Source organism: Leucoraja erinacea, chromosome 21, assembly GCF_028641065.1.
Source record: "Leucoraja erinacea ecotype New England chromosome 21, Leri_hhj_1, whole genome shotgun sequence".
Lineage (NCBI taxonomy): Eukaryota > Metazoa > Chordata > Chondrichthyes > Rajiformes > Rajidae > Leucoraja > Leucoraja erinaceus.
Genome location: NC_073397.1, coordinates 32,994,305 through 33,202,526, shown reverse-complemented (window position 1 = coordinate 33,202,526; position 208,222 = coordinate 32,994,305). Strand labels below are relative to the sequence as shown.

The following is a 208,222-nucleotide window of genomic DNA, read 5'->3' as shown; positions in this document are numbered from 1 at the left end:
TAAATAAGCCATAGGGTGAGGTTTTCCCCCGTTCGAACCCATCATTGGGGTACTAGGGAAAATTCAACCACACTTGGCATCTGGAATTTTCAGAGTACCCGACTGACCTTCTCAATCATGGTATTTCAGTCTTTCAGGGGATGGTGTTAGAACCATGTTCCCTATGAACATTGCCAAAAAAAAAAAAAAAAAAAAAAAAAAAATTATTGATTTATCCAGTGACTGGAGGCAGTCATCCATGCCATAACACTTTGGATTTATTGATTTGTAGAGTCTAACAAACCCACTACACTGTCAGACAGGACGATGAATCTCATCTCATCTGCACTAAGACTGTCAACACGGAAGCAGTACCTTGGACACATCAAGAAATGGGGCATATACTGCTTGGACAACAATCTCGACCAAAAGGCCAAGAACATTCTGGCCGTATTGGAATTTTAACAAGCCTCCATTAGGATAATCGATGGAGCTACAGTGCCATCAATAGTGCCACAAGTGCACTCTCCAATTACCTATCACAAGGATCGGAACGGCACGCGGTGGGAACGCACCCCTGGTAAGCTAACCAGGTACTCCGAAATCTGGGACATGGGTGTCGTTTTCTCAACATGCTGAGGAGCTTGTAGCTCATAACAGCGTTGTCACCTCAGTAACAGACCAGGAAGATGGTTATGCTCATGGTGTTATTTACCGCACAACAAGTCCAGCCATTAAGCAAACTGAGCCTGGACTCCCTGATCATCTCACCCGAGAAACTGGTGTTGTCATACAGGATTTAATAAAAGAAAACAGATCGGGTTCCTCGGGTCTAGGGTTTGATTTTATGGTACACCCATATGGCAAACGACTGTGTATAACAAGACACATCTAACAATACATAGCATATACTCAGAACATTCGAGGTCAGAGTATGGAGTTGTTTATCTCTTACAAGAAACTGCATGATAGGGTCACGACTCAAACTATTTCAAGGTGGCTCAAATAGGTCCTAAAAATGGCAGGAATAGACACTGATGTTTCAACTCTCATTCCACCAGGACTGCAGCAACATCCGCAGCAATATTATACAGGTACCCACAGACCAAATCCTCAGAATGGCAGGAGGGTCATTTTAAAAAAGGGTTTTTCCACAGGTTGTATAATAAACCAGTTAATTTGGAGCCATCATTGTATTAAGAAAACATTTTAGGTTCAACAAAATAATTTGGCCGATAGGTTACAGGGTTATGATTCTCAAATTAAAAAAAAAAAAAAAAAAAAAAAATGTTATATATTTTTTTTTTTCGTTATACCACACAACTTTTTGTATAATTGTGTTTTAAAACTACTAATGATGCTCTCTCCCAATACCCAAGGCAGTTGTGAAGCATGGACTCGTTCCACGGCATGAGGTCACAGAGCTTTGAAATCTTCACGAAGTCACTCACGTGACTCCGAAGTAAAATAGTAAGATTAAACGAGAACTTACCAGTTTGAAGTTTGATCTGTATTTTATGAGGAGTTACGATGAGGGATTTCGTGCCCTCCGCTCCCACCCTCTTATGATCATATCAAAAACTGGTATCTCTTTGATAATCTTACTATGTTAGATCATTATAGGTTTCTGTGACCTCACACCGCTGCTTTGAAGAATGACACGCATGCGTGGAAGCGGGGTTCTTCACGAAATCCCTCATCGTAACTCCTCATAAAATACAGATCAAACTTCAAACTGGTAAGTTCTCGTTTAATCTTACTATTTCATTGGACACATGATAGTAAACTCCCTTGAACTTCCATGGGCAAAGTCCAATGCCCGCAATCAGACAGTTCCCTGACTTATGGAAGAACAGAGGGGAGGAAGCTGTTCCTGAATCTGGTGATGTGCACTTTCTCTGAACTGCTTGGTTGCACAACTGACTAGATTTTACAGTAATATGTCATTAATTAGTTGTTAGTTTATTGCATTTTATTTTAAATGCATTATGTTATCAGTGTGCATTGCGTTTACAGGCCTGTTAAGATGCTGCTAGTTCTCTGTCGGTACATATGACAATTAAACACTCCCGACTCGAAATGATAAAAGGGGCAGCCCAGCTTGCAGGCAGACGCACTGCTCTAAAAAACAGAAGGTTTTTACATTGGACAATTTATCACAAAGTCGCCAGCAGGTGATAATAGAGGATAAAATTAAGGTCCTGCACTTCATTACATAAAAGAAATCAGCTTCAGTGATACCATAATAGCACAGTTATATAAAAGGACTGAGTGAGTAGGTCACAAGGTTAACTGCGGAGACAGGACACCCGCTCTCTGTAATCTGATAGATCTGGGAAGCATCCTCTGTGTGTATTTGGTGATATATTCTGACATTAATCCACAAACAAGCAAATTAGGTTGTTTTTTTTATCGGTCTCACTCTTCCCCCCCCCCCCCACACTGTTTGATTAACTGTGTCGCTTGCTATGGGAGTTGCAGATGAAATTACGCTCACTTATCCAGGCGGGAGAGCTGCCCACAGCAGCCTTCCTGTGCCCTGTGTTCATCCTCTCAGCTTAATTAGTGCTATTGTGTGATAAAGAGTGGTGTCACTGCCACTCAGGGCTGAGGGTAGCTCAAGGATGACTCAAGGAGTTTGAGATCAACTCGGGAACTTTGTCTTGTGATCTCTTTACTAAAATTACATTGATACTGTTATTTCATGAATATAATTTCAAACTTGAGTACGGTTATGAGAGGGTACACAAAAAAGCTGGAGAAACTCAGCGGGGTGCAGCAGCATCTATGGAGCGAAGGAAATAGGCGGCGTTTCAGGATGAAACCCAAAGGAAATACCATCAAAAATAGAACGTACTTGAAATATGTACCAACTAAAAACACAGTGCTGGAGTAACTCAGCGGGTCAGGCAGCATCTCTGGAGGGTAGGTGATGGTTTGGGTTTTTTTCCCCTATTTTGATTGATTGAAGGGGAGTGCGGGGGGAATTGAGCACATCAGGCATCATCTGCGGAAAAGAAAATAGTCACTCTTTCAAGTAAAAGTCCTCTGTCCAGAACTTGATGCTGTCTGTGTGGAGCTTGCACGTTCTCCCTGTGGCCACGTGGGTTTCAGATTCAGATTCAGATTCAATTTTAATTGTCATTGTCAGTGTACAGTACAGAGACAACAGCCTTTTTGAGGCAGCGACTGCGATAAATCACCTCGATGGAAGTACAGAGACAACGTTTTCTCCGGGTGCTCCGGTTTCTACCACATCCCAAAGACGTGCGGTGTTTGTAGGTGATTTGGCCTCTGTCAATTGACCCGTGAACAGTGAGATTACTAGAGTGAACGGGTGATTAATGGTCAGTGCAGGCTCAGTGGGCCGGGCAGCCTGTTTCCATGCTGTATCTCTAAATTAAACTAAACAAAGAAAAGTAAGTTAGTCCCTCTGTCGTCTAAATTCCTTTCCACTCGATTATCCTATCTGTGCTTCTTTTCAGACACCTTTAGCTTTATATTAGGTTCAGATTAATTATTAGTGTACAAAATCATGAGGGTAGTAGGTCGGGTAGAAGCCAGAGTCTCTTGTCCAGAATTGGGGAATCGAGATTCAGAGGGCATAGGTTTAAGGTGAAGGGGAAAAGATTTAATGGGAACTTGAGCGGCAACTCTTTAATGCAAAGGGTGGTAGGTGTATGGAACGAGCTGCCAGAGGAGGTAGTTGAGGCAGGTACTATCGCAATGATTAAGCAACAAGGTTAATAATAATAATAATAATAATAATAATAATAATAATAAGTTTATTTATATAGCACATTTATAGTCAATTTTCATTGACCCCAAAGTGCTTTACATAATTTAAAAATCAGTTCCATACAAAGCATAAAGATGGGTTAACAAAATAATAAAATGCATAAACAGGACACAACATGTAACATAAACATCCACCACAGCATTCATCACTGTGGTGGAAGGCACAAAACATTTTGGCCGTCCTCTTCCAGGTTAGGACAGGTTTAGTGGGATATGGCCAAATACAGGTAGATGGGACATGTTGGTGGGTGTGGGCAAGGGCTTGTTTCCATGCTCTATGCCTCTATGACTCTATTACTCTACCAAGCCACTGTGAAAAGCTTTGTTGTGCAAGTTATCCAAACAGATCAGATATACCATATATAGATAGTCAGTTCAAACACTTGAACAATAGCAAAGGGGAAGATACAGTGTGGAAGGAACTTTTCAGCATTGTAGCGCATCAGTTCCATATCACAGCTCATATTCCCACTAAGCTTTCTATCATTGACAAACAGGCTTGAATAGATGATTCCCTGTCATCCCATGTATATAAATGGAAAATAATTGTGCTTAGATTTTGTCGGGAGATTTAGCATGGTTAATGTTGACCTCATGGGATTAAAGCAATACAAATTTGTACTAAACCTCTAAATCCCCTAATCATATTTTAGTAAACTCACGAACTTACAGCAAATCACACAATGCTTTCAGCAAAGAATTTTCCGTAAAAATGCTGTCCAAAGCCCATGAAAGAGAGGAAGTTACTTGCCTTTTAATGCACTATCACCAGGATAGAAACAGGGTCTTTGGCCCACTGAGTCTACGCCAACCATTGGTCACCCATTCACACAAGTTCTACATTATCCCACTTTCTCATCCACTCCCTACACTCTAATGGCAATTTATAATAATCATCAGAATCAGAATTACTTTATTAGCCAAGTGTGTTTTGCAACATACGAGGAATTTGATTTGCAACATAGTCACACTAATAAAAAGCAACAAAACACACAAAATACATGTTTATATAAACATCCACCACAGTGACTCACTGTAATGGAAGGTGAAAAAAAGTTCAATCTCTTCCCTTCTTTGTCTTTGCGTTGACGGGACGATCTTGACTCCCGCTGCCGGCGGTCAGGCCCTCCGTGTCGGGGCGATCAAACTCCCGCAACGGAGGGGAAACTCAGCTCCCACGCGCCGGGCGATCTGGCCCCGGGTCGGGGCTTGTCGAAACCTCCTGCGACTGGAGCTTCCCGACATCAGTCTCTATCTGAGACTGTGAGCTCCTCGATGGTGAAATCCGCAGGCCGCGGTTGGAGCGTCGATCAACAGGCAAGGAATCGGCTCCGATGGCCAGTCCACGTCCTCGCAGTGGGGCTCAAAGTCGGTCCCGAGCAAGGCCGCCAGCTGCATGACAGTAGGCCGCAGAGCAACCGAAGACACGATAAGGAAAACAATCGCACCTCCGGCAAGGTAAGAGATTGAAAAAAAGTTTCCCCTGATCCTCTCCCCCACCCAACCCCACATAAAACAAACCAGAGAACATTAACACAAACTTTTAAAACAATAACAAAAAAGACGAAAACAGACAGACCGTTGGCGAGGCAGCCTTCGCTGACGGCGCCACCCGGTGGAGAAATCTACATGCTTATACATGACATTTAATGACAAATAGTTTTAACTTGGTTCAATTGCTAAGAAGTTTGTGCAAGGAAGTTCTTTAAATATATATTTATGCATCCGAGGTAAATGTGCAATTCTATTGAACATGCCTTGTCATCTGAAATCTTACTGACACCGACAGTCCCGAAATGTGTTTGATCACCTAGAATGTATTCAAAGTTGTAGCTTTGTCATGTTAAGAGCTGTTAATGTTAAAATACCTCACGCTGCCTCGGCAAGGCCACCAGCATAATCAAGGCCGTGTTGCACCCCAGCCACGCCCTCTTCTCCCGTCTCCCATCAGGCACGAGGTATTAGAAGTGTGAAAAAACGCACACCACCAGAATAGGGGACAGATTCTTCCCAGCTGTTATCAGGCAACTGAACCATCCTACCACAACCAGAGAGCAGTGCAGAACTACTATCCACCTCTTTGGTGACCCTAGTTCGTGGATGTCTCGTAGCGGCTCGTATGAGTGAAAAGTGACAATATTTTTCATCACAAGTTTTTTTTAACTCGTGGACATTTTTTTGCAGGGATGAAACAACGTCACGAGTTTACCAGATGTCCCGAGTACCTACAGTTAGCATTACGAGCTGCTACGGGACATCCACGAACTCCTACGGACCCGCTACGAACATTCTCCGAGTTCAAATCAGGGGAAAACTCGGGAGAACTCTCGAATTACCTCGTACAGTGGGCTTTACAAAGGAATGGACAGAGAGATCATAATGTTGATACATACGTTACATATGAAAATATATATTCTTCTGTCACCTTTCTTTCATATAGAGTCATACAGCGCGGAAACAGGCCCTTCGGCCCGACTTGCCCACACCGACCAACGTGCTCCAAACATACAGGATTATTAAGGGCTTGGACACGCTAGAGGCAGGAAACATGTTCTCGATGTTGGGGGAGTCCAGAACCAGGGACCACAGTTTAAGAATAAGGGGTAAGCCATTTAGAACGGAGGTGAGGGAAAAAAAATTCACACAGAGGGTTGTGAATGTGTGAAGTTCTCTGCCTCAGAAGGCAGCGGAGGCCAATTCTCTGGGTGCTTTCAATAGTTAGATAGAGCTCTTAAAGATAGCGGAGTCAGTGGATAAGGCGAGAAGGCAGGAACGGGGTACTGATTGTGGATGATCAGCCATGATCATATTGAATGGCAGTGCTGGCTCGAAGGGCCAAATGGCCGACTCCTGCACCTATTGTCTATTATTATCTATTATCTACACCATTCTGACCTGCTGGTGTTTGGCCCATATCCCTCTAAACCTATCCTATCCATGTACCTGTCTAAAAGCTTCTTAAACTCTGCGATAGTGCCTGCCTCAACTACCTCTTCCAGCAGTTCGTTCCTTACACCCACCACCCTTTGTGTGAAAACGTTACCCCTCTGGTTCCTATTAAATCTATCCCCCCCACCTTGGGTTTCTCCAGCATTTTTGTCTACCTTCGATTTTTCCAGCATCTGCAGTTCTTTCTTAAACAACCCTCACCTTAAACCTCTGTGCTCTGGTTCTCGATTCCCCTACTCTGGACATGCGACTCTGTGCATCTACCTGATCTATCCCTCTCATGATTTTGTACACCTCTATAAGATCCATGTACCATCAGCCGTAATGCAATGAAAACACACTCGTGCAGGGAATTGCTGATATAGTCTCCTGCCTGTTGGAACCTGGCATCCCACAGTAATGTCAATGAAGAACTGATCTATATATAGTCCTTTTCCAATATTACCCTGTCAGCGTAAAACCCTCCCACATCGTGGACTTGTGCCAACGCTTTCAGGATTTCTAAAGAAATGTAATAAATTTTCTTCATTAGCCTTTTGTTACTTTTTTTCTCCATTAAGATTAAAAGCTTTAAAGCAGATTTCTACAGTGAGATGCAGGTTTATATCTCCTCCTAAAGCAAGTGAACTCGGAGGGGAAAAGCGCAGCTGTGACACAGCCCGGTGGGCCGAAGGGCCTGTTTCCGCACTGTGTCTCTAAAAGCTAAAAAAAAAAACTATTAGACTAAACTTTGCAGAACATAGGTTTCCGGAAGAGCTCTGCAGGTAAAGCAACATCAGAGGAAGGAAAGGGAAGGGTTGGAGTTTTGGATCGAGACCCTGCATCAGAACCCTGCGCCACTTTGCAGAAATGCTACTAATTAATAATCGCGCTCCAAATTTATTACTGCCATAAAACTTTTACATATTACTAGTTTTGTTTGAAAGGCGTTTAAATAATCTATTAAAGTCGCAGTGCAAAAGACTACTTCAGAAACAATAAATTGCTATAAATCCATCACTGGTCTGATTTAATGTTGCCCTAGAATATGGAGTTTAGTTTAGCTTAGTTGGCAGATACAATGCGGAAATTTGGTTCACCGAGTCCGCGCCGACCAGCAATCCCCACACACTAACCTACACAATTTACATTAGGGCCAATTTACAATTATACCAAGCCAATTAGCTTACAAAGCCGTACGTCCTTGGAGTGTGGGAGGAAACCGGAGCACCCGAGGAAAACACACGGAGGTCACAGGGAGAACGTACAAACACGGCAGCAGCCGTGGTCAGGATCGAACCCGGGTCTCTGGCGCCGTAAGGCAGCAACTCTACTGCTGCGCCACCGTTCCGCCCAAAAGAGTATGTTCCCTGACCACGAATCGAACTCGGGCCACGGTGCTGAGAGCGCTGAATCCTAACAACCAGACCACCAGGGAGCGCACATCACTTCACTTCACTGGGACTGCTTCTTGGTAATCTAGATGCAATTTCCCAATGCCATTAATGCGTTTGTAGCTTAATAAAGAATTAATGCGACTTTCACAAATGATAAATCAAGACTGCATTTGCTGTAACGATAATTGATGTGACTGTCAACATGTGGCACGGCAAACTTTCGAACCAATGAACGTGTGCAAAGAAAATGGTGCACAATCATCTCAGTGGCGTGTTCTTTATGTAAAGTACACTAAATGTCCATGTAGAAACGCTGGCCATGGAAAGATTTTTAGACCTTCAGACTCTAAGGGCAGCACAAAGGCGGAGCGGGAGAGTCGCTGCCTTACAGCGCCAGGCACATGTGTTCGATCCTGATCTTCGTGTACTGTTTGTATGGAGTTTGCACGTTTACCCTGGGACCACATGGCTTTCCTCCGGGTGCTCCGGATGTTCATCCCACACTCCAAAACCACACAGGTTTGTAGGTTAATAGGCTCTGGAATAAATTGTAAAATCCAGTGTGTAGGATCGTGGTAGTGTACAGGGGTGATCGCTGGTCGGCGCGGACTCAGTGGGCAGAAGGGCCTGTTTCCACGCTGTATCTCTACTCTCGTCGAAAGTTACCAAAGTGAAAAGCACCCTCTAAGAGGGGATATTTTTTCAACTTATGAAATGAAAAGCAAATTTCTAAAGCCACTAGTGGCCTGTTTTCAAGGGGAAAAGAATGTTGAGCAAATGTGTAGGAAGGAACTGCCAATGCTGGCTTACACCAAAGATAGACACAAAATGCTGGAGTAACTCAGCGGGACAGGCAGCACCTCTGGAGAGAAGGAATGGGTGATGTTTCGGGTCGAGACCCTTGTTCAGAACATACTTCCGTTTACACTCAACTCAAGTTCCCTCATCTCAAAAATATTGATGTAAAGATGATAGTTTTAAATTGTGCGTGAATGGACAAAGATGGAATATTCTCCATCTCAACAGCAGCTGCAACATGGCTTGTGCAACATAAATTGTCCAAAGGAGGGGCACATTTACACCAATCAACTCACTCCAATCATTCAAATTAAAAGCAGGTGATTCAGCTAGTTCTTATTAGCTGCTTAAAAGTGAGGCTTCTGATGCAAAGAGGTACTGGGAGTGTGTGGAGTTAGCGAGGGGCTTCACTGTGATGTGGGAGATAGTGCGATCTGATGCTATCCAGTGCTATCCAATGCTATCTAATGAGCTCCAATGAGCTCCAATGCGCTCCAATGAGATGCAATGCGATATAATGTCACTATGTTGATTCATGTCAGGTTGCTGATCTGTGAGTATTTTCTGACAAATTTCTCTTTTGTAAGTTATCATTGGGAATGAGGCAAGCCAGGCCAACTGGGCAGAATGGAACGCGAATGATTCCCATACGGAAAGCATTTGGTGCCATTAGCAACTGTAGGCATGGCATATCTTGGGCTGTTGTGGCTTGACCTTTGTGGTTTGCACCTGGAGCAGTGGTGGTGGAAGTCACTGTGTTACATATGTTCATAATTTCCAGGAGCAAAATTAGGTCATTTGGCCCAGCAAGTCTACTCCACCGTTTAATCAAGGCTGGTCTATCTCTCCCTCTCCACAATCTCCTGCCCTCTCCCCATGACCCCTGATGCCCGTAGTAATCAAATTTGAATATGGTTCACATTCTTCAGAGGAAATTAGGTCCTCTGAGCAGATCTATGAAGATAGGAAGGTGATTTTAAAAGCAAGATCTCATCGTATCTACCTCCGCACTGCGGCCTAACATCGTGGAACTGGTGGCCTGACTCCAACCACAGGTGTTTCGACCATCCCCGATCACGGGAGCTTTGATCGCCCCGACTTCGGATGTTTCGATCGCCCCGACCGCGGGAGAAAAGGAGGAAGAAGGTAAAAGGTTATTTGCAGTGGGGAATGTGAGGTCGCCGAAAAACAAGATTGGCGTGCTGCCTGCGCTGGTGGGAACTTGGAGGGAGTGCTGCGAGCGCGGTGGTCTCTGTGTTTGCGGTGACATCGCGCCACAATGACATCCCTGAGTCTGGTGCGAGTGCGGACGGCTTTCTGACTGTTCGGGCGGACAGGGACTGCAGAGAGAGTGACAGCGGTCGGTACAACTCTGGGCACATCACGGTGAAGGAGCGTGTGTGTGTGTGGCCCGATCATCGGACTGATGGCTGAAGGTCTCCGCTTATGCTGTGTGCCCTGGGGATTCTCACACACTGCTGAGTTTGGCTGTTTACATTTAAGTTTGTTATGTAGTTTTGTATCTTGTTGCTTTTTTGGTGTGACTGTATGGGGAAATCAAATGTCACTGTACCTCGGTACACGTGACAATAAAGGACCGTTGAACCATTGTCAAGATTACTCCTAGTGCCAGCTACATAAATGGGAGGAGATGCAGGAGAGATATCACCAGGCAGTTGACCTCAAGGGGTCCAAATGACAATTAAATTGAATCTTAAAAAAAAAAAAAAAATCTTTTGGTTTCTGAGCTGCTGGGACTTGCACAAATTGGATGAGTTATTCCTCGGAAGAACGGGATCAATATCTGAATGGGGATGTTGTTGCAAATGATATAAACTAGTTTGGCAGGGAGATAGCAACAATTACAGAGATTCGGAAGGAAAAACTCAAAATATGACGCAACTAGGTAAAAGGTTATTTTAGGGTGAAGATATTGATTAGTAAATTATGTCAGAGCGCAGTTAGTGGACTGGTAATCAATGGCCTTTTATAGGCACGTATGCACAGCGCAGCGAGATTCTTTTGAACAACCAACCCCACAGTTGCCAAGTTTTGACACTGTTTACAAAGGGAAAAAGTCCAAAGTCTTGACCGCATGCTGGAATTCTATAATTTGGAGCAATAATGCCGAGCCCGAAATAGAAAATGTCTTTTAATCTCAAAGTGGTTCTGTCTGTAGTTGCCAGGAGAAACGGGAGATAGTTTTAAGTCAAAGGAAGGTGTTGATGAAGTTGACAAACACTAGTCGGCTTGAGGATTAGGAGCTTCTTCGAACTTGGAAATGGAGGAGCACGAAACTGATTATAAAAAAAAAAAAGAGAAGACAGAAATTAGAGAACTGGAAAGGAACCAAAATAGCAGATGGAAAAAAAAAAAATGGGAAGGAAGATTATTATCTAAACGGTGTCAAGTTGGGAAAAGGGGAAGTACAACGGGATCTGGGGGCCCTTGTTCATCAGTCAATGAAAGTAAGCATGCAGGCAGTGAAGAAGGCAAATGGCATGTTGGCCTTCATAAGAAGAGGAGTTGAGTATATGAGCAAATAAGTCCTTCTGCAGTTGTACGGGGCCCTAGTGCGACCACACCTGGAGTATTGTGTGCAGTTTTGGTCTCCAACTTTGAGGAAGGACATTTTTGCTATTGAGGGACTGCAGCGTGGGTTCACAAGGTTAATTCTCGGGATGGAGGGACTGTCATATGCTGGGAGAATGGAGCGGCTGGACTGGTATACTCTGCAATTTAGGATGAGAGGGTATCTTATTGAAACATATAAGATTATTAAGGGTTTGAACACGCTAGAGGCAGGAAACATGTCCCCGATGTTGGGGGAGTCCAGAACCAGGGCCCAAAGTTTAAGAATAAGGGATAAGCAGTTTAGAACAGAGATAAGGAAACACTTTTTCACACAGAGCTGTGAGTGTGTGGAATTCTCTGCCTCAAAGGGCTGTGGAGGCCGGTTCTCTGGATACCTTCAAGAGAGAGCTGGATAGGGCTCTTAAAGATAGTGGAGTCATGGGGATATGGGGAGAAGGCAGGAACGGGGTACTGATTGTGGATGGTCAGCCATGATCACATTGAATGGTGGTGCTGGCTCGAAGGGTCAAATGGCCTACTCCTGCACCTATTGTCTATTGTCTATAATGACACCATAGCTAGTTAGAAAGGAAAATTGTTGAGAGGCAATGTGGGCCCCATTCAGTCTGGCATGTTTTGTAACTAGAAGCAAGAAATGACAGGAACATTAAACAAATACTCGTCTTTGTAGAAGGAAATATCCTGCTGGAAATACTAAAGAATTATAGGCTGTGCATGACTGAGGAACTTGTGGAAATTAATATTAGTTTTAAATGAATGTATTAAAGTTGATGAGACCAAGACGATAAATCCATACAAAACAATAAATCTGCAAATGCTTGGCTCACCTTCTCAAGTGTAATAATGTTGAGCGATAAATGGGAGCATTACCAGTGAGATCGAGAGTGTTTTATTATCACAGAATGCTGGAGTAACTCAGCGGGTGAGGCAGCATCTCGGGAGTGAAGGAATGGGCGACGTTTCGACCCAAAATACCGCCCATTCCTTCTCTCCTGAGATGCTGCCTCACCCGTTGAGTTACTCCAGCATTTTGTGTCTACCTTCGATTTTAACCAGCATCTGCAGTTTCTTACACAAAGAGAGAGTTAGATAGCGCTCTAGGGGCTAGTGGAGTCGAGGGATATGGGGAGAAGGCAGGCATGGGTTGTTGATAGGGGACAATCAGCCATGATCACAATGAATGGCGGTGCTGGCTCGAAGGGCCGAATGGCCTCCTCCTGAACCTATTTAATATAATATGTTTCTATGTTTTATTGTTATACATCCTGAAACGGAACAATGAAATTCATGCGTTTAAGAAAGAACTGCAGATGCTGGAAAAATCGAATGTAGACCACAAATGCTGGAGAAACTCAGTGGGTGAGGCAGCATCTATGGAGTGAAGGAATATGTGACGTTTCGGGTATTCTACTTGGAGTGAGACGAGAGTGTGGCTAGGGTGGTGTCGTTCTCTGATGCTGGCTGTCTTTTTGAGGCAGAGACTCCGGCAAATCCTTTCGATGCTGGGGAGGCCAGTACCTGTGATGGACTGGGCAGTGTTCACTGTTTTTGCAATCTTCTTCGTTCCTGCATGTTTGTGTTGCTGAACCGGGGTGTGATGAAACCAGTCGATATTCTTTCTACTGGACGTCTGTAGACGTTCCATTGTATTCCTTGAGACACGTGTGCGAATTTTTTTAAAAGGCAACATTCTTGAGAACCATTTGGCTTCTGCATGCCCTTGCATCACTTTTCCACAATCATGAGAAATGTGCTGTTGCTTCTATTAAAGTTTTTTTTAATTTATAACCAAGGCCCATAATGGTGTGAAACTGCTTTTCTTACAATATATTTTAAAAAAAACAAAAAAAACAATGCGATTTGTTGCAATGTGAAAATCTCAGCTGAATTTTCCGTTCTGAATCTACTACGCTGCCAAGTTTTCAACATTTATTGCCATTCATAATTTCCTGGGTGAGAGGAGGTGGTGACAACTTGAGATGAAATGAGGGTGGAAGGTGTGAGAGGTGAAACTAGGTGAGTAGCTCAATAAAGTTGCCAAAGCAGTCCTGAGTATAATTCCACTGTTGCAGCAGCAGACCGACTGGGATCAATGATGGGAAGTCTAGACTCGTTGCTTCATCAGTGAGAAATATATTACCACCCCTCCATCTACGCCAATATGTCGACGTGAATGTTCATGGATAATCTCATTGATGTAAGGTTCGTGGAAGATAAAGACATTGTCCACCAGCAAGTGACCCTGAAATGGATCTTGAAGGATGGTAGAGATTGTGGTCCAATTACAGAAGGTTGGAAGCGCGCAGTGAAGAAGGGTCTCTACCCGAAACATCGCCCATTCCATCTCTCCAGAGATGCTGCCTGTCCCGCTGAGTTGCTCCAGGCTTCTGAACGGTCCTTCCATAAGCTAGGGCACTGTCCGATTCACCTCTACCCCTTAGTGGACATTGGAGTTTGTCCATGAAACTGATGCTCTACAATGCAGAGAACTATATTCTGCACTCTGTACCTTATCTATCTATCTGCTGTTTAAGAAAGAACTGCAGATGTTGGAAAAATCGAAGGTAGACAAAAATGCTGGAGAAACTCAGCGGGTGAGGCAGCATCTATGGAGCGAAGGAATAGGTGACGTTTCGGGTATTCTACTTGAGTTTAACAGTTGTATTTACGTATAGTCTGTCTGACCTGTCTGAATAGCATGCAAACCAAAGCTTTTCACTGTACCTCGGTACACGTGACAACAATAAACCTAAATCTAACGTTTTTGAGGTGTTGAGGATTGAAACAGTGAATACGATATGAAGGAAGACAGAATTGCTGGAGAAACTCAGCGGGTGCAGCAGCATCTATAGAGCGAAGGAAATAGGCAACGTTTCGTCCCGAAACGTTGCCTATTTCCTTCGCTCCATAGATGCTGCTGCACCCGCTGAGTTTCCCCAGCAATTTTGTCTACCTAGGATTTTCCAGCATCTGCAGTTCCTTCTTGAACAAGGTATGAAGGAGGTGGCTTGATTAGCCTCTGGTAAGCAGTTCCATTTTTGGCAGCTAGGACACTGTATTTATTTCCAGAATGGTGTCCATTTGATTTGACCTTGTCGGCTGGTAATAAATAGTGAAATCGGGCCATGGTTTTCCCATCTTTTGATTAAACCAATTTTTGCTAAATTTATCATGTATTGATCATCCTGAATGATTCCTCATTACCAGTTAGTGAACCCTCGGACAGCAAATCAATATCATAGCGGCGATTTGGTTAGGTTCTCAAGTCCGGTTTATTTGTCACATACACATACGAGATGTGCAGTGAAATGAAAAGTGGCAATGCTCGCGGACTTTGTGCAAAAAGATTCGGAAGATTGAGGGGGGATCTTATAGAAACTTACAAAATTCTTAAGGGGTTGGACAGGCTAGATGCAGGAAGATTATTCCCGATGTTGGGGAAATCCAGAACTAGGGGGTCACAGTTTAAGATTAAGGGGGAAGTCTTTTAGGACCGAGATGAGAAAATCATTTTTTACACAGAGAGTGGTGAATCTGTGGAATTCTCTGCCACAGAAGGTAGTTGAGGCCACAGTTCATTGGCTATATTTAAGAGGGAGTTGGATGTGGCCCTTGTGGCTAAAGGGATCAGGGGGTATGGAGAGAAGGCAGGGATGGGATACTGAGTTGGATGATCAGCCATGATCATATCGAATGGCGGTGCAGGCTCGAAGGGCCGAATGGCCTACTCCTGTACCTATTGTCTATGTTTCTAACTACAGACAGAATGTAACAGAATCACATATTCTTTTTCATATTGAATATTGTGGGCGGAAGGAAAAAGGGCAAAAAGGAAAAACAGCTATTTTTTTTTAAAAAGCAGTAGAGTGGTTCAGTAAAGTTAGTCCCTGGTGAGATGGGAGTTTACAGTCCTAATAGCCTCTGGAAAGAAGCTTCTTAACATCTAACTACAGGGCCGTGTGGAGACCAAGACGTGCCACTATCTCCCAGGGCGGCTTGGAGCTTTTATTTGCCGACTTGCATGTGTGCGGTCGCAGCAGCTGACCAGACGTAAACAGAGTTGAGGACAAGACACGGAGGAAATATTTATCTTGGAATTATTCATTAACAGAATAGGGTGTCTTGCGTCTCCATGGATACAACGCGCCCGACTGACATGGGGCCCTGCATGCTCGGAGGGCAGCAGTAATAACACATATTACCAGATGACGATCTGAATGATGAGATTGAGCTGACAAGGAAATTGGGCAAGGGAGAAAAAAAGCAGACAAGCTAAGTCAAAATAATTGCTTTTGTCTGGCAGCAACTAAAATCGTGCTGTCTTCAATTGGTCATCAAAATTGCCCTTTCGAATGCTAAAATTATTTAAACTATTGTCTAGGCCGTTGCTAACATGTTAATGACACCACTATCTGATAAAGGTACGGGGCATAATCATTGATTTTTCCTTCTTTATATTGGCTCAGTATCCTGCATCTACATTTCTGAAGGATCAAATTTCATGTTTAATCCAGCCGACTGCTTCTCATCTCCAGAACATCAGCATTTGGCCACAGACCCATGGATGTCATTGATCTGAAATGCAAGCCCTTTCTCTCTCGTGAGATGTTGTGTATTTCCAGCTGTTCCTCCATCCTAATTATATCACGTTTCCTTAAAACAAAAGTGGGAGGCCACTCTTCCCATTGAATAAGCTTGTATCTAATGGGAGCAGAATTAGGCCATTCGGCCCATCAAGCTTACTCCACCATTCAATCACGGTCGATCTATCTCTCAACTCCACACCCCATTCTCTTGCCTTCTCCCCATAACCCCTGACACACGTACTAATCAAGAATCCATCTAACTCTGCCTTAAAAATATCCATTGACTTGGCCTCCATAGCCTTCTGTGGCAAAGAATTCCGCAGATTCACCCCCCCCCCCCCCCCCCCCCCCCCCCCCCAATAAAAGAAATGTGTCTGTTGTACAGAGAATGTAATATGTTAACATTATTTTTGTACCAATGTATTGTACTTCTAATAAATAAATTAAAAAAAATAATAATAATAAAAAATAAAATAAAATAAATTCCTCCTCATTTCCTTCCTAAGGGAACATCCTTTAATTCTGAGGCTGTGACCTCTGGTCCTAGACTCTCCCAGTAGTGGAAATGTCTTCTCCACATCCACTCTATCCAGGCCTTTCACTATTTGGTAAGTTTGAAAAGGTGCCCCCCCTCCCCTCATCCTTCTAAACTCCAGTGAGTAGAGGCCTAGTGCCGTCAAATGCTCAACATAGGTTAACCCACTCATTCCTGGGAATCGTTGCCAGCCCATCAGAACAATCCCAATGCCCCGCTAATTTCTCCCTGTAACCTGTTCTCCGTACATTCCTGTTGACTGTCCCCACACTCTACCACTCTCCAGCACACATTGGCAACTTGGAGGCCGATTCCCTCACCAACTCGCACGTCTTTGGGATGTTCAATGGTTTTTTTTTTAATTGACAAGTGTGCACTGCACAGTGAAATTCTTTCGCAAAACCCACAAATGCATAGTCGGCATATTTTGGCGCTGCTTGCAAAGAAGGAGTCAAAAATCCAGTCCACATGCCATGAGGGAGGGGGGAGAATAATGGGCCTAGCTTGAGGGGAGGGGGAGAAAGCAGAGAACAAGGACCTGGCGTGGGGTTCCACCGTGAGGGAGGGGGTGGAGAGAGTAGGGGGAAGGGCGGGGGGGGGGGGGGGGGGGGGGGGGGGAAAACCAAGGAGGACCGAGCATGGGATACTTTGTAACCTTGTCAGCACCCTTTATGTGACAGCTATTCACATACCTCTGATCTGCGAAACAAAGAGATTCACTGTGACTTGTCACCTGTGACAATAAAGTATTCATTCATTCATTCAAGTACTGGAGTGCCCCTGCCCAGGTAAGCCCTAGGATGCTGCAGACCCGTGACCCAACGTCCCTCGCCTCGCCCCACCGCCAACGAGGTAGATGAGAAGCCAGGACCACTCTCGAGCTGGTGAGAGGATTACCTGACCTGACCACAACAGGGAAGAAACTGTCCCTGAATCTGGAGGTGTGGCCCCACCAATGAGTGCAGCGTTCAATTCCGTTCACAATCTCATTCAATAATGGGACGGTTCATGCCCGCATCAAACATGAGAATGGAGATGGACGGTAAGTATAAAGTGGCGTTCATGGCTGATAAAGCTGTCCCCGGTCAGCTCCAGTAATTGCCGTTCACTCCCGACCTACAGTGCTGTCTGTGTGGAGTTTGCAGGTTCTTCCTGTGGTCTCGCGCCACAAAGATGCTACGGGTTGGTGGGTTAATAACTCATTGTAACCACAGCTGGCAAACGGTGGAATGTGCAGGGATTGTAAATGTGGGGAGAACAGGTTAATGGGAATGAAGGGGTTTGACCTGATCAACTTGCGTATAGTCGAGGGGCCAAAAATAGACTTCTACGTCGTTAGAAAATATGGAAAAGGTATTAAGTGTCGGGCAGTGATCTCTGAATCTAATCACTGCCACCTTATAAAATTGCCGTCACTATAGTAGACTGTAATCAGCTTTCTGTACGTCACCATTATATTATTATTTCTAATCCACCTGTGTTGGATTTCCTTCTCTAATCTCTGACACTGGCTCTCTTCCAGATAAGTACGTCTTTATCTCCTCCCGTTACTACTTTGATCAAAGTGATTCACGTGTTTCATTCATTATTGTCATGTTTACTGAGGTACAGTGAAAAGTGCGGAGAAACGGCTAGGCATTATTACAATCCAGTCTTCCACAGTGTACCGAAACAGATAAAGTTAGATTAAAGATAGTTCAAAGGGCTCCAATGAGGTAAACGAGAGGTCAGGACCGCTCTCTAGCTGGTGATGGGTTTCTGATAACAGCTGGGATGAAACAGTCCCTGAATCTGGAGTTGTGTGTTTTCACACCTCTGTACCTCTGATGGGAGAGGGGGCGAAAAGGGTGAGACTGGTCCTCGATTATGCTGTCGGGCTCACCGAGGCAGCGTGAAGCGCAGATGGAATCGATTGAAGGGGAGGTTGGTTTGTGTGATGGTCTGGGCTACGTTCAGGACCCTCTACGATTTCTTGTGTGTTCAAGTCAAGTCAAGTTTATTTGTCACATACACATACGAGATGTGCAGTGAAATGAAAGTGGCAATGCTCGCGGAACAACAAAACAACCAAACAAATTATAAACACAATCATAACACACATATTATTTTACATAATAAATAATAGAAGGAAAAACGTTCTGTACAGTTAGTCCCTGGTGAGAAAGGCGTTTACAGTCCGAATTGCCTCTGGGAAGAAACTCCTTCTCAACCTCTCCGTTCTCACTGCATGGCAACGGAGGCGTTTGCCTGACCGTAGCGGCTGGAACAGTCTGTTGCAGGGGTGGAAGAGGTCTCTCATGATTTTGTTTGCTCTGGAGTTGCACCTCCTGTTGTATAGTTCCTGGATGTTCCCATCATAATGCACGTGGCAGTCTCTGCCACTGGTCTGCCTCGTTACTCCTTGGAACGGGAACACACTGATTAGGGAGAAATAGGGTGGCGCATCTGGTAGAGCCACTGCCTCAGAGCGCCAGAGGTCCGGGTTGCATCCTGACCTCGGGTACTGTCTGTGTGGAGTTTGCACGTTCTCCCTGTGATCGTGCGGGTTGCCACCGGGCGCCTCCCAAAGGCGTGCGGGTATGTAGTTTAATGAGCCTGCTGTAAATTGTCCCTGGTGTGTGGATGCGAAAGTGGGACAACTTAGAACAAGTGTGAACCAGTGATCAATGAACACAGCGTGGGCCAAAGAGGCTTGTTTCCAATGCTACATCTATAACCTAGACTATCTTGCGTTCTGGCAATTCCCCCCCCCCCCCCCCCCCCCCCCCCCCCCCCCCCCCCCCCCCCCCCCCCCTTTGCATCAACCCCACCCTGACTGCATTATATGAATTGAAGTTTGACTTGAAGTCTGAAGAAGGGTCTCGACCCAAAACATCACCTATTCATTATCTCCAGAGATGCTGCCTGACCCGCCGAGTTACTTGCATCTATCTTTCAAGTTTCCCACTGTTAATGTTTTCTTGCCTTTTTAAATGTTCATGCACTTTTCTTTTCCTTCTTAACTGCGGGAAATTTATCACAAAAATATCTAACGTCAGAGCCCCTTTCCTGGTCCTGAACTTTAATCGAGTGTATTTTGGTTTGAACCTTTCAGTACATCCTTCCTCTGAAGGACTATAATGTTATCCTCGATCAATACTGACTTTCCTGATTCTTTCCCTTCTCTATCATTTCTATGCTAATTGTATATCGTTGCCCAAGTCACCGTTATATCTGTCAATGCAGAATCCCATGTGCAACCTTTATTCTCTAGGTTCAACATATTTGTAACACTATTTGCTTTAACATGCAAGAATCAAAGCTAGTTGACCCAAGTCCAAAGCATGGTGGTGCAGCAATAGAGTTGCCTTACAGCACCAGAGACCTCTGTTCGATTCTGACTATGGATGCTGCCTGCACGGATTTTTTAACATTCTCCCTGTGACCTTGGGGATTTTCTCCGGGATCTCTGGTTTCCTTCCACGTTCCAAATACGTACAGGTTTGGAGGTTATTTGGCTTCTATAAATTGTCCATGGTATGTAGGTGAGAACTGGCATACCCGGGGATTGCTGGTTGGCGCAGACTTAGTGGGCCGAAGCGCCTGTTTCTGCGCTGTATGTCTAAAGTTCACAGTGCGTTGCATCAGGAAGGCTGGAAGTATCATTGGAGATGCTGGCCCTTCTAGCCATTCCCCTTTCTTTTAGTTTTGGAGAGAAGGACCTTGAACATCCAGTCTTGAGAATAGTTGCTTCCCACCGTATCAGACTTCTGAATCATTCACCTCATCCTCAAGCCCTTCGCTTGGAGCTTCTTCTTCTCATCGAGTCCACACAGAAGATTAGAAGTTGTTGAGCCAGGGCTGAACACGCATCTCGGCATCTGCATACAATGGTGTCTGTCTTGTAGCTTCTTGAGTGTGGCGGTGGAAAGATTGGCGGAAACAGGGCCGCAACGTGAACGTTCTTTCCTTGACCCCTCCATAGAGCTACCACATGCTCACTCTCTCAACTCTACCTCATTCATTATTGCACTTTAGTATAGGGCGCTACAGTTTGAACTACAATCTTTGCACAATCCTTGTGTAGCTATTGTATACTTACTGTAATTATTGCTTCGCATGAACTAGGAATTTAAATTCACCCCCCCCCACCCGGTATATTTGACGATAAATTAATCTGAATAGATGTCTTTTGGGGACATATTTTGTTGCTAATTGAGCAAAATGCAAAGTGCTGGAGGAACTCAGTGGGTCAGGCAACATCTGTGATGGACAGGTGACATTCCAGATTGGGACCCTCCTACAGTCTGAAGAAGTGTTCTGTCCCGAAATGTTGTCGGTCCATTTCCTCCACAGATGCTGCCTGACCCATTTGAGTTCCTCCAGCACTTTGTGCTTTGCTTATGATTGCAACATTTGCAATTCGTTGTCTCCATTTTCATTGCTAATTGATAAGTTGAAATAAAAACTTTACAAGAACTAAGTACACAAGCAATGGAAGAAGGACAGATGGTATCCACAAGATAATGTTATTTCTTCATAGTTTATATAATAGATTAACGTAATTATCTTCCTCTGGTGCATTTAGCTTCACTTCACATTGTCTAATTTTATAGATAAGAAAATAATAGACTTGAATTTAAAATTCTGTTCTGAAAAAAATTACCATAAACATGTTAAGTATTCCTAAAACGCGCACTGTAATAATAATTTCTATACCATATCACAATCTTGAATTTAATGTAATTTTAAGGTATCAATGTCTTTTTTTACATAAATACATTCCAAGATGCTTTATAGAAACGTAATCTAAAAATTGAAAAGACCAAGAAAAAAAAATAGAGGAGATAGCCAGGAGCTTAATCAAGGGCAGTAGAGATACAGCATTAAAACAGGCCCTTCGGCCCACTGAGTCCATACTGATTATTGATCACACTAGAGATTGCTACAGATTCCTTGGCGACTGCATTGAAATCATTGGTTTGGGAAGTATATTTAAAGGTAGACCCGAAATGATGGTTTCATGCTTAACAATATTTCACCAGAGGAGATTGTGTTGCATCCAGGAGTGAATGGTTGAAAACACATCTGACAATAAGGTGGCAAAAATGGAAAGAGAGATTTCATCCAAATAGAACTTGCCCAATGTCTTAAGGGCCTGTCCCACTGTATGAGGTAATTCAAGAGCTCTCCCGAGTTAAAATAAATCAAACTCGTGGTAAGTATGTAGAATGTACGTAGCGGGTGCGTCGAAGCTCGGGCCGTCTCTTAGCGGCTCGTAACGCTAACGGCAGGTACTCGGGAAAGACATGTTGAAAAATGTCCACGAGAGCCTCGAGTACCTACGAGCGGCCATTACCGTAATTCTCCGAGTTCGAATCGGGGGAAATTCGGGAGAACTCTTGAATTACCTCGTACAGTGGGACAGGCCCTTAAGGATGGTATTGCCAAGAGAGCTGTTATCAGGCAACTCGACCATACTACCACCGACTAGAGAGCGGTCCTGACCTACTATCTACCTCCATTGCCGATGCTTGGACTATCTTTAATCAGGCTATATTGGGCTTTATCTTGCACTAAACATTACCCTGTATCTGTACACTGGACGGCTTGACTGTAATCATATGCAGTTATGTTGATGATTGGAGAGCATGCAACAAAAATGCTTTGCCCTGTATGTATAAAGGAACTGTCAATCCTTGTTTATACTGAAGATAGACACTGCGGTCACTGAGGGGGAGCAGTGAGAGAGAGCTCCTGTAATCATCGGCGGTCACTCGAAACTAGTATGACTGTCCTCTCCATAGGGTCGTCTACTTGTGGGTCTGCAGATGTATCTAGAGCCTGAGATTTGTTACATCCAGGTTCAGGAACAGTTACTTCCCCACAGCCATCAGGTTAGCAAACTCGCCAAGAAGCAGACTGTGAACTGTAACAGCCTATTGCACTATTTTTATTCATGTGTATATGTGGTCTATGCTTTGCAGACACACTGATCTGTTCTGTATTTATGCTTACAATACTTGCAATATTCTGTCGTGCTGCAGCAAGCAAGAATGTCATTGTCCTATCTGGGACACATGACAATAAACTCTGTTGACTTGACTCTTGACTTGAGGCCGATCCGCGATCCACGCACCTTGGTGCAACGTGGGCAGTGGAGACTGGCGGTGGTCGTTAGTTGTCGAGCCCCCTTCGCTCTCTGCTCACGGTGCTGTCGTTTTGTCTCTGCGACACGGCGTAGTTCCGTTTCGTGACGTGCAGCTCCTTCCTGCACGGATTTCCTCCAGGAGCGCCTGTCCAGTGCAATGTGCTCCCAGTTGCTCGGTGTGACGTGGAATTTCTTCAGACTGTTCTTGACTGTTCCTTGAAGCGTTTCTTTGGCCCGCCGGGGGCTCGCCGACCTTCCTTCAGTTGGAGAGTACAGGATGTGTTGAGGGAGACGTGTGTTGGACATGTGGATGACATGGCCAGTCCATCGAAGTTGGTGCTGCATTATTGTGGTGGTGACGCTGGTCATGTTGACTTCCTCCAAAACGCTGATGTTGCTGCGTTTGTCCTCCCAGCTGATCCTCAAAATCTTTCGAAATGATCTTTGATGTTATTGTTCCAGGGCTCTTGGGTGCCTGCTGTAGGTGGTCCATGACTCGGCTCCATACAACAGGGTGGAGAGGACAACGGCTTCTGTAGATCAGCAGTTTTGATTGAGCCTTTGTGTCTCGGTTTTCACAGACTCTTTTCCTGAGTCTGGTGTAGTCTCCCCTGGCACAACTCGGGCGATGGTCGACCTCAGAGTCGATGTCAGCTTTTGAGGAAAGAATGCTGCCAAGGTTGGGGAAGTGGTCAACGTTTTCAAGTGTGGTGTCGTCCACTTTTATAATGGGCTGGGTAGACGGCTGTTTGGGTGGAGGTTGATGTAGGACCTGGGTCTTCTTGATATTTAAGGCTAGGCCCATGGCTCTGTATGCCTTGGCAAATGCATTCAGGATGCCCTGGAGATCTTCTGCAGAATGTGCTGCAATGGTGCAGTTGTCTGCGTACTGAAACTCCATGATGGCGGTGTTACTGACATTGCTCTTGTCCTTCATCCTATTAAGGTCGAAGAACCCACCGTCAGTTCTGTAGAGGTTTGGGATCCCCTGTGGCAGCTCTTCACCAATGAGGTGAAGTATGGCAGCAACAAAGATGACAAACGGGGTGGGTGCGATGATACATCCGTGTTTGACCCCCGTTTCCACAGTGAAGGGCTCGGACTCAGAGCTGCAGTTGCTGAGCACTGTGACTGACATGCCATCATGTAGAGAAGCCTCAATATTCTGATGTTGAGGACTCGTGTAGAAGAAATATGACCCGTGTTTTATCCTCCAGGGACGCTGCCCGACCCACTGAGTTACTCCAGCGCATTCTGCATAGCTTTTCACTGTACCTCGTTACATGTGACTCTAAACTAACCCTCTGCCAAACTCTTCAGAAGCAATGCCAGTGCTTTACAACATGCTATTTATAAACGATAGTTACACAGATTGTTAGGGGTTTGGACACGCTAGAGGCAGGAAACATGTTCTCGATGTTGGGGTAGTCCAGAACCAGGGGCAACACAGTTTAAGAATAAGGGGTAAGCCATTTAGAACAGAGGCGAGGAAACACTTTTTCTCACAGAGAGTTGTGAGTCTGTGGAATTCTCTGCCTCGGAGGGCGGTGGAGGCAGGTTCGCTGGATGCTTTCAAGAGAGAGCTAGATAGGGCTCTTAAAAATAGTGGAGTCGGGGGATATGGGGAGAAGGCAGGAACGGGGTACTGATTGGGGATGATCAGCCATGGTCACATTGAATGGCGGTGCTGGCTCGAAGGGCCGAATGGCCTACTCCTGCTCCTATTGTCTATTGTCTATTGATAGACAATAAAAAGGTTGGAGTAACTCAGCGGGACAGGCAGCATCTTTGGGGAGAAAGAGTGCGTGACTTTTCGGGTCGAGACCCTTCTTCAGACTGAGACTTCGGACTCCCACTGAGTTACTCCAGCGTTTCGTGTCTATCTTCGGTGCAAACCAGCATCTGCAGTTCCTTCCGGCACACGCTATTTGTCAAGGTGCTGTGTGAAGAAGATAAGATTAAAAAGAGGGAGTCCCGCTGATCTGAGCCAGCGCGTGAAGTCATTAGGAAAGCACTGAGTGGCCAGTTTCAACAAAGGACACCAAGGAGGTTAAAGGGATAATGAATTATGAATTTGCAGTCACAAAGACTGTCACCGTGCTTTTAATTATTGAGGGTATTAGCTACGTCACCAGTCTGTGAACAATGCCTGGTGTAAACCATGCAGACCAGGGAAGCCCTGTCAATAATGCTACTTGCCAGTGATTTGTTATTCAATGCATCTGCTGCCTGATACGTCGCCTAGACGCACAGCTCCAGTCTCAGTGAGAATATAGATTTAAGATAAAAACAGACACAAAAATGCTGGAGTATCTCAGTGGGACAGGCAGCATCTCTGGAGAGAAGGAATGGGTGACGTTTTGGGTCGAGACCCTTCTTCAGACAGTCGGGGGAGGGGGCGATACAGAGATGAGGAAGTGTAAGGTGTGAGAATGAGACATCAATAGGGGTGGAGATTAAGGAGAATGTAGAATAAGTTCATTGTTAGCAACAGAGATAAAATATAATTAGGGACAGTCAGTCTGGTCGGGGAATTTGGAAGGGGGAGGGATGTACAGAGAGGGACGTAAAGGGCCTGTCCCACTTGGCCGTCATTTGCGCATCATTTACGCTTCATATGTAAAATAGGTCGACGCGTTGTGATGCGCGATGTCGTGCGCAAATCGCACGTCGGCACAGCCGTCTGGTGCGCGTGACGTCATTAGAATATCCTGGGCGCGTGGCAACACGTGGTTACGGACGTTGAAGCTCGGTGACGTAACCACGCGTCACCATGCAATACACGTGAGACGTCAGCGCGCGAGGCCAATGCGTCAGCATGCGTACGCGATATGTCATGCAGGTGACGCGCGATGATTTTGTTACACCACGAAATCCTGGAGCGCCGTGTGATATCGCCCGCCACCGCATGCGATTCCACGCCTCACCATGCGCAACGCATGCGTCACCCACACGCACCCCACGTGTCGACCTATTCTACATATGACGTGTAAATGAAGCACAAATGTCCGCCAAGTGGGACAAACCCTGAAAGGTTACATGAGGTTAGAGAAGTCAATATTCATGCTGCCGGGGTGTCGGCTGCCCAAGAGAAATATGTGGTGCTGTTGGGTCTCTGTCTGTTTGTGCAGGAGGACTTGTAGACTATACATTTTGGAACTTACTATATTATTAATTAGAATAACAATTAGAATATCGAATACAGACAAGAACAGCAGAGGAACAGGTCCAATTCATGTACATTGTCCGCCGAACACGAGGCCAAGTTAAACTAATCTCATCTGCCCGCACGTGATCAATACCACTCCATTCCCTGCATATCCATGTGCCAGTCTCAAACATCATATCTGCCTGCACCACCACCACTGGTAGCATGATCCAGGCACCCACCGTTGTTGCAGCCTCGCGGCGCCAGAGACCCGGGTTCGATCCTGACTACGGGTGCTGCCTGTAGTACCGAGTAGTAAGGCGGTCATTCGTGGCGCAGCGGTAGAGTTGCTGCCTCACAGCAAAATGCAGCGCCAGAGACCCAGGTTCGATCCTGACTACGGGTGCTGTCTCTGTATGGAGTTTGTACGTTCTCCCCGTGATCTGCGTGGGTTTTTTCGGTTTCCAAGATCTTCGGTTTCCTCCCACACTCTAAAGAAAAAAATCTTGATTTAAAGAAAAATGTAAAAGTATAAAAGTTTGTCGCGTGCTGCATCGTGCTACATCTAGATCTACATTCTCCCTGTGACCGTGTATGTTGGATAGTTACTCCACCACTCAGTCTCCTTTTGTGTAAACAAGCACCTGCAGTTCCTTGTGTCTACTTCTAGCATGCAAGTTGCTCCAGTAGGGCTTGTGTCCTATAAATCTTAGGACTGAAAATAGTGTCTAATGTTTATTAGAACATGGAACGTTACAGGGCGGGAACAGGCCCTTGGGCCCACAATGTCTGTGCCGACCATGAAACCAGGCGAATGAAGCATTCTGCTGAAGGCAACTAACTGCAGGAGCAATGGGTAGAGCGACGGGAAAGATATAGAATGCAGAAATGCACATAAATACAATTAGTCTGAAGAAGGGTTTCGGCCCGAAACGTTGCCTATTTCCTTCGCTCCACAGATGCTGCCTCATCCGCTGAGTTTCTCCAGCATGTTTGTCTACCTGCATTATATTCCCAGCCAGTAGATGCCGCCTCCCATCCCCAGTGTGTACAGACATCCCGCTATTTAACAGGGGAAGAACATTAAGGATGAAGGAGATTCTTTTGCAGAGCCAGACCAGACTTGTTGATCCCCATTAACACAGACAGCGGGAATAAATTAGGGGAGCCATTCGCGAGCGACGGAATCGCTGGGATCCTGATGACAAAAAGGAAATTCTAACTGGGTGATAAACCTTGGGGATGCGGGGCTGAGATGCCAGGGTTTTCTCGGTGGAGCGGGGAGGTTTTTTTTCATCTGTAAGCAGCCCCTGTCAATCCAGTAGGATTCCACTCCAACACAGCAATAAGGTTGGTGAAACCAGCGGATTCTTGCATCATCGCCGGCTAATTGTAGATGATGGCCATAAATAATGTCACGGTGCGATTATGGGGGTTTAGACAATGTAACTGTGATCGCCAGGGGTAAGTGGCAGATGCGCATGATGTAGATATTGTCAATATCCGCTGCGGTTCCAGCCCTCTTTTTTATTTTATTATTTAACCATCGCGCTTGTGTTCACAGAGCTGTCATTTGTTTTATTTATATGAGCCCAGCGTTCGTTGTCACACGTTGCCGCCGTGCAAGACTAGTCGCGACCCAATTGCAAAGATGGTGAACAGGGCGAATGTGAACGCCACTCTAACGCGATTGTCAGTCGGGAGAAGGTTCTGAACACAATTGCACGGAGGTTGTGCGAGAGGGGAGGGGTAAGGCTTACCTTTTTTATTTTGTAAATAGCAAATTGCGGCCGTATTGTCTTTAGCTCTCAGCTACCAAGCTCGGCAAGGTCCCGTCAATAAGGGGATGCGTAATGTTTGTGATCATCAGGGTAACATTAGCACAGGCTTGGGGACACCCACATGTATATTCAATGCAAGGAAATCACCGGGGAATAATGAAGCAACTCGTCTAAAACAGAGGGGGCGAATATCGAATGTGTGTGTGTGTATATATAGGAAAGAACTGCAGATGCTGGTTTAAATCGAAGATACTGGGGACAGGCAGCATCTCTGGAGAGAAGGAATGGGTGACATCTCGGGTCGAGACCCTTCTTCAGACTGGACTTCGCTTTCAAATATATCCCCAAATATATATATCAGATATATCCCCAAATGCAATCTTTTAAAACTTTCCTTGCATAAATTATTTATTTATGCGGATGAATAGCATGATGTAGCGGATAAACTTGAAGAGGGTGTGTGATTTGAAAGGGCGCACATACATGTATTCTGCAATCTTCGGTCACGATTTGGATTTCGTATTCAGAGTTGGCATTGTGCATGTCATTCGGGGTTTCAAATTGACAGTCTACGATGCTGGAGTTAAACGTTAATTGATCATTTAAAAAAGAAATACTTCAACCCACACACAGCCTCTCTGATGTTAAACAGCGAATGTGACTCTCTGGAGGTGAAATCTATTCTGGCAGCTTCTATTAGCCATTACCAATGGGGTGGATTAGTATCAGCACAGCGGGAGATCTGGAAGCCACGAGGGGTGAGGATGGGAACACTTCACAAGGTAAATAGCGTGGATTTAAAAAACACGCTCAGTTTGATCTTTTGCTCGTGTTCTTTGGCCCTGACTTTGGTCGTTTTGCATTTCTGGAATCCTCTGCCACAGAAAGCAGTGGAGGCCAATTCACCGGATGTATTCAAGAGAGTTTAGGTTTAGCTCGTAGGACGAACGGAATCAAGGGATATGGTTCGAAGTTCGAAGGTGCTGGTTCGAAGGGCCGAATGGTCTACCCCTGTACCAATGTTTCTTGCAAGGCTGCACGGATTGCAATCTCGTGATGCTGGTATATAGAGAGGGGGGGGGGGGGGGGGGGGGGGGGGGGGGGCGAGAGAGAGAGAGAGGAAGGCAAGTGTCCAGTTTGATATACAATAGAAAGGGGAGGTCCCACCTACCTGATCCAAGTTGATGGGGGTGTGAAGCAATGGTTGTCTAGGGAGGGGGGGGGGGGGGGGGGGGGGGGGGGGGGATATGAAACGGCAGGGTTGGTGATGAGGGGAATGTGGGGGGACTTGAGCGCTGTTTCAGCGCGAAAACCCGTTGATTGTATTGGAAAAATGGTGAGGTGGGGGTGGGGGGGGGGTGGGGGGAGTAGTGGTGGTGGGCAGGTGGTAACTTCACGGGTTAGAAATCATCCTAAAAACAGTGGGCGAAAAGGTGACCTTAACGTGGAGGTCCATAGAGCAGGGGCGATCTTTCTTCACTCCTTGAGGGGGAAAAAAAGGGAATTTATTTAAGAGTCGTGCAAATATTGGCGTCTAACCTTTCCGCTGCTGGAGTCTGAAGGGAACTCTGTGTAGGAAGGAACTGCAGGTGTGAGTTTAAACCGAAGATAGACACACAAAAAAAAAGCTGGAGTAACTCAGCGGGACAGGCAGCATCTCTGGTAACGTCACCCATTCCTTCTCTCCAGAGATACTGCCTGGCCCGCAGAGTTACTCCAGCTGTTTGTGCCTATCTTCTGAAGGGACTTTCGGTCGGAGTTTATTGCATGGACGAGTGCTCTCAATGCACGGCTTCATATTAAGGCGTGGAAAGGAAGATATTTATTACAATGTGAAATTGAAAGTGTTGCCTTGCTCCCGGAGGCGCGTGGTGCGGCCACGTTAGGGCAGCATCGTGCGTTGCAATAATGCAGCCACTGGATATTCACTGCACACGTTCCAGGCACCGAACAGCTGTAGGTGAGGTGAAACAATACAGCCAGTGCGTGGTTTGTGAATAGGGATAAATTACAACCCAGATGCTCGGGCCAGCAATATTTCCAACTTGATTTTAGTCGCCAGAACACCAGGAAAGTTCAGATATTTTCTGTCCGTGAAACACACTGCAAGGATCCCTGTCCCACTGTACGAGTTCATTCAAAGAGTTCTCCCGAGTTTGCCCTGATTCGAACTCGGAGATTTACGGTAATGGCCGCTCGGGGCTCTCGGGGTTGAAAACTCTTCACGAGTCTTCCCGAGTACTTGCCGATAGCGTTACGAGCCGCTAAGACGTCCCCGAGCTCCGACGTACCCGCTACGTTCATTCTACGTGCTTACCACGAGATTGATTTTTTTTAAACTGGGGAGAGCTCTTGGTATGAACTCGTATAGTGGGACAGGGCTTGGTTTATTATTGTCACTTCGGTGGAGGTACGGGGTAAGGCCTCGTTCTGCGTGCTATCCAACTGACCAGATAATGCTCTGTAGAAATACAATCATGCCGAACTCGAGTGCAGTAAGGAGAGCGAATGGGTGCAGATTTGCAGTCAAGACAAACTCGAGTAGATGGATGCAGAAAGCTGGAGTAACTCAGCGGGACAGGCAGCATCTCTGGAGAGAAGGAATGGGTGACGTTTCGGGCCGAGAGAATGGACCACAGGTGCAGGAGTAGGCCATTCGGCCCTTCGAGCCAACCAGACCCTTCTTCTGAAGAAACACCACCCATTCCTTCTCTCCAGAGATGCTGCCTGTCCCGCTGAGTTACTCCAGCTTTTTGTGTCTACCTTCGGTTTAAACCCACCATTGGCAGTCCCTTCCTAACCTCGAGTAAATAGCTGGAGCGAACGGGAAGATACAGGGTGCGGAATTACACGTAAATACGGTCAAGCCAAATTCTACCAGAGCAATTGGTAGAACGAGGGGAATATATAGAGTGCAGAACCATGCATAAATACAACCGAAATAAACTCAAGAACTGTAGGTAGAACGACGGGAAAGATATAGAATGCAGAAATACACATAAGCACAATCGAGCCAGTGCAATAGGTAGAATGAAGTGCTGAATTATGCAGTCAAGCCGAGATCAAGTACAACAGGCACAAAGTGCTGGAGTAACTCAGCGGGTCAAGGCAGCAACTCTGGAGAGACGAAATGGGCGACGTTTCGGGTCGAGACCCTTCTTCAGACTGAGAGTCAATAGACAATAGGTGCAGGAGTAGGCCATTCGTCCCTTCGAGCCAGCACCGCCATTCAATGTGATCATGGCTGATCATCCACAATCAGTACCCCGTCCCTGCCTTCTGCCCATATCCCCATATCCCCTGTTTTTAAGAGCCCTATCTAGCTCTCTCTTGAAAGCATCCAGAGAACCTGCCTCCACCCTCTGAGGCAGAGAATTCCACAGACTCGCCATTCTCTGCGAGTCGAGGGAAAGGGAAACGAGATATATAGACGGAGATGGAGGGAGAGAGAGAGAGAGACATAGAACGTGGATGAAAGATAGGCGGACAACACAAATACAATAGAAGTGGTGCTGATCGAGAGTCGTGACTTTGTCCGAAGTGTAATGTGACAAGCGCTGTCCTCCACGGTCTATCACGGCGCCGCAGTTCAGCTGGGTTGTGTGGCCAGCGCTCGGTCGCTGCACAACTCCGGTCCCTGTGAGATCCCTCCCCTGAGTAGATTAATGACCAATTACCGATTTACTGGATAAGGCGCCGGGTCCGCGCCCGCTGGAACTGCGCTGGAGATGTGTCGTCTGCTCCTTTTTCTAGGTCAATTGAGTCTGAGAGGCAATTCGGACCTCGCCGCCAAGTACCTTCTTGTTTATTTATCTTTTATCTTCCCCCTCCACAGCTCCGAGAATGGGCGTGAGAGCCGCCAGGTGAACAAGGTCTCTACTCGCTCTGAGCTCCGACCGCTCGGCCAGTCCATGTAACGTTCAACTCCAACCTCGGAGAAGAAACAAAAAACTGGAAACATGCCTACGGGGATGAACAGAGGAGGTTCCCGCTCCACCACTTCCCTGCCCCCAGACCCCGTGGAGATCATCAGGAGCAAGGCTTGCTCCAGGAGGGTCAAACTCAACGTTGGGGGGCTAGCCCACGAGGTTCTCTGGAGGACATTGGACCGGTTGCCCCGCACGCGTCTGGGCAAGCTGCGAGACTGCAACACTCACGAGTCGCTCATGGAGAGCTGCGACGACTACAATCTGGAGGAGAACGAGTACTTTTTCGACCGACACCCCGGAGCTTTCACGTCCATTTTGAACTTTTACCGCACGGGCAAGTTGCACATGATGGAAGAGATGTGTGCCCTGAGTTTCAGCCAAGAACTGGACTACTGGGGCATCGACGAGATCTACCTGGAGTCCTGCTGCCAGGCCAGGTACCATCAGAAGAAGGAACAAATGAACGAGGAACTCAAGCGGGAAGCTGAGACCATGAGGGACAGAGAGGGCGAAGAGTTTGATAACACTTTCTGTGCAATAAAAAGGAAGAAACTCTGGGACCTATTAGAAAAGCCAGGCTCCTCGGTGGCTGCCAAGGTAATGTGGTTATATATATATATTTATATTTATTTATATAGATCATAATACACGGTTTAAATTCAACTCGATACTCTAAAGCGTTGGATGTGCATGGTAACATTAAGATTAAAGTAACTCTAGTTGAATGGGAAGTTATTCCAATGTAATCTTATCAATGGAAGGGGGGAAAGTGTTGTTCGTTCAAGTGTTTAAGAGGGAACTGCAGATGCTGGAAAATGGAAGGTAGACACAAAAATGCTGGAGAAACTCAGCGGGTGCAGCAGCATCTATGGAGCGAAGGAAATAGGCAACGTTTCGGGCCGAAACCCTTCGGGTTTCGACCCGAAACGTTACCTATTTCCTTTGGGTTTCGTCCCGAAACGTTACCTATTTCCTTTGGGTTTCGTCCCGAAACGTTGCCTATTTCCTTCGCTCCATAGATGCTGCTGCACCCGCTGAGTTTCTCCAGCATTTTTGTGTGTACCTTGCTCTATCAAGTGTTGCACGGAAAAGTGATGCCATTTCTGTTCCTCGGGGAAATCTTTTGACATCCCCATGTTTGAAATTACGCAGCCGCATTCGTTCAAACTGATGTTCCAGCTTGGTGGCAGAATGGTGTGAAACCTCTAGCCCACTCTTGCTTGATTGGCCCATGATGAAACGCACGGATTGATTCAACGCCTTAACCATCCCAGAAAAATGACCACTATTGAAGGAGTGTTTGCGCGGCTGAATATGCATCACTTTGAAAGTGAATTTTGCAATTTAAATGCTCCGTTAATATTTTTTTCCCCCCATCTCTCTCTGTGGGTTATGCATCATGCATGAAATGACTTTTGTATGAATGTTTTGTTGCACGGATAGCTTGTTCATTTCAATGAGATGGTTTTCACTGCCTGGGATGAAGAAGCATCCTTGCTTGAACTATTCCAAAGGGTAACACGTGTCTGCAAAGAATCCTCGCATCATTGTTTGTAACGTTGTGCAGGGAAGCGTTTTGTTTTGGGGGAGGAAGAAAGCGGAAGTGTCTGTTTCCATGTGGCAAAGTATAACCTTGACCTTGGCGATGAATGTCAAAGATGTTTTAGTGCGATTAATGACATTCTTACAGGGGTCGCCGCGTCACAACGCCAGAGACCCGGGTTTAATCCTGATCTCGGGTGGTGTCTGTGTGTGGAGTTCTCACTGTGACCGCGTGGGGTTGCCCCGGTTTCCTCCCACATCCTAAAGACGTGAGGTAAAGGGCCTGTCCCACTTGGGCGTCATATGCGCGTCATTCACGCGACAGTGACTGACGCGCGACTGTCGCGCGAAAATCGCCTAGCAGTACGACAGTCGCACATCAAGTAGCGACAGTCTCCGTGGCAACGATGTTCCCAGTGATTTTCGGCGAGCTTTATACCCGGGTGATCACGTGGTGCGGCGCGCAAATGGCGCTCCGACCTACGGGCAGCGCACATTTACGGATGTTGATGCACGGTGACGTATAATAAATTAACATAGGCGATGTTCGCGCTTCACCGTGCGTAACCATATGTCACCACGCGCTACACGTACGTCAGGGTGCGCAAGGGATACGTCATGCAGGTGACGTGCGAACATTCCAAAATCCTGGGGCGATGGGGAAGCAACGCATCACATGCGTTACTGAACTCCACAAAACCAGGTCACAACAACCTCACCAAATCAATTAGTTAGGATATAGAACAGTACAGCAGAAGCACGGTGCCAAGACCATCTCTTGTCTGCCTACACTTAATCCATATCCCTCCTTTCCAAGCATATCCATCTATGCCTATCCAAAAGTTTCTTAAATGCCAATTGTCATCTGCATGCCCATAATCCATATCCCTCCATTCCCTGCATGTTCATACACTTATCGAGAAGTCTCTTAAACACCACTATCATATCTGCCTCCACCACCACCCCAGGCAGTGCGCTCCAGGTATTCACCACCCTCTGTAAAATAAAACCTGCCCCGCTCATCTCCGTTACACTTTGGCTCTTGGGCCATCAAGCTATGCCCTCCATGTTCTTTGATGGGTCATAAGATCATAGGTGATAGGAGTAGAATGAGGTCATTCGGCCCATCAAGTCTACTCCGCCATTCAATCATCTCTCCCTCCTAACCCCATTCTCCTGCCTTCTCCCCATAATCTCTGACACCTGTACTAATGGAAAATCTATCTACCTCTGCCTTGAAAATATCCCTTGACTTGGCCTCTACAGTCTTCTGTGGCAAAGAATTTCACAGATTCACCAAAAAAGGCAAAAAGGTTCTGACTGTCTATCCTATGAATGTCTCTCATAATTCTATATGGTTCTACCAGGTCTCCCCGCAACCTCCGATATTAATTACTGAAGGGCAATAAATATCGGCCTTGCCGTGATGTCCAATTCTCAAGAATGAATGAAAAATAGTAAATTATTTATATTAACCCATCAATCTATCCAGTGACATGTTGATCAAATAAATATATTTACATGCATTAATCCATCACAAGCACTAAGTACATCTCAGAATGAGGTGTTAGTCAAACTATCTAATGACTTTGAAATGCCTGGACTGCATTGTCATTAGTAAATTATAGATTGAGTTGGAATATAATATGCGTGTGTGCAGGTAGAGTCAGACATCTTTTCAAATAAATCAATCAGCATTCACTTTTGATCATCGGTAATTAAAATAAATATTGATTAAACGAGTGGGAATAGTAATTAATAAATGATGGCATTTTCCCTCTTGTGTAATTGGTGGCTACTCGTAACAATAGCTTGCCCCAGTGCATACAATGACTGGAAAGGCTAGGTTTGGAGAAACTAAAGTTCTTAACTTGGACTGACAAACTGGACGAAGGACCCAGACCTTCAGAGGTGGCATGGTGGTAGAGCAGTAGCCTCACAGCACCGGAGACCAAGGTTTGATCCTCACCTTGGGTGCCGTCTGTGTCCAGTTGCATGTTCTCTCTGTGACAAAGTGGGCTTCCTCCAGGTGCCCGGGTTTTCTCTCACGTCCGTAAGACGCTCGAGTTTATTGTTTAATTGGCTTCGGTAAATTGCCCCTGGCTCCCTCGTGTAGGGAGTGGATGATGAGAAAGTGGGATAACATGGTGTGATCGATGGTCGGTGTGGACTCGATGGGCCGAAGGGCCAGTTTCAACCTTGTATCTTTTAATCAATCAATTCATTCAGCATTTGTGTCAGACAATATATAGCTCGCTGTTGGCTTCTGTCGTCATCGAACATGTTGATAGAATTGGGCGTTCAACGCGTCACAGAGTGCATCGTGTCGTTTCCGGGGATCGCCACGAGGATGCTTCTGTCATGATCCCCATTCAGCAGTGAACGTGTAGGAAGGAACTGCAGATGCTGGTGTACACTGAAGATAGACACAAAATGTTGGGGTAACTCAGTGGGACAGGCAGCATCTCTGGATAGAAGGAATGGGTGACGTTTCAGATCGAGACCCTTCTTCAGACTTATTCAGTAGGCAGTGATCAAAGACGTTGATTGTTGTGAAAGAGACTAAATTAAGTTTGCTTTAATTTACTACAAAAGATAAATGGAGTACCCATCAAATGCTTGAAGATACATTTACTTTGCTTCTGGGATTCTCTGATGAATCGTGCGTTCAATATTACAAATATATTAGCATGCAAATAGCTTTGATATTTTAGTTAGTACCTTAATCCTTTTAAACCTATCAGTAAATTTGTTGCTGGTTTGCATGTGGACATGGAGGCTTTTCTTTCTGTATGTATATCTGAATTTATTTTTTGTTTATACATATACATTACATCTTTATTGATTTTTCTAAATTTACTTTGAATACTTTAAGGTATCATATTTAGCTCATGGTTTACCTGAGATTGTGAAAGTCCTCTTGATAAGATGGAAGAGTATTGGTAGCTGCATTGGAGAAATATGTTTGTTTTAGAACTGAAATGTTTAGTGTGAACATAGTAAAGGGCATCAATGCTTACATACTTTCAATGAGAACAGCACAAAAGGTCAACAATAAGATGGACTTGCTTTTTTAAACTGTGATTTTTCATCGGGTAGAGGAGCCTGGATATATGTATGACTTATTACACATGTATCAAAGGTCATGTTTGCTAAAAGCAAATGTCGATCTCCGACTTATCCTTTAAGTAAATTGATGAGAATTCACTGCAGTTTCACAGCCAAGTACACAATACTCCATGAAGATGCTCGCGTTTAGATCAGCCCCGCTGTCTAAAATATTGCTCTGCTTATCTTAGTTTAGTTTAGAGAGACAGCGCCGAAACAGGCTCTATGGCCCACCAGGTCCTCAGCGACCAGCGATCCCCACACAGTAACACTATCCTACACACACTAGGGACAATTTACAATTATACCAAGCCAATTAATCTACAAACCTACACGTCTTTGGAGTGTGGGAGGAAACTGAAGATCTCAGAGAAAACTTATGCAGGTCATGGGGAGAACGTACAAACTCCGTGCAGCCAGCACCCGTAGTCGGGATCAAACCCAGGACTCTGGCGCTGTGAGGCAGCAACTCTACCGCTGTGCCACCATGCCACCCTGGTATTTTTTTCTAAGTAATAATAATCACAAATATCTTGCCTTCATTGGTAAGGGAATTGAGTACAAAAGATGGGACATCAGGATGCAGCTGTACAAATCACCAATGAGATCACATTTGAGTACTGTGTGCGGTTCTGGTTGGCCAGCTTTAGGAGGGATGTCTTGAAGTTGGTAATGGTGCAAAGGAAATGCACCAAGATGTTACCTGTTGGTTTGAGATATGCGGAGAGGTTGGACAGAAGGAGGTTTTTCGTTGGAGTGTGGGAGCCTGAGGGGTGACCTCATTGAGGTGTACAAGATCATGAGGGGGCATGAATGAGGTGAAGTTTCATGGTCTTTCCCCCCCAGAGTAGAGGATTCCAGAACAAGAGGACACAGGCTCTTAAAAATGTGAATCCTAAACGTTCCCATGTACCTGCAGCAACCGGTACCTAACGCGTGGAATATTTAAGTGTCCTGGTCAGTATTGTGATCAACTGGGATTAAATATTCAGAAAGTCATTGCAAATTGAATGGGACACAAGCTAAATCTAAATCTAAAGCAAAACTATTGAAAATCTTGGGTGATAGCACAACACCCTCATGTAACAGAGGGTCGCCCCTTCTCCCGTCATGCAGCGACCCTGTGTGACCCCGGTTTCAGCACCCTAGGAGCATGGAGAACCAGCTGGGAACAGACTTCGTGACCTCCTCAATTCACTGTTGCATCAAACAGCACAGCCCCACCCGGTTCAGACCTGCCCCGCAAAGAGTGGGTCACCCTGAACCTGCTCCATTTGGGGGGTTTGGCCGGTTCAACGCCAACATGCATCGCTGGTTACTGCGTTCATCAGCAGCCTGCACACACTCAAGTGTGTTGTGCGGACCAGCATAATTTTCGACTGCGTTCTCCTCCCCCCCCCCCCGGTGGAGAGGTAGACCTCACAGCCCTCGACAACAGCACATTGAACTGGCTTCAGCGCCTGGAGGGATCACATAACCTCTGCTGCCTCAAACGCAAGAAAAATATGTAACGGGGGGTCTGAAGAAGGTTCTCGACCTGAAACGCCACCCATTCCTTCTCTCCAGAGATGCTGCCTGTCCCGCTGAGTTACTCCAGCTTTTTGTGTCTACCTTCGGTTTAAACCAGCATCTGCAGTTCCTTGCTACAGTACCGAGTGTAGTCCAATCTCCACTCTCTATTCCTCCTCCAGCAGCGCTGGATATTGTTTCTAACTGGTGACTTGATCCTTGCAGCAAAGAGGAAGAAATTAGAAATGCAATATTTTCTTTCTCATTCTCAGGGTAGCCACATAATTTGTCAGGCTGCTTGCCACATTAATGTTTCCTGAAAACTATAACTGATCATCCTGAACATAATTGGATAATAAATTACTTTTGTACGCTGACGGGCTTCTCAAAAGCTCAAAACAATTTTTGATCAAAGTCTTGCGTTTATATGAATTGAATAGTTCCTTTGTAGGTTGGATGATGGGCAGCAGAATATGCTAATGCACCAAGACAGCAGACACAAAATGCTGGAGTAACTCAGCGGGACAGGCAGCATCTCGGGAGAGAAGGAATTGGTGACGTTTTTCGTGTCGAGACTCTTCCTCAGGCTGATTATAACGCACTTATGTTCACTGGCATTTTGACCATTCCATTTAAACTTGCCGTACATTCACAAAACTGCAACTGACCAGCAGTCCGTGTGTGTAGCTGATTTATTTAGATTTGTTACAACTGCTTATGTGGTTACTGGAAGCATGTTTTGTTTTGGTACAGGGAGAATTCGCTTTGATGAGCATTGCTTTGAATTCTTTTCAATAGACAATAGGTGCAGGAGTGGGCCATTTGGCCCTTCGAGCCAGCACCGCCATTCAATGTGATCATGGCTGATCATCCCCAATCGGTACCCCGTTCCTGCCTTCTCCCCATATCCCCTGACTCCGCTATTTTTAAGAGCCCTATCTAGCTCTCTCTTGAAAGCATCCAGAGAACCGGCCTCCACCGCCCTCTGAGGCAGAGAATTCCACAGACTCACCACTCTCAGTGAGAAAAAAAATGTTTTCAATTTCCTCATCTTCCGTTTTCAGATAGTGCTGGAAACCCAGGTTCGATCCTCGCTGTCGGTACTGAGTTTCTACAATACTTCCTGAGGAGAATGAAGAAATATCCTGGTGCTGCTGCACCACGGTGGTACAGATGGTAGAGTTGCATTGCCTCGCAGTTGCATTGAGGTCCAAAGCAACCCAGGTCAGCATCGCCAAGGACTGCTCTCACCCCAACCATGGACTGTTTACGGGAGGCGTGCTTGTGCCGAACCAGTAGGTCGAGGAACAGCTTCTTTCCGGCGGCTGTCACTCTTCTACTCGGTGACTGCCGATCCCCCCCCCCCCCCCCCCCCCCCCCCCGACGGACACTTATTTTTTTATTCTCGTTTGCTATGTCGCTCTTCAAGGGAGATGCTAAATGCATTTCGTTGTCTCTGTACTGTACACTGACAATGACAATTAAAATTGAATCTGAATCTGAATCTCCCCCCCTGTGACTGTGTGGGTTTTCTCTGGGTGCTCCGGTTTCCTCCCACATTCCAAAGACATGCAGGTTTGGCCTCTGACCCCGAGTGTGTAGGATAGAACAAGTGTAGGGGTGATTGCTGGTTGGCGTGGAGTCATTGGGCTGAAGAAGGGTCTCGACCCGAAACTTCAACCATTCCTTCTCTCCAGAGATGCTGCCTGTCCCGCTGAGTTACTCCAGCTTTCTGTGTCTATCATTCTATTAGCAATATTAATGATGTTAAATGCACGCTACCACAGTACCTGACAGTTAGGCAACCTCCCCACAGAATTCTTCTTTAGATCTTAGACTTTCTTTGAATACAATGGATGAGAAAAATGAAAAGCAATAAGGTGTGTTATTTCTGAAGCAACAAATCATGTCGGGGAATTACTCCCTGGGCAGATGCTGATCTCCAATATCTCAACCAAATAGTCATTCTCAATGGATGATCTAAACAAGAAATTGACTCTGGGGATCTAAATGAATCGTTTTCACAGCAATGTGTTTCCCAGCAATGATGTTAACTTGCCTGTCAGAGGCTATCCCAATTGTTTGCCCAACTCCTATACATTAAAATCTATTTGTGCCTTTTTATAACCTTAGCGACTGATTTAGTTTGCCCAGAAGAGAGTAGGAATCAAAACTAGATCTATCCAGCCTCCCTGGATAAAAAGGATGCTTTTATCAACTCCATGGCATTGTCCGTTCTGCTATTAAATTAAGCGACTTTCGTAAATACTGCATTCCCTAATTATGGCTCACTTAGTTGTGTGACAATATCAAGAAACATTTATCAAGTTGACAGTGGCCTTATTCATCTGTGGGCCTTTCTATCCGTGATGCTTATCTCATGGCTGCTATTATTTTGGCTTTTAGAGCTGGAGAGACTATTGCCCCTTTAGTACCCTTATTCCAAGAATAGCCTCATTATTTATGTTGTTACTTGGTTCTAGAGGGAAAATGCTTGAAGATGGGAAATAATGTTTAATAAGTATACGTGTGTGTGAGTGTGCGTGTTTGCATACAAATGTATATCCAACCTCAAGCATTTTTTCTCACTCTCTTTATATTTACACGCAGACTATAGATCATCTCTGTAGATAATAGACAATAGGAGCAGGAGTAGGCCATTTGGCCCTTCGAGCCAGCACCGCCATTCAATGTGATCATGCAGTTGTACAGGGTCTTGGTGAGACCTCACCTGGAGTATTGCGTACAGTTTTGGTCTCCTAATTTGAGGAAAGACATTCTTGCCATAGAGGGAGTACAGAGAAGGTTCACCAGACTGATTCCTGGGATGGCAGGACTTTCATATGAAGAAAGACTGGATAGACTCGGCTCGTACATGCTAGAATTCAGAAGATTGAGGGGGGGTCTTGTAGAAACTTACAAAATTCTTAAGGGGTTGGATAGGCTAGATGCAGGAAGATTGTTCCCGATGTTGGGGAAGTCCTGAACTAGGGGTCACAGTTTAAGGATAAGGGGGAAGTCTTTTAGGACCCAGATGAGAAAATCATTTTTTACACAGAGAGTGGTGAATCTGTGGAATTCTCTGCTACAGAAGGTAGTTGAGGCCAGTTCATTGGCTATATTTAAGAGGGAGTTAGATGTGGCTAAAGGATCAGGGGGTATGGAGAGAAGGCAGGGTGGGATACTGAGTTGGATGATCAGCCATGATCATATCGAATGGCGGTCCAGGCTCGAAGGACCGAATGGCCTACTCCTGCACCTATTTTCTATGTTTCTATCATGGCTTATCATCCCCAATCAGTACCCCGTTCCTGCCTTCTCCCCATATCCCCTGACTCCACTATTTTGAAGAGCCCTATCTAGCTCTCTCTTGAAAACATCTAGAGAACCTGCCTCCACCGCCCTTTGAGGCAGAGAATTCCACAGACTCGCAACTCTCTGTGAGAAAAAGTGTTTCCTCGTCTCCATTCTAAATGGTTTACTCCTTATTCTTACACTGTGGCCCCTGGTCCTGGACTCCCCCAACATCGGGAACATGTTTCCTGCCTCTAGCGTGTCCAAGCCCTTGACAATCTGTAGATACACACACACACACACACACACACACACACACACACACACACACACACACACACACACACACACACACACACACACACACACACACACACACACACACTATACATATACTATCTATATATATGTGTATCTCGAAGTATATGTATGTATATATTCCTTGTGTGTGTGTATATATATATATATATATATATACACACACATATTCTGTATATACCTCGAAGATATGCATTCCTTCGCTCCATAGATGCTGCTGCACCTATTGAGTTTCTCCAGCACTTTTGTCTACAAGGCTAAATAGTCTAATGAATTGGAACATGTACTATATGGACAAGCAGTCCAAACTCATCTGCTCTTAATAAATCCAAACAGTAATATACTACAAAGGTACACAAAATTGCTGGAGAAACTCAGCGGGTGCAGCAGCATCTACGGAGCGAAGGAAATAGGCGACGTTTCGGGCCGAAACCCTTCTTCAGACTGAACTACACCTGTCTTACGCCAACTATGCACCTGGCAACCTGCACTCAGTTTATGTTGTTCATTGGAGTGTGTTCTAATGGTGTTCATGCCGTGTGGCCATTAAGCCGTGAAGCTAATTAGAGTTGTGTGTTTAGTTATATAGCGTGGCATGCAAACAATTCCATCTGCCACCAACAAAAGCTATATTTTTTGTAGATTGAAACTAGTCTCAAATTTTTAGAGACATGAGGTAAATATTTAGTTGATCTATATTAAGAATAAAGGGGAGGCCATTTAAGACTGAGGTGAGAAAAAAACGTTTCACCCAGATAGTTGTGAATTTGTGGAATTCCCTGCCACAGAGGGCAGTGGAGGCCAAATCACTGGATGGATTTAAGAGAGAGTTCGATGGAGCTCTAGGGGCTAGTGGGATCAAGGGATATGGGGAGAAGGCAGGCACGGGTTATTGATTGGGGACGATCAGTCATGATCGCAATGGATACCGTTGCTGGCTCGAATGGCCTCCTCCTGCACCTATTTTCTATGTTTCTATGTTAAGATTAGTTGCTCTCTAAGTCCCAGCCGTGATATACCTGTCCAGGGTATTCTCAGTATCTCTATCAGGGTAAGAAGCAAAGATGGTCAATTTAAGGAACAATACAAAAGGCTGGAGGAACTTAGAATGCCAGGCACCATCTGTGGAGGGCATTTTGGGGTTGGACCCTTCTTCAGACTGATTCAGTTAAGGGAACTTTGGTAAACAGAACTTCCCTATGAATTTCCATTCCCTGGCGTGCAATTCCTTCATATCCCCGGTCAAACCTTCAATACCTTTGGTAAGAAAAAGGGCATTGAAGGTTTGATCAAGAATACAGAGAAATGTGTGCCTGGAGAAAAGGAATAGGTGATGTTTCAGATCACAACCCTTCTTCAGACTGGCTTTCGACCCGAAACATCACCTATTCCTTTTCTCCAGAGATGCTGCCTGACCCGCTGTGTTACTCCGGCAATTTTTTTTTGTCAATCTTCGGTATAAATCAGCCTCTGCAGTTCCTTCCTGCACAAAGAAAGTGTACATCAGGTATAGGAAATTGATCGAGTACAGGAAATTGCACCAGTGTTTGGAGATTGTTAGGGAGAGTGTCATAGCCATGGAGCGATACAGCATGGAAACAGGCCCTCCGGCACAACTTGCCCACACCGGCCTACCTGTCCCAGGTATGCTGGTCCCACCTGCCTGCGTTTGGCCCATATCCCTCCAAACCCGTCCTGTAGATATGGGAGTGAATGTATGAAAGAAATTAGAACAGCCAAAAGGGGCCATGAGATGACATTGGCATCGAGGAGTATCCTAAAACCTGTTATCATTATATTAGAAGCAACGGGGTAGCTAAGGTAAAAGTGGGTCCCCCAGGAACCAAATAGGTCATCTATGCATGGATATGTGAGATCATAAAATAATGGTTCTCTTTGGTATTTAGATAGATAGATAGCCTTTTATTGTCATTCAGACCGAAGTCTGAACGAAATTGCAGCAGTCATACATATAATACCATACAATAAAACAACAATAAACACACATTAACATCCACCACAGTGAGTCCACCCAGCATCTCCTCACTGTGATGGAGGCAAAAGTCTTAGGTCGCAGTCTCTTCCCTCCTCTTCTCCCTCTGCGCTGGGGCGATTTATGAAGGTAAAGGATGTTGAGACAATGCATGTTTACATTCGAGCCATATACAGTGTACAGATACATGATAAGAGAATAACATTTAGTGCAAAGAAAAGTCAGTAAAGTCCGATCAAAGATAATCCGAGGGTCGCCAATGAGGTAGATAGTAGTTCAGCACTGTTCCCCAGTTGTGGTAGGATGATTCAGTTGCCTGATAACAGCTGGGAAGAAACTGTCCCTGAATCTGGAGGTGTGTGTTTTCACACTTCTGTACCTCTTGCCTGATGGGAGAGGGGAGAAGAGGGAGTGGTCCTTGATTATGCTGCTGGCCTTGTTGAGGCAGCGTGAGGTGTAGATGGAGTCAATGGAAGGGGGGGTTGGTTTGTGTGAAGGGCTGGGCTGCTGCTGCCACAATTCGCTACAATTTCTTGCGGTCTTGGATGTTGCTGTTCCCAAACCGAGCTGTGGTGCGTGCCGATAAAATTATTTCTACATCCAATCTGTAGAAGTTGGTGAGAGCTGTAGGGGGCATGCCGAGCTTCCTAAGCCTTCTAAGGGAGTAGAGGCGTTGGTGAGCTTTCTTGGTCGTTGCTTCAGTATGGGTGGTTCAGGAGAAGTTGTTGGTGATGTTGACATAGCTTTCAACGATGTCTACTTTGGTGCCGTCAATGCAGACTGGGGTGTGTGAACCGCTTCACTTCCTGAAGTCAATCACTATCTCCTTCGTACACCTGGCTGTTCAGCAAAGTGTTAATTGGCACAAAGTGTTCAGTCGCTCAGCGATCACAGGGTCAAGCACGTTGGGTGAAAGGGGTGACGATGAAATGGGCATTGAGTCTCGGATCATAGTCCTTGCACATATCGGGCATATCCACCCTGCGTCCATTCAGAACCTTGCGCTGTCTAGTGCACTGCTGAAGGAGATTGTATCCATCCAGGTACAGATGGAGCATTTTCTGTGGCAGGTCTCTCAGGGGTTGCAAAATGCAGAGAGAATCTGTCAAAAGCACCTCAGTTGTCAAAGTTTGGCCATTGACTCTAGCAGACAGCATGTCTTGAAGCGGCATTCAACATCTGCCAGCATCTGATGCAATACCCAAAGGATCGTCTGTCCTCATTTCTGAAGGACTATGTCAATCAGCCAACGAGAAGCAGCATTTTTTAGTTTAGTTTAGTTTAGAGATACAGCGTGGAATTGTAAATTGTACCTGGTGGGTGTAGGATCGTGCTAGTGTAAAGGGATCACTGGTCGGCACGGATTCATTGGGCCGAAGGGCCTGTTTCTGCGCTGTATTCTGCTGTGTAGTTTACTTTAGGTTAGAGATACAGCGCGGAAACACGCCCGTTGGACCTCCGAGTCTGCACCAACCAGCGATCCCTGCACACTAACACTATCCTACACACTGGGGAAAATTTACATTTATACCAAGCCAATTAACCTACAAACCTGTACGTCTTTGTGGTGTGGGAGGAAACCGAAGCTCTTGAACCCGTGTCTCTGGCGTTGTAATTGCTGTCAAGCAGCAACTCTACCGCTGTGCCACCATGCTGCCCTTTCTTCATTTTTATTGAAGAAGATTTATCTTATTGGGATTCAGAAATACAATTCAGATGCTGGTTAGTGAACGAGCACACGAAGACTCAAACGCGTAAATAATGGCAAACAAATTGGCCTCTTGATTCTTTCTCAAAGATGCTAACTGAAAGTAAGCATGCAGGTACAGCAGGCAGTGAAGAAAGCTACTGGCATGTTGGCCTTCGTGACAAGAGGAGTTGAGTATAGGAGCAAAGAGGTCCTTCTGCAGTTGTACAGAGCTCTGGTAAGACCACGCCTGGAGTATTGTGTGCAGTTTTGATCTCTAAATTTGAGGAAGGCCATTCTTGCTATTGAGGGAGTGCAGCGTAGGTTCTGGGCGACAGATAGCACAATGGGCTAAGAGTTCGGCTGGCGACCGGAGGGTAGCCGGTTCAAATCCCGCTTGGAGTGCATACTGTCGTTGTGTCCTTGGGCATGACACTTCACCCACCTTTGCCTGTATAGGAGCATGGGGGCCTTCTGCAGGCACACCGCGACGCCCTGTGTCTCCCTTTCAAGGGAGATGCTAAAAATGCATTTCGTTGTCTCTGTACTGTACACTGACAATGACAATAAATTGAATCATTTCATTTTTTTTCATCATTTCATTTCATTTCATTTCATTTTCATTTCACCAGGTTAATTCCCGGGATGGCGGGATAGTCATATGTTGAAAGAATGGAGCGACTGGGCTTGTATACACTGGCATTTAGAAGAATGAGAGGGGATCTTATTGAAACATATCAGAGTATTAAGGGTTTGGACACGATAGAGACAGGAAACATGTTCCCGATGTTGGGGGAGTGCAGAACCAGGGGCCACGGTTTAAGAATAAGGGGTAGACCATTTGGAACGGAGATGAGGAAAACTTTTTCACCCAGAGAGTTGTGAATTTGTGGAATTCTCTGCCTCAGAAGGCAGTGGAGGCCGTTTCTCTGGAGGCTTTCAAGAGAGAGCTGGATAGAGCTCTTAAAGATAGCAGAGTCAAGGGATATGGGAAGAAGCCAGGAACGGGGTACTGATTGGGGATGATCAGTCATGATCACAGTGAATGGCGGTGCTGGCTCAAAGGGCTGAATGACCTACTCCTGCACCTATTGTCTATTGTCTATCAATTACATTTGAGGGTCTGGTCTCCTCAGCCCATTACTAGATGGTCATATTGGTGGTTGTACTGGTCAAACACAGCCTAGTTGAGATGCTGACTGATTTTTTTTTTTGCTGGCAGTATTTTGGGCATTGCTCAGTTATCTGATTTTTAAATATCTAACTCATTTTGTGACTAGATTTATTACCTATATTCTTTATGATGCAAATTAAGAATCTATAAAAGCCATCTATTTCTTACTTTCAAATCATCATTCTGAGAAATTGATTAAAAAAAATGGACCCTTTCCAGAAATGAACGATTTTTATTTGAAATTACATTCTCACTTCTTTTATATTATAAATCTTGCAATTTACTTTTTGGTTGGAATACAATTGCAATTTTCGGTTTTATTTTCTCGTGATCGAGTGCAGTTCGTTTAGTTTCCTTTGCTACTGACCTGCAAATTATTAAATCCTCTTTCTCACAAGCAGTTTTATAATAAATGTCATATTAAAGATATTTTATTGAACGTTTTTTGGGGAAGGCATTTATTTTATGCTGCCTAGCTTAAATATCGGACCACACACAAGTTATAACAAGAATATTGAGAAATAAATCAGTTAATCATCCCTTTGTTTGCATCTTTATTTAAATAATATAATTCAAATATTCAACATTAAATAAGCCAAGATGAGTAAAACGGAGACGAGGAAACACTTTCTCACAGAGAGTGGTGAGTCTGTGGAATTCTCTGCCTCAGAGGGCGGTGGAGGCCGATTCTCTGGATACTTTCAAAGAGAGTTAGATAGGGCTCTTAAAGATAGCGGAGTCAGGGGATATGGGGAGAAGGCAGGAACGGGGTACTGATTGGGGATGATCAGCCATGATCACATTGAATGGCGGTCGGTGCTGGCTCGAAGGGCCGAATGGCCTACTCCTGCACCTATTGTCTATTGTCATATCTTACATAATCATAACTCCTTCCAATTTATTATCTGTTATCCCATTGTCCTTCTTCAAACGTCATTGAGATTAGGAAGAGAAAACGTATGCTTGCATGCCATATGCTGATAGAATGGAGCGGCTGGGCTTGTATACACTGGAATTTAGAAGGACGAGAGGGGATCTTATTGAAACATATAAGATTATTAAGGGATTGGACACGCTAGAGGCAGAAAACATGTTCCCGATGTTGAGGGAGTCCAGAACCAAGGACCACAGTTTAAGAATAAAGGGTAAGCAATTTAGGACTGAGATGAGGAAAAATCTTTTTCACCCAGAGAGTTGTGAATCTGTGGAATTCTCTGCTTCAGAAAGCAGTGGAGGCCAATTCTCTGGATGTTTTCGAGAGAGAGTTTGATAGAGCTCTTAAAGATAGCGGAGTCAAGGGATATGGAGAGAAAGCAGGAACGGGGTACTGAGTGTGGATGATCAGCCATGATCACAGTGAATGGCGGTGCTGGCTCGAAGGGCTGAATGGCCTACTGCTGCACCTATTGTCTCTATCTATTGTCTATTGAATATTCAGCAGACAGGAATAATTTCATGGGTGTTTGGTTCCTGGTACTCCAAATTTTTCCAAATTGAATTAAAACTGGAGGTGACAGAGGGTGGATTTGAGCAAAAAAGGATTCTTGGAGAAGAAGAGCTACCTTTCATTTAGTTGCGTCTGGTTGAGTAACTATGGTAGGGTGCAGACAGTTCCATGCTTTAATTGTGCGGGGGAAGAATGAATTGCTGTACACATCTGTCTTGGTGCTGTTATTGTAGCCTTGGGAACTTTGGAATCAAGTCAATTGGAGAAAATGAGACTGCTTCCTTGGCAACGAGTGAGGCAAGTGCATTGGATCATTGCAACAAGTTAAACTCAAGTTTGTTTCTAAGAAAGTGAAACTGGGTTTGTGAAGAGCCTCAATTGACCCTCTCCTCATAAAAAGTCTATTGTCAACATAAGCTTTTCCCTGTGCCTCGGTACACGCGACAATAATAAACAAACCTTAAAGGGCCGGTCCCACCAGCATGTGACTGCATGCGGCTAGCGCGACCTAATGTGGTCGCTTGAGCCGTACGGCCTCGCGGGGCTGGTCCCACTTCGATCGCCGGAGCCGTATGGAGTTGTGCGGGGCTGGTCCCGACATCGCGCTGGGCTCCGAAAAACTGACACTGTCCAAAAATTCCGCACGACAACGGCCTGTTGGCCCGCAGCCGCATTGAGGCCGTACGCCCTAATGGGCGTATGCAGCGTCTTGATGCGGTACGCAGAGTCTTGACGGCGTACGTCTAGCACGTGGCGTTGCGCAATGACATCACCGCCCGGCGTGCCATTGCATGATGACGTAACCGCCCGACGCCGTGTGGCGTCCAAATTCAGTCAGCCCGACTCGTGCCCAGCTGATTGGTGAGTATGATGTCGGGACCAGCCCCACGCAAATCCGGACGGCTCTGCGGTTGGAAGTGGGACCAGCCCCGCGAGGCCATACGCCTCAAGCCATCACGTTTGGTCGCGTTAGACGCGTGCAATCGCATGCTGGTGGGACAGGCCCTTAACTAAACTAAATTAAACATGATGGCTCAGATGAACACTGGAATTTTTCCAAAGATAGACACAGGTGCTGGAGTAACTCGGCAGGTCAGTCACCATCCACTATCTTTCTATCCTATCTTTCATTGATCGATGAAACGCCATCTATCCATTCTCTCCAGAGATGTTGCCTGATCTACCGAGTTACTCCAGCACTTTGTGTCTATATTCTGTATCAAGTTAGACATGTTGATCCTTCTTCCTGAAACAGAGCATTAAAATGAGCAGTAAGGAAAGATCACAAAGTTACTGAGCATTTGTTTAGGTTTGTTTATTATCATGTGTACCGAGGTACAGTGAAAGGATTTTGTTGCATGCTAACCAGTCAGAGAAAAGACATGATCGCAATCGAGCCATCCGCAGTGTGGAGAAATAGGGAGTAATGTTTAATGCTCCCTAGTCCGATTAAAGATAGTCCGAGGGTCTCCAATGAGGTAGATATTAGCTCAGGATGCTCTCTAGTTGTGGTAGGATGGTTCAGTTGCCTGATAACAGCTGGGAAGAAACTGTCCCTGGTTCTGGAGGTGTGCGTTTTCACACTTCTCCACCTATAGCCTGATGGGGAGAGGAGAGAAGAGGGAATGGCCAGGATGAGACTGGTCCTTGATTATGCGGCTGGCCTTGCCGAGGCAGCGTGAAGTGTAGATGGAGTCAATGGAAAGGAGGTTGGTTTGCGTGATGGTCTGGGCTGCGTCCAACAATTCTCTGTGCAATTTCTTGGGGTCTTGGATCGGGGCGCATCTGTAGAGGTTGATGCTCAAGTGAGCTGTGCAGGTCTCAATGCAATCGTAAGCCAATTCACGAGTTACGCAGCCCTGTTGAGCCATCTCATCTCTGTGTGATAAATCATATCGCTGCACTCCCAATACTTACTTTAATTAATTGCTGCTGATTTTGCAAGATTTTATGAAGCAGTCTGTGGAGGCAACATTCATCATGTGTATAAAACAAGGACCTGTCCCACACAAATGTTGCCACTGTATCGTATAATGATACTGGACCAAATGCAACTTAAATCACCCAGATACAGCAGGAGATGTGCGATCGTTTTGTTAGGCTCATAGAGTCTCGCAGAGTGGAAACCTCGGTCCAACTTGCCCCAAACCGGCCAACAAGTCCCAACTACACTAGTCCCACACTCCTGCCTTTGACCAATATCCTTCCAAACCTAATTTGGAGTGGGTGGAATGGTGGCGCAGTGGTAGAGTTGCTGTCTTACAGCGCTTGAGACCCGGGTTCAATCCCAACCGCGGGCGCTGTCTGTACGAAGTTTGGCCGTTCTCCCCATGACCGCGTGGGTTTTCTCCGAGATCTTCGGCTTCCTCCCACACTCCAAAGACGTACAGGTTTGTAGGCTAACTGGCTTGGCATAGTGTAAAAATTGTCCCTAGTGTGTGTGTGTCGGTGGTGTTAATGTGCGGGGATCGCTGGTCGGCGTGGACCCAGTGGGCAGAAGGGCCTGTTTCCGCGCTGTATCTCTAAACTAAACCAGACCTATCCATGTACCTGTCTATTTGTTACACAAACATTGTGCGCCCGTTGAACAGTATCTGTCGAAATGCTGAACAGTTTTTTTTCAGATCCAAAGACCCAATTTAATTCCAGACTTTCATTAGCAATTCCAAGCCTGTCAATCGCACATGATGTTTTTCCTGTTCACTCAAATGCGCTGCAGGCTTCATCATTTATCACAGAACAGCAAATACTGCAACTACAAATGTCTGTGGAGGCCAAGTCAGTGGATGGATAGATTCTTGATTAGTACAGGTGTCTGAGGTTATGGGGAGAAGGCAGGAGAATGGAGTTAGGAGGGAGAGATGGATCAGCCATGAATGAATGGCGGATAGACTTGATGGGCCAAATGGTCTAATTCTGCTCCTGGTACCTATGAAGGTGAGCTGACTACATATTTGAACTTATGAACTATCGTGGTTCACGATGGCACTGACTTTTAGTTTAGTTTAGAGATACAGCGCGGAAACAGGCCCTTCGCCCCCACCCGTGTTCACGCCGACTAGCGATCCCCGCACACTAACACTATCCTACACACACTAACACTATCCTACACACACTAACACTATCCTACGCACACTAACACTATCCTACGCACACTAACACTATCCTACACACACTAACACTATCCTACGCACACTAACACTATCCTACGCACACTAACACTATCCTACGCACACTAACACTATCCTACACACACTAACACTATCCTACACACACTAACACTATCCTACACACACTAACACTATCCTACGCACACTAACACTATCCTAACACTAACCTATCCGCACACTAACACTATCCTACACACACTAACACTATCCTACGCACACTAACACACTAACACTATCCTACACACACTAACACTATCCTACACACACTAACACTATCCTACGCACACTAACACTATCCTACGCACACTAACACTATCCTACGCACACTAACACTATCCTACGCACACTAACACTATCCTACGCACACTAACACTATCCTACGCACACTAACACTATCCTACGCACACTAACACTATCCTACGCACACTAACACTATCCTACGCACACTAACACTATCCTACGCACACTAACACTATCCTACGCACACTAACACTATCCTACACACACTAGAGACATTTCACAATTGTGCCAAGACTTACACAATTAACCTACAATCTACGTCTTTGGAGTGTGGGAGGAAACCACAGCTCCCGGAGAAAACCCACGCAGGTCGCGGGGAGAACGTACAAACTCCGTACAGACAGCACCCGTGGTCAGGATCAAACCCGGGTCTCTGGGGCTGTGAGGCAGCAACTCTACCGCTGCGCCACCATGCTGCAGTCACGGCACAAAGACCTGTCATGGTTCACATTGGCTTTGACCTGCACATTCACAGTGCAAGGTGGAAGTCCAAACCAATTGAAGACTACATTCACAACACTATCTTCATAAAAACTTCACCTATTGTACTTGCGATTGGCTTGATTGTGTCGGGTTGTGTGGCACAGCTGGTAGCCCTGCTGCCTGGCAGCACCAGAGACCGGGGTGCGGGTCCTGTCTGTGTGGAGTTTGCATGTTCTCCCTTTAACTGTGTGCGTTTCCTCCTGATGCTCCAGGCTCCTCCCATGTCCCAAAGACGTGTGGGTTTGTAGGTTCATTGACCTCAGTAGACCTGGTGGGTCGGGAGTGAATGTGAAAGTGGGATAACATAGAACTAGGGTGAACGGGTGATCGACGGTCGACCTGGACTTGATGGGCCGAAGGGCACATTTCCATGCTGTATCTCTCAACCCAATATACATCGTATTAACTGACTTGATTGGATAGCGTGCTTTTCACTGCGCCTTGCTAAACATGACAATAATGAATCTAAACCTGAACTTAAGCCAGACATCAGATTGACATCAGCAGCCTGGCATTGTGTTTAGCATGGACATTATGGGCCGAAGGGCCTGTTCCTGTGCTGTTCCATCTGATTCACTGCCCATCATCCTCGTTACTTATAGTTATAAAGCCGTACAGCATGGAAACAGGCCCTTCAGCCCAAAGAGTCTACTCCGCCATTTAATCATGACTGATCTATCTTTCCCTCTCAGCCCCATTTTCCTGCCTTCTCCCCATAACCCTTGACACCCGTACTAATCAAGAATCTGTCCATCTCCACCTTAAAAATACCTAATCACTTGGCCTCCACAGCCGTCTGTGGCAATGAATTCCTTCGATTCACCACCCTCTGACTAAAGATATTCCTCCTTGCCTCATACGATACCTCCTGCATCATAGATGATCAAAGGTGTCACAGTCTGAAGAAGGGTCTCGACCCAAAATGTCGCCTATTCCTTTTCTCCAGAGGTGCTGCCAGACCCATTGAGTTACTCCAGCATTTTGTGTCTCATCTCCGGTGTAAACCAGCATCTGCAATTCCTCTTTACATAAATTACATTTATATTTGGTGAGACCACCTGGAGTATTGCGTACAGTTCTGGTCTCCTAATCTGAGGAAAGACATTCTTGCCATAGAGGGAGTACGGAGAAGGTTCACCAGACTGATTCCTGGGATGGCACGACTTTCATATGAAGAAACACTGGATAGACTCGGCTTGTACACGCTGGAATTCAGAAGATTGAGAGGGGATCTTATAGAAACTTACAAAATTCTTAAAGGGGTTGGACAGGCTAGATGCAGGAAGATTATTCCCGATGTTGGGGAAGTCCAGAACTAAGGGTCACAGTTTAAGGATAAGAGGGAAGTCTTTTAGGACCGAGATGAGAAAATCATTTTTCACACACAGAGTGGTGAATCTGTGGAATTCTCTGCCACAGAAGGTAGTTGAGGCCAGTTCATTGGCTATATTTAAGAGCGAATTAGATGTGGCCCTTGTGGCTAAAGGGATCAGAGGGTATGGAGAGAAGGCAGGTACAGGATACTGAGTTGGATGATCAGCCATGATCATATCGAATGGCGGTGCAGGCTCGAAGGGCCGAATGGCCTACTGCTGCACCTATTTTCTATGTTTCTATGTCTATATTAATTGTATTGAATTTGTTTTCTTCGCATGAGTAGCAGTCACTCGTGTTCATTCTTCATTTCGTGTCCATCTTGTTACAAATGTTGGCCTCGCTGTCATCGTCCATCCTGAAAAGGACGCAGGCTTCCGGTGACAATCAGTGGAAGCCATCACTTGTCGCAGTAGATGATGGTGGTAGCAGAATTAGCTCGAGATACTTCCAGTTTCCACCCCAGGGACATGGACGCTTCTGCTAAGAGAGCCAGTCACTCGTAGAAACATTGAAACATAGAAAATAGGTGCAGGAGGAGGCCACTCGGCCCTTCGAGCCAGTACCGCCATTCATTGTGATCGTGGCTGATCGTCCCAAATCAATAACCCGTGCCTGCCTTTTCCCCATATCCCTTGATTCCACCAGCCCCTAGAGCTGTATCTAACTCTCTCTTAAATCCATCCAGTGATTTGACCTCCACTGCCCTCTGTGGCAGGGAATTCCACAAATTCACAACTCTCTGGGTGAAAATGTTTTTTTTTTTTTAATTCTCACCTCAGTCTTAAATGGCTTCCCCTTTATTCGAAGACAGTGTGGCCCCTGGTTCTGGACTCGCCCAACATTGGGGAACATTTTTTCCTGCATCTAGCTTGTCCAGCCCTTTTATAATTTTATATGTTTCTAATGGTTGTCTAATGTTCATCCAGTCAGGGTGTCATCTTTGGTAGACAAAAGTGCTGGAGAAACTCAGCGGGTGCAGCAGCATCTATGGAGCGAAAGAAATGGGCAACGTTTCGTCCCGAAACGTTGCCCATTTCCTTCGCTCCATAGATGCTGCTGCACCCGCTGAGTTTCTCCAGCACTTTTGTCTACCTTCGATTTTCCAGCATCTGCAGTTCCTTCTTAAACAGGTTGTCATCTTTATTTGGTGACTGCTATGTTTACAGAGTTTGAACAAGCAAGCCTGCCTTTGTGCTCGCAACTTTGGCCTGCATCTTCGGAGAAAAAGCAAAGTGTAAATCACAGGAAAGGTCATTTATTGCAAACCGGGCAGATTTATTATTGTGTGACTTAACTTCATAACCACTCCGTGAAAGTGATGGATGACATCAACAATTTCCCATCGAGGCTGATTTCTGTTCTGACTGCTCGTATTTTTATGAACAAAGATAGTATCTTTGATGCGGACATTTGCAAGTATGTTTGAAGTCGCTATTTATAAGTCTGATCCAACAATTGTCTGGGTCAGAAATGCTGGGCTTATTATATGTGAAACATCTGGTGTTTTCTCAATAACCATTTTGTTGAAATCCCGTGAATGTTTTGGACTTCAAGTCGTTAAGAAACAAGAATAGCTTGTTAATCTTCCTGGATTTTCTTCGAATGAAACTGTCTCGAAATTGGACCACAAATTGGTCTGTGTTGCATTCACTTTGCCATTCATTAATCCACAATCTTTTGTTCTCTACGATCTCCTCCAATGCTCCAGCCTCCCAAATATTTGCACATTTCTAATTCTGCTTTGTGCGGCACTGTGGCACAGCGGTAGAGTTGCTGCCTTCCAGCGCCAAAGGCCCAGGTTCGATCCCGACTATGGCTGGTGTCTGAGTTTGTGCGTTCTCCCCGTGACCTGCGTGGGTTTTCTCCTGGTGCTCCGGTTTCCCACACACGCTCCAAAGACGTGCGGGTTTGTAGGTTAATTGACTTCTGTAAAATGTCCCTCGTGTGCAGGATAGAACTGGTGTACAGGTGATCGATGGTTAGCACCGACTCAGTGGGCCGAAGGGCCTGTTTTCGCGCTGAATCTATAAACTAAACTGATCTAAAGTTCCTGAACATTCATACCTTTCTCTGCGGTAAATGCAGATGAAAAATGTTCATTTATGAGTCCGTGCCCATCTCTTGAGTTCCTTTATATGGTCTTTAGGGATGGTCTTTAACGGATCTTATTTTCTCAATGGTTACCCTAGTGAGTGGGATAGAATTAGTGCATGTGATCATTAGTCAGCGTAGATTTGTTGGCCTGTTTCCACGCTGTATGTCTTAAAAACTAAAAAAACTAAATGCCGAGTGCTCCCAATATCCTCAGCTTTGAAGTTCTCCCTAAATGACTCTGTCTCCCTACATTTGTATCTCTGATGTGGGATGCTTCATAAAACCAAACTCTGTTGGCCAAACGTCTCTTGCCTGTGTAGCTTGACATCAACTTTAGATTTGACAGCAATCACATAGAGTATTGCTTAAGAAAGAACTGCAGATGCTGGAAAAACCAAAGGTAGCCAGAAATGCTGGAGCAACTAAAGGGCCTGTCCCACGTGGGCGTCATTTGCGCGTCACGCAGGTGGCGCGCGAAGATTTTGTGAATCCCAAAATCCTGGGGCGCCGCGCACGACCGCGCGTCACTGCCTACGCCACCACGCCTCACCACCCGCCATGCGCGCGTAATGTAGGCCATGTGCGCATCACATGCACGTCATGACGCGTAAATGATGCGCAAATGATGTCCGACTCGGACAAGCCCTTCAGCGGTTGAGGCAGCATCCATGGAGCGAAGGAATAGGTCGAAACGTCACCTATTCCTTCGCTCCATAGATGCTGCCTCACCTGCTGAGTTTCTCCAGCATTTTTGTCTACATAAAGTATTGCAAGCTGTTTGCTACAAAATGTCTTGGCATTCTACTGGTCTGATCTTGCAGGACTGCACAAAGTTTTAAAATATTATTTGCAGTTGTATTACAGAGAGACTACACCAGATATTAGTTGCTTGCCCTCCCAGAACCGGCCCAGCTGTACAGTTGTGCGGTGCTCATATTTGGGACTTGGTGCCAGGCAACACTTTGCATTTACACTAGGAATTTGACGATAAAAATATCAGTGTTTCCATTGACTCATCGATGATGAGCGCTGACAAATTTTCTTTTTGCAGACTTTAATTATTTTGAAATTCCGTGCCTTTTTTTTTGCAATTACTGATTCTGACGTCAAACAAAATTTGGCATCAAATCGTCACAGAAAATATTAGAGCCGGTGAGAGAGGTGAGTACGTATTAAGAAGGTGCTAAAGACAGATGCTTGGAGGAAGAGGAAGGTAGGTATCGATCCTGCAGTTGAATCTTCCCACAACTGAACACTCTGTGGCGGAAGGAACTGCAGATGCTGGTTTAAACCGAAGATAGACACAAAATGCTGGAGTAACTCAGCGGGACAGGCAGCATCTCTGGAGAAAAAGAATAGATGACGTTTTGGGTTGAGACCCTTCTCCAGACCCTTCACCTTTTCGGTGGCACAACTGTTAGAGCTGCCGTCTCAAAGCGCCAGGGACCCAGGTTCAATCTGGCCACGGATGCTATCTGTGTGGAGTTTGCATGTTTTCCCTGTAACCACATGGGTTCATCCCGGGTGCTCCGGTCTCCTCCTACATCAGAGACCTGCGGCTTTGTAGGTTAATTGGCTTCTGTAAAAATTCCCCTTGTGTGTTGGGAGTGGATTCAAAGGTGGGATAACGTCGAGCTTGTGTGAGCAGGCGATCGCTGGTCAGTGTGGGCTCGGTGGGCTGATCGGGCAGTTACCATGCTGGCATCTTTCAGTATGCTGTTTTTCAACAAGCTCTTCCTCATTTTTATTTAATTTTGTGAATTCCACAAAGCCAAGTCAAAATCAATGCTGAAGATCGATACAAAATGCTGGAGTAACTCAGCGGGTCAGGCAGCATCTTTAGAGAAAAGCAATGGGTGACGTTTCGGGTCGGGAATCTTCTTCAGACTGAAGAAGGTTTTGTGTGTTATTGTCAAAATAGACCGTTGGTTCCCATATCCTCAATGGTGGTGGGGGGGGGCGTCCTGCAGACTCTAACCCCCCTACACACTCTAACCCCCCCCCCCCACAAACACTAACCACCCTCCTTGATATTATATATATATAATATCCATTTGCTCCTTTGACCCCATCCCCGCCCTATCCACTCACACATAGCCCCCAACTCGCAGGCACGTCGGTACTGAGTTGTGCACAACATCATCGAATGTGGACTCAACGACTACAGCCATGTTGCTTCTGAGGCTTTTGGGATTGTGAAACCACCAGAGACGTTTACAATGCAATTGCAGCATTGACGGGGATTGCATGGAAATTTGATCTCGGCAGAAGTGAATCTGCAGCACTACCCGTTCTGTTCTGCAGAAATCAAAAATATTGGATTTGCAGGAAGTTGGAAATGAGAACAGGAAGCAAGGAGGTGAAGAGGGGTGACCCTGAGCTCTCAATGGCCTGTTACTTATTGTCTCCATTTCACTTCCACTGTGACCGTTCTGTCCTTGGCTAATACCCTGTTCCAGTCATGTGCTACATAACCTCAATCATCGTCCGTCGATCGCACTCCAGCAAATTTAACACGTATTTCAGCCGCTTTAATTGCTGATTTCCAGCATGTCTTTTTTTTGAATTTTTTTTTTACTAAATTCCAAATAAGTATTTTCCATAAGATAGACGGCAGGGTGGAGCAGCGGTAGAGTTGCTGCCTCACAGCGCCAGAGACCTGGGTCCCAGCTTCGATCCTGACCACGGGTGCTGCCGGTACGGAGTTTGTACGTTCTCCCCGTGACCAGCGTGGCTTTTCTCTGAGATCTTCAGTTTTCTCCCACACTCCAAAGACATACAAGTTTGGAGCTTAATTGGCTTTGGTATAAGTGTAAATTGACATTAGTGTGTGCAGGGTAGTGTTAATGGGCGGGGATCGCTGATCGGTGCAGACTCAGTGGGCCGAATGGCCTGTTTCTGTGCTGTATCTCCAAACCAAACTAAACTAAACCAAAATAGACACAGAAAGCTGTGTTAGCCCGCAGCTAACAATGGCGTGTTTCCTTTATCATCCTGACTCTTTTTTCATATCCTTCATTGATTTGTTTTATATCTCTCTATATCATCATCTATATCTCTGGTTTCCACTCCCCATGTCTCCCTGTCTGAAGAAATCCCAATCCCCATTGCACCTCCGATTGCTGTATTCTCTCCCCATTTAGAAAATAGTCTACACCTTTATTCCTGCTACCAAAGTACATGACTGCACACTTTGCTGCGCTGTATTCCATCTGCCACTTCATTGTCCACTGTCCCAACTTGTCCAAGTCCTTCTGCAGAAACCCTGCTTCCCTTACACAACCTGCCCCTCCACACACCTTCATATTGGTTAACCTGCAGAGTGCTTTCAGCAACGGACTGGCTCCACCAAGATGCAGTGCAGAACGCCACAGGAGATCCTTTTTCCCTGTGGCCTCTCAAACTGTACAACTCCTCCCCCTTCTGTCGTGGGGTACCTTTCATAAATCCATGCTGACTTTGTCCAATGATTTCACCACTTTCCAAATGTGCTGCTATCCCATCTTTAATAACTGACTCTAGCATTTTCCCCACTACCGGTGTTTGATGTTTCATGTATCTTGTCGTGTTTTATGACTGTTGGCAGACCAGTTTCCCATTCTGGGATTAATAAAGTTCTATCGTATCGTATCGAATATCATTTGCAAACTTGGCCACAAAGCCTTCTATTCCCTCACCCAAATCATTGGTATACAACATGAAGCCCCAGCACTAACCCCCTGCAGAACACCACCAGTCACTGGCAGCCAACCAGAAAATAAATCCTTCATTGCCACTCATTACCTTCTCATTGCCATTCATCCAGCCTTCTATCCATGCTAATATCTTCCCTCTAATACCATGGACTCTCATCGTGTTGAGCAGCCTCATGTGTGGCTCCTTATCAAAGGCCTTCTGAAAATCCAGGGAGACAACATCCACTGATTTTCATTTGTCTATCCTGCTATTTACTTCCTCAAACAATTCCAACAGAAGTGTCAGGCAAGATCTTCCCTTCACAAATCCATGCTGACTTCTGCCTATTTATCATGCGCTTCTTAGTACTCGGAAACATCATCCTTAATAATGTGCTTGGATATCACACCAAGCACTGAAATCAGGCTAACCGGCCTATAGGTCTGCTCCCTTCTTGAACAGCAGAGTAACATTGGCAATTTTCCAGTTCTTTGGGACCACTCCTGACTTTAGTGATTCTTGAAAGAGCTTCACTAATGCCTCCACAATCTCGTAAGGGCCAGTCCCACTTTCACCACCTAATTCACGACCTCTGCCGAGTTTGCCCTTGACTCGAACTCGCAGCATGGTCGTCACGAGGTCGTAGGAGATTGTAGGAGGTCGTAGGTGGGTTGTGATGCTAGTCGTAGGTACTCGTGGCATCACGTAGGTCGGGGCGTTTTTTCTAGCCTGATGAAAAATGTCCACGAGTTAAAAAAAGTCGTGGATTTGGTCGTGTAAGTGGGACAGGCCCTTAAAGCTACCTCTTTCAGAACCTTAGGGTGATGTCCATCCAGCCTAGGGTAGAGCTGCTGCTTGCAACGCCGAAGACCTGGGTTCAATCCTGACCACGTACGGAGTTTGTACGTTCTCCATGTGATCGTGTGGGTTTCCTCCGGGAACTCCGGTCTCCTCCCACATTCCAATGAAGTACAGGTTTGTAGGTTAATTGGCCGGTTTAAAAAAAAATTATAATTTGTCCCTCGTGTGTGTGTGTGTGTGTGTGTGTGTGCAGGATAGTGTTAAGTGTGTGTGGGGATCGCTGGTCGGCGTAGACTTGGCGGGCCGAAGGGCCTGTTTCCGCGCTGTGTCTCTCAAAGTAAAAACCGAAAACATTGATCTCCTGTGAACGGTAATCGATGAGCACTGCGGACTTGAGGTTTTTATTTCCTTGCCGTATCTCTAAACTAATGCCACCATCTTGACCAGCGTCGAGGACAGGTGATGTTTACATTGTATTCTTATTTATTCTGGTCCTCTTATGACAGCACCTTTTTAGTGAGGCATTAGACAAAGACTATCGAGCTCAAAAGGGCTTAAGGAGCACACATCACGCTTTTCCTGGCATTAGGCACTGGTGAGAGAATAATGTTTTTCAAGGCAATGATTCATTTCACTTTGACTTGGATCAGCACACTGCTGAGTTTTATCAAACAATCTTCTGCAGTGCATGATGAGTGATATTGAGCCAATAAAGCTTATTTTTGCCCAGCTGCCAAATTAGATTCCACAAGAACAAAAAGTAACATTCTTTTTCTGCGCTGGACGAAATTTTTTTATTTCCACTAAGTGCTTGGGAGAAGCGGTGTTGGCTTCTGGTTGTATTTGACTCTGCACATTTGACTGCACTGACTTCAATCGAACCAGAGCGGTCAAGAAGGTAAAAATGCTGGGGAAGCTCAGCAGGTGAGGCAGCTACTGTGGAGTGAAGGAACAGGTGGCGTTTCGGGTCGAGACCCTTCTTAAGTCTGAAGAAGGGTCTTGACCCGAAACCTCACCTATTCCTTCAATCCATAGATGCTGCCTCACCCGTTGAGTTTCTCCAGCATTTTTGTCTACTTTTGATTATTCCAGCATCTGCAGTTCTTTCTTAAACAAGAAGGAAATGCTTTCATGGCGTAGTTTAGTTTACCAAGTACCAAGTTTACATGTACAAAGAAAAACTTTTTTTGTTATGTACTTCCCTGTCAGGGGAAAGACTATATATGATTACAATCGAGGTGTCCACAGTCTATAGATACATGAATGAATGAATGAATGGATGAATCTCTTTATTGTCATTGCACATGGTACAACAAAATTTAAAAGTCAATCCCATGGTGCGATTCACAAGAGCATGATAAAGGGAGTAACATTTAGTACAAGGTAAAGCTCGATTAAAGATAGTCCAAGTGTCTCCAGTGAGGTAGATGGTAGCTCAGGATCGAGGCATTGAAATAGGAGTCAGGGAATCGCAACACAGCTTTATAGGAATTTGGACACAAAGTGCTGGAGTAACTCAGCAGGTCAGGCAGCATCTCTGGAGAACATGGAGAGGTCACGTTTCAGGTCGGGACCCTTCTTCATATTTGTTTTTATAGTTTTATAGATAGCATGGAAAAATGCCATTCAGCCCACCAAGTCCACACCAACCAGCGATACCCGTACACAAGTTCCATCCTACGCATTAATATTGTGTGCAGTTTTGGTCCCCTAATTTGAGGAAAGACATTCGTGCTATTGAGGGAGTGCAGCATAGGTTTACAAGGTTAATTCCCGGGATGGCGAGACTGTCATATGCTGAGAGAATGGAGGGGCTGTGCTTGTACACTCTGGAATTTAAAAGGATGAGAGGGAATCTTATTAAAACATATAAGATTGTTAAGGATTTGGACATGCTAGAGGCAGGAAACATGTTCCCGATGTTGGGGGAGTCCAGAAACAGGGGCCACAGTTTAAGAATTTGGGGTCAGCCATTTAGAACGGAGACGAGGAAACACTTTTTCTCACAGAGAGTCGTGAATCTGTGGAATTCTCTGCCTCAGAGGGCGGTGGAGGCCGGTTCTCTGGATACTTTCAAGAGAGAGCTAGATAGGGCTCTTAAAGATAGCGGAGTCAGGGGATATGGAGAGAAGGCAGGAACGGGGTACTGATTGGGAATGATCAGCCATGATCACATTGAATGGCGGTGCTGGCTCAAAGGGCCGAAAGGCCTACTCCTGCACTTATTGTCTATAAAAGAATATGTAAAGATAATACAGAATGGGAGATATATATACACACAATAAATAAACAGATAAAGTGCAATAGTAAGAATAGACTGTTCAGAGCTTATTTGATGTCATGTTTAACAGCCTGATGGTTGTGGGGAAGTAGCTGTTCCTGAACCTGGATGTTTCAGATTTCAGGCTCCTGTAACTTCTTCCCGATGGCAACGGAGAGATAAGTAGGTGACCAGGATGGTGTGGTTCTTTGATGATGTTGGCAGCATTTTTGAGGCCACGACTGTGATAGATCCCTTCGATAGTGGGGAGGTCGGAGCCGATGATGGACTGGGCAGTGGTCACAACTTTTTGCAGTCTTTTCCGCTCCTGGACGTTCAAGTTGCCGAACCAAGCCACGATGCAGCCAGTCAGTATGCTCTTTACCGTGCACCTGTAGAAGTTCGAGAGAGTCCTCCTTGACAAACCAACTCTCCGTAATCTTCTCAGGAAGTAGAGGTGCTGATGTGCTTTCTTTATAAGTGTGCTGGGACCAGGAAAGATCTTCGGAAATATGCACACTAAGGAATTTGATTCTCTTGACCCTTTCCACTATCTTTCCATTGATATAAATGGGACTGTGGGCCCCCATCCTACCTCTTCCAAAGTCCACAATCAGTTCCTTGGTTTTGCTGGTGTTGAGAGCCAGGTTGTTGTGCTGGCACCATTTGGTCAATCGGTTGATCTCACTTCTATACTCTGACTCATCACCATTTGTGATTCGTCCCACAACAGTGGTGTCGTCGGCGAACTTGATGATGGACTTTGCACTATGTCCAGTTACACAGTCATAAGTATAGAGTGAGTACAGCAGGGGGCTGAGCATGCAGCCTTGAGGTGCCCTCATACTGATTGTTATCGAGGATGACATATTTCCACCAATGCGGACAGACTGTGGTCTGTGGATGAGGAAGTCAAGGATCAAATTGCAGATGCACAAAGACCCAGATCTGAGAGCTTGGTAACCATCTGGGAGGAGATGATGGTATTGAATGCCGAGCTGTAGTCTATGAACAACAGCCTGACATACGGGTTTTTGTTGTCCAAGTGGTCCAGAGCGGAGTGGGGAGCTGGTGAGATGGCATGCTGTGGCGGTAAGCGAACTGCAGTGGGTCGAGGTTCTAGTTGAGGTAGGAGTTGATATGCGCCATAATCAACCTCTCAAAGCATTTCATCCCCACAGACGTTAATGCCACTGGTCGATAGTCATTGAGGCACCTTACTCTTCTTCAGCACCGGTATTATTGATGCCCTTTTAGAGCAGGTGGGAACCTCAGACCTCAGAAATGAGAGGCTGAAAACGTAGCCTTGGATTTCCATTCATTTTCACAGGGCCTGCCTGATTTGCTTACCGCCACAGCATGCCATCTCACCAGCTCTCCACTCCGCTCTGGATCATTTGGACAACAAGAACTCGTATGTCAGGCCTGATTGAAGCTCCACTTTGTATTAATTGCCCGTTGAAATGTCTGATCGCTGGTATCCCATTAACTAATCAGCTTAAGACAATTTGTGCAAAAAAATCTTGGCATCAGGCGACATTTGAGATTACTTAACTAATAGATATAAGCCCTCATGGAAATAAACAGAAAATTGTGACATCGGAAAATAGCATAGTCTGCAAAAACCCAAAACCCATAAACTAATTAGATTTAGATCGCAGTAGAGTGAACTTTACTTTTATATTCTACAATTCATGATTCTGGGAGGGAGACCATTCTTAATTGCCCTTAAACCAAGTGGTTTGTTGTGTTTCAGAGGCACTTAGCAGTCAACCAATCTGGAGTCACGTATTTTTGAATAGTGAAAGGCCTGGATAGATTGGATGTGGAGAAGAGGTTTCCACTAGTGGGAGAGTCCAGCACCAGAGGTCATAGCCTCAGAATTAAAGGACGTCCCTTTAGGGAAGGAGATGGGGAGGAATTTCTTCTGTCAGTGGTGGTGAATCTGTGGAATTCATTGCCGCAGAGGGCTGTGGAGGCCAAGTCAATGGATATTTTTAAGGCAGAGATAGATAGATTCTTGATTAGTACGGGTGTCAGGGGTTATGGGGAGAAGGCAGGAGAATGAGATTAAGAGGGAAATATAGATCAGCCATGATTGAATGGCGAGATAGACTTGATGGGCTGAATGGCCTAATTCTGCTCCTATTGCCACAGAGGGCCTCCACTGCCCTCTGTGGCAGGGAATTCCATAAATTCACAACTCTCTGGGTGAAAAAGTTTTTTCTCACCTCAGTCTTAAATGACCTCCCCTTTATTCTAAGACTGTGGCCCCTGGTTCTGGACTTGCCCCAACATTGGGAACAGTTTTTCCTGCATCTAGCTTGTCCAGTCCTTTTATAATTGTATAGTTTCTATAAAATTCCCCCCTTTTAGGGGGGGGGGGGGGGGGGGGGGCACGGTGGCTTATGCAATTGAGTCCAGGGTTCGTTTTCTAACTACAGATGCTGTCTGTATGGAGTTTGTACTTCTTCCCGTGACTGTATGGGATTTCTCTGGGTGCTCCTATTTCCTCCCACACTCCATAGATGTACATGAAAGCAGATTATTATCTAAACGGTGGCCGATTGGGAAAGGGGGAGATGCAGCGAGACCTGGGTGTCATGGTACACCAGTCATTGAAGGTAGGCATGCAGGTGCAGCAGGCAGTAAAGAAAGCGAATGGTATGTTGGCTTTCATATCAAGAGGTTTTGAGTATAGGAGCAGGGAGGTTCTACTGCAGTTGTACAGGGTCTTGGTGAGACCACACCTGGAGTATTGCGTGCAGTTTTGGTCTCCAAATCTGAGGAGGACATTATTGCCATAGAGGGAGTGCAGAGAAGGTTCACCAGACTGATTCCTGGGAAGACAGGACTGTCTTATGAAGAAAGACTGATAGACTTGGTTTATACTCTCTAGAATTTAGAAGATTGAGAGGGGATCTTATAGAAACTTACAAAATTCTTAAGGGGTTGGACAGGCTAGATGCAGGAAGATTGTTCCCGATGTTAGGGAAGTCCAGGACAAGGGGTCACAGCTTAAGGATGGAGGAAATCCTTTAAAACCGAGATGAGGAGAACTTTTTTCACACAGAGAGTGGTGAATCTCTGGAACTCTCTGCCACAGAGGGTAGTTGTGGCCAGTTCATTGGCTATATTTAAGAGGGAGTTAGATGTGGCCCTTGTGGCTAAAGGGATCAGAGGGTATGGAGAGAAGGCAGGTACGGGATACTGAGTTGGATGATCAGCCATGATCATATTAAATGGCGGTGCAGGCTCGAAGGGCCGAATGGCCTACTCCTGCACCTAATTTCTATGTTTCTATGTTTGTAGGTTAATTGGCTTTGGTAAATTTTCCCTAAGTGTGTAAGATATTTAACCCTAGCTAGTGTATGGGTGATCTCTGGTTGGCATGGACTCGATGGGCCCGGAGGAGGCTGTGGACGAGGCTTATGAAAGGAAGAAGCTTTGATCTTCAAACCTTGCAGCAGAGGCAGAGGAGAGAGGTTGGAGTGTAAGGGTGTGATCAGTGGAGGTGGGGTGCAGGGGCTTTGTAGCCAGTTCCACCGCAAGGCTCCTGAGGGAAGTAGGAGTCGGAGGGCAGGCACAAAGGAGGGCAATAAAAGAACTGGCCAATGCCACCAAATGGAGCAGTCACTGGCTGTGGCTGAAGAGGAAAGATGCTGTCTGGGCTGCCACGTGACCATGTAGAGGCTAACAATAAGACGCACACCCAGGTCTGATCACCCTGCGTTGGGCCTGCCTCGGCTGAGGGTGTCTTGTGATAAAAGGCCGAAACGCCCAGTGATGTTGAGGTACACAACTGAAGATGTGTCTTCAAGAGGGAACTGCAGATGCTGGAAGATCGAAGGTACACAAAATTGCTGGAGAAACTCAGCGGGTGCAGCAGCATCTATGGAGTGAAGGAAATGGGCGACGTTTCGGGCCGAAACCCTTCTTCAGAAGATGTGTCTGATTGTGAGCAAATTCACCTAGTGGTCACCCCCAAGAATGTCAATTGTAGTGAATATTAGGGATTGTAACATCCAGTCCTACTAATCAACCATGTTAAATACAGAAGAGCAACATTCAGAGATCAGTCTCCACCTTGTCGATCTTTGAGGGATCTCGTTCTCTCAATAGTTACTCTTTTGCCCTGAATATGCTTGTAGAATCTTGTTGTATTTCCCTTTATCTTTTAAAGGGAAAATATAACAATAATCCCAAAGAACGAAGGAAGCAAAAGCAGCAGAAATTGGAGCACTTGCTTGCTGGTAAAGTTTTATTGCAAGTTTGAAACAAAATTATTTATCTTTGAAGATTTACTTACGAAGGATCCATAAACTCCATTCTATAAATCACCCCTCTCCAAACTTTGCATACTTTACAGTAAATATTAATAATCTATCAGTGGAATTGTGTTGGCTTGGAACATTAGAAAAAATTGCATTGGGAATCCCAATGTCAATATCTTTCAAAAATCTATAATTGAATGAATTTAAGTAATCCATTCGGTTGAAATTCAACTTCAGAGGGGTGTAATATGGAAAGCAGTGAAAGACTGATCATTATCTAGCATGACCAATTTAGCTTTTGTATCTGGAGTCATAACTGAGTGGATGTTAAATGGGTGGCTGTTCCATTACTGTTCATTTTATACCCTGCTGAAGCTGAATACCACCCATCTTTACACTTCTGCTTGCATTTGTTAACATTATTAATTTATCTAAATCTCTGCCACCGCATTAAATCTCCTTCTCTGTCTCCAAACACTGCCATGCTTGCGCTGGTTCACACACAAGAGGACACAAAGTGCTGGAGTAAAGGGCCTGTCCCACTTGGCCGTCATTTGCGCCTCATATACGCGTCATATGTAAAATAAGTCGACACGTCGTTACGCGCGATGTCGCGCCCAAATCACTCGTCATCACGCGTTAGCAGAGCTGTCTGGTGCGTGTGACGTCATTAGAATACCCTGCGGCCTGTGGCGACACTTGGTTACAGAAGGTGCCACAGAAGGTAGTCGAGGCCACAGTTCATTGGCTATATTTAAGAGGGAGTTGGATGTGGCCCTTGTGGCTAAAGGGATCAGGGGGTATGGAGAGAAGGCAGGGATGCGATACTGAGTTGGATGATCAGCCGTGATCATATTGAATGGCGGTGCAGGCTGGAAGGGCCGAATGGCCTACTCCTGCACCTATTTTCTATGTTTTTATGTTACGTACGGTGACGTAACAATGCGTCACTACACGATCCAAGTGAGACGTCGGGATGCCAGCGTGCGACGCCATTGCGTCAGCTTGCATTCCCAATGCATCAGAGTGCGTACGCTATACATCACGCACGTGGCGGGTGAGGATTTCTTTACTCTACGAAATCCTGGAGCGCCGCGCGATACCGCACCCCATGCGTCACAACGCATTGACCTATTTTACATATTATGCGTAAATGAGGCGCAAATGATGGCCTAGTGGGACAGGCCCTTCACTTAGCGGTTCAGGCAGCATCTCCGGAGAGCATGGACAGGTGACGCTTCGGGTCAAGACCCTTCTTCAGTCCTTTTGGAAGAAGGGTCTCGACTCATAACGCTACCTGTCCAAGTACAATTAGGCAGCCAAAAATGCTGGAGAGACTCAGCGGGTGAGGCAGCATCTATGGAGAGAAGGAATAGGTGATGTTGTGGGTCGAGACCTTCTTCAGCCCTGAAACGTCACCTATTCCTTCGCTCCATAGATGCTGCCTCACCCGCTGAGTTTCTCCAACATTTTTGTCTACCTTCGATTTTTCCAGCATCTGCAGTTCTTTCTTAAACAAGTACAATTAGATGTGCTTTTGCTGGACAAAAACAAGAAAGGTCTCAGGGAATTAGAGAAGACAACCTCCGCTTTTAGCTCCAGCCAGGAGCGACAGTTTCTTATCTCGAAGTATAAGCCGCATAACTAAAGCCATAACTTCCGCAAAATTATAAACCTCTGCATTAGAGTTGGTTTGAGATAAAGCTGCAGAGAGCACTTAAACAAGTAACGATCTCTGCAGCTCTCAAACACGGTAAAGGTGATGCATAAAATCGGAGTGGGCTCTGAAAAGAATTTTAATTGTAATGTTGGCTATTGCGTGATGATCATTTATCCGAAATGGTTCAAATAATCGACACGGAGTACAGCGGAAAGCGAGTTGGCTGAAAAAAATATGGAAATCAATGGAAAAAGAGTAAAATACTGCCCTGGGGGCTAAGTAGTTGTCTGTCTTTGCTAAGGACGTATCAATGGGATTAAAGGCCCCTGATGAGTAAGCGACTGCCAACTCAGAGAGGATTAAGTGAAAAGGAAATCTGTCGGTCAAGGGAAAAACTCTTGGTTAGCAGAGTTTTGTGGACAAAGTCCAGATCATCACACAAACCAACCTCCCCTCCACTGACTCCATCTACACTTCACGCTGCCTCGGAAAGGCCACCAGCATAATTAAGGGCCAGTCTCCCCCCCCCACCAGTCACTCCATCTTCTCCCCTCTCCTATCAAGCAAGAGGTGCAGAAGAGGGCAGCACGGTGGCGCAGCAGTAGAGTTGCTGCCTTACAACGCTTGCAGCGCCAGAGACCCGGGTTCGATCCCGACCACGGGTGCTGCATGTACGGAGTTTGTATGTTCTCCCCGTGACCTGCGCGGGTTTACTGCGAGATCTTCGGTTTCCTCCCACACTCCAAAGGTGTACAAGTTTGTAGGTTAATCAGCTTGGGTTTCTATACCTGGTATAAGTGTAAATTGTCCCAAGCCTGTGTAGGTTTGTGTGAATGTGCGGGGATCGCTGGTCGGTGCGGACTCGGTGGGCCGAAGGGCTCATATCCACGATGTATCTCTAAACTAAACTAAGGGTGAAAACACACACCTCCAGATTCAGGGACCGTTTCTTCCCAGCTGTTATCAGGCAACTGAACCATCCTGCCAACCACCAGAACATGACCTGACCTCCCATCCTCCTCATTGGAGACCTTTGAGCTATCTTTAATCGGACTTCATCTTGCAATGAGTATTGTGCCCTTTATCTTTGATCTGTGCACTGTGGATGACTTGATTGCAATTATGTAGGGTCTTTACTTTGACTGGAAACAAAAGCTTTTCACTGTACCTCAGCGCACGTGGCGATAATAAACTGGACTGCAAACTAGACTAACAAATGTCTAAAGGTGAACAAGCATTGCCTTGACATCACAAATATGTTGGCCCCCCGTCAGGTCCGTCAAATGAAATAATCTTCAATCAATCAATCAATCAACCTTTATTGTCATCTTGCAAGCAACAGTTGTACAGTGCAAAATGAAAAGACGTTTCCCAGTGAATAGCGGAGCATCGCACATGAAATTTAAAACACTTCACACATAATAACACTAAAAAACAATCCAGTCCCTGATGGAACAGTATAAATAGTTAAAAGCAGGTAAAAACACAATGTTAAAATACAATAAACCAATCATAAAAAATCAATCAACCTTTATTGTCATCTTACAAGCAACAGTTGTACAGTGCAAAATGAAAAGACGCAGAACGTACACCTAGCCATGTTGATGAAATACCAAAGCAAAATTGAGAATCTGGGGTGTTTAGTTAGGACACATTTTTTTTCATCGCAAATTCTTGCATTCTGAAGAGAGGCCCAAATTATCTCATTGTCAAATATGGTGTTAGGATGACTTTATTGGGTGCCCAAATCTCAGGATATTAATGTTAAAACGTTGGATTAACTACACTTAGTGAGAGAAGCGCATGATTAAAGACAGTGTAGGCGTTGAGCTGCAATGCCAGGGGTAATGAGTGCCTGGAAACAAAGCCAATGTTCTGTTAACTTCGATAAAATGTTTGTGAAAAATAGGAGATTAAATTGGAACAGAAGATAGTGGAGATCGAGGAGATCCAAACACTAACACGATGCAAGGATCTCATAAATTCATATGTCCTCGGGGCAGACTTAGGCCATTTGGCCCATCAAGTCCACTCTGCCATTCAATCATGGCTGATCTATCTTTCCCTCTCAACCCAATTCTCTTGCCATCTCCCCATAACCCCTGACACCCATTACTAATCAAGAATTTGTTAATCTTCACCTTAAAAATATCTATTGATGGCCTCCATAGCCATCTGTGGCAATGAATTCCACAGATTCACCACCCTCTGACTAAAGAAATGCCTTCTAATCTCCTTCCTAAAGGTGTGTCCTTTTATTCTGAGGCTGTGCCCTCTGCCTCAGAGGGCGGTGGAGGCGGGTTCTCTGGATGCTTTCAAGAGGAGCTAGATAGGGCTCTTAAAGATAGCGGAGTCAGGGGATATGGGGAGAAGGCAGGAACGGGGTGCTGATTGGGGATGATCAGCCATGATCACATTGAATGGTGGTGCTGGCTCGAAGGGCCGAATGGCCTACTCCTGCACCTATTGTCTATTGTCTATTGGTTGTAGACTCTCCCACAAGTGGAAACAGCCTCTCCACATCCGCTCGATCCAGGCCTTTCACTACTCGGTAAGTTTCAATGAGATCCCCTGTCATTCTTCTAAACTCCAGTGAAAATAGACCCAGTGCCATCAAAAGCTCATCGTACATTAACCCAATAATTCCTGGGATCAACCGCAGACGTGGGAACCTTGAGCAAAACACAAAGTGCCGGAGGAACTCAGCGGGGCAGGCAACATGTGTAGACAGGTGTTTCAGGTGAGGATGCTTTTTCAGACCGATCTAAATAAATGTCCGTAACGTTTCTCTGTCCATTTCTTCCACACATGTTGCCTGGCCTGCTGAGTTCCTCCAGCACTTTGTGTTTCTGAAATATTAAAGGGCCTGTCCCACTTTCACGTCCTAATTCACGACCTCTGCCGAGTTTGCCCTTGACTCGTACTCACAGCATGGTCGTCATGAGGTCGTAGGTAGGTCGTAGCAGGCCGTGATGCTAGTCGTAGGTACTCGTGGCATCAAGTAGGTCGGGGCGTTTTTCTAGCCTGATGAAAAATGTCCACGAGTAAAAAAGGTCGTGAATTAGGCCGTGAAAATGGGACTGGCCCTTAACTCTGCTTCTCTCTCCATAGATGTTACTAGGCCAACTAAGTCTCTCTAGCATGTCCTGTTTCATTCACATTTCCAGCATCTACAGATTATTACTTTTCAAAGAGGATTTCACAATGTATTTGTAATATTCATTTCTCTATCAACATCACTGTTAAAAACAAATTATTCATGTACCTACACACATAAAAACTGCTGCATTTGTCCATATCCCATCGACAATTACACTGCTGAGCTTAAAACATGTAAAGTGCGCTGGGATGTTTCTGAAAGACATACTGTATCTGTAACTGTCCCACTTAGGCGATTTATTCGACAACTTCCGGCGACTGTTACAGTCGTGGCAGGTCGCCGAAAAAGCAGCGACTGGACCCCCCCCACGACAATGCCATGACAACCTAACACCTAGTCAAGCTACGGCAAGCTAACGACAACCGGCGACCCAAAGGTCGCGACTTAGGACCTCCACCTACGACAACCTACCACCACAAAGGCGACTAGTTACGACCACCAAAGTCGACAACTTACGGCAGCACCTAGGACAGGAGAAGACGGGTAACGTCAAGCTCACAGTCGCCGAGAGGTTTTGAACATTTCAAAATCCAGCAGCAACACAAAAAATGTTACGACACTTGAGGAGACAACTCACGACAATACAGGCGACACCTCGCGACCATGTGGCCACAGCCTATTTTCCAGCTGTTGCCGAAATAATCGCCTAAGTGGGACAGGCCCGTTACTGTCTAAATATAAAAGCTAACATTTAGAGTCATATAGTCACTAAGCACAGAAACAGGCCGTTCAGCCCAACCTGCCCATGCCAACTCAGATGCCCCACGTACACTAGTCACAACTGCTCATGTTTAGCTCATAACCTTTCCTCGTCATGTACCTGTCCAAATGGCTTTTAAATGTTGTTATAGTATTTGCCTCAACTACCTCTTCATCCCATAAACCCACCAGTTGCTGCTCAGGTTCCCATTAAATCTCAATTCAGTTTAGTCTATTGTCACGTGTACCGAGGTACAGTGCAAAGCTTTTGTTTTGTAGACAATAGATGCAGGAGTAGGCCATTCAGCCCTTTGAGCCAGCACCGCCATTCAATGTGATCATGGCTGATCATCCACAATCAGTACCCCGTTCCTGCCTTCTACATATATCCCCTGACTCTGCTATTTTTAAGAGCCCATTATTAAGAGACATGATTACAATCGAGCCATTTACTGCGTAGAAATACAAGGTAAAACAACCAAATCTGAGGAAGGGCATTATTGCCATAGAGGGAGTGCAGAGACGGTTCACCAGACTGATTCCTGGGATGTCAGGACTGTCTTATGAAGAAAGACTGGATAGACTTGGTTTATACTCTCTAGAATTTAGAAGATTGAGAGGGGATCTTATAGAAACTTACAAAATTCTTAAGGGGTTGGACAGGCTAGATGCAGGAAGATTGTTCCCGATGTTGGGGAAGTCCAGGACAAGGGGTCATAGCTTAAGATAAGGGGGAAATCCTTTAAAACCGAGATGAGAAGAACTTTTTTCACACAGAGAGTGGTGAATCTCTGGAACTATCTGCCACAGAGGGTAGTTGAGGCCAGTTCATCGGCTATATTTAAGAGGGAGTTAGATGTGGCCCTTGTGGCTAAGGGGACCAGAGGGTATGGAGAGAAGGCAGGTACGGGATACTGAGTTGGATGATCAGCCATTATCATGTTGAATGGCGGTGCAGGCTCGAAGGGCCGAATGGCCTACTCCTGCACCTAATTTCTATGTTTCTATGTTTCTAAAGCCAACAAAGTCCGTTCAAGGATAGTCCGAGGGTCACCAATGAGGTAGATAGTAGATCTTTCCTCTCTCACCTTAAACCTACATCCCCTGGTTCTTGATTTCTCTACTCTGGGTGAAAGACGATTTATACCACACATTCCCCTCACGATCTGGAGCCTCTCTACAAGATCACCCCTCACCCTCCTGTGCTCCAGGGAATAAAGTCCTAGCCTGCCCAACCTCTCTCCACTTCATGAAGCATTTTGATTATTTCTTTAGACTTGGCCACCAATATTTTAACGACCAGGATGCATTGATCCATGAGTTCCTTTGGACTTACTTTCTTTCAGCCATTTCCCCACTTTGAGGAAAACTTAATTAAGTTCCTCTTCTATCACTCGATTAACATTCATCTGACACAATTTTGCCCTCAGAATGATCCATTAATGTCCATTAGTAATATACAGTAGCTCTTTACATTTCTGTCTATGCTACTTGTTTTATGGCACCAGACAAGTTAAATATATGGCTTAGTAAGTCAGTAATAAAATGAGTGACTAATTGAGGACCAGCAGAGATTGTGTGTGTGTCATCAGTAGTCATGTCTCATTGATCAATACTCTAACCAAGCAAATAATTTGCCTTTACTGATCTATGTTACGTCCACTTTAAAAAACAAATATATCAACATGTCCATCTGTCCATTCTTTAGACCCCTCTTCTGACATTCAGCGCAGAAACAGGCCCTTCGGCCCACTGAACCCGTGCTGACCAGCGATCACCCCGTACACTAGCACGATCCTACACACTAGGGACAATTTACAATTCATACCCGAAGCCGATTAACCGACAAACCTTTACGTCTTTGTAATGTTGGAGGAATCCGGAGAAAACCAACGCGGTCGTGGGGAGAACATGCAAACTCCGTACAGACAGCATCCGCAGTCAGGGTCGAACCCAGGTATCTGGCGCTGTAAGGCAGCAACTCTACTGCTGTGCCACTGTGTTGCCCTTATTCCTTTCACAGATGCTGCCTGATCTGCTGAGTTCCTCCAACACTTTGTGTTTTGCTCAAGATTCTAGCATCTGCAGTTCCAGCTTTTGAGTCCCCCATCTCAAAATGCTCCGTCATCTTGTCCTTAGAATCCAATGACTTCTCTGCCGTAGACATACGATCAACAGTTGCATAGTTTTTTAATTTATCTCCCCTGGGTAGCACGGTGGCGCAGCGGTAGAGTTGCTGCCTTACAGTGCTAAAGACCCGGGGTTCAATCCCGACTACGGGTGCTGTCTGTATGGAGTTTGTACTTTCTCCCTGTGACCATGTGGGTTTTCTCCGGGTGCTCTGGTTTCACCCCCACACTCCAAAGACGTGCAGGGTTTGTAGGTTAATTGGCTTCTGTAAATTGTTCCCAGTGTGTAGAACAGAACTAGTGTACGGGTGATCGCTGGTCAACACGGGGTCTATGGGCCGAAGGGCCTGTTTCCACGCTGTATCTCTAAACTCTCTCCCTGTAGACAATGAAGTTACATTTGCACATCAAAAACAGCAACCCCGGATCAAGTAGAGTTGTTTATCTCAACCATGAAGAAAATAAGCAGTATCATTAGGAGGAGGGCTGCGCTGTCTCATGGTTTATTTTACAAATGATTCTATATTATCTGCATTAACAGAACAGAATATTGGCGTAATGTCCATCTATCCATTACCACTGGCAACTCCTATCCTGGACGATATCCTCTGTCAGGCACTAGATGAAACATTGCAGATTCAGAAGCCAAGTATATTTTTCCTAAAAAAAGTGAGAACCCAAAATCCGGTATTGTGTGTGTGTGTGTGTGTGTGTGTGTGTGTGTATATATATAGATAGATAGATAGATATAGATATATAGATATATATATGAGATATATATATATATGAGATATATATATATATATATATCTGTGTGTGTATATATATGTGTGTGTATACATATACATATATATATATCTATATATATATCTATATATATCTATCTATAAAGTGGGAGAGAAAATGTCATTTATAGAGAATTTTATATCTTGTTGAGTCTCATTGTCTGTGACTCATTTTCATCTAGCCCACAGCTAACAATGGCCTGTTTCCATTATCATTGTTACTTTCTTACTTATCTTTCATTCATGTGTTCTCTATCTTTCTACATCACCATCTATATCTCTCGATTCCCTTTCCCCTGACAGTCTGAAAAAGGGTCTCGACTCGAAACGCCACCCATTCCTTCTCTCCAGAGATGCTGCCTGATCCACTGGTTTACTCCAGATTTTGTGTCTATTTCATCGTTCTGTTTTGGGACTTATGACAATAAAATACTTGACACAACAAAAACGTAGCTTCTTAATTAATAATTTATTACTAATTGCACAAACATGATGCAAACTACATCAAAACCTCCATACTGTATATATATATATTAAATATATATATATAAAATATATAGATAGAGAGTTAAAAAATTAAAGACAGTTGATGTGGTTTGCAGTGTATTTGTAGGTTGGGGCAATGGGATTATAAGGAAGGAGACGGGTAAAGACAGGCCGGTGGAACAGATTAAAGGTGATACTATCCCAGCGTCAAATACAGTCAACAATGAAGATCATTCCAACACCTTCATTTGTGTTTAATTTATGAACTGAACACCAACAAGTATTGTCTGACATTGAGAAAAGCCTCAAATGTCCATGTACTGATCTGTAGTGAAGATGAAGGAACAAAGACTGTTTGTCTGAAGTGGCTTTGATGCCCGTGATATCAGGAGCGGCGTATCACATTACAGCACATGGTGGGTGAAGGATGGACAGTCACGGTGATATGACAAAGATATACCTGGCCTCACTTCAACAGCTTGGTACTCTGACTGGAATTCATTTAAAATAACTTATTGACTTCTGGGGATAAAAAAGATGATGAAGAATAGAATGGAGCAACCGGGCTAATATTCACTGGAATTTGGAAGGATGAGAGGGAATCTTTTTGAAACATATTAAATTCTTAAGGGCTAGATGCAGGCAAAATGTTCCCCGTGTTGGGGGTGTCCAGAACCAGAGGTCACAGTTTAAGAATAAGGGGTAGGCCATTTAGGACTGAGAAAAGACAAACTTTTTGATCGTTCCAACGTGTGTTTATTTTCACTGACTCATCCTGTTGTCCAAGGCGGCAGCAGAGTGGCGCAGTGGTAGAGTTGCTGCCTTACAGCACCAGAGACCCGGGTTCGATCCTGACAACGGTGCTGTCTGTGTAGAGTCTGCACATTCTCCCTGTGATCAAATGGGTCTTCTCCAGTTGCTCCGGTTTCCTCTCACACTCCATAGATGTCCAGGTGTGCAAGTTGTAAGATTTTGTCAACAAAATAGAGAGAGTACAGAGGAGATTTACTAGAATGTTGCCTGGGTTTCAACAACTAAGTTACAGAGATAGGTTGAATAAGTTAGGTCTTTATTCTCTGGAGCGCAGAAGGTTAAGGGGGGACTTGATAGAGGTCTTTAAAATGATGAGAGGGATAGACAGGGTTGATGTGGACAAGCTTTTCCCTTTGAGAATAGGGAAGATTCAAACAAGAGGACATGACTTCAGAATTAAGGGACAGAAGTTTAGGGGTAATATGAGGGGGAACTTCTTTACTCAGAGAGTGGTAGTGGTGTGGAATGAGCTTCCAGTGGAGGTGGTGGAGGCAGGTTCATTGGTATCATTTAAAAATAAATTGGATAGGCAAATGGATGAGAAGGGAATGGAGGGTTATGGTATGAGTGCAGGCAGGTGGGACTAAGGGGAAAAAAAGTTGTTCGGCACGGACTTGTAGGGCCGAGATGGCCTGTTTCGGTGCTGTAATTGTTATATGGTTGTTATATGGTTATAGTGCTAGTGTAGAGGGTGATCACTGGTCCTACAGTCATAGTGTGGAAACAAGCCCTTCAGCCCAACTTGCCCACACTGGCCAACATGTCCCAGCTACACTAGTCCCACCTGCTTGCGTTGGTCCATATCCCTCCAAACCTGTCCTATCCATGTGCCTGTCTAACTGTTTGTTAGTGCGGACTTGGTGGGCCGAAGGGCCTGTTTCCCCGCTGTATCTCCAAAAATTGGCTATTTTAAAACTTAAAGTCTACGAACTGTCAGGGAGTATATTTCATCTTTAGTTAGCGGTTGCTTTACAATGCTGTATTCATTTGAACAACTTTGCTTAACTCATTGAGTTATAAGTTCAGGCTCGTAATACAAACCGGCAACATTTTCTGCTGTGTCCTTTTGACCAAGTTCTAAAATGGAATTATTTACATCTCGTGCATATTTCCTGCTTAAACTACCAAAAATGGCCAACAGCACTGTAGCATGTGAAAGGCACTAATGCTATATGGTGATTCATGACTGATATCGAGGTTTAGCCATTATGTATATTAAACAGTGTTTCTCTGTAAATATACGCAGAGAGTAGCAAATTGTGAAGTTGGAGGATTGGCGGAAGAGCTGCACTGTGAGGTTCTATGTTCTACAGCCCATGATCTATGGGAGATTTTCCACGGTAGTTGTACAACGAATAAAAATGAAGAGAGTGGAATAATAATCACAAATTGTGCTTTAGAGGCAACAAGAAAGGGAAAACCAAAACATTTGAATATAAATAAATCAGGGGAGCAAAATGAGAAATGTTTGAATAATGGTCCCAAGCCTTGTAACATCACTGAGTGCTTCTGCTTTTGAGATTACTTTTGCTTTTTAGATTTTCAGGATCAGCAATGTTTTGTTGTGTAATTCTCTTCCTATCTTTACATAAATATATTATAAGTTTTAGTTCAGTTCATTTCAGTTTAGTTTATTGTCACGTGTGCCGAGGTACAGTGAAAAGCTTTTGTTGCGTGCTAACCAGACAGCGGAAAGACAATACATGATTATAATCGAGCCATTTACAGTGTACAGATACATGATAAAGGGAATAACGTTTAGTGCAAGATAAAGCCCGATCAAAGATAGCCTGAGGGTCTCCTCTGAGGGTAGATAGTAGCTCAGGACTGCTCTCTCTGGTTGTTGATAGGATGATAACAGCTGGGAAGAAACTGTCCCTGAATGGAGAGGTGTGCATTTTCAAACTTCTGTACCTCGTGCCTGATGGGAGAGGGGAGAAGAGAGAGTGACAACATTTCAGGCATTGATATCTTGGAAGGATACTTTGGAATTACCCTGGATTCTTACAGCAGCTTGTAATGGAGCCGACCAGAGAAAAGGCAATTCTGGATTTAGGTTACACAAAAAAGCTGGAGAAACTCAGCGGGTGCAGCAGCATCTATGGAGTGAAGGAAATAGGCAACGTTTCGGGCCGAAACCCTTCTTCAGACGGGTTTCGTCCCGAAACGTTGCCTATTTCCTTCACTCCATAGATGCTGCTGCACCCGCTGAGTTTCTCCAGCCTTTTTGTGTAACCTTCGATTCTCCAGCATCTGCAGTTCCCTCTTAAACATTCTGGATTTAACGTTGTCTAATGAAAAGGATCTAATAGAAGCATGTAAAATTATAAAAGGACTGGGCAAGCTAGATGCAGGAAAATGTTCCCAATGTTGGGCGAGTCCCGAACCAGGGGCCACAGTCTTAGAATAAAGGGGAGGCCATTTAAGACTGAGGTGAGAAAAAAACGTTTTCACCCAGAGAGTTGTGAATTTGTGGAATTCCCTGCCACAGAGGGCAGTGGAGGCCAGGTCACTGGGTGAGGTTGCTGGAGTTGCTGGGTGAGGTCTGTTTGGGATCATGCATATTGGAGCATCGCAGTAGGCTGTGATATGTGATTCTAGTAATATGCGACTTCACAAATGATTTCTTCTGAAGAGTGTTTCTGTTTATCAAATCAGCATGGTTGACTTTAAACTAATCTTTAAGGAGATCTCATAAATCAATTAGTCGTATCAAATCGCTGCATGGAATACAGTTCTGTCCTAGTAGCTATTTTTGTACCAATCCCTCAGCTACACCATCCACAGAGAGCAGTTTGAGAAAATAACATTGGGATAAGTTCATTAGTTAATGTGATAGGAGCAGAATTAGGCCATTCGGCCCATCAAGTTTACTCCGCCATTCAAACATGACTGATCTATCTCTCCCTCCTAACAGCCATTCTCCTGCCTTCTCCCCATAACCCCTGACACCCGTACTAATCAAGAATCTATCTATCTCTGCCTTAAAAATATCCATTGATTTGGGCTCCACAGCCTTCCGTGGCAATTAATTCCACAGATTCGCCACCCTCTGACGAAAGAAATTCCTCCTGATGCTTCTAAAGCTGCATCCTTTTATTCTGAGGCTAAGACCTCTGATCCTAGATTCTCCCACTAGTAGAAAAGTCCCGTCCACATCCACTCTATCCAAGCCTTGCACAATTCGATATGTTTCAATGAGATTCTCCCCCTCATCCTTCCCAATTCCAGCGAGTACAGGCCCAGTGCCATCAAACATTCATCATATGTTAACCCACAAATTCCTGGGATCATTCACGTAAACCTCCTCTGGACCCATCCTCAAATATGGGGCCCAAAACTGCTCACAATACTCCAAATGCAGCCTGCCCAATGCTATGCACTATAAATCCCAGATTTGCTAAAAAAGCATGCATACTAAGATAGTGTCATCGAGTCATACAGCATGGAGACAGGCCCTTTGGCCCAACTTGCCCATGCCGACCAACATGCCCCATCTACACCAGTCCCAGCTGCCTGTGTTTGGCTCACATCCCTCTAGATAGTAAAAACTGATAGCACAGATGCATCAAAGGATTAGTATTCACAAATGCTGACTATCTGTGACATTTGGGGCTGTTAACTACATCAGCACATTCACACAGAAGGTTTAATCTAAATTAATTTTGATTTCATTTCATGACACATTTGAAAACAAATAGAAATTTGCTTAAAAATGTACAATCTGCCTCCTCTTGATGTCCATCTGATTTCCAAACTGAACTTTTATACAATGCTGCAAATGTCATTCTTTCTGTGATGTTTTAAATATTCGCTGTGCTTGTAAAGAGATTAGTTGTTTCTATAGTAACTGGATTTTTTTAAAATAGATGTTCTTATTTTATATTGGTCCGTGGAGATTTATCCAATTTCAAACTCATTTTAGCTCTTGAAATACATTGTAACCAGTTTGAGGCGAGCCTGAGGTTCTTTACATTCACATTCAATGTCAAGCTGCAGAATAGTTCGAGATACAGGGTGGAAACAGGCCCTTCGGCCCACCAAATACATGCCATCCAATGATTGCCTCTACACTTGTTCCACCCTACACACTTGGGACAATTTACAGAAGCCATATCGAGAAGAGGCACGGTGGCGCAGTGGTAGAGTTGCTGCCTCTCAGCGCCAGAGATCTGGGTTCGATCCTGACTGCTATGGGTGCTGTCTGTACGGAGTTTGCACATTCTCCCTGCAACCGTGCGGGCTTTCTCTGGGTGCTCCGGTTTCCTCCCACACTCCAAAGACGTGCAGGTTTACAGGTTAATTGGCTTCAGTAAAAATTGTAATTTTCCCCAGTGTGTAGGATAATAGTGTAATCACTGGTCGGCACGGACTCAATGGGCCGAAGGGTCTGTGTCCACACTGTTTCTTTTCTTTCTCCAAAGTCTAAATATAGACCATAGAAGATTGTAGTTGAGATTATTGCCGCATTGTGTTCTTACAACCCGACAGTTGCTGAGAAGAAGCTGCTCGTGAATCTGCTGAACTTGGTTTTCAGGCTCCTGTACCTTCTTCACAATGGTAATAGCAAAATGACATCGTGGCCAGGCTGGTGTGGGCCGATGATGATATTGGTGCATTTCTGAGGCAACGCCCCCTATAGGTCCCTTTGATGGTGGAGAGGTCAGTATCTGAGATGGACCGGGCTAAAGAGGCTGTCCCACTTGGGCGACCTACTTGGCGAGTTTAGGAGAGTTTGAAAAAATGACATGTTGAAGACCTCCTTCGACTATGTTGAAGACCAGCTTCGACTAACTACGACTAGCTTCGGGAAAATTGGACACCGAATAGTGGAGAGTGAAGACGGCCTCCCTTCGGCCTCCCTACGACTATGTTGAAGATTATCTACGACTACCTTTGACTACCCTCGACTACCTACAAATAATATGCCAACTTACTACCAACTACTACGACTAAACCTACAAGTAAAAAAAGTATTGAATTTTTTTCCACGGCGACCTTTTTTTACTCACGGGCATTTTTTAACATGTTGAAAAATACGGCGCGACCTAGCTGAGGCCTCGTGTATGCGGGGACCACTCTCTGGCACGAAGGAGAGTTACAAAGACCTCCTACGACCTCGTGTCGACCATGCTGCGAATATGAGTCGAGGGCAAACTCACGGATTAGGTCGTCCAAGAGGGGCAGCCTCTTAAGTCTACCACTACTTCATTCCTGGGTGTTCTGACACATTTCTTCTGATAGCGAGCTGTAAATTCCACCAATCCCTACCATGCACAGTAAATTCATCATGGCCCTGATAGAGTGGATGTGGAGAGGATGTTTCCACTAGTGGGAGAGTCTAGGACCAGAGGTCATAGCCTCAGAATTAAAGGACGTTCCTTTAGGAAGGAGATGAGGAGGAATTTCTTTATTCAGAGGGTGGTGAATCTGTGGAATTCTTTGCCACAGGAGGCTGTGGAGGCCAAGTCAATGGATAATTTTTAAGGCAGAAATAGATAGATTCTTGATTAGTGCGGGTGTCAGGGGTTATGGGGAGAAGGCAGGAGAATGGGGTTAGGAGGGAGAGATAGATCAGCCATGGCCGAGTAGACTTGATGGGCTGAATGGCCTAATTCTGCTCCTATCACTTATGAATTTATGAACTATTGAATTTCTTACATACATTGGGCAAAATACGGTTTGGGTTGAAACAAAGGTTACTGTTTTATCATCATGAAGCACCACAATGAGGTACCAGAGTCAAATACAACACCATCTCCCCCCAACTTGGTGTGCATTCACTGACATGGTGTAATAACTGAGCAAAACGTATTTGCCTTCAGACATACAGTAACTCATTGCTACTGTACTGGATTTCAATGAGTAATGAGTTTTACCAGAGCAAAATTAGATGGTAGAATTTAAGGTGAGGGGGGGAAAGATTTAATCGGAACCTGAGGGTAACTTTTTTATATAAAGTGTAATGGGTATATGGAACAAGCTTCTTCTTCTTATCAAGTCCACACACAAGCCAGAGCTGAATGCACGTCTCGGCATCGGCACGCAATGGTGTCCGTCTTGCCGCTTCTTGTGCGTGGCGGTGGAAAGATTGGCTGAAACAGGGCCGCGACGTGAATGCGCTTTCCTTGACCCCATGGAACGAACTGCTGGAGGAAGTATTTGAGGCAGGCACTATCAGAACATTTAAGAGACATTTAGAGAAATACTGTACATGGATAGGCCAGGTTTAGAGAGATATGGGCCAAGCATGTGTAGGTGGGACTAGTGGAGATGGGGCATGTTGGTTGACCTTGGCAAGTTGGGCTGAAGGGCCTGTTTCCAGCCTCGGTGACTTTATGACGTAAAGATTCAAAATGTGACTAAGCTTCGGATAAACAATCAGAATATTTTTTTCCTAGATGGAAATGTCAAAGACGGGAAAGAAAAAGTTTAGAGGGATATGGATCAAACGTGGGTAGCATGGCTGGCAAGGGCAAGTCGGGCCGAAGGGCCTGTTTCCGTGCTCTATGCTGATGACTCTAATCAATTCAGATATCCTCAGCTGAATATGTCAAAAGTGTGTGTGTGTGCGTGTGTATTGTACAGCAGTCTAAATTCAGATCTATTGAGCTCAACATCAGTGAGTTTTGTAAACATTAGTACGTGGATATGTTATTATATTGTGCATTTACGATCAATGATGATGATTTTTTTTTTTACCAGAACTGTTATTTCACTCCTGCAACTTGGATAAGCCGGCACAATTCACCCAGAGTTTCTGACTGTGAAGAGATAACATTAACAAAAATCCAGCTCTTTAAGTAAATAGATTTCCATTAAGTACTTGTAATCTATCTCACTGACTTCATTGTAAACTTTACTCTGTCGAAGTTCTTTTAGTCATCTAAAGCAGAGTAGTAGAGAGCATTAGGAAGACGATGTTGGAATTGGGGCACCAACCAAGCAACCTAGTCCAACTTGCCCTTCAGTACTTCAAAGAGAGTGTTGCAATGAGCGGTGATGTTATTACTCAGGAACAGCTTCTTCCCCTCTGTTATCATGCTTCTGAACGGTCCTTCCATAGGCTATGGTACTGTCCGATTCACCTCCACCTCATTCCGAATGTTAGACTTACATGTGACAATAAACTAAACTTAGAAGGATGAGAGGAGATCTTACAGAAAGATATAAAATTCTTAAGGGATTGGACAGGCTATAATGCCCGAAAAATGGTCCCCATGTTGGGAGAGTCCAGAACCAGGGGTCACAGTTTAAGAATAAGGGTTAGACCATTTAGGACTGGGATGAGGAAAAACGTTTTCAACCAAAGAGTTGTGAATCTGTGGAATCTCTGCCACAGAAGACAGTGGCGGCCAATTCACTGGATAGCTGGATAGGGCTCTTGAAGATAGCGGAGTCATGGGATATGGGGTGAAGGCAGGAACAGGTTACTGATTGTGGATGATCAGCCATGATCATATTGAATGGAGATGCTGGCTCGAAGGGCCGAATGGCCTACTCCTGCACCTACTTTCTATGTTCCTATGTAAACTAAACTGATCGTATTTATGCGTAGTATTATATGATTTGACAGCATGCTAAACAAAGGTTCCCACTTTCCTCTGTACACGGGCCAATGAGAAACCTAAAGCTAAGCATGACCCTGATAAGGAAATCTCTTCAAGGGCTCATGTGTGACTGTCAAAGGGACTTGCCCTGTTGAATTTCAACGGGGCTGTGGGACAGCCCCAAACCATCATGTATATTTTCCGCTCTGTAAAATATCTAATTGAAGAGATTACTCTGAAGCAGAAGGAGGCACAGAGTGCTGGATCAGTGGGTCAGGCAGCATCTCAGGAGAACATGGATAGGCAATGCTTTCATTAGTTATAGGAGAAGAATTAGGCCATTCGGCCCATCTGGTCTACTCAGACATTCAATCATGTGCTAATCTATCTTTCCCCCTCAACCCCAATCTCCTCCCTTCTCCACAGAAAACCCCTGACACCCTGTCCCACTTAGGAAACCTCTGGTGACCTTGCGCCCCACCCAAGGTTTCCATGAAGTCCCGGAGGTTTTGGGTCACTCTCCCTAAAGGTTGAAAGTGTCTCCACTCCTCCTCCCCCCCCCCCCCCCCCCCCCCCCCGTTCTTCCCCTTCTCTGAGTTGGATGATCAGCCATGATCATATTGAATGGCGGTGCAGGCTCGAAGGGCCGAATGGCCTACTCCTGCACCTATTTTCTATGTCTATGTTTCTCTCCCCCCTTCTCTTCCCCCCCCCCCCCGCGCTCTCTAAAGGACCTGCCGTGCTCTGTATCAGCCGTTTACCTTCCTCTTCATCACGCAGACAGCGCTCCTCCGCTGTCCCTGGCCCCCACCTTCGCGGTGTGAGTGTCTGTGTGTGTGTGTGTCTCCCCCCTATAGGACCGAAGATGCAGCTCGCGCTTCGGTCGAGGCTTTCCAAGCGAGTGACCAAAACCTCTGGCGATTCACGGAAACCTTCGGTGGAGCACAAGGTCACCAGAGGTTTCCGTTCAGGTTTCCTAAGTGGGACAGGGTCATTATAAACTACACAATTTGGGCTGAGACCCTCCTTCGGGCTCTGGATAAGCTTCCCAACATGTAACGTGTCACCTATCCATGTTCTCCATGACCCACTGAGCTACTCCAGCACACTGTGTCTTCTTTTGCAAACCACCATCTGCAGTTCCTTGCCCCTCGTCTCAACCTGTTTTTTCCAGGTGTCGAAGCGTAGAAGTGCTTTTAATTCATCACTAATCATTTTTAACCCAAAGCCATAATGAATGTCATAGCAGGATGTGTAGAAATGTTACCTTGAGATATATAAAGCTGCTGTCCAAGCTCTGTGTGGTCTGAAAGCAGCTAATCGCAACATTGAGAGCCCGAAATAGAACTTGCTGCAAGCTGAATCTTAACATTCTTTGCCTTGCGTTTAAAGTTCTTTAAAAGGATTTAACAGACTAGAGAAGAAAATGAGTTGCAGCTTGTTTTAATTAAAAAAAAATAGAAATAGAACATAGAATCTCGAACGGTACAGCACAAGAACAGGCCCTTCGACCCAGTGTATCTGTGCCAAATATGATGCCAACACAATCTTTTTCTACCTGCACATAATCCATAGCCCTCCATTCCTTTCATATCCATATGTCTATCCAAAAGTCTCTTTAGTTTAGTTTAAAGATACAGCACGGAAACAGGCCCTTTGGCCCATCGAGTCCGCACCGGCCAGCGATTACTGCACATTAACGCTATCAAACACACGAGGGACAGTTTACACATACACCAAGCCAATTAACCTACAAACCTGTACGTCTTTGGAGTGTGGGAGGAAACCGAAGATCTCGAAGAAAACCCACCCGGTCACGGGGAGAACGTACAAACTCCATACAGACAGCACCAGTAGTCGGGATCAAACCCGGGTCTCCGGCGCTGCAAGCGCTGTAAGGCAGCGACTCTACCGCTGCGCCACCGTGACCGCCCTATTAAACGCCACTATCGTATCTGCCTCCATCCCTGCCCTCATGGTGTTCCAAGCACTCACCACCCTCTGTGTAAAAAATAACTTGTCCTGCACATCTCATAAGGTCATCAGCCACAGGAGCAGAATAAGGCCATTCGGCCCATCCAGGCTACTCTGCCATTCAATCTTGGCTGATCTGCCAATCCCTCTCAACCCCATTCTCCTGCCTTCTCCCCATAACCCCCGACACCCGTACTAATCAATCTCCGCCTTAAAAATACCCAATGACTTGGCCTCCACAGCCGCCTGTGGCAAGGCGTTCCACAGATTCACCACCCTCTGACTAAAGAAATTCCTCCTCATCTCCTTCCTAAAGGTTCCTCCTTTTAATCTAAGGCTACGGCCTCCGATCCCAGACTCTCCCACTAGTGGAAACATCCTCTTCACATCAACTATTTCCAGGCCTTTCGCTATTTGTTAAGTTTCAATGAGCTGCCCCATCATCTCCTTTAAACTTTGCCCCTTCACCTGAAAAGCTATGACCTCTAGTAATTGTTTTCTTCCAACACCTTGGTCCTTTGAGTAAATGGGACTTGATTCTGGAACAAATTCTGGGCTCCTCATGATAAATACACTGTTTAATTTCGACCGCATGGCTGTCGACTTTCTGTAAGTTTGCTTAAGAGCCTTTGAAGCACAGTTAATAAAATGGTCTCCTTGTTTGACTTTCAAAGCATGGAATAAATATGGAATTTTGGCACCAGGTGCGTCCGAGTCAGCAATATTGGTGGTTTGGTCTGCGTTCTGAAGGTACTTGTGTAAACGCAGAATATCTTTCAATAATTATCACCATGTGAAACTTGCAGTATGAAAATGCCGTTCGCTTTTAACAAAACATGAATATATAACCACAGTCTTGTACGATTCTGAGTAACAGCTTCAACAACAGCAGAAAGGAAAAGCTAGAAATGGGCGGCACGGTAGCGCAGCGGTAGAGTTGCTGCCTTACAGCGTCAGATACCCGGATTTGATCCTGACCACAGCTGCTGCCTTTGTACGGAGTTTGTACGTTCTCCCTGTGACCGAGTGGGTTTTCTCCGGGTGCTCAGGTTTCCTCCCACACTCCAAAGACGCACAGGTCTTTAGGTTAATTGGCTTCGGTAAAAATTGTAAATTGTCCCTAGAGTGTGGGATAGCGCTAGTGTACGGGGTGATCGCTGGTTGGAGCGAACTCCGTGAGGCACAAGGGCCTGTTTCTGCGCTGCATCTCAAAACTAATCCAAATCAAAAGTAAATTGAGGGGTCACGACCCGAAACGTCACCCATTCCTTCTCTCCAGAGATGCTGCCTGTCCCGCTGAGTTACTCCAGCATGTTGTGTCTATCTAACTTAAACTGCTGCAAGTTTCTCAGCAAGGTTTCTGAGACTGGTGCACTCTTGACAAAACTGAATATCAAATAACATTTGCAAAAGTGTTTCAGAAGGAACTGCAGATGCTGGAAAATCGAAGGTAGACAAAAAAGCTGGAGAAACTCAGCGGGTGCAGCAGCATCTATGGAGCGAAGGAAATAGACAACGTTTCAGGCCGAAACCCTTCTTCAGACATTACATCAACATTTGCAAAAGCACCTGCTGCAAAATATTATTTTTTTTTCCTACAATTTCTCGTTATTCTCAGAGCTGTGAGTTATCACAGAAGGCTGACATATAATAAAGAGGCTTCAATAACAAACTCGCATCACATGGGTACATCGAGGCAATTAAAACGTTGACCTACGTTAATTCCAACGTGTTAGACTAGTAACTGCACCATCTCACTTTTTCCATTCAACAGAGGGGACCAAAACGGGATAGAGATTCTACAACACATTAAAATATTGCTCTCCCACCACTTTAACGGAGAACTGATTCAGGTCAAGGCCAAAGCGAGTGATATTCTAATGTGTCTGACGTGTAATGCGTCTTATTCACTAAAACATGAGTCCTGAGGCATCGTTGCTTAATCACCCATAAATCATGCATTTAGACCAGAGCTCCTCATGAAAGTTTGCTCTATGATCTATTACCAGGGGAGAGGCTGTAAGCGGCAATGTTGCTTTAGTTACTGGGGCTACACTGGGACATTTCTACATCTGGGTGGTGGCTTGTTCACAGGACAGGTAATGGGACGAGCCACATCAGAGATGGGTAACTAGGGCAGAGACTTCAGTGAATGAGCCCCGTTAGCAACAAAGAACTTAAAGGTTTGTGTCAAGACGATGGAAGAGATCAGAGTACTGCTTTAGGAAGGAACTGCAGATGCTGGTTTAAATCAAAGGTATGGAGTACTCCACAAATCGAAAGTATGGAGTAACTCAGCGGGACAGGCAGCATTTCTGGAGAGAAGGAATGGGTGACGTTTCGGGGCAAGATCCTTCTTCAGACTAAAATGCTCAACTGGGGTAAGGCCAACTTTGAGTGCATGAGAGAAGGTCTCGCTCAAATTGACTGGAGCAGGTAATTTGAGGGGAAAGGAACATCGGCCAAGTGGGATGGTTTTAAAAGTGTACTGAAGAGAGCTCAGGATGTGTACGTCCCCGTTAGAGTGAAGGGCAAAGCAGGCAAACGTAAGGAAGCTTGGCTGACGAGGGAAATTGAAACGTTAGTCAAAAACAAGAAGGATGCATGGGACAGGTATAGGCAGCTGGGATCAAGTGCATCCCTGGAGGAGTTTCGGGAACTAAGGAGTAAACTGAAAAGGAGATCAGAAGGGCAAAAAGGGGGGCCAGGAAATAGCTCTGGTGGGTAGCATTAAGGACAATCCCAAAAGATTTTATAAATACAAAAGGGGGGAAAGGGGTAACTAGAGAGAGAGTGAGGCCTCTCAGGAACCACACCTTTGTGTGGAGCCACAGGAGATGGGCAAGGTCCTCAATGTGTATTTCTCCTCTGTATTTACCGAGGAGAAAGACAGTAGGATGGAGGAAATTGGAGCAGTCACTGGAAGTGTCTTGAGAGCAGTCAGTGTTACCGTCGAGGAAGTACTGAAGGTACTGTCGTGTTTGAAGGTAGACAAATCTCCGGGGCCTGATTGGATATACCCGAGAACATTGCACAGACATAGAAACATAGAAATTAGGTGCAGGAGTAGGCCATTCGGCCCTTCGAGCCGGCACCGCCATTCAATATGATCATGGCTGATCATCCAACTCGGTATCCTGTACCTGCCTTCTCTCCATACCCCCTGATCCCTTTAGCCACAAGGGCCACATCTAACTCCCTCTTCAATATAGCCAACGAACTGTGGCCTCAACTACCTTCTGTGGCAGAGAATTCCACAGATTCACCACTCTCTGTGTGTGAAAAATGTTTTCCTCATCTCGGTACTAAAAGATTTCCCCCTTATCCTTAAACTGTGACCCCTTGTTCTGGACTTCCCCAACATCGGAAACAATCTTCCTGCATCTAGCCTGTCCAACCCCTTAAGAATTTTGTAAGTTTCTATAAGATCCCCCCTCAATCTTCTAAATTCTAGCGAGTACAAACCGAGTCTATCCAGTCTTTCTTACTATGAAAGTCCTGACATCCCAGGAATCAGTCTGGTGAACCTTCTCTGTACTCCCTCTATGGCAAGAATGTCTTTCCTCAGATTAGGAGACCAAAACTGTACGCAATACTCCAGGTGTGGTCTCACCAAGACCATGTACAACTGCAGTAGAACCTCTACTATAATCCTTTTGCTATGAATTGCGGGAAACTTGAGAGGGAATTGCGGGGTCCCTGGTTGAAATTTACGAGTTGTCCTTTAATACAGGAGAGGTGGCCTTCTTCAGTCAGAGTATTGAGTATAGAAGTTGGGAGGCCATGTTGCAGTTGTATAAGACATTGGTGAGGCTGCATCTAGAATATTGTGTTCAGTTCTGGGCACCACGTTATAGGAAAGATACTGTCAAGCTTGAAAGAGTTCAGAAAATATTTACGAGGATGTTGCCAGGACTAGAGGGTTTGAGCTATAGGGAGAGGTTGAGTAGGCTGGGTCTCTATTCCATGGAGTGCAGGAGTGATCTTATAGAGGTGTACAAAATCATGAGAGGAATAGATTGGGTAGATGGACATTGTCTCTTGCCCAGAGTAGTGGAATCGAGGGCCAGAGGACATCGGTTCAAGGTGAAGGTGAAAAGATTTAATAGGAATCCGAAGAGTAACTTTTTCACACATGTATGGAACAAGTTGCCAGAGAAGGTAGTTGAAGCTGGGACTATCCCATCGTTTAAGAAACAGGTACATGGATAGTACAGGTTTGGAGGGATATGGACCAAGCGCAGGCAAGTGGGACTAGTGTAGCTGGGATATTGTTGGCCGGTGTGGGCAAGTTGGGTCGAAGGGCCTGTTTCCACACTGTATCACTCCAGGACCATGACTACCACAATTATCACAAAAGTCGAGGTGTTATTTCTCAACACATCTTGTGTCTAAAGACCTCCCCAATGTAATACTTAGTGATGATGAGACCTTTAGGTTTTCTAATTAGTTACATATATCAGACAGGTACCTGCATGTTCTTGCATACAAATTCTGTTCCCAAAACTGTTCAAATCTTAACGATTTGCAAACAGTTGTGTCAATGAATGCACTAAATTGGGTATGCATTTCCAAGGAGTAATGAATGAAAGTGCAGTCTTTTAAATGTGAAATTAATATTTCCTTACTTTTTCATTTGAATAATTATCCTAAACTTTGCGATAGAAAGCATGTACTGAAATGTAACATCAATGAAAAACGGAATCTTTCCCGTCAAATTAAAAAAAAATCTTTAAATACATTTCATCGGAGCAAAAGTGCGGCACGGTGGCGCAGTGGGTGGAGTTGCTGCCTCGCGGGTTCGATCCTGACTACGGGTGCTGTCTGTACGGAGTTTGTGCCTTCTCCCCGTGACCGTGTGGGCTTTCTCCGGGTGCCAAGGTTTCCTCCCACACTCCAAAGCCGTGCAGGTTTGTAGGTTAAGTGGCCTCTGTAAATTGCCCCCCCAATGTGTAGGATCCAAAAGTGGAATAACAAAGAACTAATGAAAGGGTGATAGCACGGACTGAGTGGACCGAAGAGCCAGTTTCCATGCAGAATTTATGCATCTAGCAGTATTGTCATTATTAGAAAAACAAGTATCCAGTGCAAAATAAATGGCGTGGTTGCTGTGACAGTTTCATAAGTTCGTAAATTCATAAGTGATAGGAGCAGAATTAGGCCATTCGGTCCATCAAGTCAACTCCCCCTTCCAATCATGGCTGATCTATCTCTTCCTCCTAACCCCATTCTCCTGCCTTCTCCCCATAACCCCTGACACCCGTACTAATCAAAAATCTATCTCTGCCATTGCCTTGGCTTCCACAGCCGTCTGCGGCAATGAATTCCACAGATTCACCAGCCTCTGACCAAAGAAATTGCTCCTCATCTCCTTCCTAAAGGAACGTCCTTTAATTCTGATGCTGCAGCCTCTGATTCTAGACTCTGATAATAGCTGAATTATATCCGTCTGTATCCCGCAGTAGTTCAGTTTGACTTTCAACATGTGTATATGCTAATGGTAAAAAATAACTAACAAAAACAAAATCACGGGGATCCTTTGTGAAAAAAATAGATGCACTCTATTTAAGAAGCTTACAGTGATGTCAAAAGACAAACTGCATCCCGTTTCTATATTAAAATGAAAATGTATCTAATTCTTATATTGCACTGATTACTTAGTTATTCTTTCTGTGGGACTTTTCTATAAAATACCTGATTGATTTCAAGTCTACACATGATTATGTTCAAATAAGGAAAATTCTGGTCAGATTACAACTCATAAATAGTAATTTATCATTCAAGGTTTTCACCACCAGCTGTGCCGGTGGACCCAGGAGGCGAGAATGTAATTGCATTTTTGAAGAAAGAATGACTCCCTGCTTGGCTAGTTCTTGCTTCACTAGAATTGAAATTTTATATATATATATATATATGGATAGCTTTGAAGAAGATGGCAGCATACGACACATGCAGAAATGAATCAGGAATATCTTTTCTTTTTACGCCAAGGTCACCTTGGCAATGACAAATAACGCTCATGGGCCTGTCCCACTTGGGCGACTTTTTAGGCGACTGCAGGAGACTATGCCTTCATGGTTGTGAGAAGTTCCCGCATTCTGGGAACTAAGCGCAGCCTCATTATGGTCGCCACATGGTGAAGAATTAGCGGCGACCAGAATGAACCCGCCAAGGGGAGCAGCTAGAATTCTCGAGCCGTAGGTGAGTCGCCAGGAGGTCGAAGGTTGTCGTAGGTTCTCGTTGGTTGTAGCTGGTGCCGACCGGTGAATTTCATTGGCTCGTTGGGGGAAATAAAACATAAGCAGTAGTTTTCCGAACCAAGGATAACCGACCGGTAAGGTCCCCAATCCTTCGCCCCCCCCCCCCCCCCATTCTCCTCCTTCTTCCCCCTTCTCCCACCCCCTCCCCCACCCCCCCCCCCCCCCCTTTTAAAGGACTTGCGTACACTGTGCTTTCACCGTCTTAATTACAGCGCCAACCTTCCTGTTCATCGCGGTGTGTGTCTGTATCACATTGGCTTTGCACCGTGTGAATTTCACTCAGACAGCGCTTGCCCTGTCCCCCAACTGCATAACGGGCTGGTGAAGGAAGCAATGTGTGTGTGTGCGTGTGCGTGTGCGTGTGCGTGTGCGTGTGTGTGTGTGTGTGTGTGTGTGTGTGTGTGTGTGTGTTCCGCTCTGACAGTCACCGGCAGTCACCTGCGGGTCAGGCCTAAGTGGGACAGGCCCATCAGGATGTCCCTAACAACTCACCAACTTCTACAGATGCCCTGTAACAGCACTTTATAATAGGGCATAAGTGATAGGAGCAGAATTAGGCAATTTGACCCATTGAGTCTACTCTGCCATTCAATCATGGCTGATCTATCTCTCCCTCCTAACCGAATTCTCCTGCCTTCTCCCCTTACCCCCTGTCACCCATATTAATCAAGAATCTACCTATCTTTGCCTTAAAAATATCCATTGACTTGCCCCCCACAGCCTTCTGTGGCAAAGAATTCCACAGAATTTGTCACAATTCATCACCTCACGGTTTGGGAAAGGCTTCATCCAAGACCGTATTGCAGAGAATTGTGGATGCACAGCCCAGCCCAGACCATCACACAAACCAACCTCCGTTCCATCGACTCCAGCTACACTTCGTGCTGCCTCGGCAAGGCCAGCAGCATAATCAAGGACCAGTCTCACCTCGGTCACTCCCTCTCCTCCCCTCTCCCATCAGGCAAGAGGTACAGAAGTATGAAAACACACGCCTCCAGATTCAGGGAAAGTTTCTTCCCGGCTGTTATCATACATGCAAATACTTTTAAATACAAAGTATAAAAGCAACAAGAGAAATACAAGATAAGAAATTGAATTAAAAAATAGTCCTGACCTCGGGTGTGCTGTCTGGGCGGAGTTCGCACGTTCTCCCCGTGACCGCGTGGGTTTTCTCCCGTTTCTTCCCACATTCCAAAGACGTGCGGGTCTGTAGATTAATTGGCTTCTGTAAATTGTGTCAGGGGCAGGTGACATAGTGGGATTACATAGAACTGCTGGTGTGAATGGGTGTCCGATGCTCGGCTGAAGGGCTCGTTTACATGAAAACGAAACTAAATACTCCGACTTAAAACCTTAGCTCTGTTTCCCGCCACAGATTTTGCGTTATCCCTGTCCTTTTAATTTTCGTTTCCAACAGTCAGCACATCTATTTTATATTTAAAAATTCCTTTACAGATTTCGAGTATTTAAAAAAAACTCATGTGAATAATGGTTTATAGCACAAACCACCATCAGTTTATCAACCACTTGGAAAAGCAGTGAGGAAGATGACAAGATTTATAGCAATCTTTATCAGTGCACTCCAATGAAGTACGTAGCTAGTTTTCCACAATTTTTTATGCACTTCTCAATGCAGACAGTTAAAAGGGTAATGTATAAAACATGCTGGAATAAAGAAAATAATGTTAGTTTTGGTTAGTATAGAGATGCAGCGAGGAAACGGGCTCCTCGACCCAACAAGACCAAACCAATCAGTCACAATCACAAGTATGTTCGGCAACATACGATTTGCCAAATCAGTCATACAAATAAAAAGCCACGGAAACACACAAAATACATTTTAACATAAACATCCACCACAGTGACTCCTCCACATTCATCACCGTGATGGAAGGTGAAAAAAAAGTTCAATCTCTTCCCTTCTTTGGCCTCGAGCCCTCTGAGGACTGGACGATCTTGACTCCCGTAGCTGGCGGCGTTTGCGCCCTCCGCATCGGAGCAATCAGCTCCTGCACCTGAGAGCAATCCTGAACTACTATCTACCTCGGAGAAGGGTTTCAGTCCGAAACGTTGCCTATTTCCTTTGCTCCATAGATGCTGCCGCACCCGCTGAGTTTCTCCAGCACTTTCGTCTGCCTTCGATTTTCCAGCATCTGCAGTTCCTTCTTAAACTACTATCTACCTCATTGACAATAGACAATAGGTAATAGGTGTATGAGTAGGCCATTCGGCCCTTCAAGCCGGCACTGCCATTCAATGTGATCATGCTGATCATCCCCAATCAGTACCCCGTTCTAGCCTTCTCCCCATATCCCCTGACTCCCCCTATCTTTAAGAGCCCTATCTAGCTCTCTCTTGAAAGTATCCAGAGAACCGGCCTCCACCGCCCTCGGAGGTAGAGAATTCCACATACAATTCACAGACAATTCCACGGAATTGGTGGCCCTCGGACTGTCCTTGATCGGATTTTGCTGGCTATACCTTGCACTAAACGTTATTCCCTTATCATGTGTCTATACACTGTAAATGGCTCGATTGTAATCATGTATTGTCTTTACGCTGACTGGATAGCACGCAAGTGAAAGCTTTTCGCTGTACCTCGTGACAATAAACAAAACTGTAAGATACTTGATTGGTAAGGGTGTCAAGGGTCATTGACAGAAGGCAAGAGAATGGGATTGAGAGGGAAAGATAGATCAGCCATGACTGAATGGCGGAGTAGACCCGATGGGCCGAATGGTAATTCTGTGTTTGGTGAGGGGAATAATGACCCTACATATCCACACTAAGATCCATTAAATCAGACGTATTCTTCTAAAACTGCCAAGTACAACTTCATTTGAACTGTAAAAATCAAACAATCAAATTTGATCAATTTAGGAATTCAAACTTGCAAAAATAATGTCCATCCAATTAGTTAATGCGCTAAATGTGATATCTGAATATCACGAAGGCCCTTATGATTAAGATAATTGAAAATTGATTCAGAACAAAATTAACATAGAAACATAGAAAATAGGTGCAGGAAAAGGCCATTCGGCCCTTCAAGCCTGCACCACCATTTTCGTATAGTTTAGTTTAGTTTAGTTTAGAGATACAGTGCAGAAACAGGCCTCTCAGCCCACCAAGTCCGCACCGACCAGCGATCCCGACACATTAACACTACCCAGCGCATACTAAGGAAAAATTTACATTTATACATTTATACCAAAGCCAATTAACCTACAAACCCATACAACTTTGGAGTGTGGGAGGAAACCGAAGATCGCGGAGAAAACCCACACAGGTCTCAGGGAGAACTTACAAACTCCGTACAGACAGCACCTGTAGGCAGGATCGAACCCAGGTCTCTGGAGCTGTAAGGCAGCAACTCTAACAGTAAAAAATAACTTCACTTTTGCCTTCTTTAAATATATCCCACAATGTGTGAAAATGTACATCTAAATTAAGATTATACATCAAAACGCTGACCTCAAGTCTGACCTCAAGTCAAGGACTAGACTTTCCTTCGTAAATATAGATTAATTGTTGAATAATTAATAATTACATGCTGCAGGTGAAAATTAGTTATCTATAATTCCAGTATTAAATTCTGGAAAACTTCAACTGAACAGATTTTAATTATAGATTGTAAATGCAGTCACTGTTTAGTTTCATGGCCGTCATAAATATTACAAAGCAGACATGTACTTGTAATTAGCGGCCAAGTGGCGCAGCGGGTAGAGCTGCTGCCTCACACCGCCAGAGACCCAGGTTCGATCCTCTCTTCGGGTGCTGTCAGTGTGGAGTTTGCACGTTCTCCTACATCCCAGAGACATGCGGGTTCATCGGTTAAATGGCCTTAGTTTGTGGGGAGTGGGGAAGTGGGGCAGCAGAGAACTAGCGTGAATGGGTGATTGGTGGTCGGCATGGACCCGACGGGCCGAAGGGCCGGTTTCCACTCTGTATCTCCAAACTACATAAATGCTCAGAATTAAAACATCAGCTGTTACCCTCTACAGATTTTTGCCTGACCTGTTGCTCCCAGCATTTTTCTTTAATTTTCCATTTCCAACATCCAAAAAAATATATTTTATTTAAAAAAATATATAAATGCCAAATTTCAGGTATTAAAAAACATTACTCGAATAGCGGTTTATTGGCCTCTCTAAATCGTCATTTAAGACTGAGGTGAGAAAAAACTTTTTCACCCAGAGAGTTGTGAATTTGTGGAATTCCCTGCCACAGAGGGCAGTGGAGGCCAAGTCACTGGATGGATTTAAGAGAGAGTTAGATAGTGCTCTAGGGGGTAGTGGAGTCAAGAGATATGGGGAGAAGGCAGGCACGGGTTATTGATTGGGGACGATCAGCCATGATCACAATGAATGGCGGTGCTGGCTCAAAAGGCCGAACGGCCTCCTCCTGCACCTATTTTCTATGTTTCTATGTTCCTATGCCCCTGACATGTGGGGAGTGGACAACATAGAACTAGTGTAAACAGGTGATCAATGGTCAGCATAGACTTGGTGGGCCGAAGGGCCTGATTCCATGCTGTACCTTCACACAAAAAATTAATGACTCTCTGCGTTAATACCCAAGAGCATGCATAGCAAAAGGAATAACGCAATAGTGAATTGTTTTGGACATCATTTTGATTTCCCGTGCAATAGTCTGTCTGCGGGGAAAGTCTTTGATTGCAAGTATCAAAACAATTCCATAATAGGTTTTACAACTTTAAGAATAATACAACTCTCACAGAGATCGCTACTGTATATGGTAAGCACTTGTAAGGAAAGCCCTTTTCAACAAGCACATGGTATAATGATGTACATAAGATTGTACCGTATAAAGAAGAAAAATATTCAGGACATGCAAGTGAAAGATTTTTCATGAGCTAAACACTCAAGTGTCAGCAGCGCCTTTTTTTCCTGAGGAAACTCCGCAGACTTCAGGTTCGCCAGTCAGTCCTGACAGCTTTTAAAAATGTTTCATTGAATCGGTAATAACCTTCACTATGTCAGCCTGGTTTGGGTCACTATCCAACATCCGTCTCAACCCACTAAACAAAATCATATCAATGAGCAGTAAAATAATCGGACTGTAGCAGGAACCACTGATCAGTATTTACAATAGAAGGACTAAACTAAAAGGAACACAAATAGCCTCAGACACCGCTCACTCACTGCACAGCCAATACAGCTTCTACCCTCATAGCCCTGTCCCACAGTACGAGTTCATTCCAAGAGTTCTCCCGAGTTAAAAAAAAAATCAAACTCGGGGTAAGCGTGGAGAATGAACGTAGCGGGTACGTCGGAGCTCGGGGACGTCTCTTAGCGGCTCGTAACGCTAATGGCAGGTACTGGGGAAGACTCGCTAACGGCAGGTAAGCACATGTTGAAAAATGTCCACGAGAGCCCCGAGTACTGACGAGTGGCCATTACCATAAATCTCTGAGTTCAAATCAGGGCAAACTCGGGAGAGCTCTTGGAATGAACTCGAACTGTGGGACTGGGGTTTCAGGTCAGAGATACAGGTCACTCGTAGCCCAGAACCAGGGGGTCACAGTTTAGGAATAAAGGGTAGACCATTTTTTAGGACCGAGATGAGGAAAATCTTTTTCAACAGAGAGTTGTGAATCTGGAATTCTCTGCCACAGAAGGCAGTGGAAGCCAATTCACTATATATATTCAATAGAGAGTTAGATTTTGCTCTTAGGGCTAGGAATCAAAGGATATGGGGAAAATGTAGGAACAGGGTACTGATTTTGAATGATCAGCCATGATCGTGTTGAATGGTGGTGCTAGCTCAAAGGGCCGAATGGCCTACTCCTGCACCTATTTTGTACGTTCCCATGTTTCTATTACGGAGTGGCACAGTGGCGCAGCGGTAGAGCCGCTTCCTCACAGATCCAGTGACCCGGGTTCGATCCTGACGCCGGGTGCTGTCTGTGTGAAGTTTGCACGTTCTCCCTGTGACCAGGTGGGGTTTTCTCCGGGTGCTCCGGTTTCCCCGCACATTCCAAAGACGTGCAGGTTTGTAGGTTAATTGTCTTCTGTAAATTGTCCTCAATGTGCCGGATAGAACTAGTGTATGGGTGGTCGCTGGTCGGCATGGACCCGGTGGGCTGAAGGGCCTTTTTCCACGCTGTATTTCAAAACAAAACTAAACAAGATCACCAGTCAGTAGGTTGATCCGCGGAATATTCCACAGAGTTCTCTGCTGGCTTTGTTTATGTTTATTAAAAGATTAGGAATATGAGATAGGATGGAAGCTTCAAGCAGGCTAGATTGCTGGAATAGCAAAGAATAAACATTACACAGGAACTTGCAATAAAACTTGCAGGAAGTTATCCAGCCTTCTGACCAACCATGTCTGAAAGGAAAACTAAACCTAGCATGACAGAATGAGATTTAATATTGCAATTTTATTTGCAAACCATGTTATAAAATAAGTAATAATTTACTTATTTACTTACAGAGGTATTTTGTTGGTTCACATACTTGATCAATGGTGTTTTATCATTAATGTTTTATTATTAATAATATTTAGTGTTTTCTGAGTCATTCGTAACTGTCACTGTATGTCATGTTGTTACTTGCGGGCGGAGCACCAAGGCAAATTCCTTGTATGTGAATACTTGGCCAATAAACTTACTTACTTATAATCAGAAACAACAGCGGAAGAAACGTTGGTGTGATGTCAATACTCACTGGTTAGTTTAGTTTAGATGAGTTTATTGCCATGCTAACCGGTCGGCAAAAGGACAAACCATGATTACAATCAAAGGTAGACACAAAACGCTGGAGAAACTCAGCGGGTGAGGCACCATCTGTGGAGAGAAGGAATTGGTGATGTTTCGGGTCGAGACCCTTCTTCAGACTTCTACGTCAGTCTTCAGTCTTAAACTTAATGATTACAAGCAAACTGTCCACAGTATACAGATACAGGATAAAGGGTGCATTTGGTGCAAGATAAAGTCCAGTAAAGTCCAAGGACGGGATTCCCCAATGAGATAGATAGGAGGTCAGGACATCTCTGGTGCATAGTTATACTGATAGCAGGGTCAGTAACACCTGGAGGCTGCAGCGAATCGTCCATTCTGCCGAGAAGGTTATTGGCTGCAACCTTCCCTCCATTGATGAACTGTACACTGCGAGGGCCAGGAAGCGAGCGGGCAAGATCATCTCTGACCCCTCTCACCCTGGCCACACACTCTTTGAATCACTTCCCTCTGGAAGGCGACTCCGGACTGTCAAAGCTGCCACAACCAGACATAAAAAACAGTTTTTATCCACGAGTAGTTGCTCTACTCAACAGCCAAGAATCTGTAGCCTCCCTTTGATTAGGTATTTTGTTGGTTCACATGCTTGATCAATGGTGTTTTATCATTAATGTTTTATTATTATTAATGTTTAGTGTTTTCTGAGTCATTCGTAACTGTCACTGTATTTCATGTTATTACTTGTGGGCGGAGCACCAAGGCACGTTCCTTGTATGTGAATACTTGGCCAATAAACTTACTTACTTAATTAGTTTAATTTAGTTTAGTTTAGTTTAGTGTATTGTCACGTGTGAGGAAGTACAGTGGAAAGTAGTGTAACCTCGTGCAACAGCACGGAAAGACTGAGGTTGCTGGAGTAATTCCACCGTTGTGCATAACGAGCACTGTTCAGACACCTGTCGAGACACCAGCAGAGTGGTTGATGCATCGTTATGGTTGCTGCTCACCTTTTCATTTCTGCTCTGAATGGGAAGTGAAGGCTCCACATAGACAGCACCGGTTGGCAGGATCGAACCCAGGATTCTGGCGCTGAGAGGCGACAACTCTACCAGCTGCGCCACAGTGCTAACCCATGGAAATGGTGAAAAGATGTTGTGTATGTCATAAAATCTCGTGTTTTATAAAATCTCGTGTAGGTTATTTGGCTTGGTAAATGTAAAAATTGTCCCTAATGGGTATAGGATGGTGTTAATGTGCGGGGATCGCCAGTTGGCACGGACCTGGTGGGCCGAAGGGCCTGTTTCCACGCAGTATCTCTAAACTAAACGTGCTTCAAGTTTTACTCTAGGCCATAAAAGAAGATGGTCTGGATGTTTACAGATTCAGGGGTTTGCAAGGTCAGGACTGTGCCTGTTCCCATAAGCTCTAACCACACACTGAAGGCTGTTTACAATTAGAATCAGGTTAACATCAATCCTTTGGACATGTTTATATTTCAAATATGGCTGCATTTTGGGATTATCCTTTAAACAGCATAGCTCTACTTATTGGAGAATTTGAAAGTCATTAAGATTCTGAAGCCTAATTGGGGGTTGACTTTAGACGTCTAGAGTGGAAGCAGGCCCTTCGGCCCACCGGGTCTGGGCTGACCAGCGGTCACCCTGTACACTAGCGCTATACTACACACTAGGGAAATTTACAATTCACAGGAGCCAATTAACCTACAAACCTGCACGTCTTTGTAGTGTGGGGGGAGGAAACTGTAGAACACCCATGCGGTCACAGGGAGAACGTGCAAACTCCGTACAGACAGCACCCGTAGTTAGGATCGAACCCGGGTCTCCGGCGCTGTGGTCGTACTTGTAATTGTAATTAATTTATTAGCCAAGTATGTAAACATACAAGGAATTTGATTTACAAAAAAGCAACAAGATGCATATCACATACAAGTTAAACATAAACAGCCACCACAGGGGTGTGTGAGAATCCCCAGGGCACACAGCATAAGTGGTGACCCACAGCCATCAGTCCAATGTCAGGTCCACACACACACACACGCTCCTTCACCGTGATGTGACCAGAGTTGTACCGACCGCTGTCGCTCTCTCTGCAGTCCCTGTCCGCCCAAACAGTCAGAAAGCCGTCCGCACTCGCACCAGACTCCGGGATGTCCTCATGGAACCATGTCCCTGCAAACACAGGGACCACCGCTCTTGCGGCACTCCCTCCGAGTACTCACCAGCGCAGGCAGCACGTCCATTTTGTTTTTCCAGCGACCTCACATTCCCCAACGTGATGGAAGGCAAATAACTTCACGGGTTCCATCCTGGGTTCGATCCGGACTACAGGTGCTGTCTGTACGGAGTTTTGACGTTATCCCCGTGTGGGGGGGGGATCTCTAAACTAGACTAAACAAAACTAAGAGTTACAACCTCAACCAAATCTCTTTCTCAAGTCAAGTCAAGTTTATTTGTCACATACACATACGAGATGTGCAGTGAAATGAAAGTGGCAATGCTCGCGGACTTTTGTGCAAAAGACAAACAACAAAACAACCAAACAAATTATAAACACAATCATAACACACATATTCTTTTACATAAGTGATTCTTGGAGGATCACTGAATTCTCAATGATTTGCCGAGTCCAGTGGTAGCTGTGAAAACCTTTCATTCAGACACAATTGTTATACGGCATCAGAACAAAGCAGCAAAATATCCTACACACTAGGGACAATTTACAATTTACCTCCGAACCTGTACGTCTTTGGAGGGTGGGAGGAAACCAGAGCACCCGGAGAAAACCCACGCAGTCACAGGGAGAACGTGCGAACTCCGTACAGACAGCACCCGTAATCAGGATTGAACCTGGGTGTGTGGCGCGGTAACGCAGCAACTCTACCGCCGTGCCGTCCAGTGCTGCCGGTATCTCTGGAGAACGTGGTGGGGTGACATCTCGGTTTGGGGCCCTCCTTCAGACTGCCTCAACCACCACCCCTGGCAGCACGTTCCAGGCATTCACCACCCTCCGTGTCAAAACAGAATGTTGCTCCGCACATCTCCTTAAAACTTTGCATCTCTCATTTCATCTCAGCCCTCTAGTTTTTGATTTCTCCATCCTGGTGAAAAGCTTCTGACTGAATGGAGTCAGGTAGGACTTGCCTGGTGACAAAAGTGTGAATAACTCACCAGGTCTGGCCTCGACCCAAAATGTCCCCCATTCCTTCTCCCCGGAGATGTTGCCTGTCCTGCTGAGTTACTCCAGCTTTTTGAGCCCACCAGATGCAGTGATTTTTTTTTCCCCTCGTTGAACGTGGTTGGACAAGTTGATAGAGTGTTTAAATACAGCAGGCAGGATATTGAACAGGAAGGAACTGAGGATGCTGGTTTAAACCGAAGATAGACGCAAAACGTAGGAGTAACTCAGCAGGTCAGGCAGCATGGGTGAGGTTTCGGGTCGAGACCCTTCTTCAGACTCGGAGCTACTCCAGATTTTTGTCTCTAATCAGGTTACTGATCTTTAAGAAATCACTAGGAACCGAGCTAAAATGGGAAGTAGAAATGAAACTTACAAAATTCTTAAGGGGTTGGACAGGCTAGATGCAGGAAGATTGTTCCCGATGTTGGGGAAGTTCAGGACAAGGGGGTCACAGTTTAAGGATAAGGGGGAAATCCTTTAGGACCGAGATGAGAAAAACATTTTTCACACAGAGAGTGGTGAATCTCTGGAACTCTCTGCCACAGAAGGTAGTTGAGGCCAGTTTATTGGCTATATTTAAGAGGGAGTGGCTAAAGGGATCAGGGGGTATGGAGAGAAGGCAGGGATGGGATACTGAGTTGGATGATCAGCCATGATCATATTGAATGGCGGTGCAGGCTCGAAGGGCTGAATGGCCTACTCCTGCACCTATTTTCTATGTTTCTATGTTTCTATGAATTAGAATCATTGGTCTTAGTACAGGATCTGTGGCAGGATCTGAATCCGAAGTGTTAGGATTTTAATTTTCAGGTAGTTTTGTATGGTAATTCCAAGATTTAGTTTTGATCTTGGCTATTACACTATAGTTTAATAGTTTAGTTTATTGTTGCGTTTAGTGTAAAGCTGTTGTTGTTGTGTGCCGTCCATGGCTGGAAACATTCTCCCCACGTCCACTCTATCCCGGTCTTTCATTGTTGGTTATCTATGTCTTCCTTGCTGGTAAATCACCAACCAAGAGTTACCTGAGCATCCTGTCCCAATCTAGGTCAATGCCAGAGAGCCCCAACACATTTGAATGCAATGCAGCAAACACTCGTAGACAAAAATTAAAATCATTTAAATCAAGTTTTATACTCAGACTTGAACCAACCGTTTTTTGACAGTGACGTGAATATCCAAAGATAGTCAATATTCCGTTGATTAATACCTTTCAAGAAAGGAAAGGCCTCGGATTAATATTTGATTAGACATGTGATTGAAGATTATGGGAATAAGTATAGACAGTATAGCCAGATGATCCAATGGAACTAATTATAGTGTGGTATCAGTGCGCAAGCACAGATTTCCTAAAGCTTCATTCCAAGCGGCAGCAATCCTGCCTCATAGACAATGAACCTTGTGTTGAAATGTCAGCAGACAGACAAGGGTCTCGGAGATAATCAGATATCGAAAGAGCTCCAACGACAATGGAAGTACAAGAATTTTGCACTCACCAACCTTCCTTCCATTGACTCCATCTACACCTCACGTTGCCTCGGCAAGACCAGCAGTATGAACAAGGACCAGTCTCACACCCTCTTCGCCCCTCTCTCATCAGGCAAGATGCACAGATGTTCGAAAACACAAGGCTGCAGATTCGGAGGCAGTTTCTTCCCAGCTGTTATCAGGCAACTGAACTCTCCCACCATCAACTAGAGAGCAGTCCAAACCTCCCATCTACCTCATTGGAGACCATTCAACTATCTTTAATCAGGCATTACTGGACTTCACCTTGCACTAAACACTATACCCTTTATCCTGTATCTGTACGCTGTGGATAGGCTTGATTGCAATCATGTGAAGTCTTTCCAATGACTGGATTGCACGCACGAAAAAAGCTGAGTTCAGTTCAGTTTAGTTGATCGTCACGTCCCCCGAGCGAGGTTCAGTGAAAAGCTTTTGTTGCGTGCTATCCAGTTAGCAAAAACACAATACATGATTACAATCGGTCCATTTACAGTGTATAGATACATGATATAAAGGCATAACGCTTGGTGCATGGTGAAGCCAGTGAACCTCGGTACACATGACCATAAACTAAACTAAACTAAACTAAAGAAGTAACTGCAAATGGAAGCCACAGTTATATTATCCCGTTGACAATCAAACTGGAAGCAGATAAACAGATAACAAAGAAAGGGCCCGATTCGAAATGTCCTCCACATATGCTGCCTGAGCCGCTGGGTCAGTCCAGTACTTTGTATGTTGCACAGTTAACAATCTATATTGTGGAACATCACACATTCTGGCCACTAAGTGGGCTAGTATAGGATTGTATTCCAGGCTTATTACGCCTTTCAGTCTTCATGTAGTCGTACAGCACAGAAACAGGCCCTTCAGCCCAACTTGTCCATGCCGTTCAACGTGCTCCATCTACACTAGTCCCACCTGCCTGCCTTTGGTCCATATCCCTCTAAACCCATCCTATCCATCTACTCGTCCAAATCCTTTTTAAACGTATGATAGTACTGGCCTCAACTAACTTCTTTCTCCGTACACCTACCACCCTTTGTGTAAGAAAAGTTGTCCATCAAATCTTCCCCCACTCATCTTAAACCTCTGTCCTCTGGTTTCTGATTCCCCTGCTCTGGGTACAAGTCTCTGTGCGTTTACCCGATCTATTCCTCTCCCAGTGACCTGCGTGGGTTTCCCCCGGGATCTTCGGTTTCCTCCCACACTCCAAAGACACATAGGTTTGCAGGTTAATTGGCTTTGTATGAATGTAGAAATGCCCGAGTGTGTGTAGGATCGTGTTAATGTGCGGGGATCGCTGGGCGGCGCGGACTCAGTGGGCCAAAGGGTCTGTTTCTATGCTGTATCTCTAAAACTAAACTAAACTAAATCTAAACACCCCTCATCCTCCTGCACTGCAAGGAATAAAGCCCCAGCCTGCCTAACCTCTCTGTATAACTCAGGCCATATAGTATTTAATTGGTTTAGATGTCAATGGAAAACAAAACCATGAAATGGTGGAAATATTGCGCGGGTAAGCTGTCACATGATTGATACAAATACATCGATAGATGCTCCTGAACACATCATCAGTGATGTAACCTGGGGTCATTGGGTGTTTCGGGTCTTTCAACATCACACACCCTCACCCAGGCGACCCAGCCGTGGTTGATCAGACCACGACTCGTGTTCAGGTGGCATTCGCTCCTCCCAATGGACCTCCTCTCCTGATCCAGAGCCATCTCGAGGCCTTCTCTGCTGCCTTGGTGGTGTTCTTGATGGCTCTCCTCCTCGCCACTCCGTTGATGCCCAGTGCACTCAAGGCTTTGTAGAGCGATTGCCCTGCAAAACATCTGCAGCCAACCTCGATGGGCATACACCTTGCCTTCCAGCCCTGCTTGTGGCAGTCTATGACCAGTTCTTCATATTTGGCCATCTTCCTCTCGTGGCCCTCCTGAAGAACTATGTTTTAGGTTTTAGCTCGATGAATTTTCATTAGAACTGAAGTGGGCAGCTGTGGCAACGAAGATTATCAGGATAAAAGTAAGAATCATTTTAATGAACAAAAAAAACGATTTTATGTTTTGGGTAGGAAGGAACTGCAGATGCTGGCTTACACCGCTGACAGACACAAAATGCTGGAGTAACTCTGCGGGTCAGGCAGCATCTCTGGAGAGAAGGAATGGGTGACGTTTCGGGTCGAGATGCTTCTTCAATCTGAGGAAGGGTCGGGTCTCGACCTGAAACATCACCCATTCCTTCTCTCCAGAGATGCTGCCTGTCCCGCTGAGTTACTGCAGCATTTTGTGTCTATATTTTGGGGTTGGGTCGGTGAGCTGATGCTTAGAAATAATGGCGAATTAGACTATTAAACATTCAATACGAAACCATAAAACAAGAACAATGTTCTGCGGATATTATATTTCAAATTTCCAGCTAATACAGCATTTTGCTTCAGGTAGTGTTCTGATATTTACACAAAATGTTTGAATCAGAACCAAAATCAATTCCAGCTCCTGGTGTAATATTTACCAACAACTCTCCGGCCCGGCTAAATCAATCAATCAATCAACCTTTATTGTCATCTTGCAAGCAGCAGTTGTACAGTGCAAAATGAAAAGACGTTTCCCAGGGAATAGCGGAGCATCGCACATGAAATTTAAAACATTTCACACATAATAACACTAAAAACAATCCAGTCCCTGATGGAACAGTATAAATAGTTAAAAGCAGGTAAAACACAACGTTAACATACATTACACCAATCATAAAAATGTCCGGGGCAGCTGATTTGAGTGGCCAGTACCAGTTATTAAAGTGTCCGTGCCAGCCACAGAATCAAGTGACTGTGAGTACAGAGTGACTGTTTAACAGCCTCACAGCCTGTGGTGGGAAGCTGTTTAGCAGTCTTGTAGTCCGGGCTTTGATGCTTCGATATCTCTTGCCTGATGGCAGGAGATCCAGGTGTGTGTGGAGGGGGTGCAGTTTGTCCTTAGCAATTCTCTGAGCTTTTTTCAGACATCGGCTCTGGAACAGTTCTTGTACCGAGGGTAGGGAGACGCCAATGATCCTCTCTGCTCCCCTCACTACCCTCTGCAGAGCCTTCCTGTCCGAGCAGTTGCAGGTGGAGTACCACGTATTTATGCAGTACGTGAGTACAGACTCCACCGTACCCCTGTAGAAAGTCCTGAGGATGTTGGTGGGGAGTGAGGCCTGTTTCAGTTTCCTCAGGAAGTGCAGTCGCTGATGGGCGTAACAAGAGAACATTAACGACAGTTAATTAAATACAGTAACGAGAGAAATCGGCTCAGTAATTTCAATGGAAAGATTTTGTTCCTCTCTGCAACGAACAAAGCTGTATAAGAAAAGGCAAGTGTGACGTTTTAATAGCATTTTGTTTTAGATATAATTAGTCTATAATTAGCTGATCCAAACTTAGGACAAGGCCATCATAATCGGATCACGCCGGCATTTATATCCTTGCATTACAGCCATCCCACGCTCAATCCCAACCACGTAACAGCAAGGTCATTCCTTAAAGAGTCTTTCTCAACTGATTCAAAGCCATCTAGGCGGCAGTAGGTCACCTCACAGGTGGAACAGTCATGGGCCTGTCCCACTTAGGCGATATTTTTAGACGATTGTCAGCGACTATCATAGTCGTTGCGGGTCGCCGAACAACCGGGCCTGTCCCATTTAGGCGACTGCCGGAGACTACGACAATGGAATTCACCGGAGTCAGCACCAGCAACAACTTACCAGATCCTGGCGACAACCTACGTCCACCTGGCGACAACCTACGTCCACCTGGCGACAACTACGACAGTACCCACATCAAGCTACGCTCATTGGCGTCAAACCCACGGGCGCCACTGTCGACGGAAATTTTTCAAACATGTTGAAAATCCAGCGGCGCCCAGAAAGATGCTACGAATCTTTTGGCGACTGAGATGACTACTCACGACCGTACAGGCGATACCCCGGCAAACATCGGCGACCATGTGGCGACAGACTAGTCGCCGAAAAAAATCTTCTAAGTGGAGATTAAAAAAAAAAAAAATGTAATCTCCTAAGTGGGACAGGCCCACAAGGTGTATGACATTATTGTGTTCACATTGTACAATGAACTCCCAGCATTGACCATCTAGGTGAAAATGTTTCATTTTATAGGGTGTAGGGGAATCAAGAACCAGGGGACATCGGTAGGTACTCCAGCTGCCTGCAAGGGGCCAATCGGCAATCATCTCCCACGGACATGGGGATGGGACTTAGCTCCTGCCATTAGGAAGAAAGTACAGGAGTGAGAACTGTAACGTCCAGGTTCAGGAACAGCTGCTTCCCCACAACCTCAGGCTGTTAAACACTGTGACCGAACACTTGCAGCTGCACAACAGAATATAACCATATAACCATATAACAATTACAGCACGGAAACAGGCCATCTCGGCCCTACAAGTCCGTGCCGAACAAATTTATTTTCCCCTTAGTCCCACCTGCCTGCACTCATACCATAACCCTCCATTCCCTTCTCATCCATATGCCTATCCAATTTATTTATAAATGGTACCAATGAACCTGCCTCCACCACTTCCACTGGAAGCTCATTCCACACCGCTACCACTCTCTGAGTAAAGAAGTTCCCCCTCATATTACCCCTAAACTTCTGTCCCTTAATTCTGAAGTCATGTCCTCTTGTTTGAATCTTCCCTATTCTCAAAGGGAAAAGCTTGTCCACATCAACTCTGTCTATCCCTCTCATCATTTTAAAGACCTCTATCAGGTCCCCCCTTAACCTTCTGCGCTCCAGAGAATAAAGACCTAACTTATTCAACCTATCTCTGTAATATGTTAGCCTAGTACTCTGTATCTATAAACAGTATGTACAGTATAGATTACAGAGTGTTATGTTCACACATCCTGTTGTGCTGCAGCATGTAAGAATTTCTGGTGTACGTATGTGTACGTATGTGTGTGTGTGTGTGTGTGTGTGTGTGTGTGTGTGTGTGTGTGTGTGTGTGTGTGTGTATGTGTGTATATATATAGCGTATATATGCAAATTGGAGGAACAGCACCTCGTATTTCGCTTGGGCAGCTTACAGCCGAGTGGAATGAATCTTGATTTCCCTAACTTCAAAGAACCCCTGCTTTCCCTCATGGGCTTGTACGGTCTTGAGTAGTCGCCCAAAGAGTCGTACCTTGTTCTGGTCGCTGCTGGATTTTCAACATGTTGAAAAATTTCGGCAACCGGCAAAAACCTTTGACAGGTGCCGGCAGTCGCTGAAAAAGTCACCTAAGTGGGTCAGGGCCATCACTCTCTGTCCATTTCCCACCCTAGTTCTCCGACCAGTTTCACTGTCCTCCTGATTAATTTTCCTGAGTGGTTGAGTCCTTGTCACCTTCCTCTCAGCTAACAATGAACCATTCTACATTTCCTCATCATTGTCTGCTTTTATCTGTCATTTTCATACCTTCCGTATCTCTAGACTCCCTCTCCCCTGACTCTCAGTCTGAAGAAGGGCCTTGACCCGAAACGTCACCCATTCCTTCTCTCCAGAGGCACTGCCTGTCCCTCTGAGTTACTCTAGCATTTTGTGTCTATCTTCGGTGTAAACAAGGCTAAGGAGTTGGCGTCGCCCTTAAGAGGAAAGCAACACCCCTGTCCCTTGTCCCCATCAATGGTGTGGATGCGCAGTTTACCCGGGAGCACAAACACCTGGGATTGTACCTGGACAGATTCATGGAAGGTGGTCTTGGAGGGGAGGATGCTCCTCAAACTGTGGAGCATCCTGGACAATACAGCTCACCCCCTCCATGACACACTGGAGAAACTCATTGAGTGAGGCAGCATCTATGGAGCGAAGGAATAGGTGACGTTTCGGTTCGAGACCCTTCTTCAGACTGATGTGGTGGAGGGGGGGGGGGGGGGAAGAAAGAAAGAACGGAAGAGACGTGGGAGGGGGGGGGGGGGCAGTGAAAGAGAAGGTTGTTAAACTGTCTTCGGAGAGAGGCCATTCTGAGTGTGTTTCGGCATCGGCGGTTTTGATGTTACCTCCAAAGTGTTATTTTGTTGTTAACATTTGAAAGCAGAAGGAATGTCCACATGTCATTGACGAACTTTCTGCCAACATCTCTGGCTAAATGCCAACACCTCTGGCTAATTAAGAAAGCCAAGTGTGTGAGCACCTGCAGTGTCACGTTTAACTGCCTCAGCAATTTCATCGCACTCTCACTAAAACTCCATCAATCGTGAGCAAAGAGAAGTGAGCCTGAAATTAAAACTGGGCTTACAATGGAGGGAGCATTGATCCAGATCCAAGATGTGACAAAATGGATGGGGGGGGGGGGGGGGGGGGGGATTCGGGGGTGGGCATATAGAGGTCGACTGCGGGAGGTCATGTGATAGGAGTAGAATTAGGCCATTCGGCCCATCATTCGGCTTGTATACTCTGGAGTTTAGAAGGATGAGAGGGTTTCTTATTGAAACGTATAAGATCGTTAAGGGCTTGGACACGCTAGTGGAAACATCTTCTCCACATCCTCTCTATCCAAGCCTTTCACTATGTTTCAATGAGGTTCCCACACCCCAGGGAACAGAGGTGGACAGACGAGGAGAGGGACTTGTGGTGGATCCCAAGGAAGGAGATGGCTGGAGGCCCGGCAATAGCCTGGGACTCGCCTAGAACAGGCACCGCTCATCAGAACCAGACATTCAGCAATATTACAATCCTCCGCTCGGTTTGCACTAACCAACCTGGTTTCCGGGTGTGCCAGCACTTCAACTCCCCCTCTCATTCTAAATCCAACCTTTCTGTCCTGGGCCTCCTCCATGGCCAGAGTGAGTCCCACCGCAAATTGGAGGAGCAGCACCTTATATTTCACTTGGGCAGTCAATGTTCAAACCACCCCAGCGGTATGAACATTGACTTCTCCAATTTCAGGTGGACCTTGTCAAAGATCCTACAGCGAGCAAGATAGATCACTCGATGAAAAAGACGTAGTACGGTCATGGGCAGATTCATGGGTCATTTTCGGCCCCATTTGCGTGACCGGTTTCCGTCTCCGCACCAAAGATCCCGTAGCGGAGCAAAGATAACTAATGCGGAGACGGAAGCCGGTTACGGAAACATCCTCGTAAAAATCAAAGTTATTTGGGAAAAATCTTCTCATTTTCAGAATTATAATTTATTAACACAAACTGTTCCCTCCCCCGCAACGTTGATTACACTGCGAGTCGGGTCGGGTCGGGTTACGGAAATGGATGAAAAAAGGGCCCATGTTCCGCTCCGTTGCGTACTACACGCCAGCCCATTGCATTTAGAAGGAGTGGTCCATCTTGCTCCACTATAGGATCTTCGGCCCTTGCTTTCAAATTTGATTCCTTTATTGTCATTCAGACCTTTCGGTCTGAACGAAATTACGTTGCCTGCACGTTGCATACACAGTAACAATAAATAACAAAACATACAATAAACACAAATTAACATCCACCACAGTGAGTTCACCAGGCACCTCCTCACTGTGATGGAGGCAAAAGTCTTAGTCTCTGTCTCTTCCCTCCTTGTTCTCCCTCTGCGCTGAGGCGATCGATCCAGGCCGAAGATGCCGCCCTCCAGTCCAGCGGACATCCGTGGTGATGTCGCCGCTGCCGAAAGCCGGAAGGCCGTCTCCGCTCCAAGTCGGCCCGCCACAGCCTCAGCTCCGAGTCCCGCTGCATCAGCTCCGAGTCCCGCAACCTCAGCTCCGAGTCCCGCAGCCTCAGCTCCCTCCTTCCCCTCCCCTTCCCAGCTCTCCCACAGCCCACTGTCTTTTCTTCTTCACCCCCCCCCCACCACCACCACCACCACATCAGTCTGAAGAAGGGTCTTGACCCAAAACGTCACCTATTCCTTCGCTCCATAGATGCTGCCTCACCCGCTGAGTTTCTCCAGCATTTTTGTCTACCAGCAATATTACATTGTCATGAGCAAAGCACAACATGCATACAAAGAAAAGCTCTCATATTCTAGCCTGGGATGATGCATCGAGGTATAATCGTCACTGCTTGAAATCATTATTCCATGCTTAATTCCGTTGGCAAAAGGCAGTCTTACTATCAATAAACTTTCATAAGTGTTCAAACCTGCTCCATGTATCTGACAGGGGTACTTAAAACAAGTTACATTTTACACTAGCCACGCGCTGGTAGATAGATGAGAGGCTGGGATAGCGGGCGAGGAAAATATTCATTACGCAGCAGGCTTTGATTACGTCTGTGCGTTTGGGCCGACTCAATTCAAAGGCATAAAACAGCAGTGGTGTTTCGGTAATTAAATCGCACAACTCGCAAAATGCCAACTGCTCCTCAGCAGGCTGCCAACATGCTGCAGTGGAGGTGGCACCAAATTTGGGCTTCTCCCCTGCATGTAGAAGGGCCAAATTCGCAGGTCTCTCTCTTAGTTTTAGAGGAGCAGCACCTCATATTCCGCTTGGGTAGTTTACACCCCAGCGGTACAAACATTGACTGCTCCAATTTAAGGTAGTCCTTGCTTTCTCCCTCCTTCCCCTCCCCTTCCCAGCTCCCCCACAGCCTGCTGTCTCCGTCTCTTCCTTTCTTCTTCCCGCCCCCCACATCAGTCTGAAGAAGGGTCTTGACCCGAAACGTCACCTTTCCCTGCGCTCCATAAATGCTGCCTCACCCGCTGAGTTTCTCCAGCATTTCTGCCCAGCTTCTCGTTTAGTTTAGTTCAGTTTATTGTCACAAGTACCGAGGTACAGTGAAGAGCTTCGAAGACTGCTCTTCAGCCAGGAATTTCATCGTAAAAGCGTGAATCTGTTGTGATTGTGCATCATCTATACTGTGGAAAATAGGACAAATCACCTTTTATGGCTTATTGTGATCAATGTTGGGCATCTTATCTGAGGAAGGATGTGCTGGCTCTGGAGAGGGTCCAGAGGAGGTTTACAAGAATGATCCCAGGCATGAGTGGGTTAACCAATGATGAGCGTTTGTCGGCACTGGGCCTGTACTCGCTGGAGTCTAGAAGAATAAGGGAGCAGACTGAATAGTGAAAGGCTTGAAATAGAGTGGATGTGGAGAGAATGATTCCACGAGAGTCGAGAACTAGAGGTCACAGCCTCAGAATTAAATTACGTTCTTTTAGGAAGGAGATGGTGAGAAATTTTGTTTAGTCAAAGGGTGGTGAATCTGTGTAATTCTTTGCCACAGAAGGCTGTGGAGGTCAAATCAGTGGATATTTTTAAGGCAGAGATAGATAGTTTCTTGATTAGTACGGGTGTCAGATGTTATGGGGAGAAGGCAGGGGAATGGGGTCAGGAAGGAGAGATAGATCAGCCATGATTGAATGGCGGAGTAGACTTGATGGGCCGAATGGCCTACTTCTACTCCTAGTCCTTATGACCTTGTGAACCTCCTGATACAAACAATGTAGGAATGTACTGTAGCTTTGCTGAGCAGGTTTTGGGTGCCTGGAACGCGCTGCTGAGGGGGGTGGTGGCTGCAGATATGAAAGCGACATTGAAGAGGCTTTTTGATGTACATGTGGATATGCAGGGAATGGAGGGATATGGATAATGCACAACCTAGTTAGGTTAGTCCACTGTGGAAGAGTATTATCGTCATATGTCATAGACAGAACAATGAAATTCATCCTTGCAACAGCAGCACAGAATATGTAAATAAAGTACACTGTACACAGTGTCTGAATAAAACGTTCACCGAGGCAGCGTGACGTGCAAATGGAGTCAATGGAAGAGATCAGTCTGAAGAAGGGTCTCGACCCCGAAACGTCACCCATTCCTTCTCTCCAGTGATGCTACCTGTCACACTGAGTTACTCCAGCTTTTTGTGTCATTGGACGGGCAGTTGGTTTGTGTGGTTGTGTGGTCTGAGCTGCGTCCACAACTCTCTGCAATTTCTTGCGGGTCTTGGACGGAGCTGTTCCCCAACCAAGCTGTGGTGCATGTCGATAAAATGCTTTCTACGGCGCATCTGTAGAAGTTGGTGAGAGTTGATGGCGACATGCCGAACTTCCTAAGCCTTCCAAGGAAGTAGAGGCGTTGGTGTGCTTTCTTGACCGTTGCTTCAATATGGGTGGTCCAGAACAAGTCTGAATGTCCAGATGTCTGATTGGGATCAGCAGAGTGAAGGATATGGAAAATGTTATTACTTGTACAATCAGTATTTATGCTGGGAAGACCCTCCGGCAAATGTTTGGAGTAATACCATCTGACTCCAAATCTGACGCATGTCCCACTTTAGCGATTTTTTTATGTGACTACACGCGACTAGGCTGTCGCCACATGGTCGCCGCGGTGACGTCTGTATGGTCGTGAGTCGTCTCCTCAGTCGCCCAAAGAATCGTAGCGTTTTTCTGGCCGCCGCTGGATTTTGAAATGTTCAAACAATTTCAGCGACAGTCGGCGACAGTGGGCTTGACGCCAATGAGCGTAGCTTGACTTCTCCTGATGTAGGTCCTGTCGTAGGTTGTCGCCAGGATGACGTAGGTTGTCGTCTGTGCTGACTTCGATGAATTCCATTGGCGACTACCTACGTCAATTGGCGACTGAATTATCTTAAGTTGTCGCCGACAGGGTCATAGCTTGTCGCGGGTGGACGTAGGGTGACTTCGCTTGTCACCTGTGTGGTCGTAGCTTGTTGTAGGTCTGGTCGTAGGTGGACGTCCTAATGGGTCGCCGATTGCCGGTAGCTTGCCGTAGCTGGACGTCGACCAGGTAGTAGATTATCGTAGACATTGTCGTAGGGGGGTCCAGTCACCGGTTTTTCGGCGATCTTCCTACGACTGACAGTTGCCGGCAGTCGCAGAAAGAATTGCCTAAGTGGGACAGGCACATTAACCTTCTCCCACCTATCACTTGTATTCATTTGTAAAGTGTTGGAAATAAATATATGACGTTCCTGAATCTCTGGTCCTCCATTTCATCGTTTGGCAAACGGACTCTTCGAGATTATTCTTTTGTATTTTCATAAGTGGTAGGAGCAGAATTAGCCCATTTAGCCCATCAAGTCTACTCCACCATTCAATCGTGGCTTTCCCTCTCAACCCCATTCTCCTGCCCTCTCCCCATAATCTCCGACACCCGTACTAATCAAGAATCAGTCAATCTATTGACTTGGCCTCCGCAGCCTTCTGTGGCAATGAATTCCACAGATTCACCACCCTCTGGCTAAAGAAATTCCTCCTCATCTTGGATTATTGAATTCAGTTCTGAGCCATCTCTGCTGCCTTGCAAAGTTGGATCCATAAATGTGGCTTAAATAATGAAAAAGGTCACACGCAGTCTTTATTATAAGTATAGTAATATCTCTACTGGGGTTAGAAGATAACTCTTGGTCCATTTTACCGACAGTGATTGTAATCTGATGTGATTCAGAATTAACCTCTCCCTAAAACTCAGGCCCTCGAGTCCTGGCAACATCCTCCTAAATCTTCTCTGCACCCTTTCCAACTTGACAAAATCTTTCCAATAACATGGTGATCAAAACTGAACGCAATACTCTAAATGTGGCCTCTCCAACTCTCTACACAACCGTAACATGACCTCCCACCATCTACACTCAATACTCTGACTGATGAAGGCCAATGTGCCAAAAGCCGTTTTGACCACCCTATCTACCTCTGAGGTAGATATGAATGCTGGGGAAACTCAGCGGGTGAGGCAGCATCTATGGAGCGAAGGAATAGGTGAGTGAAGAAGGGTCTCGACCCAAAACGTCACCTATTTCCTTCGCTCCATAGATGCTGCTGAGTTTCTCCAGCATTTTGGTCTACCCATTTCTTCTGTTGACTCAGGCAGAATTTTATAGCTGGTGAAATGAGATTTTTTTTAAATAGTGGTGGTTTTCCATAGAAATAAATCAATATTTATCGAAATTACTGTGAGTATCATTGTATAAATGTTTGAAATGAATTTAAATACAATGCTGGCGTCTTCCCCAATGCAGTAGAAGTGATGGGGTATTGAAAGTCATTGAAAATCAAATGGGATTTCAATGGCACGGGGGCATAGCAGTAGAGTGACTGCCTCACAGCGCCAGAGACCTGGGTTCGATCCTGACTACAGGTGCTGTCTGTATGGAGTTTTGTACGTTCTCCCATTGTACGACCTCGCACATTCCAAAGACGTAAAGGTTTGTAGGTTAATTGGCTTTGGTAAATGGTAAAACTGTCCCTAGTGTTTATGTACGTGGTGATCCCTGGTTGGTGCTGACGGGGTTATTTCCGTGCTGTATCTCTAAATAACATTTTAATTTTAGTAAAAATAAAAATATATTCCATCAAATTAACAGGCACATGGACCAATATTAATGTATTTTTCATCGTCCCTTCCCTGCCGAATGCCTTTCCTTCAGTCGAAGACATCCCAATAATGGAATCATACAATTAAGTGCCACACAAAGACAGCTTGTTCATTGCTCCCATTTTAATGACATAGCATCTTGCAAGGCATTTTAGTTTAGAGATACGGCACAGAAACTGGACCTTCGGCCCACCGAGTCCATGCAGACCAGCGATCACCCCGCACACTAGCTCTATCCTAGCGCTATACACCGGAGACAATTTACAATCTTTGCCAAAGCCAATTAACTACAAACCTGTACGTCTTTGGAGTGTGGGAGAAAACGGAGCACCTGGGGAAAACCCACGAGGGTCACGGGTAGAGCGTACAAACTCCGTACAGACAGCGCCCGTAGTCAGGATCGTACAATGGTCTCCGGCGCTGTAAGGCAGCAACTCTACCGCTGCACCTCCGTTCCGCCCAACTCAGTTTGGAAACAGGCCCACTTGCCCACACCCGCCAACATGTCCCAGCTACACTGGTCCCACCTGCCCGTGTTTGGTCCATATCCCTCCAAACCTGTCCCATCCATGCACCAGTCTAACGGTTTTTTAAACGTTGAGATAGTCCCAGCCTCAACTACCTCCTCTGGCAGCTCATTCCACCCTTTGTGTGAAAATGTTACCCCCTCAGATTCCTACTAAATCTCGACTAGTATTGACTGTTCAGCTTTGAACAAATTTAAACGTGAAGCATTTCACATCGCGTGACTTAGCTTCTGAATTGTTGTTCCTTTTGAAAACGACACAGTGTTAATTGCCTTCCATTGCTGCTGGTTACGGATCCCTGAAGTAATTCACTTGTGAAAATTGAAAGCTGAAGATTTTATTATGAATATATGGAATGATTTTTTTAAACCCATGTGAAATACAGTGATGACATCTGTGCTTCTGCCAAAGTGAGAGAGGTTTTTATTTTGAGTAATGAACTAACTATTGGCACCAGTTATTTGTTAAACATGCCTATGAACATAGAACATCATTAGAATTTTGGACAACTACTATAAAACACACAGCAGCCCTACATGCAGCCTGCATTGTTTCTATGATGCAGCACTACCTGTTTAGTTTAGTTTGGAGATACAGCACGGAAACAGGCCCTTTGGCCCACCGGATCCACGCCGACCAGCGATCCCCGACCAGTAACATCATCCAACGCACTCTAGGGACAATTTTTATTTACATTTACCAAGCCAATTAACTTACAAACCTGGACGCCTTTGGAGTGGGGGAAGAAACCGAAAATCCCAGAGAAAATCCACACAGGTCATGGCTTAGAACGTACCAACTCTGTGCAGACAGCGCCCGTAGTCAGGAATGATCGCTGGTCTCCAGCACTGTAAGGCAGTAACTCTGCCGCTGCGCCACCCTGCAGCACATATGGAGGGATATGGGTAACGATCAAAGCTGTGGTCTCTGGTATTTACTATTTCCATCCTGGGAAATAGGTTTGGATTGCCATGGTCAATAGACAATAGGTGTAGGAGTAGGCCATTCGGCCCTTCGAGCCAGCACCGCCATTCAATGTGATCATGGCTGATCATCCACAATCAGTACCCGTTCCTGTCCTTCTCTCCATATCTCTTAACTCTGCTATCCCTAAGAGCTCTATCTAACTCTCTCTTAAAAGCATCCAGAGAACCAGCCTCCACCTACCTCTGAGGCAGAGAATTCCACACACTCACAACTCTCTGCATCAAAAAAAAAAGTCCTAAACACCGTTCTAAATGGCTTACCATTTATTCTTAAACTATGGCCCCTGGTTCTGGACTCCCTCAACATTAGGAACATGTTTCCTGTCTTTAGAGTGTCCAAACCCTTAATAATCTTATATGTTTCAAAACGATCCCCTCTCAACCCATCCAAATTCCAAGAGTATACCTGCCCTAATCTGTTGCTGATGGCAATTGTATTTGAGAGCAAAGCTCGGAATGCTGAAACTTTCAATATCATCCATGTTGCCGGCATTAACTGGACAACCTTATCCTGTTAGTTTTGGATGCCTCTGTCCAGTAAAGTAGACCAAAAGGCAAACACACACTAGTAGATGACATCACATTAGTCCCTTACTGCTGCCAGTATTATTGCTTAAAATAAATTCCCAGCATAATGGTCAGATATTTTAAGTTCTATCATCTAATGGGTCCTTCATTAAAATTTAATTGCAATGTAATCAACATTTATTGACAATGGAATGTCATTCTGCTCTTTAGTTGTCAGTTCTTTTATTGTCTGATACAATTTTTGGTTTACTTCAATACTATAATACCAAGCCACAAAGACTTTCCTATCCGGGCAACACAGTGATAGTTGCTGCCTCACAGAAACATAGAAACATAGAAATTAGGTGCAGGAGTAGGCCATTCGGCCCTTCGAGCCTGCACCGCCATTGAATATGATCATCACTGATCATCTGACTCAGTATCCCGTACCTGCCTTCTCTCCATACCCCCTGATCCCCTTAGCCACAAGGGCCACATCTATCTACCTCTTAAATATAGCCAATGAACTGGCCTCAACTACCCTCTGTGGCAGAGAGTTCCAGAGATTCACCACTCTCTGTGTGAAAAAGGTTCTTCTCATCTCGGTTTTAAAGGATTTCCCCTTTTTTATCCTTAAGCTGTGACCCCTTGTCCTGGACTTCCCTAACATTGGGAACAATCTTCCTGCAGCTAGCCTGTCCAACCCCTTAAGAATCTTGTAAGTTTCACAGCGCCAGGGATCCGGGTTCGATCTTGACTACGAGTGCTGTCTGTTCGGAGTTCGTACGTTCACCCTGTGACCTGCGTGGGTTTTCTCCAGGAGCTCCAGTTTCCTCCCACTCTCCAAAGACGTACAGGTTTGTAGGTTAACTGGCTTGGTAGAAATGTAAGAGATTTTCCCCAGCCTGTGTCAGATAGTACTAGTGTGCGGGGGTTGCTGGTCAGCATGGACTCGGTGGGCCGAAGGGCCTGTTTCCGCGCTGTATCTCTGAACTAAATTATCCCTCCATCAGACCAATAGCCTCAAGCATGTTAGGGTGAAAAGAAAAATGCGCAAAAGAAACCAGCAGTAGAAGCAAAGAAAGAAAGAAGCCCACGCAGTCACAGGGAGAACATGCAAACCCCGCAGAGACAGCACTTGAATTCAGCATAGAACCAGGGTCTCTGGCGCTGCGAGGCAGAGGCTCTATTAGTTGTGTCACTGTGGCGTTTCCCCCCCCTCCCCCCCCCCAATAATAATGTTTGAATCTGATAATTATTGTTAGAAATAGGAAGGATTAATTAGTCTGAAGAAGGGTTTCGACTAGAAACGTTGCCCATTTCCTTCGCTCCATAGATGCTGCCTCACCCGCTGAGTTTCTCCAGCATTTTCGTCTACCCTCGATTTTCCAGCATCTGCGGTTCCTTCTTAAAATGTTCATTTCTTCCCCACTTTTGAATCTCACAGTGGATAGGTGTCGTTCGGGTCAGGACCCTTCTTCAGTGATACACCGGTATTGGAAAAGGGACTCGACCCCGAAACGTCACCTGATCCATGTTCTCCAGGGACGCTGCCTGACCTGCTGAGTTACTCCAGCACTTTGGGTATTTTCTTCAGTGAACCAGCATCTGCAGTTCCTTGGTTTCCCAATTCCCACTGCAAAAAAAAAAAAAAAGGCTTCTGAAGCTCCCTTCTCCTCATGTCAAAGCCTTTGGTTCTGGAAATAGCATTTCAAGAGATGGATGGCATGTGATGGTGATTGAAGTAGCTGTGTTAATTCCTTAAAGCTGCTTAGACAGACAAAAATCCAAATTCATGGGTTAATCATCTTACTTTCACTGAGGTACATCATAGTTTAGATGATGACACCACGGGTGGCCAATAAGATTATTTTCATTTCTAAATTTTGATTGTTATCATCAACAAACAGAGACAGTATGAAGCCTGAATAAAGATTTTTTGACATTTGAGGAGCTGTTTTGGGTATTTCAATCTATGAAAACCATCCCAAAAAATATATCGCCCATTCCACATACATTTAAAGTAATAGACTTATTTCAGTGTGTCTGGAAGCTGGAAGATGCATTAATTAGTTTGCAGCTGTACCTTGTTAATTCTGCAATAAAATTGTCCTACTTTCTAAGTTTTTAACTGCTGTAGTCTACTACTAATCACCTCCGAAATCAAGTAGGCCCAGCTCAGAGATCTACACAGTGGATTTGATTTGGAGGAAGGAACTGCAGATGCTGGTTTAAGCCGATGATAGACACAAAAAGTTGGAGTAACTCAGCGGGTCAGGCAGCATCTCTGGATGTTTCCACTAGTGGGAGAGTCCAGGAACAGAGGTCAGCCTCAGAATTAAAGGACATTCCTTTAGGAAGGAGACAAGGAGCAATAGGTAGCTATGCCTTTTCTCCAATGATGCTGCCTGACCCACTGAGTTACTCCAGCATTTTGTATCTATCTTAGTGGATAAGATTTGATCTTTGAAACTGAAGTTATCCCATGACCATCATCTTAATGCTTTCCTCCCTGTCACTAGGCCTAGTTGAGTGGATGAGGAGAGGATGTTTCCACTTGTGGAAGAACCTAGGACCAGAGGCCGTAGTCTCAGGATTAATGGACATTCCTGTAGAAAGGAGATGAAGAGGAATTTCTATAGTCAGGGGGCAGTGAATCATTGCCACAGAGGGCTGTGAAGGCCAAGTCAATGGATATTTTTAAGGCAGAGATAGATAGATTGTTTTAATTAGGACAAGTGTCCAAGCTTACGGGGAGAAGGCAGGAGCTTGAGGCTTGAGAGGGAAAGATAGATCAGTCATGATTGAATGGCAGAGTAGACTTGATGGGCTGAATGGCCTAATTATGTTGCTATCACTTGTGAACTTATTCATCAATGTTTTGAATTTGAGATTTGACATTTATTATTAGACATTGTTTGAATATGCTCTGGCAGTTTTATGTTGGAAACTATCTGTGCCTGTGAGAATCTGTCGTTTTGAAAGGACAGGAGCGTTAAGACAAGGCAACACTGCTGCATATGTGTAAGGAAATCTGCTAGGGGCCAGCAGCGGTAGAGTTGCTGCCTCCCCCCTGTCCCACTTAGGAAACCTGAACGGAAACCTCTGGAGACTTTGCGCCCCACCCAAGGTTTATGTGCGGTTCCCGGAGGTTTTTGTCAGTCTCCCTACCTGCTTCCACTACCTGCAACCTCCGGCAACCACCTGCAACCTCCGGGAACTGCATGGAATCCTTGGGTGGGGTGCAAAGTCTCCAGAGGTTTCCGTTCACGTTGTTGTCTGTACGGAGTTTGTACGTTCTCCCCGTGGCCTGCGTGGGTTTTCTCTGGGTGCTCAGGCTTCCTCCCACAAAGACATGCAGGTTTGTGGGTTAATTGGCCTTGGTAAAATCCCTAGTGCGTAGGAGAGTGCTAGTGTTAGACACTAAAAGCTGGAGTAGCTCAGCGGGTCAGACAGCATCTCTGGAATAAAGGAATAGATGACATTTCGAGTCTAGACCCTTCTTCAGACTGAAGCTGTCTATCTTCAGTACGGGATGATCGCTGGTCGACTTGGACACGGTGGGCCAAAGGGCCTGTTTCCACGCTGTATCTCTGAAGTAAAGTATTTAAAATCTAATTTGCTACATTGCATATTTATGTTTTTATAAATATGTAAAATATCTGTGTGTAATGCTCACAAATAGCACATAAACATTGTTGCTGTACCTGCCTCAACTATTTTCTCTGGCAGTTTATACCCACCATCATTAAATAATCTAATCTAATCTAATCTAATTTGTGTGAAATACTCGCCCCTCGGGTTCCTATTAAATCTTTCCCTAATCACTATGATCACTATAATCATAGAAACATAGAAAATAGGTGCCCGTCGAGCCAGCACCTTTGTGATCATGGCTGATCGTCCCCAATCAATAGCCCGTGCCTGCCTTCTCCACATATCCCTTGACTCCACTAGCCCCTAGGGCTCTATCTAACTCTCTCTTAAATTCATCCAGTGACTTGGCCTCCACTGCCCTCTGTGGCAGGGAATTCCACAAATTCACAACTCTCTGGGTGAAAAAGTTTTTTCTCACCTCAGTCTTAAATGGCTTCCCCTTTATTCTAAGACTGTGGCCCCTGGTTCTGGACTCGTCCAACATTGGGAACATTTTTCCTGCATCGAGCTTCTATATGTTTCTCTGCCCTCTAGTTCTTCATTCCAATACCCTGGGAAAAAGATTCTGTGCATTCACTCTACGATTCCCCTCATGATTTTATACACCTCTATAAGATCACCCTCCAAGATTATTATTGTCTTGTGTACCGAGGTACAGTGAAAAGCTTTTTCCCCAGTGTTCTCTAGTCAAAGAAAAGACTATCTCTGATTGCAATCAAGCCATCCACAGTGCACAGAAATACAACAGCAATCTCCTGTGCTCCAAGGAATAACGTCCTGGCCTGCTCAGCCTCTCCGTATTGCGTGGGCTCTCGAGTCCCGGCAACATTCTCGTAAATCTTCTCTGCACCTTTTCCAGTTTAATGCAAAATTGGAAATAAATTAGAACATTGAATTTGGCAATAACAGAATCATGACCATTTGGTACCAAGCTTTTCAGACAATTAGTGATGATTTGATCTTGTTGGTCTGCAGGGTTGAAACACACTCCCCCCATGCCACACATTTTCCTTACAAGTGAAATTGCACCTGCACTTGCTTCCATTTGTCATAGAGTGTTAACTCTTCACTATGCAATTTCCGCTGTATTATCTTATTGAAACATATAAGATTGTTAAGGGTTTGGACACGCTAGAGGCAGGAAACATGTTCCAGATGTTGGGGGAGTCCAGAACCAGGGGCCACGGTTTAAGAATAAGGGGTAAGCCATTTAGAACGGAGATGAGGAAACACTTTTTCTCACGAAGTGAGTGAGTCTGTGGAATTCTCTGATCAGAAGGGGAGGAGCCGGTTCTCTGGAACTTTCAAGGGTAGCTAGATAGGGTTTCTTAAAGATAGCGAGTCAGGGGATATGGGGAGAAGGCAGGAACGGGGTACTGATTGGGGATGATCACTGAATGGTGGTGCTGGCTCGAAGGGCCGATGGGTCTACTCCTGCACCTATTGTCTATTGCCTGTTGTCTGTATGAAGGAGGTCACATAGAGACTGTGGCACAAGATGGCACGGTGGCGCAGTGGTAGAGTTGCTGCCTTACAGCGTCAGAGACCCGGGTTCGATCCTGACTACGGTGCTGTCTGTAAGGAGTTTGTACGTTCTCCCTGTGATCGCGTGGGTTTTCTCCGGGAGCTCCGGTTTCATAGTCAAAGTCAAAGTAGCATTTATTGCTAAATTTTGTTGCCTTGCCGTCCTACATGTAGTAAAAATGACAAAAACACACAATAAACCCAAATTAACATCCACCTTCTCACATCCCAAAGACGTGCGGGTTTGTTGGTTAATTGGCTTCTGTAAATTGTCCCGAGTGTGCAGGATACAACTAGTGAACGCAGTTCCGGGTGTCTCCGTATATCTGAACCGTAGCTGTTGATAATAATTCTGCTGATCCCAATTTTACCTCTAACCACCAATCTTTTATTTGATTGATTGATTGAAAGATACAGAATGGAAACAGGCCCTTCGGCCCACCAAGGCCATACCGACCATTGGTCACCGTCCACACTAGTTCGACCTTACCCCACTTTCTCATCCACTCCCTACCCACTGGCAGCAACAGAGGCCAATTAACCTACAAACCCCACACGTCTGTGTAATGTGGGTGGAAACTGGAGGAAGCCAAGATTGTCACAGGAAGAAGGTGAAAACTCCACAAAGACAGCACCCGAGGTCAGGATCAGACCTGAATCTGGAACCTGCGTTACTGTGGTTTCTATACCAATCCCCAGTGATTTCCACATCACATGTTTTGCCATCTAATCGCCCCTCTCTTGACTTAAGGGAGTGGCTCTAGAAATCGTGGATGCATTGGTGATAATTTTCCAATGTTCTATAGACTCAGGATCAGTTCCTGTGGATTGGAGGGTAGCTAATGTTATCCCACTTTTTAAGAAAGGCAGGAGAGAGAAAACAGGGAATTATAGACCAATTAGCCTGACATCGGTGGTGGGGAATCGTCTATTCCTGCACCTATTGTCTCTTACAAATCTCCCCTTTCATCCTCACCTCTCCTTCCCCTTTCCCTGCCTCAGAGAAACACTTTCTCTTTAATACTCCTGAAAGGTCATTAGCCGGAAATACTAAAAGCAATTTTCTCTCCACAAGTGTTGCCTGTCCCATTGAGAATACATATACATTTATATAAATTTTCTTAATGTAATTGCAAGAAGTCTAAAATACTTAGCGATTTTCATTGCAGTTTGTGGAGCCGTTGTCCAATTGCCTATTTCCTTCTGTACGTTTACATTTGAGAAATATCTCATTTACTGCAAAACACTTTGGAATATCCTGGGATTGTAAAATGTACCATATAAATGCATTTCCTTTATTGCATCCAATTTACTTAAAAATGATATCATATTTCTTAACCTAATAGCTACCTTTGATAATGTGATACCATTTTCTATTAGACATCCGAAGAGAACCATATATTTTTTGACCGAGTTAATTATGAATTCATAACCTTATGTTATTAATTTCCATATAGATCTTCATTACCTGTTATTGATATTAATGATGTCGTTCTTTAAAATGGTGAATGGTGATAGTTCACTGAGGATAGACACAAAAAGCTGGAGTAACTCAGCGGGAAAGGCAGCATCTCTGGAGAGAAGGAGTGGGTGACGTTTTGGGTCGAGACCCTTCTTCAGACTGGTTAGGGATCAGGGAAAAGAGAGGTATAGACAGTGATGTGGTGAGATAAAGAACAATGAATAAAAGATATGCAAAAAAAGTAACAATGATAAAGGAAGCAGCCCATTCCTTCTCTCCAGAGATGCTGCCTGTCCCTCTGAGTTACACCAGCTATTTGTGTCTACAAAGGAAATAGGCCATTGTAAGCTGTTTGTAGGGTCTTCTTCTTCTGGTGTAGAGCGTGCACAGCCTAAAGTTGTAGGACAACTTGTTCTATTTGATTGTGCATGCCAGGTTGATTGCATTCATCAAAACAGGGTGGCCCACGTGAATGTTGCAATCTCCCACCCCTGTTTGTTGGGTCAAAGCACAAAGCTAGTGTGACTTGGGTAGGGGTGGGGGAGAGATAGAGAGCAAGAGGGAATGCCGGGATTGTGAATGAAGTGCAAGAAATCAATATTCATACCACTGGGCTGCAAGCTGCCCAAGTGAAATATGAGATGCTGTTCCTCCAATTGCTCACTATTTATTTCATGATTTGATTTACCGGCAACTAACGAAAGCATTACGTTTCAATAAATAAATATTCCGAAAATTATTAACATAATGAGGGATAATCAGAGGTGGGAATAGCACAAAGTCTGGATTGGTTCATCATGTGAGTTTCATTTATTTTTCTGTTTAAGTATACTCTCACTTAGTTTGATTTAAGTGATCAAAGGAGTTTAATATCAAGGCAATATGTGAATATGTTGGCACTTAATACACCTTAATGGAGTTGTGTGATTGTAGGCAAAAAAGTGTAGATATCCTTTAATAGGTGTAGATAGGTGTAGATAGGTTGAGCCACTGCCAGAGACCCGGGTTCGATCCCGACTACGGGTGCTGTCTATACGGAGTTTCTACGTTCTCCCCGTGACCGCGTGGGTTTTCTCCGAGATCTTTGGTTTCCTCCCACACTTCAAAGACGTAGGTTAACTGGATGGGTATAGGTGTAAATTGTCCCTAGTGTGTATAGGATGGTGTTAATGTGCCGGGATTGCTGGTCAGCATGGACCCGGTGGGCCGAAGGGCCTGTTTCCGCACTCTGTCTCTAAACTAAACTAAACCAAATTCACTTTGAGATTGATAATTTGATTGGGATGAAAAATGTTCACCCCTCATCTCGATGGTCCATATCCATGTGCTCAGACTTTAGACTTTAGAGATACAGCGCGGAAATAGGCCCTTCGGCCCGCGGAGTCCGCACCGACCAGCGATCACCCCCGTACAATAGCACTACCCTACACACTAGGGACAATTTACAATTTACAGAAGCCAATTAACCTATAAACCTTCCTTCTCTCCAGAGATGCTGCCTGTCCCGCTGAGTTACTCCAGCATTTTGTGTCTATCTCGAGTTAAACCAGCGTCTGCAGTTCCTTCCTTCACATGGTTGTTCAGGTTCCAGTTCACATTTATTGTCACATGCACCGATTAAGGTACAGTGATATTTGAGTTACCATACAGCCATACAAGTAAAAAAAAATGCAATGCACAATAAATTTAACATAAACATCCACCACAGTGGGATCAGCATTCCCCACTGTGATGGAAGGCAATAAAGTTCAGTCAATCTTCCTCCTCTGTTCATCCACGGTGAACAGAGTTCACTCTGAGTTCACTCCGAACACTGTTCAAGCCCTCTCATCGGGATGATGGAAACTCCGGCATTGGGACTAATCGGAACACTCCACAGCATGGAGCTTACCAGAGACCACGGCTTCACCGTGTTAAAGTCCACAGGCCCCGCGGGTCGGAGCACATCCACAGCGATCCTCGGCAAAGGATCGCCCATGCCGCGATGTTAAAGTCCGTGCAGCGGTTGCTGCTTGAAGCAACGGGCCGGTCTCCAGGAAAGGCCGCACCAATCCAGTTGTTAGGCCGCAAAGGGGGGCGGGGGCGGAGAAAGATCACACCTCCGTCGAGGTAAGTGACTTTAAACGGGTTTCCCCCTATCCCCCCCCCCCCCCCCACATAGAAACATACCGAGAAACAGTAAAATTTTAGACACACTAAAATTAACAAAAAAAGTGGAAATAACACATAGGCCGCTAGCGAGGTTGTTGACTCGGCGCCACCTGGTGGTGATTCAACAGATAATGGTTGAGGCAGTAGTTAGTGTCATTCCGTATTCAAGAGTTCACAAGTTCATACATTGTTTGACACACGACTTTTTATTAGAAGTTCCATGATTAGTTCCGATGAAAGTTATCAATCTATTTTATTCTCCTCACAATTCCTGATCCTCAAAATAGCCCCAGTATTTTCTGTTCTTATTACAATTTTTAAATATCGAGAGTACATTGCTTTTGTCTTGATTTCTTCTACATAGCTCTGGGGCATCCCATATCTCAAAAGACTTATTATATTAACAACTCATTTGTATTTGGGTCAATGCATTTTTTTCACATCAACTTATTTAATTGATTTCTTCCAAAGATATTTGACTTTGTTTTTCCATTTAATTGCACCCCAGTGGACTAATGATGAAGGTTCTTCTCCTTGCAGCAATGTCTGGAAACCAATTACCACAGTATTATTTGACCATAACAAAGAGCTCCGTTATTATCTGTTGGATCAGTTGAAAAGATATTTACAATACAGGATGGAGAAACAGGGAACTGCAAATGCTGGTTTGCAAAGAAAAGACACAAAGTGGGCAGCAAGGTGGCGCAAGTGTAGAGTTGCTGCCTTACAGCTAGAGACTGGAGTTCGTTCCTGACTACATAGAAACATAGAAACATAGAAATTAGGTGCAGGAGTAGGCCATTCGGCCCTACCAGCCTGCACCGCCATTCAATATGATCATGGCTGATCATCCAACTCAGTATCCCGTACCTGCCTTCTTTCCATACCCCCTGATCCCCTTAGCCACAAGGGCCACATCTAACTCCCTCTTAAATATAGCCAATGAACTGGCCTCAACTACCCTCTGTGGCAGAGAGTTCCAGAGATTCACCACTCTCTGCGTGAAAAAAGTTCTTCTCATCCCGGTTTTAAAGGATTTCCCCTTTATCCTTAAGCTGTGACCCCTTGTCCTGGACTTCCAACATCGGGAACAATCTTCCTGCATCTAGCCTGGTTAAGAATTTTGTAAGTTTCTATAAGATCCCCTCTATCTTCTAAATTCTAGAGGTATAAACCAAGTCTATGTAAGACAGTCCTGACATCCCATCAGTCTGGTACCGTCTCTGCACTCCCTCTATGGCAATAATGTCCTTCCTCAGATTTGGAGACCAAAACTGTACGCAATACTCCAGGTGTGGTCTCACCAAGACCCTGTACAACTGTACAGCGTTTGTACATCCTCCCCCTGACCTGCGTGGGTTTTCTCCAGGAGCTCCAGTTTCCAACCACAATCCAAAGACGTACAGGTTTGTTGGTTAATTAGCTCGGTAAAAATTGTAAATTGTCCATAGTGTGTGTAGGATAGCGTTAGTGTGAATGGGTGACCACTGGTCGGCATGGACTCAGTGGGTCGAAGGGCCCGTTTCCATGCTCTATCATATAAAATTCTTAGAGGATCGGACAGGGTAGATGCGGGAAAATTTTCCCCGATGTTGGGGGAGTCCAGAACCAGGAGTCACAGTTTAAGAACATGGGGTCGTCCATTTAGGACTGAGATGAGGAAAAACGTTTTCACCCAGAGAGTTGTGAATCTGCAGAATTCCCTGCCACGGAACGCAGTGGAGGCCAATTAACTGGATGTATTCAAGAGAGAGTTAGATTTAGCTCGTAGGCCTCAGGGAATCAAGGGATATGGGGAGAAATCTGGAACAAAGGGGGGGGGGGGGGGGGGGGGGGTACTGATTTTGGATGATCGGCCATGATCATATTGAATGGCAGTGCTGGCGCGAAGGGCCGAATGGCCTACTCCTGCACCTATTTTCTATGTTTCTCTGTCTAAATTATAAAATAAATTGAAAGTCCTGGGTCAGGCAGCAATCTATGGAGAACATGGATAGATGGCATTTCAGGTCAGGATGAATGTCTATGTTACTTAGTTTATTGTCACGTGTACCGAGGTACGGTGAAAAGCTTTTGTTACGTGCTATCCAGTCAGCGGAAAGACAGCATATGTTTACAATTGAGCCATCGACACAGTGTGCAGATACGTACATGATATAGGGAATAATGTTCAGTGCTAGATAAAGTCGAGTAAAGTCCGAATCAAAGTGTGACATGCGGATTTGTAGATTAATTGGCCTCAGTAAATACTCCCCTGAATGAAGGACCTTTACCACTCCAGCAACAGACTGTTCCAGCTGCTACGGTCAGGCAAGCGCCTCTCCTGTCATGCTGCGAAAACAGAGATGATGAGACGGAGTTACTTCCCACAGGCCATCAGGACTGTAAACTCATATCTCACCAAGGGACTAATTCACTGTTGTGTTGTGTCTTTTTTATTTTTATTTTCTAAAACGTGAATACTGGTTCTGTTCTATTCTGTTCTGTTGTTCTGTTGTTTTTTGCACAATCCGCAGGCATTGGCACTTCCATTTCACCGCACATCTTGTATGTGTATGTGACAAATAAGGTTGACTGGGCTTGACCTGGTGTGTATGGAGTGGACGGGAAAGTGGGATAACATAGAATTAGTGGGCCAGCATGTACTCAGTTGGCCGAATGGCCTGTTTCTGTGCTATAATTTTCAATAAATCAAAGGAGGCGCATTAAGGCAACGGCCTTACAGAATTGATAAACTTTCATCTGATGCAATCATATAACTTCCAATGAAAGGTTTTTGGCCTAAAATGTCAGTGTCATGCTCCACAGATGCTGTCAGCGCTACTGAGTATTTTCAATGCTTACGACCCAGAAATTTGAGTTGCAGAATAAAATTAATCTTATGAAACGTGTTTTTAAAAAAAATTAATAAATCAATGATGAGTTTATTTCTTTTCGACTCATGTTTCCTGGCGCATTGGCAGATGACACGGGATTTGGATAGGATTGGGAATTGCAGTACAGTTTCCTGATCTCGGTGCCCCACCCCCTCTGGGTCACCTGTATTGATCATAGTGAAACAAGATGCTTCATTAGATTATTACATACAGGTCGGTGTCAAAGTAAAAAAGGCAGACATTTTCTTGATTAGTTTATTTGTTTAGTTTAGAGATACAGCACGGAAACAGGCCCTTCGGCCCATCGGGTCCGCGCCGACCAGCGATCCCCGCACGTTAACGCTATCCTACACACACCAGGGACAATTGACATATACACCAAGTCGATTAATCTAAATACCGCTATGTCTTTGGAATGCGGGAGGAAACCGAAGATCTTGGAGAAAACCCAAGCGGTCACGGGGAGAACGCACAGACAACACCCCTAGTTGGGATTGAACCCAGGTCTCTGGCGCTGTAAGGCAGCAACTCTACCGCTGCACCACCGTGCCGCCCTATACCTTGAGAAAGGTTTCACATAGAATAGTAGAATAGTTTCTTTATTGTCATTGTAACATGAACCATGTACAACAAAATTAAAAAATGTCAGCCAGTCAGTGCACCATTCAAACATTTCTAAAAGCTAACGATACATAAAAAATACATCATTACTTAAAGAGGAGCAAATGAGAATTTTTCAGTTCCCTCTCCTAAATGTATTCCTTAATTGCCATAACTAAACAAATTATTTCATATTTTACCTCAGTGCAATTTTCTGCGTGCAAATTATCTGTTGCCTCGATCAATATTACGGTAGAAAATCCACTTCTAATGGATCATAAGGCTCAGAATATCTTACGGTATAAAATATATTAAGTAAGTTTTAAGTTCATATTTTCCAATTTTTCGTTTAAATTAATATTGAACCAAATAGGTTTGAGCTGAGGGGGGTAAAATTGAATAGGAATGTGAGGTGCAGCTTTTTCCACCCATAGTGTAGTGGGTATATGGAATGAGCAGTCAGAGCAGGTACATGAGGCAGATACTATAACAACACTTAACCTGTTCACTGCCAAGTTTTTTTTTTGCACTATTGGCCATGATCCGAGTATGTTCGCATATCATCTGATGCACCTATGCTTTTAGCCCATCATTAGGCTCCCCAGCCATAAATCCTGGCATCAGTTGCAATGTATATTGTAATGCTTGGTTATGTTTCCGGGGTGGCACTGAACAGGTTAAAATAAATTTGGACAGGTGCATGGATAGGAAAGGTTTAGAGGGAGATGGGCCAAATGCAGGCAGGTGGGACTAACGTAGATGGGGATGGCGGGGGCAAGTTGGGCTGAAGGGCCTGTTTTCATGCTGTATGACTCCATGACTCTAAGTTTGGAGGTTCTTTGAAAGTTGCAGATGAAATGGAAATAGACAGATCAGCACTTTAGAAAATTGGCGCAAAATGCATAGTCTGGTAGACAATATATGTATAATTTAGTTCTCACTCGAACACTCTCTGGCACATTATTGCAAGTGCTTCTGGCGTATAAGTTCATCGAACTGGTCCTTTCACTTCAGTGTGGCAATAAAGCTGTAGAAAATCTCTCTCTCCTGGTCTCGGTCCCAATGTAATTGAGTCTCACAAGGTCCATGCCCAGAGGATTTCCTGCGCTGTTCCAAGCACATAATATTTCTAAATTATGATGCATTCCCAAAGAATGACTTAAGGGGTTGGACAGGCTAGATGCAGGAAGATTGTTCCCGATGTTGGGGGAAGTCCAGAACAAGGTCACAGTTTAAGGATGAGGGGGAAATCTTTTAGGACCTAGATGAGGAAAACCTTTTTCACACAGAGAGTGGTGAATCTCTGGAATTCTCTGCTGCAGAAGGTAGTTGAGGCCAGTTCATTGGCTATATTTAAAAGGGAGTTAGATGTGGCTAAAGGGATCAGGGGGTATGGAGAGAAAGCAGGTACAGGATACTGAGTTGGATGATCAGCCATGATCATATTGAATGGTGGTGCAGGCTCGAAGGGCCGAATGGCCTACTCCTGCACGTATTTTCTATGTTTCTATATCCTGTACAGCTTGGCCCATCTGTGTAGATTTACCTCAAAAAATCTGAAAAATTAAGATTCCCTATTTGAATACATAATGATCACATTTGCCTAAGTGACGCATAATTCTCAGCAGTTGTTTGGATTCATAACAAAAGCAACTGAATACTGTTACATCCAGATATTATGCTGTCAGCACTATAACTATCATGATAAATAATCCAACCTCATCTATTGCATCCACTGCTCTACGTGTCAGCTGCTCTACATCGGCGAGACCAAGCGTAGGCTTGGCGATCACTTCGCCCAACACCTCCGCTCAGTTCGCATTAACCAACCTGATCTCCCAGTGGCTCAGCACTTTGCATTCCGAATCCCCCTCCCATTCCGAATCCGACCTCTCTGTCCTGGGCCTCCTCCATGGCCAGAGTGAGTCCCACCGTAAATTGGAGGAGCAGCACCTCATATTTCGCTTGGGCAGTTTACACCCCAGCGGTATGAACATTGACTTCTCCAATTTCAGGTAGTCCCTGCTTTCTCCCTCCTTCCCCTCCCCTTCCCAGCTCTCCCATAAGCCCACTATCCCTGCCTCTTCCTTTCTTCTTCCCGCCCCCCACATCAGTCTGAAGAAGGGTCTCGACCCAAAACGTCACCTATTCCTTCGCTCCATAGATGCTGCCTCACCCACTGAGTTCCTCCAGCAGTCTACCCTGGAGTAAATAAAGTTGTCTCGAACAGTGACATCTCTGTTAACTGTAAGTTCCATGTTAAAACATACTGTTGATAAAGCTAAGGATATAGTTGGCTTCTCTAACTTCAAGTATCCCCTGCGTTCCCTCTCTCTCCATCCCTCCCCCATCCTAGTGCTCCGACCAGTCTGACTGTCCTGATTAAATCTTACATTGCATGCCTCATCGTCAGCTTCCTCCCAGCCATACAAAGATCTATTCTACGTCCCAATAGACAATAGACAATAGGTGCAGGAGTAGGCCATTCGGTCCTTCGAGCCAGCACCGCCATTCAATGTGATCATGACTGATCGTCTCCAATCAGTTCCTGCCTTCTCCCCATATCCCCTGACTCCGCTATCTTTAAGAGCCCTATCGAGCTCTCTCTTGAAAGTGTCCTTTGATCTCACGTTTTCACACCTTACCCTTCCATTTCTCTCTGTCTCCCACTCCCCGACTCTGAAGAAGGGTCTCGACCCCGAAACGTCACCCATTCCTTCTATCCAGAGATGCTGCATGTCCTGCTGAGTTACTCCAGATTTTTATGTGTACCCTCAGGAAATAGTGGAGTACATTTGATACGTTGAATGACCTACTTCTGATTTCAAAGCCATTTCTCCAATTTGATTCTTCCCCAGTGTATCCCCTGACTCAAGGCTGCAATATAATGTTTGTTAACTATAGATATGCATCATCCACTTTAATTTAATCAAATTGTGCTTACTGATCATTAGTTAAAACTCACTCACCGTTTAGAATTAAGTTGGCAGCCCTTCATCTCTATTCACAGTTATCAGTATTTACAAACCAAGTTTGATATATGGCCATGATACGATAAGCCGTTGTCTTTAGTTCACCAGTGAAACTTAAATGTTACCTTGAGCAAAAAAAAACAAACGTGCTCTGTGAGTCAGGCAGCATCTGTAGAGGGAAACGGACAGATCACGTTTTGGGTCAGGACCCTTCTTCAGGCTCGACAGAAGATTCGAACATCTGTAGTTCTTCACATCTCTCAAATATTACCTAGTTTAGGGACATAAGGTCATAAGGAATAGGAGTAGAATAAATGGCTTGTCCCACTTTCACGACCTACTTCACAACCTTTTTTACTCGTTGACATTTTCCATCATGTTGAAAAAACGCCCCGACCTACTTGATGCCACGAGTACCTACGACTAGCATCGTGACCTGCTACGACCTACCTACAACCTCGTACGACCTCATAATGACCATGCTGCGAGTATGAGTCAAGGGCAAACTCTGCAGAGGTTGTGAAAGTGGGACAGGTCCTTTAGGCCATTCGGCCCATCAAGTCTACTCTGCCATTCAATCATGGCTGATCCATCTCTCCCTCCTAACCCCATTCTCCTGCCTTCTCCCCATAACCTCAGACATCTGTACTAATCAAGAATCTATATAGATCATGTTCGTACTTGTTGACTCACCATCTAGGTTTAAGCTCTGTACTCCTGTTTTTATATTGAAAAAAAAAAATGCATGTATTAACCGCAGATATTGGACTCACATGGGGTGGGGGGGGGGGGGGGGGGGGGGAGAACAATGGAGGACCCGGTGTAGGAGGACCACCGTGAGAGAGGAGGAGGGAGAACAAAGGGGGACCTGACGTGGATATTAGAAGGCAGGAACATGGTACTGACTGTGGATCATCAGCCATGTTCACATTGAATGGCGGTGCTGGCTCGAAGGGCTGAATGGCCTACTCCTGCGCCTATTGTCTATTGTCTATTCTTTTGTAACTTTGCCAGTGTCCTTTATGGGTGACTATTTGCATACCTTGTGTCAGCAAGGAAAGAATTTCACTGTGACTTGTCACATGTTACAATAAAGTATTCATTCATTCACATCGTGGTGGTGCAGCGGGTAGAGCTGCTGCCTCACTGCATCAGAGACCCCTGTCTGATCCCGATCTCAGCTGCTGTCTGCGTGGAGTTTGCACGTTCTCCCAGCGACTGCATGGGTTTCCTCCGGGTGCTCTGGTTGCCTCCCACATCCCAAAGGCATGCGGGTTTGTAGGTTAATTGGCCCTCTGTAAATTACCTAGTGTGTAGGGGGTGGATGAGAAAGTGGGATAACATAGAACTAATGTGAACAGGTGATTGATGGTTGGGCATGAACTCAATGGGCCGAACGGCCTGTTTTCATGCTATATCTTTCTTTCTTTCTGTGAAAGTGGGGTAACATAGAACGGGCGATCGATCGATGGTCGGCTTGGACCCGCTGTGCCAAAGGGCCTGTTTCCATGCTGTATCTCTAAAGTGGTCCAGGACAAGGGGTCACAGCTTAAGGATAAGGGGGAAATCCTTTAAAACCGAGATGAGGAGAACTTTTTTTCACACAGAGAGTGGTGAATCTCTGGAACTCTCTGCCACAGAGGGTAGTTGAGGCCAGTTCATTGGCTATATTTAAGAGGGAGTTAGATGTGGCCCTTGTGGCCAAGGGGATCAGAGGGTATGGAGAGAAGGCAGGTACGGGATACTGAGTTGGATGATCAGCCATGATCATATTAAATGGCGGTGCAGGCTCGAAGGGCCGAATGGCCTACTCCTGCACCTAATTTCTATGTTTCTATGTTTCTAAAACTAAAACTCAAAAGACTAGCGGCACGTTCTCCTTTGAACCTGTACTCTCCAATCTTCAGGAATTGATTTCAAGATTGCCATCCTATCTATTGAATTGCCTTCAAGGTCTCAGTTCTCCCGACCTCAATGATATCTAACAGCTCTCCGTCCTTGCGAGCCGTCGTAAATCTGATCCATTCTTAATTCAATGCCTCTTCTCCTGTGTGTGGCAATTTGTCTCTCTGTCCCTTCTCATTACTCCATAGTGCATTTTGCTGCAGATATTTCTCTTTAGACTTTAGAGATTATTTTATCTCTGTCTCTTGATAGTACAACCCCGTAAAAAAAATATTAGAACAGCCTCTGTTTTCACCACAATTTAATTAAGATATTAATCCATCTTATCTCTTTTAAAATAACAGATGGAAGAATTAAAATAGAAGATGAAAGGGTGGGACGGTGGCACAGCTGGTTAGAACTGCTGCCCCACAGCGCAGGAGTCCAGGGTTCGATCCTGACCTTGGGTGTTGTCTGTGTGGAATTTAGTTTAGTTTAGTTTGATTTTGTTTAGTTAATTGCAGGCACGGAAATCGCTATCAAAACATGCAGGGGACACAATTTCTTGGCGGCCGCGCGCACGCATGCGCACACGTAGAAATATAGAAAATAGGTGCAGGAGTAGGCCATTCGGCCCTTCGTGCCTGCACCGCCATTCAATATGATCATGGCTGATCATCCAACTCAGTATCCCGTACCTGCCTTCTCTCCATACCCCCTGATCCCTTTAGCCACAAGGGCCACATCTAACTCCCTCTTAAATATAGCCAATGAACTGGCCTCAACTACCTTCTGTGGCAGAGAATTCCACAGATTCACCACTCTCTGTGTGAAAAATGTTTTCCTCATCTCGCTCCTAAAAGATTTCCCCCTTATCCTTAAACTGTGACCCCTTGTCCTGGACTTCCCCAACATCGGGAACAATCTTCCTGCATCTAGCCGGTCCAACCCCTTAATAATTTTGTAAGTTTCTGTAAGGTCCCCCCCTCAATCTTCTAAATTCTAGCGAGTACAAGCCGAGTCTATCCAGTCTTTCTTCATATGAAAGTCCTGCCATCCCAGGAATCAGTCTGGTGAACCTTCTCTGTACTCCCTCTACGGCAAGAATGTCTTTCCTGTCACACACACGAGGCTTCTGCCGTGGGGCTAGAATCGGCCCATTCGCGGGGCCTTTCATTGGCCGGCGGGGGCTTCAACATCAGGAGCCTCGATCGTCTCGATGCAGCAGTTTGAATTTAAGTCGCGCCGGGCGCTGAAAGGCCCCGCGAACAGGGCGATTCAGCTCTTAGAAAGCGTCTGATAAAGTCCGGATGACAAAACATGAGGGGGGGGGGTTGTCCCCACCTCCCAAAGCACGGGGGGGGGGGGGGGGACGTGTCCCCCATGTACTTCCCAGGAATACATTTGCAGGAATACATTTAATGCATTTCGTTGTCTCTGTACTGTACACTGACAATGACAATTAAAATTGAATCTGAATCTGAATCTGAATCTGAATTCCGCCCCTGGTTTATTGTCATGTGTACCGAAGTACAAAGCTTTTTGTCGCGCGCTATCCAGTCAGTGGAAAGACTATACATGATTCCAATCGAGCCGTCCACAGTGTACAGATACAGGATGAAGGGAATAAAGTTTAGTGCAAGATAAAATGCTCTGGTTTTTCCCAACATCCCAAAGGCGTAGGTTCGTAAGTTGCCCCCTAGTGTGTAGGCAGTGGATGCGAAAGTGGGATAATATAGAACTGTAGTGTGAACGGGTGATCGATGGTCGATGTGGACCCGGTGGGCCAAATGGCCTGTTTCCATGCTGCATTTTTCAATCCATTGAATCTTTAGACTTTGCTTGAGATTTTAGAGATACAGCTCAGAGACAGTCCCTTCCGCCCACTGAATCAATCAATGTCATACAAACATGCTAAATATTCATCTATTCATAGTCATCAAAAACAGTGAACATTTGCCCATTTAGTCACAGAGTGATGCAGCGTGGAAACAGGCCCTTCGGCCCAACTTGCCCATACTAGCTAATATGTCCCAGCTGCACTAGTCCCACCGGCCCGCGTTTGTCCCAAACCTGTCCTATCCATGTGGGAATTTTCATTTTTTAATGTCATTTTCAAACTTTATAAAGATTTGCAATTTAGAACATTATTTAGAACATTTTAATTGTTCACTATTCACTATTTGCTTCTCTCTCTCACTGAGATATTTTGTTTTGTTTGAACATAGGCTCGTTTAATATTGATAAAAGATCTCAAGCATCTTCACCATGAAAGTAAAAATGCTTTGTCAGAATTTTACTGACTGTGATGGATACTGGCCTTATATAATGTTGCAGGCCGCTGCTATCTATATCGAGAACCATCCATTTATTATTGAAAACTTCATAAGTGGTCTCATGGATATGCACCAACTTCACAATTCTCTGCTCATCAGAAATCCTTACGCTATCTAAAAATAAGCTCACATCAACAGTATGTTGTGTCTTTGAAGACTAACCTTCCATCCATAGAGGGGTGGCACAGCGGTAGAGTTGCAGCCTCACAGCGCCAGAGACCTAGGTACGATCCTGGCTACGGGCGCTGCCTGCACGGAGTGTGTACGTTCTCCCTATGACCACGTGGGTTTTCTCCGGGTGCTCCGGTTTCCTCCCACACTCCAAAGACGTACAGGTTTGAAGGTTAATTGGCTTCGATAAAAATTGTAAGTTGTGCCTAGTGTGTAGGATAGTGCTAGTGCACGGGGTGATCACTGGTCGGCACGGACTCGGTGGGCCGAAGGGCCTGTTTCCGCGCTGTAACAAAAATGACCTTAAATCTGTATCTTCCATCGTGTACAGAAATGTTTCCTTAAAGCTAACTCACAGGTGGAAAGGTAAGTTTAGGGGAACTGAAACTATTAATAAAAATACTTGGAGCTGCAAGGAACTGCAGATGCTGGGTTACAAAAAAGACAAAAAGTGCTGGAGTAACTGAGTCGGTCAGGTGGCATTTCTGGACAACATGAAGAGGTGACGTTTGAGGTCGGGACCCTTCTTCTGACAGAGTTAAAGGAGGGTCTCGATCCAAAACGTCACCTATTCCTTCTCTCCAGAGATGCTGCCTGTCCCGCTGAGTTACTCCAGCTTTTTGTGTCTGTCTTAGAGTTATTCCAGCATTTTGTATCTTTTTTTTTATTAAAGGACTTTCTTGATTATGGACACTACCCCTTTGATGATTTTGGCAACTAATGAGCCTGTCCCACTTTGGCGATTTTTTTCGGCGATTGCCGACGACTGCCATAGTCGTAGCAGGTCACCGAAAAAACAGTAACTGGACCCCCCCCCCCACGACAATGTCTACAACAAACGACCTCATAGTCAACGTCAAGCTACAGCAAGCTACCGACAACCGCCAACCCATTAGGACGTCCACCTACGACCACACCCACGACAACCTACGTCCACCTGCGACAAGCTACGACTCTTTGGGGCTGAGTAGCTACCGATTTAAAAAATCAAGTCGCCAACCCATCAGATAAAGAAGTTTAATTTGACACCTCACTTCATATCTCAAGTAATAAAAAACATGGCCCATACTCGAAATTACATCTTGTTCCCTACGTATGGACATAACAAAAAAGCTGTGATCGTGCAGACAACTTCTACGTAGATTGAAGCACTCTGCGACAAGCTAAAGACATAATTAGTTAGTACCCAATTGTATAATTTCAAACTTCAATTCAGATCTAAACCGGTCCAACTGATTAACGCCGGTTGGCCCAGTGGTTACAATAAAACATGTCATTTACATCGCCAAATGGAAGGAATTTAGTGTTCATTGCCGTAAATTAAAGTCATTCGGCTTTCTAGTGGGTTCCTGTGAACGCGCTGGTTTAGAACTTTCAACCTACTGGATTTCATCAAGTGCCCAGAAAAAATACTGCGGGGTATAAACAGCCCACCTACTCTCGCTATAGAAAACTTTCCGATACAGGGTTATGGCATTTAATGTCAAGTACATACCATATTTGCTTTATAAACTGGGCTGCGAGAGGTTGCCGAGAATTTTTTTCGAACATTTACAAGGCCATAAAAAAAAATACCTTTTGCGACCTTTCAGCGATTTTCCGACCAGCCTAGTAAAAATCGCGTTTTAAACCCGCCCCCTCTAAACAGCGCCAAAATCGCGCACACGGGGTAGGGCAGATGCTCAGCCACGATTCAGGTAGGTTTTGTAACATACCTAGACTGAGGAGTCCATACAGGCGACACCCCGGCGACCATGTGGCAACAGCCTAGTCGCCTGTAGTCTCCTAAAAAAGTCGCCTAAGTGGGACAGGCCCATGAGGATTTCATTTCTTAAGCAATAAAATTGTTTGTTCTTGAGGGCACCAAATTCATTGGCAGGTCTGTAATGAATGAATGGATCTCAACTGGTTCACAATAGGTGCTCTATCTCCGATCCAGTGAAAGACAAATCGATGACATTGTTCGCTTTTAATCACTATTCAATAACTGCTGAGAGAAAATATATTTGTTTGCAGACAACAGGTGATGAAGAAAATACTATCGGAACATTTAAAAAATACATGTCTAGACAGGTACATGGATAGGACAGAATTTTTGTTCAAACCAAAAATATTTATTCAAATATTAAAATAGTATTTACAACACAATAAAACAAAACAGAACCCACCACCATAGTACAAGACAAAACAAATATACTAAGTATTAAAGAAGGAACTGCCTACTTTGTTCTTCTGTGCCGAAGCAAAGCAAATATTTCATTGTCCTATCAGGGACACTTGACAATAAACTCTCTTGATCTTGAACTTGAGATGCAGTTTCTGAAATCAATGATTAGTTCATATCTTCATACTTCGTCGGAGCAGTATTAGGCCATTCGGCCCATCAAGCCAACTCCACCACCCAGGCATTTCACCATTCGATAAGTTCCAGCGCGTACACGCCCAGAGCCGTCAAATGCTCGTTAACCCAATCATCCCCAGGATCATTCTCGCAAATCTTCTGTAGACTCTCTCAAATACCAGCTCCTCCCTAGTGAGATATGGGGCCCAAAACTGCTCATGATACTCCAAATGCGGTCTGACCTGTGCCTTATCAAGCCCCAACATTACATCCCTGCCTTTATTTTCTAGTCCCCTGGAAATGAATGCTGACATTGCATATGCTTTCCTCACGTCTGATTCAACCTGCAAAATAACCTTCTGGGAATCCTGCACCAGCACCACCAAGTCCTGTTGCCCCTCTGATTTCTGTATCCTGCTTTAGTTGACATTGAACTCGAGGTTGTTGTTGGGGGGGGTGGATGTGGAGAGGATGTTTCCACTGGTGGGAGAGTCTAGGACCAGAGGTCAGAGTCTCAGAATTAAAGGGCGCTCTTTAGAAAGGAGGCGAGGAGGAACTTCTTTCGTCAGAGGGTAGTTAGTCTGTGGAACTCGTTGCCACAGAGGGCTGTGGAGGCAAAGTCAGTGGATATATTTAAGGCAGAGATAAGGGCCTGGCCCTCTTGGGCGACATTTTAGACCTGAAAAGAGGTTGTCGTGTCGTGGTCGGGTCGTGACACTTCGTAAGGTGCGGATGACACACGGGTCATTGCCTAAGTTAATTTATTGTGCGCCATCGTGCGTCACTAAGCAACAACAATGCGTCATGATTGATAGGGACGCTGGGGGTTCAAATGATGTCACGCGCTCCAGATGACACAACCTGTCGTGTCTTGCCGTATTGTGTCGCGGGCGGACGTTCATTGATGCCGCTTGATGGCTGTGCCGTCACAAACGCTGTTCTATGCTGTCGCATGCTGTCCTATGGCGCCGCATGGTGACGTGTGTCCTCACCTGGCGGTGACGTGGAGTGGTGTACCTTGAAGCTGCTGTGTCCGTTATACTTGACGGTTTTTAGGCGACATCAGGAGTCAGTCAATAAACAATAGACAATAGGTGCAGGAGTAGGCCATTCAGCTCTTCGAGCCAGCACCGCCATTCAATGTGATCGTGGCTGATCATCCCCAATCAGTACCCCGTTCCTGCCTTCTCCCCATAACCCTTGATTCCGCTATTTTTAAGAGCCCTATCTAACTCTCTCTTGAAAGCATCCAGAGAACCGGCCTCCACTGCCCTCTGAGGCAGAGAATTACACACTCACCACTCTCTGTGAGAAAAAGTGTTTCCTCGTCTCCGTTCTAAATGGCTTACTTCTTATTCTTAAACTGTGGCCCCTGCTTCTGGACCCCCCCCCCCCCAACATCGGGAACATGTGTACTGCCTCTAGCGTGTCCAAGCCCTTAACAATCTTATAAGGCAGGAAAATTGCATCAGGAGGCAAAGATCAGCCATGATTGAATGGCGGAGTAGACTCGATGGGCCGAATGGCCTAATTCTACTCCTATAACTGGTGAACCACTGAAGCAGGTGTTCTGCTGCCCGCTGATTCATCACCACCTGTGATCACGAAGTGAGAATCATACTGAAGCTTTCACTACACTGCGCCACATAGTGAATTACATCTGAGGACGATAGTTAAAGCCTGTTGAAGCTTATTGCATTTCCAATCTGATTTATTCACACCACTCACATCTGAACTTCTCTGATGTTAAATGTGATTTGGTGCTTCGGCAGAGCTGCTGAAATGGAAAAAAATAATGGCTTGAAACACAGATGGAGTGGTTTACAAGTGTGCAGCTGAGAAAATACTCTCAGAGGAAGTCTGTGTTTCAGCGGTATTGGATGGAAGTCAGTCTTGTGTAGGAAGGGACTGTAGATGCTGGTTTAAACCGAAGAGAGACACAAAACGCTGGAGTAACTCAGCGGGACAGGCAGCATCTCTAGAGAGAATAAATGGGTGACACTTCGGGTCGAGACCCAGAAGGATCAAAGTTCCTAATAGGGGACCCAGAAGGGTCTCGACCCGAAACGTCACCCATCCCTTCTCTCCATAGATGCTGCCTGACCCGCTGAGTTACTCCAGCATTTTGTGTCTTCCTGGGTCAGTCTTGGTTGCTGTATGGGCACAAGGGGAGTGCACATAAGACAAGCTGACAGAAAGCCACAAGGCCGATGATGCAAAAGGCAAAATATTACATGTAGCAAGATGCAAGGTGCAAGGTGGCACAGCGGTAGAGTTGTTGAGAGACCCGGTTTGAATCCTGACTACAGGCGCTGTATGTACTTAGTTTGTACATGACCTACATGGGATTTCTCTGGGAGCTCTGATATTGGAGTACCTTTTACAGGAATTCACTCCCTGGCAAGGTCAAGTGAAGAACCTTATGTTTTTCTGGGGATTTCATGGGCGATTCTCAACCAAATTGTTTCATATCGCCAATATTCCCCTGCTGCATACCAATAGTACACCCACTGGGATACTTCAGGGCTCTGAGTACGTGCATCGGGTTTGACATTAGCCCATGGTATGATTTCTATTCTCAGAATACTAAGAGCTACAAGTCTCTGTGTTCAAGCGGTGGGGAGATATTGATTCAATGTGAAGCATCAGAGAGTCAGGAAGGACAGAGAGAGAGAGAGAGAGAGTGGTTTACTTGGAACTAACTGTCCACAGATGAGAACGAGCTATTGAGGAGATATGAAGAAAAATAAGAAGGAATTACTAAGGCCAGGGCTCAGTTTAATGGGCTATTTGGAGGGAGTTTTACAGCAAAGTCTCCTGAGACGTTTATGGCGTGAGAGAGAGAGAGAGAGAGCGTGAGGAAGGAGTAGGAGGAAATACAAGAAGGCTATTATGCACTTTAAAAAAAATCAAAAGACAGCATAAGCATTTGGAGCCATTGCTTCTACCCAAGTTTTGGGCTGAAAACAGCAAAGCCAGATGTATTAGCTAGAGTGCTGTCTTAATGCTAAAAGCACATTAGCTTCTCAGACTGGTTCCCAAATCTGTAGTCACGAATGGATGGCTTCTATGGAAAAGACATCCCTTATGGGATCATAAGGTCATTAAGTGATAGGAGCAGAATTAGGCCATTTGGCCCATCAAGTCTACTCCGCCATTCAATCATGGCTGATCTATCTCTTCCTCCTAACCCCATTCTCCTGCCTTCCCCTGCCTTAATCAAGCCTAGAAACATAATGCAGGAGTAGAACATCTGCACCGCCATTCAATATGATCATGGCTGATCATCCTCAATCCTGTTCCTCATCTCTAATAAATCCCTTTAGCCACACACTAAACTCTTAAATATAGCCAATGAACTGGCCTCAACTCACCTTCTGCGGCAGAGAATTCAGAGATTCAGCATCTCTGTGGAAAGAAGTTTTCCTCATCTCGGTCCTAAAAGATTTCCCCCAAATAGACCCCTTGTTCTGGACTTCCCCAACATCGGGAACAATCTTCCTTCCAACCCCTTAAGAATTTTGTAAGGTCAGTACAAACCGAGTCTATCCAGTCTTTCCCTTCTTCAGCGTGATCAGAATTAAAGGTGTTGGACATCAAAATAATCCTAATTTATCATCCTAAAAAAGACACAAAACTCTGGAGTAACTCAGCGGGTCAGGCAGCATCTCTGGAGAACACAGATAGGTGACGTTTCCAGGTCAGGACCCTTCTTCCGCGTGATCAGAATTAAATTGGACATCAAAATTAAATGCAAAAAAGGACCCTCCATCTTAGTTGATGTTCATGAGATCCTCCTCACTAATATCTGGGGCCATGTTGAAACTGGGAATGGTGCAATGGACAGAACAAAGGTCCAGCCTTCACACAGTTCATCCCACAGTCTGTTTTTGTAGAGACGGACTCCTGAGTCTCTGAAAATGAAGCAGCCTGCCATAGTTCTCCTCGCCTTATTATAGCTTCCTGACAGCTCCCAGACACCATCGTCCTTAAGTGTGGCCTCTCCCACCGGCTGCAGCGACCGACTGGAGGTAGCAGCACAGTGTAGTAGAGGCAGGAGTCGTCAATAATGACTCGCGATGCCTTAAGGTGTAAAGGCAGCAGGTCAGACATAAGCAAGGGTGACTCCTGGTCATCACCTGTTACCAATGAACACATTTGTCAACCGGTTGGAGGCAGGTTCTCTGGATACTTTCAAGAGAGAGCTAGATAGGGCTCTTAAAGATAGTGGAGTCAGGGGATATGGGGAGAAGGCAGGAACGGGGTACTGATTGGGGATGATCAGCCATGATCACATTGAATGGCGTTGCTGGCTCGAAGGGCTGAATGACTAAAGGGGCTGTCCCACTGCGGCAACCTAATTGGCGAGTTTAGGAGAGTTTGAAAACGTGTCATGTTGAAGATCTTCCTCGACCTCCTTCGGCTGTATGGAAGACTAGCTTCGGGACATCGCACGGCACGGTGGCGCAACGGTAGAGTCATCGCCTTACAGCGCCAGAGACCCAGGTTCGATCCTGACTACGGGTGCTGCCCTGTATGGAGTTTGTACTCTCTCCCCGTGACAGTGTGGGTTTTCTCCGGGTGCTCCGGTTTCCTCCCACACTCCAAAGACGTTCAGGCCTGCAGGTTAATTGGCGTCGGTCAATTTGTAAATTGTCCCGAGTGTGTGTCGGATAATGTTAGTGTACGGGGACCTCTGGTCAGCGCGGACTCTGTGGGCCAAAGGGCCTGTTTCCTCCCTGTATCTCTAAAGAGAACCACTTGCCTATGGATCCCCAAACCACCTTTATTCAGATTTCTTGATGCCACCTTATTGTCAAGGACAGTCCATCACACCTCAGCTCTGAAGTTCTACAATGTCCATGTGTAGACTGATGCGGTCACAGTGGCTTGAGCCAAATAGATCTGCCGGAAACTAAACCTAGCATCGTTAAACAAGTTATTGATGAATTGTGCCTATTTGTAGCACTGTTGATGACTCTTTTCATAACTTTACCGATGTGTACGAGTGGGTTATTCAAGTAATATCCGAGTAAAATGAACACGCCACCATTTTAATAGAGAACGTAATATTTGATACTGTGTAGAAACAAAGAACTTGGGGTGGCGCAGTGTGGCAGTGGTAGATTTACTGCCTTACAGCGCCAGAGACCCGGGTTCGATCCTACCTACGGGTGCTGTGTGTAGGGTTTGTACGTTCTCCCCGTGACCGCGTGGGTTTTCTCCAGGTGCTCCGGTTTCTTCCCACTCACCAAAGATGGACAGGCCTGTTTCCGCGCTGTATCTCTAAAACTAGCACTGTGTAAAACTCCAGATGCTGGTGTATGTAAACAACAGACACAGAGTGGTGGGGAAACTCAGTGGGTCAGGCAGCATGTCTGGAGATAAAGGAATGGGTGACATTTCGGATCTGACGAAGGATCCCGACTCAAAACGTCATCCATGCTTTTTTCTCCAGAGATGCTGCCTGACCCGTTGAGGTAGTCGAACAATTTGTGTCCATCTTTAATCTTTGATAATATTCTTTAAAGAATATAAACTAGTATACTTTAACAAACTCCCAAGTCAGGTTGTTACAAAGTTACACGTATTAATTATACCTTAGCCGCCATATAAACGCAACGCCTGATTTTCCTTTTTATTAATTTGAGCTAACAGCAAAATCCTTCTGCCATATGTAATGGCAGATTGCTTCTCCATGGCCCACTTACTTGTATGCATTAATTGTAAATTTCATGGGCATTAAGTTACAACAGATAGATAACGCCATAATGAATGAATGAATGAATGAATGTATACAGAATGAATGTATACCTTTATTTGCCAAGTATTCACATACAAGGAATTTGCCTTAGTGCTCCGCCGCAAGTGACAACATGACATACAGTGACAGATAGGAATGACACATAAAACATGAATGTAAGAATACAGAATTGTGCCTGAGTCGAGAATACAATTTAAGATGGCCCTCATTTGACTTAATTTAGTTTAGTTTATTGTCACGTGTACCGAGGTACAGTGAAAAGCTTTTGTTGCGTGTTAACCAGTCAGCAGAAAGACAATACATGATTGCAATCGATTACATTGTATAGATACATGATAAGGGAGTGACGTTTAGTGAAAGGTGGAGCCAGCAAAGTCCGATCATGGACAGCTCTCATTTGCCGAGTTGTGAACTAAGGGGCATCAACATGACTCTGACGACTGGGACTTTTGTAACGTTGTCGGCGGCAGAAATGTGGCGACTCTCAGAGTCACAGAGTGATACAGCATGAAAACAAGCCCCTTCGGCCCATCTTGCCCACACTGGCCAACATGCCCCATCTACTAGTCCTACCTCCTTCAACCTATGTCCTCTAGTTCTCCACTCATCTGTGTACTTTGTATCGTATGCAAAAACAAAGAATCTCACTGTACTTAGGTAGATGTGGCAATAAAGTATCGTAGAAAGTGTTGAGTCAGCTTGTTCGCCATGTGAAGGGAACTTCTCCTGTTTGGTGGATCGATTGTAATCATGTATTGTATGAGCAGCAAAATGCTATGAAGTTTCGTCATATCAATGAAGTAATATCGTCAATCGAAATGTTCTTCAAGACGGGCATTTTCCTTCTTTCTTAGCTTTTACAGACGATTGCTTTCTTGTCCAGAGTGTTCCAATTTTCAGACTCATTTAAACCACGGGGCGACAAGGTGGCGCAGCCTTAGAGTCGCTGCCTCACAGCGCCAGAGACACGGGTTCGATCCTGACTACGGGTGCTGTCTGTAGTCCCCGTGACCGCGTGGGCTTTCTCCGGGTGTTCCGGCTTCCTCCCACATGCCAAAGACGTACAGCTTTCTAGGCTAATTGACTTGGTGTAACTCTAGAATTATCCCTAGTGTGTGTAGGATAGTGTTAAGGGCCTGTCCCACTGTACGAGGTAATTCAAGAGCTCTCCCGAGTTTAAAAAAAAATCAAACTCGTGGTAAGCACGTAGAATGTACGTGGCGGGTAAATCGGGGCTCGGGACGTCACTTAGCGGCTGGTAACGCTAATGGCAGGTACTCGGGAAACGCGGTAAGCTCGTGAAGACTCGTGATGATTTTTCAGTATGTTGAAAAATGTCCACGATAGCCCCGAGTACCTACGAGCGGCCATTACCCGAATCAGGGGAAACTCGGGAGAACTCTTGAATTAGATCGCACAGTGGGACAGGCCCTTTAGTATGTGCGACGATCGCCAACCGGCGCTGACTCGGGGGGCCAAAGGGCCTGTTTCAGCGCTGTATCTCTAAACTAAACTAAACTAAATGTTTCTCAAGACAGGCCAATTTTCTTCTTTCTCCGGCTGATAAAACAGATGGTGACTTTCTTGTCCTGAGTTCCAGTACTTTACATCTTTTAAACCACTTTTCATCCCTTAATTGCTATGGGAGACTCAGTGCAATACATATTCATTCAGACATGCTATAAATATTAGTGAGCTCTCCCATTTCCAACTTGACTTCTCTGTATGTAGGACTCTGTCCTTTGACTTGCCTCACAGTCTCTAAGGCGAATGGGACAAACAGCTCTGTAGGTCTTATGCCGTGGCCACAGTAGCACAGGCCCACCTTGAATTGGCATTCTAAGGCCAGATGCCACCCACAACACTTGTGACAAAAGCTCCTGCCTATAGGGTGGCTGGGTGGCACAGCTGGTACAGCCTCTGCCTCACAGCGCCAGAGACCCGGGTTCGTTCCCAACCTCGGCTTCTGTCAGTGCAGAGTGTGCACGCTCTCCCCGTGACCAGGTGGGTGCTCCAGTTTCCTCCCACTTCCCAAGGACTTGCGGGTTTGTAGGCTAATTGGCCATCTGTAAATTGCCCCCAGCGTGTGGGGGAGTGGGGGAGAGGAGATGATAATGTAGGACTAGTGTGGACAGGTGATCGATGGTCAACGTGGACTCGGTGTGCCTGTTTACATTCTTTTTTTCTCAATCAATCAATGTTCCACCCATGTGACATTTAGCACTCTGTATCCAGTGGTCCAGTGACTGACTGCAGTTACAATACAATACAATTTATTTGTCATTTGGAACCCGTTGAGGTCCAAACGAAATGTTGTTTCTGCAGCCATACATTACAAAACGAAAAAGACGAGAGACACAACACAATTTACACAAACATCCATCACAGCGCTGTGATGGAAGGCAAAAAAACTTATCTCTCCCCTGCACTTTTTCCCGATGTCAGAGTCAAAGTCAAAGCCCCCGGCTGGCAATGGTGATTGTCCCGCGGTCATTAAAGCTCGCAAAGTTCCGCGGCCATTCCAAGCCGCGCGGGGCGACGATGTAAGTGTCCCCACTCCAGGTGCTCTTCATCCCCGCAACTCGGGCGGGAGAAGTCGCCGCTGCGGTGACTTCTCCCATTTCAGTGAATCCATCTAAAACATCCACGTTCCTTGACCATGAAGAGAACCCCATCGCTGTTTACTGATTCTAATCCTTGTTTAGTTTTAATCTGGAGATACAGCACGAAACCAAGGCTTCAGACCACCGAGACCGCACAGACTAACGATCACCCAGACACTACTTCAATGTCATCATATGGCCCGCAGCCAGGATCGAACCCGGGTCTCTGGCGCTGTAAGGCAGCAACTCTACCTCTGTGCCATCATGACGCACTTGTGCCCTGTATCAACCTCTCATGCGTCTCTCCTTCTCCATTCCTGCTCATCAATTCTAGGGGCAGAATTAGGCCATTCGGCCCATTGGGTCTACTCTGCCGTTCAACCCATGGCTGATCTGTCTTTTCCTCTCAACCCCATTCTCCTGCCTCCCTGACACCAGTACAAATGAAGAATCTATCTATCTATCTCTGCCTTCCCTTGATATATCCCTTGACTTGGCCAGTCAGCAGTCCAGCATGTTTTGTCAAACATTGGGTTTCCCATATCAAACCGTTTCATCAGAATCCCTGATATATCCGTGCAAGATCAGCACTGCCATCATTTGATGGTTTCGGGTGTCGACAATGTTTCCTACATCTCCGGACCCATCACCAACAATAGTATTGATATTCTCTCGGCATGTATTCCTCTGCTTCATGTACTCTCCTGGGATTTCACCACAATGGTTGTCTTAAGAAGCAACTCCATAAGTCTCCTGATGTGTTCAAAGTGCCCACTGCCTGACATGATCAAAGAGATCTCTATTTCCTTATCCTGCTCCTGCCTATTGCATCTTTTACCCAGGGCAATAGTTCTCAACTAAATTGTAGCATCTCCTGTCAAAAAAACATTTTAAGAGCCCTGCCTTGAATTACAAGCCAGTTTAGTTCAGTTCAGTTCAGTGCAGATCAGATTAGTTTAGTTTAGTTTAGTTTAGACATGCAGCATGGAAATAGGCCCTTTGACCCATGGAGACCACGCCAAACACTAGTTCTACGTCCTACATAGTAGGGGGGCAATTTACAGAAGCCAATTAATGTATAACCTGTACGTCTTTGGAATGTGGCAGGAAGCCAGAGCACCCAGAGAAAAACCACGAGGTCGCAGGGAGAACGTACAAACTCCCATGGTCAGGATCAAACTCTGGTCTCTGGCGCTGTGAGGCAGCAACTCTACCGCTGCGCCAACATGTCTTACTCATTATTCTTAAACTGTGGACCAGAACCAGAGGCTGCAGTTTAAGAATAAGGAGTAAGCCATTTAGAACGGAGATGAGGGAATGCTTGTTCTCACAGAGAGTGGTGAGTCTGTGGCATTCGCTGCCTCAGAGGGCGGTGGAGGCCGGTTCTCTGGAGGCTTTCAAGAGAGAGCTAGATAGGGCTCTTAAAGATAGCGGAGTCAGGGGGTATGGGGGGAAGGCAGGAACGGGGTACTGATTGGGGATGATCAGCCATGATCACATTGAATGGCGGTGCTGGCTCGAAGTGCCGAATGGCCTACTCCTGCACCTATTGTCTATTGTTTATTGTCTATTGTTGCCTTAATGGCTTGGTTTCACTATACAGCGTGGAAACGGGCCCTTTGGTGAACTGAGCCCATGTCGACCAATGATCACCCCTACACTAGTTCTATGTTATCCCACTTTCACACCCTATAGGGGCAATTTATAGAAGCCAATTAACAACCACAAACCTGAACGTTTTGGCGATGTGGGGGGAAACTGGAGCACTCGGAGGAAACCTACACGGTCACAGCGAAAACGTACAGGCATCGCCTGTAGTCAGGATCGAACCCTGGTCTCCGTGGGCTGTGAGGCAACGGCTCGATCTGAATAAGGAACTAAGAGATGGACATTAAAATGTTTTCTGTTAGAAATCGCTACTTCATTTGGGAATATAAACTCAGCTGCCGGCCAACCTTTATGGTAACAGATAGCAAACTGAAACATAAGTAAAATTCTCCAGACACAATGTGCTGGAGTAACTCAGCGGGTCAGGCAGCGTCTATGGAGCGAAGGAAATAGGCAACGTTACGACCTGAAACGTTGCCTATTTCCTTCGCTCCATAGATGCTGCCCCACCCGCTGAGTTTCTCCAGCACTTTTGACTACCTTATTTCTAACTGTTTCAGGTTTGAAGATTGTTCCCCGATTTTCCAAGGTTTAGTTTAGAGGTGAGAGATACAGCATGGAAACGGGCCCTTTGGCCCGCTGAGTCCACGCCCCGACCAGCGATCCCCTCCAGTTCTCTGTTATCCCACTTTCTCACCCATTCCCTACACATTGGGTGCATTCCTTTGCCGAGGCCAATTAACCTACAAACCTGCAGGTCTTTGGGATGTGGAAGGAAACCGGAGCACCCGGAAAATGCCCATGGAGACACAGGGAGAGCAGGCAAACTCCACACGGACAGCACCCAAGGTCAGGATGGAACCCGGGACTCTGATGCTGCAAAGTGGTGGCAATGAATGGAATGATCATGAGGTTGGCACGTGGTGATGCCTTCACTGTCCACTGGCACAATGTACCACTTGACAAATGGGCACATTGCAAGCTACACCAGCCATGGCATTGACAGCACCCACCAGTACATGCTTCTTAATATCAATGTGTAGGAAGGAACTGCAGATGCTGGTTACCACCCAGAGGTATAAATATTGATTTCTCTAACTTCAAGTAAACCCTTGCATCCCCTCTCTCTCCATCCCTCTCCCACCCTAGTCATTGTACTAGTTTCACTGCCATCCTGTTGAGTTTCATTGGCTGCATAACTTGTTTTCACCGGGCCCACAGCCAACAATGGACCATTGTGGGCTCCACCTTTCCTTGGATCATCATCACCTTTTGCATTCCTTTCATTCATTTGTTCAAGATCTCTTTATAATCACCGCCTGCATCTTTCATTTCCCTCTCCCCTGACTGAAGAAGGGTCTCGACCAGAAACGTCGCCTATTTCCTTTTCTCCAGAGATGCTGCCCGACCCGCTGAGTTACTCCAGCTTTTTGTGTTGTGTGTCTATCTTTTTGAATACCAGTCCTTAGTTCTGCCCATTATTGCAATGCCAGGCTCCTCATTAGAGTTATGCAGCATTTAAGATCAAAGCAGTCCTGAAGGACATTGTCTCCTTATTCACTCTACATGCCAACCTGCTGCATTGTCCTTGATAGCAGAAGGCATCTTGGTATATCTAACACCAGACCAAATTGATTTTCTTGGGCAGATCTGAAGTATAACATTTTAAATGTGGATCGATTGGGAGGCCTCTATTCTGTATGGCCATCGTTCAGCCACTCTACACAACATATTGATTTACTCAAGCAGTAGATTTTTTAACTGTAAGTTACCTTTCTATCCAAATATCACACTTGCTTTCAAAGGACAAGTTGCAAGGACCCCCAAGTCTTTATTTAATGTTACCTTTGGCCTAATTGTCACAGAGCAAAAGGCTTAAAACAAAACTAAAGCCCTTACCTACTTTAGAGGTGTAAGTGTTAAAAGAACAATTTGAGGAGCAAGACAGGACATAGTAGAATTAACCAAACGGTAGATTGAAGAGGTGCATTTTCAGGACAATTTCAAGGGGGAAAAAAGGATGATGATGAAATGGGGTTTGGTTTGGTTTCGATGGCCCTAGTTCTACGTAATCCCACTTCCTCATCCACTCCGGACACACTAGGAGCAATTTATAGAGGGCCAAGTAACCTACTAACCCGCACGTCTTTGGGGATGTGGGGTGAAACCTGAGCACCCGGAGGGAAACCACGGGGTCTCAGGGAGAACGTGCAAACTCCACACCGACAGCACCTGAGGTCAGGATCGAACCCGGGTCTCAGGCGCTGTGAGGTAGTGGCTCTACCAGCTGGGTGAATGCAGTTAATAGACATACAGTGTCCAGGCAGCTAACGTCACAGCCACTCAGGACACAGTAGGACAGGGGTTTTCAGAATCTTAAAAGAAAATTCTGGAGCAGATAAAATGGCTGACGTTTAGAGATACAGCGCGGAAACAGGCCCTTCGGCCCACCGGGTCTACGCTGACCAGCGATCCGTGCACATTAACACTATCCTACACCCACTAGGGGCAATTTGTTTTTTTTTTAACATTTACCAAGCCAATTAACCCACGTCTTTGGAATGTGGGAGGAAACCGAAGATCTCGGAGGAAACCCACGCAGGTCACGGGGAGAACGTGCAAACTCCGTACAGACAGCACCCGGGAGTCGGGATCGAACCCGGGTCTCCGGCGCTCCATTCGCTGTGGGGCAGCAACTGGAGACATTAAGCGACAGGGTGAGAAGACAGTAGGGACAGCGATAATGGGCAAATAAAATCTGGTGTGGAATAGCAGAGATTTGGATGAGCGGAAATTAATGAGGGTTGGGAAATTGAAAGTCAAGCTGGGTATAATTAAACTATTGTGAGGATGGATGGAGGTTTGATCAGAGGCTGAGCTGATACATGTAGGAAGGTTGATGAAGTTTCAGTGGTGGAGTAATGCTGAAGTGAGGCAACTTAGGACAACTTGCAATGTTAAAATCGCCAGATCAATGATCGCGTAGGGAGGAACTGCATATGCTGGTTTACACCGAAGATAGACACAAAATGCTGGAGTAACTCAGCGGGAGAGGCAGCATCTCTGGATAGAAGGAATGTTTGATGCTTCGGGTCGAGACCCTTCTTCAGACCAATGGGTGACGTTTTGTGCCGAGACACTTCTTCAGACCCTTCTTCAGTCCGAAACGTCACCCATTCCTTGTATCCAGAGATGCTGCCTGTCCCTAGGGGTTACTTCATTGCATTGAACAGCCCGATTCTGCCTTTTGTTTTAGTTTAGTTTCAGAGATACAGCGCGGAAACAGGCCCTTCTGCTCACCGAGGCCACACTGACCAGCGATCCCTGCATATTAATACTATCCCACACTAGGGACAATTTTTACATTGATACCAAGTCAATTAACCAACAAACCTGTACGTCTTTGGAGTGTGGGAGGAAACCGAAAGTTCTCGGAGAAAAGGGACGCAGGTCACGGGGAGAACGTACAAATTCCATACAGACAAGCACCCGTAGCCAGGATCGAACCCGGGTCTCTGGCGCTGTAAGTGTTGCTAGGCAACAACTCTACCGCTGCGCCACCGTGCCGCCCCTGACTGTACCTACACACAACCTGAAAGCAGCAGGCAACTCGAATCTTTTTGGAACATAATGATCAATAAGTTATGGCATGGTGGCGCAGCTGGTAGAGTTGCTGCCCCACAGTACCAGAGAACCTGGTTCGATCCCCAGCCCGGGCGCCAACTGTGCGGAGTTTGCACGTTCTCCCTGTGACTACATGGGGGTTTTTTTGTTCCGGGCACTGTGGTTTCCTCCCACCTCCCAATAGATGTGCAGGCTACACAAAAAAGCTGGAGAAACCAGGTGCAGCAGCTCTGAAATAGGCAACGTTTGCTCCAGACTGATCGGGGCGGGGGTGTGGGGACAAGAAAAGGGAAAAGGAGGAGGATGAACTGGATGGGAGGGACAAGTGGTAGGGGAGGAAATAGACTAACTGGGAGTCGTGATGCCCCCGGGTGACTCCCCCGTCTTGTGGCCAGCCTCTGTAAATTCCTCCAGAGTGTGCAATGGCTGGAGGCGGAAGTGGTATAAAATAGAACTAGTGTGAACGGGTGACCAGTTGGCCAGCATGGACTCGGTGGGACGAAGGGCCTGTTTCCATGCTTTAAATCTTTAAACTGAACTCAAGATTTAAGTTTGCCCGGATCAAATCCTAAATGTACAACCTTGAAAGAGTCCTTCCATCAGTAGCTGAGTTATAGGATGCCAGGGTCACGAGGCATCAAAATCATTAAAATCACAATGCTATTTAATTTTAGCTCGCTCATATCAGGTGATAAAAAAGACTGAAACCTGAAACTATCCAGATGCAATTAATTGAAACCCACGGTTTCACATATTAATATTGTCATCTCTAATTGGGAATATCACCGATGTCAGCACTTTTGTTTTATCTATAGTCCGGGGGCAATTACAGAGCTACATGGAGGATATAACTCTCGGACACGATCGCGCGAGTATAGGTTGCTGTGACCTCGCCAAAACAGTCAGGATCGAACCTGGGCCACTGGCGCTGTGAGGCAGCAACCCAACCCGCGATGTGGCGCAGTGGTAGAGTTGCTGCCTTACAACGCCGGTGGCCCAGGTTCGATCCTGACTACGGGTGCTAGTTTGTACGGAGTTTGTTTGTTCTCCCTTTAACCCATTGCCTCGTGTACCGAGGTACAGTGGAAACATTTTGTTGCATGCTATACAGCCAGCAGAAAGACAATACAATACATGATTACAGTCCAGCCATTCAGTTTATAGACACATGATAAGGGAATAACATTTACAGACTGGATAGACTCGGCTTGTACTCGCTAGAATTTAGAAGATTGAGGGGGGATCTTATAGAAACTTACAAAATTCTTAAGGGGTTGGACAGGGTAGATGCAAGAAGATTATTCCCGATGTTTGAGAAGTCCAGAACAAGGGGTCACAGTTTAAGGATAAAGGGGAAATCTTTTAAGACCGAGGGTAGAGAATCTTTTTTTACACAGAGAGTAGTGAATCTCTGGAACTCTCTGCCACAGAAGGTAGTTGAGGCCAGTTCATTGGCTATATTTAAGAGGGAGTTAGATGTGGCCCTTGTGGCTAAAGGTATCAGGGGGTATGGAGAGAAGGCAGGTACAGGATACTGCATCTATTGTCTATGTCCATGTTTCTATTTAGTGCACGGTAAAGCCAGCAAAGTCCAATCAACGATAGTCCGAGAGTCAGCAATGAGGTAGATAGTAGTTCAGGTCTGCTCTCTGGTTATGGGAGGATGTTTCCCTGTGGCCTGTGTGGGTTTTCTCCGGGTGCTCCGGTTTCCTCACATATTCCATATTCCAAACACCTACAGGATTCATTTGGCTTCGGTAAAAATTGTAAATTGTTCCTAGCGTGTAGGATAGTGCTAGTGTGCGGGGATCGCTGGTCGGTGCGGATTCGGTGGGGCAAAGGGCCGGTTTCCGCGCTGTATCTCCAAACTAAACTGAACTGTGGACGGATTTACAGGTTGTCCCATCAGGTTTTACCAGTTGAAGTATTACGTTCATGGTAATACTTATTTCACAGTCCTATTGCCAACGAAGCAGATTAAGTTAGCAATATGTTAGACTGCAGGGACTTTTCCAATTACTGAACTGAAGTGCAATTTGTCAGGAAACAATATTTCTATTTCAGTGGTTAATGGTACTTTATTGTGACGTGCGGAGGCACAGTGAAATTCATTTATGTGAACAGTTCAGTACAAGTATTCCTATATGTAAGCATATTAGATAAGCATCTCAGATGGAGTACAAGTGCCTAGCAGTAGTACTACTGAGACAGCGTCGCCAGTTTGGCGCCATTGTCATGTCCCAGTTGTTGTTGTAAGTGCAGGGATCTTGACCTGGCCATGAAGGTCAAAGCCTGAAGAAGGTCTGAAGAAGGGTCGAGACCTGAAACGTCGCCCATTCCTTCTCCCCAGAGATGCTGTCTCACCCGTTGAGTTACTCCAGCATTTTGTGAACGGGTGATTGATGGTCGGTGTGGACTCAGTGGGCTAAAGGACCTGTTTCCATGCTGTATCTTTCGAACAAACTAAATGAAAGTCAATGAAAATGCTGGAGAAACGCAGCGGGGTGAGGCAGCATCTATGGAGCGAAGGAAATAGGCGACGTTTCGGGACCCGAAACGTCGCCTATTTCCTTCGCTCCATAGATGCTGCCTCACCCGCTGGGTTTCTCCAGCATTTTTGTCTACCTTCCATTTTCCAGCATCTGCAGTTCCTTCTTAAACAAATGAAAGTAAATGTATAATTTTGTGAGGAGGACAAAAATGACCGAATGCTTCAAGTGTTCAGTAGATCTAATTCTCCTCTCAGCTAGATGTGGTTTAGTTTAGTTTAGAGATACAGCGCGGAAGCAGGCCCTTTGGTCCAGTGAGTCTGTGCCGACCAGCGATCCCCGCACACTGATGCGCGCATGGCGTGTATTACGAGCGCATGGTGCGTGGTGACGTAGGCAGTGACGCGCAGTTGCGCGCGGCGCCCCAAGATTTTGGGATTCACAAAATCTTCGCACCTGCGTGATGCGCAAATGACGCCAAAGTGGGACAGGCCCTTTACACTTTCCTACACACTAGGGACAACTTACAATTTTTTAGCAAAGCCAATTAACCTACAAACCTGCACGTCTTTGAAGTGTGGGAGGAACTTTATTTGCTAATGTCAGACGACTAATTGCATCTGTGCAATCTCTTCAACCTCGTGAAACATCACCAGCCACTTCATAGAAGGCTTAACCTGGCAGAGTGGAAAGTGCCAGCGGAAACAGCTGATCCATGTATTGATGAGAGCTGTAAACAGCAGCGGACAGATATTGAATGGGGAAGCTTTCAACAGGTGATTAATGATACAATTTAGAAAGTAAATGCTGAGCCTTTTAAAGGAGCTTAGGAAAGGAGCAAAACAGAGAGGATTAGGAAAGGAGTTGTAGCAGGTGAAATTAATGTTAGTGAAAGCTCTATCTGTACGGTGGTGCCGTACGATGGCAGCCTCGCCTACAGTCTGTCTCGCCCTTTTGTTGTTTGTAGCCCGTTGTTAGATGTATGTTTCAGTGTATCTTTAAGGGCCTGTCCCACTGTACGAGATAATTCAAGAGTTCTCCCGAGTTCTCCCCTGATTCGAGCTTGTGTAATGCACGTAGCGGGTACGTATGAGCTCGTGGATGTCACGCAGCGGCTCATACGAGTAACGGTAGGTACGCGGGAAATACGGTAAACTCGTGACATTTTTCCAACACTGTGGAAAATGTCCACGAGTAAAAAAATACTCGTGATGAAAAAAATTGTTACTTTTTACTCGTACGAGCCGCTACGTGCCGGCTACGTACATTACACGAGCTCAAATCAGGGGAGAACTCGGGAGAACTCTTGAATGACCTCGAACAGTGGGACAGGCCCTTTAGTTTTGTATTATGTGTGGGGTGGGGGGGAACTATTTAAAAATTTATTTCCTCAACAGAGATGCGACTTTCTCCGTATCATATCTCTGTCCGCACTGCGGCCTAACATCGTGGAGCCGGCGGTCCCTTTGTCTGGGATCAACTTCGGGAGCTCCAAACACAGGAGCTTCGACCGCCCCAACGTGGAAGCTTCGATTGCCACAGTCTCTATTGTCTATTTTCTATTGAGAGAAGGAATGGGTGACGTTTCAGGTCGAGACCCTTCTTCAGACTTCAGTTTGTGCCTATTGACAGAGGGGAAGAAGCTGTTGCTGAGACTGCTGGTGCGAGCTATCAATGCTGCTGTATCTTCTGCCCAACTGAAGCAGGGAGACCAAGGAATATCCGGGATGGGACAAATTAGATCAAAGGATGGAACGAAGGATGAAGGAAGAGACTAGTGATTGGGTCAGAATCCAGTGTCCAAGGACTAAGTTGTTGGGGAAAAGGTGAAGCTTTGGAAAGTGGAGACATGTAGCTTTTCTCGTTCCACGCCATTATTTAGTTTGCAGGCCAGGTGAATTGGATGGTTATTAATCATGCGTGCTGGCATATTTTACTTTAGAATAACAGCTCTGGAGATAAGTAGGACCATGGAGGTGACATATTTCAGGATAATTGGAAAAGGCTTTAGACTTCAAGCAGGCTGTCAGCGTTTGTTTGTATCACTCAGGCTAAACCCCGGGAGAGGTCAGATCCATTCCAGTTGGAGCGGTTGACTTCAATAATTGTGGATAACAACAAATAATGAGCGGAAGGTAAAAGGCAGAAAGAGCTCCAATTCTGGACACAAAGTGCTGGTGTAACTCAGCGGGTCAGGCAACATCTCTGGAGAAGAGGGATAGGTGACGTTTCGGATCAGGACCCTTCTTCAGACCCGGGCCCAACCCGATCCGTGTCCGATCCGTGTCCTATCCGTGTCCGATCCGTGTCCTATCCGTGTTCTCCAGAATTGATGCCTGAGTTACACCAGCATTTTGAGCTCATCTGTGTAAACCAGCATCCGCAGTTCTTTGTCCCTACAGGGCTACAATTCTGCTCGATTCACCCATTGTTCAAGTTGAATCGTTCATTTGGCACCGAGGGCACGACTTTGTGGGTCCAAGGGGAGATTATCCTACACACAGTAGGGACAATTTACATTTACACCAAGCCAATTAACCTACAAACCTGTACGTCTTTCGAGAGTGGAAGGAAACTAAAGACCTCGGAGAAAACCCTCGCAGGTCACGGGGAGAACGTACAAACTCCGTACAGACAACGCCCGTAGTCGGGATCGAACCTGGATTTCTGCCGCTGTAAGGCAGCACCTCTACTGGCAGCGCCACCGTGCCCTAAAGTATTATATTCCTGACATTTCAAGCAGTTAGAATTAAAACCCACATCCCGCAATCAAGTCCAGTAAAACACTTTACCAGGTCATTATCACATTTCCATTCGTGGAAGCAGCCGATAATGTTTCTAAAGTTACGATAGTGCCTTGGCTTCAAATATGTTTCATTGGCAGCAAAGTGTTTTCAGATACCCCGAGGGTATGGTATAGATCAGTGTTTATTAAACTGGTGAATGGTTCACCCAAGGGTGACTTAAATTATTTTGGGGTGAATTAACCTAGAGGGGTGAATGAAGGGTCAATGACATAATTTATTCAGATATTTATATATTTTTTCTATACTTAAAAAAAAAAGGCATTGCCATTGAAGTGTTTAAGAAGGAACTGCAGATGCTGGAAAAATGTAGGATAGTGTGTAGGATATCGCTAGTGTGCGGGTAAGAGCTTACTAACTACTTTAACGGCAAGGTGGATAAAAATGCTGGAGAAACTCAGCGGGTGAGGCAGCATCTATGGAGCGAAGGAATAGGTGATGTTTCGGGTTGAGACCCTGTTGGAGAAACTCAGCAGGTGAGGCAGCATCTATGGAGCAAAGGAATAGGTGACGTTTCGGGTCCGAGACCCGAAACGTCACCTATTCCTTCGCTCCATTGATGCTGCCTCGCCTGCTGAGTTTATCCAGCATTTATACCTACCTTGCCGTTAAAGTAGTTAATATCCTGTTACCCGCTCACTAGCGCTGTGCTGCACACTAGAGACTATTTACAATTCTTTACCGAAGCCAATTAACCTGCAAACCTGTACGTCTTTGGAGTGTGGGAGGAAACCAGGGCACCTGGGGAAAACCCACGTGGGCCACGGGAAGAACGAACAAACTTTGCACGGACAGCACCCGTGGGTCAGGATCGAACCTGGTTTCCCTGGCGCTGTAAGGCAGCACCTCTACCGCCGAGCCACCGTTGTTGGGACGTGCATCCCTGTCCAGTGTGTGGGCTCGTTTCCCTGTGTCTCCCGGCTTCCTCTCCTTTGCGGCAGAGAAAACCCTTTCACAATATCCAGCTGGTAATCAATTAAATTCAGGGCACATACAGTTACCATGGCGATAAAGCACATCTTCATCTTGTAATTGGTAGCTGGCAAACAGACCTGCAACATTTGTTGGCAGTTTATCCCAAAGGCACCATGATTAAGTCATGCGCTTCGTACGTTTCTGACCCCAGGCGCTCTCAATGTATAAATTAACAGACCCTAAAATACCACGAGCTTTGCCTCACGGCAAAACATGGAGCAAGATACTTCCTAAAAAAAAATAAATCGACGGAAAATTCTGACTGCAGTCGTCTCCCAGCGTCTTACTTTCTTTAAGGATAAACGGAAATGTTTTTCACGCTTCGATGTTTTCACTTCCTCGTTGTTTGCGCAGACCTAAGCACCTGATATAAAGTATTTTGAGTCTGAAGAAGGGTCTCGACCCGAAACGTTGCCTGTTCCATAGATGCTGCCTCACCTGCTGAGTTTCTCCAGCATTCCTGTCTACCTCGGCACCCGATAGAGTGTTTTGCAGTTCACTCACTGATTCACATCTGTCTTTGGCTAAAACAGAATGATAAATTCAAAAGTTTAGAGATAAAGCACAGAAGCAGGCCCATCGGCCCACAGATTCGCGCATGGTCTCAGTCGTCCAAAGGGCCTATTTCAATCGATCAAAACCCCCTCCTAACAGCACAACTGAGATCAGAAACTAAACATCTGCGGACTCAAGAGCCTGAACACACGTCACAACCCTCTGACGTTATATCAGTGTCGCCAAAAGATTTTGAACATTTCAAAATTCTAGCGGCGGCAAAATAAATGTTGCGACACTTGAAAAATCAATATACGTCATCACGCCACAAATATTTCAGTGACCTGATGCGTCAGGCCATGATGCCGGCAGTCACCGAAAAAAACGCCAAGTGGGACAGGCCCTTAACACTACCCTACACACACTAGGGATGATTTACATTTATACCAAGCCATTTAACCTACAAACCTGAACATCTTTGGAGTGTGGGAGGAAACCGAAGATCCCGGAGAAAACCCGCGCAGGTGTTCATCTATTGTACAAAAATTCAAAGGTTATGGTTAAAAACCACAATATATATATCCCAGGGTAGAAACTGAACCTTATTTCAAGAGTCGAGAGTGTTTTACTAACATATGTCCCAAAACAGAACAATTAAATTCTTACATGCAGCAGCACCACAGAACATGATACGCTGTTAATCCCATAATGTAACTAAAAAAGTTCAGTATAAATATAAAATAAGATGAACAAATAATAATAATAATAGTGCAAAGTTAAAATCAGTGCCCCCAACTTTATGTAGTTTGGAGCTTATTTGGAGGTTGTAGTGTTTAAGAGCCTGATGACTGTAGGGAAGGGACTATTCCTGATCCTGGACGTTACAGTTCTCAGGCTCCTGTATCTTCTTCCCAATGGCAGGGATGAAATGAAAGTGTGGCCAAGGTGTTGTGGAACTCTGACTCTTTCTGCTGACTGGTTAGCATGCAACAAGAAGATTGCTCCCGATGTTGGGGAAGTCCAGGACAAGGGGTCACAGTTTAAGGATAAGGGGGAAATCCTTTAAAACCGAGATGAGAAGAACTTTTTTCACACAGAGAGTGGTGAATCTCTGGAACTCTCTGCCACAGAGGGTAGTCAAGGCCAGTTCATTGGCTATATTTAAGAGGGAGTTAGATGTGGCCCTTGCGGCTAAGGCGATCAGAGGGTATGGAGAGAAGGCAGGTACGGGATACTGAGTTGGATGATCAGCCATGATCATATTGAATGGCGGTGCAGGCTCGAAGGCCCGAATGGCCTACTTCTGCACCTAATTTCTATGTTTCTATGTTTCTAAAAAGCCTTTGACTGTACCTCGGTACACGTGACAGGCAGCATCTCTGTAAAACATGGATAAGAGATGTTCAGTTTAGTTTATTGTCACGTGCACCGAGGTACAGTGAAAAGCTTTTTGTTGCGTGCTAACCAGCCAGCAGAAAGACAATACAATTGAGCCATCCACAGTGTACAGGTGTAAAGGGAATAATGTTTGGTACAAGGTAAAGCCAGCAGCAAGGATAGTCCGAGTGACATCAAAGAGGTAGATAGTAGTTCAGCGCTTCTCTCTGGTTATGGTAGGATGTTTCAGTTGCCTGATTCAGGTCGGGACCCTTCTTCTCTGATGTATCTGTAGAGGTTTGTAGGAGCCACTGGAGACCCGGAGACTTAGTGTAAACGGGTGATCGATAGTCAGCATTTGATTTGATTTTGGTTTGATTTAATTTATTGTCATTGTCTTCAATTAAGAGACAACAAAATTCTCTTTCCCCTTACAGTCGTACAAAAAAATAAAATAAAAAAAACACAAAAACACAGAACACAGAAGTCCACAACACAAACATCCCCACAGTGGCACCAAAGTTCCCCACTGTGAGAGGGAAGGAACTAAAGTCCAGTCAACCTCCTCGCTGATGTACCCCAATGTTCAGGGCCTGCCGAGCACCCCCTAGTCGCCGCTATGGGCGGCCGATGTTCAGGCCCTCTCGCCGGGAACGATGGAAGCCCGACGTCGAACGGGAGAACTGGCCACCTCCCTCCGGAGTCCACAGCTCCCGATGTCCACAGGGCAGAAATTCACGCATGGTCTCAGTCAGCTGAAGGGCCTCCTTCAATCAATCAAAACCCCCTCCTAATAGCACAACTGAGATCAGAAACTAAACATCTGCGGACTCAAGGGCCTGAACACACATCACAACACTCTGACGCAGCAGGAGCAAGCTGTTTACCTTTGTGCACTATGAAACATTGAAGAACATCAGCATAAATCAGGATAAATCAAAGGCAACTAGCATTACAGCATTGAACTACAGTAAAATGGCCACAGCGGTCCCGGGACTCTGGCGCTGTCGAGGGCCTGTCCCACTTGGCGATTTTATTCCCCGACTGCCGGCGTCATATCAGTGTCGCCAAAAGATTTTGAACATTTCAAAATCCAGCAGCGACAAAAAAAATGTTGCGACGCTTGAAAAAACAACGCGAGTCAATATACGTCATCACGCTGCGTCACGCCGCCAATCGTTCGGTGACCTGATACATCAGTCAATTATGCCGGCAGTCGCCAAAAAAAATCGCCAAGTGGGACAGGCCCTTAAGGCAGGAGCTCTACCGCTGCGCCACAGTGCTGACTTTGTGTTTTGTTGCATTTCAATCAAATGATTCCATTGTTTTTGATTTCTTTGTAAAACCGCAAAAACCCAGATTCTTTTTTATAAACTGCAAATTTAAATAATTCTACTTAGGATTTCCATGACACCCCTGTCACAGAAACCTGGGAATGAAAATTACTAGCACGGGACAGTATGATCGCATGTCTAGGCATTTTGTTTTTCCTCGTGTCAGGCTTACAGTCCCTGTCCCACTTTCCCGAGTTACTCAGGAATGTTCCCCTTGATTTAAACTCGGAGAATGTCCGCAGCGAGTCCGTAGGAGTCCGTAGATATTTCGTAGTCGTCCGTGCAGCCGTAGGTACTCGGGGCATCAGGTAAGTTGGGGCGTTTTTTCAGCATGTTGAAAAATGTCCACAAGTAAAAAAACTAGCCTTGAGTACCTACGGCTGGCTTCTCCAAGTTTGAATCAAGGGAAAAACTCGGGAGAATTTGTGAGTAACTCGGGAAAGTGGGACAGAGGCTTTGCAATTGATATTTTTCTCTCACAGTGCAGTAAGATCTTGCTTTGGGATATGGGAGATGTTACTTTCTCAAATAAACTTATTCCACGGAACTGACATTTAAAAAAGTCAAACAACACAGTCAAAAGAGAAATAATTTGTTTAAAATGAAAATATTTTTTTGAAGTCAAACACAGCAACAGAAAGAAGGTGATATTTTCACTGTTAAAGTTAACTGAGTGAAATACGATCTAGACCATCAGACTGCAAGTTAAATATACTAAATATTATTAAGTTACAAATTTGTTCTGTTTTAATTTTTACCTTCAGTTTTTTTCTCCAGCCGGATCGGTAAATCTATTATGTTTGAAATTCTGACTGCAACATAAGATCAACATTTTAGTTTAGTTTAGTTTAGTTGGAGATCAAATACCGAAACAGGCCCTCCGGCACCAACCAGCGATCTCCGTAAACTAGCACGATCCTACGAACTTACAATTCCTACCGAAGCAAATTAACCAACAAACCTGTAAATCTACGGAGTGCGGGAGAAAACCGGAACACCCGGAGAAAACCCACGCAGGTCACAGGAAAACATAGAAACATAGAAACATAGAAAATAGGTGCAGGAGGAGGCCATTCACCCTTCGAGCCAGCACCGCCATTCATTGTGATCATGGCTGATCGTCCCCTATCAATAACCCGTGCCTGCCTTCTCCCCATATCCCTTGACTCCACTAGCCTCTAGAGCTCTATCTAACTCTCTCTTAAATCCATCCAGTGATTTGGCCTCCACTGCCCTCTGTGGCAGGGAATTCCATAAATTCACAACTCTCTGGGTGAAAACGGTTTTTCTCACCTCAGTCTTTAATGACCTCCCCTTTATTCTAAGACTGTGGCCCCTGGTTATGGACTCGCCCAACATTGGGATATTTTTTCCTGCATCTAGCTTGTCCAGTCCTTTTATAATTTTATATGTTTCTATAAGATCCCCCTCATCCTTCTAAACTCCAGTGAATACAAGCCTAGCCTTTTCAATCTTTCCTCATATGACAGTCCCGCCATCCCAGGGATCAATCTCGGGGGAGAACGTACAAACTCGGTACGGTAAAACAACGCAGTACACGTGGGAGGCACGGTGGTGCAGCGGTAGAGTTGCTGACTGACAGCGCTTGCGGCCCCAGAGACCCGGGTTCGATCCTGACCATGGGTGCTGTTTGTATGTTCCTCCCGTGACCTACGTGTGTTTTCTCCGCGATCTCCAGTTTCCTCCCACACTCCAGAGACGTACAGGTTTGTAGGTTAATTGGCTTGGTATACGGGTAAATTGTCCCTAGTGTGTGTAGGATAGTGTGAATGTGCGGGGATCGCTGGTCGGTGCGGACTCGATGGGCCGAATGGCCTGTTTCCACGCTGTTTCTCTAAATATAATTTTGTTTTTAAAGTAAACGACTTGAAGGAATTCTGCCAACAATGGTGTTAGAACAGGGAGAACTCTATAATTTGGCATGCAGCAGGGAGATGCCAGCTATTGCGAAGGAAACACCTAACAGCATGAAGTCGAACACAGCTAAATTAGTGTTCTGCTAGAAAATCGGTTAGAAAATCCACTTCTGTTAACAGCACCATTGCCTAATTATTATTAATAAATTTAAATAACATTTATAATTGCTTTAAAAATAGGTACAATCTGATATTTGACATAGTTCCCATTATCCAAGACTACACTTATTACAGAAAAATTATACTGGGAATTTGCCGTTATTACAGATGGCACAGTGGAGCGGTGGAGCTGCCTTCCCGCAGCATCTAAGATCCTGGTTCGATCCTGACCTCGGGAGCTGTCTGTGTAAAGTTTGCCCATTCTTCCTGTGACTGAGTGGGTTTCCTCCGGGTGCTCCGGTTTCCTCCCACACCCCAAAGACGTGCGGGTTTGCAGGTTAATTGGCCTCTGTAAATTGCCCTCTCTGTATCGCTAAACTCAAATAAATAGTTCCGATGGCTGGCATGGGGCGACCAGGGGCTGACAAGGTGGCCTCTCCAAGCGACCAGCTAAGATCAAGAGGAGAAAGCAGGAGAATGGGGTTAGGAGGGAGAGATAGATCAGCCACGATTGAATGGCGGAGTTGATCTGATGGGCCGAATGGCCTAATTATTCTCCTATCACTTTTGAATTTATGAACATGGATAGGTGACGCTTGGGGTCGAGACCCTACTCCATGGATGCTGCCTGACCTGCTGAGTTACTTCAGCACTTTATGGCCTGTTGTGTATTAACCAGCATCTGAAGTCCTTTGTATTTACAAGGGTAAAAGTGGAACTATGAAGTTAAAGTGAGGCCTGAAAACAGAGCACTTTTGTTTTTGGAAATATTAAATATCATTCTTGGTCGGAGTGAGACGTAACATTTAGTAGCATGTATAATTTACAGGCAGGCCTTATATTGCCTTTGGATTCCCTGTGGCTATCGATCTTCCTCCCATCTTTGTCTTCACATTGCATTGCCTCTCTCTGCCGCCCCCTGCCAGCCAAACTATAGACTTCTTCTATTCAAAACAAATGTAATCTATTCACTTGTGTTAATCTTCTTACACTTGTGTCAACACAAGCAGAGGCCATTCAGCCCATCAAGTGGTCCATGCCAGCTCCTAGGACAGAAATCACAATCGTCTTTAGGCTTTTAGATTTTAGGGATACATAGAAACATAGAAAATAGGTGCAGGAGTAGGCCATTCGGCCCTTCGAGCCTGCACCGCCATTCAATATGATCATAGCTGATCATCCAAATCAATATCCCATACCTGCCTTCTCTCCAAACCCCCTGATCACTTTAGCCACAAGGGCCACATCTAACTCCCTCTTAAATCCAGCCAATGAACTGTGGCCTCAACTACATTCTGTGGCAGAGAATTCCACAGATTCACCACTCTCTGGGTAAAAAATGATTTTCTCATCTCGGTCCTAAAAGACTTCCCTCTTATCCTTAAACTGTGACCCCCTTGTTCTGGACTTCCCCAACATCGGGAACAATCTTCCTGCATCTAGCCTGTCCAACCCCTTAAGAATTTTGCAAGTTTCTATAAGATCCCCCCTCAATCTCCTAAATTCAATCTTCTAAAATACAGCACGGAAAACAGGCCACTCTGCCCACCGAGTCCGTCCGTGCCGACCAGCGATCATCCCGTACGCCAACACTATCCTACACAGTAGGGACAATTCTCCAAAACGCCACCCATTCCTTTTCTCTCCAGAGATGCTGCCTGTCCCGCTGAGTTACTCCAACATTTTGTGCGTATCGTTGGCGTAAACCAGCATCTGCAGTTCCTTCCTACACAAGTCTTCCCCAAAGCCTTCCTATCCTTGTACCTATCCAAATGTTTCTTAAGCGTTGTGATAGCACCTGCCTCATCTAGCTCTTCTGGCAGTCCACTCCATACATCCACCATCTTTAGTGTGAAAACATTGCCCCTCAGGTTCCTATCTTTCCCCCCTCACCTTAAACCCATGACCTCTGGTTTATGATCACTCTACTCTTGTTATTGAAAGCTATCTGTCCAAGTTTAAATATTCATACTCACCCATGAACAAATATTTGTGGATGATTTAGCAATAATAAAGCTGGTGTATTAATTTTCAATATACATCTTATTACTGCCAGAAGTGTGATAGATACTGTAATGTATACAGGAGACTTGCAAATAGTTACAAGACTTCTTAACAAGGGGCAAGATAATGACATGAGAAAGGGGAAACAAAACATGTGAATGAAATTATAGTCAAAGAATCATAGAAAGGAATAAAAATGAAATTGGTGGCAAAGTGGCTGGTATTGGATTACTTTATTTAAAACTGTACCTGAACTAATTGCTGACCAGCTTGGAATGTACACTACCTTCAAAAGTTCAAAAAGTTATGGGAGTAGAATTAGAACATGTAGAGGGATTTTAAATGGACTAATGTTCATTAATTCATAATTCGTGAGTCGTAGGGGCAGAATTAGGCCATTCGGCCCATCAAGTCTACTCCGTCATTCAATCATGGCTGATCTATCTTTCCCTCTCAACTCCATTCTCCTGCCTTCTCCCCATAACCCCTGACACCCGTGCTAATCAAGAATCTATCTATCTCTGCCTTTAAAATATCCATTGACTTGGCCTCCACAGCCTTCTGTGGCAAAGAATTCCACAGATTCACCACCCTCTGACTAAAGAAATACCTCCTCATCTCCTTCCTAAAGGAACGTCCTTTAATTTTGAGGCTGCGACCTCTGGTCCTAGACTCTCCCACTAGTGGAAACATCCTCTCCACATCCACTCTATCCAAGCCTTTCACAAAGTCATCAAGAAGGAACTGCAGATGCTGGAAAATCGAAGGTACACAAAAATGCTGGAGAAACTCAGCGGGTGCAGCAGCATCTATAGAGCGAAGGAAATGGGTGACGTTTCGGGCCGAAACCCTTCTTCACCTATTTCCTTCGCTCCATAGATGCTGCTGCACCCGCTGAGTTTCTCCAGCATTTTTGTGTACCTTTCACAAAGTCACTTGGTTTTGCAAAGAGATTTTGTGCCTTAAAATGCGTGACTTCTAATGTAAAACTGGCTGGCTGTTATTGTTGACATACAAAGTGATGAAGGAATTACAGGCATGATTGAAACATTTTTATACAAGAAGCAGGATGAATGTGAAGGGAGCGGGGATTTGCATAATGAATATTCAAATAGTTATTCTTAATAAATAGATCCTTGAATCAACTGAAGCACAATAAACTGCATTTGAAATTCAACTCAAGCGAAACCAGATTTAATTGGCAAGTTTTAAATTTGGTTCCAACCCTGATTGGATCTCAAGTGCAGAAAGTTGAAGAGAAGGCAGCTAAATGAGGCAACATACATCACTGAGCCTAAAACATGAGGCAGCACAGATTATAGACACAAAATGCTGGAGTAACTCAGCGGGACAGGCAGCATCTCTGGAGAGAAGGAATGGGTGATGCTTCGGGTCGAGGCCCTTCTTCGGACCCGACTCAGTTAATGTCACCCATTCCTTCTATCCAGGGATGCTGCCTGTCCCGCTGAATTACCCCAGCATTTTGCGTCCATCTTCTGTGTAGACCAGCATCTGCAGTTCCTCTCTACACAGGCAGCACAGTTGTATCTTGGGTGACAGCAAAAGCTAAATACTTCTGCTTGGTGGGAGCTGAGAGAAGGGAGCTGGAAGGAATCAGAGGGAGAATCCAATATCTGAAGTAGACACGAGGAACTGCAGATGCTGATTTACAAAGAGAAGACATAAAGTGCGGGAGTAATTCAGCAGATCAGGCAGCATCTCTGGAGAACATGAGTAGGCGATTGGACCCGATCCAAAAAAAGTCGCCTATCCACACTCTCCAGAGATACTGTCTGATCCCTTGTGTTACTCAGCACTTTGTCTTATATCTGGCGTAATATCTTGTACTTGTTGGGTCAAGAGAAGAGAACCGTTGACCAATTCAGTGCAGGTCCCTACAAAGCTTTAGTCAGACGGCGGTGAACCTGTGGAATTCTTTGCCACTGAAGGCTGTGGAGGCAAAGTCAGTGGATATATTTAAGGCAGAGATAGATAGATTCTTGATTAGTACAGGTGTCAGAGGTTATGGAGAGAAGGCAGGGGAATGGGTTTAGGAGGGAGAGATAGATCAGCCATGATTGAATGGCGGAGTAGACTTGATGGGCCGAATGGCCTAATTCTGTTCCTATCTCTAACGAAAGCTTGTGGGTGATCTTCAGGTGCCATGGTTTGACAAACACCAGGATAAAACAATCAAGCATTACTACACAAAATCCTATTCATCTTCCTGGACAAGTATCATGCTGTCATTATAGTAATCATATAGTCGCTAAGCTCACAGATGCTGAAGGGGACTCTTGTAAAGGAAGGGACTGCAGATGCTAGTTTATACCTTAGATAGACACAAAATGCTGGAGTAACGCAACGGGACAGGCAGTGTCTCTGGAGAGAAGGAATAGGTGACATTTCGGGTCGGAACCCTTTGTCAGACCGAAAGATGGAGAAGACCCAGGACAAAAACAGTGCTGGCAACAGGATGACCTGTTGGGACAATATTATTAAAGGGCGCATTGTTCGCTTGTGCCTGCAGGATGGTACAACTTATAACAGAATGGCACAGCCATGTGCAGGAGGAGCTCAGGGGGAACTCAATGCAGATATTTCTTGATTCGTGCAGGTGTCAGAGGTTATGGCGAGAAGGCAGGGGAATGGGATTAGGGAAGAGAGACAGATCAGCCATGATTGAATGGCGAAGTAGACATGATGGTCCGAATGGCCTAATTCTACTCCTATCACTTATGAATGAATGAATATGAATGAATGAATGTATGAATGAATGAATGTATGCATGAATGAATGAATGACTGAATATGTTTATTGGCCAAGTACATACACATACAATGAATTTGCCTTGATGCTCTGCTCGCAAGTAACAACACAACATACAGTAACAATTAAGAATGACACATAAAACATTAAACATTATGACCTTATGATATTGGGTGCTGAAGAGGGTGTTGGGGCGGAGAGGCAGGAGGGAAGATTGTGGATATTGAGTGAAAACAAAAGAGAGGTCATGAAGATCGGTGAATGTCAGAGGGGAGAGTGGCAGACGAGATTAGATCTAGTGAGTGAAGAGATACAACATGGTCATAAATGCTGGTGGGATCTCGGAGAAACATTTGTACTTCCACAAGTGGTATTACCCAGTGAATGAATTTATTTTATGGATTTGGGCCCCTTCGCTTCATTTCTCCTGCGGATATCCCTCGACCATTAGCAACCTGGCTAACCATCAGTTAAAAGTAAAACACAAAAAAAGCAAAGCATTCGAGACCCTCGGACTATCTTTGATCGGACTTTACTGGTGTTATCTTGCACTGGGCGTTATTCACACCATTCCTTCTCTCCTGTACACTGTGGATGACTCGATTGTAATAATGTGACTGGTTTAGCAGCAAAAGCTATTCACTGGAGCTTGGCACACGTGACAATAAACTCAGAAAATCACCGTCCCTCCATCCAGAGTGTTTAATTGTCACACGTACCGACAACAGAACAACGAGGTTCTTTCTCGCTGCAGCATAACAGGCCTGTAAAAGCAATGCTCATAAATAACACACAATAAACAGGGAAAAAATCAATAAATTAATCACCTTATATTTTACTACCCACTCATCCCATCTTCCTGTGTTAAAATTAAACCTCCACCACCAATCCTCGACCTCTATTCAATCGCTTGGTTGCCTCTAGGGCCTGTCCCACTTCGGCTATTTTTAGGTGACTGCCGGTGACTATCATAGTCGTAGCAGGTCGCCGAACCCCCCCCCCCCCCCTCACCTTCGACATAAAATTTGAAATAGAATCATTACTTTAACAACAACAAAAAAACGAAGTCAGCACCTGGCGGCAACCTACATCACCTAACGCCAACCTCGTTAACCTGGCGACAACCACGACAGCACCTACGTCAGGAGAAGTCACGCTACGCTCACTGGCGTCAAACTCACTGTCGCCGACTGTCTCCGAAAAATTTTCAACATGTTGAAAATCCAGCGGCGACCAGAAAGACGCTGCGACTCTTTGGGCAACTGAGGAGACGACTCACGACCATACAGGCGCCTCCCCGGCAACCATGTGGCTTAGTCACCTGTAGTCGCCTAAAAAATAGCCAAAGTGGGACAGGCCTTTTCTCTCTGTGGTGCTCAGTATTTTAATGCGTAAATATTAATTTTCTAACCTCCTTGTGTTGTTTTCATTTGTGCTCCTGATTTACAGTACAATTTGCAAAAAACTGTGAATTTATTGATCCCAAACAAATTTGTGTCATTTTTCTTTGTCAGGGCTGCAGTTTGTGTGTGTGTGTTTTTTTAATTTGCTGTGTGAGGAAGTGTGGAGACCTCTGGTGGTAAATGTGCAGTCTGCTGGCATTTTTGGAAATTATCCGAATGAATGAATACATTATTGTCACGTGTGGCAAGTCACAGTGGAATCCTTTGCTTGCACGGCCAGGGTATGTGAATGGCCGCCACATAAAGGACGCCGACAGTAACAAACTTATACTGTATCCGCATCAGGTCCCCCTATGTTCTCCCCCTACCCAAACCCCTCCCCTTCCCCCCCCCTCACGGCCCCCCCCCCCCCCCCCCCCCCCCCCCCCCCCCCCCCGTGTCCCAGGAGCGGCATCCTCACCCCACACGGTCAGTCCTGCCCTTTCATGCATCTTCTCCAGAAGCCCAAGAATCGCTTGAACATAATTGAGATTTGCCAGGTCGCCAGACTCTTTGCAGATCCTAATGCCCCTGTCCCACTTAGGAAACATGAACGGAAACCTCTGGAGACTTTGCGCCCCACCCAAGGTTTCCATGCGGTTCCCGGAGGTTTTTGTCAGTCTACCTACCTGCTTCCACTGCCTGCAACCTCCGGCAACCACCTGCAACCTCCGGCAACCACCTGCAACCTCTGGGAACCGCACGGAAACCTTGGGTGGGTGCGCAAAGTCTCCAGAGGTTTGCGTTCAGGTTTCCTAAGTGGGACAGGGGCATAACTTGCCACTTCATCACATCCGCTGATCCTCTCTCTCTCTCTCCCGTTTGTTAAAACAGCTCAGACCACTCGGCGCGCGGCAATAGAGTTGTTGCCTCACAGCGCCAGAGACCCGGGTTCAATCCTGACTACGGGTGTGCTGTCTGTACGGAGTAAGAAACACAGAATGGAAAACATAGAGCGGGTGCTGTCTGTAGAGAGTTTGTACGTCCTCCCCGTGACCTGCGTGGGTTTTCCCCGGGTGCTCCAGTTTCCTCCCACACTCCAAAGCCATTCAAGTTTGTAGGTTAATTGGCTTTGGTAAAGATTGTAAACTGCCTCTGGTGTGTAGGACGGTGCTTGTGTACGGGGATCGCTTGTCGGCGCGGACTCGGTGGGCCGAAGGCGCTCTGTATCTGTATCCACTCTGTATCCTAAACTAAACTGAAACTGAACTAAAACCAATATGACTTCTGAAGGATCTAATGCCAGCCTTTCACTGGGTGAAAATATCACGCTTGCATACTCCACGGGTAAGGACAAAGGACATTTATTGTCACATACACCAATTGGTGTTGTGAAATTTAAGTGGCCATTTGCAGCACACCAATCAATATGAAACACAACATTAAAGAAAATTTAAACATTAAATATAAAAACATCCCCCCACAATGGTTCCCACTGTGAGGGAAGGCAGCAAAGTCCAGTCCTCTTCCTCTGTGTTCACCCATGGTTGGGGCCTATTTGAGGCCTTCTCAGTCGCCGCAACGGCGGCCCAATGTTTCAGGCCCGATGTTTCAGTCCCGATGTTTCAGGCCCGATGTTTCAGGCCCGAAGTTTCAAAACACAAAGAATTCAGAATTTATTAACCATTTAAGTGATGTGCCAATTTGATTTGGCTTCCCCAATTGTGAAGTCCACGAGAGGGGCCTGAGTGGTGAGTCTGTGTTATTGTGCTGGAACTTAAATGAAACATCAGCCTAGCAATAGAGCGCGCAGCAGATGACATTTTGAAGTGCGCGGAGTAATAAAGTGAGACACTGTACCACTTAGCAATTTATGAATATGCTTGAGATGACAAAGAGCAGCCTGGTCTTTGGCCAGAAACAAAGTGAGTGAAATGGGATTAGAAAACGATAAACAGTCGTGCAGTACATTTGAGGTATTGCGATTTTGTGGTCAATGAAAATATTCATGCACTGAATCCATACCTAATAAAAAAAAAAATTCACAGATGCCTGTGAGTATATTGCTCTGCTCGCTGCAGAGAAATGGAAAATAGTGTTAGGTCACCAATCTAAAGTAGCAGGTAGACAAAAATGCTGGAGAAACTCAGCGGGTGAGGCTCCATAGATGCTGCCTCACCCGCTGAGTTTCTCCAGCATTTTTGTCTGTCTTTGATTTTTCCAGCATCTGCAGTTCTTTCCATATAACCATATAACCATATAACAATTACAACACGGAAACAGGCCATCTCGGCCCTTCTAGTCCATGCCGAACACTTACTCTCCCCTAGTCCCATCTTCCTGCGCTCAGACCATAACCCTCCATTCCATTCCCGTCCATTTACCTATCCAATTTATTTTTTAAATGATAAAAACGAACCTGCCTCCACCACTTCCACAGGAAGCTCTTTCCACACAGCCACCACTCATTGAGTAAAGAAGTTCCCCCTCATGTTACCCCTAAACTTCTGTCCTTTAATTCTGAAATCATGTCCTCTTGTTTTGAAACTTCCCTACTCTCAATGGAAAAAGCTTATCCACGTCAACTCTGTCTACCCCTCTCGTCATTTTAAAGACCTCTATCAAGCCCCCCCTTAACCTTCTGCGCTCCAAAGAATAAAGACCTATCTTGTTCAACCTTTCTCTGTAACTTAGTTGCTGAAACCCAGGCAACATTCTAGTAAATCTCCTCTGTACTCTCTCTATTTTCTTTATATTCTCTTTATATTCTTAAATATATTCTTTATATTCTTAGATATAAAGTAGCAAATGAGTGGATCGGTTTTTTTTCTACCTATTTCTTACGGAAGTATAAATCAACGTTCATCTCCTTATTCCTCGATGCTTCCATTTCACAAGTCTGCAGTGCCCGCATCGGTACTTGCTATAAAGGCCTCAATTTTTGAGACATTAAGTGGCTGGACAAAATGCTTTGTCTCCATTGACAAGCGTATCTTTAAAATATGTGACAGCCTTAATTACAGCTAATTCCACACGATCGGCGACAGAGCATAATCTGGTGTATAAATGAACTGTCAGAGTGGCTTTTGTTTGACCTTGTTGTGGATTGCACCATCTCTCTCTCTCGAGGGGAGAGAATCACGTTGCAATCATCACGTTATCTATTCCATTCAACCAGGTGAAAATCGGGGTTTATCTTCTATGTCTAAACGCCCTCTATTTTTTTTTAATTTCCTCTTAAAACAAACGATTGCTGTCGTTCAAACAAGGCATCATCATTTTTCGCCGAGTCAAAGGAAGGACTTGACCCGGTTCGTTCAGGTCTGCTTTGGGTACCATAGAAACAGGTTACACTGCTGGAGGTTGGCACCAGCTGTACACATCGGATGTGGCAGTGTCTGTGAGATGTGTAGGAAGGAACTGCAGATGCTGGTTTGAACCGAAGATGGGCACAAAATGCTGGAGTAACTCAGCGGGACGGGCAGCATCTCTGGAGAAGGGTCTCGAGCCGAAATGCCACCCATTCCTTCTCTCCAGAGACGCTGCCTGTCCCGCTGAGTTATTCCAGCATTTTGTGACTGTAAGATGTTGTTCTGGACTTAATTTTCTATTCAACGCGATAGGAACTGCAGACGCTGGTTTACACCGAGGATATAAACTGAAGACCCTTCTTCAGACTAGTTAGGGAAAAGGGGAATGAGAGAGCTTACAGCCCAGTGGTATGAATATTGATTTCTCTCACTTCAGGTAGCCCCGGCATTCCACTCTCTCTCCATCCCTCCCCCACCCAAGTAGCACCAGCTTCTCGTTTTCACCCAACAAATAGAAAACATTGGCCTATTTCCTTTATCATCGTTACGTTTTTGCATCTTTCATTCATTGTCCTTTATCTCTCTACATCATCGTCTGTATCTGTCGATTTCTTTAGCCCTAACCAGTCTGAAGAAGGGTCAGAGAATCTGTGGCAAAGAATTCCATAGATACACCACTCTCTGACTAAAGAAATTCCTCCTCATCTCCTTTCCAATGGTTATGTCCTTTAATTCTGAGGCTGTGGCCTCTGGTCCTGGACTCTCCCACCAGAGGAAACATCCTCTCCACATTCAATCGATCCGCTCGAAAGACCTAGTTTAAGTCAAGTCAAACTCTGTGAAATGTCAGCATTTACTTAGAAAAGAATCTAATTAATTTAATTCACTCTGACAGGAAATAATTTGTACTATAAATGTGTTCAATTATATTAAGCTCCCATCAATGTAGGCTAAATCACAGCGGTATACCCACTCCTAGAGCGCTCGATTCACGTTGAGCTGTGCAATTTTAGGAACAATACTTATCCAATTAATACAAACTCGTTATCTTTTCGTCCTTTCCTCAGACAGTCCCGTGTTCAGGAATAGATCAACTCAGAAATGCCTCATCTCACTTTCAGTTTCAGTCAGGAGATGAAATGTGAAACTTTGCCAGTTGCAACTTTGGTGTGTGAGTCACGGGCTAATTCGATAAATTAATGAAACACATAATTCAGAAATAAATGGACGATTTGTTTGCCAATTCCTTTGCAGACATAAGCACACATCTAAAGAAACTGAGATAGCGAGACAGTGGGTCTAGTGACGGTGAAATGCTTCGCACGTGACCCAGTAAAAAAATATCATCATGTAGCAGACGTCACCTATGCAGCACGTGTCGCCATGGTTTGACGCTGATAAAGGGGGTTTCAGTTCAGTTTATTGTCACGTGGACCGAAGGCAGTTGTTGCAGAAAGACAATGCATGATTATAATCGATCGATTACAATCGATCCGTTTACAGTGTATAGATACACGATAAGGGAATAACGTTTAGTGCAAAGTAAATCCAGCCAGGGCCGATCAAGGATAGTTCGAGGGGTCACCAATGAGGTAGATAGTAGTTCTGCACTGCTTTCCGGTTGTGGTTGGATCTACCCCCCTCATCCCCCCCCCCCCCCCTGCACCCCGGGTCCCCCTTTGTTCTTGGTAGCGGTCCAATGCCCCCCCCCCCCCCCCTCACTCTCTGACCCCCCCCCCTTCTCTCTGATGGCCTCCATGTCTCTCTGACGGCCCCTCCCCTCTCTCTCTGTGACCCCCCCCCCCCCTCATTCTCCGACGGTCCCTCCTGTTTCCCCCCCTCCCCAGCTGTTATCAGGCAACTGAATCTTCCCACCACAACCACGGAGCAGTGCTGAATGACTGTCTATCTCATTGGTGACCCTCGGACTCTCCTTGAGCGGACTTGTTGCTGCCTTCACCTTGCACTGAACGTCATTCCCTTATCATTCACTGTAAATGGGCCGATTGTAATCATGTATTGTCTTTCTGAAAATGGCACGCAACAAAAGCTTTTCACTGTACCTCGGTACACGTGACAACTAAACCCCACCCCCCCCCCCCCCCCCCCCCCCCCCCCCCTCACTAATGCAATCGTGTTGGATTGAACTGGTTTAGAATCGGAATATGACCGTTTTGAAATAAAACTTACTTCATAGAAACATAGAAAATAGGTGCAGGAGGAGGCCATTCGGCCCATCGAGCCAGCACCACCATTCATTGCGATCATGGCTGATCGTCCCCTATCAAAACGCCCGTGCCTGCCTTCTCCCCATATCCCTTGACTCCACTAGCCCCTAGAGCTCTATCTAACTCTCTCTTAAATCCATCCAGTGATTTGGCCTCCACTGCCCTCTGTGGCAGGGAATTCCATAAATTCACAACTCTCTTGGTGAAAAAGATTTCTCTCACCTCAGGCTTAAATGACCCCCCCTTTATTCTAAGACTGTGGCCCCTGGTTCTGGACTCGCCCAACATTGGGAACACTTCAGATTTACATTTGCCATTAAAGAAACTACTATATGGATCACACTGTCGGAATATTTTTAATGCCAAAAGTGACAATAAGGGCAATACGTTAGGAGGGAGAGATATATCGGCTATGATTGAATGGCGGAGTAGACTTGGTGGGCCGAATGGCCTAATTCTATATCTATTCCTCATGACCTTATGACACGGACCATGACTCTCTCTAATATTCAGAATTATCCAGTTCAAACATTATGTTATTCATAAAGCATTATTCAAACATCCAGCTCAGAAATAATGTTGATATTGCAAGCATCAGCAAACAGCTAAAATGCTTCAAGTGGAACAATCCCATTTCTCATAAATAGATGAACTAAAACATGATGGAAGAGGTTCCATTCATAAAAGCTTCTCTTTCTAAAAATATTTCTTGTAATCCAGTCACCTGGATCTGAATGACCTCATTAACACTTGCTTTAATCAGGGCAAGGACAGATTTGAAGAGGTTTTGAAGGTTGTGTATGCAATTCATTGCTATAAAAGGAGCTTATACAGAATACACTATGCAAGAAAAATTTCAGTATATGTTCCTTAGTGATAGGTGAAGAATTAGGCCATTCAGCCCATCAGGTCCACTCCATCATTCAATCATGGCTGATCTATCTTTCCCTCCCTGCCCCCATTCTCCTGCCTTCTCCCCACAACCCCTGACACCCGTACTAATCAAGAATCTATCAATCTAAACCTTAAAAATACCCATTGACTTGGCCTCCACAGCCGTCTGTGGCAATGAATTCCACAAATTTACCACCTTCTGACTAGAGAAATAACCGTCTCATCACCTTCCTGAAGGTCGTCTCGAGAGATAGGGGCCAAATGTGGCCAAACAGGACTAGCTTAGATGACGAACAAGTTGGGCCAAAGGGCCTGTTTCCGTGCTGCATGGCCCCGTGACTACACAATGGTAGGGTACAGCTTGCAATTGTTAACGGCAAGGCTGGAGGTAGCAAGGAACTGCAGATACTGGTTTAAACCGAAGATAGACACAAAAAACTGGAGTAACTCAGCGGGACAGGCAGCATCTCTGGAGAGAAGGAATGGGTGGCGTTCCGGGTCGAGACCCTTCTTCAGACTCTTCAGAGTCACCCATTCCTTCGCTCCAGAGATGCTGCCTGTCCTGCTGAGTTACTCCAGCTTTTTGTTATAATTCTTCTGAATCATTCAAAGCCTTCTCCAGCCACAGGTTGTGAACAGATGGCCCATTGTGACCACCTCCTGAGGCTCTTCCCCGCACAATTACAGATTCTATCCAATAAATAAAAGTTAACGAAGGGAGACTTGTGTTTAATTATAGACATGCCTTTCATTGCTTTAGGACTTCCCGACGAGCCTTCCAGCCGATTAATTAATTTTGAAATGCAGCCCGTGGATTGTTTTAAAATCGGGGTGCTCATGAAGTTCTCTGGAAGTTCCTACAAACTAAACTAGTTCATCAGTCTCAGGGATCAATTGCTGACAATGTGATATTCCATCCACTCATCTTCATCTAATGTATCTTAGAGAAACATATAGAATTCTTAAGGAAATGCAGGAAAAATGTTCCCCATGTTGGGGGAGTCCAGAACCAGGGGTCCCGGTTTAAGATTAAGGGGATAAGATTTAGGACCGAGATGAGGAAAAAAACATTTTCACCCAGAAAGTTGTGAATCTGTGGAATTCTCTGCCACAGAAGGCAGTGGAGGCCAATTCACTGGATGTTTTCAAGAGAGAATTAGATTTAGTTCTTAGGGCTAACAGAACCAAGGGATATGGGGAAAAAGCCGGAACAGGGTACTGATTTTGGGTGATCAGCCATGATCATATTGAATGGCGATGCTGGCTCGAAGGGCTGAATGGCCTACTCCTGCACCTATTTTCTATGTTTCTATGTTTCGATGTATCACTGGTATTTTCTGGCCTTGTGAGAATGTGGCAGAAGCTGTCTACTTGGAACCCTGCAGGATGTGCAGGGAAGACGCATTTGGGAAGGGAATTCCAGGAATTTCTCTTGGGAATTTCTATGTCTATGCTTCTTCAAAGTAGCTTCAATAGACAATAGACAAAAGTTGCAGGAGTTGGCCATTCGGCCCTTCGACCCAGCACCGCCATTTAATGTGATCATGGCTGATCATCCCCAATCAGTATACCCCGTTCCTGCCTTCTCCCCATATCCCCTGACTCCGCTATTTTTAAGAGCCCTATCTCGATCTCTCTTGAAAGCATCCAGAGAACCCACCTCCACCTGCCTGAACCTCATGAAGCTGAGACGTGATCTTATAAAGGTGTGTAACATCATGAGAGGAATAGATAGGGTGAATGCAAAGTCTTTTACCGATGGTAGAGGAATCAAATACCTGCCGACATGGATTAAAGGTGAAAGGGAAAGAAGGTCTAAGGGAACCTGAGGGGCAACTTTGGATGGAAAGAGCTGCCAGAGGAGGTAGTTGAAGCAAGTATTATAACAGCATTGAAAAGACACTTGGTCAGGTACATGGATAGGAAAGGTTGAGAGGTATATGGGCCAAATGGGACTAGCTTAGATGTGGCAGCTTGGTTAGCATGGACATGTTGGGCCGAAGGGCCTGTTTCCGTACTGCATGACTCAATGGCTCTTTGAAAGATCAACACAATACCGAGGGCGAAGTGGACTATATCCATGCTGTAGGATTTGAATCGTTTAAGGATTAGGGTTATAAATCTAAAATTCATTAAAAAACATCCAGCATTTTAACATTGTTTGTTCTGTGTTGCCCTATCTGCAGACTGGAATCATTTTTTTTTAAATGAATCGATTAAGTAATATTCATGAGGGTGGAGGGTTGGTTAGCTTTGTCGACATGGAAATAGTATTAAAATTTCAGCAGCTGAAACACTTTATCAATGTTAATATATTGATTACCACGGTTATTAAGTTAGTTTATCAAAAAGATTGTTTGCAAAATACATCCGATTAATATATTATCAGTCAGCCAATTCAGGTCAGCTATTATTTGTCATTGGTTAAATATAATGTTGCTTCTGGCTTTGTGTCATTAATTATATTATATCATTAATCATTAATCATAAAATATTGCCTTTCTTGAGAGATTATCAAATTTGTTTTCCGATGCTTACTTTAATCTTGTGTGGAATATGTTATTGAAAATTGCCCGTATCTGTCATTGACAATATAAAAGGCTTCTTCCCGCCCCCCTCCCCCCCTCCCCCCCACCCCCCACCATCCCCGCATCAGTCAGAAGAGGGGTCTTGACCCGAAACGTCACCTATTCCTTCACTCCATAGATGCTGCCTCACCCGCTGAGTTTCTCCAGCATTTTTTTCCACCTGCCATTTACAAGATCAGATTTTAATCTGCATTTCGAATTTTCCATGAATACATGGTGAACATACTTTAGACTTATAGATAATAGACAATAGACAATAGGTGCAGGAGCAGGCCATTCGGCCCTTCGAGCCAGCACCGCCATTCTATGTGATCATGGCTGATCATCCCCAATCAGTACCCCCCCCCCCCCCCCCCGTTCCTGCCTTCTCCCCATATCCCCTGATTCCGCTATCTTCAAGAGCCCTATCTAGTTCTCTCTTGAAAGTATCCAGAGAACCTGCCTCCACCGTCCTCTGAGGCAAAGAATTCCACAGACTCACAACTCTCTGTGAGAAAACGAGTTTCCTCGTCTCCGTTCTAAATGGCTTACCCCTTATTCTTAAAGACTTCTGAGATACAGCGTGGAAATAAGCCCTTCGGCCCACCGAGTCTGCGCTGACCAGCGCATCTTGTACATGGCACCATCCTACACACTAGGGACAATTTAGAATTTACAGAAGCCAAGTAACATACGAACCTTTGGAGTGTGGGAGGAAACCAGAGCACCCGGAGGAAACCCACATGATCACAGGGAGAACGTACAAACTCGAAAGCTCCAAATCTCCACACGCACAAAGCTTTTCACTGTACCTCGCTACAAGTGACAATAAACTAAACTGAACTGAAGGTCGTACTGGCAGCACCCGTGGTCAGGATCGAACCTGGGTCCCTGGGGCTGTGAGGCAACAACTCTATCGCTGTGCCACCATGCCACACGACTCTGAATACTATTTACTTCCATCATCCTCCCTTTGCCTCAGAAGGTTTCACCTTGCGAGGGAGTTATATTAAGCATCAGAATCATCCATTTCACAGCTGAAGGGAATCCGTAGATTGTATTCCAGCTATTTTTATCCCGGCCTTCCTGCTCTGTCGACAATTTCCCGCTGGGATTTACGACTTTGCCCTCCAAGAGAAGTCAAGAACATTTATTAGATAACACAGTTTGACAGGCCACGGAAAGTAATGTGTTATTAACGGCATTAAAGAATTGCAGGCAGCTGCGTTCGACTGCAGTTAGATCATCGTTTTCAATGATGTCGTAATTGTTGAGCTCCTAAGAGGCTTTTTCATTATTTTTGTTATCAGGTAAAATCAGCAGGAAATGATTCTGATGCACTACCTGTAGATCTTGCTTGCAGAAGGCTGCAGTCAATTGATCAGTAATGCAATACAATTAACTTCACAGTCGCAACAAATCTCTTGACTTCATGAGGTCTAAATTTAACTGCTCGAATTGAGTAGATTCAGACATCAGAGGTGCAAAGGGACTTGGGAATAATGGTGCAGGATTCCAAAGAAGTCAATTTGCAAGTTGAATCAGTACCAAAGGAAGGCCAATAGAAACATAGAAACATAGAAATTAGGTGCAGGAGTAGGCCATTCGGCCCTTTGAGCCTGCACCGCCATTCAATATGATCATGGCTGATCATCCAACTCAGTATCCCGTACCTGCCTTCTCCTCCATACCCCCTGATCCCCTTAGCCACAAGGGCCACATCTAACTCCCTCTTAAATATAGCCAATGAACTGTGGCCTCGACTACCCTCTGTGGCAGAGAGTTCCAGAGATTCACCACTCTCTGTGTGAAAAAAGTTCTCCTCATCTCGGTTTTAAAGGATTTCCCCTTTATCCTTAAGCTGTGACCCCTTGTCCTGGACTTCCCTAACATCGGGAACAATCTTCCTGCATCTAGCCTGTCCAACCCCTTAAGAATTTTGTAAGTTTCTATAAGATCCCCTCTCAATCTTCTAAATTCTAGAGAGTATAAACCAAGTCTATCCAGTCTTTCTTCATAAGACAGTCCTGACATCCCAGGAATCAGTCTGGTGAACCGTCTCTGCACTCCCTCTATGGCAATAATGTCCTTCCTCAGATTTGGAGACCAAAACTGTACGCAATACTCCAGGTGTGGTCTCACCAATGCAATGTTAGCATTGATTACGAAAGGACTAGAATATAAAAACAGGGGTGTAATGCTGAGACTCTATAAGGCACTGGTCAGACCGCATTTGGAGTATTGTGTGCAGTTCTGGGCCCCGTATCTGAGGGAGGATGTGCTGGCTTTGAGAGGATCCGGAAGAGGTTTACGAGAAAGATACCTGAAATGATTGGGTTAACGTATGATGAGCTTTTGACTGCACTGGTCTTGTACTCCTGGAGGTGAGAAGGATGATTAGGCGGGGGGGACTCATTGGGACTTAACGATTAGTGAGTGTGACTCTCAGCCCCATTGCTGGTGTTTCGAGTCCTGGCTACTCCATGGATTGTTCATGACAGCAATGGTTATGTCTGCAGGTAGTTTGGTTCAGTCCAGCTTAGTTTAGTTTAGAGATACAGCGTGGGAATAGGCCCTTCGTGCCGACCAGCGATCCCTGCACACCAACACTATCCTACACACACACTAGGAACAATTTACAATTTTACTGAAGCCAATTAGCCTACAAACCTGCACGACTTTGGATTGGGGAAGCTAGAGTGTGACCTGGGGAAGACCCACGCAGGGCAGAACGTACAAACTCCGTACAGGCAGCATCCGTGGTCAGGATCGAACCCGGGTCTTTGGCGCTGTGAGGCAGCAGCTTTGATGTTCAAGAATGAAAGCAGAGTTGAGAAGCCTCAGTCCAGTTTGTAGACAGCTTGAACTGAGTAGAAATGCATCTGTGGTGGTGGAAGTAAAGATACAGCGTGGTAACAGGCCATTCAGCCCATCGGGGCCACGCCAACCATCGATCACTATATTGTGTTCTCCCACTTTCTCATCCACTCCCTACAGGGGCAATTTACGGTGGGACATGACAATTAATTCCGGGACATGTTTCTTCCCAGCTGTTATCAGGCAATTAAAGCATCTTACCACAACCAGAGAACAGTGCTGAACTACTATCCACCTTTTTGGTGACCCTCGGACTATCCTTGATCGGACTTTGATGGCTTTACCTTGTACTAAACGTTATTCCCTTATCATGTATCTATACACTGTAAATGCCTTGATTGCAATCATGTATTGTCTTTCTGCTGACTGGTTAGCACGCAACAAACGCTTTTCCCTGTACCTCGGTACACGTGACAATAAACTAATCTGTAACTGTGACGTACCAACCTGCACGCCTGTGAGATGCGGGAGGAAACCCGCGTGGTCACAGGGAGAACCTGCAGACTCCACACAGACAGCACCCGAGGTTGGGATCAAACCTGGCCACGTGCGTTCTCTCCAGGTGCTCCGGTTTCCTTCCACACTCCAAGGAGGTACAGCTTTGTAGGTTCATTGGCTTCAGTAAAATTATAAATTGTCCCTAGTGTGTAGGATAGTGCTAGTGTACGGGGTGATCGCTGGTCGGCAGGGACTCAGTGGGCCGAAGGGCCTGTTTCTGTGCTGTATCTATAATGTCTAAATTGCACCTTAAGGAGGTGCAATCCGTCATTAAATATTGAGAGCTAACTAACTGTTCTTTAAACTGGTATTTAAATTTTTAGAGATATGACTTGGGAACAGGCCCTTTGGCCCACCTTGTCCATGCCGACCATTGATCACCGGTTCACACTAGTTTGAGTGTTAGCCAGTGTGAAAGTTCCCACTTTCTCATTCACTGGACATGCTTGGGGCAATTTACAGAGGACCAACTCCCTGGATACTTTCAAGAGAATTAGACAGAGCTCTTAAAGATAGCGGAGACAGGGGATATGGGCGAAGGCAGGAATGGGGTATTGATTGTGGGTGACATTGAATGGCAGTGGTGACTCGAAGGGCCAAATGGCCTCCTCCTGCAATAGACTCCTGTCTATTGTCAATTAACCTACAAACCCGCACGTCTCTGGGATGTGGGAAGAAACTGGAGCACCCGGAGAAATCCCCGCCAGTCACAGGAGGATTGTACAAACTACACAGAGACCACACACCTGTGGGCTGGATTGAACCGGGATTTCTGGCGCTGTGAGGCAGTAGCTCTATCAGCTGTGCCACTGTGCCACCCCAAGTCGTGCACATGTGATGGGCTCATAAACAGTGAGGGTCAGCATGCTGTTCTCTCAGGAGTCGTGGACAGAGACAGGCAAGATGTGACGGAGCAGATCTAAGGGGAACTGTTTGTTCTCGCTGTTGTTGAGCAAGCAAGTTGAGTAACCATGTGGTGCCTGGTACATGCAGAGTGACAGATGCCAGCACATCACTCTCTCCACTAAATCACAAGAGACGGGTGGAGTCTCACAGTGGAGCCCTGTCTCGCTGCGGCACACCAACACCCCTGGTCCTATACAAGTGAAGGCTCAGAGTGCTGGAGTAGCCCAGCATTGAATCCATCTGAAGAAGGGACCTGACCCAAAACGTCACCTATCCATGTTCTCCAGAGATGCTGCCTGACCCGTTGAGCTACTCCAGCATTCTGTGCCTTCTGTTGTAAACCCTCCGTGTGAATATTAGCACAGCAGCGTTAACATATCTCTTTACATCATAATGTAACAAGTGTGATGTATATGTAATATTAATGCCTGTGCCTCGTGATTGAGGTCAGGTGACCTTCGAGATTAAATCTTATTTACAAGAAGTCGGACGTGTTTTCTTTGTGCTAGTCACAACAGGGCCTTACGTGGTCTCAAACTTTACAACAAGTAATAAATAAATATCTATTCATGGATCTATCTGTGGGTGGAACGGCTTGTTTCCACGCTGTATCTCTATACTAAACTAAACTAAATAGTTTAAGTGACTGTGTGGGTTTTCTCTGGGCAGAGTGGATTTGGGGAGGATGTTTCCACTAGTGGGGGAGTCTAGGACCAGAGGTCATCATAACCTCAGAATTAAAGGACGTTCCTTTAGGAAGGAGATGAGGAGGAATTTCTTTATTCAGAGGGTGGTGAATCTGTGGAATTCTTTGCCACAGAAGGCAGTGGAGGCCAAGTCAATATGGATATTTTTGTAGCAACGACAGATAGATTCTTGATTAGTACGGGTGTCAGGGGTTATGGGGAGAAGGCAGGAGAATGGGGTGAGGAGGGAGAGATAGATCAGCCATGATTGAATGGCAGAGAAGACTTGATGGGCCGAGTGGCCTAATTCTGCTCCTAACCCTTATCAACTCACTTACAAACAAAGTCCAATGTTCTCAATGAGTTTGAGGTGGATATCTTAGCTTATGGAAGAACTGTTCAGAAGCTGATAACGGAGGGGAAGAAGCTGTTCTTATGTTTGATGGTGTGTGCTTCTGTATGTTCAGCCCCACACCATTCCTGAGACCCAAGTCCAATGAAAAGGATCCGAAATGTCATTGATAAACTGAAGGAGCAAAACACTCTTTGGCACAAATTGAAAATAATTCAGAATTGGATGTTTGCAAGTGTATAGTAAGCAAGAAAGAAATGAAAATGAGATGGAAGTGACTTATTTCACTAATTGGGCAATTGTTCTCTTCTGTTACAGATCTTGGCAATAATATCCATCCTTTTCATCGTATTATCAACAATTGCCTTGAGCCTCAACACGCTTCCTGAACTGCAAGATGAGGATGAGTTTGGGCAGGTGACGGACAACCCCCAGTTGGCGCACGTGGAGGCCGTGTGCATCGCGTGGTTCACCATGGAGTACCTCCTGCGCTTCCTGTCCTCGCCCAACAAGTGGAAGTTCTTCAAAGGTCCGCTGAACGTCATCGATCTGTTGGCCATTCTGCCCTACTACGTCACGATCTTCCTCACCGAGTCCAACAAGAGTGTCCTCCAGTTCCAGAACGTCAGGAGGGTGGTCCAGATCTTCCGCATCATGAGGATTCTGCGAATTCTCAAGTTGGCCAGGCACTCGACGGGCCTGCAGTCCCTGGGATTCACCCTCAGGAGAAGCTACAATGAACTGGGCCTGTTGATTCTCTTCCTGGCCATGGGTATAATGATCTTCTCCAGCTTGGTGTTCTTCGCCGAGAAGGACGAGGATGACACCAAGTTCAAGAGCATCCCTGCTTCCTTCTGGTGGGCCACCATCACCATGACAACGGTGGGATACGGTGACATCTACCCCAAAACCCTGCTGGGCAAGATCGTGGGCGGGCTGTGCTGCATTGCTGGGGTGCTGGTAATCGCTCTCCCCATCCCCATCATTGTCAACAACTTCTCCGAGTTCTACAAGGAGCAGAAGAGGCAGGAGAAAGCGATCAAGAGGAGGGAGGCTCTGGAGAGAGCCAAGAGGAACGGGAGCATCGTCTCGATGAACATGAAGGACACCTTTGGCCGCAGCATGGAGCTGATGGACATCGTGGTTGAGAAAAACGGGGAAAACCTGGACAAAAGTGAGAAACTGCGGGACAATAGTCTCTCCCCCAGCAAATGGAAGTGGGGGAAGCGGACTGCATCTGAGACCAGCTCCAATAAATCCTTCGAAACCAAATACCAAGAGCAGAACTCTCCGGAGAACGTCCGCAACCCAAACGCCAGCCCGCAGCATCTCAACGTGCAGAAGCTGGAGGAGATGTACAGCAAAATGGCAAAGACGCAATCTCAGCCCAACATGAACGTGGATCAAATGGATCAGACGTTCAAAGTGAAGAAACTAAATCAAATGGAAATGGAGAAGATTTCTGTCCCCTCTGACCCGCTCTTGAGTACTCCAGATGGGATTGTCGACATGCGCAGCTTGTCAAGTATAGACAGCTTCATTAGCTGTGCCACGGAGTTTCCTGACCCTGCTAAGTTTACTCACAGTCCTGCAGCCTCCGTGCTTAATAAAGCTTCTGTCAACCCAGCTCTTGAAAGAATTCAGGATCAAACACCACCACCAGCCTTGATCCAGAACAACGCCCCTGGTTGGCAAGTGGCTCCAGCAATAGACAGCAACTATTACAAGAACTTCCTGGGCATCAGCAGCATCAACGCAGGTTTTCTCGGTGGGGCTGGAGATAGACGGGGTCCCAGCCTCTCCGAGATTCCCGAGGGCCCGAGCAGGCAAGGAAATCCCATCAAATCCAGGCCGCTCAAGGTGAACTTCATGGAGGGGGACGTCCAGAATACACTCTCTGCCATCGTACACCCCAGCGCGATTGGATCCAAAAGCATCACAGGGCCACTTGATGGACCATTGCACATGGAGAGACACCTCGCCAGCATCGAAGCGTCGATAACTTGCTCCACCTCTGGGACCAAATCTCCGGAGGACATCATAGTGCCTGACGCCTTCACCTTCCACGACGACGGGGTGAAGAAGTACATTGACGCCGACAGCGATGAGGACGAGCAGCCGCCGGATGGGAGGAACACTTCTGCTGCTGGGTCACTGAGTCTGAGGTACCCCCACATCACCAACAGCGACCACCCAGGTCAGAAGGAAGGCGTTTACCGGAGGGACGGGAACCACTTGGAAGGATATCTCGCCACTTCTACAGCCAAGCACTTTGGACAAAACTGCCTGTACAACGTGGAAAGCGCAACTCGCCGGGCGAAGAGAAGTGGCAGCCAGGAGGGGAACAAGTTGGACAACCATATCTCTCCAGAGATCCACGTCACATCGGGGGAGAGTGGAAACTCCACAGTGTACGACGACAAGATCTGACTGTAGCGGTCTGCCGGGTTATCGTCTGGGCTGGAGTCGTGGCGTTGAAAGTGCATATCCTCAAACGGAACAGAGCTCAGTATTTTGCATGGCATGAAAAACTATTTCAAGCAAGCGTTACCTTTTACAATATAAAGGTAAGTTACTTGGGAGGGAGCCTGAGAACATTGAGCAAAATGTGAAGGTCCCGACCATGGAAGATGTAGCACTGAAGATGGGAAAAATATACCAAACTTTCTGCAAAACTCCTGCTAACTCATACCATTAAAATTTGATCAGGATTATTTTTTTCAATACTTAAAACTCCTTCTGCCTGTCCAGTGAACGACGGCAAAGAGATTTACTCCAAAATACACCGCTTAAACATAGACATCGTGATGTGCTCTGAGAGAGACGCAGGAAGTGGATCATTTAAAGGGTGCTGCCCCAGTTCCATGTACAGACTCTGGTTACATAACTGAACCGCATTGGATCCCAGTAATGCATCGTGTCATTTGCCCGACAGAGAAAGGAAATGCTTGTCCTTTAAGGATCTGCTGATTTTAGTTCAGATCATGCTCTTTTGTTTTGTTAGAATCGCAATGTTTGCTCAACCTCCCGAATTAAAACCTAAGAGGAGTGCATTAACAATTCTGCAACCAAAATTGAAAAACAAAAAAATGTCATAAATGTCAGATTTTTTTTTTATTATTTATTTTTTAAATCGTAGTCTATTCCAGAAAAAGTGAATCTCGAGAAATATTCTTTGGTCCTGTGCATTTGTTTGATCATGATTTCTAGGTAACACTTTCAAACAAAAAAAAACTTCAAGGTAAATATTGTAGATGTCATGTAAAGAAGAAAAAAAAATGTATTTTTTGAAGCTGGAAATTTCTTTAAATGTTTAATGATCTGAACTTGGGCCCTGAAGTCTTGGTTAGAGCTATTACAAGTGATGGGTAGGGGGCGGAGAGAGGATAAGTTGCACACCAGTTTAATGATGAAGAGAAATCTGGTGATGCTTCATTGCTTTAGGCCTATAACGAGTCCGGTGGTTAGAATTGTCTTGATACAGAAAAGAGAGGTGAATGGGGGGAAAAAAGGCTACGGTTATAAAAACTCTTACCTACCTGCATTACAACCTCAAAATTTATCTTCACCATTTCTGTTAATTGCTAATTCTGCAGCTCAGTGATTTTACAAGAGTGGAAATGAAAAGATTTTGGTTCTAAATATCCTAAGCATGTAAAATCCGTGTGTAGAAATTCCTCCACTGCTTTGACAGAACTTTATTGAACACAAGGCCAGAGTTCCTTTTTGTGAAGGTAATAATATCACGTTAAAAAAAAAAGAAAAATCTATGATGAAGAGCGCGCTCTCACAAAATTTTATTTTCAGAAATACATTATCAAACCAAACTCGGTGTGTGTACCAGAATTGACGTTTACAGCTCTAAATAATAGATTTATTTTTAACAATGGAATAATGCTTATTTTTTCATTCAGGCTGTCAAGAAGGTATAGATCTAAATAATTAAAAACTAGCACTTTGAAAAAAATGTTAAAGCTTTATTTTTGGTATAGTAATCTTGTTACAAATACTGTCTTCAATTCTAATGGTAACAATGATGAACAGAAGTGTCCTTTGAATGTAATGGTATGAAAGTCACCTCTGTTACAAAGCCATGTATCTTCAGTATAAACTCGTGTGACTTTAATGTTGGTTTATGAGGAAGTTCAGATAGATAATGTACATGCCAGTTCTGTCTAACCCCAGTTAAAAGACAAAATCAGTGTAGCATCCAGGATATAAGTACATTTATGATTTCCCTATCCCCATTGTGTCTGTATGTATAGAGGAATCGTGTTATATTCATACGTGAATGTTTACGCATTGGATAATAAGCCTGTTTTTTTTTGCACTGTGGTATGCAAGACTATTTGTAGATTGCTAACAGGGATCTTAAACTTGCTTTGGGCAATAGTACTCGGAATTTGTTTTTTTCACTGTTTCTTTTTTTAAGTTATGGGTGTGAAATAGATCATTTATCATGCTGAGATACGGTCTGATCATTCAGCCATAATCTTGTCATTCCAGGCGTGGAGTTAAAGCAAGGACAACTCACATCAGCTGTACCTGTAACATTCTGCGGGCAGGTGGGTGTTATGATGCAGCTACAGTATGTGAAGGGACTATGGAATGGCGTTACCTCCCCCTCCCCCCCCAGCAAGTTGTTGAACGATTCATAAAAACATAGAGAATGGGTGCAGGAGTCGGCCATTCAGCCCTTCGAGCCAGTACCGGCATTCAATATGATCATGGTTGACCATCCAAAATCAGTACCCCGTTCCTGCTTACTCCCCATATCCACTTTCCCAAATTACTCACAAATTCTCCCGAGTTTTTCCCTTGATTCAAATTCAGGGAATGTCCGTAGGAAGTCCGTAGGAGGTTGTAGGAGTCCGTAGATATTTCGTAGCGGCTCGTAATGCCAGCCGTAGGTACTCGGGGCATCAGGTAAGTCGGGACGTTTTTTCAGCATGTTGAAAAATGCCCACGAGTAAAAGAAATAACCCCGTGATACGGCTGGCATCTCTGAGTTTGAATCAAGGGGAAAACTCGGGAGAATTCGTGAGTAACTCAGGAAAGTGGGACAGGGGCTTTACTCTCTCTTGAAAACATCCAGTGAGTTGTCCGGCCTCCGTTGCCTTCTGTGGCAGAGAATTGCACAGATTCACAACTCTCTGGGTGAAAACGCTTCTGTTCTGCTAAAGATGGTTCTGACTGGTGAAACTCTCCCTTTATACCTCAGGCAGTTCGCTGCCTCCCCACAGCAATGAAAACACCATTTTCATGCCAAACACTGACTTGGAAAACTGCTCTTCCTGCAGTTCACTCTGCTTGAAATTACGTTAGATTTATCTACTCTGGCACAAATTCAACTTCCTTTCTTCCAGTTAATTTATTTTGTATTTTACACATTAACATTACAATGCAACAATTTATATTCTTGTTACCTATTGTTAACAAGAACCTATTCAAAATTGTTAGACCGGTAACAGCCAAACTATTTACCTTCTTTCCATTTAAGTGAATACACAATGCAGAGAAAAAATATATACATATATGCCTTACGCCCATGCAAATAATTCATTCTGATCTATTTAATTAAATTCTACAACTCACAGCTTTGGCAGGAATTCACCATACTCAGTCATTCATTTATTCAACTGAAGTTGACTAAGAGTCTCATTTGCCAAGGCAACAATTAAAATAACTAAAAACCAGGTCCAAGTACTCAGTGTGAATTAGACCTTTAATTAAAATGCACAAATTGCCAGAGTGTAACTCAGCGGGTCAGGCAGCATCTCTTGGGAACATGGATGGGTGACATTTCGGGTTGAGACCCTTCTTCACACTGATTAGATTTAGAAGAATCCCATCCTGAAATATCACTAATCCATGTTCTCCAGAGATGCTGCCTGGCCCGCTGAGTTACTCCAGCACTCTGTGACTTTTTTGGTAAACCAACATCTGCCGGTAAACCAGCATCTCCTGGAGACCATAATGAGATATGTCATTTAAAGACAGAAAGATTATACGATGTGAGGCAAAGCTAAGCAATCTCTGCAATGTATTCCCAGTTATATCATATCACCCATAGTTCAACTGATGTATTTGTAAGCTACGAAACAATAGAATTGTGTTCGATTTGCAGCGTAAAGATGGGAATATGACAGCTAGATACAGATCACCCTTGATCTAATTCAAACGTTCATAGGTTTTAGGAGCAGAAAAGGTCGTTCGGCCCTTCAAGTCCACTCCACCATTCAATCATGGCTGATCTATCTCTCCCTCTCAAACCCATTCTCCTGCCTTCTCCCCATAACCCCGACACCCGTACTAATCAGCCATATTGAGGAGCAGACATGGAAGTTCTTTGTTTGACCATTTTACGTACACATGCGTTATGCTTCCAGGAACACAATTGAAAACAATTATCAGCGAATGGATAAGACACAACTAGAAAAGAATAAGTCCTCTGAAAGATTATCATTACTGGAAAATATATCTAAGGATGTTGACTTTCAGACTTAGTTGATCTCTAGTCTTGTGCCTTGTCTTGGAAGCAACTTGTACACAACAAAAACCTCTCCTATCAACTTACTTTAAGTACTAAAGGGCCTGTCCCACTTTCAAGGCCTAATTCACAACCTTTTTTACTCGTGGACCTACGACTAGCATCATGACCTCCTACGACCTCTTATGACCCAGTGACGACCATGCTGCGAGTATGAGTCAAGGGCAAACTCGGCAGAGGTCGTGAGTTAGGTCGTGAAAGTGACACAGGCCGTAAAGGCTCCAGATGAAACACACACTGGTGAAGGAAGAGAAGGATTCTGAAATAAATCTTGTTCCAAATGCAGGGAATTCATGTATACGAACTACAATTTAATGGATTGAGTTTGCAATGCATTCAAGGCAACTTTTGCTAGTTGAAACTGTATGTTCAAACTTGACAAACCAGGAGACCTATTCCCTGTAACATGTCTCCAGTTTGTAAAAATACTATCAGGTGCGATGTTCTGAGATAATTATCACAAATGATCACAACTAATCATGGCTTACAGCCAAGGCAGTTGAAGACATTACAAGACAGAGTAGTTACTTTTTTCTTGTGCGGCACGGTGGCGCAGCGATAGAGTTGCTGCCTCACAGCGCCAGAGTAGTCGGTCCTGACTACGGTGTTTGTACGTTCTCCCCGTGACCTGCGTGGGTTTTCTCCGGGTGCTCCGGTTTCCTCCCACATTCCAAAGACGTGCAGGTTTGTAGGTTAATTGGCTTCGGTAAAAATTGTAAATTGTCCCTAGTGTGTGTAGGATAGTGTTAGCTTGCGGGGAGCGCTGGGCAGCGCGGACTCGTATACACATCACTAGTATCTGCCACAGAATAGGCTATCTTCCTGTTCAAATACACTTTATCAGCATTATAGCAAAGTATGTATAAAGCACAATTAAGTAAAACAAAGTTATGTTTTTTATCATGAATTTGCTGCATTCAAAGCAAAAAAAAACTTTTTGTTAAATTATGTAATTAACTTAATTTCTTAGAATACTGTTTCAGAGAGGATTAGTAACAGACTTTCACAGCTGTCTGTGTATGTTCTAAAGGTCACCGAGTCTACTTGATGTCATATAATTAATGTTAACACAAAATAAACTGGTTTCTATGGATGCAGCAGAATAAACACATAGAAGATTTCTTCTGCCATCGTGCGTGCAAAAAGACTGTAAAAGGGATGAGAATGAGGATTTCAAAAGGATAGCCGAACTATAGAGGAGCCCAGGAGCCACAGTGCACAGCATATTTCCATATATACCAATCTCCCTTATGTTTTGGCAAATCTGCTGATATTCGATGGGAAAATGTAGTTTCGTTTTGAGAAACGGCACGGAAACAGGCCCTTCGGCCCACCGGGTCCGCGCCGACCAGCGATCCCCACACACTAACATTCTCCTACACACACACTGGGGACAATTCACAATTTTACCAAGCCAACTAACCTACGAACCTGAACGTCTTTGGAGTGTGGGAGGAAACTGGAACACCCGGAGAAAACTGAATCTGAATCTGACATGGTCATAGAAACTCCGTACAGGCAGCACCCATAGTCAGGACCTAACCTGGGTCTCTGGCGCTGTAAGACAGCAACTCTACCGCTGCGCCACCGTGCTGCCCTGGTGAATACAACAACTAACTATGCATTTTAAAATTGACATTTTTGAATGCTTGATCCATAATACCAACATGTATGGTGACAAGTACATCACAGTTTGCCAGGGAAGTCTTGGTGGTTTGGAGCAGAGATCGTTGTGGATAGTATCTGAGGCTGCTATGACAGGCTGGAGGTGGGGACTACTTGTTTAAGGTGTAGTGGGGGTTGTGAGGTGAGGCCAGATGGACAAGCGCAACAGGTGACCAGAAACATCTCCAGGTCTGAATCGTCCTTTTTCCCGACAGGTACAGGGTGCTGGAGTTACTCAGCGGTTCAGGCAACGTCTCTGGAGAACGTGGATAGTTCGCAAGTTCACAAGTTATAGGAGTAGAATTAGGCCATTCGGCCCATCGTGTCTACTCCGCCATTCAATCGTGGCTGATCTCTGCCTCCTAATCCCATTTTCCTGCCTTCTCCCCATAACCCTTGACACCGGTTCTAATCAAGAATTTGTCTATCTCTGCCTTATAAATATCCACTGACTTGGCCTCCACAGCCCTCTGTGGCAATGAGTTCCACAGGTTAACTACCCTCTGACTAAAGAAGTTCCTCCTCACCTCCTTTCTAAAAGAGCGCCCAGTAATTCTGAGGCTTTGACCTCTGGTTCTAGACTCTCCCACCAGTGGAAACATCCTCTCCACATTCACTCTATGTATGCCTTTCATTATTCTGTAAGTTTCAATGAGGTCCCCCCTCAACCTTCTAAACTCCAGCGAGTACAGGCCCAGTGCTGTCAAACGCTCATCATATCCTAACCCACTCATTCCTGGAATCATTCTTGAAAATAGGTGACGATAGGTGACGTTATCGGGTCAGGACCCTTCTTCAGACCGAAGATCCTTTTTCTCTGGGGACTCCAAGAGAAATTCCTGGAATTCCCTTCCCAAACGCATCTTCCCTACACTGCAGGGTTTCAAGTAGGCAGCTCCTGCCACATTCTCACAAGGCCAAAAAATAATTCACTGGAAAACATCCAGTGAATCGGCCTCCATTGCCTTCTGTGGCAGAGAATCCGACAGATACACAACTCTCTGGGTGAAAACGTTTTTCCTCATTTCAGTCCTAAATGGCCTACCCCTTACTCTTAAACTGTGACCCCTGGTTCTGGACTCCCCCAACATCGGGAACATTTTTCCTGCATCTAGCCTGTCCATTCCCTTAACAATTGTATATGTGTCTATAAGATATCCTCTCATCCTTCTAAATTCCAGTGAATACAAACCCAGTCGACCCATTCTTTCATCACACGTCAGTCCTGCCATTCTGGAAATTAACCTGGTGAACCTATGCTGCACTCCCTCAATAGCAATAATGTCCTTCCTCAAGTTAGCAGTCCAAAATTGCACCCAATACTCCAGGTGCGGACTCATCAGGGCCCTGTACAACTGCAGTAGGACCTCCTTGCTACTAAACTCAAACCCTCTCGCAATGAAGGCCAACATGCCATTGGCTTTCTGCACTGCCTGCTGTACCTGCATGCTTACTTTCAGTGAATGATGTACAAGCACACCTAGGTCTCGTTGCACCTGCCCTTCTCCTAATCTGACACCATTCAGATAATAATCTGCCTTCCTGTTCTTGCCACCAAAGTGGATAACCTCACATTTATCCACATTATACTGCATCATTTTAAGAAACACACTTTAAAAGCTGATCCCACCTGGTAGCTTTTTTCAGGTGTTAAAATCCCCGTTTTATGGAAGATTATTAGAGGATGTTCCATGCAATAGTTCTGAAATATTAATGCACCATCCTGTTCTCATTTAAAAATCAAATCAAAATTAAATTAAATTCGGGCGGCACGGTGGCGCAGTGGTAGAGTTGTTGCCTTACAGCGCCAGAGGCCCGGGTTCGATCCTGACTGCGGGAGCTGTCTGTAAGGAATTTCTCCGGGTGCTCCGGTTTCCTCCCACACTCCAAATGCGTGTAGGTTAAGTCTTGGTAACATTGTAAATTGTCCCTAGTGTGTGTAGGATAGTGGCAGTGCAAGGGGATTGCAGGTTGGCGCGGACTTGGTGGGCCGAAGGGCCTGTTTCAAATTTACAGACCAGTGATACTACTTTTTGGGGGGGACACTTGGTATCTATGGTTACGTGCAACTCTGCAGTTTTAAGCAGAAGAGGAAGTTTCTTCACCGTTTTGTTTTCCAGTGACACATCTGTCTAGATGTTGCGTTTCAACCTATATATTAAAAAAAAACTATCTGTCATTGTGTTTTAAGGTTATCCTGTCTGTGTCGGTATAGTCAGTAGATATTCGCTATCCATAAGAGGGGGGAAAAAAAAGACTGTTTCTGCTGGTTTTGTTTAAATACACAAACGCCACAAAAATAACTTTCTCAGCGAATGAATCCAATTGTTTTCTGTGTATCGTTTGGTGCAGGCAGACACTGAGATCAAATCTCCTCACGACCGTACAAGCATTGGTAATTATTCAATGGAATCAATCCTTGTTATTGTATCCATTCCAGGATCAGACATTTAGGTTTGACTGTTATTGCAACATTCCAATGAACTATGAAGGGATGTCATTTTCAACAGGCTTCAGTAGCTGTCTAAGCGTTTCATTCTCGTATTCCATCACACACTAACTAGTCGGTATACGACCACATTGGATAATAGTTGCTTTCTCCGTCAGGGTGGAGTGATGAGGTAATTCCTGGCTCAAACACTCAAACCAAAGTTTCATTTTGGTTGTAAATTTCATTCCACGAGTCGTCTTTTGACCGTTGTGTTTTATGATTTAAATAACTGTTCCTGTGAGAAAAAAAAATCTATGTCTTTGTAAGTAAGCATGTAGTGGTCTAGGACTGTGATACCTGTGTGGAACCACGATATTTTCTTGTCTGATAAAACAATGTCAAAGTATCGAGAGGATTTTCTAGCAATGTTCCCCACTGCATACTGTTCAAAAAGTAAATTAAGGGTATGTACAAAATGTAAGAGTCTATGTGGTATTTTTAGTCAAACCCCGTGCACTGATGAGGACCCCCATTCAAGTAGATACATAACATTGATGAAAAATTTTATTAATAACGCAAAGGTCAATAAAATTATTCAAAAATGATCTTCTGAGCTTCATCTTTCTACCACTGTTTTCACATTCAAGGTTTAATGGTCCGTGAGGAAACACTATTGCACTTTGATATCTTGTCACGTGTATATCTCATGGTCACTATTATAAAATCCCTTCATGATCTCAATGCTTATTTCCAATATAGACACAAAAAGCCAGAGTAACTCAGCGGGTCAGGCAGCATCTCTGGAGAAAAGGAATAATTGACGTTTCGGGTTGAGACCCTTATTCAGACTGGAGTACGAGGAAGGGTCTCGACCCGAAATGTCGCCGATTCCTTCTCACCGGAGATGCTGCCTGACCCGCTGATTTACTCCAGCTTTTTGTATCTATATTAGAAATAGTTGAGATAGTCTATCGTTGGTTTAATCTGGCATCTGCAGTTCACAATATTCATACACAATATTTCTAATTTTACAGATTACAGGCTTTTATTAAATAAAATATGCAGACATGAGAGCTTTACATCAAATTTTACTCTCAGATCTGAAAGATAAGCTAACGTCTGATTAGAGTGGATGTGGGAGAGTCTAGGACCTGAGGCTTGGGCCTCAGAATAAAAGAACGGAGATGAGGAGGAATTTCTTTAGTCAGAGGGTGGTGAATCTGCGGAATTCATTGCCACAGAAGGCTGTGGAGGCCAAGTCAATTGATATTTTTAAGGCGGAGATTGATAGCTTCTTGATTAGTACAGGTGTCAGGGGTTATGGGGAGAAGGCAGGAGAATGGGGTTGAGAGAGAAAGATAAATCAGTCATGATTAAATGGTGGTGTAGACTTGATGGGCCAAATGGCCTAATTCTGTTCCTATGACGTTGGAACTTGTGAATCTCCATACCCTTTGATTTGGACAGGTACATAGGGAGGGTTTAGAGGGATATGGGCCAAATGCAGGCAGGTGGGACGTGTAGATGAGGCATCTTGGTCAACATGGGCAAGTCGGATTGAAGGGCCTGTTTCCGTGCTGAATGACTCTGACACAAATTCCTCTGCTGAACAAACAGGTACTCCCCACTCTGATCATTGGCTTCAAAATGACTCAGTACTCCCTCTACTGGTCGTTATTAAATTACGCACAAACATACTAGGCTTCACATAATAAAACTCACAAATCCATTGGGAAGAGTTTAAGAAAACTCTGTCTGAAGAAGGGTTTCGGCCCGAAACGTTGCCTTTTCCCTTCGCTCCATAGATGCTGCTGCACACGCTGAGTTTCTCCAGCATTTTTGTGTACCTTCCATTGGGAAGCATGCAGAGAAGATAAGCTGGTAAGGATGCAGAGAGGATTTACGAGGTGGCTGCCAGGACTCGAGCACCTGAGCTATGGGGCGAGGTTGGTCAGGCTGGGACTCCAGACTGTTCTTATAGATGTGTAGGAAGGAACTGCAGATGCTGGTTTACACCAAAGAAAGACATAAATTGCTGGAGTAACTCAGCGGGACAGGCAGCATCTCTGGAGAGATTCCTTCTCTCCAGAGATGCTGCCGGTCCCACTGAGTTAGTCCAGCATTTTGTGTCCAGCTTTGTTGATCTTATTTTGTGTTTAAATCTTGAGGGGATAAGGGTGAATGGTTCCCCAGAGAATGGGAATCAAGAACCAGAGGTCATAGGTTTAAGGTGAGAAGTGAATGATTTGGTAGGAACCTGAGGGGCCAGATTTTCACCCAGAGGTTGGTGGGTGTGTGGAACAAGTTGCAACAAGAGATTGTTATGGCTGGCACCACAACAACATTTAAAAGACATTTCAACAGGTACATCGATAGAAAACGTTTTAGGTCATCGATCCCGGGAATTAACCTTGTAAACCTATGCTGCACTCCCTCAATAGCAAGAATGTCCTTCCTCAAATTAGGGGACCAAAACTGCACACAATACTCCAGGTGTGATCTCACTAGGGCTCTGTACAACTGCAGAAGGACCTCTTTGCTCCTATACTCGACTACTCTTGTTATAAAGGCCAACATGCCATTCGCTTTCTTCACTGCCAATTTTAACTCTTGATTCAACTTGCACCCTATATTTGGCTACTGTTTGGGGGCCTGTAGATTAGTCCCATTAGGGTCTTTTTACCCTTACAGTTCCTTAGTTCTATCCATACTGACTCCACATCTCCTGTTTCAATGCCACCCCTTGCAAGGGACTGAATTTCATTCCTCACCAACAGGGCAACCACACCCCCTCTGCCTTTTCGATAGGTGGTATACCCTTGGATATCCAGTTCCCAGCCCTGTGCCCTCTTGCACCCATGTCTCTGTAATTCCCACAACATCATACTTGCCAATTTTGAACTGAGCCTCAAGCTCATCCACTTTATTTCTTATACTTCACGCATTCATATGCAACACTTTGACCTCCATATTCACGTCCCCCCTCGCACCGCTTGCAATTGGCCCTGACCTTACTCTTTCATCCCTACTCAAACTTTCCTTCCCATTAATTTGAGAATCTTTTGTAATTTTTCCTGTGGTCACTTCCCCTTCAACTCCATCTTTATACTCCCAATTTGTCAATCCCTCCCCCCCCACTATCTAATTTAAACCCACACATGTAGCCCTAGCAATCCTGCCTGCCAGAATATTGGTCCCCCTCCAGTTAAAGGGGTAACCCGTCCCTTTGGTACAGGTCACTCCTACCCCAGAAGAGATCCCAGTGGTCTATAAATCTAAATCCTTATTCCCTGCTCCAACCCCTCTGCCACACATTCAGATCCCCTATCTCCCTGTTCCTGTCCTCACTAGCACGAGGTACTGGAAGCGATCCAGAGATAACCGCCCTAGAAGTCTTGCTTTTCAGTCTTCTCCTAACTCTCTGAACTCACGTTGGAGAACCTCCTTCCTCTTCTTCCCGATGTGGTTTGTGCCTCCGTGCACAAGTACTGCCGGCTGTCCACCTTCAGTTTGGCTCGTGACATCCTGAACCCTGGCACCAGGGAGGCAACGGACCATCCTCGCATCTCGTCCGCCGCCACAGAATCTCCTGTCCGCTCCTCGGACAATGGAATCACCCACCACCAGGGCTCTGCCCGACACCGGTCTGGCCGGTCGAGTCCCATGTCTAGGTTTGGAGTCACAGACGTGTCTGCCGCTCGGACTGGAAGCATCATCTCCCCCGACAGTTGCCAAGAGGGCGTACCTGTCTTCATTAGGCACAGCCACCTGGGTCTCCTGCACTCACAGTTACCGCCCTTTCTCTCCGTCATCCTCAGCGTGACAACCTCACTGTAGGTCCTGCCCAGGAAACTCTCGTTTTCCCGGATGCCCCTGAGGTCATCCCGTTGCTTCTCCAATGCCCCAACACGGTCCTTTAGGAGCTGATGCTGGACGCACTTGCCATAGTAGGTGCAGGAGTAGGCTGCATTCGTCCCTTCGGCCTGCACCGCCATTCAATATGATCATGGCTGTATCATCCAACTCAGTATCCCGTACATACACTTCTCTCCATACCCTCTGAAATCCCCTTAGCCATGCAAGGGCCACAACAAAACTCCCTCTTAAAATATAGCCAATGAACTGGCCTCAACTACCCTCTGTGGCAGAGAGTTCCAGAGATTCACCACTCTCTGTGTGAAAAAAGTTCTTCTCATCTCGGTTTTAAAGGATTTCTCCCTTATCCTTAAGCTGTGACCCCTTGTCCTGGACTTCCCCAACATCGGGAACAATCTTCCTGCATCTAGCCTGTCCAACCCCTTAAGAATTTTGTAAGTTTCTATAAGATCCCCTCTCAATCTCCTCAATTCTAGAGAGTATAAACCAAGTCTATCCAGTCTTTCTTGGATAAGACAGTCCTGACATCCCAGGAATCAGTCTGGTGAACCGTCTCTGCACTCCCTCTATGGCAATAATGTCCTTCCTCATATTTGGAGACCAAAACTGTACGCAATACTCCAGGTGTGGCCTCACCAAGACCCTGTACAACTGCCACAGTTGTAGCAGCCAGAGGCTGCATCCGTGTCCCTGGGCTCCCACATTCTGCAAGCATCACACTGTCTCATCTGTCCTGTCGTGTGTTCACCGTGTCCCGTCCTCTCCAGATTTTTGCGTAGCCTCCTCTCCTCAGCGTCCTCGCCGAAGAGTCTCGAGCCAAAGACTCGCACTTTACTCACAAGGCCGCTCCCTCACTGCCGCTCCTCTTTGATTGCTGCTTGTCCAAGATCCACGTAAGCACTGGGCTAACACTGGCTTTTGCCGCTCTTTTTAGACTGTTTTTCCCCTCTGACTCACCTTTCCCACGGGTTTCAGCCATTCTCTTCTCCCTGCTTATCTTCGATTGCTCCTTGTCCAAGATCCACGTAAGCACTGGGCTTCATGGCGAAAACCTCAGGGCATTACTGAGTTGACCTCATCCATGAGAAAATGTGAGTCTGTCTTGTTCTGAAAGGTTGGAGCGTGTATGGTAGCGTAAACATTTATTCGTCAAGTTGGGATGAACACGTCACCATTAAGAAATATAACCCAGGCTGGGCCAGATGACATCACTCCAGCTCACCATCTGTGTAATGTTAAATGGCATCTTTTGGCCTGAACCTTGTCAACTTGGGAGAATGGATGCTGCTTAGTGCTCGGTGTTGGAGTTGGGGAACAGCGTTGTTCATCCCGACAGTCTCTGAAAATCTTTCAAACTGACAATTTCTGCAGCGCTAAAAATAACTGGATAGCTTGGAGTTGAGGGAATTTTATTTCAGAATCCATTAATTAATTAGTACGGGTGTCAGGGGTTATGGGGAGAAGGCAGGAGAATGGTGTAAGGAGGGAGAGATAGATCAGCCATGACTGGATGGCGGGGTAGACTTGATGGGTCGAATGGACTAATTCTACTCCTATCACTTATGAAGACACCAGATCCTGGTCAGGGTTACTTCTGTAACTTGTCAGAGAGAGGCAGGGGCTATCTCTCCTTGTGGCTGACATCCACCCTCCCCCCTCCCCCCCTTTAATGCCTCCGCTGCATCCTCTCCAAAACCTCCACATCCTTCCTGTAATGGGACGACCAGAACTGCACACAGGACGGGAAACCTGAACGGAAACCTCTGGAGACTTTGCGCCCTGCCCAAGGTTTTCGTGCGGTTCCCGGAGGTTGCAGGTGGTTGCCGGAGGTTGCAGGTAGTGGAAGCAGGTAGGGAGACTGACAAAAAACTCCGGGAACCGCACGGAAACCTTGGGTGGGGCGCAAAGTCTCCAGAGGTTTCCGTTCAGGTTTCCCAAGTGGGACAGGGGCATAACTTCCCGAATAGTGAAAGGCCTGGATTGAGTGGATGTGGAGATGATGTGGGAGAGTCTAGGACCAGAGGTCACAGCCTCAGAATTAAAGGACGTTTCTTTGGGAAGGGGAAGAGGAGGAATTTCTTTCGTCAGAGGGTTGTGAATCTGTGGAATTCATAGCCACGGGAAGCTGTGGAGGCCAAGTCAATGGATATTTTTAAGGCAGAGATAGATTCTTTATTAGTACAGGTGTCAGGGGTTTTGGGGTGAAGGCAGGGGAAAGAAGTTTCGAAGGGAGAGATAGATCAGCCATGATCGAATGGTGGAGTAGACTTGATGGGCCGAGTGGCCTAATTCTGATTATGAACTAACCAAGATTATATAAAGCTGTATCATGACTTCCTGACCTGAACCATCACCCATATGCGTTCTTCATAGATGCTGGCTGATCCGATGAGTTACTCTAGCACTTTGTGTCCTTTAAGGTTTTGGTCAGGAGTGGAGTCAAAGTGGAGCTCATGTGGCATCGATGAGAAAGACGTAATCTGGATTAGTCTGGAAACTGGCAGTAAAGGCCCACCCGTCTGGGACATGGAGGGAGGTGAATGAGAACACAGCCTGTGGAGCAATGTTGCATTTAGGTCTGGGTGCCACACTGGTTTAGTTTAGTTTTGTTTACATAGTGGAAACAGGCCCTTTGGCCCACCGAGTCCGCACCGACCAGCAACCACCCCGTATACTAGCACTATCCTACACACTGGGGACAATTTACAATTTTACTGAAGCCAATGAACTTACAAACCTGCACATTTTGGAGTGCGGGGGAATAACCAGAGCAGCTGGAGGAGACCCACGTGGTCACAGGGAGAACGTGCAAACACCATACAGACAGCACCCGCAGTCAGGATCGAACCCGGGTCTCTGGAGCTGTTAGGCAGCAACTCCACAGATGCTGCCTGACCCGCTGTGTTCCTCCAGCCTTTTGTCTTTCGTTTTGACACTATTTATGGATGTTTAGTAATGAAATGCAAAATTAAATAGCCAGTAACTGCAGGAATAAATCTCAAGGAAAGAGCTCCTCAGTTTTAAACTGGTGAGTTAATGGGGATGATTATCAGCTTAACCAGTGAGGTGTGAAATTGGCACTTGTTATAGAGAGACAGCGCTGCTTTCCTTTAGGACGAGACAAAGGAGAGGGCGAGGAAGGGTTGTATTTCGGGTCGTGCATCTGCTCCTCAGAAGACAGCTGTGACAGGGATGTGGGAGCAGAGGAGGTGACGGCAATGTCAGCTGTGGAGGCGACCTGTAACTGGCAGGTGCCAACTGATGGTATCGCTGGTAGCGAGCGGCTGAGATTCCACAGTCACCTGCCTCACCTTCTCTCCCTCTTTTCTGTGACATTTCATATCCGTGCAGTTCCTTGCGATTGACAATTAATTTGTTCATTAAAAACCTCTGGCCCCAAACATCCATCTCCAAGTTGTAATGTTTTTGTGCTTCTCATATACAGGCATGTAGACCAATTCCTATGTGACAGACAGACAGACAGACAGACAGACAGACAGACAGACAGACAGACAGACAGACAGACACTGACTGACAGACACTGACAGACAGACACTGACAGACAGACAGACAGACAGACAGACAGACAGACAGACAGACTGACAAGACACTGACTGACAGACACTGACAGACAGACAGACAGACAGACAGACAGACAGACAGACAGACAGACAGACAGGACAGACAGAAAGAAAGACAGACAAGATATAGCATGCAAACAGACTGCCGTTGACTGACAGACACCAGGCATCGATTCAGACGGGCCCACCATCGACACCTGTTCACATTAGTTCTATGTTATCCCACTTTCTCATCCACTCTCTGCACACTAGGCAATTTACAGAAGCCAATTAACCTACAAACCTGCTCGTCTTTGGGAAGTGGGAGGAAACCGGAGCACCCGGAGGAAACCCACGCGGTCACAGGGAGAACGTGTAAACTCCACACAGGCAGCACCCGAGGTCATGATCGAACCCAGGTCTCTGGCACTGTGGGACAGCGATGGCACCACTACTGCTAAACTGTATACTGTTCCTCGCCATATTAGTGCGTATGTCTACACTCGACTGCGGCAGCTTGTTTGTTGTTCCAGATGACGGCATCTGCAGTCTTTTCTGCCGCTGTAAACAGCTGGAAGTCACAAAGTGTTGGAGTAACTCAACAGGTCAGGCATCACCTCTGGAGAAGGAAACAGGTCTCGAGCCGTGAGCGGAGAGTTTACCCTAACGTTGCAGCTACAATAAACCAAAAGGGTTTTTCATCTTGTTTTGCAAAGGGAGGTTTTTTGGTACCAGCTAGTCTAAATAAATGGAGTTAACGAGTATCAAATAAAAGATCTTCAGCTGGGAAAGGATCCAAAATGTACAAAGACTTGTGAAATGAACTGTTAATGAAAATTTGGATCAAACTCAAGCAACAAGCCTGATGGTGGAGTGTATTAACAGGGAGGCTGGGACAAAGAGCTACATACAATGGGAAACACAAATCAAAGATGGAAGTTCCTTTAGCGCGATAACGAGTTTAAACATTTTAGTTTAAGAGTGGGTCAAAGAGTCAATTATTCTTTGAGAGAAAAGAACAATTGTGCTGCAAGGAAAGGAATTCTTTAGTTTCAAAAAGAAAAATCTTAGTTTCACTCTGTCGACGGAAACAAAGATTTTTAAGATTTACAGGTTTTATCCCTGTGAAACATACTTGAAATTTTAATAAAAATCTAACACAAAATAATATTGATCAATAAATTTATTGATATTAATAAATTAATACAAAAATAACTGTGCGTTAGTTTAAATGCCAGTTGGATTGAAGTTTATTTTGGAGAGAAAGCATGGAAACAGGCACCTACAAACCTGTACGCCTTTGGAGAGTGGAAGGAAACTGGAGCACCCGGAGAAAACCCACGCGGTCACAGGGAGAACTTGAAAACTCTGTACAGACAGCACCCATACTCAGGATCGAACTCGGGTCTCTGGCGCTGTAAGGCAGCAACTCTACCGCTGCACCACCCCTAATGTAGACTGTAAAAAGCCTGGCAGACAGGTAATCAAGGAACTGCAGAAGCTGGTTTACAAAAAAAAGACACAAAGTGCTGGAGTAACTCAACAGGTCAGGCAGCATCTCTGGACAACATGGATTGGTGAAGTTTCAGGTCGGTCCCGTCTTCTTCAACTCAAAACCAATTGCATTTTGGTAAATTTGTAAAAACAATCAAAGCCAGTTGTGATGCTATAACCTGTTGTACTGCTGCAAGTATGAATGTAATTGTTCCATTTGGTACATCTATATGTACCTGTAAAAGTCTCATCTTATGTGTCTGTCTATATGTTTGTATCTTCCTCAAAATGCTACTCGCTGGAGCTTAAATTTTTACATATTCTGACACATTTTTACCGTCCACTCCATACTCAGGTTCACTTAAAATTTCATCCTAGATTTCACAAGTTATTCGCGATTAGAGCTTTAAAAATGCCAACTTTAACAAGTTTTTTACTGTTAAAATCCTTCCTCCCAGCTTCCAACACACTTCGATACAAAGTTGCAAGACAGGAACACTCTGAACTTTTCACCTCAATGGGATATTTCAACAGGAGGGGGAGGGCCAATTGGTATTGCAATGGAACTGCTGCAGCGGGCAGGGGAGGCGCAATTGGATTTTTTTTTAAAGTCCATTGCTGAGGGAGGCAGGGGAGCACTGGAATCTTACGTTCGGGAACGGCTTTGGTTGCGTTGGGGGAACGGGTGAGTGGTGGAATATTGCGTTGGGGGACCACACCGTTGGGGGGGTCTGCACTTGGTCTAGTTAGTCAATAAAACTGTTTTATATATCAATTTACAGAAGCCTGCTTCCATGCCTTATCTCAAGATTCAAGATTCAAGAGAGTTTATTGTCACGTGTCCCAGATAGGACAATGAAATTCTTGCTTTGCTTCAGCACAAGAGAATATAGTAGGCATAAATAAATACTGAACAGATCAGTGTGTCCATATACCATTGAATATATATATACACACACAAATAATCAGATGAAGTGCAATGGGCTATTAATGTTCAGAGTTTTGTTTGAGTTGACAATTCAAGTGGAATTTAAACTAAGGCATAGTTAATTTTAATTCATTTATTAATATTAATAACTTATTGATCTATAATTTCTTGTCAGATTTTATTTTTTTTAAACGATGTCAATCTTATCTATACTCCCAAGCCTTTCCTGACGTCCACAGAGCAAGGGTTATATGTAGGTTACACAAAAAAGCTGGAGAAACTCAGCGGGTGCAGCAGCATCTATGGAGCGAAGGAAATAGGCAACGTTTCGGGCCGAAACAGCGAAGGAAATAGGCAACGTTTCAGGCCGAAACCCGAAGGGTTTCGGCCCGAAACGTTGCCGATTTCCTTCGCTAGGAAATAGGCAACGTTTCGGGCCGAAACAGCGAAGGAAATAGGCAACGTTTCGGCCCGAAGGGTTTCGGCCCGAAACGTTGCCTATTTCCTTCGCTAGGAAATAGGCAACGTTTCGGGCCGAAACAGCGAAGGAAATAGGCAACGTTTCGGGCCGAAACCCTTCGGGTTTCGGCCCGAAACGTTGCCTATTTCCTTCGCTCCATAGATGCTGCTGCACCCGCTGAGTTTCTCCAGCTTTTTTGTGTAACCTTCGATTCTCCAGCATCTGCAGTTCCCTCTTAAACACGAGGGTTATATGTATATATGTATGTAGTTTGTTTGTCTATACTATTCTTATAACAAATGTAAAGCACTTTGGCCAACGAGAGTTGTTTTTTAAATGTGCTATATAAATAAATGTGACTTGACTTGACTTGAATCTGAAAACTCTTGACTCTTGAATATACAGTGGTGTGGATTGCAGCTCCTATATTTGGCCACACGGTGGCAGCCTCACTCAGATGGATCATGCAGACAGCTTAAAGATGTCTCTATTATGGTGCGAGTCCAATGTGAGCTTTAGAAGTGACGCACTTTCTGAGCAAAAATAAAAGGCTTTTGACTGTGTTTAGTCTAACCATGAGATTGATGCCCAGAGAAAAAGTTCCTGCTACTCGGGATTGGTTTTTGTTGACAAAATAAACACTGATTGCACACAATCACTATGTCTAAGAATCATTTATTCAGGCACTTAAAGAAGCTAGATGAAGTAAGATACAAGCCAGGTATGGAACGATGGCACAAGTATAGATGGAACAGTAGATTGATCGGTACAAGTGTCAGGGGTTACAGGGAGAAGGCAGGAGAATGTGGTTGAGAGGGAGAGATAGACCAGCCATGATTGAATGGCGGAGTAGACTTGATAGATCTTTATTCATCCCGGGAGGGGAAAATTGGTGGCCAACAATCATAAAACACAAGAAGATACCGTGAACATGAAATTAAGGTGTCAAGTGGACTGGGGATGTGCAAGGATTTGGGGAGGGGGCGTGGGGGGGGGAAAGGGAGTCAGTCTACCCGACGACAGAAGGGGGAGGAGTTGTACAGACTTGGAAATGATTTAAGAAATTTGAGAAGTAATGTCATTGGGTTGTACAGTGTGGAAACAGGCCCATCATTGTACAGACTTGATGGGCTGAATGGCCTACTTCTGCACCTAGAACTTATGAAATTGTGAATGAAAAGTTAACTTGATGGGCCGAAGGGCCTGTTTCTGTGCTGTACAGCTCCATGGCTCCCTGTCTCCATACTGGCAACTGTTACAGTGGCTGGCAGCCTTCCATCATCCCTCATCAAACAGCAATTAAACTCCGACTGACCTCAGGTTCGATTTAAGCCAGCACCAGTTTAGGTAAACAGTGAGGCTTTGTGTGAAATTAAGTTGGAAACCAAGCATTTCGCTGCTGATACACGAGGATGCTCCCCCTTCGCTCCCTGTGCTCAGAGACTCTAATGGTGGCACTCACAATATCATCGATCGCTCGATTCCCTGCGTGACGAGCATCTTGGTCTCCGTCCGTACCTCAAATCCCCGGATCACGGCGTGGAAACTAGGGGCCAATTGACCTACAAACCTGCACATCTTCCGAAATACAGGAGGAAGCTGAAGCACCCGGAGGAAACCCAGGTGGTCAGAGGGAGAACGTGCAAACTCCACCCAGACAGCACCCGAGGTTAGTGCTCCTCACAGCACCAGGGACCCGGTTTCGACCCTAACCTCGGGGGCTGCCTGCGCCGCACTTCTTTGCTCTTACTTCAACAGATAGATCTGGCCATCACACCTTTTCCACACAGAGAGTTGTGAGTCTGTGAAATTCTCTGCCTCAGAGGGCGGTGGAGGCCGGTTCTCTGGATACTTTCAAGAGAGAGCTAGATAGGGCTCTTAAAGATAGCGGAGTCAGGGGATATGGGGAGAAGGCAGGAACGGGGTACTGATTGGGGATGATCAGCCATGATCACATTGAATGGTGGTGCTGGCTCGAAGGGCCGAATGGCCTACTCCTGCACCTATTGTCTATTGTCTATCACTAAAACCAAGTCCTTATGCTTCCTAATATCTCGTCAACTGATTTACCACATAATTATACCATTACATTGAAACTGTAGACTTTTCTTAAACTAACGTATTTCCCTGTTCTTGGCTTTTTGTTCCAAAGTACTCGAGAACCAGCGGACATAAGTTGAAGTGAGGGAGGAAAGATTTAATAGGAATCTGGGGCGCACCTTTTTACTGCAAAGAGTGGTGGGTGTACGGAGCGAGCTGCCAGGGGAAGTAGTTGAGGCAGGTACTATCGTAACATCTAAGAAACATTTAGACAGGTACATGGATAGGACAGGTTTGGAGGGATATGG

At 45.3% G+C, this 208,222-nt stretch overlaps 1 protein-coding gene across 1 annotated transcript; it reads left to right on the top strand.

The window, feature by feature from the left end:
- The first annotated feature begins 31,476 nt into the window (after positions 1-31,476).
- Positions 31,477-187,989, top strand: kcnb1 (potassium voltage-gated channel, Shab-related subfamily, member 1). The gene is made up of 2 exons (XM_055652586.1): positions 31,477-32,201; positions 185,229-187,989. Exons 1-2 carry the CDS (start codon positions 31,635-31,637, stop codon positions 187,338-187,340), a joined length of 2,679 nt encoding a protein of 892 aa, XP_055508561.1. The 5' UTR covers positions 31,477-31,634; the 3' UTR covers positions 187,341-187,989.
- The last annotated feature ends 20,233 nt before the right edge of the window (positions 187,990-208,222 follow it).

Bases quoted from the DNA above. Each gene is read 5' to 3' on its own strand.
- kcnb1 (XM_055652586.1), top strand. From the start codon at position 31,635: ATGCCTACGGGGATGAACAGAGGAGGTTCCCGCTCCACCACTTCCCTG. The intron at 32,202-185,228 runs GTAATGTGGTTA...CTTCTGTTACAG, and splicing joins GCTCCTCGGTGGCTGCCAAG to ATCTTGGCAATAATATCCAT.